General features: G+C 47.7%; 2 protein-coding genes across 20 annotated transcripts in view; one reads left to right on the top strand and one right to left on the bottom strand.

The window, feature by feature from the left end:
• PHLDB1 (pleckstrin homology like domain family B member 1) overlaps nucleotides 1–151,821 on the top strand; it is a 500,781-nt gene extending 348,960 nt beyond the window's left edge. For 2 of the 19 annotated variants that reach the window (XM_069614421.1, XM_069614422.1), the window contains exons 4-22: nucleotides 34,456–34,776; nucleotides 40,218–40,358; nucleotides 58,109–58,246; nucleotides 66,214–66,342; nucleotides 75,467–75,622; nucleotides 76,591–76,701; nucleotides 83,587–83,676; nucleotides 90,410–90,547; nucleotides 92,722–92,898; nucleotides 94,591–94,755; nucleotides 104,332–104,451; nucleotides 104,542–104,644; nucleotides 114,626–114,670; nucleotides 116,180–116,483; nucleotides 124,206–124,299; nucleotides 125,384–125,530; nucleotides 140,939–141,158; nucleotides 141,978–142,063; nucleotides 142,184–142,563. In XM_069614421.1, coding sequence (XP_069470522.1) covers nucleotides 34,456–34,776; nucleotides 40,218–40,358; nucleotides 58,109–58,246; nucleotides 66,214–66,342; nucleotides 75,467–75,622; nucleotides 76,591–76,701; nucleotides 83,587–83,676; nucleotides 90,410–90,547; nucleotides 92,722–92,898; nucleotides 94,591–94,755; nucleotides 104,332–104,451; nucleotides 104,542–104,644; nucleotides 114,626–114,670; nucleotides 116,180–116,483; nucleotides 124,206–124,299; nucleotides 125,384–125,530; nucleotides 140,939–141,158; nucleotides 141,978–142,063; nucleotides 142,184–142,432 — 2,934 coding nt within the window. In that variant the 3' untranslated portion in view covers nucleotides 142,433–142,563. Of the gene's footprint in view, nucleotides 1–34,455; nucleotides 34,777–40,217; nucleotides 40,359–58,108; nucleotides 58,247–66,213; nucleotides 66,343–75,466; nucleotides 75,623–76,590; nucleotides 76,702–83,586; nucleotides 83,677–90,409; nucleotides 90,548–92,721; nucleotides 92,899–94,590; nucleotides 94,756–104,331; nucleotides 104,452–104,541; nucleotides 104,645–114,625; nucleotides 114,671–116,179; nucleotides 116,484–124,205; nucleotides 124,300–125,383; nucleotides 125,531–140,938; nucleotides 141,159–141,977; nucleotides 142,064–142,183; nucleotides 142,568–148,353; nucleotides 148,393–149,661 lie in introns of those variants that run through there. The other 17 variants (XM_069614411.1, XM_069614410.1, XM_069614414.1 and 14 more) reach the window with 17 other exon arrangements.
• Nucleotides 151,822–163,594: 11,773 nt separating this feature from the next.
• On the bottom strand, nucleotides 163,595–285,996 carry TREH (trehalase). Its single transcript, XM_069614408.1, has 15 exons — nucleotides 285,818–285,996; nucleotides 279,065–279,165; nucleotides 276,806–276,953; nucleotides 276,322–276,409; nucleotides 269,173–269,273; nucleotides 260,294–260,386; nucleotides 239,437–239,553; nucleotides 231,517–231,639; nucleotides 229,932–229,981; nucleotides 208,494–208,694; nucleotides 191,603–191,820; nucleotides 190,574–190,685; nucleotides 187,046–187,158; nucleotides 169,594–169,647; nucleotides 163,595–165,942 (listed from the first exon to the last, which is right to left on the bottom strand). The coding sequence occupies exons 1-15, from the start codon at nucleotides 285,910–285,912 to the stop codon at nucleotides 165,796–165,798; spliced, it is 1,761 nt and encodes a 586-aa protein (XP_069470509.1). The 5' UTR covers nucleotides 285,913–285,996; the 3' UTR covers nucleotides 163,595–165,795.
• Between the last annotated feature and the right edge of the window lie 2,362 nt (nucleotides 285,997–288,358).

The raw sequence follows: 288,358 nt of genomic DNA, 5'->3' as shown, positions 1-288,358 counted from the left end.
CCTGAGAATAAAAGGGAGTATAGGCACACTCTTATCCCAGTTCTCGTCAGTAAGCCCAACTCGTATTTCCATCCTTGACTCGCGTGACAGGAGACCGTATTTCAGCCTGTTTTGCAGCATTTAATTGTCTTGAATTAATAAACTTGACACTCATGCTGTTCTTTCTTGCACCTTAACAAGGGCTGATTCAGCTTCTCACATTCACTGTTCTTCAAGGATAGATGACCGGTTCTTGGCCGCTCCATCCTTTGACACCAAGCCAGACGGCTATTCCAGGCCTTTCCTCGATCTTCAGCTGTTTTCTTGCTGCGACACGGCCCTCCGATCCTTCTCTCTTCATGGGTCGAGCTTACTAAATATTTGACACTGATGTCCAGAATTCTATATAATGGCGACACCGCTTGCAGTCTATTCACTATGTATAGCCAGCCTTTATGATCACTTAGTCTACTTGCATTACTGCAACTGTACAGTTATAAACCGGCTTGCATTTTCTGCAGCAATCTTTGCACGTGCAATCTTCATTCTGCACATAAAAGGTTACTCGATTCTTTATTTCATCATCAGATTCTATAAGGTCCATACACCTTCTTTTTTGATCGCTCTTCTCAGTGCGTCACGCTCATTTCTTGTGATGTCACCAGCCTCTCTTCCTCTCATCTTCATATTCCTTCGGGGATCTCCTCCAAGAGGTCATCATCTCTACGAGGGTACATCCCATAGGGTTTTCTTAATGGATACCTTTTCTCAAGGTCTCTCCGTGGAATATGTACAATCACTGATGTCGTGCATGTCGCAATTTCCGGTTTCCGACATCTAATCAAGAGTGGGGCGGGACTTCCTGTACAGGCATTCAGCTGCTCCTCTACACATTCTTCTCATGGTTCATAACTGATGTCTCTAAGCATCGAGATTGCATGTCGTGAATCGTGGAGGTTACTCTCTAGAGCGACAGGACAGTCTGGTCTCATGGCCCCATTGGCCTTTAAGAAACTGGCACAGGCTGCACACACTACGATAAATGGCAGGCCCTCCACTGCAGAGACCTTACTTAATGCACACTATGCGGACTAAAAAGAGAAAGGTCTCTGATGTGCGCCCTCCATCTCCCTCAGAACACCCCACACTTTGCAGACCGAATGATGGCTCATTGCACCTACAACAATAGACTCGAGGGGAGGAGCCAGGAAGTACTGCACCAACCAGGAGCCAGTTCTGCTTTGTTGAATAGCTCATGAAGCCCCAGAGTATCACTAAGATACCCACTGCATTAGCTCTGGAGAAAGTTAAACTCTCTATAACCAGACCTAACATATCACATTTTAATCTTTTACATTTAAAGTTACATAGTTTATAAACAAAAACCTCTAACACTAATATATACATATAATACACTAAAGACTTGCTACGTTTTCCCAATATACTGTTTTCCAAAATGAGTCGTATGTTATAATCATTAATAAAAATCATATAATTTTTAATTACCAAAAACATCCTTAAATCTTAATGTATCAAATATTAAAGAATTCCCTTGTTCACTCATAATCCTCTGCCAAAAAATAGATCCTAATGTCCTCGCAATGACCTGCAAATGCACCAAGCATTACATTTCTAATTATTGTTGACTTGGAGCACCCAATGCAAAGGAACTTTAACATTTCCATCCGTTTTTCTAAGCAACATCTATACGTTGGGTGTTTGTTGGGGGGCGAATTAGTCCTCTCCCCATCATTTCATAAAGTGCCCATCGATGTGACCTGTATTGAATACATTGGCGCATTTTTGTCTGTCTCATCTTTTGCTACTGGCGTTGGCAGAGAGGCCAAGGATGGTATGAACACGGGACGGTTCTAGGGCAGGTTCGCCGTGCATTAGTCGGCAGTGTCTGCCAACAATTGGAGAACTGGGGTGTCCCAGATGCAGCACTCGTTCGGTTCTACAGTAACCCACCAACCTGGGATGGCTTCACTAGAGGGTTGTGTGTGCACTTGGCGCCCCGTCTCTCTTGTCACTCACCCGGGCCCTCAGCCCAGGAAGTGCTGGGATTTCCGCCGGCCTTCATTTCACTTCCTGGCTCCGGTTTCGCGTGTTGCCTTTCTGGGAGTTCACTAATCCAACGTGTCCGGAGATGCAGCCTGGGCAGCAGCAGCAGCACAGTTCACCTGTCCCCGGGAGATGGGAGTGCACGGATGGTGAGTGCTGGGGCTACAGGGGCCATGAGTAATGGCCAGTGATTGCATGCGCATACGGACTGAAAATGTGGATTTAGTCTCGAGTGTTGTGCTCTGATATTATTCATTTAAGTTCAGCTGTGGTGCTCCATACTTGGCTTAGAGGTAAGTGTTGTCCTCTGTGAGATTGTTTTAGGTGTAGGTTTGTTTTGCTCCGTTTTTATTGGAAAGATTGGTATAGTGGAAGTGTCATTCTAATATTCTTAAGGTGATATTACTGTTGCAAGGCAAGGTGTGACTCTGATTTCATTGGTTTTGGTATGCTGGTGTACTCGGCTTTTACTGCTTTTAGGAAGGTATGATACTCAATGATTGGTCTGGTTGAGCTGGTGTGCTGTGATAGAATTGGTATGCAGCGCTTTAAGTGGGCCGGGGCTAGCATCCCCCTGTAGCCTCCAAGACCTGCAGCAAGCTCGGGCACCTGGTGTGCTTTTTCCTGTGCGCATACCCAGGAGTATGAAAGAGGGTTTTCGGAGACCTGCACAAGTTGGGAATCGCTGAGACCAGTAGTCTATTGACACGTTGTGAAAGGAAACTCGTTCTCTGCTCAAGCGGGACAGCACACGTTTTTTATGCTGATGTTGGCACGCGTTTTACTCCAGTACTGTTGGATTTTTCATTGCCACAATGGTTAAACAATAATATACAAGATGCCTGTTTGTTGAACCAAAAACCGTTCTCTTGCGTTATGTATTCCTGGTGAGAAACGGGGCTGCACGTGTTTTGAACAATGCGTGCTTCTTCAAGGCCATTGGTTAAAGAAAGACATTTGACTCCTAATATACAGTGTCATACAGTTTGGTTCACATAACTTACTGTTTGCATTAGGGATGAGGAATTACTGTTGCTGCACCCAGCAACAATACAAGTGACAGATGCCCTGTGATTCCCAAAGATGGACGTCTCATAACGAGATGGCATTGCCCCCTGAATAGCAAATGCTCCCATTTAAAGCATGAACATGACCAAGGTAGATGTTGTATTTAACTTGAAACCATCTGGCATCCCTGTGTTGTATAAATCCCACTAGCATAACATAACATATATCAAAATGGCAGTGTCTGTGGCTGTTGCTGGCATTTTGTTTACTGTGTGGAGACGGGTCCCATTTGATCAAATTAGGTTAAGAGTGCAGGGTTGGAAATTCGTGGGAGCTGGCAGCCATTTAGCTCCTGCTTGTAGCCTAGAAGAGCTTACTTGGCTTGACACCAACTGCTACCACTAGATACTTTGGCTCCCCCGGCCAACTGATGCCGAACAAACCCACCTACGTGAATTTAACTCTGTACGTTTGGTTGACGCTATAAATAAACACTAGGCCCCATTAGGATACATCTAAAGAACATGCATGCCTGTGGGGATATTAGCAAGGGACACAATGATACATTTGCATCTTATGTGGAAGTTAGAGTTGTGTTACGCTATTTACTAGCTCCTCGTTCCCCAGTGGTAGATCCTGGTCACTGGTTAATGCTGGATACTCAGGAGCTGCTTTTAGCTCACGCTTTACTAACCCTAATTTCAAACCCTGCAAGTAAGGGTTTTGAAAATGTGTACCTTAATTTTCTGGAGAAAAAAAAGAGGATCCAGCCCCCCTCAATCACCTGGTCCCATTTGGCTCGGCTTCTTAGCTTCTGTATTCTTTTGACGATCCTTAATGGGCTGCAATACACATATATATAAATATATATATATATGAATCTGATTCTATACTGTGATCAGCTGGCGGCCATTTCATATATCCGTGATGGCTCTGGTCAACAGAAACAATTGCAAGTGTTTTGATATCGTTGCCGGAGGATTAGATGGGCTCTTGCTGTCGCAGACAGATCCCCCTGTTTCCTCCTCTTCTTTGAGGTGTGGCTTATTCTGTGCCAGACACTGATGAGGCGATATGCCACTGTCGGGCATTGCTCCGCCAATGTACGGATACACGGCCTATCTTGACTACTTATGGATCTCGTATGATCCGTAATTCTAATTTAGTGGTTCAATATTGCTTGTTTGTGCTTGGAATTCCATCCACAATAGAAGACTTATGCACAACCTTTGGTTTTAATCTTCTATTTTGGCTTGCTCCTAGTCTTAAATGCTCTTAAACAATGTCCTTCAGCATTGATAAAATCCGTTTGTTTTGTGTGGCAACCATAAGTCCGTATCTTGTGCATTTCTAAGAAAGCCCAGACTTATTTTGTTTTTTAAGCATTCCTGTCTTTGTGAGAACAATTCTAGTTTTTCCCATGAAAATAGTTTGTTCTTTGTCTTTCAAAATACGCAGATCTTTATGTGGTTTGGCAAATAGTCATATTTTAAGCCTAAAACTCGGAGGAATCTAACTTGCTCAATTGGTTTGGGTCAGAGCGAGATATTGAAGTCAAAGGGCTGCTTTTGCTGTTAGTTGGACTTCATTTATGACCCATCACAGCCTCTTTCTATTTTTATTTGATTTTACTTCTATTCCTCTTTGCGCATAAGAATGCTCCTTTTCAAAATGTTTTTGATTATATTCATTTTCTATGCGCTTCTCGGACGAAGTTGCACTCTGTAGGTTTCCCAAAGATTCTTCTCTGCAACATGTGGCTTTTAATGTAGAGTTCAAGGTCCATGATTTCAAGACTAAATTTGCCTGTCGGTTGAATGGCAGTCATTCATATTGAGCACGCTTGCTATTTCAGCGATTGATCTGAAGTTCCTTCCCGCGTAAGGACCACATGTTTCATACGCCTGCAGTGGCCGTTTCCAGGCACGCACTTCCTCTAATTAGGGAAATGAAGAGATTTGTTAACGCGGGTGGATATTTATCTAGTTCATGTTGTATTACTTAAGCAATATTACCTGAGCACAGGGGCAATTCTCAGGGCCAGTTAGAAGCCAGAGTGAAGTGAGGGCTTTAATGATAGCCTGGGGCATTATCTGCCCTAGTAATGCCTATATATATATATATATTATATGTTTCTGAGGCTTGAGGAATCTGCTTAGATCACATGCTGTGCATAGGCCGACATCTAGTGGAAGCTGCGGAGTATTACAGTTTATTTTTTCGAAACTCGAAAATGGGCGTCGACACAGGGCGTGCCAGTAATACTATCCCTAGTGTGACGTCCACTGTACCCAAGATCCCTCACGCGTCTAGGATCCTCAGATTGTTTTTTTCCGCCATACTGGTCGGAAGCATTTTGCGGAGTCCCCTGGCCTTAGCCATACTTTTGCTAAAATATCGATAAATTTACATCCTTTACCCACCCCAACGTCGAACTTCGACACTCGACGTCGGCTTGGAGAAGAATTTGACCGTCGGCTGCTGCATGACGGATTTGGGCCTCGGAAGGCCTCTGGCCTCGGCCCGGGCCTTGGAAGGCCTCTGGCCTCGGCCCTGCAAGTAGGGAGAGTGGGGGGTTGGACATACTCTACACTCTTTGTATATAGGTACATCTTATACATTTCCTACACTTACCAGCCCGCTGCCTCAAGGTGCGTATGGAGGGTACCCCTTTTCAATTCAACGTGTCCAATGTTTCTCAACTTTACAAAAACGACAGAATAAGATGGCTGCCATGGATTGGGGAGAAGGGAACGACTCCTACTCCCATGTCCCTTTCCATGGCGGCTATTCACGCCTCTGGGATGCTCCTAGAATACTACTGTTCCTGGGGAGGGACAAAAGCGCAAGGTAAGTGGGACCAGGGGCAGGAGGAGTTGCTAAATGTGTGGAAAAGGGGCCTGGGGCATGGGGAGGCAGAGGCATAGGGGAACACTTACCTGATTATCCGGCAGGGGAAGATGGTGGCCTCCAGCTCCGAGGAGTCTCAAAGTGGGGTCTTTACCATGTGGTAAAGCCCCCATTCTGACCCTCATTTGCATAGAGGCCGAACCCATGCCCTTGCCGGGTACTACTGAGATTTATACCAACCTCCAGTCTTTTGCATGGCCTCTAGGCTGTCTTGTTGATATGAAAGGGAGGGGTTTAGGGTTTGAGAGAAGGGGGAAAATGCAAAAATGTCAGTTTCTATATGTTATGTGTTGAGAGCATAGAGGCATTTGTGAGCAGAGGGAAGTTTCCAGTGGCACGTGGTCCCAGGATGCATTGGCCGGGGCTTTTATTTGTAAGTTGGTTGTAGAAGCGTACTGTTCTGATGTCTGCTGGGAGGGCTGGTCACTTGTCATATGTGATTGGTGTACTTGGTGTGTGCATTTGAATGTTGAATTTGACTGTGTTAGTGCGGCAGGCAGTCGGAGAACTTGATAGGCAAGTTAGTGGCCGGCACAAACCATGCCCACACGTAGCAAATCAAAACATGGCATAATAAGGCACGGAAGTCATCACAAATCAGTAGAATTCACAACAATGCGTTACAGGCCTTACAAGGCAAAACACCCTGGTGCTCTCGCCATGCCTCTAACCATTAGCATCTGCAGACAGTGCCCATTTCACTTTCTCACTTTGCCGCTGTATATCACCATCTCTGTCTCGATCTTTCACTCTCTTATACATTGCCCTCTGTTCACAACAAGGATCTGGGAATTGGCAGCTGAGAGAAGGTAGCAGCTGCCCGGAGACTCCCTTTATTAACATAGCCTAATGGTTATGGGAGGACTGAACTTCTGGCTCAGAGCAAGTCTTTCTTAGATATGGCAACCCAGGCACCAGTTTCACCTTCCTCAGTATGTTGGTTGGCAGGCTGAGAGCCATGTCAAGCCTCTCTCTAACCTGCTCACGTATGGCCTGCTGGGAATTGTGCCCATCCGTCAGAGCAGTGAACTGTAAGTCTCCCCTCAACCCCCCACAAATCCCAAACTCCTCTCACACAGTGCACAAACCCCCCTGTGTGTGTAGCTCCATAACTTCAGTTGCAGAATGACACCGAAACCCTGCATGGCGTTTTTCATGGTAAGATGAGGAGCAGGAAAGATACGTGGTGGAGTGTGGATGCCAAAGAAGCATCCCATGATCAGGGCACCCCAGCTTCCGGCCTTGGCTATCGCAGGATCAGGAAGGGGAAGAGAAGCATGGGAACAGTGAAAGGTACTGATTTCTGCCAAAGCTCCCTGGAAAGCTCTGTGCAAGAGATACATGTGTCTTTCGTGAAGAACAGGATTGTCCATTTCGAACTGAAATCCCTTACAAAATCACAATTACAGATGGCTGGGGCAAAAGCACAAATATGAGCATAAGTGATGAGCCAGAGTATGAGGGTGTGTAAATGTGGGCATACACCAGAGACAAAAGAAAAACCAGCATTGGCAATGCCAACAGTTTGGGCTTTGGTGTAAGCATGGGAAAGATACTTGCCAGACGCTATCGTAGTGATATTAACTGGCAAATGATGGTACAAGGTCTACAATGGTGGGAGTACCTGGACATCTCGTAGCAGTGCCTCGCAAATACCTAATACTTATGGACAAGCCAAAACTGGTGGCTTTGCCAATGCTTGTTTTTAGCAGGACTTCAGTGAAGGACCAGCATTCATTGCAGGGCCATGGGCAGTCATTGGGTGGGCAAATAACCAAAGACCTTCAAGCTTTGTGTCCCTTCTCTGATGCCGTTTGACCCTATCTGCACTCTAATGCAATAGTTTCAGAATATTGGCGGCTCTGCCACGTAATAGCCCAAACTAAAAAGGTGACAGAAAAAGCTAAGATTAACTCCGAGGGGCAAGTACTTCACTAAACAGGAGTACTGCACAGATTTACACAATTCAGGGTTCCAAATGGAAGCCATCGGCTAGTGATTTTTGACTCTTGGCGAGTAAGAAATAGTGTGCTGGGTATATGTATATAATTGTGGTGGAGAGGGACTTTTTATGGCTGTCGAGTAGCTTGCAACTAGAATTTTTGCCCGTGCAAAATTATATTATCGCGCTGCACTGGAGGGAGTGGTAGGGTTAGGTAGGGAGGATTGGGGAGATGGCAGGCAGTGCTCCCACTTGAGCAAGTATGTGAAGTTCAAGCCGAGCTTTGAATACATTCACAGTCTGTCTGGTTGTGATTGTTGCGGGCAGTGGATTCCAGCGGAGCGCGTCGAGTAGGGAAAGGGCAGAAGTGAGAGGATGTGTGGGGCATGGGACAGCAAGGTTCATAGAAGAGGAGCAGAGGCAACATGATGGTGAGTAGGCCGAGGTACAGCCTGCCGGACACTGAGGAGCAGGGCCGCTGAGCTCTTTGAAGACTAGGAGATGGGACTGAAAGGGAGTGGTTATGCATGGAGAGCCAATCAGAATGGTGTCGGTAGGTAGAAGTGGGGGGGGGCGGGGCGAGGAAAGATGCAGAGAGTGAGGATAGCAAGGTATGAGTACTTTGTCTAGAGGGAGGAAGGAAGGATTCTCCAGCATGGGGTCTGGCATGGATTCACATGCTCATGAATATTCCCCGTCGTCAGGCTGGGAATCCTCGGTAAAGAAAAACCAGTATCAGTTTCGTTTCTGATCTGTCTTTCGTAGTATTAACCAATCACTGATCTCTGCGTCATACTGACCACAGCCAATGACTGCCCTCTACCTAAGCCCCGCCTCTGGCAGCCATCTTCAGATTTTTACCGCACGTTCAAGTGTTGGAATCCTCGTGCTATTGCTCTCGAGCGTTAGTGCTATTTCTTCACGTTTTTTTTCTCAAAAACTTCGATTTTTCGGTCAAAAGAGCCTCAAGCTCCACCGTCTCTTCATCCGATCAAAGGGGACCCGTGTCGGATTCGTCTACGCCCTTCAAGGGTGAAGATTTCGTCGAGCCACGCTTTTGGAGGACTCCAGAAGTTTCTCAGGCCCATCTCGGACATGGCCCAGGAGAAGGGAAGCTTGACGCCCGGAAAGCTGTTCAGGGTCTGCCCTGGATGCCAGCTTCAGAATGTCTTTAAGGAGGACGAACACTCCTTTTGTCTGTACTGCCTACATGAGGACAAGACGCATGTGGAGAAGGACTGTGCGTTTTGCGGCAATATGTCGGAGCGGACCATGAAGGACCGCCATCAACGTCTCGCCAACTGGCTGGAAGGGAAGAGCCCGTCAGGCGAGAAGAAGAAGAAATCAGAGCGGTCTTCTAAGACCTTTGAGGACGCCCCGGTGACGAGGGTCCAACACAAGGCCAAGCACCGCGAGTCCGCTGGCACCGGGAGCGCCGAACGGTCGGGCTCCACGGGCGCCAGGCAGGGCGCATCCTCCCCGGAACCATCAACCACAAGCCAACGCTCTGGTTCGGGTAAGAGGAAGGCCGAGCACCCGGCGAAGCTCCTGGAGAGGCCCCGGTCGAGCTTGAAGGCCCCATCGGAGGGAGAGCGAGGCAGTGACCCTCCCCCCAAGGAGAAGGCGGTGAGCGCACCTAAGGTGGTTAAAGCCTTAATCCATCCGGCCAAGGCCTCTATCGAGACAGTCGCGGCGGCCCTGGCTCAGCCTGTGGAGGCTACACCAGTGGTGGCGACCTCGGGGCTCAGAGTCTCCCTGCCACCGCGGAGGGAGTCCTCTTTTATGCCCATCGACAGGACCCCCGGGAAACCTCCGACGGAGAAAAAAAGGGGGGGCAGGAGGTCGTCGTGGATTCGGCCTCAACCTCTGAGGAAGAGCTGATCGAAGTCTTAAGCCACGGCGTTGGCGTGGAAGAAGACCAGCCCGTCGGGAGGGACCCCGACGTGGGAGACAACGATAACATCGAGGGTGCCGACGGGGCCCCTGACCGCCCGTCGGAATCCCCTCAACCAGTGCCGCAAGACAACTCGGCGGCCATTTTGTTGGCTATACAGTCCTTATGCTCGGAGATAAGGACGAGACTGCCGTTAACACCAGCGGAGGCACCGCTCCCGGCGGGGGACCCGGAGCCAGGCCCTTCTGGGAGCCCTCCCCCTAAGAGAAGAAGGATTCATCCTCCACCTCTTTTTCAGCCATCGCGCCCTGTTCAGCCCTCCTCCCCGTCCATGACTCGTGGGGATGATACGGGGACTGACACGGCCGCGACGGGTACGGACGACAAGGTTTACGACGAGGATCTGCCGTCGTCACCTCCCACCCGGGCTTCCCCGCCCGACGAGATTGGATCGTTTCACTCCATGATCGCCAGGGCATCCGAGCTTTTCCAGCTCTGCCCGGAAGAGAAGAAGAAGGAAGGTTTCCTTTATCAACGGCGCGAGGCCAAGAGGAAGACGGTCCTCTCCGTACCTCTACTGGACGATATTTGGGATGAGGGCCTCGCCCTCCTCAAGAACCCATCCACGACGCCGGCTAGAAGAGATCGGTATGAGAAGAAGTACCGGGTCCCGGACGCGGCCCCCTTGTGCCTTCGGGCACAGCCGACCCCGGACTTGGTCGTCTCTGCGGTGGCCAGGAAGAAAGCGGGGGGGGCGCGGCCTCTACGTCGACCTCCCCGCCGGACGGCAAGGGAAAGAAATTGGATACGATGGGACGCAGGGTCATCTCGTCTGCAGCGACGACGATTAAGACGGCCAACGCCTTGGCTATCATAGCCCGCTACGACAGGGAGTTGTGGTACAAACTGGCCCCCCTGCTGGACTTCCTACCGGACGACAAGAGGGCGGATGCCCTAGAGATCTTGCAGGAACGAGAAGTGGCGTCGGACCACGCCATTACGATTGCGACGGACATCGCTGACACTGGATTTTGCCAGTTGGGCAACGGCATGTGCCTTAGGCGGCGTGGATGGCTCAAGGCTACTGACTTCCGTCAGGACGTGCAGACCAGAGTCTTGGACATGCCGTTCGACGGAAACAACCTGTTTGGGAAAACAGTGGACGATTCCCTTCAAGCCATCAAGGCAGACACGGAGACGGCCCGGGCTCTTGGGGTTCTCCAGCAACGGCGGCTTCCCTTTCGGAGCGGCAGAGGCAAACAGGGTGCCTCAAAAGGTTCCGGCGGATTTTCCACCTACCGTCAAGCGGCCCGTTCGTCGTCGCAGGAAGCTTACAGGGGATGAGGCAAGTCGGGCGGACCCCGCCGTCGTCGCCAAGGAGGTCAAGGCAGCAAAGCCTCATCGAAGCAGGACTGAACCGGCCGTGGGGTCGGGCCCCCACCGAAGCACCCCGGTGGGAGGCCGGCTGGCGAGCTTCGTCAGCGTGTGGGAGTCCATCTCCACCGACCATTGGGTGCTGGACGCCCTAGCCCAGGGTCACGCGCTCGAGTTTCTAAAAAGGTGCCCGCGCGTCCCCCATGTGGCCAGGAAAGAACATCACGTCCCTCAACTTCTCTTGGAGGTAAAGGCGATGCTCAAGAAGGGCGCCATCGAGCTCGTCCCAAAGAGGCTTCGGGGCTCCGGAGTTTACTCAAGATACTTCCTCGTGAAGAAGAAGACGGGAGGATGGCGTCCCATCCTGGACCTACGACGACTGAACAAATTCATCAAGGCACAGAAGTTCCGGATGGTCACCCGCCAACACGTCCTGCGTCAGCTGGAGGAGGGCGATTTCCTGTCGTCGTTGGATTTGGAGGATGCCTACTTCCATATTCCCATCCTAAAGGGACACCGAAAGTTTCTCAGGTTCGTGGTCTAAGGGCGCCACTATCAGTTCAGAGCCCTTCCCTTCGGACTGAGGTCGGCACCCAGGGTGTTCACCAAGTGCCTCGCACCGGTGGCGGCGCAGCTGCGCCGAGAGGGGATCCACGTCTACCCTTACCTGGACAACTGGCTCATCCGAGCGAAGACGAAGGAGCTCGCCGTGGATCACACGGCAAGGACCGTCCAACTTCTCACTGACCTGGGATTCTCCATAAACTACGCCAAGTCCCACCTGGTGCCCGCGCAAGACACACTGTTTCTGGGAGCGAAGCTCGACACAGTGTCGCTTCTGGCCTATCCGTCGGAGGAAAGGACGAGGGCCATTTTGGGCAAGGTGCAGCGGATGCTGGTTGCGGACGCGGCCAGAGTGAGGTCCATCAAGTCCCTCCTCGCAATGATGTCTTCTTGCATTTACCTCATCCCCCTGTGCAGGCTCCGGATGCGCCCGTTGCAGGAGTTCCTGGACGCGCGCTGGATCCAGACTACGGGCAGCTTCGAGGAGAGGGTCACACTAGACGAGAGTTTCCGACGAGCGATCCGGTGGTGGGGCACCCGCACGCATCTGACGGCGGGCATGGACTTCCAGACCCCCGGCCACCAGGAGACAGTGACCACGGATGCCTCCCTGGAAGGGTGGGGAGCGCACACAGAAAATCTGCACGCGAGAGGCCTTTGGCTCCCGACGGAGAAGTCCCTCCATATCAACGTCCTGGAGCTCCGTGCAGTGTTTTGGGCCCTCAGGTCCTTCCTTCCGTCCCTCAAGGGCAAGGTGGTGAGGATCTTCACCGACAACACCACCACCATGTTCTACATCAGGAAACGGGGCGGAACCAGGTCCCCAGCCCTGTCCAGGGAGGCGCAGGATCTGTGGCATTGGGCCGTCGCCCAAGGGATGTTTCTGGTGCCGTTTCATCTGGCAGGGATAAAAAACACCATCGCCGACTCACTCAGCAGGGAGCTGCGCTCGTGCCACGAGTGGGAACTATGACAGGATCTAGTGGACCGCCTCTTCCGACGGTGGGGTACACCCCAGATCGATCTGTTCACGACGGCGACGAACTCCAAGTGCCGGAGGTTCGCCAGCAGGTTTCCCCAGCCGAGGAGCATGGGCGATGCTTTCTCGTTCCCCTGGGAGGGCCTGTTTCTATACGCGTTCCCTCCATTGCCATTGCTGATCCGGCTCATCAACCAGCTCAAGAGGTCACGGTGCAGGATGATCCTCGTCGCACCTGCGTGGCCGAGGCAGATATGGTTCCCGGACCTTCTGGACTTGTCAGCGTCCCCGTCAATCAAGCTGCCAGTGGACGCGGATCTTCTCTCCAGGGAAGGAGGCGCCATCCTCCATCACGACCCGAAGTCGCTGAACTTGCAGGCCTGGCTCCTGCAGCGTTAGAGTTTGGAGGATACGACATACTGGCCGACTGCAGAGAGGTTCTTGCAAAGGCCAGGGCGTCCTCAACTCTTAAATGCTACGGACACAAATGGAAGAGGTTCTCTGTCTGGTGCCACGCACAGAAGATTAACCCTCTACGGATTACGGCTCCCCAAGTACTGCCGTACCTACTGACGCTGGCCAAGGCTGGACTGGCGCACGCGTCCATCAAGATTCATCTTGCTGCAATCTCCCGATACACCAGAACCACGGGGCGGACGTCTTTGTGGTCTCATCGTCTGGTGAAAGAGTTCATGAAGGGACTGTTCAGATCGTTCCCGCCGGTGAAGGCTCCGACCCCGGCGTGGGAGCTCAACGTGGTGCTGACCAAGCTCATGGGACCTCCGTTCGAGCCTCTGCACTCGGCTCCGTTGAAGTTCTTGTCGTGGAAAACAAGCGTTTCTTGTGGCCATCACCTCCGCACGAAGGGTGGGAGAGATCCAGGCCCTTTCCTGCAAGGCCCCGTACTTGACTTTTCACGACACGAGGGTAGTGCTCAGGACGCACCCCTCCTTCATGCCCAAGGTGCCGTCGGACTTCCACCTCAACGAACCCTTGGTGTTGCCTGTTTTCTTCTCGTTGCCTTCGTCGCCGGCCGAAAGGACTTTGCACTCGCTGGATGTGGCTAGAGCGCTGAAGTTCTACGTGGACCGCACAAAGTGTTTTCGGAAGACGTCACAACTCTTTGTGAACTTTGGACCTGTCAATCAGGGGAAGGCTCTCTCGAAGGCTTCCATTTCCAGATGGCTCTCCGGCTGTATCATGTACTGTCACTGGTTGGCAAACCGACCGCTGCCTGGCCATCCGAGAGCCCATTCCACCAGAGCGATCGCAGCTACCACGGCGTTCCTATCTGGTGTGCCCTTGCTGGACATCTGCAGCGCTGCTACGTGGAGGTTGACACACACCTTCACGAGATTCTACTGCGTTGATCGGGATTCCAGGGAGGAGTCCAGGGTCGGCCAAGCAGTGCTGCGCAACCTGTTCGCTAAGGTGAGCCTGGTGAGGAGTTAAGATTTGCTTAATGTTGAGTTTGATGTAATGCTTAATGTTGAGCCTTTGCCACCTCCCGTGGTTGTGCATGTGTGTACTGCTATGTATTCTTTATTCATGAGCATGTGAATCCATGCCAGACCCCATGCTGGAGAAGGAACAAGTTACTTACCTGTAACTGTTGTTCTCCAGCATGGGTCTGGCATGGATTCACATGCGAACCCTCCCGCCTACCCCTCTGCAGCTCTTCACTTGGTCATACTGCCACTTCACGTGCTACCAAATCTGAAGATGGCTGCCAGAGGCGGGGCTTAGGTAGAGGGCAGTCATTGGCTGTGGTCAGTATGACGCAGAGATCAGTGATTGGTTACTACTACGAAAGACAGATCAGAAACGAAACTGATACTGGTTTTTTCTTTACTGAGGATTCCCAGCCTTACGACGGGGAATATTCATGAGCATGTGAATCCATGCCAGACCCATGCTGGAGAACAACAGTTACAGGTAAGTAACTTGTTCCATACAGAGGAAGGACACACGAGTAGTAGTCAAGTTTGCTGAGCACAGAAGTGAAAATGGACAAATGTTATGAATGTTGAGCAGGTTCATAAGAAGAGGCAGTGGTAGTGATGAATTGTTGCAGTCGGAGGTTGATATCCACGAGGACTGCAAGGATGCGAGCCTCGAGTGAGGGAGAAAGGTCCAGGGGGAGCGATGGCTACTGGGAGAAAGAGGACTTCCCTTTTTGAAGAGTTCAGCCTGAGGGAGTGGAGCCACATCCAGTGATGGACTGCACTGAGAGCATTCGGAGATGGTGAACTCGGCGTCCAAAGCATGGATGCAGTATTTAGCTCATTTTAGGACCTGTCCTTCCTGAGATAGTAAAGGGGCTGGAATAGATTTATCATATGCACAAGGGGTGAACCTACAAGAGGAAGCCAGAAAGAAAATGCCCCATCCATCAATAGAGATTGGCATTAATGATGGTGGGGGTGGGAGGCTGCGTAGACTGATTTACACTAACATTCACACTATTTGATATGATCTCTGTGATGAGTGTTAAACATTGTGATTGCATAGTTCTAAAGATAGCTCTGAGTGCTACATAGAGACATTTGTTTTGGCCGTGTGGGATCCTTCTGGTTGGCTGGTCATTTTCAGACCTTTTAAGACACGCATGTCCTTCATAGAGACCAGCTGTGCCCTTGCTGGTCTATAGCTGGACCATCCCATTTGCCCATTTCCTGTCCTCTCTTGGCACATTGAGGGAGCCTGTAAAGAAGTTACACCCCGTGTAATCAGTAAGTATGTGGATTTCTTCTCGGTTGTCCGTAGTATGTTCAAGACCTGCATGGTATCACTGGCGTAGAGTGCGTTCTCATGTTACTGGTTGAGGCAATGGGTGCTCTGATGTTGTTGGTTTAGGAGCAGCCTTCGAATATTATTGGCTCGATGCAGTTGTGCTTTAATATTGATTATAGGGCAAATGTTGAGCTCTGATATTATTGGCTTAGAAGTTGGCTTTGTATTGTACTATGTAATTAGGCTATAACCCAGAGCCGGGCATAAAATAATGCCCTCGGGGCCCATAGCTATACGCAAGGGCATTACCTTATGTGGTAATGGCCCGCTGGCGAGGGGCTTATTGTCATTAGTGCCCTGGCCTGTTAGGCTGGCATACTAATGGTGTTGCGAGATGCATTGCCTTTCTCAGCCCAAAAAATTTTTACGAAAAATGGATGCCACGGACTGGGAAACTTAGTCCATTCTCCCTTTCCGTGGCGGCCATAGTAAGCAAAGAAAATGACAGCAATTCAAGTAAAAGGAAAAAAATGCAAAGACCTAAAATGGCCGACATAGAGCAGGGAGAAGGAACTACGCGTAGTCCCTTCTCTCTTTCCGTGGTGGCCTGGAAAAAAAGGCTCTCAAACGCACCATTCGGTGTGTTTGTCTCATTTATAGTAACCTGCGCCAGCCACTAACATTGATTATGGCACAGGTGTTATGTTTAGGTGTCCCCTGATGATGGCTTATCCACAGATGTTATGTCAGGTGTTGCACTCTGACCTTATTGTTTAAGGGGTGGGTATTGTGGGTTCTGATATGCCTGGTTTGGGGCAGGTGTGCTCTGGTGTTAATTTAGGGGCAGGTTTTGTGTCCTCTGATATTATTCATTTAACACTGTGGCTGTGCTCTGTAACATTGATTTACGGTCGGGTGCTATTCTCGAATATTACTTCTTTACATACCTTAGGGCATTTGTTTCATTCGGGTGGGTGTTGGGTTCAGATGTGATTGTTTTATGGCAGGTGTAGTCTCTATTGTTGACTTGCCAGGTGTTGCTCTGTTTTTGTTGCCTGGAAGTGGGAAGCTGTTGTGTGCTGATACTATTGGTTTGGGCCATGGTTACTCGTAATGTGGCTCTCCAGGAGGTGTTTTCAACGCCAATTCCCATTATCCCAAGCTACATAGCTACTGGTGGAAGATCATGGGAGTTGTCAAAACATTTGGAAGGCCACATGATGGATACATATAGTTTAGGGCAGTTGTGGGCAACCTGTGCCCCCCCCCCCCAGATGTTTCCACTACCTCCATCAGCCCTAGGCAGCTTAGTCAATGGTGAGGGGCCCTGTGGGGTGCAGGCCAAACCATCTGGAAGTCATAAGGTGACCAGGCCTAGATTAGGGCAGGGATTGAGCTCTGGTGATGCCCGTGGTGCTTGGGGAGAATGGTGCTCCGCTTTTAGAGTAGGAAGGTTATTTTAATGTTACATGACCCCCCACCGTACCTGTAATTCAGCCGAGTCCCTTTCCACGTCTGGCCCAACTAGCAATTGCAGCCCGGGTGGTCTGCGGGCCTCTTGGTGTTCTGGCTGACGTGTGGTAGAGAGGTGCGGCCTGGGGAATCTCAAGACGCTTAGTGGAGGGGTCCAGGCCGAGTTGGGTGGGGGGTTGTTTCCACCTTCCTCCGTCTCGCACTTCTTTCACGTGCCAACGTGACAGAGGCCTATGGGAATTGTAGTCTTCATGGTGTAGCAGCCCATGCTGGAAGTAATTAGCGAGTCACACACCTTGAGGGAAACCTGACCAGTGAGTGAATCGTTTGTACCCAACTATGGCTTGGTCTGTGTAAAGTGAGTTGGGGGTCCGATGCATGCGTAATACATTACTTGGCACACCAAACTCGCCCCAAGTAGCAAAAACATGCTCCATTATTGCCGTTCTCAGCAGAGAAGCCAGTGATCGAATGGGCACACGGCTGAAAGATGCCATTTCTCGTCAGTTTGAGCTGTTTCAGTGGAGGTCGCTGCACCACAGGCCTGCACTTATTTATTGGCAGCTGACCACTCACCTAGGCACTTCCAGCTGCTCGCTCCCTAGCACTTCCCTCCTGGTACACCTTGCACTTTTACCACCAACCCCTCATCCCTTCTCTCTCTCTCTCTCTCTCTCTCTCTGCATTTGCACTTTCTGAATGCTCACAAGCCCTAGCCTCTATCTTTCATTGTTATATTTGATGTTCATTCCCATGTACCCTCCCTGTTGCCCTGTGGGCCCTTTGAAACACAATGTACTGGAAATGCACAATAAATAAATAAAATTGATCTACATGCCGAATAAGCAATCCTCGATAAAGCAAACCATGTTGGCTCGTGTGTAGGCCTTGCAGATGCAGCTTGTAGGCTTTCCGCGTTTGCCAGCAAGTTCCACCACATGCTGAGCTAATGCCATCATTTGCTCTGCGACTCCCATGATATGACTGGCTGGTATTGCTATTATATACCAGGTAGCGTTGTTGAAAAGTCCAGGTACTCACTTGATTGCCATAAAAGCTACTGCCATCGATAGTCAAAGCGTTTTGGAGGGAAATGAGGAAAAATACTGCAAGACTGCAGCGTAGCGTGCTCTTTATACTGGAAGAGCATGTGCTTCTATGCCCCTGCTCGGTAAGACATGCACTCCAAACCAATCCATGGCAGTGGAGGGATACAGAGAGCGCGGAATGTTAGTCCTTTCATTACTTGTTCCGTTCGAGCTCCACAGCCCTCCGCCATACAAAACAATAGTTGCCAATTGGTGACGGCCCCACCAAACAGCTAAAACGAAAGTTGTGTGTGCAAAGCTGGACATTACCAAGTAACAAGGAGTTGCAGGGTGACGTGGGGGAAACCACACAAAAAGACCTGCTAAACCCCCCTGCACCCCAAATATACCTTGGAAAATGAATGCTTAAACTGACACACAATCGTTCCTGCCCTCCGCAGGATGACTTTAATCTATACCCTCTCCTTGCAACATTCGGACAAGAGTGGGACATGAAGCTGTGTGTTCCTGCTCTGCACCTGACTCTGACCCTTATTGGGCCTGGAGTGGGACATGGAGCTGTGTGCTCCTGCTCTGCATCTGGCTCTGCTCCTTATTGGGCCTGCAGGGCAGTCGGCGGCCTGGAGTGGGACATGGAGCTGCGTGCTCCTGCTCTGCATCTGGCTCTGCCCCTTATTGGGCCTGCAGGGCACTCGGCGGCCTGGAGTGGGACATGGAACTGTGTGCTCCTGCTCTGCATCTGGCTCTGCCCCTTATTGGGCCTGCAATGCAGTCAGCGGCCTGGAGTGGGACATGGAGCTGCGTACTCCTGCTCTGCATCTGGCTCTGCCCCTTATTGGGCCTGCAATGCAGTCAGCGGCCTGGAGTGGGACATGGAGCTGCGTACTCCTGCTCTGTATCTGGCTCTGCCCCTTATTGGGTCTGCAATGCAGTAAACGGCCTGTAGTGAGAGACAGTGTGCTCCTGCTATACCCACCATTGTGCATGGAGGGTGCAGAGTAGGAGTATACAGCCACACTGCTTCCCGTGACCTGCTCAAGACCGCTATTCTACAGGCTGCCAGGCAGAGCAGGAGCACACAGCAACACTGCTGTCCTGGACAGGATGCCTAGAAAAAAGGACATGCAACAGTAAGAAAGGGCTAGACTGACTGCCCCCAAATTTTATTTATTTATTGGATATTTGTAAGGCGCCTGTACAGCAAATGGTGTTTCAAGGCATCAAGACAAAAAAGGTGGGGGGACAAATGAGAAGATAACAATAACGGTCCTACTAGGCCTTGTGACATTCGGATCATGCAAGTGCAGCAAATAAGAATTGCGAGGGAGAAGGGGGGGCACTGGTCTGGGTGACCTGCACAGTGCAAGGAAGACGGAAGAGAGGGGAGTGCAGGGAAAGAGGAGTGAGTGCAAGTGAATGTGGGTGGTGTAGGGGGAGAAGAGGGCCACAGGGGCTAGGAGAGTGCTAAGGGGGAGGCCAGGAGGGCAAGTGCCAGGGAGAGGGTCCACATGCTAAGTGCAGGGGGTGCTGGTGCCCTATAGAACTCAGTGGGAACCATCCAGCCAGTCCCTGCAGCAGACAGGGGGAGTTTGCAGGGGAGGCGGAGAGGGCAAGAAGAAGAGAAAAGGAGGGTCTTGAGGAGCTTGCGGAACTCAAGGAGGTCCGGCTCATGCCTGAGAGGGGCAGGGAGACAATTTCAGAGGGAGGCTCCTGTGGAGGAGAGATCTGCCCCCCACTTGCTGCTTAGAGAAGCGTCTGATCTGTAGACAGTGAGAACTAGAATACTGGAGGGCTCTAGCAGGGAGGGATTTAGGAAGAGAAAGTTGGATGTAGCTGGGTCCCAGGCCCCAGAAAGCCTTGTGGATGATGCAGAGGGTCTTGAACTTGATCCTAGCAGCAACCCGGAGCCAGTTGAGAGATTTTAGGGCTGGAGAGATGCGGTCCCTGGGCTTGAGGTCAAGGATAAGTCTTGCAGTCCTGTTCTGGATTAGCTGAGGAGGGCAAAGGGAGGAAAAAGGAAGATTGAGGAAGAGGCTGTTGCAGTAGTCCAGCCTAAAGACGACCAGAGCTCTGGAGACAATGAGCTTCTGGGGTAAGGTGAGGAAAGGGAGAATGCCTCTGAGGAGGTGTAGCTGATAGTGGGCCTTCTTGGCAAGTTCCACAATGTGATGAGAGAGGAGAGAGAGGAATCAAAGATAATGCCAAGGTTTTATGCCTCACAGGAAGGTGAGGGGAGGGGACCCATAGAGGGCAGCCAGAGGATTGGAGGGAGCTGGGGTCCCAATGAGAAGGATCTCCGTCTTACTGGCATTGAGGCAAAGATCATTGGCAGCACACCATTCCTGAATAGCAGACAGACAGTCGGGGATGAGACAGTAGGAAGAGGAGTCAGTGGAGGGAAGCTTGAAGAAGAGCTGCATGTTGTCTGCATAACACTGCAAGTGAGGAGAGAAGGAGGAGATCAAGTGGGCCAGAGGGACAAGGTAGATGCTGAAGAGCCACAGCAAGAGGATAGAGCCCTGAGGGATGCATCAGGTGGAGAATGATGGGGGAGAGAAGAGGGCCCAGTTGAAACTGGGAAGGTCGGTCAGAGAGGAAAAATATCAACCAGCCCAGTGCCAGCCCTGAGATGCCAAGGTTGTCACAGAGCTGATTTGTCAGGGTGAAGTGATTGACTGCGTCAAAGGCAGAGGATAGATCCAGCAGGTAAGAACGGAGGGAGAATTTGAATCGAGATTTGAGAGCAAGGCCTCATGGGTGTTCAGAAGAGCAGTTTTCATGCCTCTGGCTGTTCTGAAGCAAACCTGGTGGGTGTGGAGACCACCAACAGATTAAGTGTGTTGGATCAGTTATGAGATGGCCAGCTTCTCCAGGAATTTGCTCAGGATGGAGGTAATGGAGATAGGGTGGTAGTTTGCCTGGCAGGAGGGGTGGGCAGAAGGCTTTTTGAGGCGAGGATGCACAAGGGAGTGCTTGCGGGGGAGCGGGAAGGAGCCAGTAGCAAAGGCGTGATTATAGAAATAGGCAAAGGCTGGCGCAAGGGAGGCCATATTGTACTTGATAGTTCTAGAGGAGCATGGGAGCACTTGTTTGGAAGAGACTTTCATAGAGCAGACTTGTCTAGAGACCTTGTCCGGTGCTATGGATGCTAATGGCCATCTCGCCAAGTAATAACACATACCATGCATGTAAACCTGCTAATTTGCATATGGATTGCAGCAACGGAAGTGACTTCACAGAAAAGGGCATTGGAAGGCGCATCATCAGTCTTTGATACTTGGAGGCAACATGGAGGTGATTTTAGAATATGTTGCCATAAGTAAGCCAAGTGGCAAATAACTCTCTGGTGCAAAATACCTAATGCACTATTATATATGGAGCAACTATATAGTCATTAGGCTTTTTTATAATAGCATGATATATTAACATAAGCAATGAAGTGAATCACTACAGCGCTGCAGATGAGAGACCGTGCAATTAAATAATTTGCCCAGGATCACACACACTGGTTAAATTTAGAAACAGGGATGTGGACAATTTAATCAACTGAACACATTTTCCCAGGTTTAGTTGATATACATATTTATTAAGGTTTTGTTTTGCATTTCATGTGCTTAAAGAATACTTCATCCCGCTTAGGGGGGTCTGTAGATCGCAAGACCGCCCTGTCATTTCTGTGTTCCTGGACAGCACCCTCATTGTCCCGGTGTGGCTTTTAAGAGCCAATGGGATGGGCAAGCTGCCCGCACTACCCCCTCTCTTGCTCGTTACGCCCGAGCACCTGACCCCACCCCCCCGCCCGTTCCCCATGTTCCATAGCAGGGCAAACACTGACCACCACCCTTTCCCATGCTTCATCAGGGGAAGTTTAGGATGTCCACTGTCCAGACATCCCGTTTAGAGAGGGCAGTCTTTTCACACCATGCCTCCTATCCTGACAAACTTCTGCAAAATAGCCAAAAATGCCCCATTTGTGAGAATAGGCTTTTCAGCCATTCTCTGATGGGCAACTGCAAGTCAGATTACACTTAAGCATCGTTTGCTGAAAGAAGATTGACATGCCCAGAGAATAAAAAATGGGCAGATGAGTGAGGAAAAGAAGGGAGAAAAAATATATGTAATCGCGAAAGCAGGGAATTCAGTAGGAGTTGAATGAAAAGAAGGGTTGGTGCAATCGAGGACAGCCTTGAGTGACAAAAACTCATACAGCAATTCCCACTTCTTGTTCAAAGTGCGCCTCCTTCAAATGTATCGTGAATGCACCCGTGCGCTGAAAAATAATCCACACATGCACTTTTGGACTTTTCAAATTTGCTCCTAAAATGAATACAAACAAAAAATAGCAGTGAAATAGTGTAGCGATGTCCTCAAATGTAGGTGTAATGGAAAAGAAATGTGATGCTGCAGGTCATTCTACCTGCGCGGGTTACTATTCTGGTCTCCACTATATATTTTTCAGTGCTCACCCTTTGTTGTCCTTCCTCTGTGTTTATTATATTGTCTCTTAAAGAATGACCCCGTTCTTTGTATGCACTGTATGCAAAGTTGCATTGAAAATGTTTAGCAGGCAGAGCAAGGAACATTGCAACCTTTACCAAGACCCTCCCAGATAGACTTATAACTGAGACCCTTTGATGTACATATGGGTCCTGGGTCATAAGTCAAAACACTCAACTATTGGTATACACGGAGAGCCACCATTTCTGAATCTCAAGTGTTTAAAAAAAGTTTGCTGGTAAAAAAGAAAAGAAAAAGAACACAAAGAAAATTAATAAGAAATGGAGAATTCGTGGTTACATGACCTAAACTATACTGATTAGCATTTTACTTGGACAGCCAAAAAAGCAGTATTTTACACAATCTGTAGTTATCTGAACTTTTCACGAGTGGGTGAGCACGCGATGGGTACTTTTGTACATAAAATCTGGACACCCTGAGGAAGCTGCCCTCCTCACTGGGGCGCGAGCATGCTGCTGCTGACCTCGCAGCACCCGTGCACGCGACCTGACCTCCCAGTCAGCAAGCCAAGCTCGCCTCACCCTTCAGCTGCCACTGTAGGGAGGGGGGGGGTGTGAAGGGTCACGCGCATGCGTGTCCTTGTTTTGCGCACACAGGCTAGGTGTACTCTGTCCCTTTAAGCAGCGGCAGGAACACCTGCACGGTGTGCGCGAGGCGTGGCTGCGGAATGTGGCGCCCGGGGCTGCGCAGACGGGAGGCGGGGAAGCGGCCGCTCCCTGATTACTAAGCCGGGCTAAGAAGCGAGCATTCTGAAATCCCGGGCCCGAGGCCATGGAAAGGGCCCGGGCTGCAGCCAGCAGGTAGGAAAGTCAGTGCAGTGATGGTGCCATGCCCCGTGCCAGCCAGGGTTGCCCCCTGAGACCGTACGTGGGCTACTGAAAGGCCGCCTTTACTGCTTTCTGGCTATTGGCAGGTTCTTCTTCGTGCCCGCGCAGCACTGATGCGAGAACGAGCATGTCGCTGGCAAGCCTTGACAGCACTCTCCCATACTTGCCAACCCTACAGATTTAGGCTGTAGGCTACTGCTTTTTAAGCAGTCCTACCGCCTACAGATTTGGGTGACAGACACTACTGCTTTTTACAATGGCAGTTGATAAATGCGCCCCCCCCACGCCCATTCCCCGAACGCCCCCCCCCCCCTCACAGAGAACATGGCAGAGCCAGTGTGTAACATGCCTTTGTCCTCTGTGAGTAAGCTCTACCGGACTGCCCTCAGTCTGTCCTTAGTGAGTCTGTCGCGTTCCTTTGTGAGTTCAGCCATACCAACGTTATGAATACATACCTTTTGGTTTCCAGGCTATTTTTAGCTGGGGCTGTAAAATCAGGAATACAAACAAAATGTACTTATGAATTGTTTACAAGCTCTAAAATGAGCTGCGGCTGCTGTCGGTGTTGACTATCCTGCGGGAGTTTACGCTGCATTGTGTGTAAAAACATATGCCACCTGTTTTAGTCTAATCTTTGTGCATGATACATCATTATCTGGGTTCAGTCTACTCTTGGACACTGTTAAATCTTCTTCAAAACACAGTTATGGTTCCTATCAGCAGGAGCTAGGTTTCTAGAGGCCTTTTCTGAAATCGAACTGATGTTGAGACGTGTGAGACGTGCGCTCCCACTGGCGAGCCAGTGTCTGGTCAGTGCGATGTGTGGGCTCCCATTGAGTAGAGTCCGTGTTTCAGGCAGAGGAGCTGATAGCTTCCAGTGGTTATATGCAGTGGCCAGATTGGCAGTGAAGCTATGCTTCCGCTGGGTCAAGTTGGTTTTTGAGACCGGTAAGTCAGTGGCTTCCAGCAGATCGAGTCTGCATTCGAATCAGTTGCTTCAATGGAATCGAGCCAGCGATCGGGATGAGGCGATCCCCTTCAGTCGGAAGAGCCATCATGTGGATGGTTTGAAGCGCTGCTAAGCAGTACGAAGAAGCATAGAGTGCCAAAAGCAGCACTACTGGTTTGTAGCAGGTCAAAGTGTGTTGAGCATATTCAAACCGACTCGTTGGTGTCACGAGGCGATGCAATAGTGTTCCAACAACTTCTGGGTTGCCTGGAGGCCCAATCCAGGGTCTCCAGGGAGAAAGTGAGACCTTAGTTCTGCATTTCCACTCCAGGTATTTTGTCGGGCATCTGCAGGCAGTGAGCAGGATTCTGGATCCAGTTCACTGGCAGGTGATGCGACTTGGTATACATCAGTGTCACCCCCCACTCCCCACATTGAGAATAGCTTGCCTCTGCCTTGAATGCCTTTTGACTTCACCTCTATGGCAGAGTACTTTGGAATAGTCTGTATTACGAACATAAGTCAAGTGGATCTCGCTTTACGTATGAGAGTCCCAAATATGAAACCGCTAAAGGGAGCGTTTACTCTCCTCATGAAGGAAAAAGTCACAGAAAAGTGGTCCAGTGCAGCCTGCAATAAGGGGCCCAATCCAGGCTATTGTAACAAGTGTTGTTTGCCTTCTGACATCATACCTTAGTCTTTTTGTCTGCAAGAAATTGGGTGAGCAGGAAGTTTTAGAGGACCCTAGCAGAAGGGAAGATGGTGGAACCCCTCTCTCTGGCTACTCCAACTCTGCCCGTTCCCATGTCTGCTGACTTCAAAAGATGTATTGAACTGCAACTCCCATGATACTTTGCCACCGACTATGCTGGCGAAGAGTGATGGCAGATGAAGTCCAAAACATCAAGAGGGCCACATAATGAGTAAGGCTTCCGGTTTTATGGTATTTATTTTTCTGCCATTTCCATCTGTATTTATCCATATTTTATTTTTGGGCCTTTTTTTAATGCATTTATCCACATTTATTTTTTTGTCATATAAAAGATAATTCTCAACCAATATTTTTCTGCATTTATTATAACAAAAAAATCCAGTTACTAAAGCACACATGCAACCATATAGGAAAGAAATGCTAGCTCAAGTTTTTTCTATAACAAACAGTTTCTCTAGCCACAGTCCTTACTAAATGAAGGCGTACACAGCAGTAACTGGGAGCGAAGAACCACATGGACCCAAAGAGCAGGACTGAAAACATACTTAAATGATGGGTAGAAACCAACACCAACACCAGCACCTCCAACATACCAAGGCCAGCACTGTGGTCCAGATGGCTCTGAGAAGCTCCCCCCGCCCCCAATTGTAGTCTATAATGGACCACAAAGGAGGATGCGTTTGCTCATGTAGTCATGTTGCAAATGTCCTTGGGCCTCAGCCCTTGACGTCACAAACCCCCTTGTGCATCTGCCCTGGACCTCCTCTGTGCAACAGTCCCAGTGTGGGCATAAGCCTCCATTATGGTTGCCTTAATCCTGCGACTGATGGTGGTAGTAGTAGATAGTAGATGGCTTCCTACCCTTTGTGGAAACCCCCGAAGGCCAACGAGACTGGGAGATTCCCAAAATGGTAAAGTCTGTTGAACGAAAATAGAAATGGCTTGCTTCACATCCAGCGCGTGAAAGGACTCTTCTTCTGGAGTGGAGGGGTTGCTAAAAAAAAAGTCAACATGACCTCACGATTCATTTGGTTCGATGACGGGATCTTCGGAACAAAGGGGGGGGTCGAGGCGCAACACCACCTTGTCCTCAAAGAACTGCGAATATGGGTCCGTCACCAACAGTGCACTTGGCTCCTATACTCGTTGCGTTGAAGTGATGGCTGGGTATGCAGTGATAAAATCGCGGCAAAAATGTCACCTGTACAAAAATCGCGTCAAAATGCAGTGGTTTCACCCGTTAAAGGTGTACCCCATACACCATTTAAGGGGAGCGGGGGTGTCCCCCGCTCTCCTTAAATGGTATAATGGGTACGTGGGTTGCGGGGGTGCCCCCGCATCCTTTACATGGATTGTGGCAGCAAAACCACAGCCTTTTTGCCACAATTTTTTTGTCTGCTGCCATTTTTGCCACGATTTTTAACACATGGAACCGATGGCTGACAAAAAGGCAACCTTCCATGCCAGAAACTTAACGGGTAGTTCCTGGAAGGGTTTGAAGGGGGCTATCTGCAGCAGACGAAAGCACCAGAGGCAAGTCCAATTGAGGCACCACCGCACGCTTCCTCAGTTTCTTCAAGCGGAAGCTCTTGAGCAGCCTGTTTACATACGGATGAACAGAGCCCAGGTCAGTCAATGGACCACAGCCACCCATTGTGAGGTCAACATTGCTGGTGCCAAGCCCAAGTAAAAATCTCCGGATCCAAGCACCACACCATGAAGGATGTCCAGTGATGACTGTAAGTGGAGAGCGTTGCTGGTCACTTGCAATCTTGGACTTCTGTCGCCACTGCATGGGACATCCCTAAGCACTGGAGACCATGACGCTCGATCTCCATGCTACTAGATGCAGCCACTAAAACGTGTCCCGGAACAAATGTGGGCTGAGAAGCAGGGATGAATCTATTGGAAAAACCCACAGTGACACCACTGCTAGGAGACATAGCAGGGGGAACCATGGCATGCAGGGCCACGGGCGCCCCCCTGCATCACCTCTGCCTTCGGAGAACTCGCACCAGCAAAAGGAGGGGGGGGGAAGGTGTACAGAAGGCCACTATTCCAACGGTGTGTTTTGGATCCAAACATTGGGGCCTGACAAGAGTCCCATAGTAACAGACTTGCCGGTTGCCCATCGCTAACCGGTCAAACCAAGCGATTCCCCACTTCTAGGTTATCTACTGAAAAATGTGTGGGTCCAGATGATAGTCCAACGAGTATGGGAACTTGCGACTCATTTTTTGTTCAGGTAGGCTCTCTGCACCGATTGTCCGAATTAAGACATGATGCCCACTGATCCATGGTCGTAGGGACTGCAACGCTCGGTGAGCTGCTTGCAATTCTCTCCATTTTGATGATTGGAAAGCTTGAATGGGGGCCCACTTCCCTCGTGCAAACCTGTTTAAGGGTTCCTCTGCCAACCCTGCAGACTGGCATCCGTCGTGATGACCTTCGGCGCAGGAGATTCTAAATCAACGCCTTTCAGGAGGTTCCGAGCCACCACTGCAACTGGAGAGCAAGCTGAGGGTAATGGCAATCAGTCACGCTCGTAATCCCTGGTGACCAGGAGGCAGCCAGATGAAACATCAGTGGGTGCATATGTAACCTGGCCCAAGGCACTAGAACGGATTGTAGCCACCATATCTGGGCCTGGCCGTGGCTGAGCAGATCCCACAAATTAGACTGGAGTAAGTGCATCCTTGGGATGGGAAGACAAGCCAACTTGGCAGCCACTTTGAAATTAATCCCCATAAAGACCAGCTCCTGTGTTGGCACCAGGTTTGCCTTTTTGGAGTTTGAAGTTGTGATGGGACTGAACGGTGCACACTATCTCCATTTTGGGCCACGGCTTCCACCTCAGATGTGGCCTGAACCAAGAGATTGTCCGGTATGGTGGAGAACCCCCATCACTGGGGCTAAATTCTTGGTGAAGATCTGTGGGGCATCACCATGAACTAACCCCTGCCACCCTGTAGGTTGTATCGGGGAGATCACATGATTGGCCATCTCCATCTTGAACCGTGCTATGCCAACACATTTGTTGAGGGCTTTGAGGTCCATGACGGTTCCAAATTCCCCTGTTGGCTTCTACACTAGGAATAATATGGAGAAAAACCTCCTGGAGTTCTTCCTTCCTGGGGACCACACAGCCTGCTTTCGCAACAATCGTTGGATGCCCTCCAGAAGAGCCGCACTCTTCAATGCTTCCCTGGGCACAGGTGTATTCTGGACCCCAGCATCGGAAGGAAGTGTCATAAATTTGATTGTGTACCATGCCTGTACATTGTTCAACACCCATTTGTTCAGTACATCCCACCAGGCCGACATGAACAAAGAGTCTGCCGCCCACCGGCACAGATCGCCCAAGATAGCCGGGGCTTTGATTGCCCCGGCGAATGCATTGGTCAGTTAGAGGTTGTGCCAGGATGGCCTTACCCCTCCTCAACTGGCTGCATCCTCTGCTACGAAAGAAGCAGCTGTGCGTTGGTGCTGTGACCGCATACTGCAGCCTGCTGATCCTTGCCCCACAAACCTTGGGCAACTGCGATACGAGAGGGCATGATTATGGTCATTCTGCGACATCTCGAGGAACAAAATCCAACTGAGGTCTAAAGAGACCTGGACCCAAAAAAAGGGTAACCTGGTAACGGTTCTCTTCTGCTGGGTTCTGTTTTCCAGGATCTAAGCTAAATGTGTCTTCTGGCCGCAATAGTGGAATTATCTGCCGACTTAATCAGCACATGATAGTTAATGCCTAAACTGGACCTGCTTATCCATCATAAGCAGGGATTTGGCAGCGTCTTCACCCTCCAGATAAGCCACCTGAAGATTCTGAAAATCCAGCATCAAGGACTGGTCCGTATTTGCTGAATACGCACCCGCCCGGACAATTAAATTCAATGCAGAATATATACGCTTCAGGGAGTTTTCCACCTTCCTGTCCACTGGATCCATGGGCAGGGGTTCATCAGGGGAAGAAATTATTTTAGCCAATGCGGACCCCCATCTGGGGATTCGCCTTCACGTTCCCCGGGTACTTGTCGTCAAACACCTCTAAAGGGTAGAATTTGAATAGATGGTGAGGAAAGGACTGTTTCTCTTTGTCCTTCAATTCGCGCATTAACAGATTCTCAATGTCCTCATAAAGGGGAAAGGTTGTACTGGGAGCCCCTTTTGAACTTTTTAAACCATTTCTTCTCCATGGCAACAGTCAGGGTTTGGTATCCCTGATCTGGTCCAATAGCAGTTTCAGGACTTCACGCTAACACATTTGCCATAACATATTCCTGCAGCCTCCTCTGCCTCATTAAGCAGCGCCTGTCCATCATCCTTGACATCTGCAGCTTGGTCCCCATCCAGAGCCTCAGTGGCCCGGTAGTTGGAAGAAGGGTCCTGGTACGCCTGAGCTAGTGGAAGTAGGCAGGGCTAGATGTATGGCTTCCACCAACGACTGCTGGACAAGGCGTACCCCCTCTGCCTCCTACATGTGTGGCCTGGAGTGCTAGTGGGGTTTTCTCCCCACTAGGGAGCGAGGTGAGGAGGAAGGCTCAAGATGTCTCCTCTTCTCTGTACACTTACGACCTTCCATCACAGCCAACCCCAGTGTTGAGTAAGAATTGGTGCAGTCACACTGTGTGAGACTACATAAGACTCAGCTGCTTGGTATTAGGTAACCCACCTTTTGGTATAGGTCTGTACTACACAAGTTGGTCGTGTTACAGCCAGGCCTATCTCAAAAGGGGTAAATGTGAGCTGTACAGATGAAATTGGTAAATACAAGTAACCAACTACCACTAACACTCATGGTTTTAGTTATAAATATTTATTTATTTACACATATGTTTTAGCTAAGCATTCTTTAAAAAGGCAAATGGTTGTAACGGTTCAAGCAAACTTTGGAATCACTTACTTTTCAAAATCACTAAGATTGGTGATTACTCTTTGGGTATGCTAATACTTTTCTCCTACACCCTGAAGTGACTCCAATAACAAGGATAGTACTGCATTTCTATATAACACCTATCACCAATATACTTTTCAGATGCTGTGTTTCCAAAAGGAAGGGTTAAGGAGATATAGAAAGGTTAGAACATACTTTCTTATCAAGTGAGGACAAATTGAATCCCCCAATGAAATTAAGGTAAGCTTTTCCCAGCAGTAAACGTGTTCAACAAATGACAGCCTCTAGAAGGACAAACAATGTCAAAGTCAATGGATTCACAAGAGTGCCTTTAGGGAGCCAGAACAGCCAAAGTCATTTGGACAAAGTCTATAGCTCTGTTGCTCTTCTTGGATAAAAGTCTTTCACAAAGTCTGATAGCAGAAAATCACTGTAGGAACACAAGCCGTTAGGCCTGTGCAAAGGGAGTCGAAATCAGCTCAAAGTTAAGCAAGTGCAAATCTGAAGTGAGAAACCACGACTTAAGGTGAGAAGGTAAGTACCCTCAACCCCAAACAGTACCTTTGGTTTGTAAGTGGTCCAGCTGGATGTCGTCTTGCTGCAGCCAAGCAGACCTTGGTTCCTGAGCCTCAGTCGCGGGGACAAGAGGGAGGATGCCTGGAGTTCTCCTGCGGCAGTACTCTGGAAGAAACTTTAGCAGCTACAGTCTCTCTTCGATTCAGCAGCACTTTGCGGTTTCAGCGCCTCGCCAACAGCGCTGATGCAGATTGAATATCTCTGGTTGGACTTTCCTTGCTCCCTCGGTCCAGGACTCTGGTGATGGATTTCCTGCTTCTGGAGTTTCCTTAGGAGGCTTCTGGAGCTTTTGGCAGGTTTTGTTGCACGGCAGACGTTGCACTCTGTTATGTACACTTGAACCCTGGCATTGGGCTTCTGCAGCAACGGAGAGGCACAGCAAGTCGTGGATTGTGGCAAAGTGGAGTTCGTCTCAGGGTTAGTTGGTCCCACTAACACAAGTGTGTATGGGAGGAACTTGGTCACATGGTGTCTCCGTCCCAGGACTGTGTAGGTAGGTGACTGTCTGGCTGCAGTGACCATGATGAACTAATAGGGTTTCGGGTATCTATAGAAAAGAAGCCCAATGTCAAGCTCCATGTGTGAGGAAATGAGGGGGAAATGAGATGGGAGAGGGAGTGGGATTGTCATTTTTTTGAGGCAGGGTGAAAGATGACTGTCTTTGAAAAGTTTAGCATGAGGCCGCATAGAGCCATTCAGTAGTTGGTTATGTGTTCTGTAATTGCAGGGGTGACGGAGAAGAATACCCAAGTATTTTCTGCAAAGAGTTGATGTTTCAAGCCAAAGGGGGAACTGAGTTTGCTGAGTGAGGAGGTGAATATGCTCAAGCGGAGTGGGCCTATGAGGAACACCCACTGGAAGGGGTGTTGGGGAGGAGGTGCTGGAGTCCCATGATTTGGAGGAGGACCAGTCGGAGATAGGAGGGCACCCAGCTTAATACAGTGTCCTTGACACTAAGGAGGGCGGGTTTGAAGGAGCGAGGGATAATCCACAATGTTGAAGGCAGTGGGTTTAATAGGATGAATGGAGGAGCAGTGAGAGTGATGACCAGTGCTAAGAGAATGGATGGCCTGGATGAGTGCTGGACCAGAATACCGATTGGGGGTGGTCAGCAAGTGAGCGTACCTAGAAATAGTGTACTCTGCGGTCAAAGACTACTCTCAAGAGTGTTGGTGTGAAGGAGCAGGGCAGGTCTATAGAATGAGGGGATGTTGGTGTCAACACTTGGATTCTTTGCAAGCGAGATCAGCAGAGTTGATGTATGCAAGTTCCTTAACAATTTCCGAAGCAAAGGGATAGCACGGGTGGAATTTCAGGGGGTATGGGGGAGAAATGGGAGGGCACGGCTAGGAGAGAGAGAGAGAATGGTGGGCACGGTGTCCTGTATTTTGGTGGGTTTAGTGGGGAAGTAGGAGTCAAAAACATCATGGAGAAAGGGGAGGATATGAAATGACCGTGATGCTGAGGATAAAGTTCCTAGGGCCATTTGTTCATGCTATCTCATCATGGAGAGAGGGGAGGGAATGAAATGACCGTGATGCTGAGGATAAAGTTCCTAGGGCCATTTGTTCATGCTATCTCATCGTGGAGAGAGGGGAGGGAATGAAATGATCGTGATGCTGAGGATAAAGTTCTTAGGGCCATTTGTTCATGCTATCTCATCCTGGAGAGAGGGGAGGGAATGAAATGACCGTGATGCTGAGGATAAAGTTCCTAGGGCCATTTGTTCATGCTATCTCATCATGGAGAGAGGGCAGGGAATGAAATGACCGTGATGCTGAGGATAAAGTTCCTAGGGCCATTTGTTCATGCTATCTCATCCTGGAGAGAGGGGAGGAAATGAAATGACCGTGATGCTGAGGATAAAGTTCCTACTGGAGAGAGGGGAGGAAATGAAATGACCGTGATGCTGAGGATAAAGTTCCTAGGGCCATTTGTTCATGCTATCTCATCATGGAGAGAGGGCAGGGAATGAAATGACAGTGATGCTGAGGTAAAGTTCCTAGGGCCATTTGTTCATGCTATCTCATCATGGAGAGAGGGGAGGGAATGAAATGACCGTGATGCTGAGGATAAAGTTCCTAGGGCCATTTGTTCATGCTATCTCATCCTGGAGAGAGGGGAGGGAATGAAATGACCGTGATGCTGAGGATAAAGTTCTTAGGGCCATTTGTTCATGCTATCTCATCCTGGAGAGAGGGGAGGGAATGAAATGACCGTGATGCTGAGGATAAAGTTCCTAGGGCCATTTGTTCATGCTATCTCATCCTGGAGAGAGGGGAGGGAATGAAATGACCGTGATGCTGAGGATAAAGTTCCTAGGGCCATTTGTTCATGCTATCTCAACGATAATAACAAAACTCTGTGGAACAGATCAATGATAGGGGTGCAGGTAGCGCCCCTAGTTGCTCTGGTGACATTCTTTATGAACATATTTGAGGATCTGCATGGGGTGGCTGTATATGGTAATGCCATTTTACAGGGTATTTTAGAGTGATAGAATTGTGACATGTGGTTAGCGGATATGGACCCAACATGCTGCTATGATTGGGGCTAAGGTTCGGATGTTCAGAAGGTATAAAGTGAAGTATGTGCACTTATGTCACCGTATTTATTGATGGATGTTTTGAATCGTCCTCTTGTATTACCTTTATTGGGATGAACTTGTAATGGTGACTTTTAAGGTCTTTGAATAATTAAAGTGTTGATTTCTCTTTATTCTTTTGGGAATGGTATCATGTATACTATAAACACAATAAAACATAAGACATTTTTTTTCTTGGGGAAGGGCTGAAGTTTGGCCTGGTGGGTCATGGATAGTTTGTGAGGGTGGTAACTTTGCCTAGCATGGCATAAGTTCACATGATGGAGGTAGAAAAAAAAGACCCAACATAACAAAATGCAATCGCAAAAACTATCGTGCTGTAGCCTACCAAAGAAAGCAAAGCATTCTCACAGATCCTATCATAACAAGGCCTAACTGAGCTGAATAGTATTGCCTTAAAATACGACCACCAAACGTCATGGCACTAGATCCTAGCATAATCGAATGACAGTGCAGCATCTCTTCCAACCGAAAGGAAATGCATTCTACAGGAGTGTGCGTTATATAGAAGTGTAACTGCACCGGTAGCTGTGTGTGATAAATGAGCCACTACATGCCAGGGTACGTGGCCAGCCATCAGATATGTGATATCGGAGCTGATGAGCAGCGTATTGTCAGCTGTTGAGCCGCTTTGGATGTCATCTGTTAGCTGTTGAGCAGGCTACATATGTCAAATTGGTGATGTCCAGCGGGGTGTGTGTGATTTCACTCGTTGAGTGGTGTGCATTTGATATCGGAACGTATGACATTGGAGCTGTTGAGTAGGGGGCGCATGCATTTTATGTATCCAAGCTGTTTCGTAGTGTGTGGGAGATATTGGAACTGTTGCGCAGGACATTCTTGGCAGCGCTGGCTCAGGGTGCGCTCAGAGGATGCGGCAGCACAAGTGCATCCCCACGACGCAGCAAATAAAGGGCACCCCACAGTGCAGCAAATAAAGGGTACCTTGCCTCCAGCTAAGTGTCATGTAAACAGTGCCTATGATTCTTTAATAGGTGCTTTTTACATGACACTGAGCTGGAGGCAAGGTGCCCTTAAACACACTTTACTACAAGAACAGTAGGGGGCTCAGTTCTGTTGGGGGCTCAGTTATGTTGGGCTAATACTTGTTTTAGTATCAGCCAAAGAACAGAACGGAGCCCTGTGCTGTTCTACATTTGTGGTGGGTGGAGCAGGGGTGATGGGTGCACAAATCCTGCACAGTGTGCTGACAGACCTGGGGCTGGCACCGATTCAGTGCTCTTAAGGAGCAAATATGCGATATCTGAGCACTGGAGTAGCATTCAAGTCAATGGTTTATGTTGATCAACGTGTGAGATAGGAGTGCTGCTGTTTGCTCTGGCCTCGGTCTATCAAGTGTACATTGCATTTGCTCATCTGCTCTTCTTATGGCCCTTTCCAGGAGCGCCAGCGGCTGGAGACCATCCTGAACCTGTGTGCAGAATACACCAAGACGGACGGCAGCGGCACGGAGGCGGTGGACCCCCTGCGCATTGAGGAGCAGCGCATGTTCCCTACCGCTGGGGACGGCACCATTGGCCGAACGAGCAGGAGGCCCTCGCGGGAGGCAGCGAGCCTTGCAGCCATTGGACGGGGCAGGCGGGACCCTAGCCCCAGGAATGTCCCGGATGGTGGTGGGCACAGACAGCGGGAGAGCCTGGAGAGGTCAGACGAGGAGAACCACAGAGAGGAGTGCAGCAGCACTGAGAGCACACATCAAGAGGTAAACCCAGTTCCTCAGAGGTTGGGGGTAGGTTGTTAGCTTCTATTTTAACTAAAGCTTCACCACCTGCTCGGAAACATAAAATAACGTGTATGTATCACTGTATGAAGTCATATTGACCGGTGCAATGTAATCTGGGCAGCTGTGGCAGTCTGGTGAGGGCTGCAGAAGAAGTGTCCCCAATAAAAGTTAAATCTGGTCCCCTGTTGCACAGTGCTGGCAGGAGATTGTTCCCGCCACAAGCTTTTCTGAATTTAAAGGGACCATTCTTTGGCTTCTTAACTGATTGCCAGTCTCTTCTCTTCGCTGTTCTGAGTTCAGATATAAAAGTCAAATTGTGAGCAGACAGTCCTGATAAAAATGTCCACATGTCTCCTCCTGATGGAATGAATGTCTCCATATCCTCTAAGCATCTCCCCTAGAAGAATAGTACCCTGCGCGCTCTACCTCATCGGACAGAAGATCCAACATAGTTTTATTTGGCATATACATAATACTCCATTCTCATTAATTTATTGGCATGTCAGACTCAGAACAATGACACCAGAGCGGGCCTTAATTGCATATATGAGACCTTCTCTTGCCTCACAGCCAAAGTGCTCCCTCTGCGCCCCTTCCTTCCATCTGTGCAATCTGGCCCCTGCCTCTTGTGCTTCCGTCTTCGCTGCTGTCTGCTAGCAGTCCCATCGTGGCTGTGTTCTGGGGATCTACTCTCTGCACTCTGGCCTGAATTTCACATGTCCCTGCTGGCTCTCTTCCCACCTCTTATGTCATGAATCTTGACCCTAGTCCTTTTGTCCCTGTTCCCCCCCCCACTCCACCAGGCACCACTCTCTCCATTTCCATTGTGTCATCACAAAGGTAGGGTTATATGTGATGTTAGCGACCCATATTTCAGAGTGGTACATTTCATTGCAACCAATTTCTTCTTTTAATTTCCACCCTTAGAACGCCACCCCAACCACATCCCTACTAATTTTAACCCCTTTACCCCACTACCCCATATACATGTAATTAATCATTTCGGTGTTTCCGGTGTTGGGTACTTGGGTGAAATGTACCACTCTGTTTTCAGTAAAATGACTGAGTACCCAGAGTTAGTTGGTCAGATAAGTGTGTGCCCCCTTGCTTTTTTCCCTTTCATCTTGGACTCCTTTTTGGTGTATTTTGTTTAAACATGTTTACCTTTTGATCCCAAGTTTCTACCTACCCTTCCTCTTGGGGAGGTCGTGGTGAATCCTAGGAGTAGTTGGGAGTACACGCTTAGTTTGGACGCACAACCTTGTGTGGTACTGGAGCTCCTTCTTTAAGCCCAGTGAGCTATACTGTACCCTTCTGTTCATCCCGTCCAACACGCATCACTATGTGGTTCTTGCCATGTATTCAGGTTTGGCACATCAACTCCAGGTATGTAGAGTTTGTACCTTAGTCTTCTATTTGACGTATACGCCGGTGGCCGGTCCACAGCTGCATTGGTTTTTGAGATGTGCTGCTTCATATTTAAATGGCTTATTTTTCTGGTGCCCCCTTTCCTGGTGGCTAAATGAAAGCCTGCTCTTTTGAGCGGATCGCTTTACTCCTCCATTTAACGTATATTCTTAATCCTTCATTCCAATTTGTAGGCCAGGCCAGACAAGACATTTTTGGTGCACTCCTTCCTGTGGACATTGGTAGCGTTTTGAATCTCCAGGGTCTTCAGTTATGCGCTCAAAATCTTTATTTTGGTGATATCCATATCTACTCCTTTTTTGGCACTAGAGTCATGTGCCATTAGCATTAGAAGCAGTTGGGTATGTGAATCGGCGCTTTGCCAATACTCAAATTACAAGAGGTCCAATCAGAGTAAAACGTATTGTATGGGGTTCACCGCCCTTCATTTCCCCAGGAGCACAGCAATACCTTTTGGGAAGATTCCGGTTCTTCCCATCAACATTTTATGTGTTCAACATTTGTGTGCATCGGTTTAGGATCCCTTTAACTCTGCATTCTGAGTCAAGGAAACGCAAAAGGCTATTCCAAATGAGACTTCGAAGTAAGAAAGATTTATCAATGCAATTATGTAAAAATAAGTTGGGGGTTCACGACACAATGAGGTCTTAGAACAAGGATGTCTTTACTTTTCCACATTAATCTGTCTGTTTAGTTGGTAACATTTTCAAGCGTGCACAGTCTTCACCAGAAAGAAATCTACATAATGAAAGGGAAAATAATAGATGGCATTCTTATTTGGTATTTGTAAAGTGCTAAACTGTGTGGCCTTGTAGCACTGAGTGAACGTTCAGTAGATCATTGTAGCACCCAAATGGGTTTCTGGTATTGTGACAAATCCTTTGATGTCGTCCCTTCTCCCAGAGGGGGGAGCCCATACCCATGAGGCCAGGTAGGTGAGGCCACTACCAGATAGTCCCCCGTGGGGGTGTTACTCAGTGGGGGGATGTCATGGGCAGAGACGCTCTCTCTTGGGACTTGGATGAACACCTAGAGAGAATGCAGAACAACCCTCATCCAACACCTTGCACACCTCCCTACTATTTAGACCCCAGCACCTTACCCAATACTTCATGTACCTCGCAAACCTGAAGATTCACCATCTACCAATAGGTCCAGTTATTGCTGCAGTGCCTGGAAAGCTGACGAAAATAAAAGTACTAAGACGAGGTGGCTTAAGAGAGGCATACCGATTACCATGGAGCCACTAACCAGGAATGACGTTAAGCAGGGTGCGGGACAAGCCCTATAATAAATAAACTGAAGAATGACTCGACGTCTTCTACTGCGGAGGAGTCTGCGTCAGCTACCCGGGAAGTTCAAACCGGGTGAAGGGAGCAGAAAGGCGAGACGTCACCGACGCTGAAGCAGCAGAGGGCCCAGCAGGAGACCAACTCCTACCGGGACAGCCGAAGGAGTGGCAGTCCCCCACTTGTTCTGAGGTGGACCACCGGGTCCAAACAGGCACTGTTCCTGAGTGGGGAGCGAGACCTCACAGATGCCGAAACAGCGGGGCTCGAGGAGCCGCTGGAGAAAGCAGCCGGTCAGATCAGAAGGCAACTGGTGAGGCTGGCAAGAAGAAGCACAAACCCTGGAAGAGCCTGTGAAGTGTCCCCATTGGGAAATGGGTAAGTGGAAACAGGGGGAACCCGGCGGGTGGAGTCAAGAGCCAAGCATAGCCTCAGGGATAGAATCCCTCATTACAGTGGTAATGGAAATACCACTGGCCACCAAGAGTCTGGGACCCGCACGCAAATCTAGAGTTAGTCCCCCTCATACTGGGGGTCAAGCAGAGCCACTGACAACCAGGGAAGGGTCGAGCACCCGAGAATCGAAACTCAATGCAAGTCAACCTTCGTGGCAGTACCTGGAAGAAAAGCAATCCAGGTCTGCCAAATCCACAAAATAAGGAGCTACAGGTCTGGGACCTGCACCCACAAGAGAAGACCAGTATGCGTCATCCTCCCCGGGACAGTACCTGGCAGGGGAGTGAACCAGGTCTGCCAGAACAAACCACTAGAGGGCTGAACTGTGAAACTAAGTATACACTGGGGCTGGGGGAAGGGAGAATTTCCCCCTTGTGTTCTGAACTGTGAGAGCAAAGCCAAAGAAAGCCCGGAGATAGGAGCCATTCTCCTGGTAGTTGAGCCCACAAGGAGGATCAAACCAGTGATCCAGCGGGGGAAGGGAGTCATTGCCCCTTGGGTAATAAAATAGTGAACTTTCTGACACAGTGTTATAAGAACTGCAATCCTTTTGTTTGTGGAGTACAAAAACTAGGGGGAAGGGAGTCATTCCCCCTGGTAAGGAACTTGCAACCAGAAATGTGCCACCCAGTCCAGCAGCAGGGAGTCATTCTCTTGGACCAAGAACTTTGGTGCTACTTATTAGTTTAGTTTTAAGTGTAAGGGACAGAGATGGGGGACATGTTGACACATGTGGGTGGACTCTTTAAGTTGCTGAGTCATCCTGACCGACACATTGACACTTTCGTTAACGGCAGGGGGCAGGGAAACCCCTCATCGATATAGCGAAATGTATGTTTTCTCTTTTATTATACCAAATAAGTCTATAGCAATCACTATGCCACCTGTGTGTCCGTCCCCCCTTCTGCACCTGTACACATGGTATAAGTTGCATTCCAATGCATGAGTATTGCACCATTAAAAGATTACTTTTAAGATGCCCAGTGATTTGTTTAGCAAGGCCACAAGCAGATGGGATTGTGGTGTAAAGCCTGATGCTAAGTTTTGTGGCTTCTGTCGGTTATGTGAGGGTTCAATATGCAGTGTGAAGCCAGTGAGAAGTTGGGTGGCACTGAGCAAGATGCAGCTAGGTGGTGGTGGGCTGGGCACACAGTCAATAGTTCACAGCTGTGTGCTCTGCCTTTCTTCAGTTACCAGAATAAATTAATTGCAGATGATAGGACTTGCTTGACTTGGCCCATCATGTAGGCCTCCTGACCGGTTTGGAAGATTGGGTCGGGGCAGAGAGAGGGTTGATAGTTGGCAGGCGTAAATGGTAAACTGTGTTGGTAGGGGTAGGGGGCAGAGTAGGCTTTGGTGGAGAGGGCTGTGGAGGTGTTTTACTAGAGAATCCACACTATGTCCTGCTCCTATCGAGCCCTGCTTCACAACTGATTTCATGTGGGTCCTGCTAACATGTCTGATCATGAGGGAAAAGACGGAGGCATTTAGAAAGTGCTCGCAATTATTTGTATCTTTTGATCATCTCTTGAACGGTAGACTAATCATGAAGGCGTGATTGTTCTGGGCAATTAAGTGTGTACATTCAGGTTTCCAGCCAGCTTTCAAGCAGTTGTAGGGTAAGCCAAGGGCACATTCCATGGAATAGTTGGCAGCAAGTGTCATTCTTTGGTAATATTTCGATATAAGATGCACAAATGGAGTAAGCGGAAGTTAGGAACTTATTAATAAACTCCAACTAAAATCCTCCATCACGTGAGGGAGATTGTTACCTATTGGTAATGTATGTACACCCTCTACTGCAGATTTACGCTACAACCAAAGTTACTCGCCTATAATATTTTGTGCTTGATTTTCGGTTAAAGGTTTTGCAAATAAACAGCCCACGTTTCAATGCATTTGGAAGGCTGCATAAGTTACTTTCAAATGCATATAGGCATTTTTTTAAAACGGATCCAAGTGTTTTCGCGCCATTTTCCACATCTGCCCTTTAAATGTCGGTTTCAGCTGCAGTTGTTTAGAGTTCTTTTTTTATTTTTTTATTTACATGTTCCCCAACCCTAGCCTGGCAATACTTGCGCTTACAGCGCTTTGAGATCATACCAATGGTACGTAAGGCGCTATACAAATGCATTATAACATGGCATGTTCTGTGGTGTGTGATTGGTTGATTTGTGCACTCTTGAGATGCAGGCTTCCTTTGTGTACGTGTTCACTTGATTGTCAAACAATTGTTCCCCTTCACAGCACGAGGACTCGCCTGGCATCAAGTCCAAGATGGAATCCTCCATGCTGGAGGAAGAGCGGGCGCGAGTACTGGGCAGGGTGGATGAGCTGAAGAGCCGCGTGAAGGACTTGGAGCAACAGCTGCAGGAAACAACTCGTGAGGTGGGTTTCTGGGGATGCAGTGGCTTTACTTAAAATGGGGTATTCCCAAGGTGCACTGATAAATCCCTAATGGTGCCACGTGGGAAGAGGGGCAGCTACAGGGACCAATCCTTGAGCTGGACATCTGGGGAGGGAGGTGCTTCGTTTTCATGTCAGGACCTAGGAGTATTACAAGTACTGCTTAATCTCCTGTGTGCTTAGGAGGGCGTAAAGACGCGCCCGTGGGAAATGGGGAGAGGGCAAGCAAGACCCATATTCATCCCTTGGGGTGCACAGTTAATTTTGTATTCACACATTGAATTAATGTATATAGGGCCTTCTCCAAAGTGAAATAGTGATTCCTTGGGGCACTCTGAGAAGGGGCACAGAAAGCCCCAGTTAATGCGTGCCGATTCTCTAGATCATGGGATGTGAGGGGACCGCTAACGCTACCTGTAATAAGGATTCAAGTGTTGCTTTGGAATACTCTGGAGAAAGCAAGGAAAGCTCTCCTTAATATTGAGTGGTACTCTGAAGGTCCCTCATTTTTACACTTGCGTAGCGAGCGGTGAAGGCGTGGTGGTCAATCTTTCGATGCCCCTGTGTGGTGGAGATGCTCGTTACCCTATCCCAGCCGATCCTTCTTCCCCATTGAGAACACCTTCATTTATTTTAACGAGTGTAGAGCGGGGGGGGGGTGCTGGTTTTTCCAGGAAGGGTTCTTCCTTGTACAGTTTTTGTGTTTGATTTGGCATTCTTGGTGACAGTACTTTGTTGATGGTGAGGGCCTCATAATAGTTACTAAGAAGGGAATGCCAGTGAATTTCCATCACATTTTATCAAAAACTCCCCCCTTGGGTACTACCCAAACAGTCTGTCACAAAAGGTATGAATTGCCATTTGCAGCTATGGGCCACTTATAGGTGCCCGAGACAATTGTATGCCCTAGTCCGACCCTGCCCATGTGTTTTTTTATGTTTGAGTGTTTCTGTAGTGCCCTGATGAAGATGCATCTGTTTACTGTGATCAGGCTCGGGCAGCTTTGGCGGTGGGGCAAGGCTGCATTTACGAGTGTCTAGCCATGAGGTGTTGCTTCTACCTTTTTTGGGACCAGTCCATATTTTTTTATTTGTAATCCAGGCCTGGTTTTCAAACTTGCATTTCATTGTACAGTGGCGTTTGTAGTCCTGCCTGTTAATGAGGAGGCCACACTGCACTGACCAGAATGCACCAGGCTGCAGTAGACCCAAAGTGCAGGGGTACCTCTGTTCATGCTCGACCACTATGAGCCATTCAGCAAATCGACCCACTTTCTGCAGGAATAGACGAGGAAAAGGCACACACAGGTGGCAGTGGCTTTCAAAGGAAGGGGGTCAATTAATCACAACAAATACTTAAATAGAGAATCTTATCAATCAAAAGAAACTATCAAAATAAAATGTATTTGGAGCGCAAATAGCACAGTGTTTGTATTTCATTTTACTACAGATGTGTAGCTCTGTGCAGCCTCAGAGCCAACAAACACAATTGGATGCAGCTCCACACTACCAAGGTAGCAATCACAATTTGAAAAAACTAAATATACTCTCCATCGGTTGTTACCATAGGCTGTAATCTTTCTCTACTTTCAAAGAAAGGGTATGTGATATACAATAATCCATGATGGAGTCCTTGAGGTTCCCGAGGCTCCTAATCCACATTAATGGCCTGGATTTCGGAGTACGTTTTCCATTTTGCTGCCTTTTCAGCCTCCTTCTGTGAGACCCCCAGCATATCTGCTAACACTTTGGCTTTTCCTGACCCCTTTTTGGCAAATTGGTACCTTTTTAACCCACTTGGCTCGTTTCCTTTTGTGACGGCACTGGCCAGTCCGTACGGCTGCCAGGAGGACCCGATTCTAAGCACAACGCAGTTCCCACTGGGAAACTCGAGTATTCGATAAGAATAAGATCTTCTTTGCCACGTAAACCTGAGTCAATATTCTGAAGGGCAACCTACCACTTCCCAACCTAGCGGCCCCGCTTAGGCCATATGTGATTTAGCAGTCAAATTTCATAATGCATTTCTTTCGTTTAAATCAAAGAGAATGCACTTATTTAACAAAATGTATTTTTATTTGGTTATTTATATAGCGCTCTTTCCCCACTTGAGTGGCCCCCATGCACTTTTTGCTCGGTTGGAATGCCCTCAGTGACCGTAGTCAAAGTGGTCTGAAATTCTAGGGAGTTTTAGCTTAGGAGATGCATGTGTGCATGTTGCCTTTCTAAGATTTGTGTGGCTGGCAAGGCTCGACTAAGCAGTCCAAAAGAGGTCAGACACATGGATGGGTGCTGTTGGGGGGGTAGAGATGGATTGCTATTGGTGAGAGAGTCTATGTGAGGCCAGCTATACCGGGTTCCTTTCGGGTGGTGGTCGCTGTATGCTAGTGGCAGAGGTGTTGAGGTACGTCAGGTGTTTATCTGGATGGCTGTGTGAACTAGTCCGGATGTGCTTGGCCACATACTTGTTCTATCATGCATGGATGCTCCGCCGTGCCTGCGGCCTGTGTCCACACTAGTGGTGTTAGATATACGTACTGTAGGCTGCGAGATTGCTCGGCCGGGGCCATATTTGTCCACGTCTAGAATTGAGTCCTATACCAATGGACCTAGGTTTTATACTGTAGCAGGTATCCGCATATACTAAACAAAGATGGAGGCTACACCCAGATTTGAGAATCCTGTATAGTGGGAGAGAGGCCTACACCTAACAATGCAATTTAAGTACAAGACTAAGCACAGCTACATTTGAGTACGTGACTAAACGCAGATAGATTTGAGAATCCTGTATAGTGGGAGAGGCCTAGGCCTATTCATACATACTCACTGTGTTCAATACAATCTCTACATGAACTAGCTATTCCCTTGACAATGTGTCAAACATCTTAATCTAATTAGCAACAAGTCAACATAAAAAAAATGGAAAACATAAAGAAAATCAGTATTCATGCAAATAACAGATTTTCTAATATAATAAGGGACCAACTGTGCTAATTGAAAACACTCTAAACAAGGATCACTCATATATTTTGCAAAGAATGATGTGCAGTGAATGCTTCCTAATCAATTCATTAGTGCTTCATAAGGAGCGATTTTGACTTATGATCACCACCCAATTCGATAATCCAAATAACTATTTTTTGGGGCCATCTGACGATCAAAATATCTTTTTGGGTTCATCTGGCAGTTGATGTATTTTGTAGTGAAGACTTATTTGTTAAATCCTCAGTTTCGGTGGGAAAACTAATTAAGACCGCCTTCGTATGGGCCTTCACCTAAGACCCTACATTGGAGAAACGCACCTATTTACTGATAAGACCCAGTTCTTTGTTTTTCCCTTTTTGGGGTAGTTACCTTTCTTGAGAATAGCTGTGCAGGGGGACACCATACCCCTTTTTCATTTAGTGTTAGTGGAATTTCCATTCACACAGTGTGCTCAACGGCGGGTTGGTGGCTGTGTGACGCAAATTTGCAGCATTATTTTTACTGCAGGGTAGCTATTTGGCTATTTTGAAGGGCTGAAATGGCTTCTTTTTTTGGTGCTGTGCGGCATAGGCTTTGTTGACAATCTCTCTCTGCTAACCCCCCCTGTCCAGGGTGAGAAATGACCTTCTATGTTCATGCTCCTTTGCTGGCTCTGTCTAGTGCCCATGAAAGGCAGCTGAGTGTTTGGAGGTTTCGTTTGCAGACACTCTAATCCACATCCTCACCTTGACTGATGTCATGAGTCCCTGAGCTAGTTATCCAGGATTAAATGGTGGATGCTCCTTATTAAGTGGCCTGCAGTCTTAACAACTTGGACCCCGGAACTTCCAGATCGTCAAACAAAGCCTTTGCTACACCCCAACACTTGGACCCGAAACACTTCCATGGAGAGAACGGTCACCCTCGGTGGCCTAAGCTTACCTGGAGTTGTCAGTCTTCTTGACCGGTGTTGGAGGACCAGGGCTGGATACCTATTTAGTTGCACCTCTGGATTCTCATTGAATCCACATTGAATTCAGCTGTGTGTGAAACAATCTTTAGCACCCGCCCTTGCCTTACTTTTAATGGTGGATCCTAGTGATCTAGGAATATAAGCTGGGGGACACCCATACTCTGATGGCTGCCTATTTCTATCTAAGCGAACCCATAAGTAGCAACGTACAGAGTAATAACCATATAACCATGCTTACCTATTATTCCACAGCCCTTTAGTTAGAGGTGCGAGGAGACCTATCCCCACGTAAACGAGTGTGGTGCACCAAGTTAGACCCAACTCTATCAATTGCTAATGTAGCAGAGCAGTCTGGCTTCACTCCTAGGAGTGGGTGGGCTGGAACCAAAGTACGATTAATTCCAGACACCTATGCAATAAAATACACCACTCATGATATACAGTAAAAATGTGTGTGTATAAAAATCAATCTTGGGGTCCTACACACGTGAGAGATCATGGGTAGAGTGGACATCACACTAGGGATAGTATTACTGGCACGCCTTAGGTGGACGCCCATTTTCGAGTTTTGAAAAACAAACTGTAATACTACGCAGCTTCCACTAGATGTCGGCCTATGCACAGCATGTGAATCTAAGCAGATACAAGCATCAGAAATACGATTACAGTGAGTAATGTATCCCATATTCATTTAGTATTGCTTCATGATTAAAAACAGTCAAATGGGCACTTGGGAACATTGCAACAGAATGCATTAGCATGAAGGAAAACCACAATAAAGGTAGAAGACATTGTTCCTACTTCGTCCCAAGACATAAGTATAGGAGACTAACCCAGCAGGTGAGGACTAGGCCTTTCAAACTTGTAGAAAGAAAGGGGTTATTCTTTTATTTTTACATTTATTACAGCACACCAAACCCTAGGGCATCAATGCGCTAATTACAGTAAGAGAACATGTGCCGGACCGGGGATAAACGTTTACAAAATAGATGGTGGGTCAAGAATGCACACTCTGAGAGCCTCACCTCATGTTGCGAGGGGTCTACGTCAGGTGTGCAGTTAGACGGGTAGGAATGGAAAACATATGAGAGGTTGCACAATCTGGAAAAGCTTTGCCTCGTTGGAACGTTATAGTAAAGGCAGTAAAATTACAATTGCAGTAGTGGGCCCGAATAGGTCCCAGTTCAATTTGAGAAACAATATAGCCACCAATGGTTACTGAAACAGTCCTCCTAGGGGACCTTTTTGAAGCTCTATTTACTGGTTTCCAAAATCTTCCCCATATTTTGAAAACCACCAAACAGTCACCTACCCACTGTATGTAGATTGGAAAGTATGGAAGTCTACACCCGTTTAAACTATAAATGAGGGTTTCATGACGAGCCTACATCAGTGAAACTGCCCTGGTGGTCGTGCCTTATGGAGCACATAGACAAAGGGATGACTCAAAACCAAATGGCCAGCAGCAGGATTTTAAAAAAAATGCTTTAATTCCTGTTGGGGTGTAGAAGTTGGGGATTGAGAAACTGGTGGTTTTGGTTATAGACTTTTATTTAACACAAAAAAAGGATTGGGGAAATGCCTTTCCTTCCCTAACGCCAAGAGGGGTTTCCCTACCTCAAAATATTAGTCTACGGAGTCAGGATGTCCAAATAATATCTGTCCACCATTGTGTCCAAAACCTACTTGAAGCCCTCACACTAAGAACTAAAATTAAAAAGGACTTTCTTCTTAAAAATCTGTAATTCCAAACACAAAGTTCCAAAAAGTGCACCAAGTTCCAATAGACTTTCGATGGATAGACAAAATAGGTCTCCAGTTGAAGTGGACGACCTTCCCTTCAACAAGTTGTCGATATTCTTTTTAGCAATAAAGTTTTGAAACTATGTACAAAACCAGCTTCCAGCTGTCAGTCTTTCTCTTCTTCACTCTTGCTTCCCAGTTCACAAAAGATTAGAGGAAGTGTTTCCTTTCCTCTGGTTTCTCTTCTTTCACACCTAACCTGGTTTCTGTTTCTCCCGGGTACTGTGACTCTCTTCTTTGGACTACTTCCTTGTAGACAAAAACCTCTGAGGGAATACTTGCCTTCCGTTAGTTTCCTTCTTCCTGTATTCACTCACCCTGGGTACTCCTCTTCCAGGTACTGCACTTAACTTAAATGTTCACACTTTTTATCAAGGTAATGGTTGCTAATGGTTTCACTCTTCCCCAGGTACTGGGACTATGAAGTCGCCGGCTTCCTGTATATCTTCAGGTTTACTCTCCTGACAAGTACTACTGTTGGTGAATTTTCCTTCAGTTACCCTGGTTTCTCCTTCCCCAGGCATTGTTAATTATGAAGACTTGTGGGAGCGATTCAGACTCTCCTGTTTTCTGCAAATCCTCTTTCTCGTAAATTCGGTTCACTCTCGTGCCAAGTATTACCACATGTGACTTTATTTTGTAAAGTCTGTTGTTCCCAGACCCGGTTCTCGGGGTGTTCCTTTCCCCTCACCCTCTGCTTGGGGGTATTCGTTGCCCCTCTCCCTCTGCCACCACCTCTTTAGGTCCCAGGAGCCTTTCTGCCCAGTAACTTACCTTGTTTCTGCTTCGCGAGGGCTTCTGCTGAGTGTTGCTCCATGTAACAATCTCGGGACATGTGGTGTTTTGCAGCTTCACTGGACTAGTCTGCTTCATGGAAGACTCCTCGTTCCCCTGCTCTCAGGACCACCTACCGACTTTGTTTTGTCGATTCACGTTTTGTACTCCTATTTGGGATTGGCTTCACCATTTCGTCTCGCGTCCTGGAGCTCTCGTGGTCTCTCATCTGTACCACGCCAGCTCCCATGGTTCCTCCTAGGACTGTCTCCCATATGCAGTCCTTCTTCCCTTTTTATAGTCATATTGAAATTGACTATCTGTGATCTTCATAACTCTGCACACCTTCCTCGTCGTCGTATTGATATCATCATTCTCCATATGCTCAGTCGCGCTCCCCTTCGTCCCAGTGGAGTCCGAGTTTAAGTCCAGTGTGCAGCCCCTATTCTACCTCGTCCCAGTACTATGTAAAGGGATGAAAGGGGTCTACCATTCACAGATACATGGGTTGATAAGGTATTGCATATCTCTGGGGATGGTAGGAGGTTGACGAAGCTAGGATATTACTACAGTTCTCCAGCATGGGGTCTGGCATGGATTCACATGCTCGTGAATATTCCCCGTCGTCAGGCTGGGAATCCTCGGTAAAGAAAAAACCAGTATCAGTTTCGTTTCTGATCTGTCTTTCGTAGTAATAACCAATCACTGGTCTCTGCGTCATACTGACCACAGCCAATGACTGCCCTCTACCTAAGCACCGCCTCTGGCAGCCATCTTCAGATTTTTACCGCACGTTCATGTGTTGGGATCCTCGTGCTATTGCTCTCGAGCGTTAGTGCTATTTTTTCACGTTTTTTCTCAAAAACTTCGGTTTTTTCGGTCAAAAGAGCCTCAAGCTCCACCGACTCTCCATCCGATCAACGGGGACCCGTGTCGGATTCGTCTGCGCCCCTCAAGGGTGAAGATTTCGTCGAGCTACGCTTTTGGAGGACTCCAGAAGTTTCTCAGGCCCGGACATGGTCCAGGAGAAGGGAAGCTCGACGCCCGGAAAGCTGTTCAGGATCTGCCCTGGATGCCAGCTCCAGAACGTCTTTAAGGAGGACGAACACTCCTTTTGTCTCTACTGCTTACATGAGGACAAGACGCACGTGGAGAAGGACTGTGCGTTTTGCGGCAACATGTCGGAGCGGACCATGAAGGACCGCCATCAACGTCTCGCCAACTGGCTGGAAGGGAAGAGCCCGTCAGGCGAGAAGAAGAGGAAGAAATCCGAGCGGTCTTCTAAGACCTTTGAGGACGCCCCGGCGACGGGGGTCCAACACAAGGCCAAGCACCGCGAGTCCGCTGGCACCGGGAGCGCCGAACGGTCGGGCTCTACGGGCGCCAGGCAGGGCGCACCCTCCCCGGCACCTTCAGCCACGAGCCAACGCTCTGGGTCGGGTAAGAGAAAGGGCGAGCACCCGGCGAAGCTCCTGGAGAGGCCCCGGTCGAGCTCGAAGGCCCCATCGGAGGGGGAGCGAGGCAGTGTCCCCCCCCCTCAAGGATAAGGCGGTGAGCGCACCTAAGGTGGTGAAGGCCTTAATCCATCCGGCCAAGCCCTCGATCGATACTGTCGCGGCGGCCCTGGCTCAGCCTGTGGAGGCTACACCAGTGGTGGCGACCTCTGGGCTCAGAGTCTCCCTGCCACCTCGGAGGGAGTCCTCTTTTGTGCCCATCGATAGGACCCCCGTGAAACCCCCGGCGGGGAAGAAAAAGGGGGGGCAGGGCGTCGTCGTAGATTCGGCCTCAACCTCAGAGGAAGAGCTGATTGAGGTCTTAAGCCACGGCCTTGGCGTGGAAGAAGACCGGCCCGTCGGGATGGATCCCGACGCAGGCGACGACGACATCGTCGAGGGTACCGACGGGGCCCCTGATCGCCCGTCGGATTCCCCTCTGCCAGTGCCGCAAGACAACTCGGCGGCCATTTTGTTGGCTATACAGTCCTTATGTTCAGAGATGAGGACGAGACTACCGTTGCCGACGGAGGAACCTCTCCCGTCGGGGGATCCTGAACCGGGACCTTCAGGTGCTCCCCCGCCCAAGAAAAGAAGGATTCACCCTCCACCTCCTTTTCAGCCGTCGCGCCCCGTCCAGCACTCCTCCCCGTCCACCCGAGGGGATGATACGGGGACTGACACGGCAGCGACGGGTACGGACGACGAGGTGTACGACGAGGATCTACTGTCGTCACCTCCCACCAGGGCTTCTCCGCCCGACGAGATTGGATCGTTCCACTCCATGATCGCCAGGGCATCCGAGCTTTTCCAACTCTGCCCTGAGGAGAAGAAAAAGGAAGGATTCCTTTATCAACGGCGCGAGGCCAAGAGGAAGACGGTCCTCGCGGTGCCTCTACTGGACGACATTTGGGATGAGGGCCTCGCCCTCCTCAAGAACCCTTCCACGACGCCAGCTAGAAGAGATCGGTACGAGAAGAAGTACCGGGTCCCGGACGCGGCCCCCCTGTGCCTCCGGGCGCAGCCTACCCCGGACTCCGTCGTCTCCGCGGCGGCCATGAAGGAAAGCGGGGGGGGTGCGGCCTCCACATCGACTTCCCCACCGGACGGCGAGGGAAAGAAATTGGACGCTGTGGGACGCAGGGTCATCTCGTCGGCAGCGACGACGATTAAAGCGGCCAACGCCTTGGCTATCGTGGCCCGCTACGACAGGGAGTTATGGTACAAACTGGCTCCCCTGCTGGACTTCCTACCGGACGACAAGAGGGCGGATGCCCTGGAGATCCTACAGGAAGGCGAGGTGGCGTCGGACCACGCCATCACTATTGCGACGGACATCGCCGACACTGGGTTTCGCCAGTTGGGCAACGGCGTGTGCCTTAGGCGGCGTGGATGGCTCAAGGCTACGGACTTCCGTCAAGACGTACAGACCAGAGTCCTGGACATGCCGTTCGATGGGAACAACCTGTTTGGGAAAACAGTGGACGATTCCCTCCAGGCCATTAAAGCGGACACTGAGACGGCCCGGGCCCTTGTGGTTCTGCAACGACGGACGCCCTTTCGGAGCAGCGGAGGCAAGGGCGCCTCCAAAGGTTCCGGCGGCGGTTTCTCCACCTACCGTCAAGCGGCCCGCTCGTCGTCTCAGGAGGCCTACAGAGGACGAGGCAAGTCTGGCGGACCCCGCCGTCGTCGCCAAGGAGGTCAAGGCGGCAAAGCCTCGTCGAAACAGGATTGAACCGGCCGTGGGGTCGGGCCCCCACCGAAGCACCCCGGTGGGAGGCCGGCTGGCGAGCTTCGTCAGCGTGTGGGAGTCCATCTCCACCGACCATTGGGTGCTGGACGCCTTAGCCCGGGGCCACGCGCTCGAGTTTCAAAGAAGGTGCCCGCGCGTCCCCCCCGTGGCCAGGAAAGAGCTTCACGTCCCTCAGCTTCTCCTGGAGGTAAAGGCGATGCTCAGGAAGGGCGTCATCGAACTCGTCCCAAAGAGGCTAAGGGGCTCCGGAGTTTACTCGAGATACTTCCTCCTGAAGAAGAAGACGGGAGGATGGCGCCCCATCCTAGACCTGCGACGTCTGAACAAGTTCATCAAGGCGCAGAAGTTCCGGATGGTCACCCTCCAGCACGTCCTGGGGCAGCTGGAGGAAGGAGACTTCCTGTCGTTGTTGGATTTGGAGGATGCCTACTTCCACATTCCCATCCTAAAGGGGCACCGAAAATTCCTCAGGTTTGTGGTCCAAGGGCGTCACTACCAGTTCAAAGCCCTCCCCTTCGGACTACGGTCGGCACCCAGGGTATTTACCAAGTGCCTTGCACCGGTGGCGGCGCAACTGCGCCGCGAGGGGATCCACGTCTACCCCTACCTGGACGACTGGCTCATCCGAGCCAAGACGAGGGAGCTCGCCGTGGAGCACACGGCAAGGACCGTCCAACTTCTCACGGACCTGGGATTCTCCGTGAACTACGCCAAGTCCCACCTGGTACCCGCTCAAAACGCACTGTTTCTGGGAGCGAAGCTCGACACAGTGTCCCTTCTGGCCTCCCCGTCGGAGGAAAGGACCAGGTCCATCCTGGGCAAGGTACAGCGGATGTTGGTTTCCGACGCGGCCAAGGTGAGGTCCATCAAGTCCCTCCTCGGAATGATGTCTTCTTGCATCTACCTCATTCCCATGTGCAGGCTCCGGATGCGCTCGTTGCAGGAGTTCCTGGACGCGCGCTGGATCCAAACGACGGGCGGCTTCGAGGAGAGGATCACACTCGACGAGAGTTTCCGCTGAGCGGTCCGGTGGTGGGGCACCCGCGCACATCTGACGGCGGGCATGGACTTCCAGACCCCAGACCACCAGGAGACAGTGACCACGGATGCCTCCCTGGAAGGGTGGGGAGCGCACACCGGCAATCTGCACGCGAGAGGCCTGTGGCTCCCGACAGAGAAGTCCCTCCATATCAACGTCCTGGAGCTCCGTGCAGTGTTCTGGGCCCTCAGGTCCTTCCTTCCGTCCCTCAAGGGCAAGGTGGTGAGGATCTTCACCGACAACACCACCACCATGTTTTACATCAGGAAACAGGGCGGAACCAGGTCCCCAGCACTGTCCAAGGAGGGGCAGGACCTGTGGCATTGGGCAGTCGCCCAAAGGATGTTTCTGGTGCCGTTTCATCTGGCAGGGATAAAAAACACCATCACCGACTCACTCAGCAGGGAGCTGCACTCGTGCCACGAGTGGGAACTACGGCAGGATCTAGTGGATCGCCTCTTCCGACGGTGGGGCACACCCCAGATCGACCTGTTCGCGACGGCGACGAACTCCAAGTGCCGGAGGATCGCCAGCAGGTTTCCCCAGGCGAGGAGCATGGGCGATGCTTTCTCGTTCCCCTGGGAGGGCCTGTTCCTCTACGCGTTCCCTCCTTTGCCAATGCTAATCCGGCTCGTCAACCAGCTCAAGAGGTCACGGTGCAGGATGATCCTCGTCGCACCTGCGTGGCCGAGGCAGATATGGTTCCCGGACCTTCTGGACTTGTCAGCGTCCCCGCCAATCAAGCTGCCGGTGGACGCGGATCTACTCTCCAGGGAAGGAGGCGCCATCCTCCACCACGACCCGAAATCGCTGAACTTGCAGGCCTGGCTCCTGCAGCGCTAGAGTTTGGAGGATACGACATACCGGCCGACTGCAGAGAGGTTCTTGCAAAGGCCAGGGTGTCCTCGACTCTTAAATGCTACGGACACAAATGGAAGAGGTTCTCTGTCTGGTGCCACGCACAGAAGATTAACCCTCTACGGATTACGGCTCCCCAGGTACTGCCGTACCTGCTGACGCTAGCCAAAGCTGGACTGGCACACGCGTCCATCAAGATTCATCTTGCTGCGATCTCCCGATACACCAGGACCACGGGGCGGACGTCCTTGTGGTCTCATCGTCTGGTGAAAGAGTTCATGAAGGGACTGTTCAGATCGTTCCCGCCGGTGAAGGCTCCGGCCCCGGCGTGGGAGCTCAACGTGGTGCTGACCAAGCTCATGGGACCTCCGTTCGAGCCTCTGCACTCGGCCCCGTTGAAGTTTCTGTCGTGGAAAACAGCGTTTCTTGTGGCCATCACCTCCGCACGACGGGTGGGAGAGATCCAGGCCCTTTCCTGCAAGGCCCCGTACTTGACTTTTCACGACACGAGGGTAGTGCTCAGGACGCACCCCTCCTTCATGCCAAGGTACCGTCGGACTTCCATCTCAACGAACCCTTGGTGTTGCCTGTGTTCTTCCCGTCGCCTTCGTCGCCGGCTGAGAGGACTTTGCACTCGCTGGATGTGGCTAGAGCGCTGAAGTTCTACGTGGACCGCACGAAGTGTTTTCGGAAGACGTCACAACTCTTTGTGAATTTTGGACCTGTCAATCAGGGGAAGGCTCTCTCGAAGGCTTCCATTTCCAGATGGCTCTCCGGCTGTATCATGTACTGTCATCGGTTGGCAAACCGACCGCTGCCTGGCCGTCCGAGAGCCCATTCCACCAGAGCGATCTCAGCCACCACGGCGTTCCTTTCTGGTGTGCCCCTGCTGGACATATGCAGGGCTGCTACGTGGAGGTCGACGCACACCTTCACGAAATTCTACTGCGTCGATCGGGATTCCAGGGAGGAGTCCAGGGTCGGCCAAGCAGTGCTGCGCAACCTGTTCGCCTGAGGTGAGCCTGGTGAGGAGGTAAGATGCTTAATGTTGAGTTTGATGTAATGCTTAATGTTGAGCCTTTGCCACCTCCCGTGGTTGTGCATGTGTGTACTGCTATGGATTCTTTATTCATGAGCATGTGAATCCATGCCAGACAGCATGCTGGAGAAGGAACAAGTTACTTACCTGTAACTGTTGTTCTCCAGCATGGGTCTGGCATGGATTCACATGCGAACCCTCCCGCCTACCCCTCTGCGGCTCTTCACTTGGTCATACTGCCACTTCACGTGCTTCCAAATCTGAAGATGGCTGCCAGAGGCGGTGCTTAGGTAGAGGGCAGTCATTGGCTGTGGTCAGTATGACGCAGAGACCAGTGATTGGTTATTACTACGAAAGACAGATCAGAAACGAAACTGATACTGGTTTTTTCTTTACCGAGGATTCCCAGCCTGACGACGGGGAATATTCATGAGCATGTGAATCCATGCCAGACCCATGCTGGAGAACAACAGTTACAGGTAAGTAACTTGTTCCTTATACTGCATCTCTCCTTGGCTGTTATCCCTCATACCATAGGGGTTATGCCTCTCCTTGTGATCCTCATACAGTGCACCACCCCCATGGGGACTATTAAACTGTGACTTCACGGCCCTGGCCACATGAGAAGGTTTCTCTCCACACCCCCTTACCCCCCGGGAGAAGGGACGACATGCTCGAATTCGTCACATACCCCAATAGCTACCATATGATTGTATCTGGATACTAATGTTGTAAAAGTGGCTGCAACCCTGGTGTACCCAAAGGTAATCACGGCTGCCACCCCGCATGCTCAGTAATACTTAACTGGGTGATGCTCACCCTGGGACCAACATGAGGTGCATAAAAAGCAGCCCTGCCATGTTAACCATTTCTGCAACTAAGGGCAGCACACCAGAAAAAGGGTTAGTTGAAGGGTGAGTTCAGAAGACGTCAATGGCCCTGTAAAGTCATTTATTGAGCTTGCATTGGTTTGTCTTGGGTCCTCTAAGAGTTTTAATAATGTTACTTTTCTTCCTCACTCGCCAGTTGCAACAGTAGATCTATTGTGTAACACTTTTGACAACTATCTGATATAAATTGTGGTTGGTGTCCATTTTGGACACCTAACTGTTTATGTATATTAGTATATAGTACATACCTTGTAGTTGATCACCGTTTAAGGCACAGTATGTTTGTTAAATACCTAGATTTATTTTCCATATTTATTGTGTGGAAAATGCTTTACTTGGTTTTTTGTGATATTATTATTTGAAATAACATGTTAAATGTTTTTTCCTCCAACTAAACAGTCTTTCCAACGTATTCTATGAGGTTCTTTGTCTACTACCCGTTGATGGCCATACCCAATAAAGGCTGCTTTTATCTGGCCGATTTGAAGTGCGCTTCAGTGGGATGGATTGCACTGATTTGGGATGTTTTAGCCCCATACCCGATTTGGATCTGCTACCCCACTCACAAACCACCCTGTCTTCTCTCGCACTGACAAGATTTTCTTTTCATTGTGAGAGGTTTCATCCCGAACTCCCCCCTCCTTGCTCCTTCCTCACCACAAACATTGTGCCCTTGAACACCCCAACACAAACGCACACTTCTCTCCTTGCCCGTTACTTCCCTTTTCCAGGCTGTTCAAAGGAATGTCCGATCAGTCCCTGTGCTCACTTGTGTTTGGCATGGGGTGAAGATCGGCGTTCTTGGGTATTTGTTAAATTGCGGGCAAAAGACCACCTTTTTATGATGGGTGTAATTACATAAACTGTAGTCCTAGAATATGCAGGAAAGGGCTGGATAAGGGGAGAAAAGTCCTTGTTTTCCTGGACAATGTTACTTGCTGTCAATATCACCGCTAGAAACCCTTTCCTCAGGCTATATATACCAGTGCTTCCCATTCCTCCCTAATAATTGAATTCTTACTGCTCAGTTATGTCTACCAGGGGGAGAGTTTGGTGAAACGCGGTCGAAACGGTGCAGACTCACTGTAGGGTGGTCTCTCCAAACCCCACACCAGTGGTGGTAGAGAAACCTTCCCATCAGTAGACCACCCCTTTGGTATGTTGTCTTCACTTGGCATCAAACCTCCCTGAGGACTGCAGCAGATGCATCCCCTCTTAACCATGCCATATTCTTTTAGGAGCTGGAGTGAGAATGGAATGACTCCCATAGGAAGCAATTGTTGTTCTCGTAAATCGCATTGAAGATGACGGAAAGGTCCACCGAACTTGGTGCAAGAAAATAAGATGCAATTAAAAATAGTTCCTTGGAGATTCCAACCTTGGTCAAAGTCTTTCTAACGGCAACACAATACAAATTTCACTATGGTATGCATCACTAGTCCACTAAATTAATTGATACGTTTCTTGACAGACTCCCCTTTAAACAAACTTTTGTCAAGTTGTCATTTTCTTATTTATTCAACTTCGCTCTGGTTTAGGTCAATCCATACCTGCCCCTTCTCCCCCACCCCCTCCCCTGTCTCCCTAATCACAGGTTCCATTTCTTTATATATTCATTCTGAGTTCTACCTTTTGAATGGAATAGAGTTTTTCTTTAACAAATGGTTTAAAATATTACACCAAAACCTCCCTTCCATTATGGCTGGTCCTTAATCAGGCCTGTGTATAGCTCAAAAAGCTTGCAAATGAGCTTGAGTGTCCTTGGCAACACATAATATAATGGAAGGTTTTGTGATGGGACATATTCTAATCCTACGCGTGTCTGCCCTTCACTGTAATCGTGCATATCTAGAGATGAGCACATTGAATTGAATTCCTTTTCTCCTATGCGCAGCATCCTTCTAGTTTATTTAGGTTATAAAACGCGCCAAACAATGTGTTGCTCAATCAAAATGGACTTGTTGTTAAAGCCCTAGAACAAAGGTAGGACGTGTTATGGCTCTACAATGTTTTGGCTTATGTCGCCCATGATCCCTCACCAATGACCATCTTGTCAAAGGATGATGGGAGTTGAGCCAAACACATCTGCTGACTCCGGTATTACAAAATTCTTCTGTTATTCAGGGAAGATCTTTGACCAGGTATTTTGTGAAATATGTTCCTTATGAAAACCTTATTACCTGAAAGCTTAAAAGAGAAGTACATTTTGATGTCAACCCCACTATCTACTCTTTCTTTTTAATACTGGAGTAGATTCCGAAAGACGGTTCCATTCTCTGATTCTTCGTAGTGTTATTGAAAAGCAGGCAGACAAACTGTACCTGCTGTTTTGGCAAAGTATGTCCCTTCCCTATAACCTCTTCCTCTTCCTTTTTGCCTTAATAAGCCTGCTTCCATGTAACCAGGAAGTTACGGAATGGGATAAAAACTGCATGGTAGGAATCCTGCTCTCCTAGAGCTGGCCAACATTTAGTTGCAGTGTCCCTCTGGAGGTCTGTAAACATCACACTAACTGCGTAAATGAAATAAAGAGATGAGGTTTGCAGACTCTCCATGGAGTCCCTATTTTATGGCAATTATTGTAGCTTGTTCACAGAATTGTGAATTGCAAGGAGTTCAGATGTATTGGTTTTCAAATGAGTAGGTTTGTCTCTTTTAACGGTTAAATCATTTATCGTAACAGCTCAGTTTCTTTCATGGTTCATCTTGGTATTACTCCATAGTTGTTAAATATCTCTCTCTGTATCAAAAGGAGTGGAAATTACTGTTCTTTTGTCAAACCCCATCCGGAAACTGGTCCCATGCCGTGTGGCTTTTGAGACCCATATACAAGGGTCCTGAGATCCTAGGGTAATGCTGACAGCCTGGAAACGTGTCCACTTTGCTTTGCAGAATTAATGCACTCTTACAAATAAACCTTTCTAGCACACTCTGATCTTACAACTATCTGAATGAACTCTTTAAACAGCTTTTCAGACAAATGATCAAGTAAACTTAAACAACTAACATGGTGAGTATGAAATGTAAATTGCTATTTTGTGGACGATGAAACATTTCCATGAAACATGAGCAAGAACTGGAGATCGCACATACGGTGTGGTTACCTTGTGTCCTCTTTCAGGGACGTTATGCCGCAACATGAGTCCACTTACATGCAGTCTGAGAGGCTCTGCCTAGTTCTTGTTTCTCTAGACTTATTGGTGGCAAAGTCAAATCGTGCGCCTGCCAATGCAAGTTCAAACTGTTCATTCTGCCTCAATGAGTCGGGTGAGAACAGGAACTGTCCGCCAGACTGGTCCCACATTCTGTTACATTCTCATGTGCCCCAAGGCCCATCCTTGTAGTTAAAGGGCACTCCTTTCTGGAGCTCCCTTACATGCTGTAAGGGGGAGTCCATTTAGTACTTCATAGACCCCTAAACCCTCCCTGTCCTTCTAGTTTCTCTTAATTCACAAGGCTGTGATAGGTTATTTGGTAATTCTGCTTATTACTAGTGTCCACTCACGCAATGCCCGGATCACCGTAAATATCCTTGAAATTAGCGGCTGCACCAAGACCATTGAAAATCATGAAAAGATGCAGGATTCCGATTGCAGTTGCCTAGAGGTGAACATAGCAAAGGTGGGCGCCAGATAAACCTGGGAAATACAGACCGGCCTTTAAATATCCTGGATAAAGGTTGCATTTGGAAATCCCTCGCCCCAGCACACATGTAATGCAGCTGTAATCTGCATTTGCAATTGTAAGCGCAGGGAAGGACTGCAGGTAATCCTGCTTCATACAAAAGGGAAGTAAATAGGTTTCCAAAGTAACATCCTTATGGCATATAATAGCCTTGTCCTGCAGATGACTTGATTATCTTTCAACTTCCACCTAGTCTGTGTGTATGTTGGTATGGCCCTCACCAGGGCTCTTGGGACATGCAACCTTACACAATGCAATGTTTCTAGATTCAGAACCGGATACTAGTTGAGTTGGGGAAGGGGAAAGACGTTTAGATTTGTCAATGGGATTTCTTGTATTGGGGCATTGGGGTTGCCACAGGCTGTGGGGGCGCTGGTGCACATGTATTGCTGGAGATGGCAATGTCTTGATGGGAATGTGGTGCTCTTTTGATGTGACTCAATTAGCTGCTTGTGACTGCTAGGTGGAGATGGAGCGGGCCTTGCTGCAGGGTGAGCGTGACTCAGAAATATCCCAGCTTCAGCAGGAGCAGAAGGCGGTGGAGCAGCTGCAGCACAAGCTTGCAGACCTGGACTCCAGCATACAACGGGAGCGCGACAAGGTAAGGAAGCATGCCCGCTGGCGCGTAGGATGCCCGGCATGTGAACAGGTGGTCTTCCCAACATCACAGTACTCCTGAACGGACAGCTTCTCTCTCTCTGCACGGTGATGGGTCTGTCACACACCTTAGTGTGGGGTGGAGAGTGCTATCAGTCTTGAAGCTTCTTGGAAGCTCCAGCCCAATCAAATGGCTGCATTGCTTGAAAGTTGTAGACCTTTGTTTCCAGAGGGAGGTTTAAGTCTGAAGTGCTGTGATTGTTGAGAATAGTTAATATCTCCGGGGCACAGGACTTGCCCACAGCTGAGAGACCTGCTAAGCGGTTCCCCTGTGACCATTTTCCATTAGGTCCCGAAAGCATGGTTTCTAGAGGGACCATACCCTGAGATCTGGCCACATTAGATGCCGTTAGGTTAGGCTGGGAGAGTTGTGAGGCCTTGTTTCTTTTACTTCCCACTGGTGTTGCTTTGCATTATACAATGTGTGTGCGTCTGTGTCCCTGGTCTGTCATTGTTCGTCACAAGGCTAGAGATGGCACTTTCTAATGTTAAGAACATGAGGGTTTTTTTCACAGAAACCAGTCTCCTGAAAGAAATCCATGCAGGGGGAGCAGGTTCTTTAGATGTGCACGCAAGTTTCATTATGTGAAATGTCTCTGGACAGTAATATGCCTGATTTTCAGCCAGCATGACCTTTCGGGAAGAACACTGCTACATGAATACTATCCTGTAGCTGAAAACAGACCTGATTGGGCATAAAAGCATCATGTGACCTGAAGCCAAACTGCATGAATGGCCCAGACTACATTGTGTGACCTGCAACCAGTGCATATGTGATCGGGTCAAAGTTCATCTTGTGAAACTAGAAAGAGATTGATTGGTTCCTAGTCACGGGTGGAGATTTAACAGTCATGCTTTCTAGTTCCCGGTCAGAGGAGGAACTTTGATCTGGTCAATGGCTCTGGTTTTTGGTTACAATTTGTGCTTCGGTTCAGTTCTACTCCTTGATGTCGAGTGTTAGTTAGGGTGCAATTTTTCCCAGATTACATGATTTGGACAAAGTGCAGTATTTGACCTTTCACAAGAGCACATGAGTGCATATGGCCTGGAGCTAAATCATGAATTGGACCAATGGACATCATGTGACCTGAATAAATGCCACGATTTGGCCACATCTGCTCATTTGACCTGGAGCCAGAAAGTATTATTGTGTCAAGGTGTACAATTACACTTTGGAATTCGTTTCTAGGCCCTCAGTTCAGTTTATCCACCTGGCTGGATCCCACCTGACATTTTGGCCTCCTTCATGGGATTAAGCCTCTGTGTTTGTTGTGAACTTAAAATTGGACCAAGATGCCATGGAAACACTTAAGGTACACAATGTGGCCTCTAAGTTTGGCTTAGGGTTGTCTTGTAAACGGCAAGTTGTACTACGGTGTGGTCATCACTTGAAACATTGGCCACTCGGCTGGGACCTGGAAGTTGGGTCAAGGAGCAACATACACCATGCAGTGTAGTCCCAGGCCCCCCATGTTTAGAAAATTCTGCTGTGGAGTGACACGTGATCTTGAAGCAAGGCTAAGATGCATCCAGTGACTGGGAAGCTTTGCCCCATGTTACCAAGCATCGGGACAATGAAGGTCCAAGGCCTTGGATGGGTGGGGGGAGTGCTAGGGAGTGGGGGATGGGGAGGGAGGGGATCAGCTTCATCCTTTGGTGAGGGATTGACTTTAATTGTGCTAGAAGCAGGTTCCTCTCTACGTCAAAGAAAAGTAAGGCAAGATGGCATTAACTGCTATGCCTTCCCCTTCCCGGACCCAAAGGAACAGGAAATTGTTCTTGGCCCATGACTGTTATGCATGCACCCACCTTGTACTGCAGGAAGCTGAAGAAACTGAACAGCACGGGCTTAAGTATTTTTTTCCCCTAAAATGTGCAGTGTGGAAGCATTTAGACAATTGTATCAGGGGTGTGGGGTAAGTGTCCTAAAAATACCACACATGAAAAAAGAGACTTAATAAAAAGACAGTCCACCATCTTGTACCCAGGGAGCAAACGGATCTGAAGAACTGTCACGATTTGAATTGTAAATAAACTACAAATAGGCCTAGAATTGGCCCTAAACAGGCAGGGCTCATTCATGAACATGGACAACAAACTGGAAGCAGAGGAACAACTAGAAAACAGACTGGCCACAGAACTATAGCGGTCAGGCCTGACCTGCCGAGACCTCTTTAAAGAAACAATCTAGAGCAGCAGGACTCCTAAGTGACCCTGAGAGTAGACGTGCCCCAGGCAACCCTTGGAGGACCTGCTGTGTACCCATGCAAGCCCCTTTTGTGCAGATACATTTCTGCAATGCTGCTAAGCGCAAGAATGACTCGGATAGAGAGTACTCTAGAAATGATGAACCCCTGTATTTTTATACAGTGGTGCTATATAGTGTGAACCTAGCTAGGAAGCAACAGCACCCCCACATGTTTTTAACAGTAACTAGAGTTAAAATATGTGCCATGGGATGCTTCAAACATGAGTGAGTTGTGGTGCAGGAAAGCAAGTGTCACCTCGGTATTGAGTAAAGAGTAAACTCTTGGGTTCCTTCGTGAACTGCAAGAGGATTAGCGATGTCCAGATTGCCACCGGGATGTTGATTCGTAGGAAAGCGCATAGTGTGATAAGGCCGGTTTCCTGATTTTGCCCGCTTGCACACCAGTTTCGTCTGGAGGCTAGCAACAATGGCCTGGAGAACAGATGGGACTTGGTGAAAGCCTTTGAGATCTACCAGAGGTATGGTGTTTGCCTTGCTAGACAAAGCATTTTGCTGCCCCCACGTTATCCCTATATGTTACTGAACACCAATTGGAATCGGCACCTTTGGTGGGGTAGGCCGTGTTTGTAGTTGTACTTCCAAGAATTGTTCATACAGTTAATTTGTGCATTGCGGATAAAATCTTCAAGGCTTCTATGCTGGTACCCCCTTTCAGCCAGTACCCTAAACCAAAGAACCCCCAACAGTGCCCTAGATAGATGGGGGTCTATTCCGGAAATCCCTGGGAAATGAACAGTAGGAAGGAAGCACAAAGAGCCTGCAGTGCCCAGCATAAATCATGGGGGGGGGGCAGACTGTGCACCGATCAGGCTCACTGGGGACAGACTTTTGAAATCAGAACAGACCAACTCTGAAAAGACGACCGATCATTTTGGGCTCTAGAATCGTCCAAGTGGTGAAGAGGCCCTGGAATTAGTTATATATTTCAGTGGCAGGTCTGCCTTCCATCCCTACACTATTCCTTTCTGACTTTACTTGTGGAATGCTTTGTTTTGTGATTGGTGAAATGCATAGCCCAAAACTAGAAACCCACCATCACAAACTGCTCCGCTTAGCTCCCACATATTAACTGCACTAACCCTTAACCAAGGGGCACCCCCTGCCTAATGCAGATCTTTGGTACCCCCTACCTAACTGTCTCCGAAGAAGGACCCTGCCTAATGCGGATCAGCGTGGCCGCCCGATTAACGCTTCTAGCATGGGCCCCGGCCTTAAATGAACGCTGGGAACTCCCCAGCATAACCATAACCAAGTAAGCAATCTGCCTAAAGACAACTGCTTACCCTCTGCCTAATGCTGATTGCGCTGCATGTGTAATAACCTGATTGGATAGAAGCTGCCGTTAGGAGCTGTAACCTGCCTGCTTCTGTGCCAAGGCCACCAGGCTAGCTCACTTCAGAGTCTGTGTGATACTACGCCAGTAAGAGGTTGCATGCTCGTCTGGGCCTTGCCATGGGTGTGAATTTGGTTGTGGGTGTGAGGCTACAAGCAGCTGTGTATCTGTGATGCTGCAAATGGGCGTGAGACTGCACTGACAATTGAGGCTATGTATGGGTGTGAGGATCCAGGAGTGAGACGACGGTGTCAAGGAAGGTGTGGGGCTCCTGCGGTGTAATGCAACACCAGGTGTGAATCTCCGTGCAGACTTGGGACACACATTTGCAAATATTTGTGCCACTGTGTGCTCTTGAACATGATCCCATCTGCTGCCGAGTGTCCCTGTATGCACTTTGTGGTTTGTAAATTATATTTTAAAAAGCATTTGTTATTGTTATGTGAAGCTTCTTAATCACTGAAGGTATGCGTGCATATGCGTGTGCGTCAGCATGTGTAGTGTTTTGCAGCATGAACCTGTTCTTGATTCACATTGCATTATCCTACCATCAATTGGTTGGATCTATACTTGCACTTATATGTGGATATCTTACAAATTAGGAAATCCTTAATCTGCTGGGGCAAAGACTTTGTGTCCGTCATCGGACTCCCTGCATGCTATCGACGGGAACCCCACAATGAAGGCCTGATTGTCTCCACCCAATTTATTTGTTGTCATGTGATATTGACTGGAGAGGTGCTGCCCTCTACCCTTGGATTTCTGTGCTGAACTCTGGGGGCCTGAGGATTCCCAGAGCCCGATTCAATTGAAAACCTTTCTTCAATACCTCTGTACTTTCTGTTCATGGCGATTGCCCATCTGCGGTTCTCTCCAGGATACCGTGACAGGTTTTCACGGATTGTTGGGCACTTAGCGTGCCACAACTGTTTTCAACACAGGCGCAACTGGTACAGCAACTGAGAGGTTGAAAACCAAACACCCCAGCACCAGCGGTAGACATTTTTGGGTCCAAAAAGCTATGTTTGAACCCGGGCATGGTGTGGTTGTCTTTAAGCTGGAACCCAACTTCTCAAGTGCCATTATGTGGTTATCCGAGAATGACAAAAATCCTGAGACCATTAAATTCCCATGACTTAATTCTGAACAAATAGGGATGTGGCATCAAACCTTCAACGCTTCAATCTATAGAGAGTAATCCCCCTAGTAAAGATTTTTGAACCGACCATTCATTGCTCAGAAGAGTCGTATTGGGTGTTGGCATTTGGCTTTATTGGGACCGGGAAAGGGCACATTTTCAATTTACAGTCCTTCAAGAAAGCAGCAATCCACTCCACAAGATCTTTGTCGCAGTGGGTCAATAAAAGGAAGAACGCCCCACCAGAACGGTCAATGATATGTGCTTTGTTTCTTGAACAACTTTGAAGACCAAAGCACATTTTTACTTAACCAACTTCTAAGCCATAATATCCTGCTAACTGATTGATGCTATGTGTAAAGAGCAAGGAACGTTTTCATTTTGTAGATGCCCATGCAAGATTTTCACGCACAAGACTGAAATGACCCGATGGTTCCTTTGAAGAAGGCTGTAACATCCTCCATATATTTTCAGGCGGGTAACGGTATCGACTATTACCAAGTTCTCTGGATTCAGATTTTCACTCCATCTACGAAAGGTTTTCCACAGATTTCTGTATTAACAGCCCTCGAAAGAGGAAAGTCATCCAGAGGATTTGGGGCCTTTAACCTTCAACCCTCAACATGCTCGTTTGGACACGCGCCACTCAATGTGGTATTATGATTTGTGAACTAACATTCTGCAATCACTTCCTGATTTCTGCAGAACTGGCAGTTTATTTTTGTTAAACCGCCCGCAGTCCAGTTCGTAACACCAATGCAGCAAGAATAGGACTCCGTTGGACCCTAAAATATTGGTTGCCTTGTGGAAGACCTGTCCTTTTTCTCTTCGGTCAAGAACTGATGCACTTCTTTTGTCCAGTGTGTGTGTCCTCTTAGTTATGGCATGAGCGGATGCACAGAGCATGAAGGTATATGCTACTGCAGCAAAGATCCCTCGTAACTGCTTACTTGTCTCATGATCACAAATGATTAACCTTGTTGTATTCCTCCGATATGGCGGATTGACTGCTATGTCAATGGCTATAAAGGGTAAAATAGGCCCCAATAATTCTATTCCAGCAGCACTTAATGATGGAGAGAGAGCAGTAACACAGGCTGCTAAAGGAATTACAATAAAGAAGCATTACTTGGTTTGAGTCTGTAAATAACTGACCTTGTCTTTTGGTAGAAAAACATTGCTTATTAAAACAGACTTTCCCTAAAACAAGACCATAAAGGCTTTCTAACATTACAAAGGAAATTCCATTTTCCCATAACAATGATGGGATAATGCAAAGTATGTGAATCTGTAACATCAAGCTGCAAAAACTATTGTTACAGGTAAGTGACCTTTTTTGTTTGTATCTAGTCATACGTTTATGTGTGTTCACAACTATTTGGAGCTTAGAGTGTGAATTGATGACTCTGTAGGTGCTTTTAAACTTGTGGTTGATGGTGCCGGAGTATGTGTCGCTTTGGCACTGCAAGTGTGCCTGTTGTGGAAATGACTGTATGTGCGTGCCATTGTGTGAGCGTGTGCACCTGATAACCATGCCGATTGTCTGCATAATGTTCTAAATTGCTGTAACATATGGAGTTAATTTTTTTAAATTGTCCTCCATTTAGCCAATGTTTTATTCCGAGGTCGGCCGGAGAAAGGGGGATGCCTAGACTGGGTGTGTGGGAGGGAGTGGAGGCTCATCAGTGAGGAACCTAAGGAAGATTATGAAATGTACAAAGTTAGCTTTTTGGCTTGACTAAGTCTTAAGGCTGGCATAGATGATGTGCCTTTAGACGCTGAGACAATACAAATGGCAAAGCTTGAAGACCAGGGTCGAGCTGCAGGCAGTGTGTCACTGTGCTTCCTCAGACCCTTGGTTACATCCACCTCCTAAAGCCATGAAATAACTGGCCATAATAAATTCTTCCTTTTAGTGACAAGGTAAGACAATAGACCTTGTATGCTTCTCTAGAATGGCTTATGATGCTCAAACTCTCGGGCAAGATCCATCCTCTGGTTTAAGATGAGTTGCTGCAGGTGATGTTCCCTATGCCCTCTGTGAAGGCATTCCTTTCACTTATACCATAAACTGCTAGACCCTCAGGATTCATGAAAGGACACCACACAGTATCTGTCTAGTTAAAATAGTGACTGGTGTACTGTTGCACTATGCCCATGAAGTTCTATAGAGCCTGTGATGGCCCGACTTCACTAGCCTATGTTAACTTGCAACTAGCATGCAATGTACTCTTCATGCACAATTTACTCCTCTAGCACAATGAGGCCAAACACGCTCTAGACTTCGAACCAGAGTGAGCTGCTAGCTCTTACCCCAACTAGAGGCTGTGCTTACAAGAGCCCCTAGTGAAGTCTTTTGAGTGAGATGCCCTCTCTTAACCTATGAGCAATATTACTCACAGCCCTATTGACCTACAGCTAACATGACATAACATTGCTTGGATCATAAGGGACCTCTCATATTACTCCTATTAACATGGTACCACAGCCAGGTGACCTCCCACACACCATCAAGACATCACTTGCTCACCTCCTGTTGCCAGTAGAGTTAGCACGTGGTGTCTGTCATTGATTCACAGTTTGGAATTCTTCACTCTGTGCCTGGGCCCGAGACAGTCTTTTTATAAATAAATTGGCACCATCATTACGAGTGTGTGGAAACGGACCCGTGGACACCAAATGTCCTCTTGGCTTCTGAACACTTACTTGATTTTGTTGCCTTAAGACCAGTCACTAGACGCCATTTCTGTGACTTTTAGGAAAATGTTAATGACTGTTTACTGAATATTAATGTTTTGTTTATGAGTGGAGCAGGGGCAGCAGAACCCACCCTGCCTACTTAAAACATCTGATTGATAAAAAGCTAATGGTCCTCTATGCTTTTGGTGCCTGTCCTCTGCCTCTGGCAATAGCAGAACCTCTCTGGTTGATATTGGCTATAGCAGGTCTTAGTTTCAGGAACTGACTCTACATTAACCCGCACCACCTCCGCTCCATCTGATTGGGTAGTCCTATTTGGACAATGCTTTCGCCCTCCACTCTCCGGCCGGCCCGACCTCTAATAATTCTAATACTGCAGCTTTTGCATGGCGTGGACTTGAGAAGTGTGTTTTTTTTTTCTTCTCTTTTTTTGTTTTCCTCCTCTTTCTCCCCACCCCATCCAACATTCAGGAAAGGGCAAAGGTTGACCTGGAAAGGAAGGCTCTAGAAAGCTTGCAGGCCCGTTGCAGCGACTTGAAGAGGCAGGTGGATAATTGCCCCGAATCAATGCGGGAGCAGTTACAGGACCAGCTGAGAAGGGTCAGTGCTTCCTGCCGAGACGTCAGAACTGCGTGGTATCAACAGCTCCATGCCACCCAGCCATAGACCTGTTTTCATGGTGCTTACAAAATCTTGCTCAGAGGGGCAGCAGAGATCTGCAAGAACAGAGCAACCCAGTTCCAAGGGAATTTTGAGATGTATATAGTAATGGTTTAAAAAGTAAATCCTCTGTGTGATGGGGTGTCCATGCCGTTGGTTGGTGGCTTCTTGTTCGTGTTATGGGCTTCTTGTTCATGGTGTTGGGATCTTTTGTGTATATAACTAGATGACCTTTATCCATATTTCCACAAATGACTGCACACCAAATCAACAAAATACTGGGCATCCTCTGTGGAGCCCTCAAACGACAAATGCTCCATGCATCCCACCAATAACCAGACACCTCCATACATTCCTCCCCCCGCCTTCAGATCTTCTGCACCGAGTTCACAGTAATATATCTTCTATAACACGATCTCTTGTCCTTGCAGACAGAAAATCACACCCCATTGTGCTCACAATCACGCACCACCACCACCTTCACAGAATCTACAAAGGGAACCACATACCAATCCTTTCAGATAGGGCTGCACAGATTTTGCATAGTGCCCTTAAATTATTACACCGCCTCTAAATGTTCACAATCTCTTAATGGAATTTTCAAATGACCATGCACACCTGCAACCTTTAAATGGCCCACTGATTCCCTATGCAGCCTCACACAAGCAGACACACACCTTCTGCATGAAATCCATTCACAACCACGTGCCTTCCCCATGGACCCCTCACACAGACACCTTATTTATGGAATCCTCTCAAACGCAATCATACCTTCTCCGGGAGCTCTCGAGCACAATGGCTTCTCTCTGCAGTCCTAGTAAAATAACCACGCACACTCCATCGGATGCCAAACTCCACTCCTTCTATTACATGCAGGTGCATGCTTTCATATGGAATCCCTTTAAACGGTGGTCTGCAACCCCGTTATTTTGAACTATACATCCCAGGATCCATTATCATTGACTATGATGGGTATGTATGATGGGAGCTGTAGTCTAAAACATATGGAGGCCAAAGGTTGGATATCCCTGCTTTATATATTTACATTTAATTTGTTAACTTTCTGTGACCTAATGTTATCTTGCATTTGTGTAGCATCTACTGCCATAGGTTATGGCATTGAAGCAGTGTTTGCCTGTCAGACAAAGGAGCAGTATGATGTAACATTCAGTAGTGGTAGGAAGGAGCAAAGTTGGGTAGATATTTGGGATGAGAGTGAGGGCTAGATAAGATGTGAAGGAAGGCATTGGAAGGAAAAGGTGGATGAGCTATGTGTACAATTGGACGACATTTATTGTGGGACTCAACTATATTCTATAGGGCCCCCAGTGGCGAACGGATGTTCCTGGTGAAAGGTTTCTTAAAAGTACCATTAGCACCAGACTTTCTGATTGGACCTACAAGAATGTGCGCCCAATGTGCGTGCTCACCACCGCAAGAAAACCTAACCTGGTGTTGGCTGAGCTAATTGTCCACTGTTTTGAACGCGTGCCTAAATGGAATGTCGGGCATTTAACCCAAAGGTCGTTTTATTGTTGCAATTACTTCTTCAAGAATAATTGGTGAGATCCATGCTCTGCTTTGTGCCATCAAGTGGCCAGTCCTTCTTTCCTGGGTCTTCCCAGGGCTCTCTACTAGAGTCAAGGCTGCAACGGTAGGCATTACTGTCAAGATTCTTTTTAGAGCAGGTGCCTAGATGGGCCAGGATGCAATGGGCACCCGTTTTTGGTATTGGAATACTACTGCTTGCAATATGCTTCTACCTACACCACAATTGACGTCTGTGAAGAAAATACTGAAGTAGAAAGTTGCATACATGTAACAAAGTTACCAGCAGGGGTATCGTCACTTGAGTCCCAGTGTACCTTTTTTCTCCTACTCTTTTGAATGAGTTATTGCTCCTTCCCTTGTGCTGAAAAATGAATCCAAGATGACAACAGGGACCTGTGATCTTGGGAATAGCTTTCCATTATGGCCCAAGTGAATCTTTTCCACACAATGAGGTAGATGAGTGTTGAGAGATGCACCATAGCATGCCACTGTAGCTTCCATACCTAGTGTGAGTAACTATGGTTACAGGTAAGTAACTTATCTCCACGCCAACCAGGGGTTAACGTGAGGAACTGATGGTGGGGACAGGGTAGGTGATGTGTTGGTTGGAATGGCTGCCCTCCTTCCGTCCTATGTACTTCTTCGAGCTGCCTGCGAAAATGGCTTGTCCCCTAACTCACCAACCCTCTAACGCTTGAAATAACAGAGCCGTATCCTACCAAGGCTCAGCCTTCCATTTCTACATTTCCTCTCCTTTTGCCACTACAGCCCCCCGTACCTCGCTCTTTACTTTCTCTTGTGAACCCCTACTTCTGCCTTTTATTCACCCCACCCCATTTCCCATCTGTCCCTATTTCTAATATGGCTCTACTTTAAGTTGTATTTCTCGTTTTCAATCCCTCCCTTCCAGCGTTCTGTGCTATCCCGTCCCCATTGTGCATCATACCATAGTGCATCTTATGGCTGCATTCCACATTGCCTCTGTTACTCAATCCAATTCCTCTACCGATTTCTCGACCTTTTAAAAATTAGTCGCCCCTACCAAAGGTATTCCTTTTAGTCCCCTTCTTTCAGTATCTACCCATTTCTAAATCTATCCCTCATTTTGTATCCCTTTTTAATGTTAAATGTTAAAGGTATTTGTACGGTGCACCGTCACCAACGGAATTGGTCCCCAGGCGCTCTGGCGGATCTGTAAACGATGAGGTGGGATGGGTTAGTAAGGTGAAGAGGGAGTAGGATAGTGAGAGGAGTGGTGTTCTGTTGGCAGCTTCAACTCGGTGTACACCGGGTGCTGAGCTTTGGGGCAGGTATTGGATCCGTGTCAGTCCGCGTGTGCTGTTGCTCCGGCTTATGTGGTGGTGCAGTGTTGTGAAGTGCGTGCGGCTTGTTGTGCGAGAGATGATTGTGTGAGGTTTTTGAGTGAGATAAGTATGCAGAGTTTAAGCTTATATTGGTTAGTGGGTTACCTGACCTTTAGCATGCTAACATTCACAGCTTTGTCTAAGTGTGGCGCCCGCTGGCCTTCACAATCTCATCTAGATGCGGCTCAGGCCAATGTTTAGAATTCTATCCAAGTGTGGGCATGCCAACACTCAGTCCTATCCAGATGCGGCACAGGCTAGTGTTTAGAAATCTATCTAGGTGTGGACATGCTAACATTCACAACTTTATCTGGATGCTGCGCAGGTTGGTGTTCATAATTGTAAGTGTGGCACATGCTAACATTCAGGTTACATCTAGGCGCGGGCATGCCATCCTTCAATCAATCCTATCTAGATGTGACGCAGGCCAATGTCCACAATTCTAAGTGTGGCCTATGCTAGTCTTCAGGTTTCGCATAGGTGCGGGCATGCCAACATTCAAAGTCCTATCCAGATGCGACCCAGGCCAATATTCACAAATCCATCCAAGTGTGGGCATGTCGACACTCAGGTTTCACCCAAGTGCGGGCATGAGAACACTCAAGGTCCCATCTATATGAGACACAGGCCAATTTTCACAACCCTATAAGTGTGGACATGCCAACATTCACTATTCCACCCAAGTGCGGGCACGCTAACACTCAAAGTCCCATCCAGATGCGACGCAGGCCTATATCCATAATTCCGTCTAAGTGTGGCCATGCTAATATTCACAATTCTATCTAAATGCGTCTGCCGGTCTGGATATGGTCTGTCCGGTACTTACGAGTGGGTGAGTCACTTGAGGGCTTTTGTCTGGGTCTAAGTATGTGATCAGTCTCTGGAGCCTTCCTTTTGTGGCTATTTACCATGATATCTTATGCTGTGTCGAGTGGTTGGTTCTTTGGTTTGAGTGTTTGTCCAATTTGAGAGTGGCCGAGGTTGGAGTTATTTCCATCGTTGTTTTAATGTCTGGGCATTCTGGTGCGTCTCCGTTGTGGTTACGCTGTGAAGAGCCATGATTTGAGGAGTTTCCTGAATGCTAGGTGGTTTGTTGTGTTCCGTATATTCTTAGGTAGGTCATTCCAAGTTTTGGGTGCTTGGTGAGAGAAGAGGATCCTCCGAGTTTTTTTTCTGTTGTAGGGTTTTGGTTCCAGGCGTATGTCGGTGCTTGATCTTAGTGTTCTTGTCGGCTGATGTAGGCGTAGTTTGTCGCTTAGGAATTCCGCGCCTTGTTTGTGTATCGCTCTGTGCGTGATGCACATGGACTTGAACATTCGCTGTTTTAGTGGTAGCCAGTGTAGTATTTTTAGCGTGGTTGTGATGTGTTCTCTTCTGGGTAGCTTGAGGAGGAGTCTGGCTGCTGCAGTTTTTTTTTTAGAAGTCGTTCGGGCATGCCCAGGTATAGGCTATTGGCATAGTCTACTCTGGACATGATCAGGGCGATGATGGTAAGTGTTTTGTAGGCGAACGGTAGGATCCTTTTTGCTGCTCGCAGGAGGAAGAAACATTTCTTGATTACCGAGTTTACTTGTGGCTCTAGAGTGAGGTTGTTATCCATCAGGACCCCTAGGTTTTTTACAGTTGATGATGGTTCTGGTGTGGTGCCGAGCTCTCTTGGCCAGGGGACGTAGTTGATGTCTCCTCCCTTGTTTGAAACAATCGTTATCTCTGTTTTTGCATGGGTTGATTTTGAGATGGTTGAGGTTCATCCAATTGAATATGTCACAAAGGCAGTTTTCTAGTGTGTTTTCTTCTCGGGTGTCTTTTATGTTGAAGATTATTTGAGTATCATTGGCGTAGTTGTAGCACATGAGGCCGTGTTTTTTGATGAGTTTGATTAATAGGTACATGTAGATGTTGAATAGAATCGGGGAGAAGGATGATCCTTTGGTACTCCGCACGTGGAGTCTCTAGGTTTGGATTTAAAAGGTTTCATCCATACTGTTTCTGTTCTGTTTGTTAGGAAGGATTTGATCCATAGTAGGGCAGTGTCTGTTATCCCTAGTCCTTCTAATCTCTTTATGAGGATGGCGTGGTTGACAGTGTCGAAAGCTGCAGACAGATCAAGGAGAATCAGGGCGGTACTGTTGTCCGAGTCAGTCTGCGTTTGTTTTTAGGTCGTCCCATATTGAGAAGAGAGCTGTTTCTGTTCCTCTCATAGGTCTGAAACCAACTTGTGCCTGGTCTAGTAGGCAATGCTCTTCTATGAATTCTTGGGCTATGTAGGGTATGTTGGAGATGGGTCTGTAGTTGGATAAGTCCTCTACGTTTCCTGTTGTGTCTTTGAGTTGTGGCTTGGTGTAAGCTGATTTGAAGGCCTGTGGTACTTTACCTGTTCAGATTGAGAGGTTGAGGAGGTTCCTGTGGTATTCCATGGGGGTTCCTTGTTTGAGAATTGTTTTGTATATGTCCGGGGGACAAGGGTCTTCAGGAGAGCCTGATTTTGTTGCTTTGGTTTACCAGTTTGACGAAAGCCTCAACTGATATTGCTGAGAAGTTTCGTAGCTTGTTTGCCTGTTCCTCGTCGGTGGGGTTTGAGCTGTGATCGCTTGGTCTGTTTTGTATGGTGTTGGATGGAGGTTATTTTGTTTTTGAAGTGGTCTCCGAGGTCCTCGCAAAGTTTAATCGATGGAATTGGCGTGTTGTTGCAGCCCGGTGGGATTTTTATTTCGTTTACGATTTTGAATAGTTCTTTTTGAGCGTTTGGTGCTCTGAAGATTCGTTTGTCGTTATGTTTCCTCTTCGCTTTTTGTATTTCCTTTTTATATGAGCGGATCTGTTGTAGGAATTTCAATTTGTTTGCGGTGGCGTTGTTGGTCCTCCATTCAGATTCTAGTTTTCGTTTTTTTCTTTTCATGGCGTTGAGTAGTGGGGTGAACCATTTTGCTGTAGTTTTCTTGCGTGATGGGGTGAAGGGCTTTTCTTTAGCGATGTCGTCTATGGTTGTTGCGATCCAGGTATGAAGTAGTATGTTTAGGTCTGCTTCTTCCATGGCTGATGCTTGTGGTTTGCTGAGTTCTAGGAGCTCGGTTAGGTTGGACTTTTTTATGGTTCTCCAATTTCTTTTCATCATGATGGGTCCTTTTTCTTGTTGCTTTTTTGTTGGAGTGGCCGTTGTGATTATGAATTGAATGATGAGGTGGTCGCTCCAGAGTATTTGAATTGGGGGGTGCCGTGGTGATGAGATCCTTGTTGGCGAAGATTGCGTCATGTGTGTGCCCTGCTGAGTGGGTTGCTCCTTTGACTAGTTGTTGTAGGTTCATGGCTGCTAGTTGGGCGGTTAAGGATTTTTGTGTGGTTGTGGTTTCTTCGTCAAACCAGATGTTGAAATCTCCGAAGGATGATCAGATGATTGTACTTGATGGGTAGGATGGTGATTGCTTCCGTGAAAGCGTCTATGAAAGTCGCATCGTAGGTTGGTGGTCTGTATATCGGTATGAATTTCAGGTTAGTTTTGGGGTTTACTGAAAGTCGTAGTATTAAGGATTCGCATTTATCGATGTTTAGTGGATCTTCCATTTTGATGGCCAGTTGTTCCTTGTGGATGATCGCTAGTCCACCCCCTCATTTGGATTTTCTGTTTCTTTGGATGCATTTGAAGTCTTCAGGCAGGCAGTTGTTGAGGGTGATCTTGTAGTTGTCGTCTAGCCATGTTTTGGTTACAAATAGGATGTCTATGCCTCCTTCTGACAGGAGGTTGTATATTTCAGTTGAGTGTTTGGACATTGACCTTGCGTTTATTAGGTTACAGTGGATTCTCTGGGTGAGATTTTGTTTTGAGGTTATTTGTAATTGTCTGTTCGTGGTGTTTCCGCGTTTGTCGGTAGGATGAAGAACGGCGACGGCTGCTTCTTCATTGAAGCGGTCCAATAAGTTGATAACAGGGCTGATTAGCCTTGGTGTTTCTGCTGTGATGCGGCTTGGATGAAGATTAGCGGTGGTTTCTTCATTGAGTCTGATTGTTGGGTGGGAGGTAGCATTGCTGGTTGTCGGTGCTTCGCCGTATTGTGCGGGATGTAGTGGAAAATGATGCTACAACCTCTGTTCTTGTGATGTAAGGGGTAATGGGGTCGGAGCCCTCCCACTCTCTTGTTGAGTGCTCCCATCTTTTTTCCCATCTTTTTTCCGCGTGTTTCAGGAAATTCTTTGCATATTTAGAGGTTTCCGTGTTGGGGTGTCGGTGTCCCATGGTTGTTGCGAGGTAAGGTGTGAGGTATAAGGATTTTTCTCTTGTAGATTTTGTTCTGGTTGCAGCTGTGTTAGGCGTGTTTCCTTCCAATGGGGGCTGCTTCTTGTGGGTTCTGTTGGTGTTGTGTGTTCGCGTTTCTTGTTGCACGATCTTGTTCTCTTTCTCGGCGTCCTTTTCTGGGTCGGGCCATTTTCCAGTTTAAGTGCAGGCGTAGTAAGGTAGTTGGTCCTCTATGCTGTGTTGTGCAGTCGCAGTGACCTCAGTTTTTCCTTCTCTGGATACGCTGGGGTGTTCTCTGGCTCACTGTTGCTTTTCTGTCGGTGGGTAGGGTGTGTTTCTTAAGGGTGCACTGTTGGGGGGGGAGGAGGGGTTTAGGGTGTTAACGGTCTGCTGGAATGGGACTTAATTGAGTTAGGTTGCGGTGGGTTTCCGGGATTGATGGAGTACTGAACTAAGCGCAGTTAGATTATTTGAGAGACCTGTATAGTGTGAGAGAGTCCTGTCAGTGCAATCTAAACATCACACAATGCAGTTTGGAGACAGAACCCCTGCTAGATTTGAGAGACCTGTACAGTGGGAGAGAGGCCTAACCATGCAGTCTAAACATCATACAACGCGGTTTCGAGACAGAACCCCTGCTAAATTTGAGAGACCTGTATAGTGGGAGAGAGGCCATCAGTGCAATCTAAACATCATACAATGCAGTCTGGAGACAGAACCCCAACTAAATTTGAGAGGCCTAACCATGCAATCTAAACATCATGAAATGCAATCATCTTCTTTACTTTGGGTTTGGTAAGTGGCTCGGAATCTGGGGTAGAGTAGTTGCTCTACTCCTGACCCAGGCCACTCCTACCTTACTGGTCCTTGTAGATGGTTGACGGCCGGCCACTGCTTCCCCTACAGACACCGACTGACACTTCTTGGAGCCGGCCCTGTCGGAGCCGCCCTTGGCCTTAGGGCACTTAGAAGCAGGGCTGCATGAGCAGGAGGGCTGCCCTGGGAGAGTCGGTTATGACCTAGATGGGGTACCATTCAGGGAGCGGGGCGGGCTGAAAGGCGGGTTTAGGAGAGGGAAACACGGAAGGGAGGCGTACTGGGGAGCGGAGCTGAGGGGGCTGCACACAGACCTGGGGGGGCCTCTGGGCTGGTGGGGGGATCAAATTAGAGGCCTTTAGGTTTAAAACTCACCAGCAGGCTTCCAGACAAAAGTGTCACAAAGTGTGCAGCTGCGGTTGCAAGGCCCAGCTGCTGGAGAATGGGAACACCAATCAGGGAGCGGGGCGGGCTGAAAGGCGGGCTTAGGAGAGGGCTTAATTCTATGCTTCGTATGGATCTGCCACATCAACTTCCTCTGTGCTCTCTCCCTCCTTTCCCACCTCTTCCTTCTGTCTGCCTGCCCCTTACTCGTCTCTTGCTCTCCTTCTGCCTTTATATCTGTTCTGGTCTCCTTCTCCGCCTCTTGTCTCCCCTCCCTTTTTCTTCCTGCCCACGCCTCGTGTAAGTGTATGTTAGTTAAACTGTCTCCAAGCATTTCCAGATGTTTGTCTGCTTTTTGGTCTCTGGGTTTGCCTCCGGTCGCTGCACAAGATGCTGCTGTCATGCTCTGGTGGGTCAGGCAGGGAGAATAAAGGGTCTTGAAGTTGGCAGTCTCTTTATTGATGTCGGAAAGTTTTTGTGGTGGGAGGGGCTTGGCAAATCCTGCTTGCAGCTGAGGGAAGACGTAGATTGTCCTTCGGCGGATGAGGACATTGGAAGGTATTTCAGGCATAAACATAGTTTGCCAGTATCTGTTTATTTGGGGTGTGGAGGGGGGAGGGTTATGTGACGAGGCAGAGCAGAGAGGTGTTCTGGGGCATAGGTGGATGTGGTCAGTTAGTTGAACAGGAAAGTCTTAGCAGTTGTCTCGTTTTTGAAGGAATCAGAGAGCCTGGAGACGCAGACCAAGCTGTTTGAGGACCTGGAGTTCCAACAGCTGGAGAAGGAGAGCCGCCTGGAGGAGGAACGGGAGACCATGAGCCACCAACTGCTCCAGAGCAAGGCAGAGTACCACCGCAACATCGCCAAGAGGAAGGTATGGGGTAGTGTGTGCAAAGGGGGCGGTGTTGTGCCCGAGGGAAGGAAGGGTGCAGGATCTTGGGAGTAATGAGGCCAAGAAAGCCAGCAATGGCTTCAGGGCAAGAGAGAATGTGTGGTAGACATCACCAGGAGAATAGTAGGGGGTGTTGCAAATGTGCAGGGGGAAAAGGTGGGGCAGAGAGGGTGGCCCAGGAGAAGCACAGCTTCTGTATATGATGTGAAGAGCAAAGAGAACTCTCAGCACATGGACGCCTGGAGGAGCGCTAGGGCAAGAGCATGAAGGGAGCTCCAAAGGTCCTGTACGAAGAGGTTTGTCATGCCTGGCCAGTGATGAACCAGCACAGTTCCTGTGGATGCAGCAAGAGGCTGCATGGTGGTGTACTCTCTTGAGTGGTAGCTCAGGACCCCAGAGAAGTAGTACAATGTGGGAGGGTGGCAGTAGGTTACCCGAAAGAAGCATGAGGTTTGGAGATCCTATCCCGCTGGGTCTGGTGGGCTTTGCTATTCCAGGGCTCGAAATTCAGATTGGAAAAGCAGGAGCTAAATGCAGCTCCTGGGTATCCAGCATTATCCAGAGACCCGGAGCTACCACTGGGGAGCAAGGAGCTAGTACATAGTGTCCTGCAAATCTAACATCCAGAGACATACCTATAATTGTGTCCATTATTTATGACCCCATATGCTTTAAATGACATATAGAATCGTCCTAATTGTTTATAGATTGTCGAAAATGCGTTTGCCATCAGTTGGCCGGGGGAGCCAAAAGTAGCTCCTTGTAACTGATAGTGTCAGCTAACCACGCTCTACGAGGCTACAAGCAGGAGTTAAATAGCTCCCAGCTGCCCTCAATTTCGAACCCTGTAGCCCTGCTAATGTGGCATGTTTGGGGAGGAGTGACTCATTGTGCATGGTAAGAATGGAGAGAACTTCATGCACTTCTCTTGACCACTTTCTCTTCCATAGGAGCGGGTGGCGGCTTTGGAGAGCCAGGCCAGTCAGATCCGTCTGCAGGCTGCGCAAGAGTCTGAACGTGTCGCAAAGGAGAAGAATGCAATGCTGCTGCTACTCCAGAAGGTAATGCTAGTCCAACTGCTTTGGGTTACATGTGGCTCGGGAGTGTGGGGGTTAGCTGATGTGTGGTAGGCTCACCCAGAGCACTAGAAGGTTTTCAGTTTAACTTTCAAATCAAAAGATTGGCTGTAGCCTCAACTTTCGCTGCATAAGGTGGGAGATCCGGGGTGTTCTAAAGATTCCTACATCAAATTTAAAACGGGCATTGCCCTAACCATACTGTATGAGATGCTGGAGGCAGAAAGACTTTCAATTCTGGACACCCATTTCAAGGAAAGGGAGCGATCTGTTGCAAAGAAGTCATTATGATGTAGACCATGGTATCTTTTGCCCTGGCTTGCTGCTCCTGATCTTGCCCACCAGGCCAGGGCGGGTCAACTGCATACCAACCTAACCACCTCAGATCAGCTGTGGAGGGAAAGCATGCGTTAGGCAACCTGTATTTTGTACATAACACAGCACCAAGGATGGGCTACTACCCTGAGTTCCATGCTGCTAATGTTCACTGCACTCATGTAAGGTGAGCCTAGTCCACCTAGAAGTAAAACCCACAATGCCCAGGGTAGATTTGTATTACCCCTACAGTGCTTTCATACTTAATATGGTGGAAAATAGGCATCCTATGGGTTGATACAGTTCTTATTACAGATGTTTACTTTGGCAGCCATTGCTAAAATGCCACTTGATTAAGTTATCAGCGGTGATGGCCTGCCCCACCCCTTCCCTCACCCCTTCCCTCAAGTTTGACACAGTAATGGCCTATGGTGCAGACAGCCAGCACAGAGTACTACCCACACCAAGCCAGATGCATCTAGGTAAATTCTGTGGTGGCTGAACAGCCCCCATTTTTACCGAGCGTGGCAATTTCTACCCTAGTACAACTCCCAACTTGGAGCCTAAGGAGAGTTCTCATTCTTCACTGTGGGTGAAGCACGGCTCACTGCCCCTCAATATCGGCACCCCCTAACTGAACGAAAAGGCAGCTGCAGTCTGCCACTAAATAACCTCCGTAACATTAGCGCAATGACAACGTACTTTGATGCACATACTTGTGTACTGAAACATTGTTCCACTAACCATCTACCCTGATTTCCAATCATATTAAGTCCTGCTCAGCCACGAGTGGCCGAAACAGTTAACATCGGGCCTTGAGTTGTGCTACCTGTCCTGAGGCATAAGTCTCTCCTTTCGAGTGATGCGCACTGAATGGGCTACTATGTCTCACCTCACATGCCTTACACTGTGGAGTAGAGCCCTCCCACCTTCCTACCTCATGCTGGAGCACTGGAGTTGACAGGCCCTCCCCTTCAGGCCATGCCTCCTCTCCATATCCCCTACCTGGGGATGTCCGAGTTCCTGCTTTCCTCCCAGTGGTGAGCCTGGATTTTGCGCCGCTCTTTTGCATCACCGCCAGGCCACTGCCTATCAGGGTGGAACACCCATTGACAGCAGGCTGCTTGCCCCCTGTTCACCCGGGGTTGAGAATCTCTTCAGCACACCCCCCCCCCCCCCCCACCTCACACCCACAGTCTGGCCCTAAGGCAGGCTAATCTCCTTAGCTGCTCCCTGCTGGGTCTGCACTGCTCCACTTGGGTTGCAATGGTGTCATAGCCGAGGGCTCACTGTCATTGCCGGGTCTATGTTTGTCTGTCCCCCCCCCTCCTCCCATCCTTCATCATTGCACCTCTTCACCAGAGCCTCCATTGCGCTCTGAAACACTTGTGTATGAGCGTGATAGAAATAAAATATCAATATCCTGCAGACACGGTTACAATACGGTGTCCATCTGGCACACGCAACTGTGTTGAGAAACCCCCCGCAACCTACTTACATTCCCCATTGCGGGCTAAAAGTTCATCAGGAAAGGGGGATTAAAGTGTGGTGCTTGTTAAAACCGTTTAATAAAGTCCACCCAAAGGGACTTTATAAAACTGTACCTTGGCCAATACAGAAACAAACTCTTATTAGAAGGCTGTACCACCTGAAGACATTTAGTAACGTAGACCGAGCAGCCAAGCTTATTTTAGGAGGGATAGAGGGCTGTAGAGAGATACATAGTCCAAAGAAACACTCATACACTGATGTATTGTAAAAAATAATGGTTCATTTATACATACACAGCAAAGAGAACTCTTTAGAAAGAGAAGTACTATTATCATACAGAATATAAAAACCAACAATATACTTATGGTAAGTAAACCAGCTCATAAACTACATTTAGAATAGCAGTATGATTTTCAAGGTGGGTATAACTCAGTGTTACACGTTTACAGTGGCAGTATGCTATTAAAGGGGAGTAAAATCACATTAGACATTTGGAATGACACTATGCAATTCAAGGTAAGCAGACCCTATTGGTAGTAAACTATGTTACTTATTCAGTTTCAAGAACAATATGGCTGTACTGACCCTATTACAAGTAAGTATCTTAAAATACTAAGTAACGTATTCTATTGCAGGAGTAATAGAGTTACCCTACCGTTGTAGTAAGTAGGTACTTTGCAACACATGGAACTTATTCTTTTTTCAGGAATGACAGTTGCACCCATATTACTTTTTACAATAATGGAACACAATTCAAAGGTAAGCAATGACTTATGAATATCTTTTTAGAATGGCAGTATGCACGTAAAAGAGAAGTAAGAACTCAGTACGGCAGAAGGCAATCAGTATTCCGCAAAGGGTACGGCACTGAATCTGCCCTCCTGGACCTAAAAAACCAAAACTAAAATAATGGACACAGGGAAACCAGCCCCCTTACTGCTATTGGACTTGTCGGCCGCATTTGACCTTGTAGATCATAAAACTCTCATCTCCCACCTTACTAGCACAGCCCACTTTTCCGATCATGCATCAGCATGGATCACTTCCTTTATAGAGGGCAGAGCAATGAAAGTCTTCTCAGACTTAGCCAACGGTGCTCCCACCACCATCCACTGCAGTGTTCCACAGGGTTCGTGCACCGCACCCACACTCTACAACCTGTTCACCAAGCCCCTTTTTGACAAACTGAACTCCCACGGCATAGCCTATACCAACTAAGCCAATGACACTCAAGTCCTCCTCCCCCTCACAGGTTCCTACGATCACGACTCGGCAGCTCTTCTCCAAATATACTCCACCATCCAGGCCTGGATGGCAGCCAACGGATTATGCCTTAACGGAGACAAAACTGAGATCATTCTCATAGGCCCTAAAGAAATACTGAACAAACCTAACCCAAAATACAGCAAATTCCTCATTGAAATCACCACCATCCCCGTCTCCTCATTAGTGAAGACCCTAGATGTTTATCTAGATTCTACCTTGTCTATGAAAAGAATGCCTTCGCCTCTGCCTCTGCTCATACCACCAAACTTATTAACGCCGTCAAACCACTCCTGTCCAACCAAAACTGCCTCTCTATCGCCAGAGCCACAATCGGTGCCAAGTTAGGTTATTGTAACCTCCTCTTTGCAGGCACCTCAGCAAAAAACCTAAACTGGCTCCATGCGCTCAGAGCGGCCCTCAACATCCACAAGAGAGATCACATCACCTAAGCCAGAAGAGATGCCCACTGGCTTCCGGTCAAAGAAAGAATTACCTTTTCAGACTCTCACCTTAACCCACAAATGCCTCCGCCTCATCCTACCTCTCAGACACCATCAATGGAGATATCTCTGTACGCCCCAGGTCACAGCACGCTAACCAACTACGCATAACGCCCATCAAAAGGACCAAAGCAGGAGGTATAGGTTTCCCTTACATAGCTCCAGACTTTGGAATGCCCTGCCCAACGCCCTTTGAGCTGAAACCTCCCTCACTACCTTCCGCAAAGGCCTCAAAACTACTCTGTGACTCCCACGCTGTCACTAACATAACTCTCCTGATATTGACTGTAACTAAGTATGCGTAACTGAACAGACTATAACTGAATTTGTTTTCCATGCTGTTCCTGCCTGTAACAATTATGCTCCACTGTAAGCAGAGATGTGCTTGCAACAGCGCCACAATGCCTCAGGGCTGCTGTGCGCTATATAAATGCTAATAAATAAATTTGCTATTCAAGGTGAGTAAAACCCTATTGGCAATACACTCTTGCATGTATTCTATTTCAGGAATGTGTAGTTATAACAATGTAACCTTTCAGAATGGCAGTAAGCAATTCACAGGTTAAGTAAGAACTTTGTTACACTTTGTAACTTATTCTATTTCAGAGACAACCAGTTGCACAGCACTTACACCTTGTTCTATTTTCTAGTCAGAGGCCTTATACTTTAGAGGTTCTTCCCTATTCTAAGGCATGAGTGTTCTGCGTGGCAGAAGGGGGACACTGGCGGTCTGGTGACCAACAGCAGGTAGGGCAGGATAAGGCACAGATGCAGGAAAGTCAGAGTTCGAGCGGATTTTTTGTCCAACAAGTAAGTACAGACTTTAGAGTTGGTAGAACGTGTTCTGGGACTTTGTAGAAGGCTCCCTAGATGCATTCCAGTGTTAGGCCTGGGTGAGCAGTATGGGTGAACTCCCAACTACATGAATCCCCACCCTAGCCACAGAGAAGCGACACAAGACTTTAGGTAAGTATTGCCTTCAGCCACACAGTACCTCAACAGTGAAGAAGATCGTGCAGGCAGACACCTTCACGATACAGCAGCAGAGGACCCAGTCTCTGGGTTATTGGTCATGGTGACGAAAGAAAGGACACTGAATTGGAACTTGCAGCGGCAGTCAACAGAAAAGGCTCCCAGCAAAGGCTTTTTCGGTGCTTCTCGCAGCTCTAGAATTGGTGACCTTTTCAAAGTACCAGATGTGGAACAGTTGTCTGATCGATTTTAGCTCTCTATCTCGGCCCAGCACTCTGGTGAGGGGAGTTCAAGGAGTGGAATCTTGCATCTGGAGATCCAACGAGAGTTCACAGAAATTTCAGTGAGATTCATTCACTGGAAGACCTTGCACAGCACTCGGGGTCCCGGGGTATTGGTGGTTTTCATCCCAGGGAGGTCACAACTCATTGTGGGATAGCTCGAATTGCAGGTCTTCTTAAGACTGATTGGTCCCACCAGCCCAAGGATCAGAGTAGTCTTCGGGACTCCTAGGTTGCATGGAAGAAGGGGTTGGCACAGGCAGCGATTACACAGCAGGAATCTCTGGTCGTTGGAATCAGCTACAGCCGTCTTCTCTTCTTCCTCCTCATCGGATTCAACTCCAGTAGTCGACTTGTCCAGATCCAGGCCATATGTCCAGGAACCCAGTCAATCGGCACACATGCTGCATTCAAACTTTGCGGGGTGGCTTACATTTCAGAACAGCTAGCCTCCCAGTTAGGACTGGCTCTAGACAGGCATGCTGGAAGATAAAGGGCTGCAAAGTTCTGACTCCTCCCTCATTTCCTCTTCACAGAAACTGTGGAGCCGCTGCGGGCTACACAATGGGTTCCCGCTGAAGGCAAAAATCAAACCACGACCTCACAGGACGGCAGAAGGACCAAGAAAGCACAAGCACACTATAAATGGTGGCAAAAGAAAGAAGCCACCATTCTAGATGAATGGTGCCCCTTCTGTGCATTACCATGGCTGGTTTGACAGCCTGCGAGTAAAAATCACACAAGTCTGTAGAACACGTCCACGGCCACCAGCCATAATACTGTAACAGAAATGATACAGGAGCAGTGTGAAATGGGGTTACAAAGTTAACCGCCCCCTGCACTCCACGTAAGGTGAGGTTTTGCTGGACTCCCAATATAAAGTGTAGAAAGGATAAAAGTATCCATCTACCCTTGGGAACAGTAGTTTACACAAGGAATCCAAGAGAAAATAAAAGTGGAGACCAAGGGGCACCCCCGCAATGCTGCACAGTAAGTGCTGTGTACTGCAACAGGAAAATTCAGATACCCAAAAAGTTATAGGAAAGTATAATTCCAAAAATAAGGTACCATGTGTTAATATCCCCATAAAAATATCGCCATATTTTTGCGGCGATATTGAGGCATGGACCCTGCTGGGGACACCCCGGCAACACCTGCTCCCACAAATTATCACCCCCAAAAATATCACCTATGGCGTTCCTGACGACAATGCAGCAATATTTTTCGTGGGGATTATATTACCTGATGCCAAAAATAAAGCATGGAGAGTCGTAAAAAGGACACCCGTAAAAAAAGAGTAAAAGAAAATGTGAGAGGGGAAAAAGATCCCCACTCATTCAGGAGCATAATAATCCACAAGTCCATCAAAAAGGGCTGGGGCGGGTCTTGCAGGTGAGGGAGATTTATCTTAAAAATAATTTAACCTAACAGTGCTGCTTTGCGCATATTAAGTTTCAACAGAGCACAACTAAGCTTGGTTCATCTGAACCCTCTCACTGATCTGATGGCAGCTTTGATCACTGTGTAGACTTGAGGCGTGTAACTATCCGGCCCTCTCTGAGGGGTGAGTTTCAGCCACGTTTGTGATTCAGTCAAAACTGAAGTTTATGTTAAGAGAACATTGGTAAAAGCAGAGAGGATTAAAAAGGAAGACCGAGCACAGCTGATGGATGAGTGTTGGCACAGACCCGGAGAACAAAGAAGGTCTTTTTGCTGTGTGCAGTGCTGCCAAGGATGTGTCTACGTCCAGGCTACAGCTTATATCGATTGTTTAACTGGTTGCAGAGACTGTTACGCTGGATAGTTGCACCTCTCATCTACTAGACAGAGTGTTCAAATGATGTCTAGAACCTCCTACTTTCGAAAGCAAAGGTTTTGGGCTACCTAGATGTCCTGTGTCTCTTTATGTGTGATATGCCGTTCAAGGTAGATGGTGTTCTCTTGTTACCCACAGCCGCCTCTTGCTTCCCTTTCACCCGCTGCCTTTGTTTTTGTTTCAGTGGCACTTCAAAAAGTAAAGTTGGGTAATTGTTTGTTTGTTGCAGGAGAAGGAGACCCTTGCGGGCCTGGAGAAGCAGTATTATGCCGCCACTGGTGGGAGAAGTTTCCCCAAGACCCCATCTGCATTAAAGGAGGTAAGTAAAGGGTAGTTGGGGTGGATGCGAGGGCGACAGGGAAGGAGTGCTCAGAGGCTAGAAGCAGGGAGATCCATTCAATCAGACACTTGTGCTGGGCCATTCCTGACTGAGCTTGCTGGGTGCTAATGTATTTAAGGAGAAATGTTGCTAATATCAGTGATTAAAAGTCAGGATTTGAAATGGGGCTCAACTCTGCCTACGGTGAAGAAATGTGCCCATGTCTCCCCCACTTCTGAAAGCAATCCATTGGCTACCTGTGGAATTCTGTGTGAAATTCTAAATACTGTTGTCTGTACACAGACACGTCTAGTGTAAATGCCCGGTGTGCCCCTGAAATCAGGGACACCTGTGCAATCCTGCAAGAAGCCACAGACCAATCCGCTTCCTCATCATAGGCCGAGAATGAAGTACCAGGCCTTAGATCTGGATTGCCCATGATCCTACATTGAGAAGCATCCTACGGTCACGGGGCAGCTGAAGACATCCCCCATTATGAAAGGCTTTGTGGTCATAGGCAAACAGTAGACGCCTGCCTTCACCCAAACAGCAAACATTCTTTTACTGAAGAGCAAGATTTGCAAAACATGCATCAACACATTTTTCAATGGTTTTCGCCTCTCCATGTGAATCAGACTTTTGGGAGCTACCATTTTATTTTCTCTAAAAAAACAGTACCCAGCAGAAAGCTGTCTGCACACCTTGGCTTTAAAGAGTTTAACATACTGCAGATGAACCCTTTAGAAGCAGTATGCTCCAATCAAACCATCATGTTATTGCCCTGTGTACCCATAGCAACATTTACTATAAATACAAAACATTCTTTGTTGAACCGAAGTTCAAAGGTAAGGCTGTTGCCAAATACAGACAAGAAAAACAGATTGTACCATGCATCGAGCGATGTCGTTGGCCATGAAATGTTTAGAAAGGAAGGCAGTACTGCACCGCAGTAGAGTAAGGGAATTAGGGTGCCTTTGGCAAGAAATGATTTGTAGGTCTGCTGCTTGGATTCCACACCTACATACGATTGTATTACAAGACATTGTGATTACAAGACATTGCTGTTTAGTTACAAGTGATTGCCAGAAGCTGCTTCAAACTCAGACCCACTGCCTCCTTAGGGGAATGTTGCCTGGTAAACGCGGCACAGTGTGCGAATCTGTTACAGGTTTACACTGTAAAAGAAAGAAATTACTCTTTTGAAATATACGTTTTCACAGCTTTATTTCTGGTCTTGTGTGACCAACATGACGCCCATGGGATGTTGAACTGAGGATAGCTGGCAGAGGGCGCCTCAATATATTAAAAAGTCAGAGCGTGGCAGAGAGGCGTGGAGCACTGTGGTTTTGCTGATGGCATGCGTTACATTATTCTTATCGCAGACATGCCCGTGGTTTGAAGATTTTACATGCACCCCTAAAGAAACTAATAGTCGTCGGGATGATGCACATGATGTGGATTTAGAGCAGGTGTCTATTTGCCAAACTGATGTCATGGAGAAGTAACGCTGCTCACAGGCGCGTTGTTCATAGGCTCTGAGGCAGTGGTGGTGCACCACAACACGGATACCGTGATACACTTCCTGCAGAGGTGGAATGGGTGGATGGTGTTCTTAGATTTGGGGGACTTGTCTTTTACTTATAGCTTCTTCATATTCCTCTCCCCCATTTCTAGAATGGGAGGAGAGGGGGACGGGCCCAGTAAATGAGGCGGGAGCCCGGTGTATAAATTATACTTGGATTTCCTGACTCTTTCTGGTCATATGATGTGTTTGGTGTGCATCGTAACTTATGGCATCCATTTCCTAGACTTTGGCTCTGGCACAGCACAATAAAAAATAGGATGGAAGGGGAGAGTAAATGCAGTTGACCTGCATAAATGCAAAACTGACTGCAATGGTTGATGGAACTCATGGCTCATCACGGGTGTAACCCACCCAAGCTGCAAGTAACAATATTACCAATATTGCACAGTGTAAATTATCATACTGCACAAATGCCATTGCAGACGGCATGAATGACCGTGGGTACCAGGCGTAGTAGTAGTTTCAACCTGTAGAATGTGCCCTGCTTGCAGTGGGTTTGTACGTTTTTGGAATGGCTTGGTTATGTGCCTGAGCTGCCATCTGCCCATTGACTGTTCTTACAATGCATGCAATCGCGGCCAGCTTTTTCTGTGCCTGCTTCACTGCTGTGACTTTGTAATTCTAATGGGGGCGCGGGAGAGGGGGTGCTGCTTGTTTAGTGGATGAGTAAACTATAGGAAATTGGAAACCTGTGTAAGGGCTGGCTGCTTTTTGCTTCCTTCCTTACTTCCTTTTATCCAGCTCAGAGGCTGCCTCTGCCAGGGTGCAAGAGATTACTTGCTGCCAGATGAAAGCTGCCTTTGCCAGTCCCTTCTACGCCCGCTCTGGATCATGTAGTAATGGAAGGCCTCTGGAAGATGGCCCCCAGAGGAGCCCGGGATATTCATGCTGTAGGCAATCCATGGGCTCTTTACGTATAAAGAGGCAATCGGATATGACCTTAATGGACACTGTGGTACAATTGTGTGCTTCGTGTGTCTAAACACGTTGCAACTTGTCTGATTGGATAGGAGAATACTGCAGAGTGTGCATGTGGTTCCTAAATCAGCTGATTGATTGGTTGTCCAGGCTCTGTCTGATGTTTCCCAACCTCTTAATGTTCGTAGTCATCTCTGCCAAAGTAATTGTCGTTTTCCTGCTGTGCAATGCACAGTGTATCATTTCATGTTTGCACTACAGTCTTAACGAATTCCAGACACACCAACGCCTTTTGAACCACAATGAGGGCAATTGGAGTGGTATACAAATGTCCCATTATATTCACATTGTACTCCATGGTTTGTGTCTCTGATGGTTTGTGACTGGGACAGTGAGGTGTTTAGCTGAGTGCTTTGGTAAAAATTGATATTATTGTTTGTAACAACACTCCTCCCCAGTCAAAACTTGAACATAAAATATTCAGACCATCTTTGTCAACGATTCCGCCAGCTGAAGAATATCCTTCTGAAGTTGCCAGAATTCTGAGGCACCTACCTGTCTCTCAGTCCTTTTTATTCTTTTTCCAAAAACCCTCCAGCTCGTCTCCTGCGGATTGTGGGCTATGTCCACGTCTGATATCTCCTGCGTGTGCTGTATATGCGCTTGGGTTGCTGCCAAGACCAATAGAACAGCTACCCACATGCCCCACTTCCTTTCCTGGAACACATGCCCCCCCTTCCATGTTTATATGCCAGTAAGTCCTCCTGTTGGTGCAGGCTGGGTGTTGGGGATTGTACACGGCACCTGACTTTCTTGACGATGCCCCACCCCTCTCCTGCCCGCTACCCGGTATAGCTGTACCCCATCTTCTGTGCCCCTCTGTATCGTTCCCCCGCTGTATATCTCTTCTGTTACCTCTGAAAAGTGCTCTGTTATGTATCTGTATTATTGTTTCTGATGCTTGTTAATCTGCTTAGAATCACATGCTGCGCATATGGTCCGACATCCAGTGGTAACCGCCGAGTATTGCATCTTGCTTTTGGGGACCGAAAGGGGACGTCGGCATGGGCGGGTTTGTAACACTATCCCTATCGTGACGTGGCGTGTACCCAAGATCCCTCACGCACCGAGGTCCCTCCCATTGTATTTTTTTTGCCATGAGGGATCCCAAGGCTATTGTGAGTACATGAAGAGAGAAAGTAGTAAGAAGTCTATGCTCCTTCCACCTGAGCGGGGAGGAAGGGTGGGCGCATGTGAATCGAAGCAGATACAACCATCAGAAATGCTATTACGGTGAGTAGTGCATGTCATACCACTGCACAGCACTCAGTTGCTTCTTAAAGCTAGATCCGCACTCAATAAATAACAAAATAATAATACGTGTGTACGCGTAATGGTGCTGATGTGTGATTGGTGGCTATGGAATTGCCTTTCTGACACAGGTGTAGCGTACGTCTTCATGTTTTTTCGAGACGGCGGTTGGAGTGGCTTTAAGAAGCCAGGCTGTCGTCTGGGATTTCTTGTGTGCTAACTGCAAAAGAGCTGTGTCTGTAATGCAGTCCATGCAAAATATTTTCAGTATCTGAGTGTTATGAAGCTGATTGTGAGTGAGATTGGGGCCTGCATCTTGAATTTGATTTGGCAGGTTGCATTGCCCTTGAAGAGCCAGTAATACTTATGCCCAGCATGTGACTGTAATTCCCTGTGGGTAAATCAGAAACTCTCTCATCCCATCTAACATCCATCATTTGAGGTTTCCTGGTTTAAGCTATGTGCCACCTGGGTGGGGAGAGCCTGGCTGAGATCATGTACTTGGAAGTGGTGGCACAAGGCTGGCTCTTACTCTTACCCTCCAGTAATGGGAAAAGCCCTGCTTGTACATAATGCCATGACCTCCCAAGTTTATGGAGGCTTTGACCTATGGGGACTGGGGTGGGGGGGGATTAGGCTCTCCCACACCCCACCAAGAGGTGGCCAGAGCCTGGCTCATTCCCTGCACTCTGAAACATGGGGACTTGTTGTCTCTTTCCTTATGCCAGCAGGTGAGGGTATGGCTCATACCATGTGCCTTCCAAAGGTGGGGGAAACCTGGCGCATTCCATGTTAATTCTCCACGTCTGGCTGGTGATTATGACTTTGATCTGCAGTGGTGTGCCTGTCTAAATATTTACACTCATGTACAGCTCTGTTTTTACATTCTAGGTGCTTCTTCCAACAACCCAACAACCAGAATCCTCCATTTTCTGCCCTCTTTCTAGCCATCATTGACTTTCCTGCTTGTTTTGCCTAATAATCCCATCTTCTTTCTTCTCTTCGTTTTCTGATCTGTCCATTGCTTTTCCTTTCTGGATCTGTACAGCTTTAGTCCTCTTTGTTGCCACATCATCATCCATCCACCACAGTAGCTTTACTTTCCCTTTGACGTCTTTGCACCTCCCTATCCCTGTCTTTCTTCCGCTCCCACTACTTTCTCTAATTGTTCACTTGTTTCCCACCATCTTCTTTTCTTCCATCTTGCTGATCCTGTCCTCCCTCCTCTAGCCGTTGTCCTTGCTAGGTTGATCTTTCCAATCTTCTTTCCCCTCCCAGTTTCCTTTGGCAATCCTTTCACTACGTTTGTTACATCTCATCCTTTGTCTGTGTAACTTCTTCCTTTATTATAATTTAAAGTGTATTACCTTTACTTAAATAATTCATATTACCATCACTACAAGGTGGCATCTAGCGTTGAAGCATGATCACCAAGATAAACTTAATAAAACACAATGTTTTATTTGTTTTTGGTGAAAACAGAACCAGGATGTTGGGGAACCTGAAACCACCTCAGAAAGCCACAGGAAGAACCAGAAATGTACTGATCCATTGGCCAGTTTATCCTCCAATCACCTTTTCAGTATCCCCCATATTCCTGGGTGATCTGCCCTTTGTTTCTCTACATGAACACCATTGGACCTTCCCATCAACTTTTTGAAAATCGTCTTTCATCAGCCGATCTGTCCTCCCTCCCCTTTAACACCACCCGTGTAGTGGTCAGACAAGTCTTCCATCACTTTTTCAATTCTACCCATCATTTGGCTTATCCATCCTTCCCGCTTTCCCTATTGGTCAATGTATGTGTCAATTTAGTCTTCAAATCTCCTTCCATTGTTTTTGGTATCCTTTCATCAATTGGCCAACCCCTTCAAAGCCCCAACAATTGGCCCAGATGACGTTACATTTCCTTTGCAATGTTGTTCCATCCTTGGACGCAAACGCCTGTCCATTTTTGTATTTCAGATGTTCAGCCATTAACAAGTTGACACGTGCACTATTCCTGTTAATTATTGGTCGGTGTCATGAAAAGCATAGTTTAATAGAATACTAAAGGTTGGTTAAAGTAATTGAGCTCGAAACCATATATTGCAAAATGTTCAACTTTACATTTACATCAATGAGTTTAATAGTTTACACACGTACATACCTGTTAGGGCAACACTTAACAGGTAAACAGGTTTTACATCCCTACTCCTCGATCCTGTTTCTGAGCTATCCTTCCATCTCTTCTGTTGGTCAAACTTTATTTCTGTATCCTCTTAATCTTCCCCTATAATCAATTTGTTTGCCTGTTCATCCATCACCTCATCCATTGACAGGGCTATGGAAGTATAAATTGATAAATCTTCTGCCATCCATTGTCATTCTATATTTGACATTGGTACTTCCATAGCCTCGTCCATCACCTGCCTCCTTTGGCCCATCTGCTCTTTATTCTCCCCTTTCAACCTGGATCATGTTTCATTGGACGGTCTCCCCCTTCATCTGTTTACTAGGCTTTGTTGATTCGTGGATCTTCCCTCCTATCTTCTCTTCTGCTCCCCAACCTTTTGTTCAGTCCGTCTAGTTTCATCAGCTACTCCTCATTCCATCCCTAGACCCACTTAGGTTACTGTGGAAATGGCTGGAGCGCTTTCTTTTTGGGGAGCCTAATCAATCATTCCCTGCACCAATGAAATCTGCAAAGCAAAAGTGTTTTGAGTGCGGTTTAGTGCTGGGTGTAGCTCAGAAGACGGTGGGTGAAGGGGTGCAAGTGCTTTTGTTGGGTGTTTTTCAGTGTCACACAGTTTGGGCGAGGTTGAGCCTCCGGACCACCACTGGATCCTGTGATGCCTCGCATGTGGGGCATGGAAATGTTACTGATTCTCTGAACCTTCCTTCTCTCCTCCACTCTCGCCCCCTTCTGCTCACCCCCAGCTTGATCTCCCCTGCCCTGGACCCCAGGAGTATTTGCAGCTTTGCGACGTTTACAGGTTCTGCAGCAGTATGCCCGGCCCTGGCTTCGATTCTAGCTCTTCTCTCTCGCTTGCTGTGCCTCCTGCTGCCAGTGATGAGGTACCTGCTTGTCTGCATGCACTGTTTGGCTTTGCCAGGGCTATATCTTCCTCTGTGTTGTGTTCACATGCATGATTGTTCAGTTTTATTTGTAATTGTGTAGTGGGCTTCCATAGAAAGCGGTAACAAGGTCTCCTTTTAGACTTTATCATCAGACCAATGAATGGTGGAGTTCACAAATTCCATTGCATGGTTTTATTATTTTTTTGAAAGTTATAAAATTGATTTTATTTGACTTTCTAGCTGAGGGGCGTGTACATTGAGAAGGAGGGCTGTTGACCTTAAACCATGATCTTCTTTGATGACTGTATGTGAGATTTCCCATGTTAACAATTCCCTGAAGTTGGTGCTAGAATTAAATAAATATTCATATCCAGCTGAGATTGTTCTGAACACAAATGTTTCCCGTAAAAATATCTTATTAGTTTAACACATTCTAAAAAGACAGTTGCATGTGATTTTAAAATGTCAATTTCAACATTGTTTTAAGTAAGTTCATTTTGTAACGTACATTTTCTTTCTCCCACTTCTGTTATGCAAATTTAAGTGTGCCTTATCAAAATAAGATGAAGTTCTCTTTGTGGCTTTGCGCAGTCTAGTGATTGGACATTGCCACAAGTGTATTCAATTAATTGTCCAAACTTCTTTTGGAGTTATTGTCTCCCGAGTTGGATTTAGTTCTTGTGCACTTGTGATGGCAGAAAGATTTGCTTCTCAGAGCATGAAGGAGTTTTCTTTAGCCCCTACTACCATGCACCGGGCTCAAAGTGAGCGATGTCCACATCGACTGGTCTTTGAGAAGTCAAAAGTAATTGTCACCTCAAGTAACCTGCTTTTTTATAGTAGCCAGGATGAGTTCTCAAGTGTCCCTTTAGTGCACACCTCTTTAATGCTATACATGTATCATTGTTTTATTACCCTACAGTGCTAATGAAAAGAATTTCAAAATGTATAGTCTAGGAAGACTAAATCTACATCCATCATCTCAAATGAAATATTAGACACTAGTCTGGTTCTTGGGTTGGGAACATACATTGAGCAGTCCCATGGGATGGAAAGGCAGCTGAACGCATAAAGCAAGAGGTGAACTGGATCCGCCGCTCCTTGGCCCTACCTGTAAACTTCCTCTTGCAGGAACTTGGAGAAACCTCATGCTGAACCCATTGATTTCATGTGCCATTTTAATGGACGTGGCAAAACATCACATGCTCTTGAACTATCCTAGGTAATATCTCAGCAAAGGACATGTACGACATTTGATCTTCATTATAGTCCATTGGATTTCATTTTTCTCACACCAAATTCTTAAGAGCATGTTGATTCGCAGTGATTGATAATGATCAGAAAAAACTGTCTGGCTTCTCAATCTTCTAATAACCTGAGGCATACTTATTTATCTTTATTTATCTTTAATCAGAAGTCCATCACATGGGTTTGTAACAGTGCACACGGGTATTGGACAGCATATTTGAGGTAGACCTCCCTACCACTAAACATCACTCTGCACCTTTACAGTAAATTAAGCCAGGAACATGAGTTAAAATTAGTGATTGTCCAGAGGATGTGGCCTTCATCTTCTCCAGAAGGTTTGGGGAGAAGTGTAATAAGCCACGTCCCCAAGGCCCTATAGGATGATTTGATGAGTGGCTCTTCCCAGTCCTATGTCAACGTGGCAGAGAGGAGACCACCTGCTCAGTTGTTCAGCTTGAAGCGCAAGTCCCAGCTGTTCGTGTCTTCAGAGGCACACGTTTTCTGATGTTCGCTGCCAGAAACCGGCATAGAAACTGAAGAGCTTCTTTTAGAAACGGTAGAGCTTTTTTTGTTGTTGTTTTGGTCCTATCTCTGCACAAATGTCCAAGTGATTTGTTGGGTTGTTCTACCTTTTGTTGTACCTGTTGGGCCGCTCAACCTCCTCATTAGGAGATTCTGGTCCCCCTCCCACCCCGCACATATGTTTATCCTACGCTGAGCAGCTGCGTTCGGACAGGGAGCAGCTTGGAAAGGGTGCTATTGTTTGATTCTGTGTGCTGCAACCTTTCAGAAACGCAGGTTCTGCTCTTTTGTTACTTTTTCTTCAACCATCATCCTCTGAACATTTTTCTCTTTATTTTAACCTACCTGTTAACTTTCTTTGCTTCTTTCCCATCCTGCTTCTTCTTGTCTGTATGTTGAAGTATGTAACAGTTGACCAACTTAAAGAGATGTTGGGGAACTTAAGAACTGATGTAGGTCCATACTCTGCCTCTGTACCCATGGCCTACCCTAGCCTGAGTTCTGCCATGCCAGCTGTTCCTCCCGCAGGCTGCCTCTCTCCTGATCAGCCCTTCTCTTCCTCCTCCATCTCCACTGAGGTTTGTGATCCATTTCATATTTTACTTTATTTTTCATGGTCATACCATTAGTGTTACATATACACACTTGCATGCCTTCAAGCCTGGGATTCAGAGGTGAGTTGGTGAAAGGGTTGCATGCGCCCCTCCGCCCCCCACCTCCATTGCCTCCAAGTTGCTGAGTTTCAGGGTAACGATATCTGTGCCTTTTCACTAACATTCCCTTGGCCCTTTGGCTGATGTGTGTGGTGGCACAATGCTTGCTACTGCAGCATCCATGCATGATTGTGTCTCCGTTTAAGAATATTAGATGGGGTCTTGTAGCAAAAAAATATATCCTGCCATTTAGTGGGTCCACCACCAAAATAGTTGGCTAGTGAAGTTTCTTTGGTGCTCCGTAAGTGAAGGGGTGCACGCTCTCATGTCTGATTGCTGTGCTAGTGTGGTGATTTCTTGATACCACATAACCATTGGATGGGTACCCCTATCAATCTTTCTAATGCAAGTGCCAGCCAGAGGTTACCACGATCCATTGTAGCCTGCCAAATGCCATATCGGTGGAATAGTGCCTCTCAACCTCCACACTTGGATATGTCACATGTGAAGTCCCTGAACGTGGCAGGGAAATGTCCATTGTGAGTCCTCGCCTCTAAATATCTATTTTATGAATCAGTTTGATAAGTCTGTAGTCTTGACCTTTGGCTGAATGCCAGTGTCAAGATGTCCAGTTTGAGAAGTCTGTGGTGCCCTGTAACTTTCGAATGTTTGCCCTCACCGAAATAGCGAAGTTGTGTGTCAGTGGTAAGGCTCTGTGATCTAGGAAAACCTTTGTGTTCATTCCCCATCACAATCTGACACACGCTTCAAGAATCCATCATCCTCTGCGGCCCTTCTGTTGCCCAACTCTTACAGCTATGGGAGGAGTAAGGGGGCCTCGTGTAATGTGTACTCTCCGTGACCGTGTGTGAGAACCCCACGGGGGCCCTGCATGTGCTAGTTTGTAGGGATGCCTACGAGAGTTCTTTGGAACCTATGGATGAGCCAGCCCTCCATGGTCTGGGATGAGGTGGTGGTTCCATAATCTCTGATAGTGATGCCAGCATTGTGCAGAACCTGGCTTGAAGTCTCTTCCTCTTATGCACTGGCCTCCAGTACTACCAATATACTTTGTATTTCCAGTTAGTACCACTGACACAGGATTCTTGTACTGTAGCACCCCAGGCATAGAGTATGGGGGAGGGCTGCCCTCTTTGTATTATTCAATTTTGAATGGGGATTTCCCCAATATTTTTGGAAAAAATTGCCCAAAAAAATAGCTTAAAGTTCCTTAAACTGGAATTACCATTTTAGTAACTAGATCAAAAAGGCATTAGAAAGTGAATATGTGGGGTAGGTATAGCTGGGGAGGTAAGGAGGGCAATAGAAAAAGATGGGAATTATTGGGGATACCCCCATAATGCAGGAGGTGCATCAATCCTCCCAACACAGAGGACCAAACATCTAGCCAAAAGGATTGTAATAATACAAATAGACCCCTGTGGGTTGATATTACTGAATTTGGGAACTTCGATTTTTGTACTTTGCGATGCAGGACACATTTTCTTTTATTTTTGTTTCCAGTCTTGTTTTCTACCCCTTTCTCCTCTTCTCATCATCCCTGCCTCATTTTTTCCATTCTCTGTGGTGTCTGTCTCATGCTCAATTTCTCTTCAGATGGAGAAGCAGCCGCGGGCGAGCACGCCGCAGGCCACGGCCCTTGACTTAGAGAAGTGGTACAAGGAGATCACAGCTGACTTTGAGGTCTCTTCCTCTCCCCCTCTACGCTCATCTCCTCCTCCTCTTCCTGCTAAAGCTCTGTCCTCTCGCAAGCCGCTACAGGTAACTTACCCCAGCTTCTCAGCAGGGGGGGGGGGTCTTCAGTGCTGACCTGTTCGATTCTCCCGTCTGCCTGCACTCAACCAGCAGATCCTGCTTCGGCCAGAGTTGTCCAGTACCAGACTTTGGTTGCAAGGAGCTTTGTGAGGGGTTAAGATGAACCTCCGTAAAACTCGTATAGGTCACAGTCCCAGGTTAGCCTTAAAGATATATAGTTTATAGAATGACAAGAGCGCCTGACGGATGGTCTCTGTAAATTCACTTGGCGACTTCCAATAAATCCAAAAATGTTTTTGTATTCTTTTTTTGAAGACAATTCTTTACTCATTGAGTGTTTATATATATATTTTTTCATAATTCAAAGTTTGTTCTTCCCAAAATGATTTGTGTTTTTTGGGGGCAGAGGGGGGGGGCGGTTTGTACATGTGTTGGGCCACCGTTTGGATCTTCAGCGGGATTTGTGTACTGTTTTATACTATCTAATCCAGCATTATTCATGATCTTTGAAGTTGTAGGCTTTTCAAATCCTGCTAATGTATCAATACATCCCATTTTAAGATCAAACTGGATATGATAGTCCGGGGAATACCGACAATTATTTTTTGCACAGTGTTACACCGGTGTTACTAGATTACATAATATATATATATTTCTGAGGCTTGTGGAATCTGCTTAGATCACATGCTGTGCATAGGACGACATCTAGTAGAATATGCAGAGTATCACAGTTGTTGTTTTCGAAACTCGATAAGGGACATCGACACGGCGTGCCAGTAATACTATCCCTAGTGTGACATTCACTGTACCCATGATCCCTCACGCGTCGAGGTCCCTCAGATTGTTTTTTTTCCGCCATGCTAGACAGACGCGTATAGCCGAATTCCTTTCGGTGATAAGCTATTAACTTTTCACAATTACGATAGTGGTTCTATCCTTTCATCGACCGCCGAAACACCACGCCGGTGAAGAAAGAAAAACTGCCTGTCAGAGACCACCGCGACAGACTGTTCGGCCTTGGAAGGCTGCCCCGGGCCTCGGCCAAAATAGTAGGGAGAGGGGGGGAGGCCATTTTAGAATGCATATTCTCCCCTTCCTACACTTTGTTCGCCCAGCTGCCAGGTCGTGGTGGTCGGGGCAGAGGCCCAGCTCGAGGTGGCACCCCACCTCGGAGCAAGTGACATTCCGCTCCAGGGACCCTCCCATGCATCTCCAGTAGAACGCATTTCCAACTTCACCCACGCATGGGAGGGTATCACCTCGGACAGATGGGTGCTGTCCACGGTAGCAGGGGGCTACTGTATAAAACTACTTCCAACGTCCTCACGACCACCCCCCCCCCCACAACAGAAAATCCACTCAGAAGAACATCAACGGATCCTTCTAGAAGAAATAACTACACTTATATTAAAGTACCCCATAGAAGTGGTCCCAGCCAACCAGGTTAACAGGGGTATTTATTCAACTTACTTCCTTGTGCCAAAGAAAGATCTAACAATGCGCCCTGTATTAGATTTACATCCTGCAAACAAGTATGTCAAGCCACAAAGGTTCTGCATGACTACGCTACAAGAGGTAATCCCGCTAAAAGGGGGATTACATGGTAACACTGGATAGGAAGGATGCCTATTTTCAAATTTCTATGTTGCCAGCGCACAGAAGATTCTTGCATTTCAAGAGCGAACAAGCCCTACCAATTCAAAGGGCTGCCCTTTGGAATAGCCTCGGCTCCAAGGGTATTCACAAAGGTACTGGCGGTAGTGGCAGCGCACTTGTGCAGGGGAGCAATCCCAGTGTACCCTAACCTGGACGACTTGCTCATAACAGGGGAATCACCTTTGATTTGCAGACAAAACATCCAGACAACAATCAACCTCCTCTTTCAATTGGGCTTCTCCATCGACGGAAAAAAAATCAAGCCTAGTGGCAAGCACTTCAAAAACAGTTCCTAGGAGCTATCCTAAACACTGAGGAAGGATTGGACTTTCCTTCAGAGGAAAGAGTGAAACATTTGTTACTGCAAATACCACATTATCAGGCCGGTCGCCAGATAAGGGTGCGCAAAGCAATGGTTTAATAGGCATGATGGCATCTTGCATTTACCTGGTTCCTCACGCGCGCCTGCGCATGCGTCCCATACAAGAGTGGTTGGTTAAACAGTGGTCTCAGGCAAGCGGTCAGTGGGACTATCTAGGGGTCGTTTCGCCAACACTTGTACAAAATCTTAACGAGAGGGAACCCTTTCTACGACCCAGAGATACAGGCAGTGGTTACAACGGATGCTTCACTGGCAGGGTGGGGGGCTCACTACCTTCACCACACAGCTCAGGGTCTGTGGTCTCACACTGCAGCTCAGATCCACATCAATGTGCTGGAGCTTCTGGCAGTATTCAAAGCCCTTCAGGCATTTGAACCCCATTTAACAAACCTGTTGGTGCAGATCCTAACAGAGGGCACTACAGCGATATTTATATCGGCAAACGGGGGGTACATGTTCTCCAAATCTATCCAGACTTGCACAAAAGAATCTGGAAATGGGCACTCAAATGGAAGATGTTCCTGTCATCACAGGGGAACTCAACGCTCTAGCAGACTCATTGAGCAGAGATCCCCTACCAGAAGAACACAAGTGGCGTCTACACAAAAAAGTCGTAGAACACCTTTTCTCTCAATGGGGTTTCCCAACTATAGTCTTATTCACCACAAGCGAAAGTCGTCAATGCCCAGACTTTACGTCCAGGTTGCCCCCAGCTAGGCTCCAAGGGGAACGCCCTATGGATGAGCTGGTCAGGGAAATTTGCTTACGCTTTTCCCCCCCAACTCCTCAACATATTTTGTTTAGGTTGTGCTGTTGCAGTTTTTCTTCTGATGTCGGGAAAAGCGCTGTTCTGTCCGTGCGCTACGTGCGGGTTGAAGAATGTGTACGAGGGGGACGGACATATGGATTGCATATACTGTCTACACCCTCATCATTCGGCAGACAAGTGCGACATATGAAAGGGCTTCTCCCAGAAGACTCTTAAAGATCGGAGTCGAAGACTTGTGGCATGGTTGAACGACGGAGCGGGGGCATACCCGTCTTCGGAGGTGGGCTCCACGCACAGTGCGGCCTCAGTGTCAAAATCTTCAGGGGCCCCACGCCGCTCAGCGTCGTTGGAACCCCGGTGAAGAAATTGCGACCGGCGGAGAGAGAATCATCGGAAGGCCATTCCAAGGACGCTTCATCGAAGGCCTCGTCATCCTCATCTTCAACGAGGAAAGACAGAAAAGAGAAATCTAAATCCTCCTCGGGCGATCGTCATAGATCGGCCTCGAGTCGAGATGCAGAGAAACGCAGGTCGAGTTCGGAAAAGGCGGGAACGCCTCATAGGCTTGCACGACCACCACTGTTGTCGACGGTAGGGCAGTCGTCGACTACTTCTCTGCCGCTGACGCAGTTGGCCTCGACCATTCCTGGACCGCAGACGACAACGTCAATGACGGAGCCGAATATCGCTTCGACGGAAATCCCGCAAGAGGCCTGGCGTCCAGAGGTATACGACCCAATTTTGCCGGAGACACTTCTGCAGCAAGAGGCCTTGTCGGTGTCCTCGGGAGACGAGGATGTGAGAATAGCTGGCCTTGCAGACCTAGGGTTACAAGTTACCAGGCCTCTCTCCGGGAGCATTCCGGGTTCTACCTCTCTGCTCAATCCACAGTCACTTTTGTCATTGGAAGTCTTATCCACGTTGCAAACGTTGCTGAAGACACTGGATGACCGACTGCCTCGAACAACTCCAGCTAGGTCAGTCATCGACGACCCGGGCCCGTCTCGTCGACCACCGCCTTCAACCCCCACGGCAGTGCTGCCGGATGCAAACCTCTCGGCCCCACGCCGCGAGGAAGGGGAGCTGATGGATTCGGACTCGGACAGCAGAGCCTCGTCAGTTGTCTCCCTTTCCCCCTCCAGGGATCCAACCTGGGAGTCCGAAGCAGAATTGGAAACCCAGAGAAGCCCGGGTCAGCCGTCTTCCCCAGACAATATTGGGTCATTTCACACCATGATGGCCAGGGCTTGTACAGAATTCGGGCTGGCCCAGGAAGAAGAGAAAAAGGACTTTTCTTTTCGACCACATGGGGGAAAAGGAGAAGGTTGGTGTTTTCAGTGCCCATCCTGGATCATGTGTGGAAGGAAGGATTGCAGACCATGCGCCACCATTTCTCGGAACCAGCGATAAAGGGTCGTCTAGAGAAAAATGTAAGGCCCCGAGACTCTACTCCCAAGTGCCTTTCCTCCCAACCAACTCCTGACTCAGTGGTATCGGCGGCGGCGGCGAGGAAGGCGAGGGCCCAGCACAAGTGCACGACCCCCCCGGAAAGTGATGCCAGACGACAGGATGCTTTCAGCAAAAAAGTGCTGTCGGTAGGTGCTACCACAGTGAAAGCGGCCAATTCTCTAGCTATAGTTGCCAGATACGACAGGGAGTTGTGGCACCGACTGGCTCCTTTACTGGAACACCTTCCAGATGAACATCGCAAAGCGGCTATGTTGCTGGTCAGGGAAGGTGAAGAGGCTTCCAATCATGCCATAAACATCGCAGTGGACCTCGCGGAGTCGGAGTTTAAGCAGGTGAATAACGGTGTGGTTCTCCGACGGCAGGCATGGCTAAAATGCACCAGCTTCCGACCGGAGGTGCAGTACAAGGTACTGGATAGGCCTTTTGAAGGAGACCTCCTCTTCGGCGAGAAGGTGGCCGAAGCCCTGAAGGGCATGAAAGAGGACTCGGACACGGCGCATTCCTTGGGGGCCCTCCCGAGTGGTCGGAGTTTCCGGTCTTTTCGTCCCTTCAGGGGAGCATCAGGAAATTCCAGATTCTCGGCATCGAGGGACAGATCCTTCAGTAGGCCAGCATACCCCTCACAGGGATACAGACAAGCTTCGCAAGCGGCTAAACGTCGCCGGGACTACCAGGCCCCCAAGAAGAGAGCAGGTTACTCGTCGACGAGGGATAAGCAGACCAAGGACCAGCAATGACGGGCATCGGAACGTTCTGGGGGGCAGAGTATCATGTTACATCAACGAATGGGAGCAAATAACAACAGACATTGTAAGATACGGACATTCCCTGCAATTCAAAAGCAACCCTCCGCACATTCCACTGGCGTATGTAGCTCAATCCCATCTGAGCGTGTTGCAGCAGGAAGTAGCACTTATGCTACAAAAAGGTGCTATAGAATTGGTTCCGTCGTCACAAAGGGGTCAAGGGGTTTATTCCCGATACTTTGTGGTGAAAAAGCCAAACGGAAAGTGGCGTCCCATCCTAGACCTGCGCGAGCTAAACAAATCATTGAAAAGCATAAAGTTCAAGATGCTCACGCTCCAAGAAGTGATCTGGTCAGCTCAAGAAGGAGATTTTCTGGCGTCTCTAGACCTGCAGGACGCGTACTTCCACATACCGATGTGTCGGCGACACAAGAAGTTCCTAAGGTTTGTGGTAGGGCGGACTCGCTACCAGTTCACAGTACTTCCCTTTGGACTGAAATCTTCTCCCAGAACGTTCACGAAATGTTTGGCCATGGTGGCAGCCTGGCTGAGAAGGCAAGGCCATCATGTATACCCGTATCTCGACGACTGATTGGTGAGGGGGTCCTCCCCTATGTCGACGCACAGGAGTCTGCAGGCCACCATGAACCTCTTACAACGGCTGGGGTTTGCAATAAACTTCGAGAAATCCTCGTTGACACCGTCAAGAAGCTTGGTGTTATTGGGCGCACAGTTCGAGACCCAGTCAGGGTTAGTGAGGCCATCCCTCGACAGGGTCACCAAACTCAGTCGATTGGCAGGTCAGTTGAAAATCAATACCAGACTGTCAGGGAGAAAATATACGTCGATCCTGGGCGCTATGGCGTCCTGCATTCCTCTGGTGGGCAACTGCCGCCTGTTCATGAGACCAGTGCAACAGTTTCTGGCGGACCGATGGACGCAGGCTCAAGGCCTCTGGTCAAACAAACTGACTGTCAACGACGACAAGCTCCTATTAGCTCCTCAGTGGTGGAAAAGCGTCCAGAATCTATCCAAAGGAGTACCCCTAAAGGAGCCGGAGTTTCGGTTAACCATAGTGACGGACGCGTCCCTAATTGGCTGGGGGGCACACATGGGCACTCTGCAAACACAAGGCTGTTGGTCTCAGAGGGAATCTCTCCTGCACATCAACGTTCTGGAACTGAGAGCAGTGCGCTGGGCCCTGAGGGCGTTCCTGCCTCACATCAGAGGGTCCACAGTGAGAGTTTTGACGGACAACACCACAGCGATGTTTTACTTGAGGAAGCAAGGCGGCACACGATCCAGAACCCTTTCCATCGAGGCTCAGGTGTGGCACTTGGCTCTGAAACACGATATATCCATCGTAGCTCATCACCTTCCAGGAGTAAGGAACAAACAGGCGGACTCGCTCAGCAGAAATATGGACCAGATTCACGAGTGGGAAAAAGCCACCGGACAATTGTCGAAGGTCTTCGAGAAATGGGGGCGGCCTCTGCTGGATCTCTTCGCCACAAAGAGGAACAAGAAGTGCGAGATGTATGCCAGCAGGTGGCCACAGGAAGGTTCGCTGGGAGAAGTGTTCTCCTTCCTGTGGATGGACAAGTTCCTCTACGCCTTCCCTCCGTTACGATACGGAGAACTCTGCAGTGGATACGCAGGTACAGGTGCCGAGTCATCCTGGTGGGACCGTGTTGGCCGAGGCAGCCGTGGTTTTCCGACCTGCTTCACCTGTCGGCGGATCATCTGATAACGTTGCCGAAGGTTCCCAACCTCCTGTCCAGGGACGAGGGAACAGTGTGGCATCACAATCCAGACAGTCTCAATCTCACAGCTTGGGTCCTGACTTTTCAGAATTTGGTGCCTTGAACATTTCCTCGGACTGTCGGAGGATCTTACAAGCTGCGCGAGCCCCTTCCACCAACAAGTCCTACAGGTGTAAGTGGAGAAGATTCTGTGCGTGGTGACAGACGGGAGTGCAACCTCTGAGGGTTACTCCGGAACAGCTTCTTCCGTATCTACTACACCTAGCTAAAAGCAGATTGTCCTTTTCCTCACTAAAGGTTCACCTGGCGGCCATCTCTAGGTTCACAAGAAGAAGGAAGTCATCTCCCTTGTTTAGCGACAGGTTAGTGAAACACTTCATGAGAGGTTTGTTCCGGACATTCCCTCCGGTTAAACGTTTTCCACCAACGTGGAGCCTGAATATAGTGCTAGCAGGGTTAATGAAACCACCCTTTGAGCCAATGGCCACATCGTCGATGAAGTTCTTGTCATGGAAAGTGGCTTTTCTAATAGCTATAAAATCAGCTAAACGGATCTCGGAGTTGCAAGCGTTGGTCATAGACACTCCGTACCTCAGATTTTTCAAGGACAAAGTGATTCTGTCAACAAGTCCTTGTTTCATCCCAAACGTTCCTACAACTTATCATAAGCTCTCATCTATTGTCCTGCCCACCTTCTTCGCGACCCCCTCATCGGCTGCGGAAAAGGTCCTACATACCTTGGATGTCAGAGCTCTAAAATTTTACCTTCATCGAACTCAACAACTTCGATCTACGCAGCAACTCTTCGTTGCATATGGCCCTTTGGCAAAAGGGAAGGCAATTTCAAAACCGGGACTGGCCCGATGGGTCTCGTTGACGATTGCCTTCTGTCATTCAAAAGCGGGAAAACCGCTACAAGGACGTCCGAGAGCTCATTCAACCAGGGCGACTTTGTCGTCGACGGCGTTGTGGGTAGGGGTACCACTGACAGACATTTGCCAGGCAGCAGCATGGTCAGTGCCTCACACATTTACCCGCCACTACTGCCTCGAACGACAGCATGCGGACGAAGTACAAATGGGAAGAGCAGTCTTGCGACATCTATTTCGATAAGGTAAGCCCTTTTTCAAGAAGGGTCTATGCTGATTTGGACATATATATGTATGGATATATAAATGTATGTTTATGTATACTGTTATAGCTTCATATGAATATTGCTCTGTGCAGTTACTGTGACACACTTTAAATTCGAATCTTATGTAAACGTGGTTCGCTATACACAGGATTGGGTGGGTGCCGGATTGCATTCACACCTCCTGCTTTTTTCAGAATCACTGCTGTGCATTCTATTCTAAGCATGTGGATCCATGAAAGATCCAATGCTGGAGAAGGGAATAGTTTCTTACCTGTAACTCCATTTCTCCAGCATTGGTATCGTTCATGGATTCACATGCGCCCGCCGGCCTTCCCTAAATGCAATCGTCTTGTAGTTCTTGGTTTCACCCCATTCTGCTTTGGAGGGGTCGAAATCTGAAGGAAGCCGCGGGGGGGGGCATTTATACCGCTACGTCCTAGTGGGGCGTGCGTGCGCTGCCCAAAACGACGTAGATAGGACAGGAAAGTGTCAAACGTTTTCCTTTGGGAAACGGCTTTATAAGCTTACCGAGGGTTCCCGGTCTGTCGACGGGGAATGTTCTAAGCATGTGAATCCATGAAAGATACCAATGCTGGAGAAATGGAGTTAGGTAAGAAACTATTCCCTTTCATAATTTTGTATTATGAAGACTACAAAAATATAAACAGATTTGGGAATAACACATTTTCGATTATGAAGAAATTAATATGTAAACACTCAATAAAAACATTTCTTGAAAAAAAGGAATAAACTTTTTTTGATTTATAGGAAGTCGCCAAGTCGTTCTATAACTACAAATTGTTCAAAGAATTTATATCACTTTTGGGCAGACACAAACGCAATCGTTGTAGACCAGTGACTAGACCACCACAAAATAGGTCGTCTTGTGATCCAGTGTATTCCTTGTGATATTTTTACAATTAGCTTAAAGATATTGAGATGCCATGCTGAAACACAACCTATGTAGTGCCACCTGCAGTGGTGCTATGTGATTGGTTAGTGTGCAGAAAGAACTGATGTAATTGGCCTGTGAAGAACATGGAGTGGTGGAATTGGCCAGTGCAGGTTTGGTAGCTTTGGATTTGGACAGTGTGTGAAAGACTGTTGGAATGGTTCCATTTTGCCAACAAAGTAATCCGAGTGACCCTTCCTGAATATGATTGGCTAGGGCGAGCGCTTGAAACACAGGGATGCAATTGGCCATTGCATGAAACTTAATTGAGTTTTCAGGTCTGTGCAAAACGGATGCAATTGGCAAATGCTTGACATGTAGTAATGCAGATGTTTTACATACCGCCTTTACCTAGAGATGATGTATAGTTCTGACACTCAGTCGTTTTCACCATTGTCCTTTCTTTGTACTCTGTCATGTTAGTGTTGCTTGGCTGCAAGAGATTCTGCAGCTTTTGTTACCTGTGGATATGCGGTCTACCAGTCTCAGAGGCCAGATCCTCTCTGGGAGAGTCGCAGCAGGTCGGAAGTATAGACTCCAGGCCTTAACCCAGCCTTTTGCCTGATCAGAAGTCTTTTTTTAAATTTATCAATAAGGTTGGGTTGTGGCTGCTCTTGGTCGTTCCTGTGGAATCGGTCTAATGGGTGAAGTGTTCCCAAGTGGATGGAGGGGCGTGGCTGGCGATAATCCCCTTCTCTTTTCACCCTAGGTCTACCGCTCCAAGCTGGACAGTGAGAGCAGTGGTGGTACCCTGCCACGCATGAAGAGCATCTCTCCTGCCTCGTCTCACTTCACTGTGTCCACCCTGGGGCGCAGTGCTTCCCCAAAGGTAACTAATGATTAAAAGTCATAAGGAACTTTACGGAGCAGGGCAACAAGCCACCTTGACCTTCTTCTTAACTTATCTTATCATTCCCAGAGTCCTCTTCTCTCACAAAATGGAACTGGAAGCTTGCCGCGGAACTTGGCAACCACCTTGCAAGACATTGAGACCAAGCGGCAGCTAGCACTGCAGCAGAAGGGTGAGTGTCTGTGTGTGTCTTGTGTCTATGTGGTTGTGAGAGTAAAGAAGGGTGGTGCCCTGGATAAGGATGACTGTGGGGGTTTAGAGCCTTGCAGCAGACAGGCGAATGCTTGCTCAGATCCCTGCAGCAGAAGGGTACATGTGTGTTCTTGTGGCAAGAAAATTGCATGTCTATTGGAACTAGCCATGGAAGGAAGTTGTCCATGGTGAACTGAAAACTATTCTGCAATTTTCCACCAACTTATTAAATTAGTACTCGGAGGAGGTTGCATTGTATGTTTGCAATCTTGGGGGAAGTGATGGGGGGCAGAGGAGTAGGGGGTTATCCCGAATTTCCAAGGGCTCCTAAGACGCTCTTGAACAATGGGCGTGCCTCACCCTCTGTCTTATTTTGGGACAAAAAATGATATTCATGTACACATTTATTTAAACCACATGTTACCAAGTACAGTTCTTTAATGGGAAGTATTTCTGATTCTGAAGAATGCGTGGGTTGTCCTCCTCAGTCACTGTGAAAGAGAATAAAGAACAACTTCTTGCCAAGTTCACAGCAATAATGGATCTGATTTTAGAGAGTCTGATGTGGAAGCACGTGCTGGGTGCTAGGAGTCTATCTAGCGGCGGGGTCATGTGCTGTCACTCCTTTTTATTCAAAACTTTAACTTTCTAGACATCAACATGAGTGGCTATGATGGATCCATAGAACGTTGAATCCTACAATGCCCCAGAAATTGGCATCATCGGGCTCTACTTCTGGGCTCTACCATGGTGTTCAGCAGTGTAAAACTGCTGAGTGGCGGTTTCCCCAAATATACGTACGCCTTGAACAATACATTTTGGAGAAATACAAGGTTCTTTCGAAAGACGTGTACGAGTTTGAATAGGTTGTAGGAAAATGACTCCAAAAACGCTGAATTGCAAGGTTTGTACAAGATTGTTTCCAAACTTTTTTTGTCCTGGTGCAATTGCAGATTCTGCGGGTTATATTGCGTTTGTAATTTGGGCTTTTGGCTAAGCCTTGTGGGAATCTTGAGGGAGATTTTCGTCGAATGCACAAGGTACAATGACAAAGGCATTTTGTGGCTCTATTGTAGAGTTGCGTTAGGGATATGCGAGTGAGCTTTGTTTGGTTGCAACCCAAGTGGACTCTCGTCAGACGACTGCAAGGCCCAATTAGTTTCATTTACTCCACTTGCAAAGACTCTAAAAATGACGGAGGCCATTTTAAAGCAACAATTCCAGAAAAATGACTGCCTCTTTGCATCTCCACAAGCGTCTAAAATCCCTAGAATGTCTTCAGTGTTCATGTTATAAGGCACAAACTATTGGATGACTAGTGTTTACTCAACAGTCCGAAGCGGGCAACCTCCTCTGATTATGTATGTGTATGAAAAGTGGCCAAATGGCTCCAGTGGATTAATGAAGTAAATGGACTCAGCCCAACAGAAGAATTGGCACCCATTGGGAGAATAGGTAGGTTGTAGGGAGTTTTCTCAAATTAAGGTGGTCCTGACCCATTCAAAGTGTCACTCAGACAGTTCTCCGGAAGTGGGTCGTCTGCACAGAAAAAGCTGTCTGCCTGTTCTCACTTTGCCGAATTTGAAAAGTACCACCAAAAATGTGAGATCGACTGAGCAGAGGCATGGATTTGTATTGGCAGAAGAGTCACGAATCTAGATGCAGTGCCAGGGTTGTTTGGCTCAAAGCATCACATCATAGCAATGTCTTGGATTCTGAAAATACCCACAAAGTGTGCTTTGAAAAGGAGCTGACCAGGCCTCTCTGAAGTGGGATGAGTGGAAATACTTTTGGCGTCCCTGCAGTTGGTGACGGAGAAGTTAAGGATGGCTTTGAAATCGTAGCATTCATCCGTCCAGTGGCTTTGAAGCAGAAAGTGTTGCCGTAGAACAGAGGGGGGGGGGTCTCTGATCCGTGGTGCTCCAGTGTTTTGGACTACAGCTCATACGATCCCATACTATGCTGGGCTGATGGGACTAGCATTCCAAAACCTCTAGAGACACAAAGGTTGCAAACTCCTGCCTTCGGGCATTATGTTGCCCAATGCTGCAGAGGAATCTTCTCCAAACGCATAGAACAACCACCACTAGATTCTATGTCGGATGTTGAACTGACAATGTTTGTTGATCTGGTTATGGGTCAAATGAATCGGAACTTCATTTACGTTTAAAAAAGAAATTAAATTTAACATTTTTAAAAAATTAAAAGCTGGGAAGAACATGGATTTTTATCCCGTCCTCAAGAAGAGCCATGCTTGGGAAGAGCTTCTGTTTGAGGCGGATAGGTAGCATTTAACAGGGGAAGACAAAGGGCCCTCTAGAACGTTTTTCAACATTAATATGCAAGTCATTTTCCGGTTATGTCACCATCTAGTGGTTGCGTAAGGTTCAGTAAAGGAATTCTAGTTTAACTAGAAAATACATATTTTAATATGTTAAACATTATTCCTTTTGATGGCTATCATCTTCAAAATGCACAATTCTATCTAAAGCCATAATTTCTGTTCGATATGTAGTTAATCTCCCCGATATTAATCAGAAATATAAAACGATAATTCACTCCACGCATCTTCAGCAGAGGTTCCAATCTTTCCAAAAACAATATTGCAACTACCGCACTGCCTTCTGGAACATGGTTGCTCTGATTTACATGCGCTTCGGGGTAGACGAATGGAACCGGAGCTTAATTTGAAGATGTGATAACGCGCTTCTCAGTCTGAAAAGACTACTAGCAACCATGCACCACTTCCAGGTTGGGCGTGTAAGCGAGTTCTCACCAGGTTCATTGGATTCCTTAATTTGACCCAATGCCTAAATATGTTGCAGAAGTAGGTAGTGTTATTGTGATGGTCATCACTTCCTTTAGAAGAGTAAGCAAATTGCAGGCTATGCCAATTGGAAAATAATTCAAGCAATTCTACAAACTCATCTGAGCCCCATTTGTATTGTCATGTCAGCTTTTCACATATTGAATTTGCAGGTTTTTTTTTTCTTTAACGAGCTTGGCACACCTGGGAAGGGCTTAAATGCATGAAATGCTAAAGAGCTTTCAAGTACTGTGTGGACAGAGCCTGAGGTGCCCAGAATTTGAAGAGCACTTTCCAGATTTTGAGGGCACTGAGCCTTCTTTTTGAAAAATTGGTAGTCATTGAGGAAAAACGCAACACATTCTTTACGCTGGTCTTAGCACTAATCAATATGTTCCTTTTGAAGGCAGAGTTGGTTCCCCTTCAGGTTTCAGAGAGAATATTGACAAGAATAAAGGGTAAATTACCAACAATCGTGTGCACCCTTTAATTCTATGAAACTGGAGAATGTCTTATACGGATTGTGAAATGTCTACACGTCTCTATTAGATGGGCAGGAAGATTGTTAAAACCTCAACTAGAAAAAATCTACAACCAATGCCCTTTGGGCTGCATTCTAGTAGGAAACATATGTAAAGCTGTGAAATGGAGGTCAGTGCATACCTTTCCCAAACGTCACTCTGTTGGCTTGATATAAAAACAAGATGGCCAGAATGTTATGTTATTTGGTCTCCTTGCGCTGCTGTCACTTACCTAGTCTCATGGTGCTCTGGCGGATCTGAAAAGGAAGGAGGCCTGGGGAGCCTTGTTAGTGGGATTGAGAGGGAAAAGCACAAGAGCTTTGATGTGCTGTTGGTAGCAATTGGGTTTGGAGAAACTGGTCACTGTTTGCTGGTTTGTGTTGTTTGGTGGTTGAAATGTTGTGCTTGGTGTGTGGATGTGTGAGCAGTTTGTGTGGTTGGCTTAGTTTACGGTTCGGTGTAGTTCATTGTGGTTTGTGATGCCCTTATGTTTTGTTGTGGTAGAGGTATGTAGTATGTTCTGTGTTTTAGGGTGAGTGGGCATAAAATGTGAGTGGTTAGTGAGTTCATGGGCATTTGTTTCACGTTGATCTGAATTCTATAAAATGGCAGCCCCCAACAAACATCCAAATTCAACACATTGGCTGCCCTCAGGTAGTTTGACGTGTGGCAAGGCATAATCCGGTGACATTTCTTGTAGAGTCAAAACCTATGCTGTGTGAAAATACACCCACATTCAAAACATACACTGTGTGAAAATACACCCAGATTCAAAACATATGCTGTTTGAAAAATACACCTAGATTGGAACATATGCTGTGTAAAACTGCACCCAGATTCAAAGCATACGCTGTGTGAAAAATACACCTAGATTGGAACATATGCTGTGTGAAAATGCACATGTATTCAGAGCATAACATAAAATGCACCTAGATTCAAACACTGCATGAGTATAAGTGAATAAGTGAACCTGGAGTCACTAAATTGCCCGGTGCAATACATTACCTACCTCCCACCCTTTTCCCAGCGCAACAGATTGGTCACCCTACCAGATCCTCTAGATGCGATCTAGTGTCAGCCCAATGGTAAACTAAAGAGCATAATGTAAATCGACACATTAAGAGCAGATAGTAGTAATATAAGCGTGGCAGGGTTTTCAGGAGCACAGTAATGACTGTTCTCCCTGCCCGGACCACCTTGCCTGGTTGTCGGTGTAGGGTGTACTGTCGGGCATCCATTGGTGAACAGGGGCAAATAGGGAATGTGTGCTGCCCCAGTGACCTTCCCTTTGCCTCTTGCCTTTAGTCAGCTGGCTGCCCGGTCAATGCTGCCCTGGGTCTGTTTCCTGAAGAAGGGTGCATCCGGCCACGTGATGCATGGCAGGAGCCAATCAGCTCCAGTAGGGGTGGGTAGTGGGTCGAGAGAAAGCAGGCCTTTGCCTGCAACACATAGTGAGTGTGGAAGCTGGAAAAGCGGGGTTCCCTTCCCCTAGCTTTCTTTCGGCATCCCTCCATCGGGTTCACACTTGCCTTAGCTTGCAATTTCGCAGTTCATTAGAAAGCGGGGTTACATTCCCCTAGCTTTCTCTTGGCATCTCTCCGTCGGGTTCACACTTGCCACAGTTCACTAGACCCCTTAGGTTCTTTTCTTACCCAAGTCCGGGTCTCAGTCCCCAGTTCGGCTTCACATACTTCTATTGACACAATGTTCTCTGGGTTGTTACTGGTCACCCTTTTATTTATTTATTATTATTATTATTTGTTTATTTGTATAGCGCCGAACTGCTCGCAAGCATCGAGGCGCTTACAAGGAGAACGTAGACAAGTAGTGGGGGCAAACAGTATACAGGACGCTTCATTACATATAGGGGTTGTCCATCAGAGGTCGTAAAGCTATATCTCGAATTACTTAAAAAGCAAGGTTTTAAGTTTTTTACGGAAGGAGAATAGATTTGATTCCAGTCTAAGGTTAGTAGGGAGTTTGTTCCAGAGTGCAGCCGCACGAGTGGGGAAAGCTCTTCCTAGACATAGTTCTTTTTTGAATTTAGGTGTTGTTATCAATCCCTTGGCTTCAGATCTTAATGTTCTGGTGTGGTTGTAGGGTGTAAGTTTGGTCTTAAGGTAGGCAGGTGCTTTTCCATAGAGGCATTTATGGGTTAGGCACAAGGACTTGAATTGTACACGGTCTTCCATTTTTAACCAATGTAGGTCGCGTCTGGCTACGCTGATGTGATCTCTCCTTGATTTTAGTTTGATGATTCTTATCGCCTGATTTTGAATCAGTTGGTACTTATGTGAGCTTTGCTTGCTGGCACCAGCAAGGATCGCATTGCCATAGTCCAATCGTGAAAGAATGGTAGCTCTAGCTCGTAGGCATCCCTCAGTCGGGTTCACATTTGCCCCAGTAACCAACGTTCACTTTGTTTCCTCAGCGTGTCAAAGACTTTGATTGACCCTCGTATGACCACTTTTTCTTACTCCAGGCTCTCCTATGGCTTCCTGGTATCGGTAGTTTCAACAAAATGGGACCAGCCAGAGTCTGTCAAATGAGTGCCCACGTGGCACCGGACCACTCTGAAGCTGGTCTTTCCCAGGGCTTTAAAAATTCAGTGACACGAGTTATTTGTTCATCAGTTCTTTCAATTCATATCATGTTGCCGTTTGCAACCGTCGCTCAACTCAGCTCGGTCTACTATCAGTTCTCCCTCTGACTCACTGGCTGTGCTACACTCCTCTGCGTTTCTTGCCTCTGGAGACAAGGACGGTACCACGGTAGCAAGCGCCTCTCTCCGCCTTGGTTATCGGTGTGGGAGGTCCCCATGCAACGTTGACATCTGTTACACCACACGTTCGCTGTAGTTCTTGGTCTTACATTTCATTTCACGGAGGCTTTGTGGGTCTGGGTCAAAAAAGGCAAGGGCACTTCCCTCCTTGTCGTCCTTTCTGTTCTCGCCGATTATTTTTTTTTTTTTCCTCCTTTTGAACTGCCGTCCTGGAACAGCTGCCTCCTCGTGCGTTTTGCCTTGCTCAAAGTGTGCTCTCGTGCTCCACCTTTTATTCCTATGGGGAAGGGAAAGAGCCGTCAGGTGTGTGTAGTTATTGTCAATTGCCTGACTGCCTGACCCTTGTGTTGGGACATGTCGGGTAAATGGCTCTTGTGTTAGTCTGTTGTCTTTCATGGTGTAAAAGTGCTTGTGCCGGAAAAGGGCAGGGGAAGACCTTCTGAATATCCTATGGGGTAGGATGGGGAAAAGGAATTATAAGGAGGGGGGGGGGGGGAGTACGGCATCTCACTCGTCTGTCCCACGTCCACTCCCGGAGGACCTCTCATCCAGGTAATCCTCCCACACTGATCCACCCCCAGGAACTGGCTACAATAGTGATGGCAGTGTCCTGGCCACCTGGATGACAGATCCCTGGGGACTAGTAAGTGCAATGCCTTCAGGTTTCTCACAGTAGGCAGAGGGCAGGCTTTATCTTCAGGAAGGGTGTGAGCTGATCACCCAAACGGCTGTATTACAATGCTTCCAAATGAAAATGTCCAGCCAAGATTCTACAAAAATATAGTCTTTAATCAAACAATGCAATCAACTAATAATAAAATACTAGAAAAACCCACCCCTGTAAAGGAAACACAGACAATGCAGACCTTTGTAATAGGGCCCTCTGGGTAGACGAGCAGGGGTGTTTAGGCAATAGGTTGGCAAGAGTGTTGCTGTTAGAGGATATTTCTTTGAGGAAACGAATAGAGCAGGTTTAAATCATTATGTTCCCCAAGGTGGACCAGGGGGGCAGGGCTTCTGCACAATACCTTGTATGCTTGTCTTTGGCACTCGAGAGTGTCGATCTGAGCTTCTAGCCCCTTTTGCCACAGTTGACCTATTGTCGAGCCATTCAATTCGATTGGATCCCACTGGCAGTGGCATGGAGTCTGTTTGAAGTATGGGCTCACGATGGGTCGAGCCAGCATTTGAGAAGGTAAAATGATGGATTCAGACAGTTGAGTGCAGCAGTTGTTGAGTCAGCGGTGAGATAATGGTTGTGTTGGGTAGAGTTGGCTTTTGAGACGGCCGAGTTGATGGCTTCCAGTAGTCAAATCCGCGCTCTAGTCTGTTGCTCCCACAATGTCGAGCCTGCAATCAGGTCGAAACAAGTAGGTTCGCTTCACTGGGTCAAGACTCGAAATGCAGGAAGCAGTTTGAAGGCTTGTGAGTGCCAAAATCGGCACTGTGGGTACTGTTGTGGCTAGAAGTGCGTTTCGCTCAGTGCATCCAGCCTGAAGATGTCTGAAAGCATTGAAACAAGGTTTCAATCTTCTTCTAGACTTCTGGTTTTCCGAGAGGCTTAATCCGTGGGCTCCCGGACAAGGCGAGTCTTTCTGTTCTGCACACCCCCTCCATGGAGCTTGGCTGGCTCTTACATAGGATAATTCACCACCAGTGAACACGTTCCTGGCTCCAGTGCAGTCAGTAGAGTGGTCTTGGTCCACAGCAGTCACCCCCACTGTTCCCCGTGGATGGCTGGGGACAGCGCTCGCATCTGGCTTGGATGCCGTCTGCCTCACCTCTATGGCAGAATACTTTGGAGCTGGCTGTGCTGCCAACAGAGATCCAGTGAATATTGTTGGATTGGTCCACAGCAAGCCTGCTGTAAGGGGTTCCATACAGGCTTTGCAACAAATGCCCTTTGCCGGAGTGCCTTACTAGCATGAAAGGGTGGGGGTGTAGGGGACAGGAAGTGGTAGAGCCAGAACAGCCGAAAGCAAGAAGTTGAACAGCCCCTCTCCCCACCCTCTCAGCCCACTTCTCCCTTCTGGCTACTCTGCCCCTTCCCATGTCTTCTAGTGAGAGTGTGTAGCTTTGTAACTGCTGCCTTTGAAGTACCAATTCCCAGGAGATCTGCCCTGAGAGGAAGGTGTTGACTGTCCTGCGGGAAGAAAAAAGCACAGCATCCTGGCCATTGTACCACCTGGCAGCTGTGGAGACAGTCACACCAGACCCGAATACACCTCAGTACTCTTATTGCTTGTCCCTGCTTGCAGAGCTGACACGAGTGTGATTTCAAATTGCAGTGGCTGTATAATTGTGAGGTCTTAGTAGTCCCCACGCCCCCAACAAGAGATGGCTTAAAGATGTATGCGTCACCAGAATTACCAAGTAATGCAATCTAAGTTTTGAACCACAGGTGCGGAAGATAAAAAGCCACCTCTACTTGCAGGAATTTTGTGTTCCAGTAGCTGTGAGGAATGCCTGTGTGGCCTTTGAACCCACCCTGTGCCACTGCAGGGCTAGTGCTGAGTGCATCCGGAGGCTGGCTCTACAAAGGAACATGCAGCGCTATAATATTGGCATGGAGCATTTACGAAAGAGTGGGTCCGATTATGACACCACCCTTTCAGGAACAGTATTACCTGCATCATTTTTTTTTTTTTTATTGGAATAATCAAAAAAAGACCAGCCTATCCCGCCCTTCACCCAATGAGCCTTCCGTCACGGCACCAATACTACTTTGAAGTTAAAACACAGCGCGGGTCACTCTTTAGGAGTCACGCTTTACATGACTGTTCTTGAAACAATATTTCTTATACAATCCTATAGAGCTCTTTCTGCCCTTTCAAATCGTATATATATATACACTCACACACACGGACGACACTTGGAAGAGTGTACATGAAATAACTTTCTAACGATGGCTTGGATGTGTGGGATGTTGTGGGTTTGGAGTCGGCTCCACACCGATTTTTATATTTTTAACGAAAACCAGTTCCAATTCTGGACTAAACCACCAAATTGCATAAAAATGCAGAGCATAACAAATCTGGTTACTAGTAAGTAACTCTTTGCTTACTCGCTGCACATTTAATTTTACACACTGCCTTGTGTGAATAGCAGCTTCTGCAGGAAGTGAACCATACAAAGCAGGGTTTTAAACCAGAGGGCTTCCATTGGGTGATTCTTCACGGGGTGGGCAAGGAAGTGTTTTAAAGTGGTTCATGTATGGGGGAGAGGGCACCATTTGGATGGTGAAGTTGGACTTTGAACCAACTGAAATCTTCATACTTTTATCCAATGTGTTAAAATCGCGGCAAAAATGGCTGTGGACACAAAATATTGCAGCAAAAAGGCAGTGGTTTTGCCACCCCAATCCATGAAAAGGATCCGGGGGACCCCCCCTGCAACCCCTGGACCCATTATACCATTTAAGGGGAGTGGGGGACACCCCTGCAACCCCGCTCCCCTTAAATCGTGTAATGGGGTACACCTTTAACGGGTCAAACCACAGCATTTCTTTTTTTTTTGTACAGGCGACATTTTTGCCGCAATTTTATCACTACATACCATTCAGTTTTAATATTACGAGTGGCGTGTGCATCTAGTTGTTGGTGTGAGGACCTCTCATGGATAGGAGTACTTCTAAGGGGCTAGAGGATGTAGCCAAGGGAATTATTTGTTGAAGTGCAGTTTTCTGAATGTGTGATGGTGGTGAATCCTTGGATCATTTTTTTTAATAATCTCTGGCGGGGGCGTTGACTGGTGAGGGCGTGTGAGGGCTTGGTGCGCTATATCCTGCTTGTCTCTTCGGCTTGCCAGCTCACCTTTCCTCTGGTTCTTCCCTTCCGCCTCCATATGTGGCAGATGACTTGCTCCCCCTGGAGGCCCTCCTGCCCGATGATGGAACAGGTAGCGCATGCTATGTCGTGGGCCGGGGTGTCCAAGATGAGACCGATGGCATTTGCATGTTATTTGGTTTTCAAACGCCTGATACCATTTTGAAAAGAACAAAAACAACTTCTGGCCCCAGTTGGAGCCCCATTTTAAGGAACTGCTCAGTCTGGTCCAGCTGGGCCACTTCTGGTTGCGTCAACACCAGTCTACCGTGGGGCTGCCGTTGCCCCTTACTTTAGCCTGCCTGTTGCAACCACCATGTGCCTGTTTTCTGCCTGCATTTGTGCATGTCTTTTGCCTGACTCACATGGTGGGGTTTGTGGTAATCTAATGATGATTCTGGTCCTATCTTTTATTTCCCTGCCCCCTCCTTTACTCTCTCTGTTGCGGGAAGCTGCCCAATTATCCCTGTGTGATGTGCACTGCCTGATGTCCCCAGTGACCAGGCTGGCAGTGGTGTGTGTTGGTTCCCGGATGCTCGAAGGGTTTGTGAATGCCTGTGTGCTTGTGCATTTCTGTTGCGTTTGTGCTTTCTTGTTATCAACAGTGATGGGGAGTTGTCTGTCTGCTCGTCATCTACAGCGTTGGGTGATTTGTTTTGAGCTCTGTTTGTTGTTCAGAGTTAGTGTTGTGTGACTGCTACATTTTCCCACAATGATCAACATTGCCTGATCGTGTCCCCTATTTACCCTCAAGAATGAGGAGGTTGTGTTGTGAATGGGGCTCTCCTCGTTGTCCAGTGTTGTGGAGTTTGTGTTGAGCTGTGTCCCTCCCCTGCTGGAATGTATGTGTGAGTCCATAGTTTCAGCAGTGTTGGGGCTGTATTGTGTGTCGGTCCCCTTTGCCCACGGTGATGAGGAGTCTGCTGTGGTGCATCCTTTCCCAGTCCTTATCGATGAGTTTATATTGTGATACTGATTGTTTGCCCTGGTTGTCCACAGAGCTATGAAGATTGTATCCACAATGATGGGAGGTTATGTTGGGTGTCTATTGTGATTACTGATGGTTCTCCGAGTTAACCCTGGAGCAAAGAAGTACCTGTTTCATCTCCTGGTTGCCCAGTGTATTAGATATAGTTTTCCACAGTGATGTGGAGCGTATTGTGCTCTGTGTTTGTGTTGTTTTTTCCATAGGGACGAACACTGTTGCATTCCCAGTTTGTCTACAGCCATACCGTTTGTGTCTTTGTTTACGTATTACTCTTGTTGCCTAGCATGACATGAAGTTTTTGTTGTGCTTGAATTTGTGTTTTTTGTTTCTCCTGTTTTTGGCACAGTGATGGGTAGTTTCTATTGTGCCAAGTTGTGGTTCTCCTCATTGGCGTATGGAGTTTGTGGTGTCATGTTTGTTTCCTTGGTTGTCCACAGTGACTGCACGTGATTTGTTTGTGTGTCCTCTTGGTTTTTTGTTTCTCACATCCCCTCGTCGTTCACTGGGATTTGGGGAAAGGGGTGGCTTTTGCTGTGTGCCCGTGCCCTGCTGAACCTCTCATCACAGTTGTGCTCCTCTATTGCTCTCTTGCAGGTCAGCAGGTGATTGACGAGCAACGCCGGCGCCTTGCGGAGCTGAAACAGAAGGCTGCAGTGGAGGCCCAGTCCCAGTGGGATGCGCTCCACGCTCACCACAACCTCTACTCGCTGCCGGGGACAGGCCCCCCACTCATGCACCACTCTATCCTGCATCACCAGCACCACGCGCTCAGCCTGCACCACCGGGGCGACGACGGAGACCATGCCTATGACACCCTCAGCCTGGAGAGTTCCGACAGCATGGAGACCAGTGTCTCGACCGGCAACAACTCTGCTTGCTCCCCGGATAACATGTCCAGGTGATGCACCATAGCCAAAAGCACCTTCTTTGCCCTAGAACTTCTGTGGTAGCCTGTGTTGGCCAGATATGCCATGCGTTGACCTTGTGGGAACCCCTTGTGCTCCATACCAAGCCTAGCTACGGGCATCGTTAAGAGTATAGCAGAATTTCCCACGATAATTCTGCAAACCCTCTTTACCTTTCACGCAACGGGCAAGTTTTGGTTATTTGCCATTTTGCAGTCTCATTGCGAATTAAAGAATCGCCACTGGTGGCCATTCGGCTAGCGATAATTCCTCCTATATTTTGGAGGAAATACCTCTAGCCGAGTGCTGGAGGCAATTCCTTAGATTCAGGACAATGTCGGGGCAGTAAAAAGGATCAACCTGTTACTGGCATGTTTTTCAGCAGTACTGACTGGAGCGGTGTCGCCATCCCAGTGGTCCCTTTCCCCTCAATACTTCTGATGATACTGAAATGATATGGGGTAAAAGTGGTAGGGGGGTTGACCAATCCAAGCTTTGAATACTGCAAGTTCTTCAAAGAACTTTTCTTACCTTTTAAAGCGTGGCCAGGCAAAACTAGAGCATATTTGTACTGAAGCATTTCACTCCATCAACCGTACCAAAAATCTTTGCCTTTTGGCCTTCCCTAAATGTAAACTGGAGGGTTGCAAGAAAAGGTATTCAAGTTCTTGGACGCAAACGTGTCAGATTGACAGACATTATTAAACATAAAAGGACCTCTGGGTAGGTTGCCAATTTAGCTGGAGTGCATTGCAAGTGAGCACCTGAGCAGTGGCTGCGGGCACATTTTTTAATTGGAGGTGCGTAAATGTTTGCCTCGAATGTACGGGAGCGACCAAGCGTAGCGAGGGAGCCTGAGATAACCAAAGGGGCATGGGAGCTTTATCGTGTAAAATTGGGTAGAAAGCCAATTGGCATATGAAAAAATCCAATAGATGCAAATTGCCAACAGTGCCCAGGAGCAATGTTTTCATGACACCTTTCACCAGAATATATGCTGATATAAAATATATGTTCATGCTGGCTGTGCCCCCTGCAGACAGCAACAAGATGTGCCATTATTACAATATAAGAACTTACTCAAATTTGCTTTGCTAGTAGAAAAAAATGCCATGCCACAGTAAGAAAGTAGATCCAGACTGGCAGCACAAATGAAGGGCAGTATAGCAATGTAACACTCCTCACACTGGCTTCACCCTTCATACCTGCAAAACAAAAATGCCATGCCACAATAAGAAAATAGAACTAGACTAGCTGCACCAAAGTCTGCCAGTCTAGCTATGTACTAGCAGTCCTTATGTTTGCTTTACCCTTGATTCCCAATATAAAATGCAATGCCGCCAGTAGCCCCCATCCTCAAATTAAAGGCCTCCTCCCCCTTCATGCACTCAGCAAACACAGCTCTAAGCACACACGCTCTCATTCACACAATATACTCCTACTCTTTCACCCACGCATTCATACATTAACACAACATGCCCTCCTACTGCACATTCATACAGCACTCTGACAACTCCTTACATGCAAAAGCATACACACACGTACTCGGACAAATACAGTTGCAGACATACACACATAACAAACACGTGTGTTTCACTTGCCCCCTGCTCCCAACTTCTGCATGCCGACACCATGACCACAAGACGACAATGGATTGTGATTCCTGCCATCAAGCCAGGGGGGGGGGCTACACACACAAAGCGAGTCGCCACTGCGCATGCGTTAGCAATAGCACTCTATTTTACAGACTAAAAGGCTACATTCTTTCCTTGTAGTAATGGAGCACTCTCCATGCTAACACAGAAAATGGCATAATGTACTGCTTTAAGCAAAATATTAGCTCTTTTGGAGTATTAAACTACAATCCAAGACAACATAACATGGAGTCAAAGCCACTGACTCCCGACCCAGGTTTATTCTATTATTGGTGATAATATCAGGTCTTCATGCAGCAGCCGATGAGAGCTATTTCCTCAAAGTGCTGAATTGATAGGTCTCGTTACCAAATGCATCTACCTCCAAAAGGGGGTTGATTTCTGACTCGGCACCGCCTAGGCTAGAACTAGTGAACTGCAGTCCTGCCCCGTGTCAGAGGGGGCCGCTGAAGGGTATTGCTTAGTCCAGGCACGAGCCGGGCTCCCAGTACCAATGAAAAAGAAGCTCTAGATGGGGGGGGGGCTCCTTAAATCGCGCAAAACAGGAAAGTGGACTTGGGGTAGGTAGGTATTTTAGTTGGACAACAAGTTCCAGTGAAGCGCACCACTCACGCCAGCATCGCCCTCTAGTTGGCCACCGCCCTTGGTGTGTGGCACTACACCACCGCAATGTTTAACGGCTTTATTGGCATCACAAGAAGTGTATGGCAGAGCTGGTGTGGATCACACGAAGTGCTGTCTTCTTCTATGGGAATCTACCCAGAGTTCCTTTGCCTGTTCTGTCGGAAGGTGCTTTCATTTTCAGGGCCCTTTGGTTGGAAATGTGCTCCTTCCAGATCACTGGAAGGAATCTTATCCAATAAATTTTGGGGGAAAACTGAAAATGCATCTATTCCGCTGACCCTGAAGAGCAGCCCACGTTCTAATGACCTGTGCTCCCAAGGCAGTTCAGCTGGCCATGATCTCCTGTACTAATGCATTCATTCGCCCCTGTAGATCTTCTGAGACGCACAATGTCCCCAAGCCAGATTCTACCCTCAGCTAGAACTGTTGAAACATCCTGGTTCCCTCTTCACCCCGTGTAACGGCCAGCTTCACCCCTGCACTTTCCAAGACCCCTTGTTCCTCATAGCCAAACCCACTGTCATTGCTCTAGTCCTTCGTAGAACCCAATGCCCTTTTCAGCATCCACCTGTCAACATCCTGTATCTTCTGAGACGGTGTGTTCCCTATCCAGGATCCACCTTCACCACCCTAGGCATTCCCTACATCACTCCCGAGCCTTGCTTCCCCTTCATCTAGAAATTCTGAAATGCTAGCCATCCCCTAGCCAGGATCCACCTTCACCACCCTAGGCATTCCCTACATCACTCCCCAGCCTTACCTTGCTTCCCCTTCATCTAGAACTTCTGAAATACTAGCAACCCCCTAGCCAGGATCCACCTTCACCACCCTAGGCATTCCCTGACGTCACTCCCCAGCCTTACTTCCCCTTCATCTAGAACTTCTGAAATACTAGCAATCCCCTAGCCAGGATCCACTTTTACCACCCTAGGCATTCCCTGACGTCACTCCCCAGCCTTGCTTCCCCTTCATATAGAACTTCTGAAATACTAGCAATCCCCTAGCCAGGATCCACTTTCACCACCCTAGGCATTCCCTGACATCACTCCCCAGCCTTGCCTTGCTTCCCCTTCATCTAGAACTTCCGAAATACTAGCAATCCCCTAGCCAGGATCCACCTTCACCACCCTAGGCATTCCCTGACGTCACTCCCCAGCCTTGCTTCCCCTTCATCTAGAACTTCTGAAATACTAGCCATCCCCTAGCCAGGATCCACCTTCACCACCCTAGGCATTGCCTCCATCACTCCCCAGCCCTGCTTCCCCTTCGTCCGTGCCCCCCACCCTGCCCCCTGGCCCCTAGTCAGGCTCCTCCACTAAACACGTCGACTGTCTCAGAAGAGGAAACACAAAGGAAAGAGTGTGCAGCCTTTTCCCGCGGTGTAAATCATCTCGGTAATCGTGGTGTTAAGCTCGGACACTGCCCTCCTCCCAGCCAGGCTGTACCACCCTAGACCTGCTCAGATCTCATGCCCTGCCAACAGCATCTTCGTGTAGACCTTTTGAGATGGCTAGCGCCCCCTAGCCTTCGTCATCCTACGCACGTGTTCAGCACAGCCCACGCATACTAGACAGGTTGCATCGTCACTGTCTTGGAGTGCCTACAGCCCTACACCAGTGCCCTGCGAGGTGCCCGCTTTTATTATGCTAGAGTCTCGGACATACCCCGTGTGTGTGTACCGTGACCCTCACGCTACCGCCAATAGATTCGCTGAAACTGGAGCTCCCCCTTTCCCCAGAGTTCACAGTGGGTAAGAAGTGGGTATCGGATTTGACGGGGGTGGGATTTGAGTGTAAGGAGACGGGACTCCAGTGTCCGTAAAGTGACATGTAACTGTTGAGCACCCCATGCCCAATCGCCCCCTTCGTGGGAGCCTTTAATCACTGTGATCTCTGAACCCCCCCCCACCCCCGAGTCGCGTGCTGCATTAACTCCCGTGTATTCCCTGCTCTGTTTACATCAGCCATGTGTGGAGGAGGAGGTAGGGGTGTGGAGGAGGAGGAAGGGGTGTGGAGGAGGAGGTAGAGGTGTGGAGGAGGAGGTAGGGGTGTGGAGGAGGAGGTAGGGGCGGGGGTCGCGGGCCACTGCAAGTAATTACAACTGCCTGGCTCCATAATTGTGACCGGCTGCAAACCTGGGCAGAGGAGTTGGGTTGGCTGCCCTATGCCCCGCCCCCCGTTTCAAATAATGCATTATAAGTAAAACCAGCAATTGCAATCCTACCCTGTGCAAACCCCCCCCCGCACCTCCCCCACCTCAGAGGCCTTAACCCCGTAAACTTATCTTCCTCCTTACACCCACCCCCCAAAATCGAGGCCCCAAAAGCTTCTAGTCCACAACTTCTCGTCCCTCCCCCCCCCCCAGATATACGGCATGGCCCCGCCCCCGCCGTTCTCCATGCTCCCCAGAGACTCTCCTTGTCCAGCCCCTGTCGGCGTCCCCCGCCCAAACACTCTAACCCCCCTGCATTGTCCACCTACCACTACCAAAGACCTAGAGTCCGTGGCAGCAGGGGATCCACGCCGGGGTTTCCAGCCTCTTGAAAAGAGTTAATGAGAATTCAAACTAGAGAGGAGGCGGGAACGCGGAGTGGATGCAGGCGTAGAGCCGGCAAAGGGCAAGAGGAGAGGGGGGAGACTGAGGGGAGCCAGACCCGGGAGAGGACAAAGACGCGATAGGGGGACCCTGGGAGCAGGCGCTAGAAGGTGTGCAGAGGGGGCATACCAGCGGGCCAGGGCAAGGTAGCAAGGCGGCTGACCAGGGTCAGGCACACTGCTGATGGAGAGGGCATAAAACCGAAACAAGAGGAGGGGGTTAAGATGAGTGATCGTAGCATAGATGAAGGCCGTTTTCACTATGGCGGCGAGGCGAGTGATCAGGGAGGTTGGGTTTAGATGAGTGATCAGGGGTTAGGGGAGTTTGTATCCTAGTGAGGTTGGGTGAGAGTGGGTTTTCACTAGTGAGGTCAGGTGAGTGATGGGGAGGCGGGTCAAGCTGGTTTCCACTAGTGCGCTCAGGTGAGTGATAGGGAGACAGGGGGAGGGGCTGGTTTCCACTAGTGAGCTCAGGTGAGTGATGGGGACACGGAGAGGCTGGTTTCCACTAGTGAGCTCAGGTGAGTGATGGGGACACGGGGGGGGCTGGTTTCCACTAGTGAGGTCAGGTGAGTGATAGGGAGGCAGGTGAAGGTGGAAGCAGCTGGGAGGTTGGGGTGTGGTGTTAGTGTTCCCGATAGGTACCATAAGCGAGGGGTACCCCTCTTGCCCTTACACTGCTCATGGAGGGGCATTCTTTCCTGCCCACTTTTTCCGCTGCAATGGCCTCCAGGCCCTGCCAGAGGCGTTTTAGGTAAGTTTGGGCACAGGGGGCGAGAGGGGACATGGGCGTAATTTTAGGGGGGTGGGGGGACAGAGGTGCCCCCCAACTTTTGTGGCATACTATTGTGTCCCCATCATTTGACAAGGGTCCCTTTCCTTTAGATGTCATGCCCCTCCCCCCCCCCCCCCCCACAACATTTTCAGCAAAGCTACTCCACTGGGAGGGGAAAGGAGGCGAGAAAGACCCTCGTCCTGGGAGACAGTGGGCACGGGATGGGGTATAAGAATCAGGTGCACAATAAAGTCTGCGCCTGAGTTCTAGTCGTGTGTGTGCGTGCGTGCACCAGTAACTCGTGACACTGTCGTACCCTCGTCTCCCCGGCACTGTTGACCCTGGCCAGCCTCTGCTGTTGGGTGACCCAGTCTTGCCTGCCCATGTCCAGTTTGCTTGCCAGTTCACCCCCCCCTCGGCTTGCACTCGTGTGACCCGGTCTTGCGCTTTTGTGTGCACTCTCGGTGTGACTTTATTGTGTGCCCCCACATTGCACTTTCCGGTGATTGCGCTCTGTGGTCCTGTGTGGTTTAGGCTTATGTCTGTGCCCTATTGTGTGCACCATGCGCTCCTGTGGCGCTATCCCATATTTTGGCACTTGGCACTGTGCTGCAACCCTGCCCTGCATGTGCACTCGGCACTGCTGTAACCCTGCCCTGCATGTGCACTCAGCACTGTGCTGTAACCCTGCCTTGCTTTTTCACTCGGCACTGTGCTGTAACCCTGCATGTGCACTCGGCACTGTGCTGTAGCCCTGCCCTGCTTGTGCACTATGCTGTAACTCTGCCTTGCTTTTGCACTCGGCACTGTGCTGTAACTCTGCCTTGCTTTTTCACTCAGCATTGTGCTGTAACCAACCCTGCCCTGCATGTGCACTCGGCACTGTGCTGTAACCATGCCCTGCATGTGCACTCGGCACTGTGCTGTAACCCTGTCCTGCCCTGCATGTGCACTCGGCACTGTGCTGTAACCCTGCCCTGCATGTGCACTCGGCACTGTGCTGTAACCCTGCCCTGCATGTGCACTCGGCACTGTGCTGTAGCCCTGCCCTGCATATGCACTTGGCACTGTGCTGTAGCCCTGCCCTGCATGTGCACTTGGCACTGTGCTGTAGCCCTGCCCTGCTTGTGTACTCAGAACTGTGCTGTAGCCTGCCCTGCTTGTGCACTATGCTGTAACCCTGCCCTGCGTTTGCACTTGCCACTGTGCTGTAACCCTGCCCTGCTTGTGCACTCGGTACTGTGCTTTAGTGTAACCCTACCCTGCTTGTGCACTCGGCACTGTGCTGAGCCCTGCCCTGCTTGTGCACTATGCTGTAACTCTGCCTTGCTTTTGCACTCAGCACTGTGCTGTAACTCTGCCTTGCTTTTTCACTCAGCATTGTGCTGTAACCCTGCCCTGCATGTGCACTCGACACTGTGCTGTAACCATGCCCTGCATGTGCACTCGGCAGTGTGCTGTAACCCTGTCCTGCCCTGCATGTGCACTCGGCACTGTGCTGTAACCCTGCCCTGCCCTGCATGTGCACTTGGCGCTGTAGCCCTGCCCTGCATGTGCACTTGGCACTGTGCTGTAGCCCTGCCTGCATGTGCACTTGGCACTGTGCTGTAACCCTGCCCTGCTTGTGCACTATGCTGTAACCCTGCCCTGCTTTTGCACTTGCCACTGTGCTGTAACCCTGCCCTGCTTGTGCACTCGGTACTGTGCTTTAGTGTACCCCTACCCTGCTTGTGCACTTAGCACTGTGCTGAGCCCTGCCCTGCTTGTGCACTTAGCACTGTGCTGTAGCCCTGCCTGCATGTGCACTTGGCACTGTGCTGTAACCCTGCCCTGCTTGTGTACTATGCTGTAACCCTGCCCTCCTTTTGCACTTGCCACTGTGCTGTAACCCTGCCCTGCTTGTGCACTCGGTACTGTGCTTTAGTGTAACCCTGCCCTGCTTGTGCACTCGGCTCTGTGCTGTAACCCTGGCCTATGCTTGGTCCATGCTCCCCCGCGTGACCCTATTCTGCGCTTATGATGAGGCCCCTTGCACACTCATGTGACCCGCGCGTGCTCTTGTGCCAGCAGTGCCAGCGGGATGGAGGTGCTGAAGATCGAGGAGATGGAGAAGATGCTGAAGGAGGCGCACGCCGAGAAGGCCCGGCTCGTGGAGTCCCGGGTAAGCATCAGGCTGGCTGTGTAACTCTGTCTCTCTGGGCCTCTGTCTGTGGCTGTGTCCCCGGGCCTCTCCCTTTCTCTCTCTCTCTTCTTGTCTGCCTCTCGCTAAACGTTTCGTGATTTAGTTTGGTGGTGGGGATAAGGGGGTGGGGGCGCCTTGATGCTTTAATCTTGAGCCCATGTTTAGATCCAGTCCTTCTTAGAAGCGGGTAATCGTTCAACACTGCACAATCCCCCTCACCCGCCCACCTTTTCAGTGCCCAGTCCAACTCTACACTCCCTTCTCTGCCTCTCCGTCCCCTCCAGTGACTCTGGCACGTTCATGTTTCCTCCCGGCTTTCTCTACCCCTCCAGCACCTCGAATGGACACGGCTTGGTCCCTGTCGCCCCACGCCTGTGTATCCCACCCTGGTGCCGTGATTATGCCACAGCATTTGCTGCCAGGAAAGCATGCTGGTTCGTGCGCATTGGGGAAATGAGATGGCATCATGTTGTGGGGAGAGGGGGGCGGTAGTGCTCTGCATCTCACACTGTTATAAGAGGTGTGAGACCTAACCAGCCATCTCTTGAGCTCACTTGCACCAACCCTACACCACCTCGGAAATCTAGAGATAGCCCTGGCAACGGGTAGCCTCCACGCGCAGCCAGAGGTCACATGGCGCAAACCTACTGAGTTGCCAGTTGCATCATATTGTAAAACATGACAGGTTTCTAATGACCAGCGAAATTGCTCTCCTTTGCTGACCTGCGTAAGAATGAAAGGCATAGTCGCTCCTTCCAAAATACATGTATGTTTCGCAAATCTCCGGAGTTCCACATATATGTGTGCCTGGGTTCATGGTCTGAGCCCACTTAAATGGCAGGGCTGCATTGTATATCTTCTGCCTCATAGCCTCAACCACCCTGCACAGTAACTATGACCATCCAAAAACCCTCCCAAGCTGAAGCGAACCACTGCGTAACTGAGGAAAGAAGGCAGTGGTTTTGGCCAGTTATCCCCCCTGACACACACTCCCTACTCTTTGCCCCCACCCACCTGCCAGGTGAGTCCAAAGTGATTTGACCATCCGCTGCCCTGTCTGCAGGAGCGGGAGATGGAGATGCGGAGGCAGGCCCTGGACGACGAGCGGCGGCGCCGAGAAGACCTGGAGCGGCGCCTCCAGGACGAGACGACGCACCGGCAGCGACTGATCGAGAAGGAGGTCAAAATGAGGGAGCGGCATTTCTCACAGGTGAGGAGTGGGCGGCGACTGCTGGGGAAGCCTGTAGAAATGGCCAACCTCGGTCATGGGACATGTAGGCCACTAGATCATCAGGGGCTGGCCAAAGATTTATAGGACAATGGGCAGCCAAGATTGAAATATTGACTTCAGCATTTAAGCTATGCTACAGATGCCTTCCTGAATCATGACTCTTTATGGATACAACAAACGGCTACAGGAAAGTCTATTTTACATTCTTGCTGATGAGAGCCCTAATAAAGCCTCATTTAGGCGAAACATGGGGCAACTCATGTATACAGCATTAACTGAAAAGTAAAATATCTTCTGGATTGGTGCTCCGTGATTTAGCAACGTAATGAGGGTGAAGTCTACTGCAGACTAATGTGAGGACATTTGGTGCACTGTCAACTTCTAAAAAGATGCACACTGCTCTTTTACCTTCAGCTGTGCAAACCTTGGAATAGAAGTTTCTTTAGCACTTCATTGTCCTGCTTTAAGACCTCCACCTCATCTGTACTCTGTGTGTGTGTGTGTGTACACACATGAAGCGATTGCGTGTGACTGTGACGTGAGCAAGCCCTTGCATGTGTTGGTGTATGGAGTGGGTAGATTCGCACATCAAACGTGTACCTGTGCTTCACCTGCTGTGAATATTGGCCGACGGCTTGGGTTTCTTGGCCAACACGATAGGGCTATTGTCCCCTCGCACGTAGAGTCATGGCAGTCTTCCACAGGCGCATTCTGCACACTCACCACTTCATCACGCACCGGTTCTCTGACCTCCGAGTAGACTCATTAAGCATTCCCTTTTAACTTGTTGCTCTGCTGTGCATAAAGTCATTGACTGTGTTGCGCTTTGACCCTAACGATCGGTTCTTACAGGCTGCTAGGACCAATTAAGACCAAAACCACACCACACCACAACTTCGGCAAGGTCTTTGGCTGAGAGCACATGATTTCTCCAAACACCACATTTGGTGGCCCCAAAAGGTTTCCACTGAAGTTGGGCCTGTGGTGTCCCAACCATGCTCGGATGACCTGCATGGGAAATTGCAATTCCCCAGCCCTCCACCTTGGATCTTGTAACAATTTATTAAATCTGTTTTGAATGGTTGTTAGCCGATGGCCTATTCAAATGTTAATACATCCAAGCACCCCATGCACAGGTTGAGTTTGTGAACCCCGTTAACGGCACTCATACTTCCCATTTTTCGTGGCCGAAGGAGCACTGCAGATGCAAAGCTCAATCTGAAAGAGTGGTGGGCTGGTGGCCTCTCCTTCCCGCGTCATCAAACCACAAATGCAGCATGGTGTTCGTTACAGGCTCACGACACCACCGGCGCTCGACACAAATCATACACAGGAGACCAGAAGGGAAGAGAAATGGGCTGTAATGCAGACACACCAGTGCATGGGAGGGCTGCTCACTGCTCCGCCCCTCCCAGGCCTGGCTCATCCTTATATACACACGGAGTGGCTAAATCCATTCTCCAACCATGAAACAGCAGGTATAATAACCAAAAGGTCAATTTGGGAGAACAGGGTGGCAAGGAAGCCTGCAGTTGCGAAAGGCTTTCAGTGCCATTGCTGCGAGGCAGCCTCTAGCCTTGGGATTTCAGCCTGCAGCCTCGTCGCTGTGTACATTCTCAGCAGGGGCCTGAACTGGCCTCGGGAGTCTGAGACATCACGCATTCCACAGCTCAGCTCTACGACCTCACCTGGTATGGGTGTGACGGCCAAGTCTCCTTGCATCCAATGTGCCTCAAAGAAACCAAAAGAAAACGCAGGTTCAGAGATGGAAACTGTATACACCTTGGAATAGAAGCTTCTTTGGCACACACTGGTCCTGCTTCAAGACACCTACTCTATCTGTACTGTACCTTCTGGGAAGTGTGTGTGTGTGTGTGTACATGAACTGATTGCATGTGATACTCGCGCACATGCTAGTGTATGGCGTGGGCAGACACACACATCAAACGTGTACCTGTGTGTCACCTGCTGTAAATATTGGTCCAAAGCTTGGGTTTCTTGGCCAACACGATAGGGCTATTGTCCCCTCCCACTTAGGGTCAAGGCAGTCTTCCACGGGCGCATTTTACACACTCACCACTTCATCACACACTGGTTCTCTGACCTCAGAGTAGACTCATGAAGCATTCCCTTTTAACTTGTGGCTCTGCTGTGCATGAAGTCAATGACTGTGTTGCGTTAGGACCCTAACGGTAGGTCACGGTTGATTCCTACAGGCTACTATGACCAATTAAGACAAAACCACGCCATAACTTGGGCAAGGCCTTTGGATGAGAGCACGTGATTTCTCCCAACACCACATTTGGTGGCCCCAAAACTATTCCCCTGAAGTTGGGCTGGTGGTGTCCCCACCATGCCCGGATGACCTGCATGAGAAATTGCAATTCTGCAGCCCTCCACCTTGGATCTTATAATCATTTATTACATCTATTTTTTAGTAGCTGTTGGCCCATGGCCTATTGAAATGTGGATACACCCAAGTACCCCATGCACAGTTTGAGTTTGCAGACTCCGCTTACTGCATATTTTTCTTGGCTGTGGCTGAAGGAACACTACAGATGCAAAGCTCGATCTAAGAGTGGTGGGCAGGTGATCTTTCTCACGTCATTGAACCACAAATGCAGCATGGTTTTGGCCTTTCTAGACAGCATTTGCACGGCTTGTGACAAATCAACTTTCGGGATACTAGTGGACCAGGGATGAATATTGGTTTCTAAACTATCAATCAACCCCTCACCTCTAGTACACCAGGAGGGATCTGAACAGATTGGAATACAAGTAAATTATAAGACCTCAATGTCCAATTTTTGGTAACATGGACGGAACGGCAGGTTTATCTCCGCAAGGCTGTGGATCGTTGCTTAGTTGCAACACAGTGAAAAAATACAATTCTTACCCAATGATAAAAGGGACTGTCAGTCAAGGTTGTATATAAATATCTTCTTTATTATCACTACAACAGACAGTTCTCGCACACTACAATTGCAACCCACACTGTAAAGGAACACAGAGGACAGACAGTTTCACGAAGGAAAGGGATGCACTCTGGATACTGACGGAAGGGTACTTGGTAAAGCAACCAGTCTCACTGTTCGAGGTTTTTTGGTTTCAACATCAATGGGTCGTAACTGTGTTTAGGGGCCTTCAGAGAAGGACCAGGGGGGCAGAACCACAATGACCCTGGTACTGAAGAAGTTCTTGGTGCTCAAAAGTGTTGAGGTGGTTCCAGGGCGATTTGCAGCCCGAGAGACAGATTTAGTGGCGGGAGACGGCTACGGGTACCAGGCGGCAGGCAGTTCGGCAAGCGAGGCTGGACAGATGTCTACACGCTGTCTGGCACAGCGGCTCAGGGCCAAGATTCATTGTCTCTGTGCTGGTTGGCGGATCTGGAAAGCTGGTTGAGGCATCTTGGCCGGCTCTGTTGACTGCGGCGTGACAACAGTCAGCGGTGCAGCCGGATGCAGTTTGAGGACTCGACTGTCTCGAAATTGTCCTTAAAAAGATGGGCGCTGGATGTTGCTTGTGTGGCATTCCTCCTAGCTTCTTCGTGGGGCTTGTGTCCATTCAAGGCGGACTGCCCAAAGCTCAGGAGGGGGTTGGCAGGCAACAGCCTTGTCCTTTGTCCAGAGACTCTCCGGCGCTTTGGTTAGCAGGCAACAGCCTTGTCCTTTGGCCAGAGAGACTGCGGCACTTCCCACCTAGGAAGCTTGCTGTGAGAACTTAGCAGGGCACTCTGTGTGCTGACTGGGTACCAGTCTGGGGCTAGTGGACGGGCCCTCTTAGTCTGCTATCTCCCTCTGTTCCCTGGGATATATTTAAGGGAGGGATCATGCTTCCCTCTGGGAGCTCCTGGCCTTCCTTCACTGGCGGAAGATGTAAGGTAGACTGTACCTTCAGCTCAGGTCCAAATGAGTCCTCCTCCTTACTCCTTGCAAAGTATTCAGATGATCTGATCAGTGAGGGGCTCAATCCTCTTTTAAAGCTAAACAGGGTCCAGGGATTTGTGTAGGCCAAGTCTAACTTAAGTGAGCCAATCCTGGGTCTCCACCAACAATCTTCAGTGATGCTTCAGGTCAGAACCAGGGCGCTTGGCAACAGAGAGGGGAAGGATGACAACACATACTTCTAAGTCCCACCCTTCTTCCTGTCTGCTGTACATCAAAGTGAAGTGTCTCCCTAATTAACGGAGCCCTATGCAGCGCTTGATCACAACATGGGCCTCCTTTGAAGTAGGGGGTTGCAGGCAGACGTTCGTCTCCTACAATTCACATACTTCCCTTCTCTGAAAGGAGTGGTTCCAGACAGGACATTCACTGCCCTTTCATACCAAGGAGGGGTGTGCGTACCAAGTTGACACATTGCATTACAAAGAGGTGTTGGTGATTGGTCTACATTGTCTCTTCCTGCGCCCAGCCCTTCCCAGAGGCCTGCTAATTAACATTCTTCAGTATCCTCCGCCACCAGCAAGGTTTGACAATGGAGATGCAAATCCATGGGGGCTTGAAATTCTAATCTGGCTGCCCATGGCCAAAGGGTTTTGATGTAACCACGGCTGTTGCGTGTCGGCTACACATGACAGGGGTGGGCGGCACTGGTAAGCTCTTTCCTCCCAGAGTACAAGACTATTTTTCTGCTGTGCGGTGAGCGTGGAAAATGTGTGGGAATGGTCCCACACATTTTCAGAGTTTGTTCTCCCATCATTCATTCTTTTAAACAATCAAAAAAGCCTATGTGAGCGCACTCTTCCCGTGCGCATGGCTGGAAGTAGTGTTCCCTACCCTCACTCTCCGGTGGTCCATACGTTCAGCCAGGCAGGTATCGTCACTGCTGTTATTCATCTCCCCCTACCCCCCTCACGCTCCATCTGCAGTTCTGTATGCCATGTCCGTCTCATCCCCCTTGCCCCCCACGTAGTGGCATTGTGGTTGGGAGGTATTTTGCAGTATGCGTTCACATTTTTGTACACACTTTGCATGTTTTTATTTATGTAGCAATATGTTATCCGTGCTTCAAGATTTCATCAAATCTGTTTTTTAAAAAAATAAAACTGAGTACCCTTTTGCGACGTTTCATCCACCTGTCATGTGCTTTTAAAGATTGTTTGGTCAATTATTCTCTGATCTGTGCTCCAGTTGTGTCTGAAATGGCAGCCATTTTTTGAATGCATGCAAAAATGTCTATCGGTGTGTGTAATTTGAGGAGATCAGAAAGTTTCCCATAAATCAGATGCATGGACCTATTTGGACACGCACACCCCTTCCACCCGCAAAATGGCCTCAAGTTACTAGCCATCCCAGAGGACTACACTCTCCTAAGAATAGACCATACCATTGCCCGGGGCGGCGGCCTAGCCATAATTGCCAAAACTAGCCTAGCATTGAGACTTGCTTCCCCACTAAATGTAGACTCATGTGAACTCTTGACTGCCAAACTAACTATCTCTAACACCCAAACAATATCTATCCACCTAATATAGAGACCTCCAAGCCCTTTAGGCTCCTTCAAAGAAGATCTCACCAATATCCTATCAGAGAACCTTAAAAATGCCTCATCAAGCCTCCCCTTAGGAGACTTTAATCTTGGTTACAAAGACCCTTCAGATCCTAATGCTTCACAGATTAATGACTCTATCGAGGAACTAGGATTCACCCAAAAGGTAACAGGCTCTACACACACCAAAGGTAGAACTCTTGACTGGATAGCGGAGCACAACTGCCAAACCTCAGTCACTGCTATCACACCTCTGCCCTGGTCTGACCACCATTTGATTTCCTTCTCTTTAGAATCCTCAGCTCCCCACCTTGCCGCCTTCATGGCACCTGCCGTTCCCACTAGGAATAAAAAGAATATAACAGCCAACAAACTAATTCCTCTGATCCTCCCCACTTTGAACTCTCTCCCTGCCTCCACAGACCCACTCACTATGGTTGAAGAGTACAATAAAGTCATGCTATCTGCTCTTGACACCATAGCACCGTTGAAATCTAGAAAGAGCAAACAGAAAAAACATGTCAACACTTGGTTCTCCCCACCTAAAAGCCATCAGATTAGAGAAACGTATCTGCGAACAAACATGGAGACGTGACCCGTCAGATGCTAACAAAACCAACCTGACAAAATTAGCAGCCCTATACAAAAAAGAAATAATCCTTGCTGAACAAGAATCATACAAATTGTGTATCTCCCAAGCCAACTCCAACACTAAAGAACTATTCACCATTCTCAAAGAAATAGAAACTCCTATCAAAGCCCCTGATACCTGCCTCAAGGATAAAAACTGGTGCACTAGTATCCAGAGCGCACTAGCTAATAAAATAACGACCCTACAGGCAAAAATCGACAACAAAAAAGAATCCCTCCTCCTCGCTTCCAATCTTAACAATAACACTGCCGCCTTGCCCTCGAATACCTTACACCCCCCCCCCCCCCACCCCTGAACGGCTGACTCCCCTCTTCAACTTTAAGAAAGTATCCATCTTAGAAGTTGAAAAAGTCATCCTCACTCTCAACCCGTCCAACTGTCATGGTGACCCCTGCCCAGCACAAATCATAAAGGATGCTGCACAGGACCTCTCCCCATTCATAACTAAGCTTATAAATGCTTCATTCTCCACTGGAACCATCCCTAACAACTTGAAACAGTCGTGGGTCCTCCCACTCCTAAAAAAAAAAACAACTCTTGATCCATCCATTCCCACAAACAACCGCCCCATTACCACAGTACTGTTCCTGCTTAAAATCCTAGATAAAGGTGGCGTACCTCTAAATCCAACAGTATTTGGAATGCAACCCCCTTCTTGGAGCAGGGCAATCAGATTTTAGAGCTCAACACGGAACAGAAACTGCACTGATCAAACTTAAGGCACAAATAGGCACCCTGAGAGACAACGGCAATACAGCATTACTACTATTGCTCGATCTTTCAGCAGCGTTTGACTTGGTCGATCACAAGATTCTCTGTCACCACCTGGACTCTGCCACCCACTTCTCACAAGAGGCTATAGGATGGATTCAATCTTTCCTAGACAATAGAACCATGCAGGTCTTCTCACCCTCAGCAGCTGCACACCCTATACCTATTACCTGTGGTGTGCCCCAGGGCTCTTGCGTTTCACCCACTCTGTACAACATTTACACAAAGCCCCTTTTTGATGATCTAGATGGCCTGAGTATCACCTACACTAACTATGCGGATGATACACAGATCCATCCCGCTGACGGGAGACTACAACAAGGATTTGGTCTTCGTAGACAGAGTGTACCTCATCATCCAGGCATGGATGGCCTCCCACGGTCTATGCCTGAATGATGACAAAACGGAACTCCTCATCGTCAGCACCACAGCAAATCTCAACAAATTAGGCCAACTCTACTCCAACTTCATTATATACAACAACAACATCACTGTAGCCAAGGAAGTTAAAACCCTTGGCTTCTATCTAGATTCCACGCTCACCTTCAAAAAACAAGTAAACTCCATGGCCTTGGCGACTGCCTACACTTGTAAGCTAATTAGAGCAGCCGAGCCATTCCTTACACCCAACAACTGTATCACTCTAGCAAGAGCATTCGTATTATCCAAATTGGATTATTGCAATGCCCTATAAGTAGGGAGTAACAAATCTATCACTAATAAGATCCAGATCTTACAAAATAATGCATTGAGAGCAGCTCTTAACATTCCCAAGAAAGCCCACATATCTGACCTAAGAAGATCTAACAACTGGCTCTCCACCAAAGATAAAATCTTCCTCAAGTCAGCTTCCCTGACACATAAATGCCTACACCTGGCCGCCCCACAATACCTCACTTCTAGATTTGTGAGACAATCCACCAATCACCCCTCCAGAATAGCCACTGCCAACCTTCTGGGAGTGCCTAGATTCAAACGCATGAAGACGGGTGGCAGCAGTTTCCCAGTCAAAGCTGCCCAAAACTGGAACTCACTCCCTACTTTAAGGGAAGACATGCCCTACCTTCGCTTTAGATCCAACCTAATCCAGTGGATTAAGGAACATGACATCTAACTCCTCACTACGCCCCGTTCTCACTACTGACCCTATTTCTGTATATAATTGCTTTCTGATGCCTCCTGCCTCCACATGTTCACTTGTATGATAATTTCTTAGTACTGTCTATTAATGTATTGTATTGTAATGCACAGCATTGTAACCTAAGCTGAACAATCCTCTTTATGCTTTCTGCGCCCAAATACCCTCCGGTCTGGTGCCCGTTATAAATAAATAAACAAACAATGCACTTTTTGGGTTGGCACGCCCTGGGGGACCGTAGTCAATTTGCTGGAACATTATGAAGAGTTTAGATTAGGAGATGCATGTTTGCATTTTGCCAAGTCTAGGACTTGGGTGGCTGGCAAGGCTCGACTAAGTTGCCCAAAGTGAGGTCAGGCATGTGGGTGGGCGCTGTTGGTGGTGTGCGATAGATTGCTATTATAGAGAGAGTCGATGTGTGACCAGCTATACCAGATTTATTTTGTAGGTATTCGCCAGATGCTAGTGGCAGAGGTGTTGAGGTACGCCAGGTATTTCAGTCCAGATTGGCTGTGTGTACTGCTACACAGAAAAACAAAGCCATAGCTGCATTCTACGGTGCATGGATACTTGGCCGTCCCTGCAGGCGGTGTCCACAGATGTGGTGTAAGGTATACGTACCATAGTCTTCTGGGTTATACGTACCGTAGCAGTGCTGGATGATATTCAGTTATATCGAAGTGTGGCACTGGCTAACATTCACAGTCCTGTTTAGATGTGACGCAAGCTTTTTGCAAAGTCTAGGACTTGGGTGGCTGGCTAGGCTCGACTAAGTTGCCCAAAGTGAGGTCAGGCAATCAAACTGTCAGGGTGACAATTGCCTGGCGAAAATAATCAAGGACGCAGCAAGAGACCTAGCGCAGTTCATTTCGAAACTAATGAATGCCTCCTTCAAGACCAACACCTTCCCTAACAAACTCAAAGACTCTAGACCCCTCCACCCAGACTAATTACAGACCGATCACCACGGTCCCCTTCCTCCTTAAAATAATCGACAGAGTAGCTTACCTCCAAATTCAGAACTACCTCGAAGCAAACCGTTTACTAGGCTCCCGACAATCCAGATTCAGGCCACAACATGGCACGGAAATGGCATTGATTGATTTAAAGACCCAAATCGACGAGCTCAAGGACAAAGGTAAAACAGCTATGCTATTCCTCCTCAACCTGTCGGCTGCCTTCGACTTGGTGGATCATGCAGTTTTATGCAAACCCCTTGCGTCAGCTGCCCATTTCTCGAGTGATGCTATAGCCTGGGTCCAGTCCTTCCTAGCTAATCGTACGATGATAGTCTTCTCCCCCTCAGCATCTGCAGGCCTGATCCAAACCACCTGCGGCATTCCACAGCGATCGTGCATCTCACCGACTATGTATAACATCTTTACCAAGCCCCTATTAGACAAATTGGACAGACTGGGTGTCACCTACACTAACTATGCAGACGACACCCAGATCCTCCTCCTCCCCCCCCCTCCCGCCCCCTTTCGGGCAATTTTGTCAAGGATACAGCCTTGGTAAACAAGAAATACCTCATCATTCAGACATGGATGGCATCACATGGCCTCTGCCTGAATGACGATAAACAGAGATCCTGATCTTGGGTTTAGATGCTAACCTAAAAAAACTTTGCTCCAGCTACACTGCATTCAATATTGACGGCAACACAATCAAAGCATTGTCTGAGGTAAAAACGTTAGAGTTGGGGTGGAGTCGAGGAAGAAACCTAAGGAAACAAGTCAACTCGTTGGCATCATCTACAGCCTACACCTGCAAACTTATCAGGGCCTGCAGACCTTTCTTATCTAAAGCTAATTGCATCACTCTTGCCAATGCATGAATAATGTCGAAACTGGACTACTGCAACACCCTATACCTAGGAGCCAACAAATAAATCCTAGATAAAATACAAACACTACAAAATAATGCCTTGAGAACAGCTCTGAACATAAGAAGAGACCATCACTGGCTACAAATAAGTGACCGGATCCTTCTCAAAACCGTATTACTCACCTTCAAATGCCTCAATAATGCAGCTAACCCATACTTCACAGAGAGGGTGATTAGGAGAACCTTGACCCGCCCATCCAGATCAGGCAACTCCTACTCCCTAGATTTAAACTAATCCAATCAGGTGGCTCTAGCTTCCCATTAAAAGCTGCACAAACCTGGAACGCATTACCTCAAGCCCTTCGAACTGACAAGCCATACCTCCCGATTCAGACGCAATATGCTAAACTAGTTACGATCAAATGACATCTGATACCTGGTTTCTATACCGTACTTACCTCTGCACCTGACCATGTATGTTTTACTGTACCCATTGTACCCTCCTTCAGGACTCACCTGTATTATTACTGTATTCACTGTACCTTTTACATGGAACTAAGCTTCAAGTATCCTTTTATCTGCTGCGCCCAGCTACCTAAGGGTTAAGTGCATGTTACCAAATTAATAAACAAACAAGCTAGTATGCACAGTTAAAAATACATGTGGCACTAGTTAACATTCACAGTCCTATCTAGATGTGACGTAAGCTAATAATCGCAGTTAAGACCAGAAGTGGCATTGGCTAACATTTGCAATCCTGTCTAGATGTGACGTGAGCTAATAATCAAAGTTAGAACTAAAGTGGCACTGGTTGACATTCGCAATCTTGTCTAGATGTGACCTTGACTAATATTCACAGTAAAACTAGAGGTGGCACTGCTTAACATTCACCATTCTGTCTAAATGTGGCTTAGGCAGCTAGTTACAATCCTCCCTAGAAGCGACTCAAGCCTACTTTTACAATCCAATCTAGATGTGATGCGTGCTAGTATTCACAATTATATCTAAATGCGGAAGTGGCAGCATTCATAGTCATGTCTAGATGAGACACATGCTAATATCCAAAATTCTGTGCAAGTGTGGCAGTGGCAATATTTATTACAGTCCTGTCTAGAATCGATGCATGCTAATATTAACAGTTATATCTCAATGTGGGACAGACCAGTATTCACAATCCTATCTCAGTGTGGAATTCATTAGATGTGACTTAAGGCAATATTCACAATTCTATTTAGATGTGACTTGGGTAATAGTAAAGTGGCATGGCTTCCGGGGTAGAGTGATTGCTCTGCTCCCCACACCTACCTTGTAGGTTGCTGCTGGTTGACGGCTGGCCACTGGCCTCCCCTGCTGACACCTGCAGACACGATAAGGAGCCGTTATTTTGGAGCCGTCCTTTGCCTTGGGGCACTTCGCCGTGGGGGCTGCAAAAGGCAGGGGCTTCCCTACTGAATGTGGTCAAATAGGGCTTCTCGCCCAATCAGGTGCCGGGGGTGGGGATGTAGGAGGGATCGAGGGGAGGAGGCATGGAAGTCGGGCAGGGATTCACACAGGCGCGAGGCGGCACAAATTTAAAACGTGAAAACCATTGCAGACAAAGGAGTGTTACATGGTCATGCGGGCTTGGATTAGAGAAAGGTGCTCACCAGCGAGCTTGGTCCTGCAGCTTAATGCCACGCCGTTTGCGGGCCCACACTATAACGCTAACAGTTTGCATAAACAAACGGGCCCCTCGCCCCATCAGGTGCCGGGGGTGGGGATATCCAGGATATCCATTTCCAAATTTATGGTTATAATGTAGCTAGTCAGTGCTGGGGGTATTATGTCCTTTTCTTAGGAATGATTTTTGCATCTTACAGTTTATGCAAATAAAATGAATGTGTCCTATGTTGCGATTGAACTCTTGGGTTTTTAAGTCTACCTTCTCTTAACAGCCAATCTGATTTGTTCAGTGGCTTGATTCCTGCATCCTTCTAAGCGCCTAAAGGACCCAACAGTCAAACCCTCAAAACCACAGCATACCAGCATTTCAACCTATCCCAATAGACCAACGTGAAATCTCCAAGAGACCCAACAGTACTAACAGCAACAGGGTTCCAACAGGGCAACACAAAAACTTGAGACATAAAATTAATAGCATCCACACGACCCCCCCAACAATCCCCAAAAAACCATAGACCTAACATTAATAAGACAATTCCAACAACCAAAGAGACGTAACCATCAATCCAAAAATCCAATATGATATGGCATTTATAACGTGCCTATACACAAGTGTTTCAAGGCGTGATAAGGCAAGGGAGGGGGAACAAAGGGAAGACGGACAACGATCCTACTGGGCCAGGTGTCATTCAGGTCATGCAAGTGCATGGGAAGCGGAAGGAGGAGAAGTGCGGGGGAAAGGGGCGAGAGGACAGTGCAGTACATGGGATAAGAAAATAAATAACAATAAGTGAAGGTATGGCTATCAGGTGGCAAGTGCAAGAGTAAGTGCTGACTTCGGGTGTCAAGTGCTGGTAGTGGGACTGTAGGGCTACAGAAAACAGTCCCCAAGAGTGGGGGTTGCCGGGAAGGCAGTGCAGGGGTGCGACTGGCTGGGGAGGGGACCTGGGCCCGAGATCAGAGGGTGGCCAGCTAACCTTTGCAGTTTCGGTGTCAGCCAGGAAGTCGGCAAGGGAGAGGAGGAGAAAAGCAGACGCAAAGAGAAAGGTTTTGAGGTGCTTCCGGAACCGAAGATGATTCTCCACAAGTTTCAGGGAGGCAGGGAAGCTGTTCCAGAGGGAGGCCCCAGCTGAAGAAAGAGACCTACCACCAACTTGTTGCTTGAAGAAGCGACTGATCCTGAGGGAGTTTGAGGCAGATGAGCGAAGAGCTCGAGAAGGAAGGTATTTAGGAAGAGAGGGTTTAAGGTATTGAGGCCCCAGAAGGCCTTGTGGACGATGCAGAGGGTTTTGAACTTAATCCTCGCAGCCACTGGGAGCCAGTGCAGATTTCAGTCCTGGAGAGATACGATCCCTGGGCTTGAGGCCAAGGACAAGTCTTAGTCCTGTTCTGAATAAGTTGCAGAGGGCGGAGAGTAGAAGCAGGCAGATTTAGAAAGAGGCTGTTGCAATAGTCCAGCCTAGAGAGAACCAGAGCTCTGGAGATAGTGAGCTTCTGGGGGAAGGAGAGGAAAGGAAGAATACCTCTGAGGAGGTGCAGCTGGTAGTGTGACTTCTTAGAGACGTCAGAGATGTGAGGAGAAGGAGAGTGTAGAGTCTAAGATGACCCCGAGGTTTTTAGCCTTGCAGGTGGGAACAGGAAGAGGGCCAAGAGAGGCCGGCCAGAGAGCTACAGGAAAGGAGGAAGCGGGTGTGCCAATGAGGAGAATCTCAGTCTTACTGGCATTAAGGCAGAGGTCATTGACGGCACACCACTCCTGGATAGCAGACAGACAGAGATGAAGGAAGTAGAGGAGGAGGCCGAGGGTAGCCTGAAGATGAGCTGGGTGTCGCCCACGTAGCACTGAAATTTGGGGTAAAGAGCGGCTATGCGGTGGGCCAGGAGTGCCAGGTATTGGTAAAACAGCCAGGGAAAGAGGTTAGACTCCTGGGGGACACCACAGGCAGAGAAAAAGATAGCAGAGAAGAAGGACCCCAGTTGGACCTGGGAGTGTCGGTTGGAGAGGAAAGATTTCCGCCACGCCAGAGCCTGACCAGTGATACCAAGGTTCTCATGGAGACGGTTGTGCAGGATGGCATGGTTGACAGTGTCAAAGGCAGAAGAGAGATCAAGCAGGATGAGGACGCAAGGGGTGTTGGAGTCAAGGTTGGAGAGCAGTTCTTCACAGATGTTCAGGAGAGCAGTTTCCATGCTTCTGGCAGCTCTGAAGCCAGACTGATGGTCATGAAGACAACTAACATATTCAGTGTGGAGATGGCCAGTTTCTCCAGGAGCTTGCCCAGGAAGGGAGTGATGGAGATTTTGGGGGCGATAGTTAGCCGGGCAGGAGGGGTCGGCAGAGGGTTTCTTAAGGGGGTGCACAAGGGAGTGCTTCAGGGGGGATGGGAAGACTCCAATGGCGAAGGAGTGATTGCAGAAATCATCCAGGGCAGGAGCCAGGGAGTCAATGTGGTCCTTGATAGTTTTGGAGGAACAGGGGTGAACCTGTTTTGACGAGACTTTCATAGATCAGACTTGTCTAGAAACCTTGTCTGCGGAGAACAGGGGAAAGGCAGAGAAGGAGGGAGGAGAGATGGCTGCAGAAAGGTCAGAGGAAGAGCAGGGAGCGGGGGAGGGAGGAAATAGGAGGAGAGAGAGGACAGGATGCCCTGAGTTTTAGAGATGAAGTGAGAAGCCAATGCCGTACAGAGGGCCTGGGAGGGGACAGGAGAGGTAGAGACTGCGGCAGGATTGGCCAGTTCCTTGCAGATTTTAAAGAGTTCAGCCGAGTTTTTAGATGCCGCAGAGACGCGGGCTTGGATATGCACTCTCTTGGTTAGGACATAGAGCCTGTATTGCCTTTGCAGACAACTTGTCAGAGGATGTACATGAAGCACGCCATTTCGTCTCGGCCACCCTACACTTTTGGGATGACAAGGTCTGAATCGAACCAGTAGTTGCACTTGGCTTTGGGCTTCAGGCGGATGCCTCGTGACGGGAAGGATATCAAGAGTATCAGATATAGCAGAGTGGAGCGCGGAGAGGACTGTCAGGATGAGAGTCATCCAGCGGGGGAGGGGGTGGTTGAGAAGGTGGTGGCAAAAGCATCAGCTGACACGCGCTTCATGGGTCAGATGACCGAGAAGGTGGGTGGCAGTGATGGAAGTGGCTTGGCCTGAGGGTTAGGGAGGGTGAGGTGGGAGGAGAGGAGAAAGTGATCACTCCAGGAGAGAGGAGTGGTGATAGGGACAGAGAGGGGAAGGTCTGAGGAGATCAGAACATCAAGAGTGTGCCCTGCCGAGTGAGTTGGGCCAGAAGGGAGAATAGTGAGTGAGAGAGAGTCGCAGAGGTCGCAAAAGAGTCCAGACGGAGGACGGGAGGCATCCAGGTGCATGTTGAAGTCTCCAAGAAGGAGGAGTTGAGTAGTTGAGGCCAGGAGTGAGGCAGAGAGGTCCCCCCACTCGGAGAGGAAGGATAAAATCCGACCAGGTGGCTGATAGGCTATCTAACAGCCACAGGATCCAACACAGAAACCCAAGAGATATAACGGCTGCAACAGAATACCAACACTGACGCCAATGACTCCAAGATCCTAAAGCTCTGACATGAATAACCTCAGAGACCTAATTGTACTAACTACTCCAGGAGCCAAACAATCTGCCACAAAAAAAAAACACAGTAGAACCGGACTGTGTTAACTGCCCAAACTAACCAAACGGCTCACATTAACCCACCACGGGATTCCAACAGTCCCACCCCTCCTTCCTTCAGCATCCGCACCTTTCATGCATCAAGCACACCAGCACCTACAAACTATCATACGTTGGTCACCCCGTCTAACGCCATTTTCCTCCTCTATTGTGTACAGGCACGGCCCCTAACCCGTTACCTACCAATCAGAAAGGAGGACTTCGACCTAAAGACTCACATCGAATCATCGGGCCACAGTGTGGACATGTGCTGCCACGTCATTGTGACTGAGAAGATGTGCAAGGGTTACCTGACCAAGATGGGAGGCAAGATCAAGTCCTGGAAGAAGCGCTGGTTTGTCTTTGACCGACTCAAGCGGACTCTGTCCTACTACGTTGGTGAGGCACTTGGCATCTACATGGTCACAGCCTTAGGCGAACTCTCCTCTGCTTGCACTAAACAGTACACCATGTCTCGTTGGGGAGTGAAAGCTAACGCAACACTTTCCCTATTTACGCAAGTGCTCACTCGAATGCTTTGTCTCACGAGGGGGAGAGTGAAACTCAATGATGCTCTGCTTACAAAAGGGAGAGAACATGCACTCCCCCTCTTAAACGAGGGTAGCGCCTTAACTGGACCCGGCTCTGTTTATACGAGGGAACACGCTATCCCTCACACACTCTCTCTCACTCTCACACACACACTCTCACTCACCCACTCTCTCTCACACACACACACACACTCTCTCTCTCACCCTCTCAATCACCCACTCTCTCTCACACACACTCTCTCTTTCTCACACACACTTGCAAGAGGCTCACCGCCCAACCAATCTCGCTGGAAAGCATACACCCTGTCTTTCGTGGAGGCTTAAAAGCACACCTGGGACATGTACCATTCACATGCAAGAGCACCCAGGCTCTGGCATGTGTGTAAGACTCCGCTTCTCTTAAGCAGTGAATGGTGCCTCACATGAGCTGGTACAACACTTGCAAGCATTTCCCTTGCAGATGGGTGCAAGCATCTCTGAGGCATGACTTCCTGATGGGATGAGAGCAGGATTGGGTTTGCTCCGCCGCCTCCAGTGGTCATGAAGGAATGACCACACAATTGTACTAACTAGTTTTTCTCGAGGATTTCATGGCATGCACAAAATGCAAGTGATGCATGCATGCAAGCACACACGCATGACTGCTGTCTTTCCTTTTTATGGACAGATAAACATGAATCCAAGCTGAAAGGGGTGATCTACTTCCAGGCCATCGAGGAGGTTTACTACGACCACCTGCGGAGTGCTGCTAAGGTGAGAACACCATGCCCGAAAGGCCGCCAGGGCACGGCCTTCACATTCCGCCTCTTTCACTCCTTTTAATCTTCCTCATTTCTCATTTTCTCTGTGGATGGGTGTCTTCTCTCTTTCCAGAAAGGAATTTTCAACCTGAGCCTGGCAAATGTATGTATCCTTAGTTCCGCTGTACCGGCCCCATATTTTCTGTATCTGCCTTTCTATTCTGCTACCCTTCGCCAATTGCCCTTACTGTATCTGACCTCGCATTCACCTACACTGCCCTGTTGCTGTACTCCCTCCCACCCCTCCACCACTCCCTCTAATTCCTTTGCCAATCCTATGTTTGATTTTAAAACTAAACCTCTCCGGAAAAATGTCTTTTAAAAATAAATGTATAGGAACAGTTGAACTTAATTTTTTTAAAAAGTAGAGGAACACTGCTTCCGCCCGATTCGACCACTGCCCTATTCTCCCTGTCTCTTGACCCTGGATGTCCCCTCCCCCCTTGGATGTCCCCTCCCCCCTTGGATGTCCCCTCCCCCTTTGGATGTCCCCTCCCCCCTTTGGATGTCCCCTCCCCCCTTGGATGTCCCCTCCCCCCTTGATTTCCTCCCTCCTCCCTCCTCCCTCCCCCCCCTTGATTTCCTCTCTCCCCCCCTTGATTTCCTCTCTCCCCCCTTGATTTCCTCTCTCCCCCCTTGATTTCCTCTCTCCCCCCCTTGATTTCCTCTCTCCCCCCCTTGATTTCCTCTCTCCCCCCCTTGATTTCCTCTCTCCCCCCCTTGATTTCCTCTCTCCCCCCCTTGATTTCCTCTCCCCCCCTTGATTTCCTCTCCCCCCCTTGATTTCCTCTCTTCCCCCCCTTGATTTCCTCTCTTCCCCCCCTTGATTTCCTCTCCCCCCCCTTGATTTCCTCTCCCCCCCCTTGATTTCCTCTCTCCCCCCCTTGATTTCCTCTCTCCCCCCCCTTGATTTCCTCTCTCCCCCCCCTTGATTTCCTCTCTCCCCCCCTTGATTTCCTCTCTCCCCCCCCTTGATTTCCTCTCTCCCCCCCTTGATTTCCTCTCTCTCCCTCCCCTTGATTTCCTCCCCCCTTGATTTCCTCTCTCTCCCCCCCCTTGATTTCCCCCCCTTGATTTCCTCTCCCCCCCCTTGATTTCCTCTCTCCCCCCTTGATTTCCTCTCTTCATCCCTTCCCCCATTGATCACCCGCCCCCCCCCCCCCCACGATCCCTTCGTAAAGTCCAAATGTCTTCCAATTTACAGTATCCATTCAGCTCCTTAACATGCGGTTTCCCTTTCGTGTGCTTTCTTCCTTGCTATGCCAATAACATCCACGTACTATCTCTGCCATGACTCCTTACTACTCCTTACCTGCCACCTAATTACCAGATTTACAGTGGACCAGTGCCCCCCCCCCCAATCAGCCTCCTCCCGCCCCTCGAGTGTGCTGATTTCTTTGCTGTGTGATTTTGTTTGTCTTTGCTGTGTTGAGTCTTGGTGATCGTCAGAAGCCCTTGCGCTCCTTGGACTGTTTTCTTGGTGCAGAGAAATGGTCACTGCATCTTCTCTGTGGATACTGTATTTTGTGGATGGTGGGCACACGTGTACAAGTACATGTCCCTTACATGGGTCTGCTTCTGAATGTGTGAAATTCCTGGCATTGGAGGGATTTAGAAATAGTTTTGCCTTTGTAGGGTGCTGTGCATGCTTGCATGTTTGTGGGACATGTGTCTAGGCTCGTGCATAGACCAACCCTTTTAGTGACCTGTGAAACCTTTTTGTATGCGATTCTGGGCAAATATTTGCATGGTCCAGTGTGAGTCATCTGCCCATGTGTGGCCTATTGTATGTGTAATTGTTTGCATGTGCCTGTGCAAGAAACCCTGTCTGGGTGGTCAGGGACGGCGGAATGGCAGAAGGTTTGCCCAGCTTTAGGGTGCCTCATTCATCCATACTGGATGGGGCACAAAGTGAGAGCGTACAATGGGGGCAATGGAGGGGGGTGTGAAGGTTGTAGGGGCAAGTGCATCGACAGCATTCCACACAGCAGGCCACCTTTTGGGATGTCACAATGTGCCACAGATCACCATAGAGGCAGCACTGCACCAATACAGCACCAGACAGTCTTTCCAGGATTTCGTTTGTTTCCTGTCCATGCCTTCTCCCAAAGATCTCTTGGCTGGTGCTGGTAGCCCCTTTCTTTCCTGTATTGCTATGGTTGAGGGGTAAAATCTGCTCTGACTCTGCCGGGGGACTTTGGCACGTGACCCTTAACCTCCGGCCCACCCCTGTTTTCCATGGAATAGACAGAGGCTCTACTTTGCCAGGTTGAGCGTCAGCAGGCCGCCTTTGTCTGGAACGGAATCTTTCCCAAAATTGGGTTCATCCCGAGGTTAGCTACCTTGTATTTATAGCGTAATAGGAGTTTGGGTGTGGCTGGCCAGCTAGGAGGATGGGAAATGCACCAATCCAGTTGCCAGTGTCCGCGTGTCCCTCTCCTTTAGGATGCTGGACATCTTCTGACTCTTGCATGTCTCCCCGGCAACTTCACCTGTATCCAGATACGACGCTGCACATCCCCCTTCTATGCCCGCTTCAGACTCCTCCTGTGGCCATGGCACAGTCGAATAAGGGCACGGGTTTGCCATTGAGCCGTAGCGAGTGCAGTGCATCCATGAAATGTTGCCCGTGTGATGTTTAGCGACTGGTTTCCTCTCGGGTCCATCCAGGTAGCTTGACACGCCATTAGAAGGCACGTATACACATTTTAAGATGAAATATTTCTCAATGCAAATGGGGATGTTAACAAACCATCCATGTAAGGCACGTACCTGCCTGTTTTGCACATTTTAAATATGCAGCGACTACCTCCAACAATTAAACAAAGATGAATGTCTGCCCCTTGGTGCCACCTGCACAGCTGTATTGGGCGTGTATTTGCCTACCACACACACGGAGTCCACTACTCTTCTATAATATGGAGGGAATCTATAGGATTACAATAACAAAAACACAGTTTTGTACATAGTACGCACAAAGTATATTAGAACAAAATACTTTTGCTTTAAAAAATATATTACTACTTGCATAAAGTATCCCACCTGACAGTAACTCGTATATAACTTATATGTAGTTTTACTTAATAGTAGAGAGTAAAATACTGTCTACTTCAAAATCTCATCTGAAGCCCCCCCCTCCCCCCCCCCCCCCCCCCCCGGTCAAGGTGTCCCTCTGAAGTGCTTGTAAACCAGCCCTGCATAGTCCAGGTGCTTAAAATAGTCTGACCACCAGGGAGACTGCAAACCCACAACTTTGAAGGCTGTTCTCCGGGTCGCTGTGATGGGAATTCGCGAACTTTAAGCTCTTACCCCTTGAAAGCTTGCACCTTTTTTTCTTACAGACAAGACAAGACTGCTCTTTGGGCCTTCTCCCCCCCCACCCCTTCCCCTTTTCAGATTTCCATATCAATCGGAAGGTTGGTCTACTTTACTTCTTTCCCAATCCCATCTTCGGGGCATAGTGGACCTTCTATAATATACATGCCCACAAGGAAGAGAACACTGTGTTCAACGCTCACCTCTGCAATGTGTGGAACCTGAAATCACAGGTTCAAATACCGACCACACTACCTCAGCCCTTCATCTTGCAGAGATTTATGAATGGAGTAACATTACATTTAGTAATGTGGCCTTTTATTTCAGTGCCTGGAAGCAGGAGTGATCTGGCATCAAGTGCTATATAAAGTATATTTTTCTCAAGGTTACTCTTAACCGCAAGATGGCCAGTGGTGGTGATTTCAGGAAGCGGCCCATTCCATCCCAAAAATATTTTTAAATCTATGATTTGTGAAAAAAGGAAACACAAATGAAGAAGCGACCACAATGACTTCTTTTTGCTATTTAATGCTTTTCAACTCCTTCCGTCAATCAAACCTGCTTCTAAGTAGAAGGTGATTATTAGTATGCAGCACTACAGGTCCACCGAGATACCACACTAACTTTAGAAGTCCACCCCTAAGATGTAAGGGACCTTGTGCCCAAAAGTTCACCAAAGTTCCATATGCTTTTTTGAGATAGGAACACATTAGTGTAGGGGCTCTGGGGTCCAATGAAGAGTTCCAAGTGGTAGAGGACAAGTTGTTCTAAATAACAAAAGTGTCCCTGACGTTTGAGTGCTTGCGCGAACAAGCAATGGCAACGCCAAACTGTTGTAAAAGTGACCAAACCTTTAAAAGGGGAAGATAGGGTTCAGGTAAGTAATGTTACAACTCGCCCCCCGTAATCTGATTCTTCATAGGACTTGGCAGATCTTCTGAAGAGGGTCCGAGGTCGCTTTTCCTTCCATCAGCTTCAGCCCTTAATGTCCAGGGACTGCAGGTTCGAGCACTTCTCTGGTCGGCGACTAATGCTGATACAAGGTCCTCGGGTTAGAGAATGGAGAAGATTTTGATGGAGGGCCCCTCTATGCACTGGATTAGACCGGGTGCAGGAAAGCTGTTTCGGACGATGGCCACCGATGCACGGTGACACAAGGGGACACACTTGCCACAGTTGGACTTTGCCTCCCATCTCTGGTCCTCTTGATGCTGGAACCACGAAATTTGGCAGAGGTGAGTCTTGTAGCATAATCTGGCAATTTCCCCCAAGTTCCAGGCCTCAATTTGAGCAGCAGTGTCTGCAGCACAGTAGTCTAAGCTTGTCAGCCACTGGGCGTTCCAGAGGTACTTCCGAAGGCTCTTCCTCGCAGGACTCCGAGCTCACCTCGAGAATTGGTGTCCCCTTAACTGCAAGGGCCGTAGCTCCTTTGCAGGACTGCTGAAGATCACCTACAAGACAGGACTCTTCCAGGACAGCATCAGAAGTTGGTCACCAGGTCTTTGTCCAATGGGTCTATGGTCTCCATGTGTCCTGCAGCTGGACAGGATGCTTGGCTCCTTTTGGTTTCTTCCCGGATCTCTCTAGAGTGGGTACAGGGGTCCTTTTCTTATCCAAAAGCCAGGTAAGAGCTGACACTCCCACTAGCCAATTAAAGAACACACACACACACACACACACACTCACACTCACACTCACACTCTCTTCCAATCAGGACCACTGGTGGCCCAACTCATGAATACCATTCAGACACCTTGAAGCTAGTTTGTGGAATGGCACCAGACAGTGCCAACCCACTTCCTGGCAGCAAACACACATGGCCCTGCAGTAGCCCGTGAAAAGCCTCTGCTTTACCAGGCACTGGGAGCCTATATAAGGATTTTCTTGGCCTCACAGACCTGGAAGAAGGGTTAGAGACAAGATGGCAAAGGGACAAGTGAAAAACCATGCAGCACGGCCATGTTTGGACACTAGTCACAGTTGGTAGCCAAACGCGGTAAGTCTAAAGTAAAATATACCAATACATAGCAAAACGTAACTGCTGCCACCAGCTTGTCCATTTGGAACACCTAGAGTTATCAAAAACCATCTGAGTGTTAGTCTACGGCAAAAGAAAACGTATACTCCATTGTAAGATGCATTGAACAATGATTAAAAAGTTACCCAAGTGGTAAGTTACCAAATGTGGTAACAAAGTAACAAGACTAAGGGAAACCATGTTTCCCAGTACGGACAGCCTGAAGGACATGTCAGTTTCCCCATGACAAATGAATGAAAGCCGGAGGCTTCACTGTACTGCAACCAGTAGGTCAGAAGCAAAAATAAAAGCAAAACATGTAGGGGTCCATAGAAATGGAAGGGACGGTGTTGTAGAGAGAAATCTTTCTTAGCATCCTCTGCAGAGGAATGGATAACTAAAAACGTAGTTGGGCTTAAGGGGTTTTAGGGAAAACCATAGCATCGTTTTGTGTCCATGGTTTGGTGTCTCAGCATCTGTGTCCTACATCCATAGACATGCCCACATAGTGTTGGGGGGCGGTGGTTGGCGCATGCGACTCGTGAGTGTGCCTTTTGGAGATTGCCACGCATTACTGCATGCACCACTTCCACTCTGCATTTGGTTTAGAGTTTTGATTGGATGATGTTGCTTGCACCTGCCCTATGTCCTCCTCTCCCTATGCTCCTTGTCTTTCTCCCTCCACCTATGTCCATCCCTTCCCATCTCTCAGCTGCCTCGCTTTCCTGATCCTTCTGTCCTGTGCTACTCTCCATGCGTTGCCCACTTCCTCCGCGTGTCTTGTCCTTCTGCCCCTGTCTCTCTCCCCCGCCTCTCCTGTCTTTTCTGTTTTCTTGCCTTTCATCCCCTGCTTTCTACCCCACCTTTCCTTTCTTTTCGCAGCTGTTAATAGACTTCTTATTTTTCCGTAGCAGATCTCAGACTTTCTCCCTGCTCAATTCCGGAAAGAGGTTTGTTTTAAGGGAGCTTTTTCGTGCCCATTGCCTGTTACTCTACAGCACTGGGTTTTCTTGTGTGTTGGTCTCTTGTGTCTGGTCATTAGGGCTGGAAAGGTTATTTTGTCGGACTTGGAAAACATCCACATTTTCATGTGGTTATAAGGTTACTGGATGGTTATTTGGTCCTTTAAATGTCGATCAGTCCTGTTCATGAGCCAGGGTAGACCTAGAAAAACAGTACTATGTCGTGCATGGATTGGAGAGGGAGTTTGGCCGGTTGGGCCTGTTATTTGGCCTATGAAAGGTGGAGCGGGCCATTTCTCCCACCCGTGCTAGACATAGAAAAAGAATGTTGTCTCGAGGAGGGAGTTTATAAGAAACATGCCCCATTACCCCTAAAAACAAAACCTGCGCCAGGCAATATATTTATTGGCTCTGGAGGGCACAGGGTACCTGGGAGGCTAGTGCATCAGATCTTCTTAAAGTTCAATTTTCCTTTTTAACCCTCCCTGACCCGCACTACACAGTACTCCGTTATGTCTTTTGCTGGACTTCAATTAAGAGCAGCCTGCTCTCAACTATCGCCACTGGCTCGTTCTCGAAATCGGCAGCCCAAAATGCTCTGCAGAAATTGAGTTGCACGAATTTTATTTGGAGCTGGCATGCATTAACTATTCATTTTTCCCAGACGATCACCCTTAACTAGTGGTCAAGGGACTATAGAAATACTTACGTTTCATGCCTACTCTTGTCATACAAACCATACACGGTCTCCAGCATTATGCTTGCTTTCTTGGTCCCAAGAAGAAGGGAGTCCGGAAGCGGAAGCAGCACAGAAGGATGCCTGTGAGCTCTGGCGCACTATAAGAAGATACATAAATAAATAAATACATAAGGGACCTTGAGTGCTGGATCCCAGTCAAGCCCTAGAGATAATGGTCCAGCCGCTTGTGGCTTGCTCCCATATTCTCGTTGCTTAGGGTCCTACCACAACTGATCATACACTGTACCTGACAAGTTACGTGGGGGAAATCGGGCGGCATGTGTGCTTGTGACACACAGGTCTACGGCTCTGCAATGAGAAACACTTGCATGCATGGTTTCATGAATATACTTTCTTACATGTTACATTTGTATTTCTAAACTTCCTCGTACATCCCACCCCCACCCCACTTTTTACAGAGAAGCAGCAGCTGTTTTTAAAGGTGTAGAATGGACCATGCACCTGTTTCTTCCATGAGTAGTGAGGTCTGATTCTCCTGTCCTTTTTCTCTCCTACAGAGTCCGAACCCAGCCCTCACCTTCTGCGTCAAAACTCATGACCGTCTTTACTACATGGTGGCACCGTCAGCGGAGGCCATGAGGATATGGATGGATGTGATTGTGACCGGCGCCGAAGGCTACACACAGTTCATGAAATGAGCAGGGCACGCGAGGGCTGTCGCGAAGACTGTTCATGGAAGACTCTCTCAGACCCGGCTTCCCTAGGAACATCAACGCTCCTAGGCTGGATGCGTCTCCCCAGTGCCAAGAGAACCTAGGACGCCTCTGAGCAGATCAAGGAGGAGGCCCGTTACACATGTGCCTCAAACCCGCGAATCGGGGTTGAACGGGTGACCTATTAGGGCGCCAGCAGGATCCACCTATGGGCCAACAAGAATGCCAACCTTGGATTCAACATGGCTGCCCAGCATGGCCTCACAAAATGGCCTCTTTAAATGGCAGCCAGCATTCCCTCATTCCCCCCCATGGCTGCAAACATGTGCATCTCGCTGCCTCATCAAAGAAAACATGATTTCTGGATGACGATATCCCATCTTAAGACCTCGGATCAAGTCTAGCGCGGACATCAAATGATGACTAGGCTGTGGTACTCCTTCCTCTGCAAATGGACAAGTGACTTTGAGAAAAACAAATAAGAAAATGAGAAAGCCAAGAGGAAAACACTATGAACACATATCTTATCTTTCCCTAGAGTCTAACAAAGTATTTAAATATTTTATTCATTTAAAAACGAATGAGAAACTTTTTACTGATTTTTATGTGCAAAAAGGAAGAAAAAAATGTATTTTTTCATGCAACACTCCAGGTGGAAGAATTTCTCGGTTCTCACAGGACGGACAGTTCTGGAGCGCCTTAAACATTTGCAATAAAGACTGTGTTTTCAGGGAAAATGTGCAAGAATGGACTGTCCACACGGCTGGACTCTTCCCGGACCGGGCATTCTGTGAGGGTCTGGGTATTTGGTGTATCCGTTGAGAGGGGCCCGTATTTCACTGAGATTTTTTTCCAAAGGTTCAACTTGGAAGGCGGGTTTTTATATATGAAACTTTTTTTTAAAAAAAAAATGCTTATTAATTCTCGTTATTGCCATCTATAATACGCTAAAGAAAATGGTACAAACCGATCCACCAAAGAGTTGTTACCCTTATAATGGGGGAGAGGGGTGGAGCCTCTAGCAGTGGGCGATCTGGCTTGGGCTGTGCGTGTTTGTTGGAAACCCTCCAGCTGGCAGGAGCCACGCGGATAGGGGAGGATGCCCCAACACCTTGGCGGCAACATGTAGGCAGGGCTGGAGCGCCCTGTAGCGGAACCCCCGCCTACCTTACTAAGACTGGTGCATTCTGGCATCACTCGACTGCCACTCAGATGGAGCGCACTCTTCAGGCCAGTGGATGCCTGATACCCATCATGCATTGCTTTCTGTGTTTCTTTTTTGTTGTATGTGTCGCCGCAGCAGCCAGCCACCCTGCGCGGCCTGTGACTTTACCGACTGGAGTTGCGTTACCCAATGCTGCCTGGGGCAGGGATGAACCTTGCCTACTGTGTGCCTTCCCGAATATTATTGCGGTCGTGAAAAGGGTGGGTCTGCTGGGGAGGGCGAGGGGGACCTAATGGTGCTGTAACTTTGTTTCTTTTTTTTCCTACTCTTGAGACGAGAGGCTGAGAGTCAGTACTTGTGTTCTGGGAGGGTTTCAAGGGGTTCCATTTCGCTTCCTTGATGCCTTTTGAATTTTGGTGGGTGGTCTTTCTGACCTTCTGTGGTCTGGTGGCAAAAGGGTCACACATCCTTACGTTTTAAGCCTGGTTGGGTTTAGGGGGTTACAACCCCTTTACCAGAGCACCTAGTCCAAGGTATGCTATGCCGCCAGACAATTCCTTAATGGAACCCCTCTTTCCCCATTCTCAGGACCTTCCTTCTCTTGTGAAGTTGCTTTCCAGAAGCCTTGATCTAGTTTTCTCTCATAGAAGATGCCTGTTCCTCCTTGCAATCTTGGTCCCTGGCCAAGTCTGGGGTACTTTTGGGTGTCTGTGCCTAGTCTGCTGACCTCCTCCACACTGAAACCTGCCCTTCTTACCTCTCCATCCGCGTCTCGGGACCCTGGGCTGGCTTTAGTGTTTGTAAACAGGTTGGTGAAAAATAAAAGCTGTTTGAGAAAACATCAGGCTTTTCTGTGTCTGATAATGTTTCCGGTCTGAATGTTCCTGTCCTGGTAAGTGTTTCTGCCTTTCCATCGTGTGAATCCTGTTGTGAAATGTCTGGCTGCTTCTCTTGCTCAGTCAGCTGTTGCTCTGCCATTATACCACCTCATCAATAGGCTAAGCCTAAATAAATGGCCCGCGTAGTAGGTCACACCTGAACAGTTGACCACGCGTACACTGTGCCGTAAGCCACCGACATTTCCTAATTTGACTGTACACACTCCTTATTGGTCGTGAGCCCCCCCACCCCCCTTCTCTTGGTTAGATTTCATGCTTTAATAAGAGTCAGCACCCATTCTTATTAAACCACATTCCCGCTTTAAACTGCATGGCCACATCTCCCAGTGCAGGATAACCAGAAGGCTTTAAGCCACTCCTCATTTCGCCCCCCTCCTCATTTCGCCCCCCACCTCATTTCTCCCATGGCATCACACCTTTCCATGGAAGTATACTTTTTCCTATGGACACCCGGCCTCCTCAGCCTAGTCTGTCTTTTCAGGTCACAGCTCCTCGTTGGACTGCATCTCCTTGGACCTCCCCTCTTCCACATGAGCACATACGGTTTAACTTCACATAGAGTTGGGGGGTGAGGGAGGGGTCTCAGCGCTAGTCATTGAACAGCCTAATGAATGGGCGTTTAAAAAAAGCAAAATGTGGAGCTACATGACATCAAAGTAGTGGGCGGCAATAAATTGGCCAATCAGTTGGCAGTGGATTACAGACGTTGGCAGCTCGTGCTGTAAAATGCCAGCCTCTATTTGAGGAGAACTAGTTCTCCATTAGACCAGTCTCGTGTTGGGTCGCACTTTACCATTGCATCACAGCCACAGTGCCTTGCCTGGAAAAATCTGTCGAGATGCACATGGGTGCAGAGGGGATGCAGACTCGTTGCGGTCTTCGATAGCATTTTCTTTTCTTCATAATCCTTGAAGTGCAGTGCCCATGAAGATTTTCTCACCCCATCTGCAACCACAGTTGTGTACAGTGATTACTTCAGTCTCTGTTGTTGCAGTTGTGTTCTTTTGGTAATGATCTTCCACCTGTGGTGTCAACTTGGAGAAGCTTTGTGGGTACCCATACATGTAGGACAGGGATAGTAAGACCGGAACACCCCTGTCAATACTTGCATTTTAATTAACAGTAAACAACGTGTAATACTCTGGGTCAAACACCATATGGCAGGCTATACATAGCATGTGATTCTAAACGGATACAAGCTCCACAAAGACTGTTACTGATAAAGTTTGTCATGCTAGCTGTCTCTTCCTTCCTCCTCTCAACCACCCCTGGGCTCCTTTTGTAGGGGCAGAAACTCCCTGGCACCCCCTGCACGCCATAGGCCTGGTGCCCTATTTGTTCCAACCTTGATCTGCCAGGTCCCATTTATTTCCTTGGTTATCTTTTCTCTTTCCATGGCAGGTAATGTGTTCTCCTGAACTGCACCTCTACTCCTGCCTGCCTTCAGGTGGACCAAATGGCATGAAGGACCCTTACCATTGTAACCTGGTGTTAGTTTCACTGCATAGATATGGGGTTTGCTTAGTAAATCGGTTGTGAATTGTCACACTTTGCCCAATTCAGATTTAGTGGTCGGGTTCTGCACTTTGTATATCTTGTCATTGCATGATTTGTGTTCAAGTTTGGATGCTTCGAATGACACCCATCCAATCACAGACCTATCAAGCATTATTTCGGTTTTTCCCCCACTGTGGTTGGGTAGCCCATTTGTGCACAGAGGAAAATACTTGTTCGTAAATAAAAGATGCAAAGTGTGATATTTTATGTCATTACCATAAACTGAAGGCTTTTTATTCCCAAGCCTGAAAGAAGTAATGACCATGGGAGCCAAATGGCCAGGGTACACAATAGAATTCCTACACAAACGTGCTTCCACATAGTAACAGATTAGGGATGCTCGCCAGCAGACTTACAAAATATAGTGCTTCCAACTGGTAGGCATTTGCCCAGAGAATGGCATTGGTATGAGGAAGTTGCCATCTTAGGCAAACACGCACACTGCACATCACTCGCTAACAAAGCTAGAAACTCAATACCCTCTGACGACAAACAACCCAAACACTGGACACTGCCCATCCGGGCACAACAAGCCCAGTGCACAAAACAAAGCACATCCAGAAACCTCACATGCACAGACTTCAGTTCCTCCTGATTCTACGCGCATCAACGGAGGAGTACAACATCTGTTCTATTGCACCGTCCCTCACTGACCAATGCAACCCCCATTTCCTTACAGAGCCGTGTGAGAGCCTAGAGACCATGAAAATGGCAGCGGTGTGCAGTAGAAATTAACTTAACATCACAGTGAGAGCTAATTCGGAACCAAAATATACAAGTGCTTAGGCGAAAAGATCAACACTGAGATGGTCAGAGTTTGAGGATACAATCTTTATGCAACAATGTGTGACAAGCACACTTCCCAAAGGTTCGCCAGACTCCAAGTAACTCAGAGCTGGCTTCCATAGAGTGGGAAACCTGGAGATGAACTGTGTTTTCGGCATTTGTGAGGTAGCTTTGGGTTAGGAATTAAAGGTTATTGTCTGCTATCTGCTGTTGTGGAGCTGTTTCTGGTGAAATACAAGCACCATATGTGGCCAGTGGTTAGCTGGTTTTCCTGTTCCCATCAAAGGGTCTCATATAGAAATGGTGATGGACTTTGCAGAGTCTCAAAGTTGGAGCCACTGAAAGATACAGGAATAGAAGGAAGACCCTGGATATGTGTGCAGTCTAACCTATCTTCTAGAAGGATGACCCTGGATATGTGTGCAGTCTAAGCCGTCTTCTAGAAGGATGACCCTGGATATGTGTGTATTCTAACCCATCTTCTAGAAGGATGACCCTGGATATGTGTGCAGTCTAACCCGTCTTCTAGAAGGAAGACCCTGGATATGTTTGTATTCTAACGCGTCTTCTAGAAGGAAGACCCTGGATATGTTTGTATTCTAACGCGTCTTCTAGAAGGATGAACCTGGATATGTGTGTATTCTAATGCGTCTTCTAGAAGGAAGACCCTGGATATGTGTGTATTCTAACCCATCTTCTATAAGGAAGACCCTGGATATGTGTGTATTCTAACCCATCTTCTAGAAGGAAGACCCTGGATATGTGTGTATTATAACGCGTCTTCTAGAAGGAAGACCCTGGATATGTGTGTATTCTAACCCATCTTCTTGAAGGAAGACCCTGGATATGTGTGTATTATAACGCGTCTTCTAGAAGGAAGACCCTGGATATGTGTGTATTCTAACCCGTCTTCTAGAAGGATGACCCTGGATATGTGTGTATTCTAACCCGTCTTCTAGAAGGAAGACCCTGGATATGTGTGTATTCTAACCCGTCTTCTAGAAGGATGACCCTGGATATGTGTGTATTCTAACCCATCTTCTAGAAGGATGACCCTGGATATGTGTGTATTCTAACCCGCCTTCTAGAAGGAAGACTCTGGATATGTGCATATTCTAACCTGCCTGCTTCAGTTGGGGGCTATTTCATGAAGAATACAGAGGTTAACCGTATTATGCTCTGGTGAAATAGGCCACAAGGGATCCTTAGGAAGCCTCCCACATGCCCCCAGACCCCCCCCCCTTTTGCTGGTATTGACCTCTTCAAAATGTGTTGGCTAGGTATTTCCCAGCTGCAGTAAATCTGGTGATTTCTGGCGCAGGGTACAATTGGGTTTGAAAGAAAAAGTAAACGGGGTGAATTTACGAAGTAAAGCAGCGTCTCTACGGGGCTCCCGGGAAGGTGGAAGCACCCAAGGGGCCTTCTAATTGCAGGAGACCTGGTAGCCAAAGCCTCTGAGCTGCCGAATGTAAACCTATACAATACGAATGGAAAGGAGGAACCAGAAAAAATATATAACGAGATGAGCAAACGCATTGCAATAAAGAAATGAAGGCAATGATGCGTTACAGAGATGTTGGGAAAGTTCATGGTGCTCGCAGCCCTGGGATGAGTGGATTGTATAAAGGGACTGGTAGCCATTGAGCTAACAGGACGAGTGTTAAGGGGAGCATTTAACGAGCTGGGAACATGGCTTGAATGGAAGATGTGCACAATGCCATGGCCATTGCTGTGGATATTTGCACTTGGGACCTGAGCTAAACCTTCCTGCACCCTTTGCAAGTTCACTTACCCCACCCTAGCTCCTTTATCCTGTTCCAGGCTCCCTTCCCGGGTCAATCTCCCTCCCCACCCCCAACCCCCCACAGATGTATTGCTGTATAATTCTGAGGGTGAAGGGTGGTAGGGTATATTTTGGGAAATGTAAGTCTGTTATCTTGTCTCAGAAATACCTATTGCATTTTAATGTGTGGGTGCAAACATATATTTCTGATGTTTGTGAATCTGTTTAGAATCACTTGCTGTGCACATAGTCCAACATCTAGAGGTAATCGCAGAGTATTGCATCTTGTCTTTCGAGAATCGAAAGGGGACGTCGACATGGGCGTGCTTGTAACTCTATCCGTGACGTGTAGTGTACCCAAAATCCCTCATGCGTCGAGGTCCCTCAGATAGGTTTTTTCCACCCAGCTAGCTAGTCGCCTTATGTGGAGCTCGGAAATTGCTTTATATTTCATTGTCCATGACCCTCGTGATTTAATATTAGTCGATCCTTCACCGATGTCTACTCCAGAAAGAACGCCGAAGACGACTGCAGATTTTGGAAGCTGGTGCTCTGGTCGACCGCGTGGACTCGGCCCCCCGGCCAGGCCTACACAGTAGGGAGAGTGGGGCCCAGGGTTGTTTCTTTTTAAAAATGCATTTCCTTCTCCCCTCTCTTTTCCATTCTGGTTTCGCTGTTGCTAAAATGTTGCCCTCCTTGCAAATATCCATTGAAACACACACACCGGAGGTGTAATTAAGTATTTACCTTGTCACAACGAGCAGTGCTGCAGGTCTTGCCAACTGTTACGTCCAAAGATAAGAGAACGACGGTTAAAGTGGTGGGTGGCCTATGCCAGGCAGCAGACCAAGAGCATCTCCCCCTTCGGCGCAGGCGCCTCGAGTGACGAGGGTGTAAGCGACAGCCATGGCTCTGATGCAGAAGCCATTGACCTCTCTGCAGAACACCCAGGCAGGCCACCGGTTCTGCTATGGGGAGACTACACTCTGGTGACAAGGACAAACGCACACCACATAAAGAAAAACATACAAGCCCCCAAGCCGCCTCAACAGGCCACAAACTCCAACGACAACTCTGAAACTTTTGGCGAAACCCACTGATTCCCCATGATCGGCCGCTGTCCCCGCAACCATCCATACGGCATGCGTCCGGGCATCCAAGTCAAAAGGGCCTCAGCACCAAACATCATAAGAGTGCTGAGATGCCTCATAAGAGCCCACCAACGCCAAAGGTTTTGGTGGCGCCGAAAACGACGACAAAGCCGTTGGGCCCTTCAAAATCACTGCCAGATACGCCAGAGATCCGCGAGCGTCTGGCAAACATCATCTCGGTGGCAAATAGGCCTAAGGACACGTTGACGGACACAGTGAGACGACAGAAGGTATAGAAGAATATTCAGAGGGTTCCCAACCCATGTCTAAGACACTGGCAGGCAAATCTCAACTGCCTAGAGACTCCAGTCCACTAGCTGACAAATCTCGACCGTCTTGAGTCCCAAGTCCTCAAGAAGAGTCTTCTCCCCCACCAGTCCCCTCTGGTTCATCTTTATGGACCAGAAATAGTTTGAGGGGTACATGAACAAGCTTTCCATGTTTGTGGATTTTTCAGAAAAATGTATCACCCCTAAAAGGCCAAGAGAAGAAGATTCCTACCCTACTTTGTCCAAGGTTCAAAGAACTTCCAGTCAGTTCCCTCATGAGGAGATGTTTGACCTAACTGAACCAGAGGATATCCATCAGGACCCCTATGATCAGGGTGAGAATCCCTCTGACGAGACAATAGACCAGTCTCCAGATTAGGGTGATAAACAACCAGTAGGTGAGGCACCATGGCTGTCACTGTCCACTACCCCTGATCCAGACACACTGTGTATAAATCCTCCCTCCACAAAGACAAGCCTCACCTAGCGATGACCAGATAGCATTCAATGCTATTCTTAAAAAGGCAGCTGAACACTTTCAGATTGCCACTCAGGAGGCGGGACAAGACACCTACTTTGGAGAGGATATTTTAAAAGAAAATCCACCCTCAACTCAAGCCATATCTCCGTTGAACTCTATCAAAAGGCGCATCACCCCCTCTTTGTTGACTCCATCTCAAACAAGAGCTGTAAACCCACGGGTCGAAAAGCTTTTTCGGCCCTCTCCAACAGATGCGATATATATCCGAGGACGTGCCACTCCCAACTCCCTAGTGGTCACAACTACAAGGAAGAGAGCCGGAGTACCCTTGACTACGGCTGAGGCACCTGCAGACAAGTATTGCAAGGATTTATATGCCCTGGGGAAGCGCATTACAACATCAGCAGCCTACTCCACTAACATAGCTAACAAGACCGCATTGTTAGCTAGTTACCGTGGTGTCCAGTGGAATTTGCTCCAGTAGAGCCTGCAAGAAGTCCCAGAGCCGTCAGAGGGCAGGCAAGTCAATCAGAACATCCTCAAAACACCCTGGATGCTGCAGAAATAACGGGACGAACACTGGCCCAAGGCACCTTGCTTAAAAGGCATGAATGGATAAAAGAATTCAGGATTTAAACATGAAACCCAGGTATCAAGTATTAACAAGCTGGTAGAAGAAACAAACCTGTTTGGAAAGGCAGTGGATGAGGCTTTAGAGAGAGTAAAAAAGGAACATGAAACCTTAAAGTCTCGAAAGCAGATTACACAGAAGCCCTATCAGCAGCGAAGGGGTAGCTCTTGCTGCTCTTTTCGGGGACAAACCTTCCCACATTCGCCCCCACAATCAATACGGAACGGGAAATACACCATGTTCCTCAGGACAAGGGGCAACTGCCATGGGCCAATATCAGCAAAGAGGGCAGTGCCGCGACAAAGGAACGGGTAGAAGCTCCACCCTAAGAGGCTCCCCGGCCTCAACTAAAAAATGGCTTGCTGGTCCGGGTCCCCTCCCATGCCTCCCCGGTCGGGGGACGGATAACATCATTCTTTTATGCATGGAAGGGAATTACCACAGACCAGTGGGTGCTCAGGACAGTCGCACACGGATACTGTATCGCGTTCAGCCGACCACCTTGATACTGGCCACCAACGTCCAGACGCTTATCGCCAGAACATCTGAATATCCTACTGCAAGAGGTTGAGATCCTGCAAGAAAAGGGTGCAATCAAAGTTGTCCCCATTCTACAGGTAAACAAGAGTATTTATTCAGTGTACTTCCGTGTACCCGAAAAGGATCTCACCATGTGCCCTGTGCTAGACTTATGCGCCCAGCAAAGAAATTTGTCAAGCCAAAAAAAGGTCAGAATGCCAACATTGCAAGAGGTAATTTCTCTACTAACACAGGGCGATTACATGGCAACATTGGACATGAAAGATGCATACTTTCATATTTTAATGCTGCCAGCACACAGAAAATACCCAAGGTTCATGATAGAGGACAAACACTATCAGTTCAAGGTCCTTACCTTCGGCATTGCCTCAGTCCCAAGGTGCTTGCGGTAGTAGTGGCTCACATGCGCAGGTTATCCATCCCAGTCTATCCTTACCTCGACGACTGGCTAATAACCGGGGATTCGTACGGAACATGCCTATCAAACACCCAGGAGACAGTAGATCTAATCTTAAGTCTGGGATTTTCAATCAACGAGAAAAAGTCCAGCCTAGAACCCAGCCAAGTCAAACTATTTCTGGGGGCTCTAATTCGGACAGAAGGTGGCCTTGTCTTCCCCTCCAACAACAGGGTTCAAAACATACTGTTCCATGTCCCTCACTATGTAGCCAGTCGCGAGGTGACTGTATGCAGAGCTAAGCGACGGTTGGGGATGATGGCCTCCTACATTTATTTAGCCCTACATGCATGTTTGCACGTGTGCCCCATGCAAGAGTGGCTCAACAGCGAATGGTGTCAGGCCAGCAGACAATGGGACGATCTAGTGGTTGTCTCGGCAGCCCTCATTCTCTCTCTGCAGTGGTGGTCGAGGGAAAACCTCTTGAAGGGGAAACCGTTCACAACCCCGCAGTAAGAAGCCTTTCTCACCACGGATGCATCTCTGACAGGAGGAGAGGCTCACCACCTTCATCACACGGTGCACAGTGTTTTGTCCCCGGCAGTAGCATCCAACCACATAAACCTGTTGGAGTTGTTAGCAGTGTTCAAAGCCCTGAAGGCTTTTCAAACACAACTACAGGGGAAGACAGTACTAGTCCTCATGGACACCACCACAGCCATGTATTACCTGATCAAGCAGGGGGGCATACACTCTCCAAGGCTATCCAAACTGTCTCAGAACGTATGGAAATGGGCTCTCAAACACAAGATGTTTCTATTGTCTCAACACATTCCAGGGGAACTCAATCTTCTGGCAGACCTGCTCAGCGGAGGCTTCCCACTACCCACAGAGTACGAATGGTGATTACACAAAGACATCGTCTCCAATGTCTTCGCGGAATGGGGCTTCCCAGAGATCGACTTGTTCATAACTCTGGAGAACACACAATGCCCAGGTTACGCCTCCAGGTACCCACAGAGCTGATCCAAGGGGAATGGTCTCTGGATAACATGGTCAGCGAAATGGTTCTACGCTTTTCCCTCTGACTCCCGTACTCAACAAGATAGTGCACCAGGAACCAGTCACTATGATTCTGGTGGCCCCGCCAACCCTGGTGTTCTCATCTCATGGCAATGTCAGTCTCCCCTGCGAGGAAGCTACCATTCCCATACAACATGCTATCACAAGACAGGGGGGAAACACTCCATCCCTGCCCGCAAACTCTCAACTTAGCGGCCTGGCTTCTGAAGTCATAGAGTTTGGGCACCTCCAACTCCCTCAGAGATGCATGGACATTCTTGAAGAGGCTAGTAAGCCTAACACCAGACATTGCTATTCCAATAAGTGGAAATGCTTTGTTATCTGGTGCCATTCTAAGAACATCAATCCCATAAACTGCTCTCCTACACATATTGTGTGATACCTGACTCATTTACTGGACTCCGGTCTGGTTTTTAATTCCCTGAAGGTCCACCTGGCTGCACTTTCAGCATAAACTACATCCCAAAAGAAGGTGTTGTGGTAGACGATCCCAGTGATCAGGGCATTTATGGAAGGGGTTAAAAGACTTCATCCCCCAATTTCAAACCCAGCTCTCGGATGGGACCTAAATGTGGTATTAACTAGACTAATGGGATCTCCTTTTGAACCTATGCATAAGGCTAGCCTTAAAGCACTCACTTACAAGACCACCTTCCTAGTGGCAGTCACTTCAATAAGAAGAGTCAGTGAATTACAGGCCCTTTCAGTTCAAGACTCATTTGTCACAATTCACAAAGACAAGGTGGTTCTGCGCACTCACCCTAGGTTGCACCTAAATTCATTTCAAAGTTCCATGTGAATCAATCAATAGAACTATCCACATTCTTCAAGAACCCCACTAACGTGGCAGAAAAAAACCTACACACACTTGATGTGTGCAGGGCAGTCATATATTATCTGGGAAAGACTAAACCACTATACGAAACAAGCCAGTTTTTCGTTTCAGTGGTGGCTGGTAGAGAAGGGGACCCTGTTTCTAAATCGGCCATCTCAAAGTGGATTCTCAATTGCATCACACTATGTTACAGTCTTGGCAAGAGAGATCTGCTCTTCAAGCCTAGAGCACACACTACTCTGGGTACTCGGGCTTCCATAGCATTCATTGGAAATGTTCCTCTCCAGTCCATTTACAAAGCAGCAAACCGGATTTGTGTACACACATTTACAAAACACTACTGTCTGGATACTCACTCTAGGTCTGATTCTCTGACACGTGGTACTAACACATATCTTTACTACTGTTCCTTCTCATATCCCACCTCCACCTTCGGGTACTGCTCGCTAGTCTATGCACAGCATCTGATTCTAAGCAGATCCACAAGCATCAGAAGACATGCATTACTTAACGTAATGGCATTTCTGTTGATTGTATCTGTTTAGATTCACATGCACCCTCCCTGCCTCCCTGCTCGGAGTAGAAGGAACATAGACATCTTACTACTTTCTCTCTATCTGTACTCACTAACTATAGTCATGAGGCTGCCTCACGGCAGAAAAAACACAACCAGAAGAACCTCAGCGCGTGAGGGATTTTGGGTACACTACACGTCATGTTAGGGATAGTGTTACAAGCACGCCCATGTCGACGTCCCCTTTTGATTTTCAAATGTCCGACTATATGCACAGCATGTGAATCTAAGCAGATACAATCATCAAGAATGCTACTACGGTAAGTAATTCATGTCATATCTGTGTAGTTGTGAAAAATGGTATGGAGCAGCATTATTAAGTAAGAAAATACCCGCTCTTAATACTTTCTTTGCCTGCATACACCGGCCTTTCTTTTCCACACTACTTTGTAACCTGTTTGGTTAGTGGTTTTTTCTCTTACCTTTATCCATCTTCTGTCCATTCTTTTGTTTTAAATGTTATTCTTATTTCTAAAAACAGAGCGATTCAGAGACACATCGTACAATAGGATGACCTTGATATTGACTGACTACTAAAGTAAAGAAGATATCCCATTTAGTGAGGGTCCGGATGGGAAGGTACTACGAGTCTTTGAGCAAGACGCATTGGAGATAGAAATCGTCCTTCCCCTAATTCAGACACATAAGGTACATCGTCTTTTCAAAGAAGACGGAAATTTGATAATATGGTTGCACCTTGAACAGAATCGACACAAGACACTACTTGCCCCTGAAGAATGTCCTACATTGTTGTGTGAATGGGACAGAAACTTGTACAAGTTGGGAATCTGATAAATCAAAATGTGCAATAATCAGAATGACATCATGAGTCAAGGAAACTTAGTGTGACTAAACCACATGGGTTTGACTAGACACTGAATTGAATCTTAAACTTGATTTAAGCTGTCTTCACTTGTGTGGGTTTCAGACCAGATTATTTTATGTGATGCGATATGATCATTTTTAATGAACTTTGGTTCAACTAATAAAAATTGTATTTTTTTGAGGATCATAGTAATTTCTGACTATTAGACAGGATACCCATGTGTGGTTGGCACTTTTTGGTAACTTCTTTTTGTAGATAACAGATATTGCTCCACGGAGTAAGAAGTTTGCATATCCCCACCTGTGGCTTAGAGCCGTGTTGAGAATAATGCACCTTTTATACTTTGCCATCAACATTATAGGAACATCTCCTCTCACTGGTTATTTTTCAGGAGGTGCTGATTCGTTTTTTTGAAAGGCCTCTGTATACCATTGCATTTTTTACTTTGTTAGATATGTAACAAGGCCCTAGGTATTTTTTTAGGACTTGAACTTGTGGACGTTGCTAACGTTTGAAGAGCAGAGGCAGTGTTTCCTGTCACTGCATCAAGGCCGCCCAGGTATATAGGCTCTAGTTTGAACGCACGCTTTGAGGCGGCCTTCTGCCCTGTTTGCCTTGGGCCCAATCCATACCCGACATCCTGGGAACGTGTGCTCACAGCAGGAGGCCTTCTTAAGGTCTGTAGCAAAATAATGCAAGCATTGCTTGGAGTTCCATTTCTTTTGACTGTCAAAATAATCCTCATCTGTAGCTCGTTCTGTTAAACCAATGCTTGCAGAAGTAAGACACTTTCACATGTATCTTATTACAAAAATGTCATCTTTATTTATGATTTTATTATAGTATCAAATCTCAGTGTACTGCACCTACATAAAAAGGCTCTAATACAATATCAATGTTCAAATATATTTCATGACAATACAACAGCGCCGCATTCACAAAGAAAAGAGATGGAAAAAACCAACCAACGCCCTGTCACCCTCTGATAGTACAAAAAATGGCGATGGTTAACTTGACAAATAAACACCTTTAAAAAGTATTCCATGTACATTCAATGCACGCCCACATATTCATGTGTCGATTGATAGTCCAACAGGTGTGCAGTGATTTTGTCGAATAGAAAACAGCTAATGAAATTTGACATAATAAAACAACCCTAAAAAAAATCGCATTTTATAAAAATAGATGTATGTGGTTGGGAATGGGAACAGTGGTTTTGGGGGGAAGTATTATTATTATTTTTTTTAAAAAGGGGCAGTATGGGGGGAGCCAAAAACAACGTAAACAAAATTCGATATTTTAGTATTGGGTGTTTTTTATTAGGTAAACATCTATTAGTTGTTTTGTAATTCGAGTAAATCACATGTAACCTAAATCTTGTGTGACTTTTGAATTAAAACCATATTGCTAGTTTGGACGAATTGGCAAATCTATATACCATAAGAGCAATCTTGAAACTTCATCAAAAACAAAAGTTTGAGTTGCCAAAACACAATCCGCATTTTTTTTGCACTTTCTCCCACAATCAGCTGGTGTTTTCAAGTCAAAGTTGCAAAAAGACCCGTCCAGCCATTTTGCTACGAACTGTAACTGGGAAGATAGGTTGAAGTGCCTGAGTGACAAACTGGTCTGAAATCCCTGCTTCAGCACTTAAGCAAAGTATGTGCTCCTGGGCAAATAATTTTACCTCACTGTGACTTATCTGCTGCCAAAATGAGAAGTCTACAAGAGATTCTCCTCACACTGGCCGCTACTCCAAAACTAAAAAGCCGCCCTCCTGACATTGCCACGGATGTAATATTAGCAGCAACATTTCAAATACTGGACATCAGTTTATTTGCCTCTTGGCAATTTATTTGAATGTAACTTCCCACGATACCCACGAAAATTATAGACCACTCCTATGATGTTACTACATATGCAAATAAGGGGAGGGTGGTTGACAAATCGTTTGCTGCGCAGCGTCCCGCCAATCTTCGGGCCTGATCTGATCTAAAGTGAGTCCATATTCGTAGCTTGTGGGAAAACGAGTGTGTATTCAACAGACGTTGGATGGTCGGAGGAATATGACAGCATCAGAGGTGGGTGATGGGAGGAGCCATGACAGCAGGAGAGGTGGGTGATGGGAGGAGCCATGACAGCAGAAGAGGTGGGTGAGGGGATGAGCCATGACAGCAGGAGAGGTGGGTCATGGGAGGAGCCATGACAGCAGGAGAGGTGCGTGATGGGAGGGGCCATGACAGCAGGAGAGGTGGGTGATGGGAGGGGCCATGACAGCTGGAGAGGTGGGTGATGGGAGGAGGAATATGACAGCAGGAGAGGTGGGTGGTGGTAGGAGCCATGACAGCAGCAGAGGTGGGTGATGGGAGGGGCCATGAAAGCAGGAGGGGTGGGTGATGGGAGGAGCCATGACAGCAGGAGAGGTGGGTGATGGGAGGAGCCATGACAGCAGGAGGGGTGGGTGATGGGAGGAGCCATGACAGCAGCAGAGGTGGGTGATGGGAGGAGCCATGACAGCAGGAGGGGTGGGTGATGGGAGGAGCCATGACAGCAGGAGGGGTGGGTGATGGGAGGGGCCATGACAGCTGGAGAGGTGGGTGATGGGAGGAGCCATGACAGCAGGAGAGGTGGGTGATGGGAGGAGGAATATGACAGCAGGAGAGGTGGGTGATGGGAGGAGCCATGACAGCAGCAGAGGTGGGTGATGGGAGGGGCCATGAAAGCAGGAGGGGTGGGTGATGGGAGGGGCCATGGGAGCAGGAGAGGTGGGTGATGGGAGGAGGCAGGGGGGCAGATGGAATCATTTCCTCATTTATTAGAAAAAAAGGGACTGAACTGGCAGTGTCTTTTCGCCTTGGTGTAAGAAAAGGTGCCTTGCAAGTCATCTTATTTTTTTTAATATTATTTATTTATATAGCATGGGCACCACAGCGCTGAAATCTGTGCTCCCGAAGAGTCCCGTCAGCTCACGCATGGTCCTTGCTGCCCAAGGACCTTGTTATCAATGCCACGTTGGTGCCCAGAACAGGCAGGCGAAGAGCAGAGTGGCCCAGGAGAGGTGCGTGACGGGCCCCGTCCCGGATTTCAGCTGGGCACCGTAGCGGTCCAAAAGTTGCAGGACAACTCCGTTAGTCCACCCGAAGCCCTCCTGCAAAAGGAACAATGCCCGGGTTATTCTGTGTGGCTGTAGCAGCATGCTGGCGGAGCCCACTAGACCAGTGCCTAGGGTGCTACCAACCTTTGAGGGCGCGCTTGTATAAGGAGTATTGCCATTTACGCTTTTGTGTACGCATTGGACATGTGTTTTCAGGCAGTGCTGTTATAGTACAACCTGGTGTCGAAAGGCAACATCTGGAAAATAGTATTAGCACCTCGGCGTTTTATGGCAGTGCCTGGAAAGCACAACAGCCAAAACCGGCTTGTTTTTAGCAGGGATTGTGTGCAAGGAAAAGATGGAAGGACACACCTATTGTTTATAAATCAAGTGACTGAAGGTTTGCATGGTTAAGATCTTTTTATTAACACCGGTGCCGGTTTACAACTAATCTGTTGCTTTCGGGAGCCTGCTCAAAAATAACATTGGCATCCCCTTAAAAGCGGAGAGGACTCGCATGGGCATGGAGTACCATGTATGAACACCCGCAGGCCGTATGATCTTTCTCGCATCCCATCTATCTCCTATTGTAATTTCCCATGACAATAGATTCAGCTTAAGGTAGCGCACACAGTGCCATCGAACAGCCACAACTAAAAATGTAAAATGTATTCTGCTAATCCCTCGTCCTTTTTTACAATAAGTGTGCGCACTTAACAATTAAAAAAAAGCTTCTGGTATTTGCCCCCACAGGCCCCACCCCCTTTCCTCCAAACTGGACTATCTATACATTATTGGGTAGTGGTAACCGCGTAGCACAAAATGGATGCACTGCTCCACGCGCATGCGTAAACTCCACCCCACACTTGTGGGCTAGTGTCCATCTCTCCAACCCTCCTCTCTGATTGGACGCTTCCTGCACAGCTGTGCGGCGCATGAAGCGCATCTTCAGCTTCTTTCTCGCTGGCCATTTCCTGCCTGTCTCAGCCTCAGACCTCACCATCGGGTCTCCTTTTCTCGTACTCCTACGTGCATGGGGGTAATTTTAGGGGGGAGGGGGAGAAAGGGTGCTTAACCCCCTCCCCCCACTTTTGTGGCGCAGTATTTTGTCCCACTCATAAGGCAGGGACCCCTTTCATTTAGATGTGATGTCCCCCCAACATTTCCATCCGTTACCCCCACTGCATGCGCGATAGTCTCCTGCTCATGGGTGGAGTTAGCACGCAAGGATCAAGGAGGCAACATGGAAGCGAACGTCTTTACTGAATCCTTTGAGTATCTGTTCCCTCTGGACATAACCTTCCATTCCAGTTCAGTAGCGGAGGCAGCTTTTGGTGCTGGGGGGTGAAGGGGGTTAATAGGGCACCAGCGGGAGGCTGAGGGGCGCACTGGGCACCAGAGGGACCCAGGAGGGGCAGCCGCCCCCTCTGAGCTCCTTCACTGTTCCGCCTCGCATATGATGTGGCACTTGTCCCAGAGCCGGTTCCAAGGCATGTTCTGCCTTTCTTCCAAGACCTGGGCTGGAGTTCAGTCTTGTGCGGAATGCTCAAAGGCATACTCTGCGTCTAGCTGAGTAATAGTGGTCTTCTTCTTCTGTTCAGTGATATGTATACCTGGCAGTACAAGTTACTCACTCCCTGTAAGGAAACGTGTACAGCCCATTCAATGCCCCCCTTATTGCAGCCGGTCCAATTCTCATCCCCTCGCCCCTTCGCTTAGTTCTGGAGTGCAGAAAGGGGGACGCCCTTACTGGAGACGGACCTGCAACACGCCCATGTTTCCATATTTTTCCCTGCTTTGCAAGACATGCTTCACTCTCTGACCGCAGGGTTACGGTCCCAGTAGTCTGTTGGGGAGGGGGGAGCTGGGGCTAGTTAGACTCGACACACAGGAGTAACCAGGTGTAGATTCCATTTCCTAATAGGCAAGTTTAAAAATAGCAATTTCTAGATCTTTGGGGCACTTTACCAATCATAGTTCTTGCCTCCAGTTATTTTGTGCGATACGCCCTTCATTCTTGGGCACACACACACACACACTGGTAGTTGGGGGCATGTTCTGGGCATCAGAAGGATACTGGCATGCTTTGGCTGGGCCAGGATTCTCAGAGCACCTTATGCTCTTCGCATTCTGTAGTCGATGAAATGCGTGCCACTGAGCTGAGTAGAAATAGCATTTAGACAATAAGCCCCGAGCTGGGGGGACATTACCCTGTCGGGTAATGTCCCAGGGCCTATAGTTACAGGCCCGAGCTCCCTGGGGCATTACCTGACACGGTAATGTGCCCCCTGCCCCCCTGCCAGGGGCATACTTCTATTAGTACTCAGGCCCATGAAACCGGAGTACCAATAGTGTTTTTTTTTCCAGTTGCGAGAAGCCGTCTGTGTTTCGCTACTGAAAAAAAGATGGCCACCAAACAACAGTGTTCCAGCCTCAACTGGCCGCCATGGAAAGGGAGAAGGCAATATGTGTTAGTCCCTTCTCCCCTTTCCATGGCAGCCATTTTCTTTGTTTTGATTTTTTTCATCTTTTTTCAATGGCCGCCATGGAAAGGGCTAAGGTACTATGCGTAGTCCCATCTCCCTTTCCATGGTGGCCATTGGAAAAAAGAAAAAAAATGACCGCCTTGGAACGGGAGAATGGAACTACATGTAGTCCCTTGGCCCTTTCCATGGCGGCCATTGAAAACAGATGAAAAAATCAAAACAAAGAAAATGGCTGTAATGGAAAGGGGAGAAGGGACTACACGTAGTGCCGGCCAGTTGAGGCTGAAAGACCGGGGCTGCAGCGGAGTCGGTGCGAGATGGGACGTGGAATAGGGATAATCACTCAGGTAAGGCTCGGAAATCCACCAGTCGGCGTAAGCAGGTGAGAAAATGGCGCGCCGGGTACTTATATCGTTTAAGAGCTGGCAGAAAACCTGAGACTGCAATCTGGGACAGTCCCAACCATAGCACTCTCCCTGCGACCTCACAATACTCCCTCTGATTGTCCCTCGTTTCGTGGACCTCTTTTCTGAGTTCTGACAGCTGTCGATTTGCAGCGGCATTGGGGTGGTAATCTGGATGCAAGGTCAGTGTTGGTGTATATCCCTGCAGCTTGGTTCCATAGAGAAGTGTATTGGCGTGCGGGGGGCCGGCTGTCCAGTGTGTGCAACCCTGTCACTTGATGATTGTTTCCGGGTACAGTGTGGGGAAAACCAGGGCACATGAGCGGTGGGTTGTCGGAGGGGCTGCTGGACAGTAGGAGGAAGGCTGTTTTGGGGGGACTCACTGGTGTGGATGCTGTTGGCTTTGTCTGAAATATTTATTGAGAAGAAGTGTTTGTGAGTGCAACTTGATCCAAGCCGTCATCTAGCGGAGCCTAATAGTGGTGGATCTCAATGCCTGAGGTGCAATCGACTTGTATGCACATGGACGTAGGAGAAGGTGCTCCTATGCAGTCTAGAACTTTGAGAAGAAAGGAGAAACGCGTTTCTTTTCCAATGGGAACCCCCATGACTGTAACTAGAGATGGTGACCTGGGCTATATGCTGTGCAACCAGACTGAGGCCTGCGTGGGTCGTCATTGGTGGTGGTGTAGCGCTCCATGGGCAGAAGGATATGGATGACATTTGAACTTTATACCCTGTCTTACATAGGCAATGCTCTGCTTCTCCCTCCCTGCCTTTCTCCACTCTGCATGAAGATCGACAGTTGGACTCACCTGCACATCATACTCTCCACCGCCGCCAGGTTTCCCATCGTTGGTCACATCGTACTATAGAGAAGAGGGAGAGGCAAGATGTCAGATACGCTATTATCCATACACAGCAAGGTGGCAACTTGTGGACAATGCTGGCAACATAGGCCTAGGTGTGGCCTTAGGGGTGCATCGTAGCTCCAGCCGTATGAGTTGCCCCAGTATGTGTGGCTGTGGTTAATTTAGGCATTGGCAACTAGGATGCACCCTGGTTGGAAAGATTCACTGTGCAAAGGTGAGCGGCGACTGCGGATATAAAGACGGGGAGAGGACTGACCGCTTACCTGTCACACTTGAGAGCTGAACAGTGTAAGGGACACACTGCGAAAGGAGAGGCAAGGGAGGGGACACAACACGTGTGGGGGATGTGCAGCGGCCTACTCACGGTGTCCAAAGAGGGGGGAGAACCTCCGCCGCCAGGGACCCTCTGCGCCAGGGACCCTCTGTCAGGGGATCAGCCTTTCTAAACCCAAAGGAACACATTTACTAGGCCAATTCAGTGCAGGCAGACTACCAAAGGCTGGACTCTGAAGTATGTCTGGCAGATCAGATTGGCTAAGGCTCCGAACACACCTGAGACTTGAATGACAGGGATATATTTTTATTTAATTTTTTATTCAACAGGTCGTTTGGTTTACAAATTGAAAACCTTTAACCCTTTATCCCACCGTTTACATACAAGCTCATCATGTCCATAGTCCATAGTCCAAGCTAATAATCCATGTCCTGTCTGTACCTCGCCATGTTACCAAGCTCCATGGCTTTGGTACTTGTAGCCAGGCTTCTGAATGCCCCCGCGTGCCTAGTCCTGAACGATGATGGTGACAGGGATATCCGTCGACTTGTTTCCCTTTTCACTGAGATTTTGGGTACCTTTCAGTCTCTGTAATGGTCATATTATGGCTGCTTTGAAAGTTTCTGGAACATTTTGAGTAGTTTTACATTTTCTAGCAGATCATAAGTTTTTTTCTTTTTTGTTGCTGCAAAGGAGGTGGGTGTACTAATGATAACTTCCAGCGGTCGCACACCTGGAGCACTGGGTGTGCATTCTATCACTTCATTCCATCCTGCCATGCATTCCCTTTCTGTCTCCTCCTTGCTCTGTTTTATATAGTGCACCGGTAAGTTCCATCCATCACTTCTCCACACACTCAGCAATTCCCCCCTCTGTCTTTTTTGAGACCTCTGGCCTTCTGGGAGCAATAGGAAATGCGTGTGTCTCTGTCTCACACCAGACTTTATGCACATCTGCAATCTGACCTCTACTTAACCTTTCTAAGATAAGGGCTCAGAAACCGATGTCGCTTCACCTTCACAGAATTTCCCAAAGTGTGGGGCAAGGGACACTTGTGTAGAACATTGTTAGAAAAGGGTGGGGGATGTTGTTGAAACATTGGCTCATCCTTCCAACACTGGCATGTCTGGTCAGAAATAAAAGGAAACTCCCACAATCCTTACATTTCTGGGTTATTCCACCAGAAGGATGCCTTGAAAAAAGCGTCAAGAGTTCTGGTAAAGGTAAGTCCTTCCGGGAGGATAGCTCAGCAGCAGCGTGTTTGCCTTGGAAGCAAGAGGACACGGAGCAACACAGGTTCGATCCCCGGGTCCGCGCTTAAAAACCTCTGGGTATTTAAGCGTGTTATAAATAAGCAAGCAATACAAAAAAAACTATTACGCAACTAAAAAAAAAAACAATTTCTGTAACAGCGCCTGTGTGAGCGTTTACAAAAAAAAATATGCAAATGCAGTAAGAAGTGAAAGCAGAAACTCCTATAAAATGGTGGCAGTCAGTGGTGACATTGGCTCATCCTTCCAACACTGGCATGTCTGGTCAGAAATAAAAGGAAACTCCGACAATCCTTACATTTCTGGCTTATTCAACCCAGGTGGCAGTCAACCAATGCAGCAACCCCTGATCGCAGGAACCTACTGATGTAAAGGGCAGTTTTAGCAAACATTAGTATTGGGAGGGTGCTCAGAAGGTGAGTGGCAATGTATGTTAGGGAAGCGTCACTTTATCAGCCCAACATGATGCTGGCAGCCCACACAAGTGGGCAAGGTCTCTGCCCAGCCTGGCGAGGGTTCCCCCTTTCCTCGTCAGAGCCAGAGTGGTAATTTAGCTAGGACATAGAGCTTAGACTACAACAGTGAGAAGCCCAATTGCTGGGGGGGGGGGGGGGGGGGGGCTAGAGATCTGGCGCATGGGGAGCTCTGCAGAGTCCCTGGTAGGCCTCTGCACCGTGGGCATGGGTGGACTGGCCCATGGGGAGCTCTGCAGAGTCCCTGGTAGGCCTCTGCACCCTGGGCAGGGGTGGCCTAGCCCACAGGGAGCTCTGGAGATTCCCTGGTACGCCTCTGCACCCTGGGCAGGGGTGGCCTAGCCCACAGGGAGCTCTGCAGAGTCCCTGGTAGGCCTCTGCACCGTGGGCATGGGTGGACTGGCCCATGGGGAGCTCTGCAGAGTCCCTGGTAGGCCTCTGCACCCTGGGCAGGGGTGGCCTAGCCCACAGGGAGCTCTGGAGATTCCCTGGTACGCCTCTGCACCCTGGGCAGGGGTGGACTGGCCCATAGAGAGCTCTGGAGATTCCCTGGTACGCCTCTGCACCCTGGGCAGGGGTGGACTGGCCTACAGGGAGCTCTGGAGATTCCCTGGTAGGCCTCTGCACCCTGGGCAGGGGTGGCCTAGCCCACAGGGAGCTCTGGAGATTCCCTGGTACGCCTCTGCACCCTGGGCAGGGGTGGACTGGCCCATAGAGAGCTCTGGAGATTCCCTGGTAGGCCTCTGCACCCTGGGCAGGGGTGGACTGGCCTACAGGGAGCTCTGGAGATTCCCTGGTAGGCCTCTGCACCCTGGGCAGGGGTGGACTGGCCCATAGGGAGCTCTGGAGATTCCCTGGTAGGCCTCTGCACCCTGGGCAGTGCCAAAATACTTGGAAGATTTCAGCACTGGACAGCTCCATGTAACATTTTAATCTGAAAAATAAATGCATCAAAGTGCTATCTTTTACATTTAAAAGTGCATATCCATTGAAACTTATACAATTCAATTCTTTAATGTGGTATAGATTGAAAATAAATTCAAACTTTACACATATTACAAATTACAAACATTATACATAATTCATAAATATACCAAAAGCATGCATTAATAATCATATAGCATAAAATCAACTAAAAACAAAAAAAAGGACAATTCAACAACTTTCCTTGAGCTATTTACATAAAAATTAATATCCACGGGTGTTACATAAGACGGCCTGCATCTCGGATGTAATTAAATTAAATATTTTTAAGCCTTAAACAACATCTATCTCATAAAGATGACTCAGTGAGTTCCTTGGCACCCCTAGTGTTTGGAATAATTACAGTTCATGGGCCAGGCTAATCTCTACCTGTTGCCAAACGTTATATAATGCAATGAATAGATGCATATTGCTGGTGTTAGTGCAATAACGCCAGAATGTTATTTCGCCTATAGTTTTAGGGTTGTGCGCAAATTCCCCCAGATAGCGTAAGATTCTATTCTTCATAGATAGACATTCCGTAAGAAGATGTCTAGCTGTCTCTAGACATTCTGAGGATTTACACAGACGGCATATACGCTCAGCCACCGGGATATTGTCCCATGCTCCTCTGATATACAGAGTAGGCAATTGTTCCAATCGGAACAAAATAATGAAGCGTCTGAGTCTTCTAGAGGGGCATAGATATAGATAGGCTTGTGGTTTCATAAAATTGAATAATCTATATTTCACAAATTGATATGTCTTCAGACTGCCTATATGTGTAAAATTCTCGAGCCAATCCCAGAGGTCTACTTTTAGGGTTTCCTTGGTAATAGTAGCCCCTCTATGTGTCCATCCGATATCAGCCAAGAATTTGGTCATATCTTTATGTAGGGGAGATGTAGTGTGTTTTTTGGTCACCTCCAAGATAGGGGGGTAAAGCAGGGATGTGTCACTGCCCCACTTATTTATAACTTATATGTGTACGATATTCCTGCCGTATTAGCTGAGGTTGACAATTGCCCTCCTAAAATTGGTGATGCATCGTGTGCTGTATTAGCATATGCGGATGATCTGGTTTTATTTGACAATACCATAGGTGGTTTGAGGCGTTCCGCTACTGCCCTATGGGATTATGCCAGGATAAACGGATTGACCATCAATCTCGACAAAACAAAAGTCCTTAGATTTACGAGAAAAAGAGTTTCCCGAGTAAATCTGATAGTACACCATAATCTTATACCCTATGCTCCATCCTATCGCTATCTGGGAGTCGAAATTGAGCCCCTTGGTGATTACTTATTATGCAGACAGGGTCGCATTACTAGGGCGTTGCAAGCGATAGCATTTATTTCTGCATTTACAAACAAGCAGGGTGGCTTTACCCTCTGGGGAACGCGCCACCTTTATATCCAAGTGTTTGCCCCCACGATTATATATGGCCTGGAGTCATTGCACACAGTAGACCTAGCATGGCTGCAAGTGCTGGAGGGCAAGTTCTGGCGACGGATATTGGGGCTATCCCCTGTGGTACCTATGGCCCTGATTAGACTGGAACTGGGCCTTCCCTCTTTGAAGGCTATGGTATTGAAGAAAAGAGCAGGGTTTTACCTTAAGATGATAGGTGGCACAATGAACCCCTTACTAACTGTGATTCATCAGGAGGTGACCGAAACTTATTCAAACGAAAAAAGAGGAAAGAATGAACCGCACTCTCCGCGGTCAATCAAGAGACCAAGGTCAAATAACAAACAAAAATAGCACAGCTCGCAAAAAGGATAAAGGTCTAAGATATTTTTAATTTAACAAAAATGACCAAAATGGACACAAAAATACAAAGAAAACACACATTACGGCTGGGAGCAGGGACAAAAACAGAGGCAGGACGCCTGTACGCGCGACACGCACACAACGTGTTTCTCACTCAACTGAGTGCTTGTTCACGTGAAACTTATCCATTCATATACTCGATGGACAAGTTTAGCTGTATATGTACCTTTACAGGTTAAATATAGCATTTCAATGGATTTACATTCGATGCATTTCCATCGATGGATTTGCTTTTCGATGCATTTCCATCGATGGTAAAACCATAAACCTATGATTTCCTATGGAAATTAGGATGTATGTACACCCTAAGGACATTGAAATGGTTAAAGTATGTAATTTGTCAATGTGTTTTTCTTGCCTGATCGCTCCTATTGCACCTGTGTCGCACCCGGTCCCATTGGAGCCTTTCCTTCTGCTCGGAGACAAGTGGTCGGAGATCGGGATCTTTTGAGGGTATGGGAATTGATGCTGCCTCTGCGAAGAAAGGAGTCTTGATAGAACAAGAGAGGGTGGCAAGAACCCATGCATTCTGTAGTTTGAGAGAGTGAATGTGATATGCTGAAGAGGCGGACGCGCTGAGACGCAGCAGGGGGGGTTTGCAAGTGACATCTGAAGGTTGCCATCCTGTGAGGCAGCTACAAAGCCCTGAAGGAACCAGCATCTGAACGTCTGATACCGAAACTATAGGTAGCAGTAGTAGAAGTTAGCAAGTGGAAGAGGAAAGCAGCCGACACAACCAGGAGGGAGTGTGTGGGTACATGATCAGGATGTTTGAGGCCAAGGAGACCACTGTGGCGCGACCACCGAGTTGGGAGGCCCTCTGAGAGGCAATGTTAACACAGTTGTGAAAAGGACAGAACGGCAGGAGGGCAACAGAGAGAGCAGGTCAAGTAACAGAGTGGACATACCGACTACCAGGGTGAACCGAAACATTGCGAGGGAGAAAGAGATGCCACAGCACCTCCTGGGACCTGGAGTGAAGGATCCCGAGGAGCACAAAACTAATACAATCTGGAGTGAGGATTCCTAAGAACTCGGTAGTAGCTACTGAACATTGAGAGAAAGAGCGATATCGGGGCTACATCAGGAAGCAGAAGAGAAGACCCCCAAGTGTGTAACAGTGAGAACTGAGCTGTGTGACAGAAAGACTTGCCCCTCCTGGAAGCTAGACTGATAATTCCGCCATCGCCACAGTCAACTGTGGATATACAGAGAGCAAGGAAGTGTCTGGTATGGCAATCTGGAGGGAAGGTTTCCAATAAGGCCACGACAAACTGAGCACAGGCGCGAAGGAGGGCCCCTCTTCCTGGCTCCCACAAAAAAATAAATCCTGCCCATTTAAGGCTGAACGAACCCCCAAATTAATGCTTTCACGATTAATTAATTAGTCTATGTCCTTTATTTTGAAAGAATATTCAAATTTGGTTTATGAATTTCAAAGTGGGTTTATGTTTTTGTAGTATTGTTTATAAAAAATATAATTTCTAAGATGTTAAAAATTAGATTTGTATGTAATAACATATTGTACATTTTTATACATGATTTACTGTCCTATGTGCACTGTTTTTTTAGTTTTCCATTAAAAACAGGATTTCAATTTTTGTTATGATGTTGCAAAACAATTAACTACACACTTACTGACACATTTTATTTGTGTCCAGTCATAACATCTTGCCCATTCTGCTGCCGTCGGTATAATTTGGGCTTGCTTCCTTTTGTTTTTGACAACCATAATGTCTCTTTAACTAAAGGCTTTTTCAGTGAATAAACACACACTTGCATTGGTAGTAGAGGCTGCTCCATGCTGATAAGACAGCTGTATCAAGAACCTTACACTCCCCCTGAGAACCTAATGGGTTGTGCCCTGGACTCCAGAGAGTTTGCATTGGGCCTGTACCAGCAGATGTATTCTCAAGCGGTTGGTAAGGAGAATTGGCAGAAACCAATTTGTTTCAGGAGTGGGCGGTACAATGCAATGACATGCCGTGGGCCTCCGCTTGTGAGCGAAATAGGGCGACCAGTTCTAAGACGGTACTATAACTAGATGTTGAGGTGGCCGTCAACATGGAGGTATGAGAAGCTAGAGTCCAGTATGACGTCAGTGTCTCCCAGGATGCTCCCTCGGGTGGACTCCATTTTCAGACCGCTCCACCCGCCCCCTTCTCAGTGCAGTATGTTCTGGTGTTGTTCCCTCCCCAGATAAGGAGTCATGGGAAAAAGAAGTGACAAAATGCCCTGGAAAATTAGGGGTATAGCCCTAAATGCCTTAGCAGCTGTACCCCACGGCTACGCCCCTTGCCTCCACCATATATTTGTGTTATGTTCAGGTGGATGTGTGGCCAATTAATGTCCTCTAACTGCTCCTTTTGCTATTGCATACACTGTCCCCCCGAGTGCATTAGTATTTTGGATATATTTCAGATAATGGGTACTCTTCTGTTAGACTCTAATATCAGTGCTCCTCCGTATGCATTAAGAACGTGGCCAAATGAAGATGTTCTGCTTGTTTATTGAAAGAAGTAGCAGAAAAGTAAAGAGAAGGACTCGCTCTGGGGCCAGTGTCACAGCATCCACCAGAAAGGTAAAGAGAAGGACTTGCTCTGGGGCCAGTGTCACAGCATCCACCAGAAAGGTAAAGAGAAGGACACGCTCTAGGGCCAGTGCCGCATTACAGGGTCCACCAGAAAGGTAAAGAGAAGGACACGCTCTACGGCCAGTGTCACATTCCAGGGTCATTGAAAGGTAAAGAGAAGGACACGCTCTAGGGCCAGTGCCGCATTACAGGGTCCACCAGAAAGGTAAAGAGAAGGACACGCTCTACGGCCAGTGTCACATTCCAGGGTCATTGAAAGGTAAAGAGAAGGACTCGCTCCGGGGCCAGTGTCACATTACAGGGTCCACCAGAAAGGTAAAGAGAAGGACACGCTCTAGGGGGCAGTGTCATATTACAGGGTCCACCAGAAAGGTAAAGAGAAGGACTCGCTCTGGGCCAGTGTCACATTGCAGGGTCCACCACAAAGGTAAAGAGAAGGACTCGCTCTGGGGCCAGTGTCACAGCATCCACCAGAAAGGTAAAGAGAAGGGCTCGCTCTGGGCCCAGTGTCACATTACAGGGTCCACCAGAAAAGTAAAGAGAAGGACTCGCTCTGGGCCAGTGTCACATTACAGGGTCCACCAGAAAGGTAAAGAGAAGGACTCACTCTGGGGCCAGTGTCAGAGCATCCACCAGAAAGGTAAAGAGAAGGGCTCGCTCTGGGGCCAGTGTCACATTACAGGGTCCACCAGAAAGGTAAAGAGAAGGACTCACTCTGGGCCAGTGTCACATTACAGCGTCCACCAGAAAGGTCAAGTGAAGGGCACGCTCTGCGGCCAGTGTCACATTACAGGGTCCACGAAAGGTAAAGAGAAGGACACGCTCTAGGGCCAGTGTCACATTACAGGGTCCACCAGAAAGGTAAAGAGAAGGACTCACTCTGGGCCAGTGTCACATTACAGCGTCCACCAGAAAGGTCAAGTGAAGGGCACGCTCTGCGGCCAGTGTCACATTACAGCGTCCACCAGAAAGGTAAAGAGAAGGACACGCTCTAGGGCCAGTGTCACATCACAGGGTCATTGAAAGGTAAAGAGAAGGACTCGCTCTGGTGCCAGTGTCACATTACAGGGTCCACGAAAGGTAAAGAGAAGGACTCAATCTGGGGCCAGTGTCACATTGAAGGGCCCACCACAAAGGTAAAGAGAAGGACTCGCTCTGCAGACAGTGTCACATTACAAGGTCCACCAGAAAGGTAAAGTGAAGTACTCACTCTGGGGCCAGTGTTACATTACAGGGTCCACCAGAAAGGTCAAGAGAAGGACACGCTCTGGGGCCATTGTCACATTACAGGGTCCACCAGAAAGGTAAAGTGAAGGATGCACTCTGGGGCCAGTGTTACATTACAAGGTCCACCAGAAAGGTAAAGAGAAGGACTCGCTCTGGGGCCAGTGTCACATTACAGGGTCCACCAGAAAGGTAAGAGAAGGACTCGCTCTGGGGCCAGTGTTACATTACAGCATTCACCAGAAAGGTCAAGAGAAGGACTCTCTCTAGGGCCCGTGTCACATTACAGGGTCCACGAGAAAGGTCTAGAGAAGGACTCGCTCTCTGGCCAGTGTCACATTACAGGGTCCACCAGAAAGGTCATGAGAAGGACTTGCTCTGGGGCCAGTGTGTCGATCTAGAAAAATAGGCACCCCTCGATCACAATGTTATGTATCATATTGGCCGAAGACCAACCGTCTCATGCAGTTCGTACTAAAGATATATAACCATAAGCTTGACCAAAGTGCGGCCATTTTAAGGTGACTGAAATCGCCATTTTGTTTTCTCTAACGTTTTGCTTTTTGCTTTCTGTTAAACTGCTTCGCTGAAAGAATATTCTGCTTTGCTAGTGCACAATGCAAGGCCGAGGGAGACATGTTGAAACATAACGTAGCAACCAAATAGAAATGCCCGGTCTCCTCCCGCGCGCTATCCTTGAAAGAGAGCAGCGAGGCATCCTAATCAGCTCACAGGTGCCAGCAAGTCTCGAAAACACGGTAGTAATACTAGGAGCAAACATTAAATGGCATGAGTTATGCTCTTCTTTGCGGCCCCCCTTCCCTGAGCCCTGTAGAGCCCTGGAGAGCGAGTCGACCCGTAGGATCCGAATAGAAACTAGGAAATAGGAAGGTCTGGAATGTGTCTCTTCCCCCGCACGCAGATTTCTAGAGAGAACAGAAGCATTATGTTCTCTTCAACAAAGACTTATGTCTGCGGCCTTGCAAAATTGCAATTGTTGCTAAAACAAATGTTTAAGATGTCATATTCGTCACCATTGTCAATCATCGTGCCCAATTCAAAGGAAAAGTACAAGGGGCGGTATTGGATGTGACACTACTGATTACAAGATGCTTGTTTTGTATATATGTAACTGATGTATGTTTTTCGCTCTCTTGCGTCTCCCGAGGTCTGATAGACACACGTCGCGGGGCATGAGACCTGTTGGCCAACTGAATTTACTTTGATTTGCAATAAACCCTAGATTGTGGGAATACAACCTTGTGTCTGGCGTATCAGTTAGTGTGTGGTGATTGTGCCTTGTTTCCTCATGCAAGGGGCCCTCAGGGGCCCCTTCAAGATGGCGCCCGAATAGGGACCCTCCCCCACTTGTTCCATCATGTACGTTGTAAAATAAGGAAGGCAGAGAGAACGGCGAGGACGGGGCGATCTAGCCGGGATCAAGAGGTGTTCAGGGCGCCCCTGCGAAAAGGTGAGAGACTCCTTTATAGATCTGCACACATCTGATCGACGTGTCCGGCCAAAGAAAAAGGAGGCGAGGGTCCCGAAACGAGGCAGAGTGAGCCAAGATACGCAGACACAACGTCATTGGTTGCGTCAGTATACGGACGAATTGTGTCTTGAAAAGACAATTGATCAATCAAGTGAGTCGTGCCCCGATTCGTAAGTAATCCTGATATTGGTTGAGAGTTGATTTTGCAAAATCAAACTCCCAGTGTGTAAGGTTGATTAGCTAAGGGTAAGGTTAAAACATGCCTGGGGTATTGTCCACAGTAGCGGGATTTTTCCGCTGCGGCGGACAATCTTTGGAAACTGGCCAGGTCGCGCCACCGGTGGGAACGCCTGCGTATGAGATGTATGTGAAGTATGGTGTGGGAGCAATAATGTTTTGTGAGATTTGGCATAGACAAACCAGAAAGCAGGAAGATTTTCAGTGGCCGGAACATAGGAGTTTTGAGATGGCGAGGATAGATAATTTGGAAAAGGTATTAATGAAGAAGAAAACACGCCTTGCAGCATTTGATATTCTTAGGGATTGGAAGAGAGAAGCCATGCTCCGTTTCAAAAGTAGAGAGAAACATGCACGCAGGCATAAATCGAAATCTGAAAGAAAGGAAGAGAAAGAGGAGGAGGAGTGGAGTAATAGTTTGAGAAGATCAAATAGACGCGATCAGTTGAGTATAGAAAAAATATATCCACAACGAGAATTGCATGCATCAGATGAATTGAAAAATATTGACTGACACAAAGCAAAGCCCAAGCCGAGAGACTCAAAAGACTGTGTCAGTAGCTGTCATTCTACCCCCTCCTGTTGCTCAGCCCCTCCCAGCTGTTCCGACCCTAGCACAGCCACACACTGCACACACGGCGCCTCTGGTCAGCCAATCAGCATCGCAACAGATACAGATACAGCCCGTTCCCATGGCCCCATCTGCACCTCCCTCAGTAGAGATCGTTTGTGTTTCATCTGCCCTCCTTGTAATTGAACTTGAATCTGGTGAAAAGAAAGAAGGGGTCGGACAGAGTGGATGTGCGAGGATGACTCCTAGTGCGGTTAGTAAGGAGAGAAAGCAAGAGTTGCGAGAACAGGCCGAAATGTATATAGATGGGAATGATGAAACGGCAGCGATGGCCTCGATATTTGACTTTAGGAGGAGCAACGAAAGACAGGTATTGTTGGAATGTATGGGTGAATATTTGGTGGCAAGATGGAAACAGATACTTGGGAAGTTACCACCACCATGATTGCTAGATTTGAATGCTTTGGCCCGTTGTAGAGGGAATGATGAAGAGATTAGGGAACATGTAGATCGGCTTTTTGAATTAAAAGGTGAACTTGACGATGAACATACTGAAATGTTTGCTACACCTGGGTATAGGAGTAGGGATATTAGGAGAGATAGAACTGAAGCGGTAGAGCAATATATACAGCGGCGATATCTGCCGTCGTCAAGACAGACAGGCGACAGACTAAGAGTGTGTATGCGAGAGGCGTTGAAATGGATTTCAGATCCTAGTATTCCCGTAAAGGAGATAAATGAAGTATGTAATGAATACCCCTTGCCAATGAGAGTAGAAGCATTGCGAACAATGGTTGAGGTGCTACTCCAGCAGGTAGCGGGACACAATAGAGGGAGAGGAAACGCCCAGGGCAGAGGTAATTCGAACATGCATGGAGGGCCCCTGGGATTGAATCAATGTGTGTATTTTACAGAAGAAGGTCACTGGCGAGCGCAATGTCCATACCTGCAGAATAGAAATGGGTACGGTCAGAGAAGACAGCATAAAGGGCTTCCAGGAGCAAATGGGCATAACAGGAATAATATGCAGCAACACCAAAATAGTCAAGGGAATGGTGCCCAAACCCAAAGTCAAACCCCTCCTCAGAATCAGAGCCAGCAGAATATGCAAAATGGAAATAGAGGGAGGGGCGGGAACATTTTTGATACTCATTCGAATGTGTACTGTAATAATAGTAGCGACTACACATCGGATGATGTGTTATTTCCCCAATAGGACAGCCCAAGACAGGGGTTGGAACCAGTGACTATTCCCGTGAATCAGAAAGGAGATAAATGAAGTATGTAATGAATACCCCTTGCCAATGAGAGTAGAAGCATTGCGAACAATGGTTGAGGTGCTACTCCAGCAGGTAGCGGGACACAATAGAGGGAGAGGAAACGCCCAGGGCAGAGGTAATTCGAACATGCATGGAGGGCCCCTGGGATTGAATCAATGTGTGTATTTTACAGAAGAAGGTCACTGGCGAGCGCAATGTCCATAGCTGCAGAATAGAAATGGGTACGGTCAGAGAAGACAGCATAAAGGGCTTCCAGGAGCAAATGGGCATAACAGGAATAATATGCAGCAACACCAAAATAGTCAAGGGAATGGTGCCCAAACCCAAAGTCAAACCCCTCCTCAGAATCAGAGCCAGCAGAATATGCAAAATGGAAATAGAGGGAGGGGCGGGAACATTTTTGATACTCATTCGAATGTGTACTGTAATAATAGTAGCGACTACACATCGGATGATGTGTTATTTCCCCAATAGGACAGCCCAAGACAGGGGTTGGAACCAGTGACTATTCCCGTGAATCAGAAAGGACCCTATGGAGAAATGAAAGTCGGGAATAGTGAGCACAGCTTCCTTGTGGATACGGGGGCGCAGAAGTGTTCAATAGACCATCACTTGGTTCTGGAGATACCACTGTCAGGGCATAAAAATATTTCAGTAGGGTTCGCAGGTACCCCAGTAATCAATCCAGAGTCTCAACCAGTACCAGTAACATTAGGTCCATTCACTGGATACTGTCCATTTCTCTTAACAGAAAACTGCGGGGAAAATTTGTTAGGCTTAAACCTGTTGAAAAAACTCAGTGCAGTTATACACTGTACACCGGATGGAGTATTCTTGACTATTTCGCCACAGAATGTACCAGTATCAGAATTCTTGTCCACACCTTTGCCTGGGGAATTGAGTGAAGTGCCAACTTCTATATGGGCAACAAATGATAATGATGTGGGATGTTTGAAAATGGAGCCAGTGAAATTTATGTTAAAAGAAGGAGTAACATTGCAGCGTATTCCACAGTATAAAATTTCAGCAGAAGGAGAAAAAGGATTGAAAAGTATTGTGTCTGATTTGGTGAAATTGGGGGTGATTGAAGAAATTACAGGCAGCACGTGTAACAGCCCCATTCTTCCAGTGTATAAGAAAGGAGGTAATGAGGTGCCATATAATTTCATAATTGATCTGCGTGCACTAAACAAGGTAGTAGATCCTCAATTTTCATTGGTCCCAGATGTTACCACAATTTTGACAATGATTCCAGTTTCAGCAGAATACTTTAGTGTTATTGATTTGAAGAATGCTTTCTTCAGCATTCCAGTACACCAAGGAAGTAAATATCTGTTTGCCTTCACATTAGGAGGGCGATCGTTCACCTTCACGCGCATTCCTCAAAGCTACACAGAAAGTCCAAGCATCTATAGCAGAGCATCGAAAGAACAGTTAGATATGCTAGAGTTACCAACAGGATGCGTATTGCTACAATATATAGATGACTTGTTGATTGCTGCAGATACAGAAGAAATCTGTAAAGAGAGTACTGTTTTGTTGTTAACACATTTGGCAGCGCATGGCCACAAAGCGAGCTTAAAAAAGTTCCAATATTCTCTCAAGGAGGTAACTTATTTAGGCTACCTACTTTCGAAAGAAGGGAGAAGACTGACGCCAGAGAGAATAGAAAGCATTTCTGGTATGCCTATTCCAAAAACACAGAAAGGAGTCAGAGCCCAAATAGGCATGGCTTCCTATTGTCGGAAATGGATTGGAAATTTCACCTTAATTGTAAAACCAATGGTAGAGTTGACAAAGAAGGATGTTGTGATGCCTTTGCAGTGGAATGAAGATTGTCAGAAAGCATTTGACTTGCTCAAAACTGCATTATGTTCTGCTCCAGTTTTGGGCACACCAAATTATGAAACATTTTTTAGATTGTGCATGAGAATGACGGCTGCGCGTTGGCAGTTTTAACACAGGAACAAGGTGGAAGAAATAGGCCGTGCGGCTATTTTCCTTCTGCGCTGGACCCTGTAGCGTGCGCATTACCACGATGTTTGCAAGCTGTTGCAGCGGCTGCTGCGTCAGTAAAACACAGATGGGATGGTATTGGGGCGCACCTTAATTTTGATGGTGCAACATGCTATAGACGTTCTATTAAATAGAACGCAGACGCAGCACCTCACATCTGCTAGATTGACTAGATATGAAATTGTCCTATTCGCACCACACATCCAAATTATGAGGTGTAGCGCTTTGAATCCTGCTGAATTAATGCCACTGCCGACGGAAGAACTTGATGAAAATGAAACCCCTCCCCATGATTGTTTAATGGTTACTGGGGAAGAAACAAAGGGGAGAATTGATTTAACAGATACCCCACAAAAAGAGCCAGATGGAGAGTTGTCACATTACAGGGTCGACCAGAAAGGTAAACAGAAGGACTAGCTCTGGGGCCAGTGTCACATTACAGGGTCCACCAGAAAGGTAAAGTGAAGGACTCGCTCTGGGGCCAGTGTCACATTACAGGGTCCGCCAGAAAGGTAAAGAGAAGGACTAGCTCTGGGGCCAGTGTCACATTACAGGGTCCACCAGAAAGGTCAAGAGAAGGACTCGCTCTGGGGCCAGTGTCACATTACAGGGTCCACCAGAAAGGTAAAGAGAAGGACTCGCTCTGGGCCAGTGTCACATTACAGGGTCCACCAGAAAGGTAAAGAGAAGGACTCACACTGGGGCCATTGTTACTTTACAGGGTACACGAAAGGTAAAGAGAAGGACCCGCTCTGGGGCCATTGTCACTTTACAGGGTACACGAAAGGTAAAGAGAAGGACTTCCTCTGGGGCCAGTGTCACATTACAGGGTCCACCAGAAAGGTAAAGAGAAGGACTCACACTGGGGCCATTGTTACTTTACAGGGTACACGAAAGGTAAAGAGAAGGACCCGCTCTGGGGCCAGTGTCCCAGCATCCACATAAAGGTAAAGAGAAGGACTCGCTCTGGGCCAGTGTCACATTACAGGGTCCACCTGAAAGGTAAAGAGAAGGACTCGCTCTGGGGCCAGTGTCACATTACAGGGTCCACCAGAAAGGTCAAGAGAAGGACTCGCTCTGGGGCCAGTGTCACATTACAGGGACCACCAGAAGGGTAAAGAGAAGGAAATGCTCTGGGGCCAGTGTCACATTACAGGGTCCACCAGAAAGGTCAAGAGAAGGACTCGCTCTGGGCCAGTGTCACATCACAGGATCAACTTGGGAGGGTCGAGCGGTTCACAAGTCGGCTCTGCTCTTTCAGCTAGTGGTGCAACTCAGTTCCCGCAGCCTTGCCTCTTTGGTGTCATGCTCAGGGTGCCGACCCAGACAAGGAAGGCTTCCAGGAGCAGTGGGCACGTAGGTGGAGGCTGCAGACAGGGCTGGGAACTCACAAGGGCTGTCCTGGGCACACCCTGGTGGCTGGATGGCAGTTTGTTTCCAGCAGGTTCTGAGCAGGGCTTTGCTGTCAGGTGGGTCTTGTAAAGTTGCATGTTCGAGGGAGGCGGGGGGAACTACCTCTCATGTAATCTTCATTTCAGGGCCACTTTTACGTGCAATTGTGTCTGGGTAATGTCTGAAGACACAATCCGAGGGTTGCCTTGATTCGAACATTTTGGTTCCCAGACAGTCAGTGGGGCTATGCTACCTTATTCCTGATATGCAGGCTGCTTCCTGGACAATCTCTCCTGATAGGGTTCACCATTGAAAGCAGCCCCCCCCCCCCAACATTCGGTTCTTATCAGGCCGTGTCTAAGCAGCGCATGCAAGTACTAGGCTGGAAGAGCACTCTCTTGCACTTTCACTTGTGCGCTTTCTTTCGCTTGCTCTCTTTGGCTCACTCTCGTCCTCCTTCTTTCTCTTTTGTGCTCTTATGCCCTCTCTTTCTTTCGCTCTCCCGCATTCCCTCGCTACTTCTCTCGCTCGTGCTCTCTCCCACTCACGCACTTTTACTCTCTTTTTGCACTGCGGGTTAAAAACATGGACCGTTGGTAGCCAAATTGATCGAAGGCTGTCGCTCATTGGTGGCGCCTTCAGAGTGAGCTATGCCAGGCTACTAACATGGGGAACACAGGCGGTGAAGGGTCACCCGCACCCCGAGGAACTTAGGGGGTACTTCGGTGTTTGCAACGTTGATGAGCTCTAGAGTTTGAGATTTCCAAGGAAAACAATCCGTAAACCTGCAACAGCACACTTGGAAAGGGGCTTTGGTGCTGCCTCGCAGCCGCAGTGTCGGCCTTTTCTTCTCACATTGGCTATTGCAGCATGTGAAAGTACTGCGCCCGACCAGTGCTGCCATCATATCCCTGCAGATGCCAGGAATTTCAGTGCACTGCGCGGATACTCCCACCGCATGTAGTATGCAGAGATATACAGGTGTTTCCCTCATTTGTAGGAAGTTGCCAGCATACGCATCCACAACACAAACAGCACCTACAGCACCCGAGGTCTCGCCCGATCCGATACTAGCACCAAAGCCCAGCACTCGGTGTATACCGAGCTGGAGCTGCCAACAGCACACCACTTCTCCCACTCTCCTGCTCCCCTCCTCCCGACTAACCCTACCTGCCCTCCTTCCTGTTTACAGATCCGCCAGAGCGCCTGGGGACCAATTCCGTTGGTGACGGTGCGCTATATAAGTACCTTTAACATAACATATGTCCAATCACTTCCATCACCAGGCGTTTATTACAATCACTAATTATTGTCTTCGCCCATCAAATGCCAGATATATACTCAACAACTGCCCCATTAATCAAGACTTTTACAATTCGGGCTTAATGCAGTGGTTTTGTATTTATTTGTATTTGTATTTATTGATTTATAGAGCGCCTTACACCAAAGCGCTGGTTCGGCCACCGTCGGTATTTTCTGTGTTTATGTGGACGATTTGTGTGCCTGAAACTTTCCTCTGGCTGGGGACATAGTCTAAATGCGGATACATTTTTTTTTGACTGAACAAGGCTACAACAAGCAAGCCTTCGAAGTCACGCACAGAAAACCCCTAGCAGAATACTTACACCGAGCGCCGTAATTCCTCATCATGGCCGCCTGATGGTGCTGCTGATTCATAATAGAAATGGATCGGCTATATTCCAGTTTAGATGTGAGATCCCACACATTCAGGCGTTAATTACAACCCGGGTTAAGTTGATCAAAGAGATTCCTTACTTTCTCAAACATGGCTCTGTACTTCTGAAATGCGCCGTAGTTGGTTGTGATCCAGTTCTGCGAGAGCCGTAAGGCGAGCTCCTGTCCCTTCGTAGAACTCGACTTGGCCAGGCCTAGAAAAGAAAGAGACACGACTTAAATTCCATTCTGATTTCTGGAGCTGCCGTAGACTCCCTCTGCGCGCCTCCATCCCTCCTCTGCATAGAGTGACCAGACGTGTCGGGTTTGCCTCAGAATTGGGCCCTCTGAACCTAGCTTCCCCGAGAGTTTTTTTTTTAATTTAAAGCCCTGTCCAGCTTTTGGAGAAGGGGTGGGTGACCACTTAAACTACAATAATTAATCACAACATTTATAAACCAAAAATTAATTTTAACAGTTTGGCAATTTAATCGCTGAAACCGATTTGCTTCCCTCCCAGGGTGGCCTCAAACCCGCAACCTTTCAGATAGCAGCCACATGCACTAACTGCCTGCGTGGCCTAGTAACATGGCAAGGCCCCTAATAGAAATGAAGGGTGAAAGTGCATTTGTTTTGACCAGGTTTACAGGCTCAGCTAAATTCCGCCGTTTAAATCCAGGAGGAGTGCTGCAAATGGAAATTTAGGGGGGAAGGGTTTCAGATGGCCCTACTTTTAGGTTTGTGGCCAGTACAGTTTTTTAAATTTAGAATATCAGGTCACCCTACCCAACTATCATGTTGAATTGGGCCCCAAACATCTTGTGCCGGGCCGGTCAACCAGCCAAGAGTCCTCGCTCTTTGTTCGTCATGGGTGATCTCTGGCAAGGGGGAAAGGAGTTTGGGGGTATGTGTGTGCACATACGAAGTGCAATGGAAATCACTCAGGGGCTTATTTTACATTGAGCCGGAACGTGACTGCAAGTCGTAAAAGCCTAGAGTAAGGCTTTAATGCCTTGCAATCACGCCACGGCTCATTTTCAATGAAATGTATGGCAGCGATAAGGGGTGGAACGCAACTTGCGTTACTGCTGCTCCCTTGCTCTCCGCCATACAAATGCTCCAGCATTTGCGCCGGCTTGGATTTTAATATCGGCGCAAAAGCTGGCGTTCCCAATGGGGTCATCCTGGTACATGCATTAGCATAAAGCAGGCAGACCCCATAGGGATCCATTGTACACGCTCGGCATCAGCATAAAGCAGGCGAACCCCATAGGGATCCATTGACATGCTCAGCATCAGCATAAAGCAGGTGGACCCCATAGGGATCCATTGTACACGCTCGGCATCAGCATAAAGCAGGCAGGCCCCATAGGGATCCATTGGACACGCTCGGCATCAGCATAAAGCAGGCAGGCCCCATAGGGATCCATTGGACACGCTCAGCATCAGCATAAAGCAGGCGGGCCCCATAGGGATCCATTGGACACGCTCGGCATCAGCATAAAGCAGGCAGGCCCCATAGGGATCCATTGTACACGCTCGGCATCAGCATAAAGCAGGCAGGCCCCATAGGGATCCATTGGACACGCTCGGCATCAGCATAAAGCAGGCAGGCCCCATAGGGATCCATTGGACACGCTCAGCATCAGCATAAAGCAGGCGGGCCCCATAGGGATCCATTGGACACGCTCGGCATCAGCATAAAGCAGGCAGGCCCCATAGGGATCCATTGGACACGCTCGGCATCAGCATAAAGCAGGCAGGCCCCATAGGGATCCATTGGACACGCTCGGCATCAGCAAAAGCAGGCGGACCCCATAGGGATCCATTGACACGCTCGGCATCAGCAAAAGCAGGCAGGCCCCATAGGGATCCATTGTACACGCTCGGCATCAGCAAAAGCAGGCGGACCCAGGGCTTTAAGTGGGGTAAGAAATCGAGGGGAGGCCCTCATTTGGGGGCGTGGCTTTTGGGAGGGGCATGGCCTAAAAAGTACGCAAATCGTAGGGTATACACACAAATATATATAAATGTTATATATTTGTGTGCGTACCTTACTATGGTTTGTGTACTATGCAAGCCATCTTTCCTAAACATAGAAATATGTAACATATTTCTACGTTTATAAAGGATGGCTTGCAAAGTACACAAACCATAGTAAGGTACGCACACAAATATATAACATTTATATATATTTGTGTGTATACCCTACGATTTGCCTAGTTTTCAGGCCATCTTTTTTAAACATTTCGGGTTTATAAAAGATGGCTTTGAAAGTACACAATTCAAGCCATCTTTTATAAAGCTTTGACTACGGACAAAATTGTCAGTCGGCAAAGCTTTATAAAAGATGGCTTGAAATGTGTACTTTCAAAGCCATGTTTTATAAACCTCGAAATATGTTGAGGAATCCCCAGGTTCGCTGAGGGTTAAAGACGCCTCAGCGACCTGGGGAAACAAAGGGACAGTAACTGCCTCTGGTGACCTCTCGCGCGAGGGGTCACCAGATGCAGTTACTATGACTGACGGAAGTGGCAGCCAGTCACAGTGTCACTGTGGCTGGCTGCCACTTCTGTCAGCTTGCCTGACTTCATTGCAGGCGCATCAAACAAAAGTAAACACTGCTTGGCATGGCAGTGTTAACTCACTTTGCAATGCGGAGTGCAAATATCAAGGCTTGTAAGCTGCCTTTTGCACTTTACATTTGTACCCCTTAGTGCAAATGACAAAAATTTGGTGGCGGGAAGCCGCTTGCGTGCAGTGTAAACGTAACGGCTCCCGCCGTGAAGTTACAAATTTGTCCAACATGAACTTGAGGTCCTTTTTTTGCCAACTGAGCATTTACACCGTGCGTAAAAAGCATGCATAAAATGTTTTTCATGCACACTGTGGAGCTCATGTTACATGAGCATGTAACGTAAATGAATGGTGTACAAGACCTTTATGCCATTCAGTTTTGCTACTGCGGATATTCAGTCATTTGTATAGCGGAGAGGAGGGGTGGAAGGCAACTTGTGTTTCCGCCCCCACTTCCTTCCTCTCCGCCATACAAATGCTCCATCATCTGCGCAGGCATGGATTTTCATGCCGGCGCAGATGCTGGAGACCCCCTATAGGATCTGCCTGCTTTATGCGCCAGCAAAAAGCAGACAGACCCCATGGGGATCCATTGTGCACGCTCCCTGCCATGCAAGGGTGTCATTTAAATTGGGAACACTGCTTACCATGCGAGGGTAGCAGCCTGGTAGTTTGTGTGTGTGTGAGCTGTGGAGGAGGGCAGAGGCTTGATGTTCTGCAGAGGGTAGCAGGCTGGTAGATTGTGTGGGTGAGAGCTTGGAGGGGGCAGAGGCCTGATGTTCTGTGGTGGGTAGAAGGCTGGTAGTTTGCATGGAGGAGACAGGCAGAGGTCTGATACTAAGTGCAGTGCAGCAGGATGGTATTTAGTGTGTGTGAGCACTTGGAGTGGGGCAGAGAGGCCTGGTGGTTTGTGCAGGGAAGTAAGCTCATAGTTTGCATGGGGAGAGCTTGGAGTGCGAAGCGGAGAATGAGGCCTGTTGAGCTGATGTGTGCATTTTTGGGGAGTACACACGCGTGCGCCTTCACGCGCCAACAATGAGCAGCCTGACGTACCTTCAATGACCATATGCTGGAGGGGTGGCCAGGCATTTGGGAAATCCCACTGCTGCCCGGACTGGCTCATCGAAGTGGGGATCCCGTTCTGGTAGGACAAGGCATTGCTATTCTGTTGGATGAAACAGGAGGGTTCAGTGCCTAGTAGTCAGAGACATTTATACATTCATTTTAATTCAATTGCCAGTAACTGACAAAACACATGAAGTGTGGCTAAGCAAACACAAAGAAGCCGTGTTGAGGGAGACTGTAACGCTGATAGAAACATTGCATGTTCTAGAAACGTGATTATAGTGGACTTTACTTCCGCAACAAGATGGCCGCCAACATGTCTATGGATTCCCAATGTAACAAACCGCACATTTTGGTGTGACCTATGCCCTCTATGCCTCTTCTCTGCCCTCCTGGTCTTGGGTCCTTGACCAAGTCCGAAATAGACGTCACAGAGGCTCCTTAGTGGCCTGGGCAAGACCCACAGGATCCGGATGAGAGAGCCTTCCTGCAGTTACACAGATCACAGGCCATCACAGACAGCTGCTCCACCCCCCATTTTATGCAGATTTTCTCTCAGAAAGCAGAGCTATCCCTCAGGGGCTGAGTTTTTTTTATCACAGACCCCCAGAGCAATCTATTCAGGTACACAGATGTTTACAACTATCTGAGGACTGATTCTGTAAGAAGCGTGTAACATGACACATAGCTGAGTTGTCTGACAGCCTGACACATTTGAGGTATAGCTCTACTGTCTGGTGCCTAAATCTTTAAGATCTAGCATTTGAGGGACAGATAGCTTTGCTGCTGGAACTTGAGAAACAGCCCTGTTCTCCCAGGTGTTGACAGTGAAGTATGTGCAGATGTCAAGGCTGCCATTTTGAATAATGGTGGTCATCGTGTGTGAAAGCCTTGCTCAGCTGCACAGCTGACAACTTCCCACTCTACCCCACCAGAGCTTGGAAGAGCTGGACACCTGAGCCGGTTCTGTTTGCCTTCATGGATCAGTAATGAGGGGTTTAGAAGCAGAGTTCTGACCTCCAGGTATTGCACGGCCTTGTCCGCGGAGCTTAAATCGGCCATGCAGTCAGCCCACATGGGGGACAGGTTAGTAGGGTAGAATGCATTCCTCCTCGCTCTCGCCTGCAAGTCAAAGTCCAGCCAGACACCCACAGATTCATCCCAGTGAATGGCATGGACCGCTTCCAAGCGCCGATCTAGAAGCTTCCGGAACTCCAGCACCTTTTCTGTATTACCTAAACCAAGAACAAGAGAAGAGCAGAGTCAGTAGGGAGGGAGGGCACCCAATTTTATTCACTTAGGAGCGGTTCAAGGCCTTCGAAGGTTGACCATCATCCAGAGAGGCCTCCAGCGGTGGTCCCTGGTAGGGTTTCTAGATCGCTCCACGTTACCACGAACACCCTGTTCCAGGGCTGGTCTTTTATTTTACAAGCCCATGTTTGTAAAATGTAAAACAGCTCAACCCTTGTGCCTTCTTTCGGAGGCACACCCTTCTCCGATCTCGCCACTCCCCCGCCCCCACATCCGCCACTCTCCCAAAAGATGTCAGCCTCAGCTCAGCCTCACTGAAGGGGTTGCTCCCGCAACCCAACTGTCCCCTAGCAACCTCCAAAAAGACACCCACCATCAAACACACTCTTGACTTGTCCCACACTCTCACCACTACCACCGCAGGGAAATCACAGGGGTGCTGTGACAACTTGTGCCCAAGCCTTCCCATCTCCGGCGCTACCTCCTCCTCCCCCCTCGCTCGATCACACCCACCTCAGCAAGCTTTGCCCACCCAGCTACCACCATCTCCACCTCACCGACCACCTCACCGAATGGGCTTGGCCTCACCCGGCAAGCCCTTTCCCTTCCCTTCACTGAGCATGGCACATCTTGCCCTTCCCGTACTATTGCCTCTACCCCCTTTCCCGCTGACCTCCCACCCTCTTGCACACTCCCTCAGCACCCAAACAAACAAACCTCAGAGGTAATAGAAAACTCTCGCCCTCTACTCTACATGCCTCACCTGTCCTACACCTAACGTTCTACCTCCCATCTCCTATCCCCAATACTACATCCCCCTATCCTCCTGCCCCCTCCTTGTAGACAGTTCCCCCCTTTCTCTCCCAGCCTCCTCCCTCCCCAGACCCTGTGCATCATCCCCTATCAACACCTAGCCAGACACCTCAGTACTGCCCACCATCTCTCACCAATATGCCTCGCCACCACTCAAAGCCCCTTTCCCATGTCACTATTAAGTCGAAGACCTGCGACCGCCTGCCATCTCTTCCCAGTCCGTAGTCACCACGGCCCGCTACACACCTACTACAGTATCCCCCCACCCTGACCACCTCTGTCAGTCCTATTACACTGCCCTTCCCATCAACCTTCTGCCCACCACAAACACCCTACCACCAATGACCCAACCATCCCAGCCCAGCCAACCCAGACATCCGGGTAAACACCACCACCTCTATTTCTGACAAAGTCCCCTGTCTCCTCTTCACCTATAGCTTATGAAGGTTTCCCACCTGACTACTCACTCATCACTCACAACACACCTTCTAGAGGAGGTGGTGTAGCCATCCTGCACAAACCTCATATCTCTATCACCTCCAGTGAAACACAACCCAGCACAGCTCACTGCAAATCCCTCCTAGTCAAACTCTCTCTCCTGCCTACCCTCAGTCGAAGTAAATTATTCTTTTTCTCTTGAGACCTTTACGAAAAGGTTATTTCACATAGTACCATCTATGCGACTCACTAGCAGCCATTCTAGTTATCCACCCAGCACTCGCCCTACTGGGAGACTCTAACATCTGGGTCGACCTCACTCAACCTTACCCAGCATATCAGAGGACAAACTCATATGACTGGACACACCCTCTATGCCATTTTCATCTCTTCCGACCTCATCACCACGTCCACCCCCCAACCCCGCATCTGGACAGGCCACTCAGCCATACCTTTCTCCATCCTCACACCACTGCCACTCCCAAGTCATCCTCTACCCTTACATCTCATTTCAGGTGCTGGAACATGGCACTTCCGGACCTGGCCGAGGTGCTACTAAGCACCCTCCCGCTCCCCCGACCACAGCTAGATCCTTACCCATGGAGCTCTTTGACTCCTGGCTAATTGGCTACGTCATTCCCCTAACTCCCTCCAAGTCCGCTTCCCCAAATGGTTCTCCTCCCTCCTGAAGACTCTAAAAACCCAGTACCGCTCCCTTGAGGGCAAGTGGCAAGCTTCCAGAACCCTGCAAAACAAATCTCGCCCACCACCACAGAAACTACAAATCAGAGATCCCAAAGGCCAAAAAAGCATATTATAATACAAGGATCCTGAACTGCCTGAGCGACAGCAAAGAGATCCACAGGATCATCACTGAATTCCTGACCCCACCTGCATCGCAGCCCCGACTGCATCCTTACAAACGCTCTGCAATTCCCTGACTGAATACTTCCACAAAACAGCCCTACACAGGATGGCCACTATCAACCCCAAACTCTCCCTCTTGTCTACCCGCTCTACACCCACTCTACCAGACCCTCCCACCTTCCAGCCCCAGATCCCTTCCTTCTGTTCCTTCAACTCTTTCTCGAGCGAGGAGCTCATGAAATTACTATCTGCCAGCCGACCCTCCGGCTGACCCCTTGTCCTGCCTCTCTCCTCAAAGAAATCTTCACCTCCATCTGCCCAGGAGAACTGGTGAGGTCCATTCTCAATGACTCCCTCATCTCTGGCAAGATCCCAGACTCCTCCAAAACTTCCCATGTCAAACCTCTGCTTAAAAAAGCATCCCTCGACCCCCTATTACGCATCAACTATGGGCCAATCCCCATCATCAGATTTCTGGCAAAACTCATTGACTGCACTGCCTACTCACAGCTCAATGGCTTTGTGGAATCTAAGAATCTCCTAGACCCTGCATAAACAGGGTTCCGCCGACACACCACAGAACAGAAACCATGCTGGTCTCTGTCTGGGATGACCTCAAAGTGACAGCAGACTCAGAGGGATGCAAAGCTCTCATTGTTCTTGACTTATCAGCAGCGTTTGACACCATCAACCACATGATCCTCCTGGACAGACTGCGCTACTTAGAAAGTTGTGTTTCAGCGCTCACCTGGATCGCCTCACTACTCTGTTACAGACAGCAAATCACCCATCTCCCCCTTTTCCTCTCTGCTGCATGCCCAGTAAACACTGGAGTACCCCAAGGTGCCTGCCTCGCTCCACTTCTCTTCAACCTTTATCTGACCCGCCTCCCAAGTATCTTCCGCTCACACAACCTCACTTGCTACAGCTATGCGGATGACACACAGGTCATTCTGAGAATCCCTAAATCTCCCACCTACCCCAGGCCTGACGTGGCAGCATGTCTCAGACAACGACCGCTGGATGACGATTAACCATCTAATTCTGAACCCAGGTAAAATGGTAATCATGTTGTGTAGAAAATCTGCTCTATTCCCCCACCAGACTCTCTGGCCACCCTCACTCGGCCTCCCCGCCACGACTACTACCACTGTAAAAAACCATGGCTGCACAATGGACTCGGACCTAACATTTTCTCACCACACCAACAATAATTGCAAAGCCTGTCACTTCCACCATGGGCTCCTGAAGCGCATCTTCCCTTAGCCCCCTTACCCAAACAGACTGGCTGCAATTATGTCCATTGTCATGTCCCAACTTGACTATACATACTCCCTCCACCCTGGTGCACTGGCCTACCAGTTAAAAAACTCCAAAGTGTACAAAACTCGCTGCCAGACTGCTTCTCGCATTGGGAGGAAGGGACCACATCTCACCGGCTCTCTGCACCCTACACTGGCTCCCAATTGGACGCAGGGCGACCTTCAAATTCCAATGTATTACCCACCGAGTGGGGCACAAAGTGAACCCCAAATACTTACAAGATAAGATTACGCCTTACCACAAGACTCGCAACCTTAGGTCAAGCACTGCCCTGCTCCTAGTGGCCCCGGCCTCCAATTTATCCAGGAACGGAGGCTCAGCCTAGTCAACCCTGGTGCCAAATTTGTGGAACACCCCGCCTCGCTGCATTAGACACACCAAAGACTACATGGCTTTCTGGAAGGCACTCAAAACATTTCTCTTTGCCTAAGAATACACAAAGGAATGCAGTGAACCACCCAACCTACCACCACGACCGACACCTGGCATGGTAACCCACTGATTACAGGCCCCACCATAGACTGTTAGGCCTGACACTATCTAACACCGCCACCTAGAGCCTTTGCCCAGACTTGGAACTCGAATCGTAGCTGGATCAGGACAGAATTCTGTACCTGACAGAGTTTATTCTTCACCTCATCCGCAAGAATTCCGTACGTTCTGAGGCCTAAAGCAATCTATCACAGTTAATCAGGGGCAATTGTGCTAGACTCGTAACCTAAGAACCAGTAACATTCATGATGAGCCTGATGAAGCCTATGCAATTATGCACTATGCAGTCCGCCAAAGAAGGCACTTGCCTGCTAATTCTACGCACCTGGAAATGTAAAAGCAAAGCTAGCTACTGGGGGCCGTCTAGCAGTTAATCTGCTAATCAGACCTACCATTGTATGACTATAACAGAACCACCCACCAGTAGTCTATCTAGCAGAACTAACAACCCAAGCACTAATAACACCTACAAACCTGATCATTGCCCTGCAAAATGCGCTACGCTATCAAAGCAGGAAATGGCCTCGCTTGCTAACCCTACATACCTGAATATCCCTGTGGAGAATTATAAAGCAAGGAACGTTCTAGCACTTATTCTTGGCTAACCCCAACTTTCTGGGGATGTCCTAGAACAACCCTCAGGCATTCTATATAGCAATTTGCCAATTGAGGACACCGCTAGCACCTATGCAATAACAACATGAGTTTGTAAAACAGACCTGCCTGTCACCACCCATCAGTCTTTGCCAAAACAATCTGGCCCGTAGCAAAACAAGGAGCCACCATGCCCTCGACAGCCACTGGAAGCTAAACAGGAACAAGGTTCCCCCAGAAAACACACAGACACTCAAACACACCAATATGCCAATGCTTTTCTCTGTGCCAACAAACAATAGAACGCAGCTACACTCCTTGATTAATTCAGCCTAGCTGCACACATACTGACATGCCTCCATGTGTGTCTCGACAGTCTTTAGAACGCAATGATACCCCTCAAAATTCTGCCCAGCTGCACACATAACGTCACTCTCAAACAACCAGTGCCGCCAGAATGCAGATAACACAGTCCATTGGTCTCGCTGCACATCACACAACACAACTAGCTACAGTATGCAGCTACAACCCATCTTCGCACTCTGGCTGCACACATACCGAGTGCACTCAAGCACGTTGTTCCACACTACTCTCTCTACTGACCTGGACTGTGGTCTCGGAGGGCATTCAACCCACAGCACTTTGGAATCATAACAATGGTAAAATGCGCTATACAAATGCAAAATAACATAAAATAACATAATATTCAACTGTACAGCTCTGTACTGGCCCCTCTTCTACAAGTTTACTTCCAAGATCCAGATCCACTCCATGTTTTCAGGACAGCTGCAAAAAGTACATTTGAACACAGTGAACCTGGGAGTTATTTACACAATGGGTGGTAAAGCTGAAACCCTGGTGCGGTTGGGGCTCTCGAGGACCACCTGACTAGGAGACCCCTCCCTGCTCAGAACTAATTCCTATGTCTTTTCCCCATTCTGCGATTTCTCCTACCTCCTGCCCATAAACTGGTATTTATTTTCGATCTTCTGTTTCCTTTCAGGATTAAATTCTATGTGTCGCTAGGTCATGCTTCTTCCAGTTATATAATATCAAAATAATCCAACAGTTGCTGCCTTTTGCTTTTGCTAAACGCTCATTATAGACGTATATATGCATATTTCATTGTGCCGGGAGGATAGCTGCGGGGCAAAGCAAATGCAGAGCATCACAGTTCAAATCCCGGCCCCGCAGTTAGAGGCTGGTCACCAGGATTGTAACATTTGAATGACTTCATTGCAATCTGATATCCATTCTGCGGACTCAGTAATGCTCCTGATCCCTCTCCTTATCATACGTCGGCTTCTGATTGTGCCCCGTTTCAACTTTTGCATTTTCACATTGAAATGTATCTGGCTGTTTGCTCCTTCCTCTTCGTCTGTCCGTCTGAGACCTTATCAGTCAGTCTGTCTTTTATGTCATTTTCCTCCCTGCGCTTCTTCTTGCTTCTGTTCCTTTCATGGCCCCTAAATCGTGGGAATTAGTCTTATCTCAACACTAAGCAGTTTAAGAAATGTATTAAAGAGAATTTTGTTTTGCAGCAAATTTTCAGATAACACCCTCACACTCGGGACTGTAAAGATGGGGCTCCTTTTGATGTGCCCGTGTGTTGCACATATAGAGGTACACATAGCAAGTCCTCCCTGTGCAGCAGTCATTGATTTCACGCGTTAGTTTTAAATCTGGATGGGAAAACGGGTGGTCCCAGGTTTCCGTGTAGATTCAAAACCCATTTGTGAACTTAGTCATGCATTCTGCCTGCGATGGCCATGCATGGTTCTAGCTGCTTTCATTGGTATTGCATGGACATTTCTACGGAAAATAAATGCCAAAGGCACTTTTACTGCGCATTCGGCATAAACTAAAATGTCGAGTCCCATAATACCGAACAAGGGGAGCAGGGGTTGCGGGGGTGTCCAACGTTCCAGCTTGAACGGTAGAATGGTTTTTGGTGGCAGTGACCCGGCCACAGGCCAGACCGCAGGGCCCCTCCACCAGTGCCAGCCCGGGCCTACATGCCCTGCTACAGACGTGCTCCTGCTCCACGGTGGCCACACCGCAGAGGGCGCTTATCATTCAAATAGGAATGATGGGGTGCGCCGCGGGCATCCCGAGTGTATGGCATGTCCAGGGCCACACCAGAGCAGCGATGTTACTGCTGGGGAGCAACCGCAGGCCCTCCCCCACTCGGCACCTTGATGTGGAGACCCCCCGCAACGCCTTTGTTCCCAGGTGATTTGTGTAAGTTCCTGACTGTATTGTTAGTTACTCTGATGATTTTTGGAAGTTCATGGCTCTGATTTGTGGACGTTTATGACTGTGTAATTGGTTCCGAGGTCATTTGTGGAAGTCCATGACTGTATCCTTAGTTCTCCAGTTGATTGGTAGAAGTTAATGACCATGTTCTTGGTTCCCCAGGTGATTCATGGAAGTTGATGACTGTATTTCTGGTTCCCCAGGTGATTCATGGAAGTTGATGACTGTATTGTTGGTTCCCCAGGTGATTCATTGAAGCTGATGACTGTGTTATTGGTTCCTAGGTCATTTGTGGAAGTCCATGACAGTATTCTTAGTTCTCCAGTTGATTGGTAGAAGTTAATGACCATGTTCTTGGTTCCCCAGGTGATTCATGGAAGTTGATGACTGTATTGTTGGTTCCCCAGGTGATTCATTGAAGCTGATGACTGTGTTATTGGTTCCTAGGTCATTTGTGGAAGTCCATGACAGTATTCTTAGTTCTCCAGTTGATGGGTAGAAGTTAATGACCATGTTCTTGGTTCCCCAGGTGATTCATGGAAGTTGATGACTGTGTTATTGGTTCCTAGGTCATTTGTGGAAGTCCATGACTGTATCCTTAGTTCTCCAGTTGATTGGTAGAAGTTAATGACCATGTTCTTGGTTCCCCAGGTGATTCATGGAAGTTGATGACTGTATTTCTGGTTCCCCAGGTGATTCATGGAAGTTGATGACTGTATTGTTGGTTCCCCAGGTGATTCATGGAAGTTGATGACTGTTTATTGGTTCCTATGTCATTTGTGGAAGTCCATGACTGTATTCTTAGTTCTCCAGTTGATTGGTAGAAGTTAATGACCATGTTCTTGGTTCCCAGGTGATTCATGGAAGTTGATGACTGTGTTATTGGTTCCTAGGTCATTTGTGGAAGTCCATGACTGTATTCTTAGTTCTCCAGTTGATTGGTAGAAGTTAATGACCATGTTCTTGGTTCCCCAGGTGATTCATGGAAGTTGATGACTGTGTTATTGGTTCCTAGGTCATTTGTGGAAGTCCATGACAGTATTCTTAGTTCTCCAGTTGATTGGTAGAAGTTAATGACCATGTTCTTGGTTCCCCAGGTGATTCATGGAAGTTTATGACTGTGTAATTGGTTCCGAGGTCATTTGTGGAAGTCCATGACTGTATCCTTAGTTCTCCAGTTGATTGGTAGAAGTTAATGACCATGTTCTTGGTTCCCCAGGTGATTCATGGAAGTTGATGACTGTATTTCTGGTTCCCCAGGTGATTCATGGAAGTTGATGACTGTATTGTTGGTTCCCCAGGTGATTCATGGAAGTTGAGGACTGTTTATTGGTTCCTAGGTCATTTGTGGAAGTCCATGACAGTATTCTTAGTTCTCCAGTTGATTGGTAGAAGTTAATGACCATGTTCTTGGTTCCCCAGGTGATTCATGGAAGTTGATGACTGTGTTATTGGTTCCTAGGTCATTTGTGGAAGTCCATGACTGTATTCTTAGTTCTCCAGTTGATTGGTAGAAGTTAATGACCATGTTCTTGGTTCCCCAGGTGATTCATGGAAGTTGATGACTGTGTTATTGGTTCCTAGGTCATTTGTCGAAGTCCATGACGGTATTCTTAGTTCTCCAGTTGATTGGTAGAAGTTAATGACCATGTTCTTGGTTCCCCAGGTGATTCATGGAAGTTGATGACTGTGTTATTGGTTCCTAGGTCATTTGTGGAAGTCCATGACAGTATTCTTAGTTCTCCAGTTGATTGGTAGAAGTTAATGACCATGTTCTTGGTTCCCCAGGTGATTCATGGAAGTTGATGACTGTGTTATTGGTTCCTAGGTCATTTGTGGAAGTCCATGACAGTATACTTAGTTCTCCAGTTGATTGGTAGAAGTTAATGACCATGTTCTTGGTTCCACAGGTGATACATGGAAGTCTATGACTGTGTTATTGGTTCCTAGGTCATGTGTGGAAGTCCATGACAGTATTCTTAGTTCTCCAGTTGATTGGTAGAAGTTAATGACCATGTTCTTGGTTCCACAGGTGATTCATGGAAGTCGATGACTGTGTTATTGGTTCCTAGGTCATTTGTGGAAGTCCATGACAGTATTCTTAGTTCTCCAGTTGATTGGTAGAAGTTAATGACCATGTTCTTGGTTCCACAGGTGATTCATGGAAGTCGATGACTGTGTTATTGGTTCCTAGGTCATTTGTGGAAGTCCATGATGGTATTCTTAGTTCTCCAGTTGATTGGTAGAAGTTAATGACCATGTTCTTGGTTCCACAGGTGATTCATGGAAGCCGATGACTGTGTTATTGGTTCCTAGGTCATTTGTGGAAGTCCATGACAGTATTCTTAGTTCTCCAGTTGATTGTTAGAAGTTAATGACCATGTTCTTGGTTCCCCAGGTGATTCATGGAAGTCGATGACTGTGTTATTGGTTCCTAGGTCATTTGTGGAAGTCCATGACTGTATTCTTAGTTCTCCAGTTCATTGGTAGAAGTTAATGACCATGTTCTTGGTTCCCCAGGTGATTCATGGAAGTTGATGACTATATTGTTTGTTCCCAGGTGATTTGTGAAAGTTCATGACTGTGCTCTTGTTTCTCCAGGTTGCAAGGAGGATTGTGGCCACCGTTGCCACTAAAAATAAATCAACCGGTCATGGGTGGCAACCAGCTCATGGTTACCGGAAAATCATTAAAAAAGGGAAAACTGGAGCGACCAAACTGTCACAGGACAGTGAAAGAGAAGACCACATCACAGGTTCTGGTTGGAGGAGCTCAATGAGGACATGTTCGATCTCAGGGAGCATGGATGGTCTTGGGGGGAAATATTATAGTGGTTTGGGGGAGCTGTTTACATGGATTTCTGAACTCTGACCTGGTGGACAGAGGTTCAGGAGGCCAGCCTAGTTTCTTGGAACAGGGTAACGTTCTGGACAAGCCAGACCAATCAAGGTAGCTATGGCAGCGGTCAAGACTAGGTCTCAGGAGGGGTGAAGGTGACTGAAAGACCTCAATGAGCACACAGAGCAAAGGACACTACAGATCACTCCCGGTCAGGTGTAGATATATTGAAAATACAAATACATTTATTTCAAGGCCTTTGAGTTTCAACACACAATCAAATCACAGTAATACTTTTAAACCAACACAATCCTATCTAAATACATATATACAAGACCAACAAGGTCTAAATGGTTAATGCATGAAATGGGTCCACAACCTAAAAAGGGGGAGGAAACAGGTAGTGCAAAGAGTCTTTAGTCCCTTCTGCATCCAACACACTCCTAACTAAGAGGCAGTCCAATCCCTAAGAAGAGTGGAGCCTATTGCTCAAATGTACTTGCACTGCTGGAGCATGGTGTAGTTTGATTGGGCAAAATGGGGTCTCTTCAAAGGTCTGTAGCAGCTCAGGAAGGTGGGTGAGGTGATGAAGAATAGGTTCCCACTATTTGAGAAGGGCCTCCACTTGAGGGCAGAGTCGATACCAAGAGTTGGGTATGGTTTGCTAGCTCGCACTAGCAGTGGAAATGAGAGGAGCCCTCAGGGGCCACTCGTGCACAAAAATGTATGGATGCACTAGGGCCACCGGGTAAGGTTGCGATTACTCACTGAGCCCCGGCTCACCGCGGACCAAACTTCGGCAGTCGAGTCAACTCTGGTTACAGGTTTGAATGCGGCAATCTCGAGGCTATGTAGCTTTCAGAGACGGAGTTACAGAGTTGATTGCCCTACGGAATAGTGGTGATTTCTCCGCTTCCGGTGTATGGATCAGGCCAGTTGCACTGCAGCAGGCTTCAGGGCACAGAGGAGCAAAGCTGCAATGAACTTGCAAAGTTCGTCACCACGGCTGGGCGACGCAGCAACCGCATAAACTCTGGTTCGGGCACACTCACTTTACTCCAGAATTGGGAATGCCAAATGTACAAAATTTGGCGTGAGAGTGCCGTGAACACAGAGCTTGGAATGTGGCAAGTTTCAAGGGTCTCCTCAAAACAGCCATGGTATCGGAGCCCAAAGTCTGCGCAAGCTGGTCAGTCCACTTGATGGCCCAGGGACACTTCTAAAAAGGCTTACTTGCAGGTTAAGATGAAGGTGCCGATAATAGTTGGTCCCACTATTCCAATGGATTGAAGTTCCTTCACAGTTCTTCTAGGACGCTCAGATGCAGAAGGGTCCAGCTGGACGACAGCGGGCCCAGGGTGCCAAACCTTCCAGCGGGTCACCAGCGGTTCCTCCACTCAACGTCTTAGTTTCAGGATACTTGGATCCTATCCTTCATTCAGTGAGAACTCCAGAGATCGACATGGTATGGCTGTTTGGGGCCTTCTCTTTTCCAGAATCTCCTTTGCACCAAAACGAAGAGAACCCAATGGAAGATCTGCTCACATACAGGCATACCATACGTGGACCAATCATGGACCACGGTGGTCCCAGGCATTCACAGCACTCCAGAAATGATAATCTGCCACCAGCCCTGTCCAAGGCACACCTGCACCTCTCCTAAAAAATCCTTCGAGAGTATCAAGGGCCTTTGGAAATGACTAGACGCAAGTGCATTCTACTGTAAGGTACATTGTACACTTGTTACATGTTGCAGAAAAGTTGCAACATGGACAAGGACTAAGGGAAACAAAGTCTTCCTGTCCTGACTGTTCTTAAGGGCATTGTCAGTTTCCCCATAAAAAGTGAACGAAAAGCACAGAGGCGTGCAGCAGAAGGCTGTGCTCCTCTGGTAAAGTCATGCTATGATGTTCAGATATCAGCAAAAAGGTGAGGGGTTCACAACTTGAGGGAAAATTACACATAAATGGGAATCTTTCCTAACAGGAGCTCTGTAAAACGAAAAATAAAACCTTAAGACAGCTCTGATCTCTCGCTCATTATAAACTTCTAAAGCATCACGATGGCCATGAGTTTAGGACCACTCCATACGGGACATTCCCATTCGCTAGGAAAATGTAATACCGGTTGAGCGTTACCATCCATTACTAAGCCATTCCTCTTGCTTAGCAGAGCCCTTATGAGGGTGAGTTAATCACCTGGAAACGTTACCTACCCATTGACACTAAACAAAATAGAAAGTAGACCTTCACCCTGACTTGGGAATATTCAGAACTGCCCTTTCACCCGGATATTCCTGTCTGCCTGAATCCTAATATTGCAAGCTATACTCCACTCCTAATATTGCAAGCTATGCTGCACTCCTAATATCGCAAGCTATGCTCCACTCCTAATATTGCAAGCTATACTCCACTCCTAGCATTGCAAGCTATACTCCACTCCTAATATTGCAAGCTATGCTGCACTCCTAGTATTGCAAGCTATGCTCCACTCCTAATATTGCAAGCTATACTCCACTCCTAGCATTGCAAGCTATACTCCACTCCTAATATTGCAAGCTATGCTGCACTCCTAGTATTGCAAGCTATGCTCCACTCCTAATATTGCAAGCTATGCTGCACTCCTAGTATTGCAAGCTATACTCCACTCCGAATATTGCAAGCTATGCTGCACTCCTAGTATTGCAAGCTATGCTCCACTCCTAATATTGCAAGCTATACTCCACTCCTAATATTGAAAGCTATGCTCCACTCCAAATATTGCAAGCTATGCTCCACTCCTAATATTGCAAGCTAAACTCCACTCCTAATATTGCAAGCTATACTGCAAGCTATACTCCACGCCTAATATTGCAAGCTATGCCCCACTCCTAATATTGCAAGCTATACTCCACTCCTAATATTGCAACCTGTACTCCACTTCTAATATTGTAAGCTATGCTCCACTCCTAATATTGCAAGATATGCTCCACTCCTAATACTGCAAGATATGCTCCACTCCTAATATTGCAAGCTAAGCTCCACTCCTAATATTGCAAGCTATGCTCCCCTCCTAATGCACGCTATGCTCCACTCCTAATATTGCAAGATATGCTCCACCCCTAATATTACAAACTATACTCCACTCCTAATATTGCAAGCTATGCTCCACTTCTAATATTGTAAGCTATGCTCTACTCCTAATATTGCAAGCTATGCGCCGCTCCTAATATTGCAAGCTATGCTCCACTCCTAATATTGCAAGCTATACTCCACTCCTAATATTGAAAGCTATGCTCCACTCCAAATATTGCAAGCTATGCTCCACTCCTAATATTGCAAGCTAAACTCCACTCCTAATATTGCAAGCTATACTGCAAGCTATACTCCACGCCTAATATTGCAAGCTATGCCCCACTCCTAATATTGCAAGCTATACTCCACTCCTAATATTGCAACCTGTACTCCACTTCTAATATTGTAAGCTATGCTCCACTCCTAATATTGCAAGCTAAGCTCCACTCCTAATATTGCAAGCTATGCTCCCCTCCTAATGCACGCTATGCTCCACTCCTAATATTGCAAGATATGCTCCACCCCTAATATTACAAACTATACTCCACTCCTAATACTGCAAGCTATGCTCCACTTCTAATATTGTAAGCTATGCTCTACTCCTAATATTGCAAGCTATGCGCCGCTCCTAATATTGCAAGCTATGCTCCCCTCCTAATGCACGCTATGCTCCACTCCTAATATTGCAAGATATGCTCCACCCCTAATAATGCAAACTATACTCCACTCCTAATATTGCAAGCTATGCTCCACTTCTAATATTGTAAGCTATGCTCTACTCCTAATATTGCAAGCTATGCGCCGCTCCTAATATTGCAAGCTATGCTCCCCTCCTAATGCACGCTATGCTCCACTCCTAATATTGCAAGATATGCTCCACCCCTAATATTGCAAACTATAATCCACCCCTAATATTGCAAGTTATGCTCCACTCCTAATATTGCAAGCTATACTCCACTCCTAATATTTCAAGCTATACTCCACTCCTAATATTTCAAGCTATGCTCCACTCCTAATATTGCAAGCTATGCCCCCTCCAAATATTGCAAGCTATACTCCACTCATAATATTGCAACCTGTACTCCACTTCTAATATTGTAAACTATGCTCCACTCCTAATATTGCAAGATATGCTCCACCCCTAATATTGCAAACTATACTCCACTCCTAATATTGCAAGCTACGCTCCACTCCTAATATTGCAAGATATAATCCACCCCTAATATTGCAAGTTATGCTCCACTCCTAATATTGCAAGCTATACTCCACTCCTAATATTTCAAGCTATACTCCACTCCTAATATTTCAAGCTATGCTCCACTCCTAATATTGCAAGCTATGGTCCACTCCTAATTTTGCAAGCTATACTCCACTCATAATATTGCAACCTGTACTCCACTTCTAATATTGTAAGCTATGCTCCACTCCTAATATTGCAGGATATGCTCCACTCCTACTATTGCAAGCTATGACCCACTCCTAATATTGCAAGCTATGTCCCACTCCTTTTACTCCTAATATTGCAAGCTAAGCTCCACTCCTAATATTGCAAGCTATGCTCCCTCCTAATATTGCAACCTGTACTCCACTCCTAATATTGCAAGCTAAGCTCCACTTCTAATATTGCAAGATATAATCCACCCCTAATATTGCAAGTTATGCTCCACTTCTAATATTGTAAGCTATGCTCTACTCCTAATATTGCAAGCTATGCTCCACTTCTAATATTGCACGCTATGCTCCACTTCTAATATTGTAAGCTATGCTCTACTCCTAATATTGCAAGCTATGCCCCACTCCTAATATTGCACGCTATGCTCCATTCCTAATATTGCAAGCTATGCTCCACTCCTAATATTGCAAGCTATGCCCCCTCCAAATATTGCAAGCTATGCTCCACTCCTAACATTGCAAGCTATGCTCCACTCCTAACATTGCAAGCTATGCTCCACTCCTGATATTGCAAGCTATGCTCCCCTCCTAATGCACGCTATGCTCCACTCCTAATATTGCAAGATATGCTCCACCCCTAATATTACAAACTATACTCCACTCCTAATATTGCAAGCTATGCTCCACTTCTAATATTGTAAGCTATGCTCTACTCCTAATATTGCAAGCTATGCGCCGCTCCTAATATTGCAAGCTAGGCTCCACTCCTAATATTGCACGCTATGCTCCACTCCTAATATTGCAAGATATGCTCCACCCCTAATATTGCAAACTATACTCCACTCCTAATATTGCAAGCTATGCTCCACTCCTAATATTGCAAGATATAATCCACCCCTAATATTGCAAGCTATACTCCACTCCTAATATTTCAAGCTATACTCCACTCCTAATATTTCAAGCTATGCTCCACTCCTAATATTGCAAGATATAATCCACCCCGAATATTGCAAGCTATACTCCACTCCTAATATTTCAAGCTATACTCCACTCCTAATATTTCAAGCTATGCTCCACTCCTAATATTGCAAGCTATGGTCCACTCTTAATATTGCAAGCTATACTCCACTCATAATATTGCAAGCTATTCTCCACTCCTAATATTGCAGGATATGCTCCACTCCTACTATTGCAAGCTATGGCCCACTCCTAATATTGCAAGCTATGTCCCACTCCTTTTACTCCTAATATTGCAAGCTAAGCTCCACTCCTAATATTGCAAGCTATGCTCCCTCCTAATATTGCAAGCTATGTCCCACTCCTTTTACTCCTAATATTGCAAGCTAAGCTCCACTCCTAATATTGCAAGCTATGCTCCCTCCTAATATTGCACGCTATGCTCCACTCCTAATATTGCAAGATATTCTCCACCCGTAATATTGCAAACTACACTCCACTCCTAATATTGCAAGATATGCTCCACTTCTAATATTGTAATCTATGCTCTACTCCTAATATTGCAAGCTATGCTCCACTTCTAATATTGCAAGCTATACTCCACCCCTAATATTGCAGGTTATGCTCCACTCCTAATATTGCAAGCTATGCCCCACTCCTAATATTGAAAGCTATGCCCCACTCCTAATATTGCAAGATATACTCCACTCCTAATATTGCAGGTTATGCTCCACTCCTAATATTGCAAGCTATGCCCCACTCCTAATATTGCACGCTATGCTCCATTCCTAATATTGCAAGCTATGCTCCCCTCCTAATATTGCAAGCTATGCTCCACTCCTAATATTGCAAGCTATGCCCCCTCCAAATATTGCAAGCTATACTCCACTCCTAATATTGCAAGCTATGCCCCCTCCAAATATTGCAAGCTATGCTCCACTCCTAACATTGCAAGCTATGCTCCACTCCTGATATTGCAAGCTATGCTCCCCTTCTAATATTGCAAGCTATGCTCCAATGGATAGTGTAGATGTTGCTTTAGTTTTTCGCTTGGAAATGTTTGTACTCCATTCTGTTCTTCTAGGTTTTCTGATGCTCACGCTGCTGCAGGCCTATTGGTGTGGGTCTTGTTCCGGGGCCTGTAGATTTATGCATTTTCTAAGGCCATGTTTTTCATGCAGGTACTTTGCACACCCTGGGGTGGCCCCCTGGGCTGCACAATGGCTTCTATTCAATATTTCAAGCCTTGCTGTTGCTCAGTGGTGGGATGGAGGCATTCCAGCCTTTGAACCTCCAACCCACATTTAGAGTCATCTGGGTGCCAGGAGAGCAGCTGACGATTGACCATCCTGATCCCCCACTCCCTGCTCCATTCCTACTTCGCTGACCTCGCCTCTGTGCCAATGTCTTTCCGGTGCTCTTTGTTGCCCAGAACCCCCTGCCGCCCCCAGGCCCTCCTCCCGGGGGCCTCCCAACTGCAATCCGGCAAGTAATTAATGCATGGCCATTGAATGCTAAATACATGTGACCGTTTGTGATACTACCGATATTGTGGCATGACCACAGTAGGGTTGACTTTGGCGCAGTCAACATTTGAGGTACTGCAAGTGAAGGTAGATGGGCCAGACTCTTACCCAGCTTCCCATGGAAATCAGCCAGCAGTCGCTCGGTCCGGCACAGGACTGCATTGAGGTCCACGGGTACAATGGTGCTAGTCCGCGTGTTCATCAAAGTCGTGGTCTGGACTTGACCCACAGTGGCGTACCAGCGAGAGGAGAAGTCCCAACCTGACTCAGCAGCCGACTTGAGCTCTGCCAACAGGCTCAGCCTGACATCTGTGGGAGTCAGGATGTGCAGAAGAAAAATGTTGGTACAGTCCAAATAACCAACCGTGAAGAGCAGATGCCTGAGCTGCAGAAGACATGCACAGGGCATAAGGAAGCAAAGTGAGAAGCAGGGGGGAAGACAGAATGTGCATTACAGGAGAAAGGACCGAAACACACCAGAGTGCAGACAGGCTAGCGCCAAATCGGCCACAGAGGAAGGGAAGACGGCTATCCACCAACCACAGTTTGTTTGTTTGTTTTTATTATTTGTAATGCGCACCTAACCCGGAGGTAACAGGGTGCAGGAGCAACAAGAGGATTGTATAGCTTAGGTAATGCAAACCAAGCAAGCCACACTCTGGCAGTTCCTTAACACTCCTCCCGCTGGATGGCAGACAACAGAACTCTTCCTCTACAGCCAAAATACTTGGCAACACATTCCAGCACTAGGGGCACACAGAGTTTCCATTCTGGACACAAAACACCAAGAAAGGCACCCGCACGCAGGGTTGGGGTTCTTCCAGCCTTCTGCATACATCGACACAAGAGCAAGCTTTCCCCTCTAACTCAACTAACAAACCCACTCACCCTCAGGATGAAAGAGCACCTGCCAGGGCTTTAAGTGGGCTGGGGCAGATCCCCGACAGTCTCCCAGAAAATGTTTCTAAGACGGGGCACTCCCGGGACTCCCTAAAATCCACAGGCAGTCTCAACCTATGAGGCCGCTGGAGGTCCAGGCGTTTTTTTCTTAAGCTTGAAGCTCTCGCTCATTCGCAGGAACTTCAGGCTTTAGGCAAAAAAGCCTCGGCTTCTAGCTGCCTCACCTTTTCATTCTTAATGGTGGTGTCGGTTCCCAACAGGCATCTCTGTAACTAAGAGATGCAGAAAGAACCCTCAGGTAATCGCTGCATCTCTTAGTTATAGGTGATCCTGCAATCCTTAGTTAAAGGGTTGCCTGGTGGGGGCCGGTGCCACTATTAAGGAAGAAGAAAAGATGAGAGCTTACCTCGGCCAAGCATCCCTTTATGTAAGAGATGCAGGGATCATCACCCTCGCATCACCTCAGGTTAGAGGGTGATGATCGCTGCAAAAGGATATCTGGTTGGGGGGGGGAGGGAAGAGATGACACCTGCCTCCCGTTAAGCCATGCCCCTTTACCTAGCCACCCCCCTGATTTCATATGCCACTTAAAGCACTGCTGCCCTGAGGCAATACAAATGGCAGTAGTGTATGCTATGTAGCCTAATATAAGCGTGCATACCTGTAGCTGTCGGTGGTACTCGCCTACAAGGTGCTGCAGGATATTAGAATAGATGACGAGAGTATAGGTCTATAGACAACAAATGTACCGAGTTTAGGGTGACAGGAGTAAAGAACTGCAGGTGTGAAGAGTGCCGTCCACCAGGGGACGTGGCGGCACGTGGGCAGAGTTACCGACCTATAGGTGGCATGATCACATATGGGTGCATGTGAAAATGAGTAGAGCGGTTTGGGGTAGACTTTTACACTTCCTGGGACTCTCACCCCAGAACCTCCTCCTGCTCTCTCTCTGCCACAAACCGGACCAGATGAAGTTCACACCCTCCACCTTCGGATGCAAGAGCAGCGGACCCCCACACTTTCTCTGACACCCCACTCGATCCTTCTGGCCTCCCTTCCACGGCTCCTATGCGGCCTCACGGAGAAGTGAACAGCCCAATAGCCGACCATAAATGAAGCATAAGTGTGCATACGTTAAGTTTAAGTTTTCATTTTACAAGTACGAGCAGGACTGAAGATTGTGAAAGTGTGTGAAATGCGAGGCAGATAGAAACCCATCAAAACCACAGTCATTGCAGGGATCGGACAGAAGCATCGAGCAAAAGGAGGGGTGTAATCTCATTAGCCCAATATTAGCTGTACATGTCCAAAAACGGACCCCAAAATCAACCTTATCCAATTCACCTTGATGCTTATAAATGACCCTCTCGTGAGTCGATCATCAGACTTCCAGGCTCAGAGGGTCATCTTCTTTGCCAGCAAGCAACTGCGGAGCAGCCAGGTTCTCTTTGCGTAATTCCGACCCTCCATTAGGCGAACGTCCCCAAGAACAAGCAGGGAAGCTTTCATCGATATAGCAATTCCTCTTCGACACTCCCCTCCCTGCAGAATGCCCAGGCCTCGTTACAAAACCCGATGAAAAGGCTCAGCGTTCCTTTCTCCTGTCTGCACTTCCAGCCCAGATCCTCCTCTGACCAGGTCCAGGTCCTCACCCAGCTCCCTGGGTCACCGTCGCGAGCACAAGCCAGAACTCCGCACAAAGTCGCGGCCGGATGGGCAGCGTTCACACGCAGTTCCAACTGTGACCAGGCCGCGTTCTGATGAGACTCTAGAAGTGCACAGCTGAGCTTTGCAGCGAGAACTCCTCTCAACTGCCGATATTCCGCATAGGTGCAGTCTCGCTAATCATACTCCGTGGACAATCGGGTAAAAGCAGTGCATTAATTGTCAACAAGCAGATCTTTAACATATAAAATACCTGTCAAGAACCAGGACGACCAAAAAAGGTGTTTCCTCGATAATGCAAAAGCAGGATTCAGCCAAACAGAGTCGTCGGGGAACACAAATGGGTTTGCCTCAAGCAGCGGTGACATTTTGTGCAGAAATTCTGTAAGGGTATTCCTTTCCTGTGAATTCTTGGAGATCGTAGTGTAGAGGAGGAGCCAGGTAACCCCACCCCAACCATCTCGCCCATATTGCCTATATGTTGGCAGCCCGGATGTGAGACACGTGCGGTACCAGTGAAAATACCAATAACTAGGAGAATCCTGGAGGCAAGGTTCCCATTGAGAAAACCATACCTGTATACAAGGAAATACGATGGCCGTTTCAATGGAACCCGGAAGAAGCAGAGCAAATGAATGGTCAAGACGAATGGTGACGTCACACAGAGCAGAGCTGACGATCCTAGAAAAGATGCAAAAACTAGAGAATGCAGATATTCTATAAGGCATCAAGAAAGTATCAAGGATAAGTGACATCTTGGGATCAAGGTGAAGAAGCTTATGCAATGAAATGGATGAAGATATCAAGTCCGTTTACACGTGTACGGATGCAAAAGAAACACAAGCAGACAAAGTATTCTTGAGGCTAGCTTTATAGTGAATTGATTGTGGCATGCGCCAATATATGCATATATGCATAAAGAGTAAAAGTTGGATGTTTCCACTACGTGTTATAGCAGAGTTGGACTTTAGAGAGAAGGCCTCATTTCCAGTGTGTCGCAGTAAGAAAACACAAAAATTTAAATTGAATCTCGAAAAGGCGAGGCTGGATGAGCCATGAAGCCAAGCCAAGAAGCTACGGTCTTATCATGCTGAAGTCAATTAGTATTGGATACAAATTGTGAGAAAGAACAAAACTCCTGTTCAAAAGACACGAACAAGCAAGGATGGCGTCAGAGGTCTATTAAAAAGTAGTATTTTAAAGACAGTAAAAGTTTAAAATCATGGTCTTCGGTCATGTGGAAGGATGAAGATGGACGAGCAAAATGCTCACATCTACGCATGAGGGCAGATCGTGCCTTCACTCCCCCGATTCTCCACAGTGCAGAACACACTCAAGTGCGAGCTTCAAAGCCTAATTGCCAGCAGACCACCGAGGTGATGATAGATTGATATGCTGGGGAAAGCAGGGGTTAAGACAAACTCACCAGCACCTGCAAGTCCAATCTGCATGCTGCTAGACATAGGTGGAAAAGTACTGACCAAGGTTAGAGTGCCAATCAATTGTAGGGGACTGCGTAATTCAGGGCCCTATAGTTTGTGTAGCCAATGGGACGTCATGTATTTAGTGATGTTCATAGTGGCCATTTTGAGGGGAGGGCTTAGTTGCCTCAACTGATGTTAAGAAACCTACCCATTTTCCTCACAGTCCCATACCAGTATAGATCATATACTTAGATGTTCACTTAGAGCCTATCACAGTTGTCACTAGGTTTTTGTAGTTTGCCATGTAGGATGACGTTGGTAGTGGCGTAGATCAACGTCAATGATGATGAGTTTTTGATATACAAGCTCAGTTTTTGTATGAAACTCGTTGAGTAAGAGTATCAAGCGAATTCATCGATGTTCGTTGTGCTCCCTGTTTTAGACATTTCAAAATAAAACAGTTATCCTTTTTACCAACTAACTAGTCATTTTGATTATTGATGTATGAATAACATCTGCATCCCCATCCATCTCCAGGGTAATTTCTACACATCTTAAAGGGCTGAGGTTATTCAGTTCACTTGGTAGCAGAGAGGATGGTTTAAAAAATCCATTGACATAAGTAAACTTTGGAGATCCGGCAATATCTCACGACCTCTGCCATTTGGCTAACAGGACTTGAAGCTCCCCGTAGTTACTGGTTTAGTTTAAATTGCTAAAATCTTGCAAGTAGGGTGTGACGGGTCGCTCTGGTTTCAGACAGAATCCACTCCCACGGTCTATGAGAAGCTGAACAAATGGGAAGTTGGAGAGGCGGTAAAAGAGGCATACAAAATCGAGAGTCGGAAGACGGACATGCGAATGGTGAGTAAAAACGGAGTGAGTTGGCAAAACTGTGTATGGGTAATGAGTGACGAGAAATGATAAGGGAAAGAAGTGTAAAAGAGGGAGGTGGGATAAATATAACTTGAGAATAAGAGTGTTGAATATTGAATAGAAATTGACTTGTGTGAGGCCAAGCAATTAAGAGGTATCGTGAGGAGAGTGCCACAATAATAGAATACACCCTGTATCTGCGTTTTAAAGAACATAACAGAAGAAATCTTAACCTAAAAATCCCATAGCGAAAACAGTAGACGATGGGTTCAGTTAAAGGCGTAATTTAAAGAGGTTGATTTAAACTCTGTTGGAGTATTGATTTAGAGGGCAAGACGAGTCTTAGAGAAAAGATCGTAAGAGATAAGAGATATATGTGACCGGTTGAGTGTGTTTGTTTGTCTGTTTGTTTTATGTATTTATGTGCTGGTGATGACGTAATAGTTAAAAGTGATTGTTGAAAAAAGGAGAAGCACAAGGTTAAAAGATTGAATTGGTTGTTTGATTTCAAGTTGATGGTGTTTTTTAGCAAGATTAAATAAAACACGTGATTTAAAGGGATTGGAGCCTGTGACGATTGGTGCACGCTCATATTATATTACTTTTCTGAAACATACTGTTTTTCAAAACCTATGACAAAAGCAAACGAGTATTGGTAGTCAAGAGTTACGAGTCAAAAATTAAGGATGTTACTCCACTTGTGCACCTCTGCAAGCAATTGCCGAAATGGGTTAAGGGAACCTTAGACAAAATGTTCATGCCGTGGCCGCAAGGAGGGTCACTATCGAAGGTAGTCCTGCAGCATATGACGACATATTTGCATGCAGCATATACAGGAAAAAAGCTAAAAAAGCGACTAGCGAGCTTAGAACTTTGGAAAATGTACCAGGAGGAAAGAGATCCTATATAATATAGGATTCGATCCTTAATATATGCAAAGAGGGTGGTGAGAAGCCTTTTGCTCCCCCCCACCCCACCAGAAATAGACAGCGAAAACAAGAAAGACCATGGGTTATACCCATTGAGGGAGCTTAAGGCAACAACAGGGTATAGTAACCCGGCAAATGAGTCGCCTGCGCAAAGCATTGACGAGGGCTTGGAGAGAAATACTGAGAAAGATGTAATTCCTAAGGTCCCGAGGGACAAGGAGAGACGTGACAAGGAGAGAAGTGATCGAGCAAGCACATATTTAGATGTAGGAAGAGAAATAAAGAGATGGAAGGCAGAAAGAGATAAAGCTGAACACATGGATGGATGGTCAGATTTTGCTTGAACTCGATGGTAAAGGCATCAAGGATGTAAGACAAAGAGAAGATCTAGATGGGCAAGATAAAAAGGATAGAGAAAGGGAGGAATGATTGAAAGGAGAAGAGGCGAAAATCTAAGATAGACAAAGACAAGAGCAGTTATATCAAGATGAACAGTTGAAGAAGCAGGAAAAAGCTGAGGAGCAGAGAAAAGGAGATAATAGACAAAGGCCGATCGATGAGCGGGAAAGATTAGAAAAAAAAGAATAGAAGAGGAGGAACAGAAGTTAAGGGATAAGAGAATGCAAAGACGAAAGGATGAGAAGATACGGAGGGCAAATGAAAGAAGGGATATGAAGAAAAAGCAGGAAGACAGGGTAAGGGAGGGAGCAAGAATGCGTAGAGAGCTTGATGATGACGACATAGAATGAAAAAGAAGGCAAAGAGCACGCAATCTCGCCTGGAGAAGGAGGTAAGGAATCCCGTTCCAGAAGTAGCATGGGAGGACATGGAGGAGTTCTTCCTGGAATATGAGTCATTACCAGGCCCGTCTCAGGTAAATCTAGAGGACGAGTTTGACTCTAGAAGCATTGGGGAAACAATTGGTAAAGTTTATCATGACATGAGAACCCAGAAAGAATTGAAAGGGAAGGGAAAAAATTATCGACTTGAGAGTACATAGCTGTATGACATAGAGGGAGCCTCATGTAGTACGAGGCCCAAGGAGTTGTCTCTAGATATACTGACCCTACACAGAGATGAAGAGGAGAGAAGTTATACGAGTTGGGCACCGGAAATGTCAGATGAAGACAGAGACACCTTCTGTGTAGAAGAGAGGGGTGACGTATGTGGTCCTGAGGGTTGTTTTACAATGGATAAGGAAGTCCGATGGTCAGATTTAGACATACCTATACCTCGGTCGTCAAAATCATTGACACAGTCAGATCAACCTAAACGCCAACCTCATGTTGAGAAATGGGGGGAGTCGCTACCCTATGTGAGCAGTTTAAGGTCGCTGCCAGGAAGAAGACGGTGCAGAAATATTGTCCCAGCCTTGAATAGACAGATGATGAGAGTGAGTTTGGGGTTTCACAGTTTCCCTTGCTAGAGAAACGGGGAGCTAGACCACAGTATATACCTTAGCCCCAAATGGACGAGGATAATTTAAGGTGTAAACTTCTGAGTTTAACTTCTGGTGCTGGGAAATGGATAGATGAATTAGAAAAGATGACAGGAGGAAATACATTGGCTATAGGGGACATTAAGGGTCTCCTGATTTCCATCCTTGGAGAGAGAGCTGATGACGTTTGGTCTAGGGCAGGGTATGCTGGTATTACTATGGTTAACACTGCTCATGACGGAGCACCGTTTAATAACTGCAGAGTTGCTGTCTGCAAAGTGCTTAGAGTACTGTATCCAGACACGTCCGATATGGGAGCTATAATGACAAAAAAGATGCAGGAAAAGGAAGAACTGCTTCATTACATTCAGAATTTATAAGAGCAGTGGAGCTTGTAGACACGAGAAGCTTGGGAAAAATCTATACATGTGTTCTATCATATGCTGTGCCAAGGGCTGCCAGACCCGGTACAGAAGCAGCTCAAGAAGTTAGTGGGTATGGAGGCAAAACCGTGGTCAGAAATTCAGCTGACCATCGCACATTATTGCAGACTCTTGCAAGAAAAGAATCTCAAAAAGATGATATCTGAAAAGGCGAAGAGGCAAAGTTAGTGCAAAAAGTTATCTAAGTATGTTATTGAAGGAGCAATGATAACTAGTGGAGAGAGATCAAATTCACAGCAGGTAACAAACATGCCGCAGGGGAATAACCAAAAGCAGTTTGATCAAGGTAATAATGGGTTTGCTCTACGAGCAAGAGGAGGATTTTGAGGTAGACATTTTCCATATAATCAAGGGAATTGGCTGAATAGCAATCAAGGTAGGTTTCAAAATATGCAGAATGACAACCAAGATATGCAGGATGGGCAGAATAGGAATATTCCGCCTCCTGTATGTTGGGCATGTGGAATGACAGGGCATTTAGCTTGTATGTGTAGAAGTCAAGGGTTTGTGCAGAATGGTACATTTTCAAGAGGGGGAATTTCAAACCCGCCTGCATATTCACAGCAGAGTGGAGATGGGTTGGCTCAGAATCAAACAGTGCAACAGACACAGGCACCGAGAATGCAGCAAGATTTGCAACCACAGCAAGCAGCAGTGAATCTGCCGCAAGGGCAGTCGCAGCATTCCCCTATACAGATACAGAAAAGCACAAGTATGGGGCAGTTAATGACTCCTAGGATAGGGGGTGTCACTATAGAGGAAGGGAATCCTTTTACAGGTACAGGAATGAGGCTGTACACACAATAGGATAGCTAACTGGGAGACTTGATGTGTTCAATACTATCCGTGATGCCAAATCCTCACCAGGAACCGAGGGTAGACGTCAGTATAGGAGGCAAACGTTTTTCATTTTTAGTAGTCACGGTTGTAACAGACTCGTGTATAAAGGAGCGAAAATGTTCAATGTCTGGCAATGCCATGAATACTCAAGATTTCACAGGAGCTACAAGCAGAGTTCCTTTTACTAAAGACTTACCAGTCTCTATAGGAGAATGTGACATGTCGGTGCCACTGCTGTATTCAAGACAGACACCTGTCAATATATTAGGTCGAGATCTAATGACTAAGTTGAATATGAGAATTTCATTTACTGATAAAGGTATAGTGTGTTCAACACCAAGAATACATTATTTAAACGTGAGCAAATTCATGATGGCGTTTGCAGGACAAATGACCATGCGAGCAGTTCCGTTGGAACCTGAAGTTTTTCATTATGGGGTACGCATTTTGTTGACATGGCCACCAGGCAGAACTATGAGAATACCTGATGAGTTTCCATTTAGACCAAAGATACCTATGGATGAAGAGGAAGGGCAAATCTTTCCCTTAGAACTACAAGCAGCCATAGTGCGAGGAGAAATGGCTTTGCTTGATGGAAATCTTTATGAAGGAAGACAATGGTGCTCAGTAATCGCCATTGGGGAACGATACAGATTAACTGACATCACTGATGAAGATCTGTTTAGAGATCATCCATCTGATGACGGAGTAGTGTTTGAAATGAGCATTACTTATTGGGTACGAGCTATCTAACGAGAGGTTCCTCAAAAAATGATGATAGCGCAAAAATGCCCAGAGTATTTTGCGTAAGACATGGCAAAGGTACCAGCTTCATTATGGACGACAGGCCCTATGATGTAGGCATATTGAAGGGGGTTGGAGAAGTAAATATTAAATTGAAGAAAGAAGCAATTTTTTACCTCGAGCACGACAATATCCTATGTCTCGAGAGGCAGATAAAGATATTTTTAAGACGATTTCTGCCATGATGGATCAAGGCATCTTGGTGACGTCAGAGTCACTGTGTAATATGTCAGTGTGCCCTATCAAAAAATCTAAGGGGGTCATGGAGGCTAATTCAAGATTTATGCCTGATTAACCAGATTGTAGAGGCTGAGTTCCTCTAGTTCCTAATCCTGCTACAATCTTATGTAACATACCTGTTGAAGCACGAGATTTTACTGTGATTGATTTGAAAAATGCGTTTTTCTCAATCCGCTTACACAAAGACTCGCAGGATGTGCCGTCATTTATGTTCAGACAGACTAAGTTAAAAAGCATGAGATTACCTCAAGGGTATTGTGAGTCTCCATCGATTTTCAATAGAGTTCTCCAGATGTATTTAAGCAATATTGATCTGGAAAGTGTGTTACAATACGTAGATGACATTCTACTTTGCAGCACTTCAGAGGAAGGGTGCAGACGTGATTCTATTCAGCTGATGATTACACTCGCTGAAAAAGGATATAGGGTTGACAAAGAGAAGTTACAATATTGTCAACAGGAAGTGTTGTACATAGGTCAGTTGATTTCACATGAAGGAAAAAAAGGTTACTCCTGAGAGAGCTGAAGCTATCTTGAAAACCACGAAGCCATACATGATAAAGCACATGCAGAGATTTTTGGGATTATGTAACTAGGTCAGAGCATGGGTCTTTGCCTATAGCTCATTTACAAGGCCTTTATTACAAGCTCTAAAGAAGCACAGGCAACGCAAGAGAAAATTGTTTGGACTGAGGAGATGGAAGAAGGGTTTGAGGAATTGAAAAAGGCAATTTGTACAACTCCAATTTTAGGAATTCCCAATTATGCTGAGGAATTATTTTTGTTTTCACATACAGATGGTACTGTTATGACAGCAGTCCTTACACATAGAACCACATTGGGGTACAGGCCCCTTGCATATTACAGTGGGATTTTAGACCCAGTAATGAGGGGTCATTTTTCATGTGAACAATTTTTGGCAGCCGCCGCGTTCGCCATTGAGAAGGCTGCATGTATAGTGATTAGATGCTCTACGACGTTGTTTGTTGAGCATACATTATTTGCCATCTTGGAGAAACCTAAAGGGACCTTGACTTCTTAAAGGACTTCTGCCTATGAAGTAGTCATATCAAATCTGGCGATTAAAATTGTGTGATGCAAATTAGTGAATCCTGCCATGTTTGTAGCTGAACCACTGGCAGAGAATGAGCATGCACATGACTGTTCGGACTATGAAGAGTTCTATGATGAAATCCTTAGGATAAAAGAAAATGCTTTGACAGGGGGAGAAATTGTTTTTATTGATGCTTCTTCAAGGATCGATCAAAATGATGGGCAGAGATATACAGGTGCCGCTGTGGTAAAACACACAGCCAATGGGCAGCTTCAAACATTGGTAAGTGCACGACTGCCATCTCACTATTCAGCACAGGCTGCAGAGTTAGTGGCGCTGATAGTCACGCTTGAGAACCATGCAGACCAGGAATTAATGGTGTACAGTGACTCTGCCTATGTGACGTCGACAGTGCATGCAGGGCTAGCACGTTGGAAAAGGAGGGGTTACCTCCGAGCAGATGGCATTCCAGTGCAACATGCCACCTCATTGGACAGGCTTATTAAGGCACTACAACTCCCAGTAGCCATCGCAGTCGTTAAATGCACAGCTTACACTAAAAAGCCAGATTTTATCTCACACGGAAATCAAGCAGCAGACGATGAAGCCAAACGCGTTGCATGTTCAGACGATATTATGTTATTTGATACGCCTAATGTAAATGAAAAATATGGTGGTGATGATAAGTGTGTCTGAATCCTATAGTAATCTTTCAAAGACACAATTAATAGAAGTTCCGGGAAAAGCACCCCAAGATGAGAAAGATGTATGGACACGACGGGGGTGTTCTTTAAACCTCTCTAAAGCATTGTGATGACAAGACAGCACTGGTAAACCAGTAATGCCTGTAGCCTTATTAAGGGTGGCGCTTGAACAGCTACAATACCCTACACACACAACTAGGGAAAACCTCGTTAGAACTATTGCAGAAGATTGGTTTGTACCAAATTTGTTAGAACACGTTGCATTCTATGTAGTGAATTGCATCGTTTGTCAAAAGTTCACCGCTGGGCACACTCTGCGCACAGTTAGAGGAGTTATCCCGAGACCCAATGGCCTCTTTTAGCATTTGCATATCAACTATGTCGATATGCTGCAAGTATGTAATGGGTATGGATACATGATTGTAGCAGTCTGTCCCTTTTCACGATGGATTGAGGCTGGTCCATGTACACACCCAGATTACACCTGTCCAGCAAAATATTTAGTGCGAGAAGTATTTCTTAGATGGGGAATATGTGAAGTATTAAGATCAGATAATGGCCCTCATTTTGTTAACACAGTCTTTGAGCAGATAGCTTTATTGCTTGGTATAAAGCGCACGTTTCTCCGGCTTATCATTCACAAGGAAATGGGATCAGTGAGAGGCTCAATGGCTTGCTTAAAGAAAGAATAGCCAAGCTGAAATGTACCTTGAAGAAAGGGTGGTTGCATTGCCTACCACTTGCATTATATGCATTGAGGAATCAACCAGGTTCGGACCACCATCTCACCCCCCATGAAATAGTGACAGGGAGGCAAATGTGGACACGCCTCACACCTCCACCCAGAGTTAGAAGTGATGCCCAGCCAACGTCGGAACTGTTAGGAATGGAGCTACGTGACTATCTTACTTGTATGACCTCAAGTATCTCTGTCATTTCAGATAAGCTACGGCGAAAAGGGTGTGGGGCAGTAAAAAACACAGAAGGAGATGCTTCAACAAGTAGATTTCAAGATCTATGAGTTCCTAAAGTGTTACCCGGAGATGCGATCCTAATCCGCAACCATACAAGAAAGAAGTGGGACGAGCCCCGCTTCAACTGTCCTTTTATCGTGGAAGACGTCACACCATCTGCAGTCAGAGTGCAGGGCAGACGTGCTTGGACTTTTCTAGGAGATGTAAAGATTTATGCTGGAGAGACCCCACCATCCCCGCACACTTCAGAAGCAAGCATCGGGGAAGAACCTCAGCACGTGCAGACTGGATCTATGACAAGGAAGAAGGACGCTGAAGCTGTCGAGTAAAGACGAAGAGTTCATTGAACTGAGCTTATTTCGAATTCTCTTTTCAGGCATTTGGGTGAAGAGTTAAGGGAAGATATCTGTTCTTGAGCCACAGGGATTTGTGACATTGGACTGAGGTATGCTTAAGCCTTGATAAGAAGAAAAATAGGCCAGATCTTCATTTCATTTTCGACAATTGGAAAAGGGGACAGTACTCCGATTCCTTTCTCACCGAGTTCCTGTTTGGATTTGCTCATGGTAGAACCCAATGACAATGTTTCATGGATCATATTTGAAGTTTTTCTTTTTCTGTTGCGCACATATCATGCAATTGTGGGGAGAACTACTAGCATTCACGTTTTCCTGCAAGATCCTAAGAATGGTCTGATCGTAAGGAGATTGCTCACAGCAATTATTGAGCAGGTTTTGCAGCATCCTGAGTACAGTGGGGAAAGTGCAAATACCCCTATCAGCTGACAATGCGCACAGACTGGTCAGTTTGGTCTTTTACTACCCGATTGAAGAATGCCCACAGCTTGTTAATAGACGCACAGATGTGCACACCTTTCTAAGGGACCGGGGAAATAATGCAGCATTGAATGAGATTTTGAGAGACAATATATTTCAAGTAAATGCTTATTCCCAGAGAACTCGGAGATCTGAGTGAGGCTTTCCTTCGAGGGACAGATAGAGCGATTGCTGGCTAAAAAAAAACCTTGTTTCATGCTGAAAGAAAGTCATCATGTCGTCTAGTGAAAGGACAATTCGAGGGGTCCACTGGGAATTTGTGCTCATCGTCCTATACGTAATCAGTGGATCAAAAAGTGTTTTCAAGTGAGATCAGCAGTTTCCGGAAGCAGGGCATAATGGTGCCATATTAAAGTTTCATTTGTCCTTCCTTAGGCAATAAAAATGGGCAGCATTAGTAGCAATATCATCATGCCAGATCCAGAGAGACATCCACGTTGTGTGAAAAATTGATGCTGTACACTTTCGTATCTCTGTGTTATTTATGCTTGCATTCTGTTTATAATAATACTGCTTTAACTCACTGTGCGAACAGCCTATTACATAGATGTGAATGGAGGAAAAACTCCTGAGAACCTTCCTAAGCAGAAGGAAGGTATAAATGTGGCAACTACTAGGCAGACAAGACCCTATGTAGTTATCCCTTTTCCAAAGAATGATGAAGAGTTACCTAAGTCTGAGGTGAATGTCCCTAATAGTCAGTCACATGCTAGAAATGTCTTAGAGATTATTATTAGACACCAGAGACAGGCTTTACAAGGGAAACAAAAGAAATGGGTGTTGAAAGGTGAACCTATACAGAAAGTTCATGTAACCACACCCAGTCTACTGACAAATGTGCCTATGATTGGTCCAGTTAGATATTGCTGATATGCTGTATGAGATAATCATGGCAGATCATAAGAGAAGGATAAGACCTAAGAGGGATTTCGGGGAAGATGATTTTGAGCTAAATGATTGTCTGGATAGTACAGCACATTTGGGAAACAACATATGGTATCAACATATGAGGGAAGTGGGAAGAAGAACCTCAAAGGAGGAATGCTTTGTATGTGCACTCCTACCTTATAGTATGGTGAAGTCTAAGATTTTCATATCTATTGAAATAGACGTCCAGACAGCACATTGTCCTTCTCACATAGCACTTTGCCGAACAAGAGGCCAGTTTATGGGCCAAGATGCTTATCTCAAATGGGCAACTGAATGGACAGGTCCAGATGAAGATGATTATGTGCAAGACACAAAGAAATGAAACAGAGAACACACTAAGAATCATGTGATCTGATACGAGAAATCTGGAGTGAAAGGCACTAGAATCAGATGGGAAGTAAACAGAAGACTGGAGAGTCCAGGACAATCTGCAGAAGAAATTTGTAGATGGAAGAACAGAGGCCAAATGCAGATCTGGGAATCAGTACTATCACCAGATGCATGGGAAGAAGGAGTGGTCATCTACAGAGCCTGGGTGGTCATTGGTTTCTACAAACCAACCATTGACATAGTGCAGAATGGTTGTAAGCCACTATGGCCAAGACTTGCTAAACTTCTGACCTGGGTCGAAGACAGAGGAGGTCTCTTGCAGATAGTGCCTTTGGAAAGTGCAAAGCTGTACTTCAGAAATAATGGCACAAGAAAAGGTGGAGAGAATCAGAACTGTGGTCGAATCTTTGATGTACCAGGAATGATACTTGGAACAGCAGTAATCATGAATCACTATTGGGCTTGTGGATCTAAAGCATCTATGAGGCTACCCAAGGATTGGGGAGGACGATGCTCACTAGTGAATGTTCATGTTCCGGCATTGGTGATTCCGAAAAGTGACTTAAACCTTGACAGTTTTACAAAAACAGATGCTCACCTCAGAACTAACAGATCTGTGGAGCTGATAAAAAGAATAAAGAGGGAGAACTATTTCTCAGCAAAATCTATAGAGGCTTTTGATGCTATTCCCTATTTAGCCAGACAGCTTCAGTGTTTTCGTTGATCTTCACGCCTAGTGTCCAGGTTGGAGCAAATACCAAATGGCTGCAGATTACAAGATGGGAATTGCTACAGAAAATCAACACTACCATAAAGGGATTCAATGCTATCAGAGAAGAGTTGAGAGCCATGCGACTGATGACCCTCCAGAACAGATATGTCTTAGACATGAGCACAGCTATGGATGGAGGTATTTGTGCAAAAATCGAAGAATCATTTATTTATTTATTTATTCATTTGTATAACGCACTTACAGCCCAGAGGCATTGAAGCGCTGTTACATGAGATTTTGTAAGATGTTTTGATTAAGTGGTTCACATGCAACCATGAGGTCTCTTTGTTACAAGCAAATGGTACATTGGTAATAGATAACTACATATAGTTCAGGTGAGTTTAAAAGATACATACAGCGATGCAATCATTATTACATAGTTATCATTCACAGAATTCAAACAGAAAGCTTGGTTTTAATTGCTTTGCGGAATGCTTGGTGAGACTTAATCATTCTTAGGTGTGTGGGAAGGGCATTCCAATGGGAGGCGGCCATTGTGGGAAAACTAGAGCCCCCAGCGGGGACTCTTCTTGTCTTGGGAGTGAGAATCATGTTGGAGTAACCCTTCCTAAGAGGTCTTGTGGCGGTGTATTTTACAATTCTTTGAACAAGGTACGGGGGTGCAAGATTATGGAGGCATTTATGTGCGAGGGGGAGGGTTCTTACTTTGGACATGTGGTCTTTCCTTGACGTTCCGGTGGCTGCCCTAAGGGCGTTGTTTTGAACAATTGGCGTTTGGCCAGGTTTTTGCAGAAGGTCCCTACGAGGAGGGCATTGCAATAGTCAAGCCTTGATCCATTTATTGCCCGGGTAATGGTGAGGCAATTTTTGCGTGAATCATGTTGCACATTCACACCTTGTGATGATGATGAGAATGGAACCTTGACGGAGGCCATAGGTATGTTGACAAAACTCCACGGCCAGATGATCGACGAAGTAGAAGACATTACTGATGACATCTGGTTTGGATCACTCTTCTCTTGGGTTCCACAATGAATGGCAGAAATGTTTAAGTTTATTGGAGCCCTGATACTAATGCTATTGCTTGGATTTTGTGTGATCAAGATAATAATCTCCCAATGTAAGAAAACAGCCAAGAAAGCCATGGGGATGAAGATTATGATCAATATTGAACAGGATGGAAGGACAGAGATTTGACAGATGAAAAAATCAGAGACTTTGCGAAGGCTAGTATCCATGCACCTGAGGGAACAAAGTTCCTGTATCCAAAGAATCATAAGAAGTATGTGGGTAGATGGGTCTACTGTAGTCCCAATGGACAGTGCAGCCTCATGACATGGAACAAAGATGAGCATGTGAAGTCAGCAGGATGCCTGAACGGGGTCGTAAAGATATGGATCCCAAAGAAGTTCTTCTTCAGACCAAGATGCCTGGATGTGAAGGATGATGAGAGAGTGGTCAATAAATCGCCCAGAGGTGGGAGTGTAGAGGAGGACCCAAGTACCCCCACCTCAACCACCGCACCCATATTGCCTATATGTTGGGAGCACGGATGTGGGACATGTGCGGTACCAGTGAAAATACCAATACCTAGGAGAATCCTGGGGGCAAGGTTCCCATTGAGAAAACCATACCTGCATACAAGGAAATATGATGGCCGTTTGAATGATATCCAGGAAGAAGCAGAGCAAATGAATGGTCAAGACAAATGGTGACGTCACACAGAGCAGAGCTGATGTGCCTAGAAATGATGCAGAGACTAGAGAATGCAGATATTCTATAAGGCATCAAGAAAGTATCAAGGATATGTGACATCTTGGGATCAAGGTGAAGAAGCTTATGCCATAAAATGGATGAAGACATCAAGTCAGTTTACACGTGTACAGATGCAAAAGAAATGCAAGCAGACAAAATATTCTTGAGGCTGGCTTTATAGTGAATAGATTGCGGCCGGCATGCACCAATATATACATATATAAAGAGTAAAAGATGGATGTTTCCACTACGTGTTATAGCAGAGTTGGACTTTCGAGAGAAGGCCTCATTTCCAGTGTGTCGCAGTAAGAAATCACATGAATTAAAAGTGAATCTCGAAAAGGTGAGGCTGGATAAGCCATGAAGCCAAGCCAAGAAGCTAAGGTCTTATCAGGCTGAAGTCAACTAGCATTGGATACAAATTGTGGGAAAGAACAAAATTCCTATTCAAAAGATACGAACAAGCAAGGAAGGGGTCAGAGGTCTATTAAAAAATTGTATTTTAAAGACAGTGAAAGCTTAAAATCATGTCTTCAGTCACATGGAAGGATGAAGTTGGACGAGCAAGATGCTCATACCTACGTATGAGGGCAGAGCGTGCCTTCACTCCTCTGATTCTCTACAGTACAGAACAAACTCAAGGCCGAGCTTTAAAGCCTAATTGCCAGCAGACCACTGAGGTGATGATAGATTGATATGCTAATTGGTGGGAAGCTGGGGTTAAGACGAACTCACCAGCACCTGGAAGTCCAATCAGCGTGCTGCTAGACAAAGATGGAAAAGTACTGACGAAGGTTAGAGTGCCAATCAATTGTAGGGGACCGTGTAATTAAGGGTCCTATAGTTTGTGCAGCCAATGGGATGTTCTGTATTTAGTGATGTTCATAGTGGCCATTGTGAGGGGAGAGCTTAGTTGCCTCACCTGATGTTAAGAAACCTATCACTTTTCTTCACTGTCCCATACCAGTATAGATCATATACTTAGATGTTCACTTAAAGCCTATCACAGTTCCCACTAGGTTTTTGTAGTTTACCACATAGGATGACATTGGTAGTGACGTACGTCAACATCAATGATGATGAGTTTTTGATATATAAGCTCAGTTTTTTATGAAACTCGTTGAGTAAGAGGATCGAGCGAATTTGTTGATGTTCGTTGTGCTCCATGTTTTAGACAATTGAAAATAAAACAGTTATCCTTTTTACCAACTAACTGAGTCATTTTGATTATTGATGTATGAATAAAATCTGCATCCCCATCCATCTCCAGGGTAATTGCTACTCATCTTAAAGGACTGAGGTTATTCAGTTCAGTAGACAGTAATGCCTTAGGTTGCAGCTGTGTGCTATGGCTTGATTCAATATTCACCCACAGGCCAGTCTCTGGCTTTATCAGCCTACATAGATGCCTCGCAGGGAAAGCCAGATGATAATCTGAAGGGTTTGGTAAATTCATGCTACCCAAGCTTGATGGAAGTTGCAGTTTCCGGAGCGCAAGTCTGGGGGGTTTTGCCATCTCACAGGAACTTTAGCATAAGAGCATCGATCTCTTTGAAGGTACTTTTCGGCGTTCTAAGTGGCAGCATAGAAGTATCTAGTTGATTCTGGGCACCACATTCATCTTGATACAGTTAACTTTCTCCCACAAGGAAAGTTTCAAAAGGGACCACTGATCCATGTCCGATTTGAGCTTGGGCAATAGGTTCAAAAAATTAAGCTGGGATAGGTTGTCCACCTCTGGGCCTATCCAGATTCCCAAGTACTTCATTTTGGTAGGGCACGTTCAAGTGATCAAACATATGCTTCATGCAGGAGGCTGAAATGGGTAGGATCTCAGATTTACCCCAGTTAATCTTGTATCCAGAGATCCTAGAGAAGATATCGAGTGTCTGCATCAGGGAGGCAATACTCAAATCGGGTTCCTCCACAACCAGCAAGAGATCATCTGCATGCAGCCATTTCTTGCCAGAGTAGCCCGCATGTCCACGTCTGCGAATGCCCTTGTTTCTTCCTAACAGAATGGCCAATGGTTCATAGCAATAATGAACAAGTGGGCATACTTGAACTGGCACACAGGCGACAAGAGTGCAGACTTGACTGGCAGAAGTAGCACTATCTTATATTATCGTACTGGCATTGATAAAGCGCAACACTCACCCAAAAGGGCATCCTGACGCTAACGTAGGCAGGAAGGCAGGGAAAGGAAGCTACAATTGATAGGTTCTGAGTTAGTGCCTAAATAAGAGGGAGTTTTCCAGAACCTGGAGAGCACGGGGAGAGAGTGCCACAGCAGGGCAGCGATCACAGAGAATGACCGACCACCAGTGTGAGCAAATTTGAACCGCAGGACAGAGACCAGGCAAGCATCAGCAGACCGCAGAGCCCGGCAAGAAACTTGGCCTGCAAATATTCGGCCCCAGTGCCATGGAAAGCCGGATGCACTAAGCAGAGGGCCTTAAACAGGATATGTTTGGCAAGCGGTAGCCAGTGCAGGCGGTGAAGCATCGAGGAAACACGATCACTTTGAGACGTAGATGTGGCCACTCTGACCGCAGAGTTCTGCAAGACTTGGGGGCTGATTCATGGAATTATTTGCGCCGAAAAACACGGATTTGTGCGCCATTCTGCCGCAAATCCCCATTTGTTAAACAGGGATTTGCAGGCAGAATGGCGCACAAATCCCCGTTTTTCAGCGCAATTAATTCCATGAATCAGCCCCTTGGAGTCGCCAGATCAAATAGGCAGGTTGTGCAAGAAATAAAGAACTGCACTAGTCCTAAGAGGACAATACCAGCGAGGATACCACAGATGCACAAAGTTGGGGGTGGAGGGTGGCAGGAAAGGGACGGCCTTACGCTAAATATTAAGATTGAAACAGCCCTTCTGACAGACTGTGCTAATCTGGGCTTCCGCCTATAGAGATGCAGTAATTGTAACACCTAGGTCGTTAACCAGGGGAGCTGGAGTGGAAAAGGGACCCAAAGAGGGAGGCTGGAAGAGAGGGGTCCACAAGGCGGCAGCAGAAGGAGGGCCCACCACAAGCACCTCAGTTTTTTCACCATTCAGCTTAAGCCAGTTTTACACATCCATTGCCCCATGTCTTCAAGGCAGACCCTAAATCTAGTCGCAGCCTCTGGAAGAGACAGACGTAACTGTACTAGAATGTGGGTGTCATCTGCACAAGCATAAGAACGGAAGCCATGGGAGAAGATGAGTCTGGCAAGTGGCTGGATGTACACATTAGACAGTACCGGAGAGATGGCAGGCCCTTGTGGGACATCACAAGAAAGAACAGTGGGAGTAGAGCAACAAGGAGGAAGAGAAACAGATTGAGAGCGATCAGAGAGGACAGAAGTACACCAGGACAAAATGGCCCCAGAGGGGCCTGCTCCTGCAAGACAATCAAGCAAGACGGCATGATCCATCGTATCACTAGAAGGGCACCCACACTGGGAGCAGCCGCAGCCGGTTAGATAGCACAGGGAGCTAAGCGCTCGCCCCTGATAACTGTGTGCATCCTGCTGTGGCAAGTTCGAATCCCGGCGCGGTCAACTGAGCCTTTCATCCTTCTGAGGTCCATAAATTGAGTACCACTCTCTGGGATAATAACGTCTTCTGTTATTTCAGCACGCTGAAACCTATGGGTGTGTAGCGCTATGTAAGAAAAACATTATTATTATTAAGAGGGTGGAAGAAACTGGGCAGGCACCATGATCCCCACCTCTACGCCCCTACCCAACAAATGAGTAATTCAGGTAGAGGACCTTCCTGCAGTCAGAAGAGGGGGTATCAAAGTATTCCCATGTGTACCCGGGCTAGCCCCTTTAGTTTCCCCAAATGCACATTTACTCTAAGCAAAGCACCCCGCACCATAACAATCAGTGTCATAACACAGTATAGCAACATAGCACTCACAACACATAGCACAATAGACCATGACAAAATAGCAGGACACAATATGACTTGGAATGGAATTAGGAAACACCAAAGCATTACAGTATACAACAGTAAAGTGCTAGAGCATAGCATAGCATGCAAAGCATAGCAACGCCGCAGAGCACAGAGAAGTGTTGCATAGCAACGCCATAGCATAAAGGCAATGAAAGGAAAGGTTAAGAAAGGGCAGCAGTGCATCACATACGGCAGCACAGCAACATGGTAGAATGCAGCAAAAAGCAAAAGACCTCCAACATTGCCATAGTATAATAGAACTTAGAGGATAGCACTGCATGCTTTCCTAGAACATAAGTGCAGGAGTGCAGCCTACTATGGCATTGCATTGTAACATAAACAAGGCATAACATGACTATACAACACGTGGGTGAGAAGACTACAGCCAAACGTCGCTGGTATTGTATACCATAACAAGCATCATAGCATAGCATCGGGTGCCAATGGAGCAGAGGCTTGGGAGGAACGAACGACAAGGGGACAGGTAGAATTACATTTACAAGACGCAGGTGTGAGGAGAGAGGCTGAGATTTCTTTGGATATTGCACAAACATGATGTCAGTGCCAAAGGTGTTTGTATAGCGCACAGCTGTCGTTGGTATGACTTTGCAGTCCTGTATGCTTGTCCGAAAGTCCAGTGGAAAGACAGACAGGCCTGGGTGGCAGAGAGCAGAGATGCCCAGAAACAACTCTCTCTCCCAGAGAGCAGAGCTAACTTACCTGCTGGAAGATGGGAAGCCAGCTCCAGGTCATCTGTGTAAGACTCTGGCCTGTGAAAGGGAGAGAGGAGGAGGATGATGGATGAGAAGCAACGAGAGGCGACCATGAGTATTCAGTGCCCCGGTGTGAGGTGTACACCCCACTCCTGGTCCCTAAAATGGTTATCGTTTACCCCAATGTATCAAGCACGGGCAGCAGTTTCTTTTTCGCCGGTATGATCAATTGATGGCAGCCATGTTTTTGCCGCATTTGTTATATGGATGCCAGCCATGTTTGTTTCTGTCAGTCTCCCCATCAGATGTAGAAGCCATCTTTAGTGGATGTTTTCAATACATAGATGATGGACATATGATCTTACCCTTTGTGATGCATGGAAAGCGGCCGCTTTCATCAGTTTGCATAATACATTGGCAGAGGCCATTTTCTCCCCATCTATGTGATGAATGGATGCCAGCCATCTTGCCTCCCTTTCTGAGATTTGGTCATTTTTTCTCACTTTAAGCTGCATTGACAGTGGCTCTATTCTTACCTGCTACATGATGAATGGCTGGCAGCCATCTTTCATCACTGTGCATTGTACATGGACACCAACCTTATTACTGTCCCGCTCTTCCTTCGGAATGGGGGCCATATTTTCTAACCTTATGACTTGCATGGATAGCAGCCATATTATCCCACTCTGGCAGCCATCTTCCCCGCCTTTTTGTCATGAATGACCCAAGACCATCTTTTCTCTCTCTAGGTGTTGCATAAGCTACAGCCTTAATGCCACTCAATTTCGGACAACTTCCTATCTGCTGTCCAAGGTTTGGTTCTCTACCACAAGGATAGTGGCAATGCCCTTCTGTAAGGTCGTCTGGTGACCAACTGCCCCCCCTGAGATGTGTCCTACATACTGAAGCACGACTCATCAAAGGACTCTGCAAATTCAACCACTTCACCTTGACCCTCATCGAGCTGCACTGGCTCCCACTGCAAGCCTGTATCATCTTCAAATCCTGCTGCATATACAAAGCCGTCACCCGCAAGCTACCTTGCTGAGATGCTGAGCATCTCCAGAGGAAAACAATCCATCAAAAGTAAGACACACAGAGACTTGAACTCTGCCAGTGCAGAAAGGAAAGCACCAGAAGACAGGCCCCTGAATCTCCTCCCTATCAACACAAGACTTGTCCCTTCCTTTCTACACTCCAGGAAGGAGCTCAAGACTGTCCTCTTCAAGGAATAGTGCCCACTAACGCCGAGGCCCAAACATCCTCCACTCCCCACCTAATCTGAGACTTGGCGATCTGCTCCCCTATCACTGTTTCCGTCCCTGGTTGGTTGCTTGTAGATTCCTTGGTGCCAAATTGCCCCCCGCCCCCACCCATGTTAGCTTCTCACTCCCTTGTATCTCTGGTTTCCTCGTGTCTGTAAAGCACTCTGTTGCATCCCAAAGCTAGGTCTGTGCTCAATAAATACCATTATAATAATGAAGGTGATCTATTCTCGCCCAGTGGGATGGATGGGCAGCAGCCATCTTTTCTCTCCATGTGTGATGTATTGGCTGTAGACCAACTTAGATTCCAATGAGTGATAAGCATACCTTGGTTCTCCCACTTGGACATTGTACCGATTCAGTGTGTAGTTTCGTCCGTTCATCTCGACCTCCACGCTGCGATTTGTCATCCAGAACTCGTACTCCTTCTCCAGAAGATGGATGTTACTCCTGTGTGAAAAAACACATGTCATGTGCACGTCGTGTGCATGGGCCTGGACATAAACCAGCAGACAGCTTGCTAGCAGGCATGTTCTGATGCTAGGAATGCCTTCTAGGAACACATGTCATCAGAAGAATTGCTGCTATCATCGGCAATAGCCAGAGTAGCCGAGAACTGGAAGCAAAAATCAATGGAGTCCACTTACTGTCAACTCCACACTGTGCAGTCACTGAGGCAGAAGCCGCAACTTCAGGGTAGCATCTATCCAGTCATCAGTCAGAGACAACGATCACACAACAGGCAGAGAGGAATGGATGGGAGAGGATGGTCGGAGGTTTGGAGGGTGGTCTCCAGGACACTGAGCAATTGAGGGATCCAAATTACTAGCCACAAAGTAGGTACTATCAGTGCTGGTCATTGGGCCGGCTCGTGAAGGATCCGAGAACCGGCACCAGATGTGTAGCCGGATGTCGGGATCCGGCCAGAGTCAGCCGTCGCAAACCCCAAACCCATGATCTGTGCTGGGTTACTTAGAAAAAAAATGTTGAAAAAACCCCCACCTGCGACAGCATAGAGAAAGGGGGCAGAGGAGCAGCTCGTTGTTGCCATGAGCACTCTGCTGCCTTTGCCCCCCTACTTATACACAGCAGGACTTTGATAAAGGTCACAGCTGCAGGACACGCAAACTGTAACTTCCTCTGGTGACCCCGTGTAAGGGGTCACCAGTGGAAGTTACAGTCCTCAGCCACGACCCAGATTATATATTTATTTATGCAATGATTGTCGGATACTTGTATCCCACAAACATTGCATAAATAAATAAATAAATATACAGGTATCTGACAAACATTGCATGAATCCTGAACCTATACAATCCCTTTTGTTCACGCAACTAAGACATCTTCTTGAAACAGTGCCTCGATGCCTCTGGGCTGTAGGTGCTTTACAAATACAAAATAAATAAATAAATACCCCTATTAACATTGAAAATATTCCACATGATGCAGCCACCCAACTGCTTTCAGAGAGGAGCTGCAGGCGATGTGCCGGGTGTGCTTCAAGTAAAAGAAAACGTTGTTTGTGGCGAACAGAAATCACCTCGCTCAAATAGTACCCAAGGGGGAGTTTCTAAAATAAAATGTGATGCAAATTGTGTATTTTAAATAATATTTACTCAGCAACACTGGTCAAAACTATTATCTGCATAGTGAAGTAACTCATCACCAGTGCCATGGAAGTTGTTTAAAGTGGAATTGATATATAGTTTGAAAAAGAAGCAGCATGAAAGAAATGTTGCCGTTTTAAACTATTTTGGACATATCCTTTGATCGGAGGTCAACTGCCAGTCCCCCCCCCCCCCAACCCAAACCCTGCCTCCTCGGGCATCGCCCCTCCTGTCAAACTCGCCCCCCACAACAGACCATAAGTGGGATCCCCACCAATTGTTTTCCATTTCCACCACTGGTTATAATGGCAGAAAGCAGAACGTGTTGTTGAACACCAAATTTCTCTAAATATTGATACTGTTTTGAGAGCAAAATAGAGCAGAAGTACCCTCCCAGACCAGAAGTGCCCTCCCAGGCCAGGAGTGCCCTCCCAGACCAGAAGTACCCTACCAGACCAGAAGTGCCCTCCCAGACCAGAAGTGCCCTCCCAGACCAGAAGTGCCCTCCCAGGCCAGGAGTGCCCTCCCAGACCAGAAGTGCCCTCCCAGGCCAGGAGTGCCCTCCCAGACCAGAAGTACCCTCCCAGACCAGAAGTACCCTCCCAGACCAGACCAGAAGTGCCCTCCCAGACCAGAAGTGCCCTCCCAGACCTGAAGTGCCCTCCCAGACCAGAAGTACCCTCCCATACCAGAAGTGCCCTCCCAGACCAGAAGTGCCCTCCCAGACCAGAAGTGCCCTCTCACACCTGAGGTGCCCTCCCAGACCAGAAGTGCCCTCCCAGACCAGAAGTGCCCTCCCAGACCAGAAGTGCCCTCTCAGACCTGAAGTGCCCTCCCAGACCAGAAGTGCCCTCCCAGACCAGAGGTACCCTCCCAGACCAGACCATTAGTGCCCTCCCAGACTAGAAGTGCCCTCTCAGACCTGAAGTGCCCTCCCAGACCAGCGGTACCCTCCCAGACCAGACCAGAAGTACCCTACTAGACCAGAAGTGCCCTCCCAGACCAGAAGTACCCTCCCAGACCAGAAGTGCCCTCTCAGACCTGAAGTGCCCTCCCAGACCAGAGGTACCCTCCCAGACCAGACCAGAAGTACCCTACCAGACCAGAAGTGCCCTCCCAGACCAGAAGTACCCTCCCAGACCAGAAGTGCCCTCTCAGACCTGAAGTGCCCTCCCAGACCAGAGGTACCCTCCCCATGCGACTTCTTTGCTTTGCAAAGTCTTTGGAGAACAAGCCCAAGGCCTTTCATATGCTGCAAGAAATGACGAGGTGCAACCTGCTGGCCATGAGAAGCGAGAAGTGGGGTGGAAACGGGTCCATTTTCCGAGCCAGAGGGTTCGAGTTCCACAGCACCGGCTTATTTGCATGTGTGGCCATTCGGGAGTTGTGTAGGTAGATCAGGGCGAGGTCCCCTCCCTCCGAGGGATCGGATATGGGGGAAAAAACGATTCCATATGGAAAGCGTGCAAATGCAGCGTACGTTAAACTTAAAGTAATGGGTGCAACATAAGAAAACTAACACTCAAAAAGAGCAATGGGGATTTGGAAAGCGAAGGAAAGTTTGGTGCTGTGGTTAAAATCATATAAGATACAGGCGTTTATACCTTTTATTGGACTAACTGAAGACACTATAGGTGTTTGGGGCGCTTGCCATGCCTAGCCCGGCTGTAAACATTCGACCATGATATCATTATTCCAGCAAAGAGGCAGAAAGAGTGAGGAAGGGGTAGTGGGGGGATGTTTGCACCAGGTGCTTGGAACCATACACTTGACAGTAGTAGCCAGTGGTGGAAATGGAAAAAATGTGAAGGGGGATCCCAAAGGGCTGGGGTGGGGGCGGAGTTTGGAGGAGGGGGCCGAGTTACGAGGGGGCGGAGCCTGCAGTTGAACTCGCTCAAATGAAAACTCCAAAATGTTATGTTATGTCAAAGGTACTTGTACCGCGCACCGTCACCAACGGAATTGGTCCCCAGCCACTCTGGTGGATCTGCAAACGAGAAGGTGGGATGGGTTAGTAAGGTGAAGAGGGAGTAGGATAGTGAGAGGAGTGGTGTACTGTTGGCAGCCTCAACTCTGTATACACCGGGTGCTGGGCTTTGGTGTGAGTATTTGATCGGTGTCAGTCCGCGTGTGCTGTTGGTGTGGCTTATGTGTTGTTGCAGAGTGGTGAAGTGCGTGCGCATGGGCGTAATTTTAGGGGGGAAGAGGGTGTTTGTCCCCCCCAACTTTCATGGCACACCATGTTGTCCCCATTCATTTGAATGGGGCACCTTTTCTGCAGAGGTCATGCCCCCCCCAACATTTTCAGCAAAGTTTCTCCACTGTGCGTGCGGCTTGTTGTGGTTGAGATGGTTGTGTGAGTTTGAGTGAGATAAGTATGCAGAGAGTTTAAGCTTATATGGGTTAGTGGGTTATATGACATTTACCATGCTAACATTCGCATTCTGTCTAAGAGTAGCACTTGCTGACCTACGTAATTTTGTCTAAGTGTGGCCCTCACCAACCTTCACAATCCCATCAAGATGCGGCGCAGGCTAGTGTTCACAATTCCATCCAAGTGTGGTACATGCTGGCATTCTTAGTACCTTTAAATGTTGCACTTGGTAATCTTCTTAATGTCATCTAAGTATGGCACATATTAACATCGACAATTCCATCTAAGTGTGTCAATGGCTAGCCTTCATACTTCCGTCTGAGTGTAGCCTGCTAACATTTACAATATTATCCAGGTGTGGCACTTGTTGACGTTTGCCGTTCTGTTTAGATGCGGCGCAGGCTACTATTCACAATTCTATCTAGGTCTGGCAGATGCTAACATTCAACAATCCTTTCTGGGTATGACGCAGGCTAATGTTCACAATTCTATCTAAGTGTGAGCATGCTAACATTCAGGTTATATCTAGGTGTCGTACATGCTAACAATCACAATCCTATCTAGATGCAACCAGGGGCGTTGCTAGGGGGGGGGGCTAAGGGGGCTATAGCCCCTGATCTTTTGGTTGTAGCCCCGGATAGAATCTCAGGAGCTACAGCCAAAAGACTAGCTAGCCCCCAGTCCCAACAGTTCCGACATCAGCTTAGCCCCGGGTCATTTCCAGACCTAGCAACTCCCCTGGATGCAACGCAGGCTAATGTTCACAATTCTATCTAAGTGTGAGCATGCTAACCTTCACAGTCCTATCTAGATGTGACGCCGGCTAATGTTCACAATTCTATCTAAGTGTGAGCATGCTAACCTTCACAGTCCTATCTAGATGTGACGCCGGCTAATGTTCACAATTCTATCTAAGTGTGAGCATGCTAACCTTCACAGTCCTATCTAGATGTGACGCCGGCTAATGTTCACAATTCTATCTAAGTGTGAGCATGCTAACCTTCACAGTCCTATCTAGATGTGACGCCGGCTAATGTTCACAATTCTATCTAAGTGTGAGCATGCTAACCTTCACAGTCCTATCTAGATGTGACGCCGGCTAATGTTCACAATTCTATCTAAGTGTGCACATGCTAATATTCACTGTCCTATCTAGATGTGACGTCGGCTAATGTTCACAATTCCATCTAAATGTACGCATGCTAACATTCACTGTCCTATCTAGATGTGACGTCGGCTATATAGCTAAGTGTGAGCATGCTAACATTCAGGTTACATCTAGGTGTCGCACATGCTAACAATCACAATCCTATCTAGATGCGATGCAGGCTAATGTTCACAATTCTATCTAAGTGTGAGCATGCTAACATTCAGGTTACATCTAGGTGTGGCATTTGCTAACATCCCGAGTTCTATCAGGATGCGACGCAGGCTAGTGTTCACCATTTCTTCTAAGTCTGGTGCTTGTTGACCTAGACAGGTATGTGAGTAGATAGTGCAAGGCAACATCTACAGTCACGTCACGGATAGGTTCAGGGCGGTGGTCACAAATCTTTCCAATCATGCCCGATGTAAGTCTATGACAGTCTATGTTATAGGAGAGTACGATAGAGTGGCAGGGGCTTTCTGGGGTAGAGTAATTGCTCTACCCCCACCCATGCCACACTTACAGTTTTTGTTGGTGTCTGTTAGCTGCTGGCTTCACTGGCTTCCCCTGCCGCCACCTGCCGACACTGTTTGGAGCCGCCGTTGTAGGAGCCACCCTTAGCCGCTGGGGCTGCATGGGCAGGGGGCTGCCCTACGGTGTCCTTGATGAGGGTGTGGTGAGGGAGGCGGGCAGAGGGAGGTTCAGGAAGCGGGTTAGGAAGGGGAGAGGGACCACGCACCGAGTGCGCTCACCCTGCTTTTAAGCACCGGTGCAAAAAGATTTGAGGCCACAAGATGGCAGGGTCAGGGGGCACCTACCTGATCAGCAGCTCACGTCCAGATGGGACAGGACGGACGCTGCAGGTCATGCAATGGCCAGGATTACATTTTTTTTTCTTCTCTACTGCTGTGCACCAATCGGGGCGGGAGGGCGTTGAGGGAGGCGGGCAGAGGGAGGTTCAGGAAGCGGGTTAGGAAGGGGAGAGGGACCACGCACCGAGTGCGCTCACCCTGCTTTTAAGCACCGGTGCAAAAAGATTTGAGGCCACAAGATGGCGGGGTCAGGGGGCACCTACCTGATCAGCAGCTCACGTCCAGATGGGACAGGGCGGACGCTGCAGGTCAAGCAATGGCCAGGATTACATTTTTTTTCTTCTCTACTGCTGTGCACCAATCGGGGCGGGAGGGCGTTGAGGGAGGCGGGCAGAGGGAGGTTCAGGAAGCGGGTTAGGAAGGGGAGAGGGACCACGCGCCGAGTGCGCTCGCCGTGCTTTTAAGCACCGGTGCAAAAAGATTTGAGGCCACAAGATGGCAGGGTCAGGGGGCACCTACCTGATCAGCAGCTCACGTCCAGAAAATAATTGTTTAAAAATGGTGCGATGTCTATCATGCTGCTTCTTTCCACACTGTACATCAGTTCTGATTTAAATCACTTCCATGGCAGTGCTGCACCCAAAATACTGTTGGTAATGCAATGATTTTTATTACATGAAGGGATCCTTTAGCAGCTCTACAGTAGAAGGAAACAAGGGTAGCTCAGCAGGTTGAGTGACCGTTGCTGGGAGGTTATATATTAAAAACCGGTTGCTAATCGTATGACTTTTTGTAATTTCTTATAAAAAAAAAACAAGTGCTATAAAATGTGTTTCACGAGGGCATGGGTTGGGGTGTCACTTTCATATATTCAGGGCGGGAGTATTTCTGCCCCGGCAGTGAAAATCAAAAGTTGGCACCCGTGAACCCACAGTTTAATTTCCTAATAACTGCTGTCAGCAGAACAGACACATGTATTTGTGATTAAGCAATTTTTATAGCATATAATTTAACCCCTCCTTCAGCAGTACTCCCTTTCACAAACACGAGACGAACACTTGACTCACAGACACAGGTGACCTAATTTCCCAGCCCTGCTGGGCTTTCAGAGTAGCAAGATTGGCACGTGAATCCTCAGCCCTTCTGGGCTTCCACAGATGGTACCAGTGGGAGCACTGCGCCCCCTCCGACCCTCTCCCCCAGCAACGAGGGAGCTGGTGCAGGGCCCAGAGCTGCATGTGAGCATCAAAGCCTGCTTTGCCTCCAGCTCACTGCCATGCAAACTTAAGTAATGCTAGTGACCAGGGCTGGAGGCAAGGGGGTGGGGGGGTGGGTGTGTGTGTGTGTGTGTGGATGGGTGTGTGTGTTTTAGTTCCTGTGAATTGTGCCTCCTGCCGTTCTTGTATTTTGTGTGGCCCGGCCCTGCATAATTCTTTATAAGACTTGCGAAACCTTTCTCCCTGTCCCTCTGTTCACTAATTGACAGTCAATTAGTTAATGGAGGAACATTGCGAAAACTTTTTTCGGTCTGCCCTCGCCGCTTCCCCCCCAGGGGACGGGGCACACCGAAAGATCTCTCACAGGGAGTTTGGTGGGCCCAGGAAGAGGCAAGCTGGATCCCGAGATCCGGCGAGAGATGTAATGCCGGATCTCGGATCCAGCGAGAGCCGGCCCATTGGCCAGAGCTGGTGGGAGCACTGAACAGTATGTACCCAGCAACCCTATGGGGGAAGATATGAAAACAGCCACTGAAGCAGCAAAAACAGCATTGACTGAGCACCAAACCAGAGAATTATTTATAGCCTGGACCAGCCTGGACCATAAATGAGAAAAATCATATTTAAAACAGCAAACCTCATTGTTGCTATTAAAGCAGTGATACTTCTGCTTGAGTGAAGATCATTTAAGATGCTAATTTTGAAAGGATACCAAGAAGGAAGGAATTGGGGTGTGACAGAAGAACGTGGGGGGTGGCTGGTGGGTGAGAAGTTTAGACACATGAATAATTGACTAGCAGTTGTGTCTTCTCATGGGGTCACCAACCAACAGCTCTCCAGGTGTTTTGGACTGCGACTCCCATGATCCCTTACCATTGACTATGCTGGCTAGGACTGATGGGAGGTGTGGCCCACAGCATCCAGAGAGAGAAAGGTTGCAGATGCTCTCGTCCAAGAGCTCCACTTAAAAATCACTTCAGAAAATGCGTTTTTGGGCAAAGAGCAATTATGTGGAGTAGGTACACCCGGCAGTAAAAGGTATGACCCGTCCTGGCAAGATACAGCCATAAAGGAGAGGGAGGATACGCACCGCAGGAACTCTGTGTCATTCTGATTGGTCATATAGCTCTCCATCATCGAGGTGAGGAATGGGGGCTGGCTCCTGCGCAGGTAGTAGACCCGCCCTCCGTTGGGGATGAGCCCGTACCTGACATGAAAAAAGGGCAGTTAGTTGACACTTAGAAAATGAGCGTGCATCACACCATAAAGGGCACCAGTGCCCAGAAAACAAGCGTGCATCACACCATAAAGGGCACCAGTGCCCAGAAAACAAGCGTGCATTACACCATAAAGGGCACCAGTACCCAGAAAACGAGCGTGCATCACACCATAAAGGGCACCAATACCCAGAAAACGAGCGTGCATCACACCATAAAGGGCACCAGTGCCCAGAAAACAAGCGTGCATCACACCATAAAGGGCACCAGTACCCAGAAAACAAGCGTGCATCACACCATAAAGGGCACCAGTGCCCAGAAAACAAGCGTGCATTACACCATAAAGGGCACCAGTACCCAGAAAACGAGCGTGCATCACACCATAAAGGGCACCAATACCCAGAAAACGAGCGTGCATCACACCATAAAGGGCACCAGTGCCCAGAAAACAAGCGTGCATTACACCATAAAGGGCACCAGTACCCAGAAAACAAGCGTGCATCACACCATAAAGGGCATAGGTGCCCAGAAAACATGCGTGCATCACACCATAAAGGGCACCAGGGCCCAGAAAACAAGCGTGCATTACACCATAAAGGGCACCAGTACCCAGAAAACAAGCGTGCATCACACCATAAAGGGCACCAGTACCCAGAAAACAAGCGTGCATCACACCATGAAGGGCATAGGTGCCCAGAAAACATGCGTGCATCACACCATAAAGGGCACCAGGGCCCAGAAAACAAGCGTGCATTACACCATACAGGGCATCAATGCCCAGAAAACAAGCGTGCATCACACCATAAAGGGCACTAGTGCCCAGAAAAAAAGCGTGCATTACACCATAAAGGGCACCATTACCCAGAAAACAAGCGTGCATCACACCATAAAGGGCACCAGTACCCAGAAAACAAGCGTGCATCACACCATAAAGGGCACCAGTGCCCAGAAAACAAGCGTGCATTACACCATAAAGGGCACCAGTACCCAGAAAACAAGCGTGCATCACACCATAAAGGGCACCAGTACCCAGAAAACGAGAGTGCATCACACCATAAAGGGCATAGGTGCCCAGAAAACATGCGTGCATCACACCATAAAGGGCATCAGGGCCCAGAAAACAAGCGTGCATTACACCATAAAGGGCATAGGTGCCCAGAAAACATGCGTGCATCACACCATAAAGGGCACCAGGGCCCAGAAAACAAGCGTGCATTACACCATACAGGGCATCAATGCCCAGAAAACAAGCGTGCATCACACCATAAAGGGCACTAGTGCCCAGAAAAAAAGCGTGCATTACACCATAAAGGGCACCATTACCCAGAAAACAAGCGTGCATCACACCATAAAGGGCACCAGTACCCAGAAAACAAGCGTGCATCACACCATAAAGGGCACCAGTGCCCAGAAAACAAGCGTGCATTACACCATAAAGGGCACCAGTACCCAGAAAACAAGCGTGCATCACACCATAAAGGGCACCAGTACCCAGAAAACGAGAGTGCATCACACCATAAAGGGCACCAGTGCCCAGAAAACAAGCGTGCATTACACCATAAAGGGCACCAGTACCCAGAAAACAAGCGTGCATCACACCATAAAGGGCATAGGTGCCCAGAAAACATGCGTGCATCACACCATAAAGGGCATCAGGGCCCAGAAAACAAGCGTGCATCACACCATAAAGGGCACCAGAGCCCAGAAAACAAGCGTGCATCACACCATAAAGGGCATAGGTGCCCAGAAAACATGCGTGCATCACACCATAAAGGGCACCAGGGCCCAGAAAACAAGCGTGCATTACACCATACAGGGCATCAATGCCCAGAAAACAAGCGTGCATCACACCATAAAGGGCACTAGTGCCCAGAAAAAAAGCGTGCATTACACCATAAAGGGCACCATTACCCAGAAAACAAGCGTGCATCACACCATAAAGGGCACCAGTACCCAGAAAACAAGCGTGCATCACACCATAAAGGGCACCAGTGCCCAGAAAACAAGCGTGCATTACACCATAAAGGGCACCAGTACCCAGAAAACAAGCGTGCATCACACCATAAAGGGCACCAGTACCCAGAAAACGAGAGTGCATCACACCATAAAGGGCATAGGTGCCCAGAAAACATGCGTGCATCACACCATAAAGGGCATCAGGGCCCAGAAAACAAGCGTGCATTACACCATAAAGGGCATAGGTGCCCAGAAAACATGCGTGCATCACACCATAAAGGGCACCAGGGCCCAGAAAACAAGCGTGCATTACACCATACAGGGCATCAATGCCCAGAAAACAAGCGTGCATCACACCATAAAGGGCACTAGTGCCCAGAAAAAAAGCGTGCATTACACCATAAAGGGCACCATTACCCAGAAAACAAGCGTGCATCACACCATAAAGGGCACCAGTACCCAGAAAACAAGCGTGCATCACACCATAAAGGGCACCAGTGCCCAGAAAACAAGCGTGCATTACACCATAAAGGGCACCAGTACCCAGAAAACAAGCGTGCATCACACCATAAAGGGCACCAGTACCCAGAAAACGAGAGTGCATCACACCATAAAGGGCATAGGTGCCCAGAAAACATGCGTGCATCACACCATAAAGGGCATCAGGGCCCAGAAAACAAGCGTGCATTACACCATACAGAGCATCAATGCCCAGAAAACAAGCGTGCATTACACCATAAAGGGCACCAGTACCCAGAAAACGAGCGTGCATCACACCATAAAGGGCATAGGTGCCCGGAAAAAGGGCGTGCATCACAGCACAAAGGGCACCGGTGCCCGGCAAGCGTGCATCACACCATAAAGGGCATCAGGGTGGGGAAATGGTCACTGAGTTTCGGAATGGCTCATGCCATCTGGACATTATGGGTTGTGACAAAGAGAGACAATGCATTCACTCCTGAGTGAGCCTAGCCAACAAGGAGCATTCTGGGAAGTGCTTCAATGCCATGCAGTATGGCAGGAGACGCTATACCGATGCAGGATAACATAATGGGGCTCATGTCCTATGAGAATGTAACGTAAATGAATGCCGCAAAAGCCTTTTACCCCAGTCATTCATGTTGTTATGCCTCATAGTCAATCATTTGTAGGCTGAGAGGAGGGGCGTTTACACTGCCTCCCGCCCTCTCCACATACAAATGCCCCAGCCGATTTGGTTTTTCATGCTGCCGCAAATGCTGGAGGCCCCTTTGGGGTCCGCCAGCTTTAAGCACCAACCAAAAGCAGGCGTACCCCGTAGGGATCCACTGAACCAGCTGCATGCAAGGCTCGCATGGCAGGCTGCATATACAATTACAATTAAAGGCTCCCTGGCATGCATTAATTGTAATTGTGAACACTTACCATGCATGCATGGAAAGCAGTGTTCACAATTGAAATTAACCCATCCTTGACGCCTGGGGAGCATGGCAAGTGGCGCTCACAATTAAAAGTAAACGCTGCCTGACCTGCCAGCGTTTACTCACTTAGCACAGCGAAGTGCAAAAGTGCAGGGTACTAAATGTGTGTACAGCGCCTTTTACCCTACACATTTTACACTCCACTGTGCAAATGATGGACATTTGGCAGTGGGGAGCCGTTTACATTGCAGTGCAAACGCCAATTTACAAGTTTCATTAAAATGAGCTGCAACATGTTTAAGGAATGTATATAATAACATTTTTCATTTTTTCAATATTGGAATTATTCTGTCTCTGGTGTGTGCATTGTAAAAGAATATAAGATTATTGAAATGGAGTATTTTACGCTGAATTCTTTATTCCAGTCTAGGCCTCCCCACAGCGCTATGTCCATCTATCTACAGTAATTGGTCAAATCCAAAATGTTGCTTTTATTCAAAAAGTATTGGGGGCCTTAATCACTTGTCACATTCACCCCAGAAAACCTACGAGTCACATAGATCCAACAAGAGGGAGATTTCTTCAACAAAACGTGATGTTGAAGAGTGAATTTTCGCCGGGTGCATATAAAGCGAGAGGTATGATCGGTGCGTAGGGCCAGTTATGCAAATCCAATTCAGTAGACATAGACAAAGGACACCTGGGCTACGCCATGGAAAATATATCACAGATCAAAACGGCTCACCCCACAGAATAGAAACTAGATAAGAGCCCCCTTCATTTTAACTTGATTTGGGGCATGCTTCCCTTTTTGACTGTAATTTCGGGATAGTTGGATCTATTTCACGAGAACTGCCAATGGTTTAAACTTGTTCAGTCACACGCCCTGTCTCTTTTTGCCCAGTGCTCGATACACTAATGATGATGTCATCTGTTGGGGACCCTAGTGAGAAATCGGCATGCATTGCTCACGTCTATATCTTCCCTTCCTTGAACCCAGTCTTCATTTAATTTGCCTACTATTTTTCCCACGCTACATCATACAGCTTCCTTCATCCCATCCTTTTAAAACCATGGGCCTCATTACGAGGTTAGCAGTAACCCATATTACCGTTACTACTGCCTGACATCCCGGTGCCACCAGGATATCGTAAGCGGCGGCTGTACCGTAAATCCCCATTCCCATGGAGTTCCATGGGAATGGGACTGAGGCACCGGTTGTTAACGGTGCCAGTGCTTCAGTGAAAAACATGCCGGTAGGAGCCTGTACTCCCGGCAGGTCAGGCCTGCCGGTAGTCCGGCCTGCCGGTAGTTCAGTGCCCCTACCGGCAGGTAGGAGCCTGTACTCCCGGCAGGTCAGGCCTGCCGGTAGTTCAGTGCCCCTACCGGCAGACTCATAGTTTAGCAGTCCGGAAAGGGTGCCAGCAACCTGTTACCGGCATCTTATTTCCGGACCGCCAAACTCATAATGAGGCCCTGTCTTTATTTCATGTTATGTTTTTAGTGCCGTCTGGCTTCTGGCAGCAGTGGACTATGCTTAATCTGAACACGTTCACACTAGACTTTCCCCTGCAGTGGGAACCGGATTTGCTCTGAGCATTTATCAGAGAAGTTCTCTGATAATGAACTTGCTTCAATGCCTTTTCTTTATACTGGGGCATTACAAGGTTTTGGAGAAACGTGTCGGCACTGCGAGACTGTTTGTGAACATCTGGGGCCAGTGCTCCAGATAAGGTTTGGAAGTGGGAGTATTTGACTCCCTATTTTTTAACGTTGGGAGGAAAATTATTCTTTAGGGAGTAAAAATGTAAATCCAATCCCCAATGGGAGTATTTCATAAAATGATGGCTTAACAGGAAAAAGGAAATGTTTTTGAACATTTCTTTGCACCTGGTTATTCATGCACATCCAGAGATGCCTGCTTACTTCTTCTGAGCAGGCGGTATTAGCAATAGTTCTTTCTGTGCTGCTGTGTGCACAAGGTTCTATATATGTCTGTTTCCCATGTTTTGTTGGGAGCAGTTTTACTCCATATTTCTGGGGGGGGAGAATTTGGCCATTTTTAGGGAGTAAAAGGGTTCAATGCACCTGTAACGCTCACCTGATTCTCGCAGAGGCGCCGGTCTTGACTGGGCGACTACCGTATCTTCAAAGGTGATGTGTAGCACCCGGTTGGCTCTTTGGGCTGGACCTCTGTGCACTGTATGCCTGACGTGTAGAGTAAGATGTCTGCAGATAGAAAATATGGGGTTAATGAACTGGGGTTATTGGGGTGTCCCTATCTCTTTCCTCTTCTCCTCTCCTGTAGACCCCCAAAGGTTAACGCTCTCACCTTAGGTAAGTGAATGCCGAGCTCTCCATCTGCCTCGGGGCAGGGTGCTGTAACCAGTTTCTTCACTGGATAGGTAGCGCAGGCCTCTTGACTTCAGAGGACTGCTGTCCGTCGTTTACTGCACGAACGGTAAGTTTCGAGTCATTCAAATGTCTTTAAAGTCTTTAGTAATGATGTCTCTTGTTTGGCAGGGTTCCGGCGATGGCGGATGACGGGCTGAAGTGAGTTGAAGATGGAGCCCGTGTGATGAATAGAAGCGCCTGGAAGCACGTAAGTAAGCGCTTGTTGCCTGCTTCACTATGCGCTCTAACTGTCTTTTTATTTTGCAGGTACGAGTTCGGAGCGGCTGCAGGGTGCTGGAATACCCACTGGATTAGATGTGGAAAGGAGTAATGGCACGTGAGTATTAAAGTTCCCCAATGTCTTTAAACGCACCTTGTTTTGTCTTTCAGATGCGGGATGCAGCGCCGAAGGCCTCCGGAGCGTACGAAGAGTAGGTAAGCCTTTGCCTTTCAGATGCCGGAATGCTAACCTGTTCTTTCTTGTCTTTATAGGTGTTGCTGAAGACTGGATTCAGGATGGTAAGCCTTTGCCTTTCAGATGCCGGAATGCTAACCTGTTCTTTCTTGTCTTTATAGGTGTTGCTGAAGACTGGATTCAGGATGGTAAGCCTTTTTCCTTAGGCCCAGGACCAGATGCAGAAGACACGATGAGCGTTCTGCTGCAGAGGTTGCAGAATCACGCAAAGCAAGATTCATCCACCGGGTGTGGTTTAAATAGCCTCCTGTAGTGCTTAGGTGTCTCCTTCCACAGCCACGCCTAAGTAAGAAAAGAGTTCCTGGTAAGAAAAGAGTTCCTGCCTTCCAGAAGAGTTCCAGTGTTCTGAATCTAGGGAGTGGCTCCAGCCCCACCCAACAGGAAAAGTAGTTCCAAACAGAAGAGGATCAGAGGCTCACCTGGCAGGCAAGTAAGCAGCATGGTCTGCTGAAGGTAAGTCCACCCAAGCATTATGAGCCCGGCGCTTGCAGCGCTGGGACTGGGCATATTTATGAGCCTGGTGCCACTGGCGCCAGGACTGGGTCCAAAAGGTCCCAATTGGGACTGGTTGGCACTCGGAACCTGGGTTATGGATCTGCTTCCTAGGGAGTTGGGAAAACCCTGACCTTTTGGAAGCAGAGATCATGACAGTACCCCCCCTCAAGGCCCCTCCCAAACCGGGCTTCTCCGGGGGTTTTGGCTTGTCAGGAAATGTTCGGTGAAATCTTTTGATTAGGCGAGGAGCGTGGACATATTCAGCAGGTTCCCAGGATCTCTCCTGGGGGCCGTAGCCTTTCCAGTCAATTAGGTAGAATAGTTTAGATTTGGAGATCTTGGAGTCCAGAATGCTTTTGACTTCAAACTCGAGTTCTCCATCCACTAGGATAGGTTTTGGAGATTTGGTTAGTCGGGTTTGAGGTTGCACGGGTTTTAATAGAGAGACGTGGAAGACCGGATGTATCTTCATGTGCGGGGGCAAGTCCAACTTGACCGCTACTGGGTTTACTATGGTAGTGATGGAATAGGGACCAAGGTATCTTGGGTTGAATGTGCATGGCCCTTTTAGAGATAGATATTTGGTGGATAACCAGACTTGATCCCCTACTTGATAGTGAGGGGCTTCCTTCCGATGTTGATCTGCTCCTTTCTTGTATTGTTCTTTAGCCCTTTGAAGGTGAGAAACAGCTTCCTTAAAGGCTTGGGTGATTGTAGAATGCAGGTAGTCTACTGCTGGTGTTTCAAGATCTTGGAGGGGATCCAACTCCGAGGTTCGAGGGTGACTGCCGTACAAAAGAAAAAACAGGGTTTTCCCAGTTCCCGAATGGACAGAGTTATTGTAGGCATACTCGGCTATCCAAAGGATATCTTTCCAAGTTTTTTCAGTTTGTTGCAGCATGCAGCGTAAATACTGTTCCAGAGTTTGATTGGTCCTCTCGGTTTGTCCGTTGGTCTGAGGGTGGTGACTGGTCGATAGTCTCACATCAATTTGAGCCGACCGACAGCAACTTCGCCAAAAATGAGAAATAAATTGACTACCTCGATCCGAAATTAGAACCGAAGGAAAACCGTGCAGTCGGACGATGTTTTCGAGAAATTCTCGGGCCAGAGTTGCTGCTGTTGGCAAGCCTTTGAGCGGAATGAAATGCGCCATCTTGGAGAATAAGTCCACGATTACTAGAATCGTATTGTATCCGGAGCATGGAGGTAGATCGGTGATGAAGTCCATAGAAAGCGTATGCCAAGGGCGAGGTGGGATGTCAATAGGGCGTAAGAGGCCTGCTGGTCTTTCCTTTTGACTCTTGTTTTGGGCGCATACTCCACAGGACATTATAAAGTCTCTGATATCTTTTTTCCAAGACGGCCACCAGAAGTAGCGCTTGATCTTTTCTGAGGTCTTGGCTATACCGGGATGACCTTCCATTAAAGAGTCGTGATAACAAGAGATTACTTTTTTCTGTAAATCTGTGCTGGGTAGGTATAATCGTTCTTGGAAATACAATAAGTTGTCCTTTACTGCAAAGTCCTTTCCCTGCAGATGCCAATTCTGTATGTCTGCTGGAGTTACAAGTTGCCTGGCTTTATCCTTAACTTCCTCTATGGATTCTGTGGCGATTACACCCAGAATTCTTTGTTCGGGAATGATTGGTACAGGTTTAGGGTTGACCAAGTGTTCTTCCACTCCCATCCGAGAAAGGGCATCGGCTTTACCGTTCTTTGTACCAGGTCGATAGGTAATTATGAAGTCAAACTCGGCAAAGAATAATGCCCAACGGAGTTGTCTAGAGGATTGGGCTTTTGCGGTCTTCAAATATTGCAGGTTTCGGTGATCCGTAATCACAGTAACGGTGTGTCGGGCCCCCAGCAGATAATGCCGCCAAGCCTTAAAGGCAGACTTGATAGCCAGAAGTTCCTTGTCAGTAATCGTGTAATTGATTTCAGGAGGTGAGAATTTGCGGGACCAAAATGCCACGGGATGCAACTGATTGGTTACCGGGTCCTTTTGTGATAGAACTGCCCCCATGGCAAGGCTTGAAGCATCAGTTTCCACGATGTAGGGGAGTTCGGGGCGAGGGTGTTTTAAGATTGGTGCAGAGATAAATTTAGTCTTCAAATCCTGGAAAGCTTGTTCCGCCTCGGTAGACCATTCAAAACGTTTGTTTTTCTTTAACAAGGCAGTGATGGGCTGGACTATTCGAGAGAATTCGGGGATAAACCTGCGGTAAAAGTTAGCGAAGCCTAACATGCTTTGCACACCTTTTACGGAGGATGGTGATGGCCATTTGAGAACTGCATCAACCTTCTTTGAATCCATACGCACTCCGCCAGGTGATAATATGAATCCCAAGAAATCAACTTCAGTCACGTTGAAAACACATTTTTCCAACTTAGCGAAAAGTTTGTGTTGACGCAATCTTTCGAGGACCATTTTCACGTGTTTCCGATGTTCAGATTCCGATGAAGAATAAACGAGGATGTCGTCAATGTAAACAACAACACATACATCTATGAGCTCTCTGAGGACATCGTTCATAAAATATTGAAAGGCGGCCGGGGCATTGCAAAGTCCGAAGGGCATGACCTGATATTCAAATAGCCCATGCTTGGTGCGGAAGGCCGTCTTCCATTCATCGCCCTCTTTTACTCGTACCAAGTGGTAAGCTCCTCTAAGATCCAGCTTTGTATATATGCATGCTTTTCTGACTTGGTCCAGGAGTTCAGGGATCAAAGGTAACGGATATCTATTCTTAACGGTGATCTGGTTCAGGGAGCGATAATCGATACAAGTTCTAAGGTCTCCTTCCTTTTTTGGAACGAAGAACAAAGCTGAAGAAGCAGGGGACTTGGAAGGACGAATAAACCCATTTGCCAGGTATTGATCCAGGTATTGTCGAAGGTGAAGGTTCTCAGGCTCGGTGAGGGCATAAATTCTACTACAAGGAGGAGTAGATCCAGGTATCAGGTCTATCTGGCAGTCATAAGACCTATGAGGAGGTAGAGAGTTAGCCTGATCCTTCCGGAAAACATCTTGGTATTCTAGGTATTCGGGAGGTAACTGGGGAGTCTCTGAAGAAATTGCGGCCAGTGCAACACCAGGTGGAGGGTGACAAGTAGAGACACATTCTGGAAACTGGACCGTTCTTGCTCGCCAATCGATCAGAGGATTGTGTTTCTCTAACCAAGGTATTCCTAGAATAATCTGAAACTGAGGGGCCTTGATCACATCGAACACGATCTTCTCATGGTGTCCATCTTGACTTACTAGCGTCACCTCTTGAGTGGTATGCGTTACTGGCCCGGAGGCTATCTCCGTACCATCCACCGTAGTAATGACGTCCTTTACAGCCTTGGGACAAAGAGTTAGATTCATCCTCAAAACCATTTCATGATCCACATAATTGCCGATGGCACCGCTGTCGACGTAAGCTTCAATTGCATGTAATCGATCCGGATTATCAGGGCTAATGAGGACCATAGGTATCACGAAATGCGAGGTCACGGAACTGGTTTTCACGCTCGGCAAGAGGACCTCTATTCTTGTCGGGCGAGGTCGTTTCCCTGCTCAGAGTTTGTAACTTTGGTAACTGCAGCTCCTACTGCCTTCTTAGCAGGTTTCACCGGACAGTCTCGAAGAAAGTGCCCTGAGTTTCCGCAATATAGGCATAATTGCAACTGTTTCCTCCTTTCCCGCTCCCTTTGTGTTAGAGGACCTTTCAGACCCCCTATTTGCATGGGTTCCCCGGAGTCTACTCCTTTGGAAGGAGTTGGCGGTTTGGAAAATACTCGAGCATCAAACTTGGAACGATCGGCCTTCCTGTTCTGCAGCCTGTGATCTATTTGAACGACCAAGTCTATATAATCCGAACAGTCTTGTGGGGGATTCACTACTTGGGCTAAAACGTCTTTGAGCTCTCCACGTAGACCTCTATAAAACAGCGTAATCCTTTTGTCCTCAGGCCATTGAGTTTCCACTATTAGTCTATTGAAAGATGCAATATAAGCCAAAAGGTCTTGATTACCCTGTCGCAACGAAAGAAGCTCATTGTCCAAGGCCTGCCCCTGTGAATGTCTTGCAAACAGTTTTTCCATACTAAGCTGAAAGGCTTGAAAATCATGGAGAACCGGATCATCTTTATTAACTAGAGGGATCGACCAGTCTGCCGCATTGCCACTAAGGTACGAAAGTACAAAAGCTACTTTTGCTTGATCAGTTGGAAAGGCTGCTGGCCGGCATAAGAAGTGCAACCGGCACTGATTGATAAATACTGCAAACCTCTTTGGGTCACCAGAAAATCGTTCGGGCGGAGCCAGAGGTACATTCCCAGGTAGGTTGATCTGCACTGGATTCATAGAGGATGTTGAAGGAAGATTTGCCCCTGATGCGGGTAACGGGGTCTGTCCGGCTTGTGACTGTAGCACTTGTCTAGCAAGATTGTCTGTTCTCTCCTTGGAAATAATTAGTTCCCTTCTTAGAGCATTCGTTTCCTGACGAGCTGCATGCACTTCTGCCCTTAGTTCCCCAAGTAACCGGGCTAGGGGGTCAGTATCCGAGGTTTCCATAGCGCCTGGGCGAGAGTTTTGCGGTAGGCTTTGCGTTCTGTAACGCTCACCTGATTCTCGCAGAGGCGCCGGTCTTGACTGGGCGACTACCGTATCTTCAAAGGTGATGTGTAGCACCCGGTTGGCTCTTTGGGCTGGACCTCTGTGCACTGTATGCCTGACGTGTAGAGTAAGATGTCTGCAGATAGAAAATATGGGGTTAATGAACTGGGGTTATTGGGGTGTCCCTATCTCTTTCCTCTTCTCCTCTCCTGTAGACCCCCAAAGGTTAACGCTCTCACCTTAGGTAAGTGAATGCCGAGCTCTCCATCTGCCTCGGGGCAGGGTGCTGTAACCAGTTTCTTCACTGGATAGGTAGCGCAGGCCTCTTGACTTCAGAGGACTGCTGTCCGTCGTTTACTGCACGAACGGTAAGTTTCGAGTCATTCAAATGTCTTTAAAGTCTTTAGTAATGATGTCTCTTGTTTTGCAGGGTTCCGGCGATGGCGGATGACGGGCTGAAGTGAGTTGAAGATGGAGCCCGTGTGATGAATAGAAGCGCCTGGAAGCACGTAAGTAAGCGCTTGTTGCCTGCTTCACTATGCGCTCTAACTGTCTTTTTATTTTGCAGGTACGAGTTCGGAGCGGCTGCAGGGTGCCGGAATACCCACTGGATTAGATGTGGAAAGGAGTAATGGCACGTGAGTATTAAAGTTCCCCAATGTCTTTAAACACACCTTGTTTTGTCTTTCAGATGCGGGATGCAGCGCCGAAGGCCTCCGGAGCGTACGAAGAGTAGGTAAGCCTTTGCCTTTCAGATGCCGGAATGCTAACCTGTTCTTTCTTGTCTTTATAGGTGTTGCTGAAGACTGGATTCAGGATGGTAAGCCTTTGCCTTTCAGATGCCGGAATGCTAACCTGTTCTTTCTTGTCTTTATAGGTGTTGCTGAAGACTGGATTCAGGATGGTAAGCCTTTTTCCTTAGGCCCAGGACCGGATGCAGAAGACACGATGAGCGTTCTGCTGCAGAGGTTGCAGAATCACGCAAAGCAAGATTCATCCACCGGGTGTGGTTTAAATAGCCTCCTGTAGTGCTTAGGTGTCTCCTTCCACAGCCACGCCTAAGTAAGAAAAGAGTTCCTGGTAAGAAAAGAGTTCCTGCCTTCCAGAAGAGTTCCAGTGTTCTGAATCTAGGGAGTGGCTCCAGCCCCACCCAACATGAAAAGTAGTTCCAAACAGAAGAGGATTAGAGGCTCAACTTGCAGGCAAGTAAGCAGCATGGTCTGCTGAAGGTAAGTCTTCCAAGCATTATGAGCCCGGCGCTTGCAGCGCTGGGACTGGGCATATTTATGAGCCTGGTGCCACTGGCGCCAGGACTGGGTCCAAAAGGTCCCAATTGGGACTGGTTGGCACTCGGAACCTGGGTTATGGATCTGCTTCCAAGGGAGTTGGGAAAACCCTGACCTTTTGGAAGCAGAGATCATGACAGTACCCCCCCTCAAGGCCCCTCCCAAACCGGGCTTCTCCGGGGGTTTTGGCTTGTCAGGAAATGTTCGGTGAAATCTTTTGATTAGGCGAGGAGCGTGGACATATTCAGCAGGTTCCCAGGATCTCTCCTGGGGGCCGTAGCCTTTCCAGTCAATTAGGTAGAATAGTTTAGATTTGGAGATCTTGGAGTCCAGAATGCTTTTGACTTCAAACTCGAGTTCTCCATCCACTAGGATAGGTTTTGGAGATTTGGTTAGTCGGGTTTGAGGTTGCACGGGTTTTAATAGAGAGACGTGGAAGACCGGATGTATCTTCATGTGCGGGGGCAAGTCCAACTTGACCGCTACTGGGTTTACTATGGTAGTGATGGAATAGGGACCAAGGTATCTTGGGTTGAATGTGCATGGCCCTTTTAGAGATAGATATTTGGTGGATAACCAGACTTGATCCCCTACTTGATAGTGAGGGGCTTCCTTCCGATGTTGATCTGCTCCTTTCTTGTATTGTTCTTTAGCCCTTTGAAGGTGAGAAACAGCTTCCTTAAAGGCTTGGGTGATTGTAGAATGCAGGTAGTCTACTGCTGGTGTTTCAAGATCTTGGAGGGGATCCAACTCCGAGGTTCGAGGGTGACTGCCGTACAAAAGAAAAAACGGGGTTTTCCCAGTTCCCGAATGGACAGAGTTATTGTAGGCATACTCGGCTATCCAAAGGATATCTTTCCAAGTTTTTTCAGTTTGTTGCAGCATGCAGCGTAAATACTGTTCCAGAGTTTGATTGGTCCTCTCGGTTTGTCCGTTGGTCTGAGGGTGGTGACTGGTCGATAGTCTCACATCAATTTGAGCCGACCGACAGCAACTTCGCCAAAAATGAGAAATAAATTGACTACCTCGATCCGAAATTAGAACCGAAGGAAAACCGTGCAGTCGGACGATGTTTTCGAGAAATTCTCGGGCCAGAGTTGCTGCTGTTGGCAAGCCTTTGAGCGGAATGAAATGCGCCATCTTGGAGAATAAGTCCACGATTACTAGAATCGTATTGTATCCGGAGCATGGAGGTAGATCGGTGATGAAGTCCATAGAAAGCATATGCCAAGGGCGAGGTGGGATGTCAATAGGGCGTAAGAGGCCTGCTGGTCTTTCCTTTTGACTCTTGTTTTGGGCGCATACTCCACAGGACATTATAAAGTCTCTGATATCTTTTTTCCAAGACGGCCACCAGAAGTAGCGCTTGATCTTTTCTGAGGTCTTGGCTATACCGGGATGACCTTCCATTAAAGAGTCGTGATAACAAGAGATTACTTTTTTCTGTAAATCTGTGCTGGGTAGGTATAATCGTTCTTGGAAATACAATAAGTTGTCCTTTACTGCAAAGTCCTTTCCCTGCAGATGCCAATTCTGTATGTCTGCTGGAGTTACAAGTTGCCTGGCTTTATCCTTAACTTCCTCTATGGATTCTGTGGCGATTACACCCAGAATTCTTTGTTCGGGAATGATTGGTACAGGTTTAGGGTTGACCAAGTGTTCTTCCACTCCCATCCGAGAAAGGGCATCGGCTTTACCGTTCTTTGTACCAGGTCGATAGGTAATTATGAAGTCAAACTCGGCAAAGAATAATGCCCAACGGAGTTGTCTAGAGGATTGGGCTTTTGCGGTCTTCAAATATTGCAGGTTTCGGTGATCCGTAATCACAGTAACGGTGTGTCGGGCCCCCAGCAGATAATGCCGCCAAGCCTTAAAGGCAGACTTGATAGCCAGAAGTTCCTTGTCAGTAATCGTGTAATTGATTTCAGGAGGTGAGAATTTGCGGGACCAAAATGCCACGGGATGCAACTGATTGGTTACCGGGTCCTTTTGTGATAGAACTGCCCCCATGGCAAGGCTTGAAGCATCAGTTTCCACGATGTAGGGGAGTTCGGGGCGAGGGTGTTTTAAGATTGGTGCAGAGATAAATTTAGTCTTCAAATCCTGGAAAGCTTGTTCCGCCTCGGTAGACCATTCAAAACGTTTGTTTTTCTTTAACAAGGCAGTGATGGGCTGGACTATTCGAGAGAATTCGGGGATAAACCTGCGGTAAAAGTTAGCGAAGCCTAACATGCTTTGCACACCTTTTACGGAGGATGGTGATGGCCATTTGAGAACTGCATCAACCTTCTTTGAATCCATACGCACTCCGCCAGGTGATAATATGAATCCCAAGAAATCAACTTCAGTCACGTTGAAAACACATTTTTCCAACTTAGCGAAAAGTTTGTGTTGACGCAATCTTTCGAGGACCATTTTCACGTGTTTCCGATGTTGAGATTCCGATGAAGAATAAACGAGGATGTCGTCAATGTAAACAACAACACATACATCTATGAGCTCTCTGAGGACATCGTTCATAAAATATTGAAAGGCGGCCGGGGCATTGCAAAGTCCGAAGGGCATGACCTGATATTCAATTAGCCCATACTTGGTGCGGAAGGCCGTCTTCCATTCATCGCCCTCTTTTACTCGTACCAAGTGGTAAGCTCCTCTAAGATTCAGCTTTGTATATATGCATGCTTTTCTGACTTGGTCCAGGAGTTCAGGGATCAAAGGTAACGGATATCTATTCTTAACGGTGATCTGGTTCAGGGAGCGATAATCGATACAAGTTCTAAGGTCTCCTTCCTTTTTTGGAACGAAGAACAAAGCTGAAGAAGCAGGGGACTTGGAAGGACGAATAAACCCATTTGCCAGGTATTGATCCAGGTATTGTCGAAGGTGAAGGTTCTCAGGCTTGGTGAGGGCATAAATTCTACTACAAGGAGGAGTAGATCCAGGTATCAGGTCTATCTGGCAGTCATAAGACCTATGAGGAGGTAGAGAGTTAGCCTGATCCTTCCGGAAAACATCTTGGTATTCTAGGTATTCGGGAGGTAACTGGGGAGTCTCTGAAGAAATTGCGGCCAGTGCAACACCAGGTGGAGGGTGACAAGTAGAGACACATTCTGGAAACTGGACCGTTCTTGCTCGCCAATCGATCAGAGGATTGTGTTTCTCTAACCAAGGTATTCCTAGAATAATCTGAAACTGAGGGGCCTTGATCACATCGAACACGATCTTCTCATGGTGTCCATCTTGACTTACTAGCGTCACCTCTTGAGTGGTATGCGTTACTGGCCCGGAGGCTATCTCCGTACCATCCACCGTAGTAATGACGTCCTTTACAGCCTTGGGACAAAGAGTTAGATTCATCCTCAAAACCATTTCATGATCCACATAATTGCCGATGGCACCGCTGTCGACGTAAGCTTCAATTGCATGTAATCGATCCGGATTATCAGGGCTAATGAGGACCATAGGTATCACGAAATGCGAGGTCACGGAACTGGTTTTCACGCTCGGCAAGAGGACCTCTATTCTTGTCGGGCGAGGTCGTTTCCCTGCTCAGAGTTTGTAACTTTGGTAACTGCAGCTCCTACTGCCTTCTTAGCAGGTTTCACCGGACAGTCTCGAAGAAAGTGCCCTGAGTTTCCGCAATATAGGCATAATTGCAACTGTTTCCTCCTTTCCCGCTCCCTTTGTGTTAGAGGACCTTTCAGACCCCCTATTTGCATGGGTTCCCCGGAGTCTACTCCTTTGGAAGGAGTTGGCGGTTTGGAAAATACTCGAGCATCAAACTTGGAACGATCGGCCTTCCTGTTCTGCAGCCTGTGATCTATTTGAACGACCAAGTCTATATAATCCGAACAGTCTTGTGGGGGATTCACTACTTGGGCTAAAACGTCTTTGAGCTCTCCACGTAGACCTCTATAAAACAGCGTAATCCTTTTGTCCTCAGGCCATTGAGTTTCCACTATTAGTCTATTGAAAGATGCAATATAAGCCAAAAGGTCTTGATTACCCTGTCGCAACGAAAGAAGCTCATTGTCCAAGGCCTGCCCCTGTGAATGTCTTGCGAACAGTTTTTCCATACTAAGCTGAAAGGCTTGAAAATCATGGAGAACCGGATCATCTTTATTAACTAGAGGGATCGACCAGTCTGCCGCATTGCCACTAAGGTACGAAAGTACAAAAGCTACTTTTGCTTGATCAGTTGGAAAGGCTGCTGGCCGGCATAAGAAGTGCAACCGGCACTGATTGATAAATACTGCAAACCTCTTTGGGTCACCAGAAAATCGTTCGGGCGGAGCCAGAGGTACATTCCCAGGTAGGTTGATCTGCACTGGATTCATAGAGGATGTTGAAGGAAGATTTGCCCCTGATGCGGGTAACGGGGTCTGTCCGGCTTGTGACTGTAGCACTTGTCTAGCAAGATTGTCTGTTCTCTCCTTGGAAATAATTAGTTCCCTTCTTAGAGCATTCGTTTCCTGACGAGCTGCATGCACTTCTGCCCTTAGTTCCCCAAGTAACCGGGCTAGGGGGTCAGTATCCGAGGTTTCCATAGCGCCTGGGCGAGAGTTTTGCGGTAGGCTTTGCGTTCTGTAACGCTCACCTGATTCTCGCAGAGGCGCCGGTCTTGACTGGGCGACTACCGTATCTTCAAAGGTGATGTGTAGCACCCGGTTGGCTCTTTGGGCTGGACCTCTGTGCACTGTATGCCTGACGTGTAGAGTAAGATGTCTGCAGATAGAAAATATGGGGTTAATGAACTGGGGTTATTGGGGTGTCCCTATCTCTTTCCTCTTCTCCTCTCCTGTAGACCCCCAAAGGTTAACGCTCTCACCTTAGGTAAGTGAATGCCGAGCTCTCCATCTGCCTCGGGGCAGGGTGCTGTAACCAGTTTCTTCACTGGATAGGTAGCGCAGGCCTCTTGACTTCAGAGGACTGCTGTCCGTCGTTTACTGCACGAACGGTAAGTTTCGAGTCATTCAAATGTCTTTAAAGTCTTTAGTAATGATGTCTCTTGTTTTGCAGGGTTCCGGCGATGGCGGATGACGGGCTGAAGTGAGTTGAAGATGGAGCCCGTGTGATGAATAGAAGCGCCTGGAAGCACGTAAGTAAGCGCTTGTTGCCTGCTTCACTATGCGCTCTAACTGTCTTTTTATTTTGCAGGTACGAGTTCGGAGCGGCTGCAGGGTGCCGGAATACCCACTGGATTAGATGTGGAAAGGAGTAATGGCACGTGAGTATTAAAGTTCCCCAATGTCTTTAAACGCACCTTGTTTTGTCTTTCAGATGCGGGATGCAGCGCCGAAGGCCTCCGGAGCGTACGAAGAGTAGGTAAGCCTTTGCCTTTCAGATGCCGGAATGCTAACCTGTTCTTTCTTGTCTTTATAGGTGTTGCTGAAGACTGGATTCAGGATGGTAAGCCTTTGCCTTTCAGATGCCGGAATGCTAACCTGTTCTTTCTTGTCTTTATAGGTGTTGCTGAAGACTGGATTCAGGATGGTAAGCCTTTTTCCTTAGGCCCAGGACCGGATGCAGAAGACACGATGAGCGTTCTGCTGCAGAGGTTGCAGAATCACGCAAAGCAAGATTCATCCACCGGGTGTGGTTTAAATAGCCTCCTGTAGTGCTTAGGTGTCTCCTTCCACAGCCACGCCTAAGTAAGAAAAGAGTTCCTGGTAAGAAAAGAGTTCCTGCCTTCCAGAAGAGTTCCAGTGTTCTGAATCTAGGGAGTGGCTCCAGCCCCACCCAACAGGAAAAGTAGTTCCAAACAGAAGAGGATCAGAGGCTCAACTGGCAGGCAAGTAAGCAGCATGGTCTGCTGAAGGTAAGTCCACCCAAGCATTATGAGCCCGGCGCTTGCAGCGCTGGGACTGGGCATATTTATGAGCCTGGTGCCACTGGCGCCAGGACTGGGTCCAAAAGGTCCCAATTGGGACTGGTTGGCACTCGGAACCTGGGTTATGGATCTGCTTCCAAGGGAGTTGGGAAAACCCTGACCTTTTGGAAGCAGAGATCATGACAGCACCCCTCGTCTATAGGGCTTTCTGGGACTGTACCCCCAAAGCTTGGGTCTTCGGGTCACCCTACAACATTCAGAGCTTTACTGCATGCTAAATCGAACGTGCCCATGTATAGCATTGTCTACCACTGTGAACACAACTCAGTGTCCACCTACTTTGCAGATTTCCCTCCACCTGTGCCAGAGGTCGAGCGTGGGACTACGAGTGTGGTGTTTGCAATTGTTTAAGATTTTATGGGATTAAGGGAAGGGAAGATAATACACAGTACAGGTTGCACCGGTGTTGTATATCACAATGTGTTGTGTTCAGTTGTGTGATGTACTGTTCTTGTTGTTCTTAAATGACAAAAATCAATAAAAATAACTTGGGAAAAAAGTTGTTAGGGGAGATTGGCTCCTGGTGACCTACACAGAGAGCTATGGCCTCCATTCTGCAAGTTGTTTAAGGGGGTCCTTTTCTGATGCTCCCGCCTCAACTCTACTCCTCCAGTAGGGTTGCAAGGTTTTGAGATGGGACTCTTGAGTAGGGAAGGAGATTGCCCTGGAAGTGGGTTGTCCTTTCTGGAAAGCAATCATTTCTCTTGCTTGTTCTGCAGTCTTTAATACTTCCCCAGAGTGCCCCACCTCCAAACCCCCATAGCCTTGCATCGTACGTCAAGAGGTCAAGCCACTGCTCTTATAAAATGGCCAGGTCAGTTTGAGCATTGTGTTTACTACCGACTGTAATCATTCAACCATTTCAAAAACAGTACTGCACCGCATACATTGGTGATTTGCAATTATTTTGGAATTTGGGGTAACTTTCCATTGACCTCAGTGAACCCATTTATGTTCTTCAAAAATTGAAATTCCCCAGTAATTCAATGTGTACAGAAACCCGCAACCACCTGCCCCTGGAAATCCTGAAATCTTTTGGCACAACCGTTTTGGAACCAAGTATTCTCAGTGGCTGTGCCCCAACGCTGGCGCGCCACTCTGGTTTACATCAAGGACACTCCTGATCCTCTCTACCTTTGAGTAGTCCGGATTTTCCCACGGGTTCACTTAGGTTTATCCCCCTCTTGGTCTGTGCTCTCCTCTTTCATCCTTGTTGCGGAACTTCATTCATTTTCCCCTCCCGCATTGTATATTTCGTTTTGTATTGTACTTTTTAGTCTTTTTCCTTGTGATTTCCTATTAAATTATTTCAGACCCTTGATTATTGGTGCGTTTTATATTGATTTATGCTCTTAACGGTGTACGGCCCTATGTCCCTGCATCTGAGGATAGAGAGCTATTTTACATTTTTGAATAGCATGAAGGATAATACATTTGAATACTTTTGTCAATAGCACAATGCACTTTTGGCCTTTGCACTCAACCTTCTCAGAGCCTGGTTAATGGTCTAAGTGCCAGTGTCAAGAGTTCATTGAGAATGTTCAGGGCAGGGATGAACATGTTACCAGAGGCCTCTGTGCGGCAGGTGTTTCACACTGTGACTGATATCCCGAACTCTTGCTGTAATGTAAGGTGGTCTTGTATAACCCACCTCTACCATCTTGGTAGCTGCATGCGGGTTTGCAAGAAAAAAGGTGGGCTTTGGGGCATTAGTGGGGCAGAGAGGGAGCAAGGTTTAAGACCTAAAGTGTTGATAAGTGCAGTCCAAAAGTACCCCAGTACTGGAGGGAGGCTAGCTCAGTGACAACGCACTCACGTTGGTGCAGGTTCGATCCCCGGGGCCGCGCTTAGAGACCTCTGCGTATTAAGCGCGTTATGAATAACCAATAATAATGAGTGCCGCTCTGGTTCTATATTGTTTGTGGTGGTGACACTTGGGTTGAGTTTCATCGGAATGGGACAACCCACCATCTTTTAGATGCCAGTCACGGGACACCGGGAGAGCCTCTGGAGGGAGGGGTTGGGTGATAGAGGTAAAGATGTTTTAGGCCAAGCACTGAGCTTTGGCCGGCTGCACGGAGGTGACTGTGGTGTTGACTAGGCATGAACCTGCCCTGTGTGGAGTGTAATGGTGCGAGAAGGTAGAGCAGTGGCGCGTTGAGTTGGTCGAAGGAGAGAAGATTTGCAAACGCTACTTACACTTTAGGGGAGGAACTGTGAGAGCCTCACCTGTCGACCATGTACAGGAAGTTTTGAATCATCCCCTTAGCCGTGGTTGGCATTTCTGAGAGTAGAAGTCCGTTGATCACCCAGTAGGAGTCCCTGCGGAAGAAGCCAGAGTCAGTCACTACTTTACAATTCAGCACAAAATCAGGAAGGCGATTGGGTATGGAGATTCTGAGTCGGGTGACGTGGGCAAGGTCACGCGCTGGTTCCTTCAACGCATGGAGTTGTTCAACACTTCACACCACGTCACATTCTTATGGATGACGAAGACTGCAAAGACGATGAGATGTACTCCTGACAATTACAGCTCCGGTTCTTTCGATACATAGGCCTAAAAATGGCTGGCATTCACATGTGGAGGAAGTTGTGGCCGTTGGCAGGATGCTGTGGCATGAAGGGAGGTGTAGTTCATAGCAGGCACTTGTGCAAGGATGCAGTCCGGGGGTCCACTGCTATCTTTCACCCCCGGAGTGCCCTTCCCAGTGGTTCGGAATGATTATATGTTATGATATGTGATGTTTGTATAGAGCCTGTCATTGTCATGGCCTGGAAATGTTTTGGGTTGCTCGGGAGTTCAGCCGGCTGCTGTCTGAGCATGAATAATGAACAGCACATTTTATTGCAGGAGTTCAACAATGAGTGCACTTTTACTGAGTCATATCAATACCGCTCTGCGTGTTGATGGGGGGCCAAGTTCGCCGGGGTGCTTGCCAGTGAGGTATGTGCTTCTAGAGCCGAAATCAGGTGATCCTGGTGCAACTCTGAGAACCCGGCTGCTATGCGGTATGTTTCCACGGCACCGCTCCGGGCACATGTGAGCTGAGTCTGAAGTGCAGTACACTTTATATTCTCGCAGAATATTTCCAGCCACAGCAACTGAAGCCACCGGGAATTCACGGCTGCATTTATTTTCAAGTTCTTAAAAATCCTCCCGCTCCTATGCAGGCCTCAGGGGCATCTACTGAAATTAAAGGTCTCAGGGGCCCAGGGGGCTTCTCTGTAGATTGAAAGGACCGCTGATCTACCCAATCTGAATGCACAGTAAGTTTTACTGCTTTTTATGGCAGCATTTTTAGTTTAGGCTATTAGGTGGCTCTTTAGCACCACCTATCGGCTGAACTATTGCATTAGATTACAGACAGGAAGAAATGGCATATGAGGAGGGACACAAAGCTTGTCAGTGGTGTTTATTTGCCCACCCATTGACTGCCCATGGCCATGCTAATCCCTATGGCCATAGCCACCCAGTTCCTGTCTCTCCCCGCCCAAAACACCTCCTCATGGGAACTCTTGGAAATCTCACTTTAATCAAGCCTTACCATCAAACCTTGCACTAGAAGTGTCTGGCAGTGTTTTTTCAAAGCTGTCTTCTGAGAGTTATTTACTTAATTGGAGTGGTAAAGGCGATACTGGTGTCATAAAGACATCTTAACCTGGGTTGCCTTCAGCCACTTGATTTATAAGCTCTATGGTTGTCATGCACTGAAATCCTGTGAAAAACAAGCATTGGCAAAGCCAAAAGTTTTGGCTTGCCTATACGTATTCGGCATTTGCCAGGCACTGCTATTAGATGCCCAGGTTTGCACCTGCTACCATCAATGGGCAGTTAATACCACTACAGCAAGTGCCTTTCCCATGCCTACACAAAAGCCCAGACTTTCCATCGCCAATGCTTTTTTATGGGAGAAAGCCTTCCTCGCCCCCCTCGAGTCCCTCTAGCCCTTGCCCACGCCTCCACCCCTGTTTTGCCAGCCAGCTCCACCCTTTTCCCTGCACCAAACTTACATCAGTAAAGTGCGGTAAACTGTCCCATCGCAAAATGCTGGTAGTGAGCTGCGGTCAGATGGGGATACCAGAACCACGCGCACTGCTGGGTAGCAGAGAATTTAAGGAAACGTGTACATATGCTCCCCTTTAAGGTAGTCCTTCTCCAACCCTAAAGTCGAGGCCCGGAAGGTTCTGGACTTTGCTCATTGCATTAGGTGCTGGCCGAGGACCATGCAGACGGGTCAAAGGTCATTCCCATTAGTGGTGGCTGGACCTTGTCACTCAGCGCCTTCCTTGATGAAGAGTAAGAGTTTGCTTTTGCGTCTGCAAGTTCACCTTTGTCTCATGTCAGAAGTAAAGTGCCAGGTGCTTGCCAATGAGCTGTGCCAGCGTCCCGTCCAACCCCGTGGCTTGTGCCCTTTGCACCCACTCTATGGCTGCGTGCTTTTTAGCGATAAGATGCAAGGGTAGGCAATTCACAGGAACGCACTGACCCACAGCCAGGCACTGGACCCCCAGCCCTCCCTCGCCCCTCCAGGGCAACCACTGGCCACAAAGCACACTGGCCCACCTAGCACAAGGGAAACGCCTGACGGTACACTCGGAGCCAGACATGCCAAGCACAGGGAATGGACCTGCACAACATGTTGACTAGGCCTCAGCTAGTGGGGGTGTAGGGTTGCAAGCGCCCCACTCTCCTACCCGACTCTTTCTGACCTGAGGCGCCTCCACCACCTGCAAAGTAGTGAAATGATATTGACGAGTGCCCCTTGAGGAGCCCTTCACTCCCTCTGGCACCAGTGCGTGCCCCCACCATTGACTCCAGGCGCTGGAGGAATTAGAGGCACCTGGCACAAGACGTGAAACTGCCCACCTCCCCAGTACAGGAAAATAACTCTTTTTGGGATTAGTGGTAGGGGTCGACACGTCTTGGCATTACCATCTCTGGTGACATAATTGAACGCTACTCCCTCAGCGTTCTAACCCCTGGTGACATCATTGAGGGCCCCCACGCAAGCAGTTTTACTTCGACATTGTGCTCTTAACTCTCAACATTATTCTTCCACGTCACAACAATGGGTGCTACATTCTTTCCACTAATTAAATAATGGAAAACCACAAGCTTAGCGTTCTCACTCCCTAAAGAGATCATAAAGTGCCACCAGCTCAACATAGCCACTCTTTGACGACATCACAAAGTTCCAACAGCTCAGCATAGCCACTTTTTGATGCTATCACAAAGTGCCGCCAGCTCAGCATAGCCACTCTTTAATGACACCACAAAGTGCCACCAGCTCAGCATAGCCACTCTTTAATGACACCACAAAGTGCCACCAGCTCAGCATAGCCACTCTTTGATGACATCACACAGTTCCAACAGCTCAGCATAGCCACTCTTTGATGACCATCACAAAGTGCCATCAGCTCAGCATAGCCACTCTTTGATGACCATCACAAAGTGCCGCCAGCTCAGCATAGCCACTCTTTAATGACACCACAAAGTGCCACCAGCTCAGCATAGCCACTCTTTGATGACATCACACAGTTCCAACAGCTCAGCATAGCCAATCATTGATGACATCACAAAGTGCCGCCAGCTCAGCATAGCCACTCTTTAATGACACCACAAAGTGCCGCCAGCTCAGCATAGCCACTCTTTAATGACACCACAAAGTGCCACCAGCTCAGCATAGCCACTCTTTGATGACATCACACAGTTCCAACAGCTCAGCATAGCCAATCATTGATGACATCACAAAGTGCCAACAGCTCAGCATGGCCAGTCTGTTAGGGAGAATTCTCAGAAATGTGCTAATTTCCTTCTACCTTAGAGACCCCCAGCTCTTTTGCTGGACATTAGGACGTTTCATTTTTAACCTGGAGAGAGTGAGACCTTTTTCCCCACTCATGTATTTTTCTGTGATTTGGACTCTGTGTTTCTTTTGACTTTGGAGTCTGACAAACTCCATAGGCATCCTCTTTTCATTGTGACACATTGCACCTTCAGTGCAGTGGCACAGGGAAGTCTCTTAAGATTTCCCAAAGGTTTGAATACCTTCTCTTAGTGAAACTGTTTCCAAGAGCAGTGAAGTGAAATTGACTTTACTTACATTTTGTAACTTTCTAGACCCAGCACACACTATTTTACAAAAGGGTGTTGGAGAGGTTACTTAGTATCCCCTTTGTCTAGTTTCTCATGTAACATTTTTATGTTACCCTTTCTACAATTAATGGCTGGTGGCAGTGGTTTACTTTTTACTACCATGGTGCGGTTTTACCATGGGCTGCGTTCGCAGCCGCAGTAAAGTACCAATGGGTGCCCATTTTGTCAAAATGGCCTTGGTCGTCTTTTTTCACCATTTCTTGTTGGAAAAGTCTTTCTTGAGATTTACTCTGCGCGCCAAACCAGGTTTGGTCACTTTGTTCATTTTGTCTTTGGTGGGGTTCACGAGTAAAGCCTGCCTCTGGCTCCAGTATGTCTGGCAGGGGCAGGAAGTGAGGGAGGTGCCTGAAACCCCCTGTGCTTAATCCCCTTGGTTACAGGAATGCACCCAAAGGTGATTGGCCAGATGGCTGTCCTTGGAGGACAGCTACCCTTGTGTGTGGTTGACAGCTAGGCTGGAATGAACGGGAAAAACCTGCATAAAAGGTGAGCCTTTTTGGCTTGGAATGCAGAGTCGACCACTGGATGAAGGAATCCGAAGAAGAACTTGGATGAGATGCCTGCTGACACTCCTGGTCCGTTGGTTTGCCCGGTGAAGCCCTGCTGCTGTGCTGAAGCTTTGAATTTGCCTCCTCTAGAGAAGCCCTGCAGGGACATCTTCTCCCCTTGAGTTGGTGGGACCAATCAACCCCAAAGTACGCTCGTTTGGACATACTCTCAGAGCTGGCTGTACTTCCATTGCTGCTGTTGCTGTAGCCGAAGTGCCAGGGAGAGGAACACCAAACCGAGTGGATCGCTTTTAAGCCAGACCCGAGTGCCAGGAACATCCTCAGGACTTCCCTGAAGCAGGACTGACCAAGCCTGAGCCACTGCAACAGATTGCTGGACCCCAGATGCGAGGAAAGTCTGAAGTGGTATCCGAGAACCGCAGTGTTGCTTTTTGCTGTAGACGCGAGGACCTGAAACCACGAAGTGCCGCTGAATTGAAGTTTGACCTTTGCTGCCGCCGACCTTCCCGTTGTCTTGCAGGAGTCACCAGAAGTCCCCCCTCTTGTCCTCATGACTGAGGCACAGGAACAACAGGATCTGCAGAGCTGTAGAGGAACAGAAGCCAGCTGGAACCATTTCTTCTAACCAAAGGTATTGTAAACCTAAGAGGACTTGACTCTTTTTGTGTAGCCTTACTTGTTCTCAGTTGAGACTTGTCTTGGTTGCTTTTGCAGTTGCCTACTGCTTTGCCCCTCACAAGCCTCCCAGCTTGTGGCCCTTCAAGTGAATCTTATTTCTACAAACTTTTCTAAAAACATTGTGCAAGACTTTTACTCACCTGATAAGAAGATTTCCAGCTCCCTTAGACTTTGTGCAACTAACATTGGCTGCCCTGGCTCCCTGAGAGAATCTTCTGTTTTGTGTTTTGCCTTTCCCCCAGGAAAGGGTTACATTTACTTTGCATTGGAAGGTTTAAAAAGTACTTGCCAGTTTATGAATTATTTGTTAAACTCTGTTTTCTCCTCCATCTCTCTTTTATACCAAACTCAGTATTGCTCTAAATGTGCCAGTGATAGATCAATGTCCACAGTGTCCTAACTATTTAAGTTATCCGAGGGTGTAGGAAGTGTGTGTGCCATCCCCAATGGCTATAATCTGATTTAGAGAAACAGAGTGTGTTTTGAAGTGTATTATAATTGTTACATGTTTTGCTCCCTTCTGAAGAAGGCTTATACAACTGACTGTTAAATCATGTAATAATTGTTTAATCAAGAAACATTGAGTATAAGTGTTTATTTGAATAACTGTCACTGTGAAAGTCTATGTCACATTGACCCCTCTTGAGATAAGCTTGGCTGCTCAGCCACACTAGCAAATCGTGTAGTACAGACTTATACCAAAGGTTGGGTTACCAGTTGCCAGGAGGTCAAGGTTGCTGTAGTCTTCCAAAGGATACGGTACACAATCTTGCCTAACACACTCTTTGATGACATCACAAACTGCCAACAGCTCAGCATAGCCACTCTTTGATGACAAAAAGTGCCACCATCTCAGCACTCTCACTCTCTGATGACATCATGATGTGCTCAAGTCCAGCATTGCCACTCTCTGAGGAATTCATAATGTGCCACGTACCACCATCGCAACATTCGACTCTGAAGACATCATAATGTGCCAACGTCAAAGCATTCGACTCTGAAGACATCATAATGTGCACCAGCCCAGCATTCCCACTCTCTGATTACATCATAAGGTACAACCATCTCAGCACTCTCACTCTCTGATGACATCATAATGTGCCGCCAGCTCAGCATTCGACTACGAAGACATCATAATGTGCACCAGCCCAGCATTCCCACTTTCGGGTTAACGTCATAATGTGCAACCATCTGAGCACTCAAACTCTCTGATGACATCATAACGTGCACGAGCTGAGCATTCCCACTCTCTGATTACATCATAATGTGCAACCATCTCAGCAATCTCGCTCTCTGATTATGACATCATAATGTCCCACCATCACAGCATTCCCACTCTCTGATGACATCATAATGTGCCACCATCACAGCATTCGACTCTGATGACATCATAATGTTCACCAGCCCAGCATTCCCACTCTCTGATGACATCACAATGCGCCACCATTGCAGCATTCGACTCTGATGACATCATAATGTGCACCAACCCAGCATTCCCACTCTCTGATGACATCATAATGTGACACCATCGCAGCATTTGACTCTGAAGACATCATAATGTGCACCAGCCCAGCATTCCCACTCTCTGATTACATCATAATGTGCAACCATCTCAGCACTCTCACTCTCTGAAGACATCATAATGTGCACCAACCCAGCATTCCCACTCTCTGATGACATCATAATGTGACACCATCGCAGCATTTGACTCTGAAGACATCATAATGTGCACCAGCCCAGCATTCCCACTCTCTGATTACATCATAATGTGCAACCATCTCAGCACTCTCACTCTCTGAAGACATCATAATGTGCACAAACCCAGCATTCCCATTTTCTGATGACATAATTATGTGTCACCATTTCAGCACTCCCACTCTCTGATGACATCACAATGTGCCACCATTGCAGCATTCGACTCTGATGACATCATAATGTGCACCAACCCAGCATTCCCACTTTCGGGTTAACGTCATAATGTGCAACCATCTGAGCACTCAAACTCTCTGATGACATCATAACGTGCACGAGCTGAGCATTCCCACTCTCTGATTACATCATAATGTGCAACCATCTCAGCAATCTCGCTCTCTGATTATGACATCATAATGTCCCACCATCACAGCATTCCCACTCTCTGATGACATCATAATGTGCCACCATCACAGCATTCGACTCTGATGACATCATAATGTTCACCAGCCCAGCATTCCCACTCTCTGATGACATCACAATGCGCCACCATTGCAGCATTCGACTCTGATGACATCATAATGTGCACCAACCCAGAAATCCCACTCTCTGATGACATCATAATGTGACACCATCGCAGCATTTGACTCTGAAGACATCATAATGTGCACCAGCCCAGCATTCCCACTCTCTGATTACATCATAATGTGCAACCATCTCAGCAATCTCGCTCTCTGATTATGACATCATAATGTCCCACCAACCCAGCATTCCCACTCTCTGATGACATCATAATGTGACACCATCGCAGCATTTGACTCTGAAGACATCATAATGTGCACCAGCCCAGCATTCCCACTCTCTGAAGACATCATAATGTGCACAAACCCAGCATTCCCATTTTCTGATGACATAATTATGTGTCACCATTTCAGCACTCCCACTCTCTGATGACATTACAATGTGCCACCATTGCAGCATTCGACTCTGATGACATCATAATGTGCACAAACCCAGCATTCCCATTTTCTGATGACATAATTATGTGTCACCATTTCAGCACTCCCACTCTCTGATGACATTACAATGTGCCACCATTGCAGCATTCGACTCTGATGACATCATAATGTGCACAAACCCAGCATTCCCATTTTCTGATGACATAATTATGTGTCACCATTTCAGCACTCCCACTCTCTGATGAGATCACAATGTGCCACCATTGCAGCATTCGACTCTGATGACATCATAATGTGCACCAGCCCAGCAGCACTCTCACTCTCTGATGACATAATGTGCACCAACCCAGCATTCCCAGTCTCTGATGTCATCATAATGTGCCACCATCTCAGCATTCTCACTCTCTGTTGACATCATAATCTGCCACCATCGCAGCATTCGACTTTGATGACATCATAATGTGCACCAGCCCAGCATTCCCACTTTCTGATGACATCACAATGCGCCACCATTGCAGCATTCGACTCTGATGACATCATAATGTGCACCAACCCAGCATTCCCACTCTCTGATGACATCATAATGTGACACCATCGCAGCATTTGACTCTGAAGACATCATAATGTGCACCAGCCCAGCAGCACTCTCACTCTCTGATGACATAATATGCACCAACCCAGCATTCCCACTCTCTGATGTCATCATAATGTGCCACCATCTCAGCACTCTCACTCTCTGATGACATCATAATCTGCCACCATCGCAGCATTCGACTTTGATGACATCATAATGTGCACCAGCCCAGCATTCCCACTTTCTGATGACATCATAATGTGCCGCCAGCTCAACATTCGACTCTGAACACATCACAATGAGGCCCCTGCTCAGCATTCTCACTGTCTGAGGGCATCACTGAGTGCAGCTTCGGAGGATCAGCCTTCTTGGATAACATTATTGAGAGCCACCCCGGAAGCATTAATCTCCCTGATGGCATAATTGAGCGCCAACGGATGAACGCGGTTGCCTTCTGATGACACCAGTAATGACCTCAGTCACACATCATCCAGCAACATGCTTTCCTGCACTCCTGATCAAGGCCTATAGTCACTCACCAGTAGTAGAACTCCCTAAATCGACCACCCGGCACCACCACAGGGTGAGGGACGTATATCTGGGAGTGGAGCTCTGGACGAATTCTGACTTCCTCTTTGATCTAAGAAACAGAGAAAACGTTTCAAAAAGTTGGAGGTCAATCGCAGACAAAGCCTTCCCTCCCGACTACACTCTCATCACCCACAACAGAGCCACCAGAGGGGGAGGAATAGGCATCCTTCACAAGCCATACATATCCATCTCCCTCACTTAAACCCAGCCATGCGCAGCTAACTGCGAATCCCTACTGGTCAGACTCTGGCTGTTACCCACTATCTCTCACACTTTCCTTCTCATCAACAGGACGCACTGGCCTCTGCCTTCTAATTCATGCAGCGGTCACCCGCATATAGGCTACTCACTGTCTATACTGCTCATTTGACCATTATGCCATTCTGTGTAATATTTCTGATTCATGTTCTTATTCTTGATGTAAATATGTCTATAAAATGTAACTGGTACCTATCTATGTAACACTTATCTGTACCTACCTTTCCAAATATGCGCCCGGATGCCCTTGGGCAGGGTGCGCAATACAAATAAACAAAATACAAATACAAATACCTGGATTTGACAAACTTTTTTCAAATAATCTCTGTGATGGAGGCCACACCCTTGACGCAATTTTCAGCTCCTCTGACCTTATCTCAGTGCCCAGCCCTAAACTGCTCATCTGGACAGATCACTCAGCCCTACTGTTTTATATCCACACTCCTACCCCACTACCTACAGTCCCCCTGGTATTCCCCAATGGCCGCAAATGCTGGAACAGGGTCAAAGTACTACCTGACTTAGCCGAAGCCTTGCAACGCTCACTCCCAACATTGGATAGATCCCTACCAATCGAATCCTTTGACATCTAGCTCAACAACGCACTCCTCCCCCTAATACCCTCATGCCGTGCTCATACCTGTAAAGGACCAATTACCAAATGGTTCATGCCCCACCTGAAGACCATCAAAACCCGTAACCACTCCCTGGAGTGCAGATGGCGAATATCAAAACTCCCCCTTAGCAAATCCCTTTTCTTCCGCCACCACTGTAACTACAAATGCGAGATCCGAAAAGCACAACAAAGGACTATAATTATAGAATACTGAACTGCCGCAACAGCAGTAAAGAGCTCCACAGGATCATCTCAGAATTTGTGAAACCCAGTTGCACCACTGCCCCCACCACCTCCACACAAGTGCTGTGCGACTCACTCTGATATCACTTCTACAAAACAGCATTCGACAGGATAGCCGCCCTTAATGTCAAACTCTCCATCCTCACTCCCCACCCTACCGCCAGCGCTCCAGACCACACCCACACAGCGCCGACCTTCAGCTCCTTCAAGCCGATCTCGAGCGGGGAATTCCATAAACTACTGTCCAGCAGCGGACCCTCTAGGTCCCCCGTCATCCCTGCCCCACCTCCCTCCTCAAAGAAATCTTCTCCATCCATGCAGAAGAACAGGCCAGATCCATACTGAATCACTCCTTCACCTCGGTCTCCTTCCCGGACCCCTTCAAGATAGCACACGTCAAACCCCTTCTGAAAAAGCCAGGCCCCAACCACTCCCAACCATCCATGTACAGACCCATCTCCAACACCAGATTACTGGCGAAACTCATCGACCGCTCTGCCTACTTTCAACTCAACGTCTTCGCTGAATCCAACAACTTACTAGACCCCGCACAGTCTGGGTTTCAGCCTCTCCATAGAACTGAAACCACATTGATCACAATCTGGGGTGACCTCAAGGTCACAGCAGACTTAGAAGAATGTGGCGCTCTGGTTCTCTTTGATCTCTCAGTGGCCTTTGACACACCCGATCCTCCACGACCGGCTCCACTCACTTGGAATCTGAGACTTGGCACTTAGCTGGATTGCCTCAACCCTTAACAACAGGAAACAAATCACTAGTCTCTACCCTTTTACCTCATCAGCTCGTCAGCTCGACCAGTGAACACCGGAGTACCCCAAGGCGATTACCTCTCTTCACTCCTTTTCAACCTCTACATGAGCCCTCTGCCAGCAATCATCTGCTCACACGGCCTCTGCTGCTACAATTATGCTGATGACACCCAATTAATCCAGAGAATCTGCAAGACGAGCTCTGATTTCCTCACCCTGACCTAGCAGCCACTCCCATGGCCTCCCTCCCTCAGCATCCCCTTGCGTCACCTCCAATACAATCAAACACCTTGGCTGCATATCGGAATAACCCTATCCCACCACATCAACAATGTATCCAAATCCTGTCACTACCACCTCAGGCTTCTAAGACACATCTTCCCTTCTCTCTCCTTCCCCAACAGATTGACTTCTATTATGTCAATCGACGTGTCCAGACTGGCCCACGCAAACTGCATGTACCTGTGTCCTTTGGCATATCAAATTAACAAACTCCAAAGAGTCCAAAACGCAGCTGCTAAACTATTCCTTGCACTGGCACCAAGGGAGGGACCACATATGCCCTGCTCTCTGCACCCTCCACTGGCTACCTATTGGACAAACAGCCACCTTCAAAATCCTGTGCATCACCCTCCGAGCTGTGCACAACAGCGGCCCATCATAACTCCAAGAGAAGACTATGTGCTACCGCCTAACACGCAGGCTAAGGTCAAGCCCGGCCCACCTTCTTATGATCCCAGCCTCCAACTCTGTCAGACTTAGAGGGATCAGCCTAATCTACCCTTGCACCAACCCTATGGAATTCACCACCCCTTCATATTCGGCACAAACAGGGCTACACAGCCTTCCCTAAAGCAGTAAAAACATGGCTTTTCCCAAATCCATGAAAAGGTCCGCCCATGGGACATATACCCATCCCCATATGGCCATTGTCCTGTGAGAACAGAACACCCCCGTTGAAGATCCCAATAGGCACCCAACAGCGCCACCCAAAATCCCTACAAGGACCCTGAAAATGGATCCCCCCACCCCAAGTCCAACGACAGAGCATCCGGGAAAGGACTGCCAATGTCCATATAGCCCTCCCCTTACGACCATTGTCCCTTGACAATCAACACTAACCTGAAACGAAACATCAACACAGAATATTGCAAGAAGCATCCAACAGCCCGATCTAAAAAACCTACAGGGATCCTGGAAATGGGCCCTACAAATCCAACCACTGCGAGTCCCGAAAAAGGACTGCCTGTCCAAAATAAATAAGCATACCCTCAATGGTCAAGAGCCAATAGCCACAGACACTCGTTCATACCACTATGCTCACTCTCCTCTTCTACATTAACTACATTAAACATTAGAATGCAGCTACACCTGTCGATCAATTCGGCCCAGCTGCACACATATCTACATCGCTCATAAAACACCTCAACAGCCTAGTAGAATGCAGCTATGCACCAGGAATAAATTGGCCTAGCTGCACACATAATCACCTACACACGTCTCACGGCAGCAAGAATGCAGACTCAGAGACCACCCTACCCCCCATGCTGCGCACATTACAATGATCGCTCACATTCACAGCACCACAAGTAGCGTTAGAATGCAGCCAACCCGCGAAAACCACCCTGGCGGCTCACATTCCAAGTGTACCCAGGCAAAATATGCCACAATAATCCTTCAACTGATACGGACCACGCTCCCCCAAGGGCGTTCAGCCCACAACTCTTTGAGATCATACCAATGGTACATAAAGCGCTATACAAATGCACTATAACATAACGACCACCCCGCTGGAATTCACCTCTTGAACTAATAGACTTCCTCATTACACTACCCACCTGACAGAAGTCAACCGTAGTATTAAAGGCCTACGGTAATTCACCCGTCATACCACTGACTTTGCGAAAATGTACCCATCATGCTGCAAACATTTGGAAATATCACTAAAATGTCAGAACTCCCCATTATCCTGCTGACCTCTGGAATTTCGCCTGTCATGGCACTGACCTGTCAGAACTCATCCATTATGCTGATGATCTCTAGGATTTCACCTGTCATACTACTGTCCTGTCAGACTCACCCATCATACCACTGACATGTGAAACACTCATTATACTACTGACCAGTTGCAGAGCCGGCATTAGGGGGGGCGAGCCGGGTGACTGCCCGGGGCACCACGGCCACCCAGGGCACCATTAGCCCCCGCCACGCCAGCTTGCAGGAGTCTTTTAAGGGCTCCCCCGAACTGGCATTGTGGCAGAAGGCACGGCAGGTGCCCCTTTGTTATTAAATGCGCCTGTGGCGGCGAAGCGCATATAATAACAATAAGGTGCTGATGTCCCCCATTCACAACATTCTCCTGTTAAAAAAAAAGTTGTTCATCCTGGCCCCGCCCTCCCTCCGCCCTGCACCCTGTTGACCAGGGGCACACGGGGAGGAAGGGTGCCAATTTGCCCAGGGCACTGCTGCCCCTAAAGCCGGCCCTGACCAGTTGGAACTCACCCATCGTGACACTAACCTGTTAGAACCCGGCCAGTGTGACACTGGCCTGCCAGAACTCCCTCATCTTACCACTGACCTGTCAAACTCACTCATCCTGACACTGACATGTGGATATTTTTCTGTCCTACTGTGGACGTGTCAGACCTTGGCCACCATGCCTTTGTCATGTGAGAGAGAACCCATCCTTCGTGTCACTGACCTGCACAATTCACCCATCATACCATTGACCTGTCAGAACTCACCCAGCATTGAACTGACCTATGGGTACCTAGCCATGATGCCACCGACCTGCACGATTCACCCATCATGCCAATGGCCAGACAGAATTCAACAATCACGCAATCTACCTTCCACAATTTACTATGCATACTATTGACCTACTGTAACACAGACACAATTACACTGAGCTTCAGGAGCCCTCTCACTATGCGGGAATGTACCCATCATAACGTTGACCTGCCTGAATTCTCCTATCATGCCACTGACCCGCCAGGAGTCAGCCATTATCCCGCATAACTTCTATGTAACCTGTGAGTATGGCCAGTGTTTGCATTCATGCAGGGACGTCATTTAGGGGTCGCCAGGGGTCGCACCTGTGACCCCTGAGGTCTCCCATGCTATTCCTGTGGTCTCCCTTGCTACCCACTTTTTTTTCAATAGAGGATCCTAGTCTGTGGCCAGCAGCATTTAGCTCTTTGTTTCTAGAGTGACTGGTTTTCTGATAGCTATAGCCGTTAAGATAGCTCAGTGGGTTGAGCGCTGGCTGCTCCAATGTGTGTGTGATCTGCAAGTTCGACTCCCGGCAAGATCAACTCAGCCTTTCATCCTGCTGAGGTTGATAAATGTGTACCAACACAGGTTGGGTAATATTGTAAGTATATTTTTTCTATATGAAGCGCTTAAGCGTAAGTGTTATATAATAACATATTATCATTTGGCCTTGGACGTCTTCTTGCATTCACAGTAATTTGGTAATATGGGCCTATACACACTGATATTAATGATACATATGGTGATCCATTCTTGTATAAATATATATCACTTTACAGTGATATAGTAACCATATTTCTTGTAGTGTACTTAGAAACAATGCTATGTGATTCCACTTCCTGTTTTGTCAAGGGGTGAAAGGTCGTGTTCCATCGCTTCCCGTGATGTCACTTTGGGGTGGCATCAAATGACATCACTTCCTGAGATGTCATCAGAGGTCAAGGGTCGTGTGATGTCACGTCCGCTACCCCTGGCATTTTGGTGAAATGACGTCCCTACATTCATGATGTAAAAGTTACCATGTGGTTTAAAAAAATGGATGAAGTGGAACAGTAACTGGGTAGAATAAATCACCCCGGATACATTTCCAGATGACGTAACTAGATATAGACTGCATGCACTGTAAATGTAATCTGCAACACGTTCGCAAAGCCATGAAGCTTTGTAGCATTTATATTAGGGCAAAAATGCTAATTAGTACCTGAGCGAAATGCAGTAACGCTTCCTTTGGAATTCCCATGTCTAAGGTAGAAAGGGCTCATACGCCCCCATTTTAAATGGGACGCAACAGGAAATGGGCAGGTCAAAGCGGGGTCTAACGCCTTTATGCCGCCATGCCCTCGACCAGGCAGCGAGGGGCCCGGGCACGGAATGGAGGTAAGGTCCCAGTGCAGATGCTCCGTCGTGTCCATGTGTTTCGTCTCACACCTGCATAACATTTTCACGCAGGTGTAATAACACCAAAGGCATTGTTATGCAGCCAACCCCCCCCCCTCTTTAGTTCTGCACCTGCTAAGGACCAGGCAGATCCCATAGGAATCCATTAGTGCACGCCGCCTGCCATGCATACTTTTCCACGAGATGGAGAGGAAATAGTTCAGGGGACCAGCAGACTGCGGTCCCCTTGCATGCAGTTTGAAACATTCACAAAGCGCAGGGGAAAAGGAAATAGAAAAGCGAGGCAAACTGGTGTTTACTATTCGATTTTCCTCTCCATCTTGTGAAAAGGGTAGCACCGCCTGGACATTGAGTGGGGCAAATGGACCAAGGCAGCGAGAGAGAGATAGTGGTCATGGCCATTGAGGGCGTAAAGCCAGGGATGGGGGCACAGGAAAAGACGAGGAAGGAACAGAATGAGGGTATGGTGTAAGCAGCTAGGGGAGCCCAGGCAGAGAAGACAGGGACAAGAGCTGCAAAGTGGCCAAAGGGTCTTGGGTAGAAGGGGGCGAGGCCCAGGTAAGGAGGTTGGGAGATCCGCAGGGGAGGCCATGATTTCTAGAGAGGAGAGAGGATACACTCAAGCGAGGGTGGCCTCGGTCTGCGATTGTGGGCTTTGCATGACTGGAGAGAAAGCAAATCCTGTGGCTTGGTGTTCCGAGGTGGACTTCATGTGTCTTTGACTAAGGTTTTTTCATCCCCAAATGTTTCATTTTTGAATTCTCTGCATTTTTGACTTCAGAGCAGCCTCAACACTCAGAAGGACCCCACCTACCAGAACCCCATCTCCACCACCCATCCCCAAAAATGATTTCCCCTTTTCCCCAACGTACTATCTGTACCATATATTGCAGGTGAATTTCTTGGCAATGCATATTTTACTCTGCAAAATGTGTGTGGCAAGTATTCTGCAATGACATCACTGGGTACCATGCAAAAGATCCCCTGAGCTGAGACAGGGTAAGACTGGACACCCCCAATCCCTCCACTGCGCCCCGTACCTTCCTCCCGAGGGATTTCCATAGCAGGTGTAGCTTGGCGGCCCAGCTCCGTAGGTTTGCATCTGAAATCTTAGACAACATTTTGGGGCTGGAGAAAAACAAAGGAAGACAATGAAGCAAAAGAGGGGGTTCCAAGGGGTGGAGCTGTAACTTTCAGAAAATTCTAGAAACAATTCAAGCAGTCTGAGTGCCGGCCAGTGGTAGACACTTGCTGTAAAATATGGAAAATCTAAAAGTGGGCATACAATCAGCAGACAGACGCGGGTACATGGCGCTCCCCAACATAGTCTAGGACTGGTTCCAATGACTATTCTATCCTCCAGTCGTAGAATATTTGGGAAGAGCTCAGATCCAGGGAAATTTCGGCCACTGGCCGGCACTCAGACTGCTTGAACTGTTTCTAGATCTTTCTGAAAGTTCACATTAAGACAACATGTATTAAGCATAGTTTTCAGGCATAAAACATTAGAGGGTGTTTTCATACTCAGGGTGCCAGTCTTGGGGTGCCCATGGCTCAAACTCCTGGCCGGGGCCGTTGAAGGACGAGTTCACAAACTGCCCAATCTGCTCTTTGGTCAGCTGCCCACCTGGTGCAGCGGACACCAACTCCTGGAACCGCTTCAGAGTGACCTCTAGAGGGAAGAAGGAAAACATCAGGAAGCTTCTAGAAAGGTCCAGGAACGTGCTGTCCTGCATGACGTAGATTCCATGCGCCTAGGAGGGCTAGCCAAGAGGGTCTATGCACCCTACCCCGCTGGCATCACATGAAGGTCAAACTCTCGTGCAAGGGACCAATGACCTTCTACCAGCCAACACATGAAGGATATGATATGATAGGTTATTTATAACGAGCGTTAATACCCAGAGGTTTCTAAGCGCGGACCCAGGGATCGAACCAGTGGCGCTCCGTGTCGTCTTGCTTCCGAGGCAAGCACGCTACTCCTGAGCTATCCTCCTGAGACAGACAAAACACAACAGTGTGACACAACTGCCACTTAGGTTCCTATGGAAAACTTCTCATGAAGAGTTTGCATGGCACAAGAGACACAAACAGAGCACATATGCAGCACATGCGTGGACAGGTGCCGTAGCAAACGATATGCAAGCTTGTTCCGCAGCCCTGTTTTGAGCTAGGCAAGAAAGCTAGCCCAAGATTGACAGTATCCGTGGACAGAATTAGAGACCACGGGAAGTGGCAGGGAGAGAGCTAGCTGCTGTGCAGACATCAAGATTCATCCAGAGCAATGGTGGATTGACATAAAGACGCAGGGTGCAAATGGCGGAGAAACCAGTCACAAAGACTCCCCTTCCTTAGCACTGCTTTGACCTGCTTCCTACTGCAATCCGCGTGCTGCAAGATTAGGCCTGTGCGAGAGGCTGCCGAGCCTTGCTGTGTATGTGTTCCACAGGAAGTGTACATAAAGAACTTCCTGCTATGACGTCAAGGCAGTGGAATATGAAAAACTATACTGCACATCTGTGATGTCACGGCAGGGGAACGCAGCATGGACCCATAGCCCACAATGGCCTCTGGGCTCACATTTGTCCTGAGGTTCAACCCTACCTCAAGTTCCCTCCCTCTCCTGACACTCATCCATGCGCCAAGGCCAATCCCTGCTTGAGACTAATCCTGGCCTTCACCTGGACTGTACTTGTAGTGATGAAGAATAAAACTGGGATACAGCCAAGCTGTCATAGCATGTCACTATGAATGGACTAAAGACAGACACATTCCCAGGATTTTATAAACATATGCCACGGGGGAGTTTTTGATGGCAAGCCCCTTATTTTAAATACATTCCCTATTCGTTTCTTTGGTCTTTGGTAACAATGAGACAATGCTAGGTCCAATGGCACAAGGGGTGACAGAAGGAAAAGCAAGAAGGAATTTGACACTACGCCCTTCCACTAAATCAAGTGTGGTTTTGGAAATCCCTTCTTGGTCTGCCACCAAGTACCACCAGTGCAGTCTGAGCGGTTGGAGCGGTCTTTGACTTCGTTTGACTTTTCTGGCGAAGAAACAAAATGTCGCCACCTAATAAATTAGGGGACACTTTCAGGCTGTCTGCTCTGGGTACTGACTCAATACAATGTCCTTCAAAAGAGTCAAAGCTTGGGCTCTCACGGTGAACCAATGAAATTCCAGTTGATACAATGAGACCTAAATACATCCAAAGACTGACGTATGATTGGTCTAAGAGCTCAACTCATCGAAAGATTGACGTGCTGTAAGTTGATTTCTCTACGATATGCAATAAGGACAATTAAGTCATGTACCATCCAAAATGCAACCTAAGCCAATTGGTGTTTGATCCAAGCTTAGAGCAGTAGAACCTCAACGCATCCATAGCCCATCGTAAGCCAAATTGTGTTTTTTCCCAAGAAGCTATGATTGCACTGACCCATCACAAAACCACATTCCCTGTTCCGAGAATGTTATGCCCGTGAGGCTGAAGGCCTTCTCAAGCCGACCAGACTGAAGGACCCCTGATGAAAAAAAAGGTGTGAACTTTCCTGCATGAACGGGGTGTAAATAGTGCCTGATGGCAAAGTTAAAAACAATGTGGACTGCGTACAAAATTAAGATGCCACAAGAAGTAAAAGAACGTTAGACTTACTGACACACAGACAGGCAGATATCCAGGCATAGAGATAGACCTAGCTATATAAGGGGTCTACAAAAGAGATGTAAAGAGGTAGAATTGAAAAAGGATTCTCAGTCTACGGTCTTTGGCAAACTCACCAGGGGGTTCCCGCATATCCATGTCCACGAAATGCTTGTCATCGCTGAAGAGCTTGGCGCTCTGGACCTGTCTCAGGAGGTCTCCAGTGCAGTATACCTGGCTGTGGATAGAGACATTGAAAGAAGCAGGAGTCAGCAGTATGCCTTGGGCAGGTCTTTGTCACAGAAAGGTACTCACTGAACGCATGCAGAAGAATCAAACACTGGAACTCAATGCCAGCTCTGGCCCCACCCACCAAAGCCCAATCAATCCTACGAGTCAACCAACACGGGAGTCCCCCATCCAGTGACCAAGTTAATAGTATGTAAGGCTCCTGCCTGGCAACAGTCTGGAGGAGCTTGGAACAGTGAGGGACAGAATACCGTTCAGGGAGCAGAGTTCTTTGCCCCCCTCATCCTCATTTCTGTAAAGAATAAACTTGTTATCGTTGCTAGATAAGACTCTTGGCCTTAATTCCCTAGAGGGGTGAACTTTAATCTGGAGTGAGCGTGATTAGGGGTACTCGTATAATTAAGGGGTACCCCTGTAAATTGGGCTACCTTTCAATTATTAGCAAGATACTAACACACATTGGTCCCTGGGATCTGAAAAACGCATACCACAGCTCTGTGCATTGCAATCCTACAAGAGCCCAGCCAGAGTCTAAACACATCAATCCCAGGCATAATCCAAGCACATGCCAGCCTCAAGCATCAGCCAAGAACAACCGGATTTCCCACCAATTTACCACCAAGCCCATTAAGAGGCCCAGTGTCTATGTTGTCTGATTCGCTTTAAGGTCTTTGTAAGTAAATCTATCTTTCATAACTTGAAAACACCTGCAGCCCCCGGGTAAGGAAAGCGGGGTGCTCCACATGAATTGAGATTTAGCGACACCAATCCTTTCAATTTAAAGTTTAATTGGGCGACCCTCTCTTCGATGTATGTTTAGGGAATACGATATGCCAAAATCAATACACCCTAAATGGATGAAACACAAATGTTTTTCTCAATCACTGCTTTTTATGCAATGCTCTATGTATTGCTGGCCTATTTTAGGGAATAGAAGATGTAGTTAATGACATTTTATAGTAGATAATGGGCCTCATTATAACACTGGCAGCCGCGGTATGAATGGTGCCGGTAAGGTACCGGCACCGTTTATACCGGGCCGCCACATTACGAGTTTGCTTGAGGGTGGCGGCATGCATGTCTGGTCTGGCCATACGTGCATTCCAGCACCCGCGAGCAGACGAAGATGCTAACAACGGACCTGTCATTAACGGGTCCATCGTTAGCATTCTCTCCATTCCCATTGAGCCCTATGGGAGCTCAAATGCGAATGAGGACGTACCAGGTCCGGGTTCCGAAAATGGGAATTACCGGGCTCACAAAAGTTGGAATGGCCCGGTAATTCTCTTTTTTCGGGACCCGGACACGAGTTTGGAGGGAGCCATACCGATAATGATGGCATGGCTACCTCCAAACTCGTAATGAGGCCCAATGTTTTTATTATATGTTTTCTTATTGTAGATCTTTATGTATTCAATTGTATGTATCTTTAATGACAATTACTGCTGAAATAAAGATGTTGTTGATGATGAAAATATATTTGAAGCTTTTTTACTCTTCTCAGCAGACATATGTTCCCTTCTACATTCTACTGCACATGGCACCTTGTGACCTACCTCTGTAAATCATGCTTTAATCATTTTAAAATACACACTTTGTACAATCACAAAGGGGGCGATTTCCTAAATCTGCTGAGCTAAAGAAAAAAGTGCTAAAGACAGGTATTCAATTATAGGGCCTGTCTAAACTAATTTTTTTATATTCCAGAGTAGTGTAATGCTTTTTGGAGGCAGAGCAGGAGCACAGAATGGGAGTATTATTTCTACATCTCCTCGCTCCACCACCAAAAATAACTGGGTTCACGCCAGCGTAATTTTTCTGTTGGCGAACCAGCCATCAATTTCTAAGGAACCCGCTTGATTTAGCACCTGCTGCAAGTAGGCAAATTCCATAGCAATCCTCTCTAAACGCTGCCACCTGTGCGTAAATTGCACGCGTCATTTACACTTTTTACAGCGCGAAGCGCAAAAAGGAGTACAGGAGGTTTTGACAATTTCTACAACTTTATTGCAGTTTTGTAACACAATTGATGACCATTTTATGGAAGAGGCGTTATTGCTCCTATGTGCACACGTAGCGGGCCCCTCTGTGCAATTTACCCCTGTGAGAAAATGGCCCCATAAGGGGACCCCCGCAGCCCGCACGGTGCTGGGGGCCCGCCACCATGTGTCCTGGGAGTGGGCCCCATTTTGAGTTAAAAAAAAATGCAAAAAAGATTTTCAAAAAAACTTAAAATACTTTCTTTTTTAATTCACTCTGCATTCATAAAGAAATTATTTATGTAACAGAAATAATTTCTTTATGAAGGCATTGTGACTACAAAAAGAAACTTTCTCTTTGAAGTCTGAGTGCTCCCCCCACCCCATGACATGGAAGACCCGAGGCTGGAGGCCTCCATGTCATGTGGTGGGGGGAGCCTTATGACTTCAAAAAGGAATAGTTTATTTTTTAAGTCACTCTGCCTTCATAAAGACATTTTTTCTGTTATGGTTCGGTCCTTAACGGAAATAATTTCTTTATGAAGTCAGAGTGACTTCAAAAAGAAACAATTTCTTTTTGAAGTAATAGGGCTCCCCTCAACCCCATGATGTGTGCGTGTGTGAGTGGATGGTGAAAGGGTGCACACAAATGTATGGGTGGCTGGGTGAGTGTCTGTGCGTGTACAGTGAAAGGGTGCACACTTAAATGTATAGTTGACTGCCTGTGTGAGTGTATGGTGAAAGGGTGCACACTTAAATGTATGGGTGGCTGCCTGGGTGTGCCTGTATGGTGAAAGAGTGTACACTTAAATGTATGGATGGCTGGGTGTGCATGTGTATATATGGTGAATGGTGTGTGTGCTTGTGTTCAGGGGCGCAATAAAACCTACAATTCGGGGGGCAAACCCTTCAAATGTTGGGAGAGGCACTAACTTCACGGGGGTGAGGGAGGGGCAAACTTATTTGTGTGGGGGCATCTAACTTCTTTATGTATTTTAATGAGACTATTCTAGTGCATGTTCAATGTTACAAGCAGTTAACTCTCTCCTTTAAGTCTGAAAGCACCCACTTATGGACTGCTGTGAAACTGAGCGGTCTCCTTTTCAAAATGCTACCCTGCCAATCACTCCCCTGGCATGCAAGTACTAAACCCACATCATGATTTAAATTGCCTAAAAAATGTGGTACTTGAACGCAGGTACTAACAGTGAAATGCTTTACGTAAGTAATTGCTGGGCCCTTGTTAACAGCAAAACCAGGGTGCCGTTTAACATCTGTGTCCTGTTCTGTCCGGCAACTGCGCTTTAGGTCAGCAAGGAGCCTCATACGTAAGCACTGGGACAAGGAAGAGGAACGTGGAGGTAATTCTGGGCCAAGGAGCTGATTTTGGAGGTTGGGGTAGGGGATGGGAGGGAGAAGGGATGTGTTGGGGGGACGGGAGTGTGCAATAAATCATAATGGTCGTGCCTATACAGGCTAAGCAGGCATGATATGTGGTGTTAGTGGCTAGAGAGGGATTTTGGTGCAGCCAGTCTAGTCATTTTCTAGTTTGGTATGACTTTTTTTAAACTGGCCATTTCTACTAAAGCACTACTGCTAAGTGTAATTACCTGGCTAGACTTGCATGTGGGTGCTGCCAGTCTAGCAGTTTCTTACTGCGGCATTTAATATTTTTCTGGGCATCTGTGATAAAATGATATGATATTATATGATAAGTAATTTATAACGCGCCTGTACACAAGTGTTTCTAGGTGCGACAAGACAAGGGAGGGAAGACAGAGGGAGGACAAGACAAACAATCTTACTAGGCCTTGTGTTATTCAGATCGTGCAAGTGCAAGAGCGAGAAGTGCAAGGGGAAAGGGAGGGGTGAAATGCAAGGAGAGGGGATGGGAAAACAGAGCAACAGTGCTCTGAGTAAGTGCAGCCAGGCCAGCACTGCTCTGGGTAGTGCAAGGAGAACAAAGGACTGTAGGGTTACAGTTACAGCCCCTAGGTGTGTGGTAGGCCTGCAGGCAGTGCAAGGGTGACCGATCAAGAAAGAGCCGGGACTCAGTGAGACTTTGAGGGTAGCCAAGCAACCAGTCGGTACAACAGACAGGTAGGTCAGGTAGGTCAGCAGGGGAGGGAGAGAGAGAAAGCAGAGGAGAACAGGGAAGTTTTGGGCTGCTTCCAGACATTCAGGTGGTCCGGCTCAAGTTTGAGAGGGGCAGGGAGGCCATTCCAGAAGGAGGATCCTGCAGAGGAGAGGGATCTACCCCCGACTCTCTGCCTGGAGAAGCGTCTAACCCTTAGAGAGTTGGAGGTAGCTGAGCAAAGGGCTCGAAAAGGAAGGTATTTTGGAAGAGAGCGTTGGATGTAGTGCGGGCCCCGGCCCCAGAAAGCCTTATGGACAATGCAAAGGGTATTGAACTTGATCCTTGCAGCCATCGGGAAACAGTGGAGAGATTTCAGGGATGGAGAGATACGGTCCCTGGGCTTGCGGCCAAGGATAAGTCTTGTAGTCCTGTTCTAGATTAGTTGCAGAGGGCGGAGAGTAGAGGAAGGCAGATTGAGAAAGATGCTGTTGCAGTAGTCCAGCATAGATAGAACCCGGGCTCTGGAGACAGTGAGCTTCTGAGGGAAAGTAAAAAAGGGTACAGTCCCTTTGAGGAGGAGCAGCTGATAGTGGGACTTCTTGGCGACATCTGAGATGTGAGGAGAGAAAGAGAGAGCGGAGTCGAAGATGACACCAAGGTTTTTTGCCTCACAGGAAGTCGTAGAAAGAGGGCCCAAGGCGGGCGGCCAGAGTGAGAGAGGGAAAGCAGGGGTCCCAATGAGAAGGATCTCTGTCTTACTGGCATTAAGGCAGAGATCATTGGAGGCACACCAATCCTGAATCGCGGATAGACAGTGAGGAATGAGCAAGAGAGGAGAGGAGGCTGAGGGGAGCCTGAAGGAAAGATGAGTGTCATCCGCATAACACTGAAAGTTAGAGGAGAAGGTTGAGATCAGTTGGGTCAAAGGGGCCAAGTAGAGGTTGGAAAACCAGGGTGAGAGGATAGAGCCCTGGGGAACAGCCGCAGGTGGAGAGAGAGGTGGTGGAGAGAAAGGGACAAAGTTGGACTCGGAGGGACGGTCCAAGAGGAAGGAGGTCAGCCACTCCAGGGCCTGATCCGTGATGCCCAAGTTCTCACTGAGTCGATTGACCAGGATGGTGTGGTTGACCATGTTGAAAGCAGAGGAAAGATCAAGGAGGATGAGGACAGAAGGAATGCTGAACTCATGGTGAGAAAACAGAGCTTTGCGGGTGTTCAGGAGAGCAGTTTCCGTGCCTCTGGCAGTTCTGAAGCCAGACTGATGGTCATGGAGACAACCAACAGATTCAGTGTGGAGAGTAAGCTGGGCGATGGCCAGCTTTTCGAAGAGTTTGCCTAGGAAAGGTGTGATGGAGTTTGGGCCATAGTTTACCGGGCAGGTAAGATCGGCAGAGGGCTTCTTGAGGAGTGGGTGCACAAGGGAGTGCTTAAGGGGAGAGGGGAACATTCCAGTGGCAAAAGAGTGATTACAGAAATCGGCCAAGGCTGGAGCGAGGGTGTCAATATGGTCTTCGATGGTTCTGGAGGAGCAGGGGAGCACCTGTTTGGACGACACATTCATAGATCTGACTTGCCTAGAAACCTCATCAGGTGTTGTCAGAGAGAAAGAGGAGAAAGGAGGAGGAGAGGGAGGGATGGCCAAAGAGGGGCCGAGAGAGGAAGAGGGGTAGGAAGGGGAGATAGAGTTTTAGCAGAGAAGTGAGAGGCTAGACCTATACAGAGGGCCTTGGAGGGAACAGGAGAGGTATAGACTGCAACAGGATTGGCCAGTTCCTTGCAGATTTTAAAGAGTTTGCCGTGTTGTTAGAGGCCGTAGAGACGCAGGCTTGAATGTGTGCTCTCTTCTTGATGAGTCTTATTGCTTTGACGGGTATTTGCCAGTGTAGGTATGCCTAAATGTGGCTAACATGCTTTACTGTTATTACACTGGTCTACGTTGTGCAGCCAATTGGACATGTTTTCATTGTGGCATGGCATTTTAGATGGCAAAGCATTAATATTAATGTTCCTGTGCACGGTTGGTGACTTGCATGCATTGGATTGGTGTTACCCTACAAAGCAATTGCAAACACCCAGGCTTTTTAGCCAATTTGTCTCTAAAAGTGTGCTGTATATTACATTAAAACATATATTTATATCGTTCTCCTAGTGCAGTGTGCAGCACACCCCTTCAGCAGCACGTTCGTGTGTATTGCACAAGCGTGGTAATCTAGGCCGGCCCAGAGTGTGGTGCAACCAGGGAGGAGGGGGGCCCTCAGCATGGCTCACAGGGTGGCCCCCAAATGTTGTTACGCCGCTGCAGTTATTTTGGTGTGACTTGTTCCACATGCTTCCTATCTCTAATTTCTGCCGCGAAGGAACAACACGTTTTAGTTAATGGGCACAGCTGACCTCTATGCACTTCTGCCACGCTTCCAAGGATTACTCTTGTCCAATATTAAGCTGGTGTGCTGCTGTGGATCGTATAAACAGCTTGATCAGATGGGTCCTTAAGAATCCTGTGGAAGGACGAACAGCGGCAGCGCGCCCCCTCTGGCAAGAAGCAGCAAACCCCCTGACGACGCGCGCTGCTTAATGTGAGTTACCTGTCGCAGGGAGGCGGGAGCCCCGAAGTCAGTGCATCCACTCCCAATGCACCACCAGTCACCACGGCAGCGAAAAGCCCCCAGCACCCCCACATCGTGGATTCGCCGGGCGCAGGACCGGGTGCCTTCGCGCGAGCTACTGCCCACACCAACACTCGGCCAAAGTCCCAAGCAGAGCCTTAAATGGCAGCTGTGGAGGAATCTGTCATTAGAGAGGTGTGGCGCTTTCTGCCAACTCAGGGAAAAAACTTTGGCAGGTACACCCGTCGTTTTAACCCCAGCAAAGCCACAGGGCTGCAGAAAAGCTTGAGTAACCCCAGCGCTAGTTTGCAAACAGATGTGCATGCGTCATGCAACAGACATGCGCAGTTTTTATCGGAAGCGCATGCTGCCTTTCCTGGCAAAACGGTAATACTTCTAACAGGTCGGGTAAGGAGAAAACTGGGCGAAGACAGAGCTGGGGATTACAGGGGATCACTTGTGAAAAACGGACGAGTGACAGACGAATGGGTTTGAATTAATCCTAGCCTCCCGTGTAACTCTGAGCAACCATCCTGCAACAGAGGCATTGCTGGGGGGTGCTGAGGGGGCTACAATCCTGGGTCTTCTGGTTGTAGCCCCGGATAGAAGCTCAGCGGCTGCAACCAAAAGGCTATAGCTAGCCTGAGTCCCATTGCATAGCCCCAGATCTTTTCCAGACCTAGCAACACCCTTGCATCCAAACCATTAATTTTCAGCCTTCTGTGCTGTTACATAAGGGGAATGACCACCAGATGCAAACAAGGATGGGTCCCACTCCAGCTGGCGCAGTTCACATTCCTGCATAAGAAGAAAACAAGCAACCCATGTTTTGGTATGACGAAACCTCATTGCGGCCTAACTTCAGTGTCTAACCTCAGCAAGCTTGGGGCCCACGTCTGGGCATTCCCAACTTGTTTGCAAGCTGGAAAGCGAAGGCTTGAAGGTTTTCAATGAAGCATAACTGGGAGCATTTCTCTAGGAAGCCTTCCAGGCCATTATTTGACTTCCTGCCAACCCACTGCAGAAGGGGAAGCACCATATGCAAATGAGGTTTGGTCCCACCCCAGTGAACCCCGGGACCTGGGGCCCTTTAAGACGAGGTAGCGATACTTAGCGATGGATGGGGATGCAGAACTTACTCATCCATCAATAATCAAAACCAACTCAGGAAGTTGGCAAAACTTAGTACTGTTTTATTAACAATTATCTAAAACAGGGAGTTACAACGGACATCAACGGACGTCGAACAGCATAGTCTCAACGTATTTCATAAAAAAGCATTCTTATATAGTAAAAATTTGTCATCATTGACGTCACTGTACGTGGCAAACTACAAAATCCTACTTGGGGGGTGATAAGCTTAAAGGGAACATCTAGGTATACGTTCCATACTGACGGGTTGTGATTGGGCCTCTAAGATCAGGTAGACAACTGAGCCCTCCTCTAGTGCAAGTCATCTTCATCGTCACAAAACACACGACGATCTATTGGTTATACAAACTATAGGGCTATTTGATACGTAGCCCTCTATAATTGATTGGCATGCTTGTACCCTTCTGGAATATTCCACTTGCTAGCATCATTCAAGCTGGTTACCCCAGGTGCTGAGGGGGTTTGGCCTGGTCATGCCTCTCCACTCAATTAGCCAAACATCTATCATTGCTCCTGCGGTCTGCCATTCAATTAGGCTTTGAACTTGGCCTTGCAGAAGCTCACTGTGCCTGAGAATAAAAGGGAGCGTGGCATGGTCTTATCTTCTGGTTTTGGTGTAGCTCGACCCACAGTCGATTTCGATCTGACCATGTGACTGGGGACCACGTTTTTGAGTTCTTGGTTGCATATAATACCATTAAATTATGAACTCTTGACGCCTTCATTGTTTTTTCATTCCACCTCAAACAGAAGATTGTTTCTTTCTCACATTCATTTAGCTTCTTGACAGACAACCAAGCTCACAGTGGCCTCGACTCTTGGTGCTGGGCCAGCCAGCCGTTCTTGAATTCTCCTTTGCCATCAGCTATTTTCCATCTGCGCCACACTCAAGCCCTTTCCATTCACGGGGTTCAAGTTTGTTAAAGTGTATTGTGGAACATCCAGATTCTATACATTCCTATGTATATACATTGGCGCATCACCGCAATCTATTCACTACGTAGCCCGCATCAGGATTACTTCGTCTACTTGCATTACAGCATCTGTACAGTGTAAAATGACTTTGCATTTTCTTCAGGGTTTCTTTGCACGAGCATCTCCATTTTGATCCCGAAATGTTGCTTGACTTCGACACCTCCTCTTCATGTCTTATGGAATGTTTATTTTCCTTCTTCATTTGTGTCTTTCTGGTTGCGTCAGTTCTGTTTCGCCTGACACCACCAGTCTTCCCTCTCCTCCATTTTCATACTTCTTCCGGCACTCTTTCTAGAAGACCATTATTTCCTATTGAATGCATATAGGGTTTTCTTAATGGATGCCTTGTCTCAAGAATCCTTTGCGGTACAGGCATCTTCACTGGTACTGCAC

Source organism: Ambystoma mexicanum, chromosome 9 (assembly GCF_040938575.1).
Source record: "Ambystoma mexicanum isolate Mex_15411 chromosome 9, UKY_AmexF1_1, whole genome shotgun sequence".
Taxonomy (NCBI): Eukaryota; Metazoa; Chordata; class Amphibia; order Caudata; family Ambystomatidae; genus Ambystoma; species Ambystoma mexicanum.
This window is presented reverse-complemented; position numbering and strand designations above follow the sequence as displayed.

What these genes read in the sequence shown, in the direction of transcription:
- TREH (XM_069614408.1), bottom strand. Translation starts at nt 285,912, where the DNA reads ATGTGGGGGTGCTGGGGGCTTTTCGCTGCCGTGGTGACTGGTGGTGCA. An exon ending in TTTAGGGAGTTCTACTACTG is followed by an intron (nt 260,387 to 269,172) that starts GTGAGTGACTAT and finishes CTTCTTCCGCAG; the next exon opens with GGACTCCTACTGGGTGATCA. An exon ending in TGATTTCCATGGGAAGCTGG is followed by an intron (nt 191,821 to 208,493) that starts GTAAGAGTCTGG and finishes TTCTTGGTTTAG; the next exon opens with GTAATACAGAAAAGGTGCTG.